The sequence below is a fragment of the Schistocerca cancellata genome, chromosome 8, assembly GCF_023864275.1.
Source record: "Schistocerca cancellata isolate TAMUIC-IGC-003103 chromosome 8, iqSchCanc2.1, whole genome shotgun sequence".
Classification (NCBI taxonomy): Eukaryota; Metazoa; Arthropoda; class Insecta; order Orthoptera; family Acrididae; genus Schistocerca; species Schistocerca cancellata.
Genome location: NC_064633.1, coordinates 413,604,574 through 413,892,931, shown reverse-complemented (window position 1 = coordinate 413,892,931; position 288,358 = coordinate 413,604,574). Strand labels below are relative to the sequence as shown.

General features: G+C 41.1%; 1 protein-coding gene across 3 annotated transcripts; it reads right to left on the bottom strand.

Moving 5' to 3' along the window:
* Positions 1 to 74,510: 74,510 nt before the first annotated feature.
* Positions 74,511 to 186,199, bottom strand: LOC126095302 (germ cell nuclear acidic protein-like). 3 transcript variants are annotated; one of them, XM_049910093.1, is made up of 11 exons: positions 186,058 to 186,199; positions 185,506 to 185,597; positions 184,685 to 185,426; positions 154,944 to 155,002; positions 131,127 to 131,295; positions 121,780 to 122,051; positions 120,968 to 121,182; positions 115,184 to 115,297; positions 105,287 to 105,399; positions 83,253 to 83,360; positions 74,511 to 76,188 (listed from the first exon to the last, which is right to left on the bottom strand). In XM_049910093.1, exons 2-11 carry the CDS (start codon positions 185,564 to 185,566, stop codon positions 75,906 to 75,908), a joined length of 2,136 nt encoding a protein of 711 aa, XP_049766050.1. In that variant the 5' UTR covers positions 185,567 to 185,597; positions 186,058 to 186,199; the 3' UTR covers positions 74,511 to 75,905. The 3 variants fall into 3 exon arrangements, with proteins under 3 accessions (XP_049766050.1, XP_049766051.1, XP_049766052.1); XM_049910094.1 differs by having other exon boundaries at positions 186,129 to 186,176; XM_049910095.1 differs by lacking the exons at positions 185,506 to 185,597; positions 186,058 to 186,199 and having other exon boundaries at positions 184,685 to 184,973; positions 185,065 to 185,150.
* Between the last annotated feature and the right edge of the window lie 102,159 nt (positions 186,200 to 288,358).

Below are 288,358 nucleotides of genomic sequence, written 5' to 3'. Positions count from 1 at the left end.
CCTCATATACATGGTCAAACTACTGTTATATAAAATAATCCCCCATTTGAAGAAACAGTTACACTACATTATCCAAAACTTGTAACATTCCTGTTCTCATGCAAAACATAAGGAAAGACACTGATGGAAAAAAAGAAAATTGCAACATAAATGAAAGTTGGTAGGCATGTTTCTACATCTGAAAGATGATGTCTATTCCAATTTTGCACCAGTTGCATAAGCATGGTGCTAGAAGCACCACTATGAAGATGCAAACCAGAGTTGCATTAAATACAAACTGTAATGTAGGTGAGTGTTAGCTACCATTAAGATTGCATGTGGTGAGTGATATTAGTCAGAAATGCCTTTTAGGTGACAAAGATGCAATTATCAACACTTCACTGAATTTGAATGAGGTCATGTAATAGGGCTATGAGAAACTGGATGTCCATTCAGTGATACTGGAGAACGATTTACTGTACGGGTTGATGGCAGTAGTGGCCATGAGAACGTATGGTATCAAGGAGACTGGGCTCTGGATGGGCACATGGTAACACTGAGAGAGAAGACCATCATGTTCAGTGTATGGCTCTGGTGCATTGTATTGCACCTGCAGCAGTAATTTGAGCAGCAGTTGGCATCACAGTGACACAAATTTATTACTTCAATGTCAGCTCCAAGCCAGACGCCCTGTAGTGTGCATTCCAAACCAGTGCATTTGCAACTTTAGTGGCGCCAAGCAAGAGCTCATTGGAGGGCAGAGTGGAGGTCTATTGTGTTCTCTGGTAAAAGCTGGTTCTACCCCGGTGCCGGTGATGGCCATGTCTTGGTTAACAGGAGACCAGCTGAGGCCTCTCTGTTAGATACACTGGGCCTACACCTGGAGTTATGACCTGGGATCTGATTTCGTATGACAGCAGGAGCACTCTTGTAGTTATCCCACATACCATAACTGCAAATGTATGTGTCAGTCTTATGATTTGACCTGTTGTGCTGCATTCATGGGGCTGTGCTGCCATTCCAGGGGTGTTTTCCAACAGTATAACACTTGCCCACATACCACTGTTGTAGCCCAACATACCCTACAGAGTGTCAACATGTTGCATTGGCTTGCTCGATTACCAGGTCTGTCTGAATTGAGCACATGTGGGACATCATTGGATGATAACTCCAGCATCATGTGTGCACAAACAGCTTTAACCATCCCTGTATTAGCTGACCAAGTGCAACAGGCATGGAACTCCATCCCATAAACTGACATCTGCCACCTGTACAACACAATTAATATACATTTGCATGCTTGCATTCAACATTCTGGTGGTTACACCAGTTATTAATGCACCAGCATTTCACATTTGCAATGGTTTATGAAGTGCTTACATTAACCTGTGATCTTGCAATGTTACTCACTTAAATATGTTACCTAGACAAACATATTTCTGCTGACCGGTGTGCCCGAGCTGTTCTAGGCGCTTCAGTCTGGAACCGCGTGACCGCTACAGTTGCAGGTCGAATCCTGCCTTGGGCATGGATGTGTGTGATGTCCTTAGGTTAGTTAGGTTTAAGTAGTTGTAAGTTCTAGGGGACTGATGACCTCAGATGTTAAGTCCCATAGTGCTCAGAGCCATTTTTGAAACATATTTCTGAATTTTCTCTAATCAACATTAATTATTTTTTGGTCTTGTGATTTTTTTCCATCAGTGTTAAGTCCAAAAATTATTATTTTAGATTGCATGTGCCTCAGCTAACAATTGAGAAGTATTGCAAATCATATAATTCTAAGAATACGATATGGCAATAAAAACAATCAATTATTGATAAAATTATTAACTATCTATTCCTCTGTTATTATCTATCCAATTAAATATGTCATTTATGATTTAGAATAACTGAGAACTGAAGTTGAAATCAAGAAAATGACTGAATATGATACTCAAGCTTATGTGAAAATTCTCTGAACACTAATAAGCAATGGATGAAGTGTTGTGCCTAACATGCGAATGCAGAGCTTCACAATTCTCTCAACATCACAGGGGTGTGGGTACAGTTGAGTCATCATCCCTCATTCGCATGCATCACACAACATGGCCTGCAACTGAGTGTTTCTAGTAAGAGATTACTTGCACAGTTAATTTCTGCAAGTATTCAGTGTAACTGGAGCACTGTCTGTCCAATCCTGTTATTTGTTTGTACTAAGGCTAGTTTAGGGTAAAAGTTTCCAATAGACAGAGCTGGAGCATAACACCAAACACAGTAGAAGTAATTAGTGGAAGAAACTGCTGCTTGGGAAGCAATAATAGTAGAAATCAAAATAAATTTGGACCCTTTTAGCAAAACATAAACATTCCTCATATCAGTACAGAAAATTTAAAAGTCACAAGGCACTAAAAATATATTATAAACAACAGAATATCAGATGGGAATTGTAATCATCAAACAGATACACCTAGAGGGGTGCAGTTTACTATCACATTACTGTAGGTGTAACATGAGGAGAGGGGAGGAGTGGTTATACAGCAAGAAGAGCTGGCCACAGTTTGTGAACAGCAGAAGGATCTTTTGGCTATGGTCAGCTGTCTTCAGGATGCTGCCTTGGATTTTAGCAGTGGCAGAGAGTCTGGCACATGGGACACCTCAGGTGTCAACTGTTTTGCCCACAGGCTCTGGTGCCAAGGCACCTTCCAGTGTACCCGATGTGGTATAAATGCCCTCACTGCAGGGTAAGCAGCAAATGGTAATGCGTTCACATCACTTGAGGCAGAGGGCTAATTTGGACATTGGTCATTTGACTTAACCAATTCACCTTGTGAATGAACAGGTGCCCACTCCTTCAAAAGGGTCCAATCACACACATGAGGAGGGGTTTGCTAGTTATACGGAGCTCCTACATTAGGTGCATTATGGAGCCTCTTAGGGAAACAGTGTTGAGGGCTGGAAAGAAAGCTAATGTGCACTTGATATGTCTGCCAGCAGAGGTCCTCATCCAAGATGTGGAGGATGCTTTATCTGTGGTTATCAAGTGAATGGGGAGCAGTCATCTGCAAGTTGTGGCTCCCATCGTCACTAGTGATACCTGTCACTTGGGTTCTGAGGTTATCCTCACTTCATACAGGTGGCCAGAAGAAGTGGTGAATACTGTTGGCCTCATGCATGGAGTGTAAGTAGAGCTCACAATTTGCAGCATAGTTCCCTGAATCGATTGGGGTTGTTTGTTTGGAGCCAAGTGGGGGGTCTCAACCAAAAGCTTTGTTGACTCTGTGACAATCTTGGCTACAGATTTTTGGTCCTGCATTATTGGGTGGGGAATTGTAGGCCTCCCCAGTTCAGGAGTACACTATACGAAGGAAGTAGCTACTTGGGTAGCAGAATATTTGTGGAAAGCACATAGGGGTTGTTTAGGCCAGATGATAATTTGAGGTACTTTGATGAACACTCACCAGTCAACACATTAGCAAAATCAGACCACATTCAGATAAAGGCACTTCGACTGTCAAAATTTTATCAGTGAATTGTCGAAGTATTCATAATAAAGTTCCTGAATTTGATGCCTTCCAGGAAATTTCTCACACTCACATTATTCTCAGGACTGAGAGCTGGCTGAAACCCAAAGTAGAAAGCTCTAACATGTTTAACAAGATGTGAAATGTATATCAGAAAGTCAGATTAGCCACCATAGGATAAGAAGTGTTGACTGCAGTGGCTACAAATATTGTCTCTATTGAGATCAAATTGAGCATTACAGTGAAGCTATGTGGACGTGTGTAACATGTTTAAGAGAAATCAAGTTAATTGCTGGGTGTTTTTACCAGCCACTTGATTCTGCTATCTTAGAGTCATTAAAGAAAAGACTATTATCAGCACTGTAAGAATACCCATATCATGTAATATTAGTTGGTGGCAGCTTTAACCTAGCGAGTATAGACTGTGACATCTAAGGATTCAATGCAGGTGGTATGGACAGATGGTCTTGCGAAGTACTTTTGAACACTTTTCCAAAAACTGTCTTGAACAGATAGTTAGGCAACCCACATGCAATGGAAATATTTTAGACCTTGTAACTACAAACAGACCTGACCTTCCTGATGGTGTCAATATAGAGACAGGATGATAACATGAGGGCACATATAAATAATGCACCCAGCTGGGAAACAGAATAAAGCCAATGACTGTGTGAACATACCATTAGTTTCTCGAAACACTAAAAAAACCACTCAGCAATTTTCATCCTCTCTGGTTGCAGTGACATGGTTCCTATTTGTCCTGCACACACCTGTGAACTCATCGCAGAAGATTGCCAGTAGGAAACCTACTGTACTGTGACTCACACCAGGCTGCACACAACGTAACTATTCTAAAGATCAGAAAAAGGTCTTGATTTTGAATGAAAGGTGGGAATACTGGCAAAAGTTCGGTGTATTCTGAAGTTGAGAATTACAAGATCACTGCCAAGCCCACGCTAATTCTAACACAGTCATGCACAAACCCTTTCATTCACATTAGCAAGTTTAGGGTAACATATTCCTGAAATCTGAAAAGCTACTAAACACGGATTGTTCTTAAATGAGAATGCTCACCACACTGTCAAGTTTGTTGGTATCCAATGCACTCAAGTTTTCAGTCATTGATCTGCTCAATATGCCACACAAAATTACTTAAAAAATCCGTACTTCTTAAAAGACACTCTGGAATAAATATGCCTTCACTTTAAAGCACTTTTGACGCATGTAGCACAACTAAAACTGGCAAACTATAACTTCCTTCAGAGCTCATACTACACATGACCATACCATTGAAAGGCTGGGTTCCAACTACTTAGACTGCTGTAAGGATTCTCTCTCTCCAAGAGAAAATATGCATGAAGAATACTTGATTCTGATTGGTCAGTTTTCTTTAAGGGCAACAGAAAAACATTATTCTCTTGCATTAGTCTGCACTTTTCGTGACTAACCAATCAACAAATAACACACTTTCGAACTGTACTTTTCCCCGAAATAAATATTTAACATTCTGATATTTTATTGATACTTTACATTATTAACTATTTTCATTTGCACTCAAATTAGCTTTCCTTTTACCATAAACTTACTTAAGGGGGGTAGGACGTCAAACGGGCCGACTTGGAGCAGGAGAGGCACCACAGGACATTTTAATTTCCACTATCTACACTTTTATAAAGAAATTCATAAAACTTTCTCAGTATGACCAGAAAGGATTCAGGATTGACTCTCATAGCAGTGGAAGTTCAGAAACACAACAAAATAAATTTTTTTTACATGTGAAATTTCATCATTTTTTCACTATTGGCTGTATTTGTTGCTGTAGGTACACTTTTCTTCATAAGTAAGAGAGATGCTTCAATGAATTTTGCACAGCATACAAACCACACTTACAGGTGTCTGAAACTATAGAATTTATTTAATTTATGAAAAAATGAATGAAGTGTTACATTTTAAACCTCACATTTAGAAAAAACTCAAAATTTATAGTTAATTATCTCAATTTTTACCACAGTTTTTAATAGATCTGAAAAATTCTAGTTTCATACACCTGTAAGTATTGTTTGCATGCTGTGCAAAATTCATCGATGAATCTCCCTTACTTACAAAGAAGAGTGTACCTACAGCAACAAATGCAGCCAGTAGTAAGTGAAAAAATGATGAAATTACACATGTAAAAAAATTTATTTTGCTTTGGTTTTGAACTTCCACTGCTATGAGAGTGAATCCTGAATCCTTCCTGGTCATACTGACAAAGTTTTATGAATTTATTTGTAAAAGTTTAACGTCCTACCCCCCTTAACATATTTTGATACAAAATTCCCCGTTGTCTGCATTCACACTATTTTAAAACTTCCTCACACTACTGTGTTCATTAGTAGAACAATGCTCTACATATTTACTTTAGAACACATTCATGCATCATTCACATTACTAAAAGCATATACAAAACTGTACAAACATAAGTAAACAAAAAAGCCTTCAAGAAATAAACAGCAAAATTCACAAAAACATTCTCTTGGCATGTTTCTTGAATGTCTCTGTCTGCTATTGTACTCTGGTGGATGAAAATTAGAACTACGCACTTGACTGAACCCCACTTCAGCCCATCAGTCACTGTGCACACATGAGTCATTCTTCTGATACACAGGCTCTAGACAGGAATGATATAAGGCACCATGCCTCACACCCCCTATGATTATAAAGGTTTTTTTTTTTTTCAAAAATTTTAGAACTATACAAATTATCGATCCTGGTTTCAAATTTTAAATCTTTCAAAAAATTCTTATTCTTATAAACTAAAATTACAAATTTCTTACTCTGAACTTGGCAGTCTGCAACTAATCTAGCCTAATATTTTAATTTCTTGATGAAAAATAATTTTTTACTTGACAAAATTGATGCAAATTTTCAAAACAGATTTTCAACATTTTAATAACTTTTTCAACACTTTTAAATTCATGTTTCATGAAAGTCATTTAAAGTTACTTTATTCTTGCTTTCTTATTTAAAGTCACTGTGATTGGTGTCCTTCCATTTAAATAATGGTATTTTATCCTACCTTAGCACAAGCACATCACTATATTCATCACATACATTTCCTTGGTTTTTGATTATAGCACTTCTGCATTGTAGCATCCATAATGTTCCTCCATTCTTCACATATGTGTCCTTCCAGGGTTTACATGCAATGTTGTCCCTGAAACCATAATTCCATCTAAGACTACTTTCTTTACATACATGCTAATACACAACCACTTATTATTACAAGAAATTATTTACAAATTTTATATTTTGTTTAACTTGATTTCAAATGAAAGTAAATTAACAGAGTATTGCTCTTTATTTCCAGCAAGATCAAATCTACTAGGAATTTTTTTCAAGAATTTATTTCCCTTAGAAGACTTAATGAGTTAAAACAGTTACTATCGAAAGCAAAACTGAAACTTTTTCTTTACTTTAACTCAATTGGAGAAATTTTAATTGTGAAAAATACATTTCACTCAAAGCAATTATTTACAAACATTTTGTAATACATAGTTACCACTTTTATGCAGTGTCTCTTTGCATCACTTCTCCATATTTTTTATCACTATTGAACTGTAATCAAAAATTTTTATTTACAATATATATGTCTCCACATTCATTCATATTCCTTTCATAATAAATGTTCTTCAGCTTTATCCAAGTATATTTTTTGACATATTTGTTAAACTTCCTTTAACTATGTGGCCACTGTATACCCCTTTTCATCATTACAACACACCTTTTCCTGACCACCACACTTTAATGTTCATCATCAAAATCTCCTTTATTAACTACACTTGTCACATCCGGTTACTTTAATTTCTGTACATTTCACCCAGCTTTCAATTTGTTTTTAATTATTCCAACAGGATATTCCTTCCTATCTTCCATTATTTTAACTAATACTGTAGGAATCAGCATGGGTTTCGAAAAAGACGATCATGTGAAACCCAGCTCGCGCTATTCGTCCACGAGACTCAGAGGGCCATAGATGCAGGTTCCCACATAGATGCCATGTTTCTTGACTTCCGCAAGGCGTTTTATACAGTTCTCCACAGTTGTTTAATGTACAAAGTAAGAGCATATGGACTATGAGACCAATTGTGTGATTGGATTGAAGAGTTCGTAGATAACAGAACGCAGCATGTCATTCTCAATGGAGAGAAGTCTTCCGAAGTAAGAGTGATTTCAGGTGTGCCGCAGGGTAGTGTTGTAGGACTGTTGCTATTCACAATATATATAAATGACCTTGTGGATAACATCAAAAGTTCACTGAGGCTTTTTGCGGATGATGCTGAAGTATATCGAGAGGTTGTAACAATGGAAAATTGTACTGAAATGCAGGAGGATCTGCAACGAATTGATGCATGGTGCAGGGAATGGCAATTGAATCTCAATGTAGACAAGTGTAATGTGCTGTGAATATGGAGAAAGAAAGATCCTTTATCGTTTAGCTACAATATAGTAGATCAGCAACTGGAAGCAGTTAATTCCATAAATTATCTGGGAGTAAGCATTAGGAGTGATTTAAAATGGAATGACCATATAAAACTAAAGTTGATGCAAGAACTGAAATTCATTGGAAGAATCCTTAGGAAATGCAGTCCGAAAACAAAGGAAGTAGGTCTACAGTACACTTGTTCGCCAACTGCTTGAATACTGCTCACCGGCGTGGGATCCGTACCAGATAGGGTTGATAGAAGAGAGAGAGAAGATCCAACGGAGAGCAGCGCACTTCATTACAGGATCATTTAGTAATAGTGAAAGCATTACTGAGATGATAGATAAACTCCAGTGGAAGACACTGCAAGAGAGACGCTCAGTAGGTCGGTACGGGCTTTTGTTGAAGTTTTGAGAAAATACCTTCACCAAGGAGTCAAGCAGTATATTGCACGTATATCTCACGAAGAGATCATGAGGATAAAATCAGAGAGATTAGAGCCCACACAGAGGCATACTGACAATCTGTCTTCACACGAACAATACAAGACTGGAATAGAAGGGAGAACCGATAGAGGTACTCAAGGTACCCTCCGCCACACACCGTCAGGTGGCTTGCAGAGTATGGATGTAAATGTAGATTGTTTTGTACACTTCCACATACCATGGATTAACTTCTCATATTACTAAAGTCAAACCTTACTGTCAACTTTTAGCAGGATAATGCACTCTTTTTCTACTTTCCCTTTACGTCATCACCTTCATACCTTAATTATTTTCTTACGTCAACATACTTATGTCATCACTTCATTCCATTACAATTTGATGCCCATTTCTCTCACTTATTTCGTCATAAGACACCATAACACCCTCTGACGCTCTCAAACACATTACCTTCACTGTTAGAGAAGAAAATTAAAGATGATAGATTCAGCTCATAATGACAGAAGAGGAAGATTGACAAGACAAAAAGAAACTGAAATAGCATTGTCAATAACTCGAGCACCTGGTGTTTGTCAAGCACCTAGCATTGCATAGGTTGCAGTGCCCTCTGAGGCCTCTTTCAATTTGTCCCTTTGACACTCCTCTGGCACCTCTTTTACTTTTTGTTCTATTTTTTCTTGTACCACATTCATTTCCAGCACCTGGTGTTTGTCAAACACCTAGCATTGCATAGGTTGCAGTGCCCTCTGAGGCCTCTTTCAATGTGTCCCTTTGACGCTCCTCTGGCACCTCTTTTACTTTTTGTTCTATTTTTTCTTGTACCACATTCATTTCTTCAGGATCCACCCCCACATCCTCCCCATACTCATTGTAGTCCTCTAAATCTTCCATCCTTCTACAATACCTAATTTGTATACTGACTACTTCTTCTTTGGTCAAATTATTTTTCCAAAAAATGGTACCACAATATATTTCCCATTTGTTTCAAAGTTTACTAAATTTTCATTAAAATTTAATCTCCCATTTTACCGGTTAAAGAAATCTACACCAATTAGCATTTTTATACATAGACCAGGGATTATAAGGAAGTTGTGGAGTACTTGCACACCATTTATTTTTACTGGCAACAGAACTTCGTGTTCAACAGGTTTTTTAACTTTACCTGTAGCTACAATTATCTGCACCCCCATTACTGGCATTATTACAAGTTCATTTCTGTTTGGCAATGATTCTAACCAACTTTTACTCACAGCACATAAATCACTGCCACTATCTGCTAAAAGCATACTTCTTCGTTACACACTTGCAGACTAATTACTGGCTGACTCAACACCTCCCTTTCATTGCTAGTGTCAGAACACTCCTCCAACAAATCATTCACAACCTTCCTTCTATCGAAACCTTCCTTGTTTCCAGAAATTACACAGATTATTGCAGAATTACCCTCATCTCTTTTCTTTCCCAAACTAACTATTTTGTCCACTAATGACAGGTCAAAAATTTTTTTTGGCATTTCGCCATTCTTCCTTTCCTCTCTCTCTCTCTCTCTCTCTCTCTCTCTCTCTCTCTCTCTCTCTCCCTCCCTCCCTCTCCCTCTCCCTTTTTTCCACAATTAGTTGGCTGACCCCAATTTTGGTTGCCACTTTCCTGCCTCTCCCTTACAGCCTCACAAATGTCTTCATTTATAGACGCTAGTATTTCTTCTACACTGACATCACTAATCTCCATAATTCTGCAGCTTCTGTACTCTCTTCTTCCCCAGAACATGATTTGACTTCAGCTTGGTTGCTAAAGACTTTCTGGCAATCAGGTTCTGTCACATTTTCCGATAATGCATCACCCATTTTGTCTGCAATACAGTGCTTATTTTGTTTATGTCTGTCCAAAAAATTTCCTAAACCTCCATTAAATGTATAGATTTTTATGTAGCTCATTTCGTCTGTTGTTACTACCTTCTTCTGCTCCTCACTTACAATCCCTGTCAGTTTAGTTCTAACACATACAAAGGGTTTTGCTAGCGGGTTCAAATTATTACTTCCTGTCTTGTAAATGCTATCCGTTTCACAGATGGCATTTAGTTTGACAGATTCTGTACCATTTTTTATGTTTACCCCCCATTTGCTGTCGCCTTGGCGCAACATCATTCTCTCGCACTGGACAATACGACCGATAATTGTGCACCTGCTCCCCATTATTTCGCCTATCATTTGCTGGATAGCGCCAATTCCCAGCACCTCTGCTCTTGCTGTTTCCACGGTACACATCAGTTCTGTTAATATTTGCATTCTGCCATGGTTCTGCATTATTTGGTGGTCTGACATTACAATTTGCATGCCCTTCCTCATGCAAAAACTTCTCAACTCTCTCCAAATAACTATTGAATTTATGAATCCCTTGAAGATGCAGTAATTTTGTTTCTCCAGTTCATGGGCATTTACCTTCCAGGCCCATAACAATTTGTTTTGGCTCGACTTTATTGTGTAAATATGAAAAATTTGTCATCCACTTTAAAGCAAACTTTCTTACGCTTTCCTTTCTGGGATTAAACTTTTCCCCAGCCCAGAAGCCATTCAGCAACTGCATTTGTTTTTGGTTGCCCCAATATTCTTTAAAAAACACTTCTTTAAATTTATCTAGCATATCGTACTGTTCAGTAGCGTTAATTCCCCAAATTCTAGTCACTCCCAAGAATTTAGAAATTATAAAACCTGCTTTTTGTCTGTCTGACCACAAACTAGGTAGAACACCTTCAAATTCATTCCAAAATTCTTTTGAATGTATATTTCCTGTTGAATCAAAATGTAAAAATTGCCTGTTTGTGACATGTGATATTTCAGACAATTTTGCTATAAAACTACACCCACTACTGTTAGTTCCATGTCTTTGGTTAGTTTCAACTTGGCATAATCTACTGCTATGCTGTTGTAATTTATTTTTGACCTCTTCTGCCTAGTTAGTTAGCTGAAGAACATTTCCTGCAGACATACCCACTCGGTCAGACACACTTTTTAAATCATTCATACATTTGACACATTCAAAACTGATTTTACTGTCTAACTATTTGTGATCATTTACACACATAAACTCTACTGCCTCTCTTTTGACATCTACTTTCTGTACACTTTCTCTTATCAAATCTACCCTTTGTTTATTTTCAATAACAACTTTTCTCAGGGCATCTGTTAATTCACTTTTTACAGTTTTAATGGACTGTTGGCAATTATTCTCAACTTGAGAAATTTTGCCAACCGCTTTACTTTCTAACAACTCCAAATCATTTTTCCACGTTTCTTTTAAAACCGCAGTTTGCTTTTCAATTTTTTCATTAAAATCACTGGTTTACTCTTTGAGTTTTTCATCAAGTTTACTGATTTTCTGATTAAAATCACTAGTTTGCTTTTCAATTTTCTGACCAATTGTTTCATACAAATTAGTATGTCCATCTTTTATAGAATCCTTTAACGCTGCAAACATTTCTTGTATACTTCCTGGTTCTATTTTCTGCATTACTGTTTCCTATTTGTCTTGTTCCACTGGTACTATACCAAATTTGGTACCCACATTTGACAAATTTAATGCCACTTTCAGGATCTACATTATCTCGACTAGTTACATTAACTGACATACTTGAAGCAGATTCTACTCCACTGTCTATGAATAACAAAGAAATATCGCCAAAAGCCTCCTCTTTTATTTTAACATCTACTCCTTCTCTCTGTTCAGACGTGCTAGTTTGTGAAGCACTTACATTGAATGAGAGTCCTTCCTCTTTTTTTCATATTTACAGAATCTTTATCACTTTCCATGTTACTCAGTCTTTCAGTACACACACACACACACACACACACACACACACACACACACACACACACACACACACACACCCCTACCTGTCATTGAATGTTGCAGCCTCAGTGTACTGAAACTGCAAGTCTAACCTCCATCGTCTGCCGTACCAGTTTCAGGGACCCTGCTCGTTGTGTAAGTTGGAAACGCTGCTCTGCCATAGTGCTGCTCTTTGATACTGCTATGATGTTGTCTGTTGCTTCAATGTACCCTAGTTGTTATTGTGACAGTTTAACATCGTCTTCTTTCTTGTAAGTCTCTCCGATGACTCGATACGGGTTCCGTTCAAAATTCCGCGTGTTCCGATTTACCAAATTTTTCATTATTGTTCATTGTTTGGTCTTTCATAAAATTTCTCTCAACCATGGATTCAATGTACTATGAATTTTTAACTGTTTTCCCAGCATAGATGTGCCATGTGCGGCGGCGCGGTTTCTTTCATCCTGCACCTACCTGTGGACTCGTCACAGCAGATCGCTGGTAGGAAAGCCGAGCAGAAATCTACCATACTCCGAATCGCACCAGCCTGCATACAACTTAACAATTCTAAAGATCAGGAAGAGGTCTTAATTTTGAATGAAAGGTGGAAATACTGGCAAAACTTTGGTATATTCTGAAGTTGAGAATTACAAGTTCACTGCCAAGCGCATGCTAATTCTAACACAGTCATGCTCACAAACCCTTTCATTCATGTTATTTAGTTTATGGTAATGTATTTTCTGAAATCTGAAAAGCTACTAAATACGGATTGTTCTTAAATGAAAATGCTCACCACATTATTAAGTTTATTGGTGTCTAATGCACTCAAGTTTTTGGTCACCGATCTGCTCAATATGCCACACAGAATTACTGTCTTTTCTCACACACAAAATTACTTAAAAAATCTGTACTTTCTAAAAGACAGACCAGAATAAATATACCTTCACTTTAGAGTACTTTTGACACATGTAGCACAACTAAAACCGGCAAACTATAACTTCCTTCAGAGCTCATACTACACATGACCGTACCATTGAAAAGCTGGGCTCTGACTCCTTAGACTGCTGTAAGCATTATATGTCTCCAAGAGAAAAGATGCGTGAAGAATACTTCATTCTGATTGGTCAGTTTTCTTTAAGGCCAACAGAAAAATATTATTCTCCCATGTTAGTCCACACTTTTCATGACTAATAAATAAATAACACACTTTCAAACTGTATTTTTTTCTGAAATAAATATTTAACATTCTGATATATTATTGATACTTTATGTTATAACAATTTTCATTTGCACTCAAATTAGCTTTCCTTTTACCATATACTTACTTAACATATTCTTGTTGTTGTTGTTGTTGTTGTTGTTGTGGTCTTCAGTCCAGAGACTGGTTTGATGCAGCTCTCCATGCTACTCTATCCTGTGCAAGCTTCTTCATCTCCCAGTACCTACTGCAACCTACATCCTTCTGAATCTGCGTAGTGTATTCATCTCTTTGTCACCCTCTACAATTTTTACCCTCCACGCTGCCCCCCAATACTAAATTGGTGATCACTTGATGCCTCAGAATGTGTCCTACCAACCGATCCCTTCTTCTAGTCAAGTTGAGACCACAACTTCCTCTTCTCCCCAATTCTATTCAGTACCTTCTCATTGGTTACGTGATCTATCCATGTAATCCTCAGCATTCTTCTATGGCACCACATTTCCAAAGCCTCTATTTTCTTCTTGTCTAAACTATTTATCATCCATGTTTCACTTCCATACATGGCTACACTCCATACAAATACTTGCAGAAGACTTCCTGACACTTAAATCTATACTTGATATTTACAAATTTCTCTTCTTCAGAAATGCTTCCCTTGCCATTGCCAGTCTACATTTTCTGTCCTCTCTACTTCAACCATCATGAGTTATTTTGCTCCTCAAACAGCAAAACTCATCCACTACTTTAAGTGTCTCATTTTCTAATCTAATTCTCTCAGCATCACCTGATTTAATTCGATTACATTCGATTATCCTTGTTTTGCTTTTATTGATGTTCACCTTATATCCTCCTCTAAAGACAATATCCACTCCATTTGACTGCTCTTCCAGGTTATTTGCTGTCTCTGACAGTACTACAATGTCATCAGCAAGCCTCAAAATTTTAATTTCTTCTCCATGGCTTTTAATTTCTACTCCAAATTTTTCTTTTGTTTCCTTTACTGCTCACTCAATATACAGATTGAATAACATTGGGGATAGGCTACAATACTGTCTCACTCCCATCCCAATCCCTGCTTCCTTTTCATGCCCATTATGCCCCTTATAACTGCCATTTGGTTTCTGTACAAATTGTAAATAGACCTTTGGTTCCTGTATTTGATCCCTGCCACCTTCAGAGTTTGAAAGAGAATATTCCAGTCAACATTGTCAAAAGCTTTCTCTAAGTCTACAAATGCTAGGAATGTAGGTTTGACTTTCCTTAATCTATCTTCTAAGATAAGTCGTATGGTCAGTATTGCCTCATGTGTTCCAACATATCTACGGAATCCAAACTGATCTTCCCTGATGTCAGCTTCTACCAGTTTTTCCATTCGTCTGTAAAGAATTCGTGTTTGTATTTTGCAGCCATGACTTATTAAACTGATAGTTCAATAATTTTCACACTTGTCAGCACCTGCTTTCTTTGGGATTGGAATTATTATATTCTTTTTGAAGTCTAAAGGTATTTCATCTGTCTCATACTTCTTACTCACCAGATGGTAGAGTTTTGTAAGGGCTGGCTCTCCCATGGCTACCAGTAGTTCTAATGGAATGTTGTCTACTCCTGGGGCCTTGTTTCGACTCAGGTCTTTCAGTGCTGTCAAACTTGTCACGCAGTATCATATCTCCCATTTCGTCTTCATCTACATCCTATTCCATTTCCATAATATTGCCCTGCAGTACATTGACTTTGTATAGACCCTCTATGTACTCCTTCCACCTTTCTGCTTTCCCTTCTTTGCTTAGAACTGGTTTTCCATCTGAGCTATTGATATTCACACGAGTGGTTCTCTTTTCTCCAAAGGTCTCCTTAATTTCCCAGTAGGCATTATCTATCTTACCCCTCTTGATATATGCCTCCACATCCTTACATTTATCCTCTAGCCATCCCTGCTTGGCCTTTTGCGTTTCCTGTTGATCTCATTTTTGAGACCTTTGTGTTCCTTTTTGCCTATTTCATTTGCTGCATTTTTATATTTTCGCCTTTCACCAGTTAACTTCAATATCGCTTCTGTTAACTAAGGATTTATACAAACTAGCCCTCATCTTTTTCCCTACTTAATCCTCTGCTGCTTTCACAATATCATCTCTCAAAGCTACCCGTTCTTCTTCTACTGTATTTCTTTCCCCCGTTCTTGTGAATCGTTCCCTAATACTCTCTCTGAAACACTTTACAACCTCTTGCTCTTTCAGTTTATCCATGTCCCATCTCCTTAAATTCCTACCTTTATGCAGTTTCTTCAGTTTTAGTTTACAGTTCATAACCAAAAAATTGTGGTCTAAGTCCGCACCTGACCCTGGAAATGTCTTACAATTTAAAACCTGGTTCCTAAATCTCTGTCTTATCAATATATAATCTATTTGAAACCTTCCAGTGTCTCCAGGCCTCCTCCACATATACAACCTTCTTTCATGATTCTTAAACCAAGTGTTAGCTATGATTAAGTTGTGCTTTGTGCAAAATTCTTTCATTCCTTACCCCCATTCCATATTCACCTACTACTTTTTCTTTTCCTACTATCGGATTCCAGTCCCCCATGACTATTAAATTTTCATCTCCCTTCACTATCTAAACAATTTCTTTTATCTCATCATACATTTCTTCAGTCTCTTCTTCATCTGCGGAGCTAGTTGAAATATAAACTTGTACTACTGTAGTAGGCATGGGCTTCATGTCTGTCTTGGCTACAATAATGCGTTCACTATGCTGTTCGTAATAACTTATGCACGTTCCTAATGTTTTATTCATTATTAAACCTACTCCTGCATTACCCCTATTTGATTTTGTATAAGCCCCGTATTCACCTGACCAAAAGTCTTGTTCCTCCTGCCACTGAACTTCACTAATTTCCACTATATCTAATGTTAACTTATCCATTTCCCTTTTTAAATTTTCTAACCTACCTGCCCAATGAAGGGATCTGACATTCCATGCTCCGATCCATAAAATGCCAGTTTTGTTTCTCCTGATAACGATGTCCTCCTGAGTAGTCCCTGCGCAGAGAACTGAATGGGGGACTATTTTACCTCTGGAATATTTTACCCAAGAGGACACCACCATCATTTAACCATACTGAAAAGCTGCATGCCCTTGGGAAAAAGTACGGCTGTAGTTTACCCTTGCTTTCAGCCATTCGCAGTACCAGCACAGCAAAGCCGTTTTGGTTAATGTTACAAGGCCAGATCAGTCAATCATCCAGACTGTTGCCCCAGCAATTACTGAAAAGGCTGCTGCCCCTCTTCAGGCAGCAGACATTTGTCTGGCCTCTCAACAGATACCCCCCCATTGTGGTTGCACCCATGGCACGGCTATCTGTATCGCTGAGGCATGCAAGCCTCCCCACCAATGGCAAGTTTCATAGTTCATATTATGATACAAAATTCCCCATTGTCTGCATTCACACTCTTAAATCTTTCTCACTCTCTTAAAACTTTCCCACACTACTGCATTCATTAGTAGAACAATGATCTACTTATTTACTTTAGTCCACATTCACGCATCATTCACACTACAAGAGCATATACAAAATTGTACAAACATAAATAAGCAAAAAAGCCTTCAAGAAATAAACAGAACAATTCACAAAAACATTCTCTTGGCCTGTTTCTTGAGTGTCTCTGTTCACTACTGTACTCTGCTGGATGAATTAGAACTACATACTCAAATGAACCTGCTTCAGATCATCAGTCACTGTGTATGCATGAGTCATTCTCCCGATACACAGGCTCTAGACAGGAGCAATATAAGGTGCCATGCCTCATGGTGCATCACTTGTTACATTGGTGAGAAAAACTTTAAATCTTCCATTCAAAACCCACATTAAAATGGATAGGCCTACCACCTCTGTGATTTAATTATCTGATATTACATTCTCATGTGATTAAACCAATTATATCCAGAGTTAGGAGATAAAGCAATAAAATGTTCACAAAATATATTTTTATTTATATATCTATAATTTTAGGCTGAAATAAAAAAGCTGAAGAAAGGAAGGATGAGTTTGGAGGACAAAAGATAAATGAAAACAGGACATGAACTATAAAAAAATGCTTATTCAGTTTTGATGCCATTTGTATCACTTCATCTGCTTACAAAGATCCACATTTGATCATGCTAATAGATTTATTCCATTATTTGCATATCTTCTATTTTCTAAAAAAGAGTTGCTTACTTAAAGTTTAATTAAACATGGTTTAGCAGTAACATTATAATAAGGTGAGTACACAACACCTGGGCAATATGCATGATAACATGAGGACACACATAAATAATGCCCCCCAACTGGCAAAGGGAATCAAGTCAATGACTTGTAGAATGGGCTACCTCTATGTGATCCGGAGAAGCACCATTGCTCAATCATCACCTACTGGTGGAGCCATCAACTCAGTCAGAGACCGCTTGATATTGATGGGCTCGAGGGTCAAACTGGGACCATAATCAACACTGACCACTTAGGAACTGCTGTTGCCACCAGCCAGATGATGGAGGTCACAGTTCCCTCCCCAGATGACATCATATTCACTGCAAGTTGCTGCAGTGCAGACTGCTCGGCACAACCTGCAGCTGTGGCAGCCATGAAGAATAGCTGTGTTGCTAATGCTAACTCAGCACCAGCTGTCACCCAAACTGCCTGCCCGACAGAAGCACTCAGCTCCTGAGCTGTGTTGTGCTGTTTATGCAATGTACCACTGACAAGAACTGTTGGTTTGATGCCTACCCTGCCCACTGTATAGATCAATAAATAAGTGTGGTTGCAATATGAGCATTACGTAATTTGCTTCTGCTCCCCACTAGTGAACCTGCACATCCTTGGTAAGAAGGTCATAAAAGCCACCCTGAAAAACCTACACCTGTGCCCCCATCACTACCCTGTCCCCAATAGGGTTGGCAGTGCATAATGTTGCCAACACTGTTACATAGTTCTGACGTTCATATCCCGTGACTACTTCCTTTATGGTGTTTTTAGTACATTATCTGTTTCAGCCTTAACTTACACTTTTGTCATTTTCTGGTCAGACTTTTTTTTTTTCAATTCAATTCAATTTTTATTATCACATAACATGCCTTATACAATCAAAGATTGTGACATAGGTGCCTTGTCAGTTTTACACTATATGTAATAATACGAAAAATAGACAAATAAACTAATAATATATATGGTGTAACATCTTCAAAGAGGTATGTTAATTACAATTATAATGCATTGTTGCCATTCACGAAATCTTCTACACCTTAGTAACAGTTATCTTTCAGACATTTTTCCAGGTCTCTTTTGGTACCTTTTACATTTGGGTCATCCGTATCTTTCCATATTTTATTTACAAATTTCATGCCCATATAATATGGCGTTTTTTCATATGATTTTAAATGGTGGGTAGGTCACATGTAGCTCATTCTATATCTAGTATCATATTAATGCAAGAAGAAGTTGCGCTCAAAAAGTTGTGGGTTTCTTTTTGTGAAAGTGAGAGTTTCATAGATGTATATGCTTGGAATGCTCATTAGGTCTAGTTTTACAAATAAAGGTTTACAATGTTGCTTTGGTTTTGCTCCCACCATTGCTCAGATGATTCTTTTCTGTAGTCTAAAAGCTCTAAGTAAATTTGTTTTTTCAGACCCCCAGAAAATTATGCTATACCTAATGACTGAAACAAAATATGTATTATATACAGTTTTTCTTACAGCTAAATCAGTAATACTATACAAGATATTCATAATATATACAAGGCTATTCAGTCGACCCAGTATGTTGTCCACATGGTGACTCCATAACAGGTTTTTATTGACTAATACGCCAAGGAATTTGACACAGTGTGCACACTCTAATTTTTTTGTCCATATACCTTATTTCACTTATAGACTGTGCAGATTGTTTTGTGGTGAAATGAACAATTTCTGTTTTTGTAAAATTTAATGTCAAGTTATTGTTTTTGACCCATGCCTCCACTTCCCCAAGTGTTTGTTCAATATGATGAATTAGGTCTACCTCATTTTTACAACAGACTACAGCTGTTGAGTCATCTGCATAGAGGATAGTATCAGACTGGACCTGACATGGCATATCATTAATATAATACAGAAAAAGTAGTGGCCCTAATATTGAACCTTGCGGAACACCTAATTGAGTCCGTTTACAGCCAGAGAGAAATTTCTTGCAGTTGATGTTAATAAGTACTCTTTGTTTTCTGTTTGCCAAGTATGATGACATCCAGCTAAGAGATTTGCCTTGAAAACCATAGCGTGCCAATTTTTGGAGAAGCAGGTCATGATTTACGAGTACTGTGTCAAAGGCTTTGGACAGGTCACAAAAGATGCCTGACACACACATTCTATCATCAAGACATCTGCTGACTTTTGTGACTAATTCATTTATTGCATGGATTGTGCTGCGGCCTTTTCTGAAACCATATTGATTGCCTAAGATAATGCTGTTAGATGAATTGTGATTTTTGTTCTGATCATATGCAGCTCTTTCAAATATTTTTTGAGAAAATTGGTAACAGTGAGATTGGCCTATAGTTGCCCAATTCATCTTGTCTGGCTTTTTTATGTATGAGCCGAACTTCTGCATATTTTAATTGATCTGGGAAATATCCTTCATCAAAAGATTGGTTGATTATGAAAGAGAGTGGATATGCAATACTGTGACGGACTATTTTTATTATTTTAGTGGGGACCTCATCCCACCCCGCTGATTTTGAATTTTTAGGGACATTATGATTTTGATGAACTTAAAACATGGGCAATTGCTGTCTGTCATATTGGGCTTTGTTTTTGGTGGTGAACAGTCCCCAAATTTGTTACAGTTTATGAAAAAGTCATTGAATGATTCACTAATATCACTGGGTAACTGGTAACAGCTCTACCATTTATCACTATTTTAGAAGAGCATTTTCTCTCTGCTTCACTGCCAACTTCGCTTCTAATAACAGACCAAACAGCTTTTGATTTGTTTTTTGCATTTGAAATGAAGTTATTACTCGCAGTACGTTTTTCTAGTTTAACTACACTCCTGGAAATGGAAAAAAGAACACATTGACACCGGTGTGTCAGACCCACCATACTTGCTCCGGACACTGCGAGAGGGCTGTACAAGCAATGATCACACGCACAGCACAGCGGACACACCAGGAACCGCGGTGTTGGCCGTCGAATGGCGCTAGCTGCGCAGCATTTGTGCACCGCCGCCGTCAGTGTCAGCCAGTTTGCCGTGGCATACGGAGCTCCATCGCAGTCTTTAACACTGGTAGCATGCCGCGACAGCGTGGACCTGAACCGTATGTGCAATTGACGGACTTTGAGTGAGGGCATATAGTGGGCATGCGGGAGGCCGGGTGGACGTACCACCGAATTGCTCAACACGTGGGGCGTGAGGTCTCCACAGTACATCGATGTTGTCGCCAGTGGTCGGCGGAAGGTGCACATGCCCATCGACCTGGGACCGGACCGCAGCGACGCACGGATGCACGCCAAGACCGTAGGATCCTACGCAGTGCCGTAGGGGACCGCACCGCCACTTCCCAGCAAATTAGGGACACTGTTGCTCCTGGGGTATCGGCGAGGACCATTCGCAACCGTCTCCATGAAGCTGGGCTACGGTCCCGCACACCGTTAGGCCGTCTTCCGCTCACGCCCCAACATCGTGCAGCCCGCCTCCAGTGGTGTCGCGACAGGCGTGAATGGAGGGACGAATGGAGACGTGTCGTCTTCAGCGATGAGAGTTGTTTCTGCCTTGGTGCCAATGATGGTCGTATGCGTGTTTGGCACCGTGCAGGTGAGCGCCACAATCAGGACTGCATACGACCGAGGCACACAGGGCCAACACCCGGCATCATGGTGTGGGGAACGATCTCCTACACTGGCCGTACACCACTGGTGATCGTCGAGGGGACACTGAATAGTGCACGGTACATCCAAACCGTCATCGAACCCATCGTTCTACCATTCCTAGACCGGCAAGGGAACTTGCTGTTCCAACAGGACAATGCACGTCCGCATGTATCCCGTGCCACCCAACGTGCTCTAGAAGGTGTAAGTCAACTACCCTGGCCAGCAAGATCCCCGGATCTGTCCCCCATTGAGCATGTTTGGGACTGGATGAAGCATCGTCTCACGCGGTCTGCACGTCCAGCACGAACGCTGGTCCAACTGAGGCGCCAGGTGGAAATGGCATGGCAAGCCGTTCCACAGGACTACATCCAGCATCTCTACGATCGTCTCCATGGGAGAATAGCAGCCTGCATTGCTGCGAAAGGTGGATATACACTGTACTAGTGCCGACATTGTGCATGCTCTGTTGCCTGTGTCTATGTGCCTGTGGTTCTGTCAGTGTGATCATGTGATGTATCTGACCCCAGGAATGTGTCAATGAAGTTTCCCCTTCCTGGGACAATGAATTCACGGTGTTCTTATTTGAATTTCCAGGAGTGTATTTTGTCGAATTTTTTTGTATGTGCCTACATACTTAAGAAATTGAGGGCTTCGATTTACTTTTGCCTCCATATGCAGATTCCTCTTAGTAGCACTAGACACTCTAATTCCTTTTGTTACCCAGGATCTACTTTTTAGGGACCTGGTCCTCACTGTTACAAAAGGGAAGCATTCATTGAATATACCCAAGAATTCGGTTGAAAAGTTATTGTAATTGTTAATTGTGGAAGTGTGTTTGCTGACTGTCCACTGGGTTTGGCTTAGTTTTTTGCAAAATACTTCCAGATTTTCCTGACTGAAATTCCTACATCTTATTGTTGTGCAGACTGAATTTTGCTTCGGTAGTGATACAAATAGCGCCTAATGGTCTGATACTCCTAAATCTAGAAGAAACTTTTCTTTTACATAATAATTATAACTACTTACAATATTGTCAATGCAAGTTGCAGAGGTTGCTGTAATTCTTGTATACTGATCAAAATTGAGATTTAGCCCATTTGTGGCTACCAGGTTTTTTAAGTGTGAAGAAAATTTGTCATCAGTTCTTACATCTATGTTGAAGTCAGCACATATAACCACTTTCTTGTACAGTTTCTCACTTTTTAATTTACGTAGCAATGTATCAAACTTATCTAGAAATACAGAGCTTATATGGTACCCAGGGGTGCGATATATGCTGATAATTAATATGTTATACTCTTTAAGTTCTATACAACAACTTTCAAATGTACCTTCTTCATTCAGATGGCTAAAATTCTGTCTGATATCATCTAGACTTTCTAAACTCCTTAAGTTGTGTGCACACTTTTGTCTAGAGTCTCCAGATTACTGAAGCTGTTGGACACGTGTAGACAAAAGCTAGCAGACTTGCCATATGTCTTAAATCTCTTGCTTGATTTCTAAGGCTTGATCACAGTCCAGTTGTTTGCCCTGTTCCTAACCTTACTGCTGCTGTTAACTGCTCTGATTCTGCCTGTGCTACTGCCAGGTCAGCTTTTAGTTTCAAGAGCAATTGCCCTTGCTCCATAATCAGGCAGAAATACATACAACTACTACAGCACCAGTGGCCAGTCAGATCTCTTTTGAGATTGGTTGCTTCACAGCATGTTAACAAGAAAAAAATGTAGACAGACAGAAAGAACATGCTACCATTCCTCAGTGTGGAAGTGTGCAGGTTGCCAGATAGTACACTTAGGCACACGGACTACAGGAAGCCCGCCAACACTTGCACACTATGTCCCACCACCACCACCACCATCACCATGATCACCACTCACAACAAAAGAACTGGCATTTTACACTCAGTCCAAGGGAGCTAACTGAATCTATGGTACAGATAATGTAAGGTCAGATTTGTGTACCACCCAGAGCTAATGGATACAAACAAAAAACCAGTAATAAAATCACATCCACAAAGAGCAAGGGCAACAGAGATGAGGAGGTGGAACAACCATGCACCACTCTTCTACCATAACTGAGTGGCAAAAATAAAGTTAGAGATCTGATCGGGCCCACAAAGAGGGGGTTGATATGGTACATGCGTTGGGTGTTTGCAAAGTCAGCTGCAGGTTTGGATTAGTTTACCTGGGAGAGAGGGGTACAACATATCAGAGCACAGCTAAAGAAGCAAAAACATCACATACAGCTTGAATAACCTGATAAATTTACAGTGGCAGCATGCCAAAATGAATGTGGTAAACATATATTGTTAAAAGAGACTTGCACACTAGTTAGGCAGCCACTTACTTTCAAAAGGAAGATAGGAGAGGGGACTGAGATAGCTAACTAGCCCCCACATATGGATTGTGATAATGATAATCCCTCTATATCGGCTTCTTTGCCAGCAAACAGACAATCTGTGCACACGCTGCTCCATTGCGCACTGCTGTAAACGTACTGACCCACACTAATCACTGCCAGACACTCTGGAAACAGTAGTACATCATAAAACTTGTTCCCTCTGATTCATCAACGTGGACCAGTAATGGTTCATCATAAATTACAGTCAATAAAGAACACCAGCTTGTTTCCTCAAAACCCCTTGTAAGAAATTTTAGGGCAAGTGTGAAATCAGTATTTGTAGTTAAGTTGCAATGCTACAGGCATACTACATATTCCTGATAAAGGCCACTTCCAACAGTGACTGAAACTTTGGTTCAACATTTTATAATATGGCACCATCCACAACCCAGAACAATTTTATGATATTTGTGCTTATTGAAGCTAAGTTTAACACAGTAAGGATAACAGGAAAGCCACTATTCTGAAAAAAGTTATTCTTCCTACGTTATATTAGCCCTCCAGCAGGCGCGTCAACTTTCATGACGCCACTAGTCGCGATGTATCTCGTGAATACATGCGACGATTTTTGTGGTTTTTTTGTTTGTTTACAGGTTCTTTTTCTTTTGTTTTTGTTTTAAATTGGAGTTACCTTTATTGTTACAGATTTTACAAATACAGAAGTGAACATCAGGCTCATTACACTTTCAAATTAATAGAAATATTTGACATTTTGTAATGGAGAAGTACATGAAATTCTTTTAAAAATTGATTTTAGTATAGATACAAATAAATTATTGAACTAATCAAAGCATGTCTCTTTTTACTGATTGCCCCCTACAGAAAGACATTGTTCACAAATTATTTTTGCGTGCTTTTGCAAACAAAGATGTGTGCCGCATTTTTCACATGTAAACTTCCTGAGACAAGTCTTTTTTGTCTCCCTGTAGCATGACTGGCACCTTTTTCTTTTCTTGTTTTCTGATTCCAAGGATTGTTCAGCGTTTTCTTGCTCTTTTCCTTTAGGTTTGTAGTTTACCAGCATTGACTTTATATCATTAGGTAGAGTCATAATAAGAGCTCTCCTTTTGTGATGATCTTGTAGTAGAGTCAGAGCCAAAGTTTTGAGGTACTCGCGCCGATTTGAGTATTTATTCTTGTTGCCCAAGAAAATTACTCTTGAGTTGATGCCTGCAATGTTCAACAGGTGGAAAAAATCACCATAGGCCATCTTCTTGTTGACCTAGCTACATTGTAGGTTGCACAGAGTTTGTCAACTACATCAACTCCAGATTTGGTGTCATTATAGAGTAGAATAATTGCTGGTTTTTTCTCTAAACCTTCCGAAACCTCACTTGACGATACATGCGTAATCGAAAGGAGGACTACAGTTTTCCCTTTTTTCGGGACATATGACACAAGGGTTTCATTCTTGCTGTAGCCAAATACGCTATCATATTGCTGTCTACTTTTTGGTGCTATGAAATGTGATGGCAGTTCCTTCTTGTTTTTTCTAATTGTGCCTACAAATGACAGTCTCCTTTTATGCAGTTCCCTTACTAACTCCAAACTAGTGAACCAGTTGTCTGCTGTAATGTTTCTACCCGTCCCATATATTGGTTCGGCAAGTCTCAGAACTACTTCTTTGCCGGAGTTGTTACTCTGAAAGGGTCCTTCTGGTTGTAATCCACAATATATTTCCGTGTTGTAAGTATAATAAAGCTTGGCATCACATAGGCAGAAAATTTTGATGCCATATTTAGATGGTTTGGATGGTATGAACTGGCGAAATCCACACTGGCCTCGAAATGCTGGTAGCTGCTCATCAACTGTGACGTTCTGACCGAGGGAGTAATGTGTCTTGCAGTTATTCAAACACATGGTGAACATTTCCCTCACGGCTGCTAATTTGTCTGTCTTGCGCCGTTCTTTTCTTGTGGCTCCATCATCAAAACGAACACATCTTATTAGGAACAGGAAACGTTTTTTGGACATGGTCATTCTAAAAATATTCAGACCAAGGTCATCTGCTGTCCAGAAGTCGTGAACATTCTGTCGCCCATCACGGAACACACCAGCAAGGTATAACAAGCCAAGAAAGGCTTTTATTTCGATTGCGTCTTTGTCCTTGCAGTCACTCTCACAAGCAAAGTTTCCTTTTAGATCAGCTATATGCCTGTTGGTGTTGACCACAATTAGATCTAGGATATCATTACTGATGAATAGGCTCTAGCAGTCAATTTCAGTTACCATTTTCTTTGCGTCTCCAACTACCCCAGGCAGTCTGGTTAGTATATTATGAGGCCGTGTCTGTGTTGCTTTCCAAGGCACTTTCCTCCATTTAGTTCCATCCTTACCTAAAATAAAAGAAGTAAGTACATTACACCATTATTAGATATTGTTATTATTACATCTGAAAGCATATTTATTGTCTTTTCTACTCACCAAAATAGTAATGTTCATCAGTTTCCTGCGCTTCATTATTTTCCTCTTCATCAAATTCATGATCTGTGTCTGAATCTACAGATCGTGTTTCGAGTATATCTTCGGTTTCTGAATCAGTTTCTGCAAGATCATCTTCACCTTCAATGGATACCTCGTCGTCGAGAAGAAGGCGATGTACTTCTTCAAAATACTTAGGATTTTCTAGATCATATCGTTTACTCATTTTAAAAGAGAGTACATGTAGCTACAATGAAACGTTGCTTCATTTAGAAGACAACAATGCAACTGCCGACTTGCGTACGCTGCAAACAATGCAAAAGCTGCAGTCATTAGTGGCGACAAAGTGTTACCCGAGTAGGTGTGCTGTATCTGAGAGATACAGGCAGTACACGTCCCCACACCTGACTCATTTATGACCTTGTCAGTATCGGAATAAGACTGAAATTCCTGTGAAGCAATAAGAAAGGTATGACACAAGATGTCGTGGGCCAGAAAATCGTTACCACAGTTCATTGCGGTAACATTAGAGAAAAAGTAGGTCATGTATCTCACAGATACATGCGCGACTGTCGGAGGGTTAGATAGCTGGCATTTATTGCCTAATGCTAAACTACGATGTATTTATCAGGCAAAAATAGTTATCTGTGAGCCATAAGAGCATAGGACCACTTACAAGCAACCTTGCTGCATCTCATGCAGTGAACAGAAACCTTGCATCTAGAAATCAGTTGATTTGTAGGAGTGAATAATTTTATGTGATTCTGTCTTTTGAATTTTTAGGTATTCTCAATTCCTTGCAGAGTGAAATGTAAACTTGTTGAAGACTTTAAATCAGAATGTAGGACCCTACACTGAACCCAAGGAACTTTTTCTATCATTTCTGTTTTCGATATCACAACCAAACCAAAACAGATTATTATTATTTCTGGAGTAAGTGTACTGGGAAGTGAATGTGAGAATCCCAAGATCTTTAAAGAGTCCTATGTGAGATGTCCTGTTAGCTATGTTACCCAGTAATCATATTTGTGAATTCAATTATTCACTCATACATCATGCTCTGTAAATCCCATAATGAAGAAGAACCATCATGGCAATAAAAGTCAATTTACACATCAGCAGGTAGCAGCAGCCACTGCAGGATCAAATTTTTATTATCACATAACATGACTCATACAATCAAAGTTCGTAGTGTATGTGTATGTGACTTGTCAATTTTAAGACTAATAAACCAATATATTAAAAACGAAGATTCCATGACTTACCAAATGGGAAAGCAGTGGTAGATAGGCACCATAAAAAACACACAAGCACACACACAAAATTTTGAGCTTTCGCAACCCCCGGTTGCTTCGTCAGGAAAGAGGGAAGGAGAGGGAAAGATGAAAGGATGTGGGTTTTGAGGAAGAGGGTAAGGACACTCGCACACACACACATGTCCATCCACACATATACAGACACAAGCAGACCATTTTTCCCAATGAGACTTACCAAACAAAAGCGCTGGCAGGTCGATAGACACACAAACAAACACAAACATACACATAAAATTCAAACTTTCGCAACAAACCGTTGCTTCATCAGGAAAGAGGGAAGGAAAGGAGAGGGAAAGACGAAAGGATGTGTGTTTTAAGGGAGAGGGTAAGGAGTCATTCCAATCCCGGGAGCGGAAAGACTTACCTTAGGGGGAAAAAAGGACAGGTATACACTCGCACACACACACATATCCATCTGCACATACACAGACACAAGCAGACATTTGTAAAAATATATATATATAAAAAAAGATGATGTGACTTACCAAACGAAAGTGCTGGCATGTCGATAGACACACAAACAAACACAAACATACACACAAAATTCTAGCTTTCGCAACCAACGGTTGCCTCGTCAGAAAAGAGGGAAGGAGAGGGAAAGACGAAAGGATTTGGGATTTGGAGTCATTCCAATCCTGGGAGCGGAAAGACTTACCTTTCATCTTTCCCTCTCCTTCCCTCTTTCCTGACGAGGCAACCGTTGGTTGCGAAAGCTAGAATTTTGTGTGTATGTTTGTGGGTCTATCAACGTGCCAGCGCTTTCGTTTGGTAAGTCACATCATCTTTGTTTTTAGATATATATATATATATGGTTATAGTAGAAGGACACATTCCACGAAGGAAAAATATACCTAAAAACAAAGATGATGTGACTTACCAAATGAAAGTGCTGGCAGGTCGACAGACACACAAACGAACACAAACATACACACAAAATTCAAGCTTTCGCAACAAACTGTTGCCTCATCAGGAAAGAGGGAAGGAGAGGGAAAGACGAAAGGATGTGGGTTTTAAGGGAGAGGGTAAGGAGTCATTCCAGTCCCGGGAGCGGAAAGACTTACCTTAGGGGGAAAAAAGGACGGGTATACACTCGCACACACACACATATTCATCCACACATATACAGACACAAGCAGACATATTTAACATTCGAGGGTTGGATTCCCTCACTTCTTCGTCGAAGAGTTTCACTGCCTGGGCTACTCTCAGGGTGCACCTTCGACGTGGAAGATCCCCACCCTTGCCTTGCCGTCTGCTCGCCGTCACTACTGCTCGCAGCCGCCGCCGCCGACGCCGCCGACGCCGCCGTTTGGTCGCCGCCGCCGCTTGGTCGCCGCCTGCCGGTCCTCGCCGCCGCCGCCGTTTGGTCACCGCCTGCCGGTCCTCGCCGTCGCCGCCGCCTGCTCGCCGCCTGCCGGTGCTCGCCACCTGCCGGTGCTCGCCGCCCTCGCCGCCGCCTGCTGTCCGTCCATCTGTTTCGCCGCCGCCTGCTGTCCGTCCGTCTGTTCGCCGCCGCTGCCACCGCCGCCGCTGCCGCCAGCGGGTGCTCGCCGCCGCCGGTGCTCGCCGCCGCCGCCGTCGCCGTCTGCCCTGGTCGTCCAACCCTGGTCTTCGTCCGTCTGCATCTTCGCCTGTTCCCCGTTTGTGTCCTTTCCTTTTCGTGCTGTGCGTTTTTAATTCCTGTCGTCATGTCCGCCCCCACCACCACTGTCACTACTACCACCACCGCCATCGTCTATACATCCCCTTCCGCCGCCTCCACCACTATAACTTGGTGTGGCCAGTTCCCCCCCCCCCCCCCTCCTTTCATCCAACCTCTCCTCACTCTCCCTTCTCCCTCTATCTTTGTCGCCCCCTCTCCCGCTTCTTCCTCTCGCTCGTCTTGTTCTGAGCCTTTCCCCCCACTCCCCCAGCCAGTCACTGCAGCTCCGGCTCGGGTGGTGGCCCGTCGGGCCACTGTCCACGCCCCGCTCTCCCCGTCACCTTCGCCATCACCGCCGCCACTGCCACCGTCATCTTCATCGTCGCCGTCACCTTCGCCTTCACCGTCCCCATCTCTGGCGCCGACTCCTGCCCCGGGACCTGCCACTCCCCGCCACATTCCAGTTGTTCCCGTCCCCCACACCTCCTCCGCCGCCGTCAAGCGCCCCAGTGGCACTCCTGTCTCGTCTGCTCCGAAAAAGGCTCCGCCTCGTCCCCCTTCCCCCACCGCTGATGCCATGGATGTCTCCCTGCCCGTCCCTGCCCCCTCCTCCTCCTCCTCTACACCCTCCTCCTACCGCTACCTCCTCTCCCGTCCCGATCCCTCCCTCCTTGAAGCCCGGAACCTCACCCTCTTCCTTCGCCAGCATTGTCCTGGTGCCCCCATCTCCCTCCTCACTCCTCGCCGTGATTCGGTACTCATCTCCTCCCCCAGCCCTGCCCTCCACATGGACCTCCTTTCCCGCATCCCTATCACCCGCTTTGGCCCTCATGCCTCTCTCACCCCTGCTCCATCGCCACCTCCCTCCCGCCAACCCCAACCTCCGCGTCGCCCGCCAACCCTCACCGCCGTGATCACTTGGCTCAGTCCAGTGATGACGGAGGAGGAGGTGTTGGCGGAGCTTCAAGCCCATCCCCATCTGGAGGTGCGTGCGGTTCTCCGGATCCATAACGCTGCCGGCCCCACCCACCTTATGCGCGTTTTCTCTGAGCACTCCCCCTCCATAGACCGTCTCCTGAAGGAGGGTGCCCTCCTTTTTAACCAGCGTTATAAAGTTGACCCCTCCCGTTCCCCTCCTCAATCCCTCCGCTGCCAAAGGTGCTTGCGCTATAATGCACACCCAACATCAGAGTGCCGCGAGGCCCCCACCTGCCCGCACTGTAGGCAAGCCCACTTTTTACGGCAGTGCCCCAATCTCCAGTCCCCCCCCCCTCCTGTAATACCTGTAACCTCCCTCATCCCACCTACTCCCAGAAGTGTAAGGCCCGACCCCCTCCTACCACTCCTGAACTCACCGTTCCTGTCCGCCCTCTGGACGCCCCCACCCCTCCCGGCAACTCCCTTCGCCCACCCCCTACCGCTGAGGACATCATCCGATTCCTCACCATTGTCCTGCAGAATGTACATCCTTTTCAGCGCCCACACACCCTCCAACAGATCTCCCTTGCCGCCCGATCCATATTCCACCTCAAAATGTACGCCACCTACTCCAACAACCGGGCCCATTTCACCTTCTCCCGTCTTGACACCCTCGTTTAAATCCCTGTCATGGCGCGACAGCAACGTATCCTTTTCAACAACATACGCTCCCTTCCCGCCAACAAAAACCTCTTCCTGCACACCCTTGCCACCCACCGCGTGGATGCCTTCCTCCTCAATGAAACCTTCCTGCAACCCCACCACACAGTCCACACTTCGCCCTACCTCCTCCACCGCTCCGATAATCCCCTCCCGATTGCGCGTGGCGGAGTTGCCATTGGGCACCACCGCCAGATCCCCGTTCGGCTCCAACCTCTCCTTCCCGACCCCACCGAACACCTGATCCTTAGTGTCTTCTTCCCCGGCCTTACCATTACCTGCGCCACCATCTATGTTCGCCCCAATGCTCCTCTTCCCTTCGACTTCCTCTCCCACATTGACCGTACCTTCTCCTCCTATGTGATCGCCGCCGACCTCAACATCCATAGTCGTTCCGCCGCCCAGTTACGGCGGTGGCATCGGTTCCTCTCCTCCCTTCAAGGCGACCTCATTCCCATCCCCCAGCACACCCGTCCCGAATCCAACTCCACTCCTGATGTTATCCTATCCTCCCCCAACCTCCTTGGCCGCATAACGGTGGATGTCCTGGAGCCTATTGGTAGCGACCATCTCCCTGTCCTCCTCACCATTTCAGACGGTCGTTGCCCTCGCCCCGACCCTCGTACTCATCCTCCCCCTAAGTATGTCCACGACTATTCCCGAGCCGACTGGACTGCCTACCGGGATGCCCTTTCCACCCAGGTCGATAGCCACCCTCTCACCTACCACCACCCTGACGATGTCACCCATGCCGCCTCCTTTCTCCAGCAGACCTTGTCTGAGGCCGTGGAGGCCCACGTCCCAACTGTCGCCATCCACCCCCACTGTCCTACCTTACCCCCACAGGCCGTTCTCCTCCTCCATGAATCCCGTCGTCTCTACCGTGCCTTCCTCCGCACGTGTGACCCGGACACACTACGACGCCACCGGCAACTCCAGCGACACGTTCGTAATTTGCTCGCGGCTAAGAAACGCCGGGACTGGCGACAGACATGCACCCGTTTAAATGCTACCCTACCAATCAACTCGTCCAAGTTCTGGTCGGCCTTCTGTCGCCTTACCGGAACTAAACCCTCCCCCTACTATCCTCTTCTCCACGATGATCACCCCTTCCCTGACGCCCTTAGTAAGGCCAACCACTTTGCCTCCTACCTCTCCATTGTTTTTTCCATCCCCGATGATCCCCAGTTCGATTACTCCCTCTTCCCAGATATCCGCAATCGAACTGACACCTCTGTCCCTCCCCTCGCTCCTGGTTTCCAGTACTTGGACAACATTACACGCACGGAACTCAATGCCCCTATCACTACACAGGATCTCATTGCTACACTCCGCACAAAACGCAACACCGCTCCTGGTCACGATCGTGCCACCTACCGTCACCTTCGTGAAGCTCCTGTCTCTTTCCTCTCCACCCTGGGCAGGCTCTACAATGTAGTCCTGTCCACCGGTTACTACCCCGACCTGTGGAAAACCTCCCGTATCCTCATGTTCCTTAAACCTGGCAAACCGCCGTCCGCCGTCTCCTCCTACCGTCCCATCAGTCTTACCTCGGTCTTCAGCAAGGTCCTGGAATCTATCCTCACCCGCCGCATCCACCAGCATCTCCGCCAGCACCGCCTCCTTCCCGTCACCCAGTGTGGCTTTCGGCCGTCCTTCTCTTCCGACGATCTTCTCCTTCACCTCACTCATCTCCTTTCCGAACAGCTTAATTCCCGTCGCTCCGCAATCTTCCTCTCCCTTGACCTCGAACGCGCTTATGACCGCGTCTGGCATTCTGGTCTCCTCTTCAAGCTCCAAACCTTTGCCCTTCCCATTAACTACGTCCGTCTGATCGGTTCCTTTCTCTCCCACCGTCCCTCCTATGTCACCATCCATAACACAGATTCCTACACCTTTTTCCCCTCCGCCGGTGTGCCCCAAGGCTCCGTCCTCTCCCCCCTTCTGTACCTTTTGTACACGGCGGACATGCCGCCGCCGTCGCCCCCCGTCCACCTCCTCCAGTTTGCCGATGACACCGCCTTCCTCGCCCTTGCCCCCACCCTGCAACGCTCCCAACGCCTTCTCCAATCCCATCTTGACCGGTTCACCGCTTGGTGCAACCAGTGGTTGCTCAAGGTCAATCCCTCCAAAACCCAGGCGATCATTGTAGGCAAAACCACCCCTTCCTTCCGCCTCCTTGATTTCTATCTCATCGTCTATGGCCGTCCTATCGCCCTCACTCCCACCCTTAAGTACCTTGGCGTCACCCTCGACCGTCGCCTCTCCTGGACTCCCCATCTCCAGACGATCCAAGCCAAGGCACGTTCCCGCCTCCATCTCCTCAAGCTCCTTTCCGGCCGCACGTGGGGTCTGGACCCCTCCACAATCCTCCACACCTATAAATCCCTCATCCGCCCTATCCTTTGTTACGCCCATCCAGCCTGGATCTCTGCCCCCCCTACCTTCTATAAATCCCTCCAAATCCTTGAACGCCATGCTCTCCGCCTTGCCTATCGCATCCGTCTCCCCTCCCCCACGCGGATCCTGTATGATCTCATCCCCTTCCCCCACCTCCTCCTTTTCCTTGAAAGGATATGGATCCTGTACACCTCCCGTAAACTTGATCCTCCTCACCCGCTCGTGTCCCCGATCCTCTCCCACCCCCACCCGCTGCCGCGCCTGTATTCCCACGTCCCACCCGGTCTCCATCTCTCCACACTCCTTACCCTCTCCCAAGGTGGCTTCCGCCAGCTCCCCCTCCCTGATGATGTCCTCGTCCCCTCCATCTACCCCTCTTATCAACTTTGACCCTGCCCCCCCCCCACTTCCGATGTCCTTTCCCTTAGGCACCCTCCCTCCCTTCTCTTCCCTTCCCTTCTCTTTCCTTTCCCCCGTCCCCTCCCTCCACCCCTCTTCCCCCGGGCTTCCCCTCCCCCTTCCTCTCTCCTCCCTCTCTCCCCTGCCCGTGGCGTCTCTGCTCTCCCCTCTCGCTCTCCCACTCCCCCTCCTCCTCCTCCTCCTCCTCCTCCTCCTCCCTTGGCAGGTCCCCGGCCTCGCACACGCAAAGTGAACATTCGCGCGCCGGAGATCATCGCCCTCAGTTTAGTGTCTGTGCCGTCGTGTTTGTGCATCTGTGTTTTTCGCCGTCCACGCTCCTTCGTTCACATGTGTCGTCTAACTCGTCAGTGTTTGTGCACAGTGCCGACAGTTTTCTTGTTTGTTTTGTCGATTGTGAACGGCTTCATGTTTTTTAATTATTGTATCTACTGTTTTTTTAACCGCCACTCTGTTACTTATATGTCTCACATTCTTTTTTATTGTCATGCTTACGGCTGAAGAGCGGACTAAACTTTTCCGCTGCCAGCCGACCCTGTATGGGGTGTTGAAATAACAATAAAGGAAAAAAAAAAAAACATATTTAAAGACCAAATAGAGATGGGAAATTTTAAGTGTGAGGCCTTTGGGGGTTATGCCAAATGTCAGACAAGCCTGAGAAAATAAAATATGTGAGCGTAATCTGGCTAGGGTGAAGGCATGTTTGCGAAGGGAATGTAAATAAAACTTAATGGGGTCGTTGTGGGGGTGTTGTGAGGGTGACATGGTATTAGAAGATGGAAAGTTTAACATGAGGTTGAAATGAAAAAGAAAGATAGAAATATATGGGGAGAGATAAAGGTGAACTAGAAAGCAACTGGAGATCTGGTATGAAAAAAGGCGAAAAAGTGTTGGTTAAGTTGATCCTGTGATGAACTTGGGTTGGTAGACAGCGATGTGCATAAAGGTTAGGTGGTTGTGTTGCCGCTAAATCACGTTAAAGGACGGAGAAATTCGGGAAAATTTCGAAAAAACGTATTAAAAGGAGTGGTGTTGTGGTGAAAGATTACGAAAATGGGGCTAACAATTGTAGAAATAATGACGTTAAAACCTGTGGGGAGCGGCTAAAATGATCAGTGATGTGCGAAAAACGGAAGTGGAAATAAAGTTAAAGTTATTAGAACTAGCCGAAATGCTTGTTTAATACGTGAAAGCAGCTGTTATTGAACTAGAAACGGTGGATTTTATAGCAGCGGTAGTGTTGAAAGCGGAAAATAAAATTTTTTTGGTTATGGTTTGGAAGTGGGTTACGTATTATTGAGCATATATAGGCGGGATAAAATTGTATAGTAGATTACGGTAAAAGGGGAAGGTGAATACAAAGTGTAATTACTGGTAAAAACAGAAAGAGAAAAAAGAGAAATAAGACGACAGGAAAGATTTCAAATTGCAAAGGCGACAATAACAAACGTAATTGTTGGGTTCAAATTAATGATATGGTTATAATAGAAGGAAACATTCCACGTAGGAAAAATATACCTAAAAACAAAGATGATGTGACTTAACAAATGAAAGTGCTGGCAGGTCGACAGACACACAAACGAACACAAACATACACACAAAATTCAAGCTTTCGCAACAAACTGTTGCCTCATCAGGAAAGAGGGAAGGAGAGGGAAAGACGAAAGGATGTGGGTTTTAAGGGAGAGGGTAAGGAGTCAGTCCAGTCCCGGGAGTGGAAAGACTTACCTTAGGGGGAAAAAAGGACGGGTATACACTCGCACACACACACATATCCATCCACACATATACAGACACAAGCAGACATATTTAAAGACCTTTTATATATATATTAAAAAATAGAAAGAAATATTCCACATGGGAAAAATATATTAAAAACAAAGATTCCATGACTTTGCCAAACGAGAAGGCGCTGGTAGATAGGCACAGTAAAAAAACACACAAACACGCACACAAGGTTTCGGGCTTTCGCGGCCCACGGATGCTTTGTCGGAGGGGGGGATGGGGGGACGTGGTTATTGGTGGTGATGGGGGGGGGGGTGGAGAGTCATTCCAAAGAGTGGTGGGACTTGCCTTGTGGGGGGAGGGGAGACGGGTGTGCACTCGCGCACACGCGCATGTCCATCCACACGTGTGCAGGCACGGGCAGACATGTTTGGGGGCAGGGAGTTTGGGCGGAGTTGTCGGTCACGACGGGGGTGGGGATGGGGATGTTGTTGGGTGGCGGGTGGGGTGTGAGTGGTGGCGGCTTGAGGTTGGCGGAGATTGGAGCCTGGAGGATTGCGGGGGGGGGGGGGGGGGATGTGTTGGGGGGCGGTTCCCGTCTCGGGAGTTCGGATGGGTTGGTGTTGGTGGGGGGTGTCCGGGTGGCCCGGGTGGTGTGATGCTGTGCCGGGGTGTGCTGGCCGTGCGCCGGGGCATGTTTGGCCACAGGGTGGTCCTCATTGCCGGCGGGCGCTGTCTGCCTGTGTCCATTCATGCAAATGGACACAGGCAGGCGGTGTTTGTTGGTGGTGGGGATCGCCCTGTGGCTGGGCATGCTTTGGTGCACATGCAGTGTTGCACCGTCTGGGTTGTCTGGATGCTTCCCGCTGGCACTGGCCTGTTCGGGCTCCTGGGATGGGAGCTTGCCCTTTGGTATGTCCTCTCTTCCCGTTATCTGCCGGGCGGACAAGAGTTCCACGACAGTGGTACTTGATCATCAGGAGTATGTGGCTGAGGGACTGCATCAGCTTCCAGACAACACCACATACAAAGTTTACCAAGGTAATCCCATTCCTGATGTCCAGGCAGAGCTTCAAGGAATCCTCAGAACATTAGGCCCCCTACAAAACCTTTCACCTGACTCCATCAACCTCCTGACCCCACCGACACCCCGCACCCCTACCTTATACCTTCTTCCAAAAATTCACAAACCCAATCATCCCGGCCGCCCCATTGTAGCCGGTTACCAAGCCCCCACAGAACGTGTCTCTGCCTACGTAGATCAACACCTTCAACCAGTTACATGCATTCTCCCATCCTACATCAAAGACACCAACCACTTTCTCGAACGCCTGGAATCCTTACCCAGTCTGTTACCCCCGGAAACCTTCCTTGTAACCATTAATGCCACTTCCTTATACACAAATATTCCGCACGTCCAGGGCCTCGCTGCGATGGAGCACTTCCTTTCACGCCGATCACCTGCTACCCTACCTAAAACCTCTTTCCTCATCACCTTAGCCAACTTCATCCTGACTCACAACTTCTTCACTTTTGAAGGCCAGACATACCAACAATTAAAGGGAACAGCCATGGGTACCAGGATGGCCCCCTCGTATGCCAACCTACTTATGGGTCGCTTAGAGGAAGCCTTCTTGGTTACCCAAGCCTGCCAACCCAAAGTTTGGTACAGATTTATTGATGACATCTTTATGATCTGGACTCACAGTGAAGAAGAACTCCAGAATTTCCTCTCCAACATCAACTCCTTTGGTTCCATCAGATTCACCTGGTCCTACTCCAAATCCCATGCCACTTTCCTTGACGTTGACCTCCATCTGTCCAATGGCCAGCTTCACACATCCGTCCACATCAAACCCACCAACAAGCAACAGTACCTCCATTATGACAGCTGCCACCCATTCCATATCAAACGGTCCCTTCCCTACAGCCTAGGCCTTTGTGGCAAACGAATCTGCTCCAGTCCGGAATCCCTGAAGCATTACACCAACAACCTGAAAACAGCTTTCGCATCCCGCAACTACCCTCCCGACCTGGTACAGAAGCAAATAACCAGAGCCACTTCCTCATCCCCTCAAACCCAGAACCTCTCACAGAAGAACCCCAAAAGTGCCCCACTTGTGACAGGATACTTCCCGGGACTGGATCAGACTCTGAATGTGGCTCTCCAGCAGGGATACGACTTCCTCAAATCCTGCCCCGAAATGAGATCCATCCTTCATGAAATCCTCCCCACTCCACCAAGAGTGTCTTTCCGCCGTCCACCTAACCTTCGTAACTTCTTGGTTCATCCCTATGAAATCTCCAAACCACTTTCCCTACCCTCTGGCTCCTACCCTTGTAACCGCCCCCGGTGTAAAACCTGACCCATGCACCCTCCCACCACCACCTACTCCAGTCCTGTAACCCGGAAGGTGTACATGATCAAAGGCAGAGCCACGTGTGAAAGCACCCACATGATTTACCAACTGACCTGCCTACGCTGTGACGCTTTCTATGTGGGAATGACCAGCAACAAACTGTCCATTCGCATGAATGGACACAGGCAGACAGTGTTTGTTGGTAATGAGGATCACCCTGTGGCTAAACATGACTTGGTGCACGGCCAGCACATCTTGGCACAGTGTTACACCATCCGGGTTATCCGGATACTTCCCACTAACACCAACCTATCCAAACTTCGGAGATGGGAACTTGCCCTTCAATATATCCTCTCTTCCCGTGATCCACCAGGCCCCAATCTCCGCTAATTTCAAGTTGCCGCCACTCATACCTCACCTGTCATTCAACAACATCTTTGCCTCTGAGGTCTTTAAATATGTCTGCTTGTGTCTGTATATGTGTGGATGGATATGTGTGTGTGTGCGAGTGTATACCCGTCCTTTTTTCCCCCTAAGGTAAGTCTTTCCGCTCCCGGGACTGGAATGACTCCTTACCCTCTCCCTTAAAACCCACATCCTTTTGTCTTTCCCTCTCCTTCCCTCTTTCCTGATGAGGCAACAGTTTGTTGCGAAAGCATGAATTTTGTGTGTAAGTTTGTGTGTCTATCGACCTGCCAGCTGCCAGCACTTTTGTTTGGTAAGTCTCATCATCTTTCCTTTTAGATATATTTTTCCCACGTGGAATGTTTCCCTCTATTATATTCATATCATTAATTTGAACCCAACAATTACGTTTGTTATTGTCACTGTTACATTTCGTAATCTTTTCTCTCGTCTTATTTCCTCCTTCTGTTTTTGCCAGTAGTTTCACTTTGTATTCACCTTCTCCTTTTTTACCGTAATCCAGTACACAAATTTATCCTGCCGATATATACTCAATAATACGTAATAATACGTAACCCACTTCGAAACCATAACCAAAAAAATTTTTTCCGATTTCAACACTACCGCTGCTATAAAATCCACCGTTTCTAGTTCACAAACAGTTCCTTTCAGCTATTAAACAACCTTTTCGGCTAGTTTTAATAACGTTTGCTTTATTTCCATTTCCGTTTTTCTCACATCACCGATCATTTTTAGCCGCTTCCCACAGGTGAAAAAAAATGTCTGCCTGTGTCTGTGTATATGCGGATGGATATATGTGTGTGTGTGTGTGTGTGTGTGTGTGTGTGTGTGTGTGTGTGTGTGTGTGTGTGTGCGCGAGTGTATATCTGTCCTTTTTTCCCCCTAAGGTAAGTCTTTCCGCTCCCGGGACTGGAATGACTCCTTACCCTCTCCCTTAAAACCCAAATCCTTTTGTCTTTCCCTCTCCTTACCTCTTTCCTGATGAGGCAACAGTTTGTTGCGAAAGCTTGAATTTTGTGTGTATGTTTGTGTTCGTTTGTGTGTCTGTCGACCTGCCAGCACTTTCATTTGGTAAGTCACATCATCTTTGTTTTTAGGTATATTTTTCCTTCGTGGAATGTTTCCTTCTATTTTTATATATATATATATATATATATATATATATATATATTTAAAAAGAAAGATGATGAGACTTACCCAACAAAAGCGCTGGCAGGTCGATAGACACACAAATAAACACAAACATACACACAAAACTCTAGCTTTCGCAACCAACGGTTGCCTCGTCAGGAAAGAGGGAAGGAGAAGGAAAGACAAAAGGATATGGGTTTTAAGGGAGAGGGTAAGGAGTCATTCCAATCCCGGGAGCGGAAAGACTTACCTTAGGGGGAAAAAAGGACAGGTATACACTCGCACACACACACATATCCATCCATACATACAAGACACAAGCAGACATTTGTAAAGGCAAAGAGTTTGCCTTTACAAATGTCTGCTTGTGTCTTGTATGTATGGATGGATATGTGTGTGTGTGCGAGTGTATACCTGTCCTTTTTTCCCCCTAAGGTAAGTCTTTCCGCTCCCGGGATTGGAATGACTCCTTACCCTCTCCCTTAAAACCCATATCCTTTTGTCTTTCCTTCTCCTTCCCTCTTTCCTGACGAGGCAACCGTTGGTTGCGAAAGCTAGAGTTTTGTGTGTATGTTTGTGTTTATTTGTGTGTCTATCGACCTGCCAGCGCTTTTGTTGGGTAAGTCTCATCATCTTTCTTTTTAAATATATTTTTCCCACGTGGAATGTTTCCCTCTATTATATTCATATATATATATATATATATATATAAAAAGAAAGATGATGAGACTTACCCAACAAAAGCGCTGGCAGGTCGATAGACACACAAATAAACACAAACATACACACAAAACTCTAGCTTTCGCAACCAACGGTTGCCTCGTCAGGAAAGAGGGAAGGAGAAGGAAAGACAAAAGGATTGGGTTTTAAGGGAGAGGGTAAGGAGTCATTCCAATCCCGGGAGCGGAAAGACTTACCCTAGGGGGAAAAAAGGACAGGTTTACACTCGCACACACACACATATCCATCCACACATACACAGACACACACTGCTTGTGTCTGTGTATGTGTGGATGGATATGTGTGTGTGTGCGAGTGTAAACCTGTCCTTTTTTCCCCCTAGGGTAAGTCTTTCCGCTCCCGGGATTGGAATGACTCCTTACCCTCTCCCTTAAAACCCAATCCTTTTGTCTTTCCTTCTCCTTCCCTCTTTCCTGACGAGGCAACCGTTGGTTGCGAAAGCTAGAGTTTTGTGTGTATGTTTGTGTTTATTTGTGTGTCTATCGACCTGCCAGCGCTTTTGTTGGGTAAGTCTCATCATCTTTCTTTTTAAATATATTTTTCCCACGTGGAATGTTTCCCTCTATTATATATATATATATATATATATATATATATAGAAGATGATGAGACTTACCAAACTAAAGCGCTGGATGGTTGATAGACACACAAACAAACACAAACATACACACAAAATTCTAGCTTTCGCAACCAACGGTTGCCTCGTCAGGAAAGAGGGAAGGAGAGGGAAAGACAAAAGGATTTGGGTTTTAAGGGAGAGGGTAAGGAGTCATTCCAATCCCGGGAGTGGAAAGACTTACCTTAGGGGGAAAAAAGGACAGGTATACACTCGCGCGCACACACACACATATCCATCCGCATATACACAGACACAAGCAGACACGGATGGATATGTGTGTGTGTGCGAGTGTAAACCTGTCCTTTTTTCCCCCTAAGGTAAGTCTTTCCGCTCCCGGGATTGGAATGACTCCTTACCCTCTCCCTTAAAACCCAATCCTTTTGTCTTTCCTTCTCCTTCCCTCTTTCCTGACGAGGCAACCGTTGGTTGCGAAAGCTAGAGTTTTGTGTGTATGTTTGTGTTTATTTGTGTGTCTATCGACCTGCCAGCGCTTTTGTTGGGTAAGTCTCATCATCTTTCTTTTTATATATATATTTAAAAAGAAAGATGATGAGACTTACCCAACAAAAGCGCTGGCAGAGGTAAGTCTTTCCGCTCCCGGGATTGGAATGACTCCTTACCCTCTCCCTTAAAACCCAATCCTTTTGTCTTTCCTTCTCCTTCCCTCTTTCCTGACGAGGCAACCATTGGTTGCGAAAGCTAGAGTTTTGTGTGTATGTTTGTGTTTATTTGTGTGTCTGTCGACCTGCCAGCGCTTTTGTTGGGAAGTCTCATCATCTTTCTTTTTAAATATTTTTCCCACGTGGAATGTTTCCCTCTATTATATATATATATATATATATATATATATATATATATATATATATATATATATATATATATATATATATATATATATATATATATATATATATATATAAAAAACAAAGATGCAAAGATGATGTGACTTACCAAACGAAAGCGCTGGCAGGTTGATAGACACACAAACATACACACAAAATTCAAGCTTTCGCAACCAACGGTTGCTTCATCAGGAAAGAGGGAAGGAGAGGGAAAGAAGAAAGGATGTGGGTTTTATAAGTAGTCATTCCAATCCCGAGAACGGAAAGTCTTACCTTAGGGGGAAAAAAGGACAGGTATACACTCGCACTCACACACATATCCTTCCGCACATACACATACACAGACACAAGAAGACATTTGTAAAGGCCTTTTTTTCATTTAAAATGAATGTATTAGTTTAACTACTTTGTCAAATGTTTGTTGTGTGTGCGTACATGTTTAAGAAATTCAGAATTTTGATTAACTTTTGCCTCCACATGCAGTTTCCTCTTCTTAATGCTGTACACTGTAATTCCTTTAGTTATCCATGATCTACTTTTATGAGACTCAGTCTGTACTGTTGGAAAAGGAAAGCATTCATTAAATATGCTCAAGAATTCAGTTGAAAAGTTATTGTAGTTGTCATTTGTTGTAGTGTGTTTGCTGACTGACCATAAGGTGAGGCTTGGTTTTTTACTAAATGTAGGTGTAAGGATCACAAGTTCACTGAAGATGCTTGTGCAAGATGTTCAGTTATCAGCTTCATATAGCAGCACACCTTATTTTATTTTTTTTTCTTTTTTTCCGCCATTGCTGCGTAGCCCACAGTGTTGTACCTTAGGACAATACTGACTACAGGTATCCACGGAAATTTATCCAAGATTCCAGATGCAACTGAATTGGTGAGTTTAAGAATGTATTGTGCCAAGAGAGCTAAATTTGACAGGAAGCCTGCATACTTGTATCTCAAACAAATGATAGTGTCACTTAATATTTTTTTGAGGGTAGATGACTTTGATACCTAAATGCTTAGCATACTTCAAGAGCACTTGCAGAGGGCATCTTTTTTTGGAGGTCAAGAAGAATTGGTAGTACTGACAAATGGTGTTAACCAATGATGTAATTGTAATCATTACTGTGACTGGTGTACATTTTGATTTAATTGTGTCTATTAGTATTTGTTGTGTGTGTTTTTTTTCTGTTATGAGAGAAATTATATTTTTAATCTTTGCTGTTTCTGAGGGAATAAAATTATTTTATTAATTTTTCAGTCTTTTTTTTCTTTATATAAATATATTTTTAATTCATACTCCTAATCCCAACTACAGCTAAAGTATTTCTTTTATAATAATCAGTCCATTTTCATTCTGGTAAAAACAGTAGCTAAAGTTCTTGTGTGAAAACCATTTCTATTGACTTCTGACACTTGCACACATATATTTCTACCTGCATATGTGTTTTCAAAACTAAGTAACAATGATTTATTCATGTTAAGTATTTTGTTTACTTCAACTGTATATTGTGGTACCAATTAGAGATGTTCTGCAATAATCAATTCATTTTCTTTCCAATATGTAGTTTAAGCACCTCTTATTGTGATCATTTAGATTTACCACTGTTAAATACATACACTTGGAATTGCATATTGCTGTTTCCACTCAAGCCACATAGCTTAGGTGTGTTTTCTGATACTAACTTCAATTAATTTATGATAAATGTTTCCAGTTCATAGTGTGTGTCACGGTGTACACTACAGCTGTAGAGGTGTTTTAGCGATACTTGATTCTGCTTCTTTTTGACAAATATTTGAAGCTCTTCGTCAAACTCTATTTGATTTACTATTGAAAAGTACATACATTCAAAACTGCGTATCACAATTTCCTCTTGAGCTGTATGGGTAAAGTATTTTTCCAATACTAGCTACAATTTTCTTACAATAAAATACTTATTTAGTTTATACTGTGTATCTTGATCTCTACAATAGCTGAAGAGATTATTTTACAATGCTTGATTCAGTTTCTTTAAACTGTTTCCTGTAACTGAAATTTCGATACCTCCTGCAAAGGACATACATTTGTAACAATGGATCACAATCTCCTCTTCAGCTGTACAGTTAAAATGTATTTTCTGATACTAGATTCGATTTCTTTAGGACAAATTTATATTTTTATGCTCTTACTATTTGTAATTATGTCCATTACAGCTATAATGTTTATGATGAATCATATTACTTTTATTTCGTTCTTTTCTTTTCATAAATGTAAGCTATTTGTAAACTGAATGTCTAACAGACTGCGACAGAGATTAATAAACGAGTTGCTTTGTGGCAAGGATAATGTTTTGATACATCTGCATAAAAAGAAAAGGAAGAAGAAATATGCTCTTCAATTGATTAATTAGTGTATCTTCACCTGTTTGTTTCTGTAAGTGGTAGTGGGCAGACGTGTGATTAGATCCGTTATACCAGTATTGTTTAAAAATGTGTATTTCAACTGTACATTAAAAAGTTATAGAAAGCTATTAGGAAAGCAAAGTTTAGCTGTACATTCATGGTGACCACCGAGATCCTGCATCAGGAGATTCAGAGCAGACAGGAGGAATTTGCACAAGCAGTGGAGGAGCGATCCTGCATCAGCATTGTTAAATCAGGACTACGCACATTGGAATTAATGTGAAGCAGTACGTAACTCAAATTATGAGTATTGACCTTAAATGTAGTGATATTGAGGGTCTGTTGATATAAGTACCACTTAAAGTTCACCAAGGATATGTGTAGAGATTTATAAATTAACTTCCAATTTCTTTCAACTATTCTTTCCAAACAAATTTTTTTCAATTATTCAAGCAGTAATTATTAATCAGTTTCCATTATTTGCCCACCCACATATGCCACTATTCAAGTTCATTTTTACAGTACTCAATTCAATTTATTCCTGACATATAGTTAAGACTGTTTTCAGTTTACTGCTGAAAAGCTTATATAGATGAAACTGCATATTGCAATCTCCTCTCGACCTATGTTGTGTGATCAAAAAGTAATGAGAATTTTTTTTTCTTAAAATATCTTTATGTATTCATCATCATCAACTTTGTCCGCTTCAAAGTAATCTCCCTCAGATATAATACACTTGTGCAAATGCTTTCTCCAATCTTGGAAGCGCTTCCCTAATTCACTTTTCATTATGGCATTTAGCTACCTCAGCGATTCTGTTTTTATCTCAACAGTTGAGGTAAAATGACATCCTTTTATGGTTCCCTTCGGACCCTGGAATAGAAAGGGCCACGTCCAGCAAATACAATGGCTGAGGCAACATAATGGTTTTGTTTTATGCAAAAAAATTATGGATAAGCATTGAGGTGTCCTAGCCACAGTCAACATTTCAAATGTGGTGATACCCTTTATTTCATTTCTGAAGCAAAATTTAATGCAAATTCTCTGATCTATCCATTTCAAAAGTAAAAATTTGCTGTGCACTTGAAAGCATATATAAAACCTTTTCTACTGTCAACACTAAATTAAATATTCAGAATAGCAGAAATGGCGAACATACATCGAGAACATGTATAAAAAAAAAAATTGGGAAGTTGCATGTATAAAGCCTGCAAAATTACACCTCATACAAAGATAAAATGTATTTTCTGATATTAGTTACCATTTATTTATTAATATTTCTTTTTAGTTCATGTTGTGTGTCCTCTGCCACACACCGCTTGGTGGCTAGCGGAGTATATATGTAGATGTGGATGTGTTGTGACATCCATTAAAACTGCAGAGCTTGTTTTTGCAATACTCAATTCATTTTCTATCCAAGAAAAGTTTCTCTCATTTATATGTGGTCGATTATAATAGTTGTAATGTAAAGTATTTGTTTTGCGATGAGTAAATCTTCTGATCAAACTGCCTACTGACCAGAGTGCAACCACACACACACAAGTAATGATTCCTAGTGTAATGTATCATATTATTTTTATAATTTTGTACCATAGATAACAGTGGCATAGAAACAAAACAAGTAGAGATATGCTCTTAATTTTTTAATTTCTTTATATTCATCTGTTCGTCTCTATAAGTAATAGCAGGTGGACATATTACGAGTTTTGCTGAGTTAATATTGTTAAAAAATCTGTTTGTCTCCATGAGTGGTAGCGGGCGGATGTATGAAGAGTTCCGCTGTATTAATATTTTTCAGAAATGTGTATTCTAATTGGACATTAAAGAAGTGTTATAAACAGTATTTGGGAGACGAAGTTTATTAAAAAACCATTTGTTCATCATTTCGCTGGCGCTGAGAATCCTGCATCAAGAGGGTCAAAGCAGACAATAAGAATTTGTGTGAGCAGCAGAGGGGCGATCGTCATAACCAGCTCTATGCACAATCGCAATAATGAGAAGTATGTAAATTTAAATGGTGAATGTTGTTCTTAAATGTATTGAATATTGAAGGTCTGCTGATATTAGTGCCAGTTGAAGTTCACTCAGGATTCCCTTTTAATTGTTTAAGCAGCAAATTTTAATCAGTTTCGCAAAATATAATAAATTCTTAGTCCCCCCGCCACCACTATTCGCCATGTAGTATAATTACAAAGTTTTCAGTCTGCAGGGACACACACATCACAAGAAAATCCTAAGTAACTGAAGTTAGTATGAGGGCATGTTGAAAAGCAATGCCTCTGAATTTTTAATGTGAAAACTCTTAAATCTTTTTAAATAAAGCAAATGTTATTAAAATTTTACATCTTTAATCTTTGTGTCTACATATTATTTGCAGCCTTCTAGAAGGCTCCAAATTGTAATGTCTAACAAGGCAGTGTGTAATGCAGTTATTTCAGTACTTGAGAAACAGCATGCTGTAATTTAGTTTCAAATTCTAAGATTTCATCCACACTTGGAACGCCCTCTCCTTCAGCATGACCAATGCCAACCCATACATAATGCTGCGACATCTGCAACAATCTGACACCTTGGGTTCACTTTTATCGATCATACTCCATATGGTCCCAACTTAGGCCCATCATCTGTTTCCAGAATGTAAAGAATGCCTTCAAGGACTTCCTTCAATAGTGATGAAGCAGTGCAAGACAATGTGAGGTTGTGACTTCACCAACAAAGTCAAACATTATACGATAAACTAGTTTCTCATTGGGAGAAATGTGTTAGTCACAAGGATGATTATGTTGAGAAATAAATATGTAGACATGAAGAATGAAGATATAGAATGTTAGTACCATTTGTTTTATTTAGAAAGCTTTAAGAGTTTTCACATAAAAATTTGGAAGGCATTGCTTTTCTCATGCCCTTGTAGTTTGTACATTGTGATGAACAACACTGGAATTATTCTGAGCCAGATTGAATGTTGCTTCTGAAGGCAAAGCTTGACACAAATACACAGCTAAGTTCACCCACTGTACACCATACTAGGAGCACAATGTCCACTGAGGTCATGGTCGGTAGAGACGATGGCTCTGGTAGCAATTGATGGCTGCTCATTGCAATGATGCTGTGGGTCCTCCATGGTTGGTGTTGTGGTTGGAACTGCCTGCTCTGTGGCTACTTATTTACAGACTTGGTGGATTGATACTTGCTCGTTGTGCCACAGACACATGATTGGCAAATATTACTGCTGCTTGTTTCTATGTGGTCCACCAGATGCTGATTTGTATACAGACTGGGATGTTTTGATCAGCTGCTATGTTAGTATACCATCTGGCCTGTGTTGTGAGTCCGGCAGCAACTCAGCAACCTTGTCTGCAGCACAGGTAAACATAGTTGCAGTATAAGGCACTTTAATCTGCCCCTTGAACATAGTTTCTCCACTAACACAGAAAAACTATGCTACAGTATTCATCTTCTCTGATGCATCACTTGCCCTGTTGGTAGGAAAACCATTAAATTCGCCATCCGAATTCCACATTTGGACATCTTGCCAACCATCCATCTCTGATGACAAGTAGCCATGCCGAGCCACTGCAACTGTCAGAGTTCTTCTTTCGCCGACTCTACCACAGTTGGAGTGGTCAGCTGTCAGCTCTTGATGGTTGCCTGCTTATTGCGTAATCACAACAGATTGTGACAGTCAGCTGTGTCAGCATTAACAGCAATCCATCATCTCCAGCACGCCTGCACAACCACCCATTTGCAAACAACAGTGTTACCAAAACTTGGGATGCCAGTTCAACATTACAACAAAGTGACTGCAAGACACCAGGGTTCTATGCACAATAAAACAAGGGCACATATAAATAATGTTCACTCAACTGGCAAACAGAATCAAGTCAATGACTCTGTGAACATACCAGTAGTTTCTTGTGAACACTTAAAAAAAATCTCTGCAATTCTCATTCTCTCTGATGCATCACTTGTTACATTGGTGAGAAAAACTTCAAATCTCCCATCCAGTACCCACATTAAAATGGATATGCCTACCACCCCTGTGATATAATTATCTGATATTACGTTCTCCAGTGGTTAAACCAAGCACATCCATTGAGTTAGGAGATAAAAGCAATAAAATGTTCACAAAATATATCTTTATTTACATACGAGTATCAATGATGTTAGTCTGAAATAAAAAAAGCTGGAAAAAGGGAGGACAGGGTTGGAGGACAAAAGATAAACGGAAACAGAACATGAACTTTAAAAAAAAATGCTTATTCAGTTTTGATGCCATCTGTAACACTTCATCTGCTTACGAAAATCCACATTTGATCACACTAATAGATTTATTCCATCATTATTTGCATATCTTCTAAAGAAGAGTTGCTTATTTGATGTTTAATAAAACGTGTGGTAGTAGTAACCCAGCTTTTGACGAGATGAATGTGGGAAACCTCCCGAAATATCTCCAAATTGGGCATTAGAACTGACACTAACAGCCTTGGACTGATCCAGGATGGTCCTTGCATCCTTAGCTTGACACCTTATTATGCAGCCCTGCAAAGTGGAGAGCAGAATTTGTAATTCTATGGCTACATGTTGTGCTCTGTTGCACCCCATGGAGTTTGAGAAGTTTCCTGTTTCTAGAGTGGAGATATTTTTGAGCCTGATATTCCACTTTTTTCTGCTCTTCTAGTCCAGAAAATGATTCATTCTCGTTTCAACTGACAAATTTGGGATTATAGATAAGTACATAAGTGGAGACTAATTTGGTAAAGTTCTGTAAAGCTTCACAACTACTTTACACCACCACCGTTCCAAGGAAAAGGCATAATCTCCTGTAAACAGCCTTATGACCAAAGTAACTCATGTTAAATAGTGATTGTTAAAGTCACAATATTTCCTGCTAGGCAGTGCTATACATACAATTTAATAGAATAACAGACAGTTTTATCCAGTAATGTATGAGAATTGCCTAGTGAATAAAGTCTGTAGCCAAGATTCCAGAAGGTGGGCAAGACACCACCCTCCTCCCTTACTGATGCCTAAGGTACTGAGAGAGAGTTTTACACAAAGCATGTAAGTGACCTTGCCTGCAGGTCAACACCATGAGAAAAACTAACAACTGGGAAGCAGATAGCCTCTTGGCCAACCCAAGGACATGCTGGTTTCTCCTGTAATATAACAGACAGATTCACTAACAGATGTACAAACGATACATGTCTTTTAATGTACAAATCTTTTGTTTGATTCCACAGCATTTATAAATTTGCTATTCTATGTATTCTTTATTGTGTAACCAGTTTCACTTGAAGACCACTATCCAGTACTTGGTGCACGCACATCACAGATACAGGAAACTTTCAGGCGAAAAGAACATTTTGAAATTGTAAAAATACAGGCAGTACTTACAGATTTTTGTCATCAGAAAGTGATACTTTTACACACACACACACACACACACACACACACACACAAAAATTCCACCCATCTGCTTTGACTAACTATGTCATATTACACATAAAGACAATTTTTTACCTTATATACTAAGACAACCACAGATAACATTTAACGACAGGCCAATTATGTTTTTCAAAAAGGCAATGACAAGATAGATCAGTATGTCCATAAAAAATGCAGAAAACAGGCAAAGTATCTCAATAAGCATAGAAAATTAAAACAATGGGACAACCAAGGGGATGTGGGGTTTTAAGTGGGGACAAATTTCAAAACGAAAAGGTTGATAAAGATAAGATCATTTCAGAGCAACCAAGACACTGAAAAAATACATGACAATATGGCATGTGAATTCATCTGGGATAAAAAGAATAAAAACAGAGAGAAAATGCAAAATTAGAATCATACAATTCACCTGATCTGCATAGCTCAAACGAGGAAAGTGACGCCAGGCTCTCCCCTCATCAAAACAACAAGATAATTGAGAAATTACATACACAAGTTTGTCTAAAATAAACCTAACATAAAAATCACACAATTGGGATCAAATTTTTCCCTTGACCAATACAGCTCAAACAAAAACAGGGATACCATAAACAACCCAGAAAGTCAACAAGTGAAATTGTAGCTTACGCTGGACCTATATATCTCAAACAAAGACAGCGATAGCCTACATATCTAATAGTTCCTATTTCTGTTATCTCTGTAACTATTTCAGGACTGTTTCCATTTTCCATAGCTGTGTGTCTCCATGTATTCAGTTCTATTTCTTATCAGATGGCAGTAAGCAGATTATTCTGTCTGCTATGGTATGAAAAAATATTTTGTGTATCATGGGATGACATAAGATATGGTACTGTGGATTACCCGATCAGATGTGATCAGTTTTTGGAAAACACTGAGTGCTTTGAGTCCCACCTTCGTTAAGGATGGTTACATCTGAAAAATTTACATTGTTCTTTTTCATATTCGATGGCGAATTGTACATTTTTGTGCAGGTCATTAAGTTTATGATGTACAGATGCCTTCTCTTTTGTCCCACTGAACAAAATAATCGTGTCATTTATATACCATCTATAAAATGGGCAAAAGAAATTCATCAACATCTAACAATTATGATTAACCATTTGCACACACCAAAGGGTACACATGACACTTCACTTGAGAAGATGATTATTCCCACACAGCTCTCTCCTAAAGTGTGGAGCACCAGGAATATAGGAGTATTAAATCTGAAAACTCAGCCAGCTCTTGTGCGAACCTGTGTGAATTGCCCAAGACTGGGTTCGTCGTCCCCTTGGCTGACCATTCCCTCCCCCTCCTCCTTTTGGGAACGTTCTTAGGTGCTGAAAGAATCTGGTTATAGGCCTTGCGGCAATCCAAGATTGTAAAAACTGTTCTTGAATATGTGGAATAGGATATTTGTCTGGAATGGTTCTGGCATTTAATCTCTGCAAGGACACAAAGTACCATTTTGCTTCCAGGCCAAATATAGTGGGAACACCAAGAGGCTGCCAGAACACTGTAGGGTACCAGAACACAATATCTCTTCAAAAACTGTTTTTAGTTTCCTGCATTTTATCTGGCACAATTCTACAGACACATTTTGCAATCAGCAGTCCTGGTATTGGCAGAATGTAGTGCAATGTCTTGTGCTTTACACTGTACCGTAGCTGTTTTGACACCTGTAGAATTTACTATTGATGTATATCGCTGACATGACGTATCCTACCATCTGCAGAACTCTTTTCTCATTGACTGTGCCACTGCTGGCTCCAATTAAGAGCCAGGCCTTACACAAATCCACTGACACTGCAAAATGAGTAAGGATGTCTGCTATTAAGGTAAGAGGGGAAATGTCTGTCACTACAAAAGCCCACTCAAAAGGAGTAGCGAGACTAATGTCAGTTATCAGCATGACAGGTGGTTCTGAAAGCTCCATATTATGTTAATATTGCACTGTGGTCTGGAAACTATCATTAGGAGGTGATTCTTATGCCATTGGCAATGCTTGGAGGTGCCATGGTCCGTGGTGCCTATTATGGATCGTGTCATTTGGGTAATCACACAGTATCATGCACTTTGTAGCCTGTGGTCCAAATCGTACCAACAGATGGACGAGGTGGCCTCTTGAACTTGGACATGGCCCTGAGCTGGCGGATTAGTAGAATGTTGTGCCTAGAGCCGTCTGACTGAACCCATCCGAAGCTCCAGTGCCTGCAGTTAGTTGGCCATTTATTCCAATGTGGTTTGTAAATCCTGAGATCAGGTCCTACTTGGTATTTGCTGAAATGATGTTACCGTGCAACAATGCATGTTATTCTGATGCCTCCAGTATCTGCTGGTGCAACAGCCGCCAAGTGTAACATGCTATGTTCACAATCAAATACCTGCAACAATTTATCCAAGGGCTTCCCTTTGTGTGCTTTCAGGGTTAACTGCACCTGTGGAGGCAGCGGTGGAGTAGCAACTCTTCGGAGACCACACCATGTTCCACCATAGTCCTTAAGTTTCTCCAGAATTCCAATGGTGTTCTGTCACCTCTTCACTTGTGATACAGCACCTGCTTGAGCTTTTGTTCAGGTGACTTGGTGCGATGAGTGATCAGCGATGAGTGATCAGCACAGTCTAGAGTGCATTGCAAGTCAGTCAGTCTTCTGTCTGTAGTGTGTTTCAGGATAATATCTGTATCTCTGAGAGTAGCCCTCTGGTCAAAGTTACTGACTGCCAAGATTAAACTGTAGCTGTGGCATGGATGACATGAATAAGACAGCTAGCAGACAGCACCCAACATGTGGGTGCGTTGGCAGTATGGAAGAGATTGCCAGAGCTGGTAAGTACACTGTTCCCCAGCCATCACTCTTCGGCATAGAAACTTCCAGAACTCAATCTCCCACTTTAACTGCAGGATCTTCCCTTTACTAACTGCATGTAAAAGTTTTGCCATGTCTTCGGCAACCTGTTCGTGAACTGTTTTTGTCTGGAGGCCATCAGTTATGTATGAAAATTACAGTACCCACATTAAGGCATCTCAACTTCCTTGATACACAAAGCCAAACTAAGAACAAGGCACTAAAGGAACAACTATGATTCTCCTTTTGCACATTCTAAAGAGTTACACATCACACGTGTGTGGGGAGATACTTATCTTCACATTTTGATAGTTTGTAATGATGCCATGCATATGCTGCTAACTGACTAAATGTTATTTATGATTATTGCACTTTTGACTCTGTACTTTTTGTATGTACGTATGTATGTATGTGAGTCTTGCTGATGGTAAAAATCTGTGAATATCTTATTTTACTGCAATTTTCAAAACATAATTTCCACCCAAAATCTTCCTTTATCCATGATATGTGTACAAAATGTGCTGGATAAAGCAAAACTGGTAGTGCAGTAAAGAATAAATTGAACAGCTACTTATAATGTTGTAGGATGTCATTTCTAGTCTTTAGTATACATCACAATATGTGATAAGTTTGCTACATATATGTACGACTCTGTTCTAATTTTTAACTTGGGCCAGTCCTTGTATAATGTCACAAAGAATTTTAATAAATCACTAAACTGTTTGTTCATAATGTAAGAATCACTCCAATTTACAAGTCATAAATATGAATTGGAACACAGTATTTTGTATAAAATGAAAAATTCTTAGCATTAAACAATATTCTTCTTATAAAATACAACTTTTGAAAACTCTTTCTTTTATGAAACAATTTCTTTAGAATGTGTGTTTTCTGTTGATGTTATATGTGAAATTATTTGTATCAATGTTTTTCAATTGTAGTTTACATATTACAAACTGTAATAATACCTAAAACTGAATGCATTATCAAAATGTTAGATAAATAACCATCATTGCAAGTGCGTTAGCAGCAATATGAGTATTGTTTAGTAGTTTTTGTGGGTGATGGATGTAATAAGTTCAGGCATGAACAAATAAATAAAGTTAACAGGATATACTTGTTGGATTTTCATGTTACACATCAACACAACTGTGTATCGTTTCCATCTCAAAGAAGTATTTTCCTATCATTTGCAAGTAACATTTTTATATTTAGAGTGCAATGCAATGTCTGAAATGATGTTTAAATTAATATCTTATGTGTGAACAGGAACATTTAACACCCTCGTTTGCTAACCATCTTGATGTTCAGGACAGATGGACGGAGAGCTGAATTTTTCAGCAGACAGTTGATAAGAAGGTAGTGCCCAATCAGATACATGGTGTTTCAGTAGCTAAAACTCAAATCTTTTAAAGGAAGATGGGAGTTTTTACAGTTTGAAGTGAGTACAATCTTGTGCCTAGTGAGGGTAACAAAGTTAAAGATACATTTCAAATCTTGATCAGATTTCTGAAAGAGTGACACAGACTTCAAGAATTGCTGTGGTCTGTCTTCAGTGAGCGAAATGTTGGCACTGGCAGAAAATAATTTAGCAGTATGAGTACCTTGTGCTGAGCACTCATTCAAGCTTGTGGATCAGGCAACAGCTACGTAATGCCCTAGTGCTATATGGTTTTTTCCTTTTATAGATGATATAACTTACCAAGCGAAAGCGTTGGCATGTTGACAGACACACAAACAAACACAAACACACACACAAAATTCAAGCTTTTGCAACCAACGGTTGCTTCGTCAGGAAAGAGGGAAGGAGAGGGAAAGACGAAAGGATGTGGGTTTTAAGGGAGAGGGTAAGGAGTCATTCCAATCCCGGGAGCGGAAAGACTTACCTTAAGGGGAAAAAAGGACAGGTATACACTCGCGCGCGCGCGAGTGTGTGTACACACACACACACACACACACACACACACACACACACACACACACACACACACATTATATATATATATATATCCATCCGCACATATACAGACACAAGCAGACATTTGTAAAGGCAAAGAGTTTGGGCAGATATATTTTTTTACAATATCAAATTATCAACTAGCAGGTTTAAGGTTCTTATCAGTTGTTTGGAGGACAACAACCAACCAACCTAACTCTGACAAACCAATTCTCATGCCCAAAGGAATAACAACATGTCAGATATGCTGAGCTGATACTACAAAAGCCCTCTTGCGAGACTTAAGAACAAATGAGGCAATTTTTGAAATTTCAGAGGACAACAAAGATTTATTGCTCTAAGTTTTCACAAACACCACGTGTTATTGCTCTAACCGTGCACAATGATACATCAAAGATCAAAACAGTATTTTGGGATATCATCTTGAGATAAGTAAACAAAACTAGTGAAACTGCAGAGAACCCTACACTGGATTGAACACAGCCTGCATGAGGACTTGCATCAGTAACATGCTTCATATGTAACATTACCCTATTTACCTGTGCTATTATGCCTCCAGTAGCAGCACCTCCGTCGAATTTGGCTGAAAAGAAATTGGCGAAAATAGGCTACTTCAAATCATGTTGTCCACAACAGGTTTACAGTCCAAAACACTTTTACTGAACTTTGATATTAAATAACCTACTGTTTATAGCCATATCAAGTCTCATTTTGGGTAAGCCTCTTACTATACTCGAGTGATGTCCTATAATGATTAGGATTGAGTGCAGTAACCTAATGTAAATGCATCGATTCACAATAATTAACATGTGACACAGAAATCATTACCACATTTGCCAATTACACTGTCCCTTCAAGTAGCTAGTCACATCTAAATGAAAACAATGCGCACAATAAGCATAATTTGGAAATAACAGTTCGATGCTACTGTTACAGTTTACAGAAGGCATTATTAGAAGATTAGCACATTTCATGAAGTTGATTACAAGATCACAGTCTATCACAGGAAACGGTCACTGAATAGAGTCAGATACCGATTTTGGGTACAACTTGGCAAACTGTACATGTTGTAATTTGTATTAACTCACCTGTGGTACATTGTGCGATAATTTCAGGTACAGATCTTGCTCAAATTGGCTTCTGAAATGTTTCTTTATAAGTTTGAAATAATTGAAACTACATTCAGATATACCGAGCGAGGTGGCGCAGTGGTTAGCACACTGGACTCGCATTCGGGAGGACGACGGTTCAATCCCGCGTCCGGCCATCCTGATTTAGGTTTTCCATGATTTCCCTAAATCGCTCCAGGCAAATGCCGGGATGGTTCCTTTGAAAGGGCACGGCCGACTTCTTTCCCTAATTCGATGAGACCGATGACCTCGCTGTCTGGTCTCTTCCCCAAACCAATCCAAATCCAAATCCTACATTCAGATATTGTTTGCTGTCTTTTTACAAGATATAATTACAGACTCCTATTTCTGAACAACTGAATAATCGAATAAGATTTGTTTGATAAAAGAAAAAATATGTTGTCTAGTTTGCCAAAATATGGGATTCTACTTCAGTAACAATGTTTTACATATGAACACTAATTATTCAAACTAAATGAGGGCAAAAGTTAGTACCATGTTTCCATCAGCCGTATAAATGCTACAGTTATTCATCTTCCCCCCCCCCCCCCCCCCTCTACTCTCTCCAAAAGTTAGTGACGGGGTATATATGTTTACATATGAACAATAATAATGAAGTTTAAAATTATTTGTTTTTGTAATTAGCACAGCTTTTAGGTAACTAATTTTGCCAATGGCTACTAATTAATGAAATCAATGTGATGGATGACACCACTGAAAATATTTGTGCACGCTACAAATAAAAAGGAGTATTTTTGAACAAAATTAAGCAGTCAAGCTACTGCATTAGCTGATTACACCGAGTAGGAAATATGTCACCTCTAGACTGCATTGAAACACCAGAAGTCAAGTTGACTCAAAAAAAAAAAAAAAAAAAAAAAAAAAAAAAAAAAAAAAAAAAAAAAAAAACTGCCATTTCATAGTCTCCAACTGGCAGAATATTTCAGCAATCAGATGTGTTGCCACTGTCAAGAGACTCTGATGAAGTGAGCTGCTGGTGTGTGTGTGTGTGTGTGTGTGTGTGTGTGTGTGTGTGTGTGTGGCGGGGGGGGGGGGGGGGCTGCATCCCCTTCCACCTGTGAGCCATTTCCACTGGCACCTATGATAACTTAGATGAAGCCAATCCGTCTGTACTGGCCATCACATTGTGTTTGCTTGGCGTCTTATCAATTTGAGACCGTGCTGGCTCCCAAGCTTTGCCGAGATTATACCTACTGTCTCGATTGATAAGATTATCTGTAGTGTGAATTTTGATGGCTTCTTTGATGACAATGTCCCATTATGTGGAAGTCTGCAATAAATCCTGGTACATGTGTATTCCATCGCATCATTCTCGGGAAAACAGGTCTCTGCGACTGCTGACTTCTTGGGCTACACAGAATCTTATATACCCCAGCCTTCTGCAAACTTGAGGTCATCTCCGTTTCTTCCCAGTAATGCCAATAGTTTATTGGGTTTACAAAAGACACTTTTTACTTGGTGCTTTTTCGGTATGTATCCCATTTTCCTGATAGTGCACTGGTGTATGGCAGAAAGGCAGTGGCTATCTTCTGCTCCGTGACTTCTCTAGTCTCCACAGGTTGTAATGTAGCGGTGGGAGAGTGCATCTAATCTGCCATTCCGAGTAACCTACCTACCTCCCTGTGTACACTCGCAGGTGCAGACCCCATGGGGGAAAGGCTCATTGGTGGTGATGGGGGTATAAATCTGCCATATGCCCCCAGGAACTCAGTTCATCAGTGCACCTGACAATAGCACCATGTCTGATTGCTTAATTATTGTGCCCATTGGACACTACGAATCAGCTGTGCAGCTGTGGCCTGTTCAAACAACAAATATGCCAGTATAAACTCAAGAATCATAGAAAAATTACACCCACTTTCCTGTCCTAGGCTTTTCTTTTCTTATTTTTATTTTAAATGTGACATGCTGCCTTTCTCCAGCCTTTTAAGGTCACAGCAGCAAAAGCACCAGCCATTATTTTCCACTACAGGAGTGACACATTTGACCTATTCTGATTACAAATTTTATGTTTTGGAGTATTTCAGATTATTTCTATGGGATTTGGGTCTCGATGGCATGGTGAGAGCCTGTAACAACACAAGTATATGTCACACAGTGTAAGTATTGTTCCATTTTGTTAAGTAGAAGTTGTTTTGTTACTCTCTGTCACAACTTAAAAGATACAATCAGTAGCAGGGCAGTTATAAAATCCTGTATAAAGCAAGCAGTGAGGTGATAGAGTGCTGAGGGCACATGTGCCATCTAATAGCAGCAGGGTAAAAGAAGGCAGCTTGCCACTGTAAGATGCTGCCACCAGCATGCAAAGTACGCAACCAATAATCTGTAACTGTGTTTTAAATGTATAGCTGTAAGTAATGCTTTTCGTATTAATCTCTATATATTGTTAAGTAGATCTTAGTTTTAAAATTATTAGAACCTTTGTAATTAAAGCTGTAACGAGTCATGGCTTTAGACTTAAGTTAAAATCTAAAGGGACTTCCCTGTGGAAGGGTGAGATGGGAGAAACATTGCAATAGGAAGTTCCAGAACAGTGCTCTTTGCGAGTTGGAAGGATTGTGAAGTAGCATGTGGTGCGATGCCCACGTACTGTATTTTGCGGTGATTAAAACGAGCACAGGCATTGTTAAATGACCTCGGAGGGACGGGAAATTATCGCTACACATAATTCTACAGTATTAAGCAGCTATTTGTCAACCACAGAGAATTGGCAATGTTAATACGAGGGCCAGTGGGAAGTCGTCGTTTGCCGTGAAGGAGGCAAACATTATGTTGCAGTATTATCCACTGTACTGGCCAGATATTGTGATGGGAATGACTACTTTGAATCCACTGTGTAAAAGCTACTAAATCATCCTTTGGTAGCAAAATCTCGTCAGAGGCTACAACGCATTGCTCAACACCACAAAAGGACTGAAGTATTTATTTCTATGGTGAAGTTCAGTATATTCTATGTTTCATAGTAACAGACATTTTGTAAAAGTCATGATTTGTCGTCCTTTTGTACAAGTTAAGTAATACAAGTTAAGTGTTTAAAAGCAACAAGCTTTATCATAGTGTTGTATCAGTAAATGTTTAGTATGTCCTTTTCAGATACTGTGATATTTAATCAGGAACATTTGCAGATCATAAGCTGGTTATACGCAGGCCTTTATAAAGTGCTTAAAATTATTATTGCCATATTAAGCAAAGCATCAGATTGTGTACAAAGTAGCAGCTATTTTATTACATTGACAAGCATCATAAAAACAGTTGCAGAAGACAACAAAAGGTATTGTGCACATTTTCATTACCACAAAAAAGATTATTGCTGTGGTATGCAGAATATATGATTTTACTGATTCATGGTGTGTGACAAACTAAATTTATGTTCCAACAAAAGTGTAGGAAAGTTTTTTTTTTTTGCACTGGATTGAAGTACTATCAGTTCAAAAATTCTTCATGTTGAAAATTATCAAAAACATCGGTGTAAAGACTCATTTTCAGTCAGTGGTCAATTCTGTGTAGAGATAAGGGTAAAAAAAGATTCATTACAAAAATTAAAAAGACCACCACCACTGTAGATATGTATCTTCAATGCTTAGCAGGATCTTTTTATTTGACATTTCAGTGTTATTTTACAGAAAAGTGTCCCAAGTTTAAAGTAGGTCTTTTGCTGTGGTAACGAACGTAATACATGTGCAGGATTCATGTTGTCCATATGCAGTGTATGTCACCATTTCAAAGTGGTTACGATTTATATTGTGGTCTGCAGAGCTTAGAGCGATTAGCAAAATTAACGATGAGGTCTTACTGTACACAAGTGTCCGCCCATTACAATTAAGGGTCCGATCACCAACCATGGTCATTTATAGCTGAACACTGATTCATATAAGGAGAGAACTGGGTAAGGCATTGCAACTCTGAGGGGAACAAATCCATTTTCTTGCAAAATTTTGTCTATGCAACAAAACAGGAGAATGTTTATGCTCTTTAACTAATGACAAAGGTTGGCTTTCCATAAATCTGGCTCGTAATATGTTAATGGCTAGCTAGGAATGAATTTAACTTTTTAGAGAACTGGAGGATGGTGGTTTACTCTCCTGCTTATTGTGGCGTTATAAAAAATGACAACACTACTTAAGGTAATACTGTTATACGCTGGCACTGTGACATTCTTGAACATTTTTTACTGTCCATTTCTGAGCAGTATCTGATATTTTGGTTTTTGGGTCACATGAGAGAAGTGAACCCAGAATGAGACCATTATTACTGCCTGCATGCACAACAAATGCTGACTGGCACAAATTTGATAATACTCTCACACTGTCACATTGGAAACACATATTAACAGTGTGTGAATTCATTTATGTAAATCACTGGCTGCTTTGATTCTAATGCTTCATTCTTCCATAAAAACCTAATGTAGTGCACCTTTTTGCGTTATGCCCTCTCATTCACACAACTCATTTCAGCACCTTTTCAATCTAAGTTCCATAGACAACAATTTTTTTAAGAGTTTCCTTGCTAGCCTTGAAGTTCAGTTCTGTGTGACAAAAGCTGTGGAGTTTTTGTGAAATTGGTCTTTCTTCATATTGTTCTTAACAGAGTAGAAATCGCTGCCTGACAATACATTTATCCATATTAATGATGGGATACTTATTGCGAGCACCTTGCTTCTACTTCTTTGGCACAAGGAAATTTAATTGCACTCTGCTCAGCTTCATATTTCCCCCTACTGTAACTCGTGCAGTCAGCTTCCGTGCTTGCAATGCAGTGTAACAACACAGACTACATTAACCACAGCATGGCTGTACATAGTTATGTTAACAAGTTAGTTCCTACTACCGCTGCATTACCACTTCATTTTGCTGGATAATAAAATCTACATTGCTCCAAAGGCTTGAGACATGCAAACCAGTTGATTCCTGTTTTGAATTTCTCAACAAGTTGAAAATGCTTAACAGTGAGAGAGTATTGCAGCAGCTCAAATCTTAGTTCAAGGATTACGATTTTAAAAAACATGAAGAAAATGAAAAATTAATTTTTCAGAAGAAATAAACACAGAAAGTGCAACTCCTCATTCTAATAATGAGGTCACTGACTTGTGGCCACAAACAATAGTGGAGAGTGATAAATTTGTTTTAAAGAAAACCTATGACAGGCTTCGAACCTCATGTCAGAAATCAAGCTCAATATTTTGGTTCCATTCAGTAATGATGGTGGTGTTTTAAAACAAACAAGTTATGAATGACAATAAGTAGCTTCATTAGTGTGAAGTGTAGGCACAAACTAATTAGATAATTAGCTTATGAGAAACTTATTTTAAATCTTATTGTTTGGGAATGTGTTGTACAGGGTGATTATAGTTAAACTTTGCCTATTTAACATGTTATAATATGGGAACTAATTACCATACAAGTACCAGACTTGGTAGCATTAATGTCAACAGTATGGAGTGCATGATTTCCATGCATCACAGTGCCACCATCCAGTTCCAACTATGCCCAATGATCAGTCATTGTGATTCATAGACTCACACAGCTGACCAGTCACAGTGCACTTGTTCACGTGTCAATATGACTTTGGACAAAAGGAGCAGGGCATTATCGGTGAAGCTCTATTATCAAAACAACAGTAATGCTGCAGCTGCACATCAAGAATATCGCAGACTGAAAGGATTACCGAAAGGTCCTCTTTCTCCACCTACTGTGTGGAGCATGAAGAAGTTTGAATCAGCTGGAAAACAGGGCGTCACTCCGGGAAGTGGCCAACGACTGGTTGCACCACAGTTGGTTGACAAAATCACTGTTGCTATAGCAGGCAATGCTTCACTCAATTCCCGATTGTTAGGCAGTGTGCATGTTGTGTCATGACAGCTGAAAACCCCACAGTCCACTGCAGGGAAGGTGCTTCGAACCATTCTCAAATGGTATCTGTGCAAGATCCATATCTTACAGCAGCTTGCACCACAGGACATGTTGACTTCGTTCTCTACTTTCTCACAAGGATTGAAGTTGATGAGGGCTGGCCCTGGACCATCCTATGGACAGACGAACCTCATTTTTCTCTGATGGGTGAGGCGAACACACAGAATTGCTGAATGTGGGGATCTTCACATCCAGTCACTGTTTTGGTTTTGTTTTAGGGTGCAAAAACAACTAGGGTCATACATGCCTATGTCGGAACTGTAGAACACATAGACAAAGAGAGGAGTAAAAAACGACTACACATTAATCCCAATAGATGGAAACAAGCACATGGAGAAAGGTCTATAACGTACACCACAGGGAAAGGCCATATTGGTACAATGGATAAAAAGTAAAACGCAGTCAGCAGCCCGCACATTGTTCACTAAATGGGCAATAACTCAGATGGAAAAAACAAATGAGAACGTGACTAAAAAAAAGGGCATTCCATCAGGAAATGGGGGACAATCAAAGGTTGAGGGCAATGAGCACAAAGTGGTGGGGGAGTACCACTCTTAACAAATGGCAACGGCAAAGACAGTGCCTCATACACAACCTAACTAAAATGATCTCACAGAGAGAGGGCAGAGAGGAGGTCGTCCAAGCCGCTGAGAGAGGCTTAATAACCCAGAGCTTGTTCCCATGAAGGGAGGACCAGTGGTGATGCCAAAGTGACTCCACCTGCTGACAGATGGCAATGCAGAGATCATTGGAGGGAATGAAAGAACTAGTAGTCTGAGGTACGAGGACTGCAGCCTTGGCAGCAGCATCAGCGGCCTCATTTCCTGTTAGACTGATGTGACCAGGAACCCGCAAACATTACAGTGGCACTATCAAGAGTGAGCAAGTGACAGCTTTCCCAGACTCTTTGCACTAAGGGATGGGCAGTATACAGCGCACAGAGGCTTTGGAAGGCACAAACTGTCGGAGCAGATGACGCAATTGAAAAGCCTGTTGGTTGGTTTGAAGGTGGGAGAAGGGACCAAACTATGAGGTCATCGGTCCCTTGTTCCTAATAAAAATCCCACAAGTGAGAGAATAAAGTGGACAAAACCTATAACACAAAACGGGAAGAAAGGAAAAGCCACAAGAACGAAGGGAAGGCAATGAACACTAAAAGGAACAAAAGAGGACAAGAAAACAACAGAGAGGCACTAGAAACAGAAGATAGTAAAACATGAAAGCAGATTACAATGGCTGGCCAACCACGAGAATAAAAAGGGAAAGCCAGCCACTCTGCAACACATTAAAACCTCCACCCTAAAAGCACTATGGTGGAGGAGCCCTGTAAAACGTCGCTACATCCCAACAATAAAAGAACGATACACATTAAGCCACTGGGCCACATCAGTTTGTGACATGTGCTAAAACCTGCATAGAAGTATAAAACCCACTCTGTCAGATAAAACGTAAAAAACTAAAGCTGCTGTGGAGGCATTGTCGCCCAACACCGAAGGCAGGGTGCTGGGAAAGTTAAGTCTGCCGCAGAGCAGCTAAAAGTGGGCAATCCAGCAAGAAATGGACAACTGTCATTTGAGAGCCACAGTGACACCGAGGTGTGTACTCGCGATGGAGTAGGTAACCATGTGTTGGCCACGTATGGCCAATGCAGAGCCAGCAGAGGACAACTGATTCCCTGCGAGAGGCCTACATGGAAGACTTCCACACATTCATAGTCTCCTCAAGGACATGCAGTTTGTTGTGCGTGCTGTTATGCCATTCCGTCTCCCAAAGCTGGAAAACCCTGTGGTGTAAGACAGAACGTAGAACAGCTTTGGAGATGCCTATCTCCAGAAGCGGTTTCCGCATCGCCTGTTTGGCCAGCCTGTCGGCAAGTTCGATGCTGGTGATTCCAAAGTGTCCTGGGGTCCACACAAACACAACGGAACAGCGGGACTTTTCCAGGGCATAGATGGACTCCTGAAAGGATGCTACCAAAGGGTAGCAAGGGTAGCACTGGCCGATAGCTTGTAGGCTGCTCAGTGAGTCAGTACACAGGAGAAATGACTCACCAGGGGATGAGCGGATGTGCTGAAGAGCACGAGATATGACCGCCAGCTCTGCAGTGGAAACACTGCAGCCAACTGACAAGGAGTGCTGCTCAATATGTCCTCCACAAACATATGCGAAGCCTACGTGACCATCAGCCATTGAGCCATCGGTGTAAACCACTTCACAGCCCTGGAACACATCTAGAATCGAGAGGAAGTGACAGCGGAGAGCGGTGGGGTTAACGGAGTCCTTAGGGCCATGCAAAAGGTCCAGACGAAGCTGTGGCCGAGGTGCACACCATGGAGGCATACATGAACGGACCACAAGTAGAGGTGGTAAAGGGAATGACTCCAGTTCGGAGAGAATGGACCGCATGCGAACTGCAATCATTAGTGCTGATCTGGGCCACTGATGCGGGAGATGGACTGCCGCGGGTGGGAAAAGGAGACTGTAATTCGGATGCTCAGGGGAACTATGAATGTGTGCTGTGTAACTGGCGAGAGGTTGCACACGTCTGATATGCGGTACAGGGACACCAGCCTCCGCCAGTACGCTGGTCACTGGGCTTGTCCTAAATGCTCCTGTTGCTAATCGAACCTCACAGTGGTGCACAGAGTAGAGTAAATGCAATACTGAAGGTGCTGCTGAACCATAAACCACACTCCCATAGTCAATTTGGGATTGGACAAGGGCTCTGTAGAGCTGCAGCAGTGTAGGGCGATCTGCACCCCAATTAGTGTTGCTCAGGCAACAGAGGGCATTGAGGTGCTGCCAGCACTTCTGCTTAAGCTGACGAAGATGAGGGAGCCAAGTCAATTGAGTGTCGAAAACCAGTCCTAGGAATTGATATGTCTCCACTGCAGTGACTGGATCGTCATTTAGGTAAAGTGCGAGTTCCGGATGAACAGTACAATGCCGACAAGTGCATGACACATGACTTTGCGGCTGAAAACTGGAAGCCATGGGCTAGAGCCCATGACTGCGCCTTATGGTTGGCTCCCTGGAGGCGCTGCTCAGCAACAACAGTACTGGAGCAGTAGTACAAAATGCAGAAGTTGTCTGCGTACAGAGAAGGTGAGACGGAGGGCCCGACAGCTGCTGCTAGACCATTAATGGCCACTAAAAATAGAGAGACACTCTATACAGTCCTGTGGGACTCCATTCTCCTGGATATGGATGGAACTATGGGAGCCATCAACTTGGACACGGAAAGTACGGAGCGACAGGAAGTTTTGGATAAAAATTGGGAGTGGTCCCTGGAGACTCCATTCATACAATGTGACAAGGATATGATGCCGCCAAGTCGTATCGTATGCTTTACGTAAGTCAAAAAAATACGGCAATTAGGTGTTGCCGTCTGAAAAAGGCTGTTCGGATGGCAGACTCGATGGACACAAGATTATCAGTAGTAGAGAGACCCTGCCGGAAGCTGCCCTGACATGGAGCCAGCAAGCCACGTGACTCCAGGACCCAACCCAACCTGACATACCATATGTTCCAGCAGCTTACAAAGGGCATTGGTGAGGCTGATAGCTATCCACATCAAGCGAGTTTTTACCGGGTTTGAGCACCGAAATGATGGTGCTCTCCCGCCTTTGCGATGGAAAGGTGCCATTACACCAGAACCGGCTGAAGATGATGAGAAGATGTCACTTGTAGTCAGATGATACACGTTTAATCACCTGGCTGTGGATGCTATCAGGCTCAGGAGCTGTGTCGGGGCAATGTGCAAGAGCACTGAGGAGCTCCCACTCTGTAAATGGGGTGTTATAGGATTCACTGCAGCGTGAAGTGAATGAAAGAATGTTCCCTTCCAGCTGCCGTTTGAGTGTGCGAAAGGCTGGGGGGTAATTCTCCAATGCAGAGGCTCGAGCAAAGTGCTCGGCAGTCGTGTTTGCGTCGGTACAAAACTCACCATTTGTGGTAACACTGGAGTCAGCTGTTGGGACCTAGTACCCAAAAAGATGTTTGATCTTTGCCCAGACTTCGAAACATGACGTGTGGCACACAATGGTGGAGACATATCTCTCCCAACACTCCTCCTTCCCTTGTTTGATAAGGTAGCGAACACGGGCAAAGAACCGTTTAAAGGCTATGAGGTGCTCCAGGGAAGGGTGCCGCTTATGCCGCTGTAGAATCACCAACACTCCTTAATTGCTTCAGCGAATTCCGGCAACCACCAAGGGACTGCCTTATACTTCGGGCACCCTAAAGAGCAACGGATCATGTTTTCTGCCACAGAAATAATTGTGCTAGTCACCTGCTCAACCATCACATTGATGTTACCGTGTGGGGGAGATTCAGCGGTGACATCAGAGCTGAAAGTTCCCCAGTTTGCCTTGTTCAAAGCCCATCTGGGCAGGCATCCGTGCGCCTGACACTGTGGGGAAGATGGGGAAGTGGTCACTACCACACAGGTCGTCATGTGCTCTCCAGTGGATAGATGGGAGAAGTCCTGGGCTGTAAATTGATAAATGAATTGCCGAGTAACTACCATGAGCCACACTGAAATGTGTGGCGGCCCCAGTATTTAAGAGGTAGAGGTCAAACTGCGACAGTAAAGTTTCGACATCTCTGTCTTGGCCAGTAAGCATGGTACCACCCCACAAGGGGTTATGGACATTAAAATCTCCCAGAAGTAGGAAAAGTTTAGGGAGTTGATCAATTAGTGTAGCTAATACATTCAGGGGTACTGCACCATCTGGAGGAAGATATACATTTCAGTTACTTCCTGCATTGTCCTTATTCTGACAGTCACAGCTTCAAGATGGGTTTGAAGGGGCCAATGTTCACTACAGACTGAGTTTAGGACATAAATGCAAACTCCACCTGACACACTATTATACTCACTACAGTTCCTGTAATATTCCTTATAGCCGCGGAGGGCAGGGGTCCTTATTTCTGGGAACCAGGTTTCCTGGAGGGCAATGCAGATAGCAGGTGTAAAGCTTAACAGTTGCCGTAGCTCAGCCAGGCGGTGGAAAAATCTGCCACAATTCCACTGGAGGATAACATTGTGAGATTGGGAAGGCATAGAACATACAATGAGGCAGTTTATGCCTCAGAGCCACCTGATGCCACCGATTTATTGCCCGAGCAGTCTATATCCATTGTGTCTGAGGGTCTGATGAGATCTAGGTCCTCAGCAGACGCTAAAATACACCTGCCCCATCCTCAGCTGCAGAGCTCGTACGTAGCGGTGGTGTGGGTGCCACCGCAATTTCGTTGGTCTTAGGGGTTTTCTTTTTGGATTTTTCTCGCTGCTCCTTGGGTTCCCCTGGCAGGGAGGACTTCACTGGCTCAGTCTCTGTGGCTGAGGATGACCGCGAAGTCCTACGACCTGCTGCTTTTGGGCTCTTCAGCCACTGGCGGGTGTCGTCTTTCCCAATAGAAGAAACCTGGGAAGGGACCCCTTCCTAGCGAGAGAAGCTGCAGAAGACTTATGCTTCTCTGGCTTAGAAGTGGAGGCGGATGTCCCCGGTGGTTCTGAGGGGGGGGGGGGGGGGTTGCTCCCGAATTAGGTGGTGCAGGAACAACAGAGAGGGAAGATTCCCCATCAGCTCTTGAACATACACGGTACCAGGGCGAATAAGATCAACTGACATCCTTAGCCTGACGTTCCTCTCATGGTGCGGCCAGGGAGGGGAACAATTTGGGGTTGTACTTCTGTGCATTGAATTGAGCTTGTGATCACTTAGAGACTGCTGGTGTTTCACCACCAGCAAGAGATGATGGACTATGCTTCATCGCATGTCATCCGCCCTGATGCCACCCACTCCAACTAGGGGCCCTCCCCACGGGCGCCACCCAGCTGCAGCAAAGGCCACCTGGGAGGATGGCCATTGCCGGGAGTCCTGATGCCCCAGGGAGATGGTCATCTACCCCTTGGCATACATGGGGAGTTAACGGCGCAGGCATCAGCAGAGCGATCCCTGTATGGTCAGGGGGGCTACAGCCAAAAGGGTACCTGGCGGCCCCGCCAAAACAGACTGGCTACCATGCTGGATATCATGTGCAAAGAAGTCCATGGCGGAAAATGCACCCAGGAAGGTGTCCTCGCCCATGAGATGGAGAATGGGCATGACTGCAATGCGACGACGAGAAAGTGGGATAAAGATCTCAATGCACGATGCACCTTGTAAGGCACCCTTCCCCAACTGGCTCGCTCTTCAGGAAAATTTTTAAGAATAGAGGTCAGACCCTACAGGGGACCATCACATAAAGGCCAAAACGTGTGAAACTCCTTTTAGTAGCCTTGCACGACAAGGCAGGAATACCTCGGGCCTATTCTAACACACGGGCCTACAGGGGTGCTGAAAAGCCTGGGTCACCAGATGTACTGCATGGCTTCATGCAGGGCGAAGAGCTCTGCTGTAAATACTTATCAGTGTTCCAGAAGCCAATACCAAAATATTGGTGCCAATGATGAAGGCACACGACACCATGGTCAGTCCGAGAACCATCAGTTAACACAAAGGTGCTATCACAAAGTTACGTGACACTGAAGGCGATAGAGTAAGGCTAGAGAAGTGTCCTTAGGAAGCAAAGAAGGCCAAGGTGAACATAGCCCACTGCACAAACTCGAGGTGGCACAGAGTTCACACCCATCGGGAAAGTGGCAGGTAGCATGATGTTAAGCTGCCGGAGCAAGAGCCTAAAGCAAACTCCAGGAGGTAACAGAGAAGAGGGATGCACCCCATACTGGTGACCACAGGAGTTATCAAAGGAGGCGGCATAAGATGGGTGGCCACACATGGTAGACAAATGGCATGCGTGAACACTGAGGAGAATATCACATAGGTATGACAGCTTCTGCATACAGATTCTCAACAGAATTAGTGTAAAAGGAGCCAGTGACCAAACGGATGCCACAATGGTGGATAGTACTGAGACGGTGTAAGAGGGATGGACAAGCACATGCATGAACAAAACTTTCATAGTCTAGTTTCAAACAGACAAGGGACCAGTACAAATGAAGGATCTCCAGTCACTGTGCATGAAGTTCCTCTGATGGTGAACGTGTCACTGTACAGTGTGGCTTCATGGCTACATTCCTCACTGGCCCATCCTTTTTTGAACAGGCTGGCACTTAAGGCCCAAAGGCATCCAGTGTGACTGTCATATGCTTCACCAGCATGCCATACCTGCCCTAAGGAGAGAGACGCACTGAACTCAACAGTTTTCATACAAGATGGGGCCCCACCACACATTGCTCATGAAGTTCACCTGATTCTCCCAAACGTGGAAACACTATCAGCCAATGGTTTCCAATTGCTTGCCCGGCACGATCACCTGACCTCACTCCCTATGATTTCTGGTTGTGGGGCTACCTGAAGGAAAGTGTTTACCAGTGCTGAAGTGCAGCGTATCAATAGAGGTAGCCAGCATACCTACCAGACATGCTCTGTCCCACTGTGCAGAATGCAATCTTGCACTTTCAGATTCTTCTGGACACTAATGGGAGCCACACCGAACCCCTTTTGTAGCAGTAGGTAATGGTATGATGTACTGTAGCTGCACATTAAAAGTGTTTCAATTGAATTAATTCTCTTCCCCAAGTCCTTGACATTAATGCTGCCAAGTTTGGTCCTCTTACAGTAATTAGTTTCCATGTTGTAATATGTTAAACAGTGAAAGTTTAATTATAATTGCCCACTATTTGAATTAAAATTAAGTAACATTTGCTTGCTTGTTGCATTCCATGTAATTTTTAAAACTGGAACACTGATAATTATTGCACTGACAAGAATCTAAACTTTTTGTTCTTTCTGCAAAAGTACAGCTGTTCATTGTGGTGTTAATCATGTTGATTACCTTAACCCTTTGCCTTACGATTTAAGTTCTGTTAGCGTGAGCCGTAAGGGGCTGCAGGGTACAGATGCGCCTTAATGATTCCCGGCACTTACACAGGCTGCGGTGCACTATGCATGGTGGCGTCCAAAGTCGTGCAGACGCCCTTGGGGTTTCTAAGTACGTGTGTGTGATAACAGTAACGTGACATTTCTACAGGTATCATAAATAATGATGATTAGTTGCCCATTGGAAATGAAACATTCGTTGTCTCAAACGCAACGATATATTCACAAACATTTTATTTCCCTTTATAAGCAAACATACATTGATGAAATACATTTAATAATAATATTCACAACAATACAATGATAGACTGTATAACACTTTGTCCAAAACATTCTGGGACCTGTTATGTTAGTATGCTGGCAAACATATTTTCAAACGCAACGTCTTCACAATGACATGTACACGATTAGTCTTCGATTGTATGATATCGTTCAAAACAATCTGGCACATGTAATGCAACCCTGCACTTTTTGCATTTTCACATTGTTTCGCTGCGTCGTTTATGCTTTCTGCACACTACACAAGCTCTCGCAGGATTTACTTTTGATGTTGCTGGATCAATACGTTTGGGAAAATGTGCCCAATGTTGCGTGTGCAGTATTTGGGGTATATCGCAGGATGGTAATCGCCCCTTCTGATTATATTCCGGTAAAGGTGTAGTTTTCAACAATGATTCTGCAATGTGAACCCTATATACTGCGTAGCTCTGTCATTTGCCACAATGTATTTTGAGATACAAAATGTACATGTTAAATAAAGTAACATAAAACAGGTAAAGGAATATCTTACGGTATCCTTTCACACATTTTCTCATCACAGTGAAGCATGCGAGCATCTGAATTTAGCGATCAATTCCCATCATTCCTCTATTGTATTCGACGACACATTTTGGTTTCCACAACGCATTGCAGAGAGGTGTGTCTGTGGCAATCATTTCTCCGGTTGAATGTTTAGTGGAAAGCATGTAAACGTCTTGTTTATCTTTCCATTTTGGTGCCAATATTCCATTACAACTCCTCACTGTATATTCTCCCTTCTTTAATTTTGCCTTCAGGAAGTCTGTGGGCATACTTTTTCTGTATGAGTGCACTGTTCCAATCACATTAGTTTTATTGGTGAGGAGAGTTTTGAAAAGTTTTGGTGAAGAAAACCAGTTATCTAAATATAGAGTATGCCCTTTGTGCAATACCGACTGTGATAGTTCTACAACTACACTTTCAGAGGCACTACCACTAGCATCATGTTTGTCACTACCCGCGTATATCTTAAAATCATAGCAGTATCCTGAACCTGACTCACATAATTTATACATTTTAATACCAAACCTCGCTCTTTTTGATGGGTTAAATTGTTTTTATGATAAGCGCCCCTTAAATTTCATGAATGATTCATCAATGGCAATATTCTCTTGCACTGTGTACACTTCCTTAAATTTTTGATTGAACATATCTATGATGGGCCTTAGTTTGTACAGCTTATCTGTGTTGTTGGCTAAACTGTTATTCGCTAGATGCAGAAATCTCCTGAATGGCATCGTCTTCCTAAATATTAGCACTTCTATAACGGCCCTCCTAGACCAATACATCTGAATCGACGGTTTCCTTACTTCAGCCATGATTATACGTAGCACAATGTAAATTTTTTTTCATTACAGCCGATAGGAGATCACTTTTGGTCTATTTTTTGTCTCTTCTGTGCATTGCTGAGTACACCTTGTGCATATCTATTTGTCTCAGTTACGATGTTTTCCCAAAATGTACTATTAAATATTACATAGAAAATGTCTAATTCTCTTATGCTTGTACTCACGTGCTATAAAGATGCTTCCTGTATTCTGGGAATTTCTGTATACATCCAGATTGTTGGTTCATTGTCTTCCTTTTGCCACATCCATGACTGATTGTTCCTGGTAGTTTTGCTCTTCTTCGTCAGTATCATCTTCAATCACCAGCCGCTTACACCGTTTTCGTACAGGAGGTAAAACAGCGCTACCACTGTCACTACCGTTGTCAAAATATCCTGGCAAAATCATTGTTGGCTATGCCACCACATATCTCCCTTTCCTCGTGAACACGTTTGCTACACGTCGGGAACATTGTGAAAGTATTTTTGTAATGTCGGCAGGTCTGAATGCCGTGTATGCCGCTTGTACTCGATCAGCTCCGCAACATGTCAGATGTTCTGTTTACATTTGGCGCGGTAAACGTACCACATCTCTGATACGTCGAGTTGATGTTTGGCCAGGTTGGCACACTACGTCTCTCACACGACATTGTAAGCTAAGGTGTTAATGATTTCAAAAAGTATCCAAATTCAGTCTACAGATTGGTTTCCTTCTTTTCAGTATGACCAATTTTGGGCTAGCTGCTCATCTTCATATCTATTTTTTTTTTTTAACTTTTATAGTTACAACCGGTGCGAATTACAAATGGTTTAAAATTTAAGTTTACAAAGTTTCGAGATTCGTAAGAAATTAGTTATCATACATCCCAAAGTAAATGCTGTAACAAGTCTTTGAAAATTACATAAAAGGCATCATGTAATTAGACTGATAAAAAATATACTCACCATCAGTGGCAGAACACACACATAAAAGACGGTTGTAATTGGCAAGCTTTAAGAGTCAGTGGCTTCTTCCAAAGGCAGAAGGGGTGAAAGGGGAGGAAGAGGGGTGAAGGAAAAGAACTGGAGAGGTCCAGGAAAAGGGATTTCAGGAAAGTCACCCAGAACTGTGGGTCAGGTGAGACTTACCATACAGAATGAGAAAGAAAGACCGATTGCTGGGGACTGCATCAGACAAGATTTGAAAACCTGATAGCCTACAGGTTTTCAAATCTCACCCGATGCAGTCCCCAACAATTGGTATCTCCTTCTCATCCCATATGGTAAGTCTCCCCTGATCCACAGTTCTGGGTAACTTTCCCAAAATCTATTCTTTTTCCTGGACCTCTCCAGTCCTTTTATTTCACCAATCTTCCTTCCCCTTTAACCCTTCTGCCTGAAGGTGGAACTTTGGCTCCAAAAGCTTGCCAATTACAACAATCTTATCTGTGTGCGAGTTTTTTGCCGCCGCTTGGTGAGTAGATTTTTTATTACCTAATTAAATAATTTTGTCAGTAATTGATTTTTTGTTGTAATAGTTAGTCTGTATGAAGTCACTTTATTCATTAAGTAGTTCCTCTCAGTTTTTTACTTGGTGGGCGTAAATTTCTAATTCCTCCAGCACATTCAAATAAAAACTTTTTTGGAGCTCTGTGTAGCACTTCCATTTGCTCCAACTTGGCTCTCCACTGTCTCAAACACGCGATATTTTAATGACGAGGGTGAGAGAGCCTTTTTACTGCGCCACGCACGTGCAGGAAGGACAGCTGTCATGAGAAGCCAGGAACTGCGTCAGACGAGAGACCCCGAGAAGTGGTTACCAGCAGCGCCTTGTAAGTTATATCTAAAAGTCAAAGAGTGTTTGGATAATGTTCTGTGGTTTGTGGTGTCATGAGGATTGTTACACGGACAGATGAAGCCTGTATTATATAGAGACCTTTACTTTATGTCTTGGCTCTGCATGAGGCAGAACATATGTAACTGTATGAGTGTTTAGTGGATTCTGTATTTATCTTGGAACCAGTTAGCTTGCTGGAGTTTGTACAGAATAATTGTTACTTTGGGACGAGAGTTGAAAATATATTGTTGTTGAACTGACAAGATCCTATGAGTCCATAATTTCTTTCAAGAATATAGAGCTGGTTAATAATATTCCCTTTAACCTGATACAGTCTTCGGAGACGAATTAAATGGTAAGAGCAACGTAGCTGAGAACCCAAAGAAGAGGATTGGCTGCACGCACAATGTGTAAGTCAACTGAAAGAGATGTGCGAGTCATGCAACCCAACACTGCACTGTCTTGTTGTTCAAGAAAGCGTTAGACAGCCCAAAGCCAGTCACATGGAAATAAAGGAAAGCAATTTGGAGACTTAGTTTGGACACATTCTGTAACAATTGCAGCAACTCCATCAAGATGAATACGTCTAGTTTTCATTATTGATTTCAATTTTTTTCACTTTTTTGATCCTCAAAATTCACTGAATCATAAATTGTATTGAAAAATGTGCTGTTAACTAATAAACATTAAATGCCAACATATGCTGCAGATCAGTTTGACATCTAACTACACCCCAAAAATAATAAAGCCAAAACAACTTGTCAGTGTTCTGTTCTCTTGCTGTTTGTGTATGTATGACATTACACGCCACAAAATCAATGCAAACACAGATCAAAGCCAACATCCAGCATCAGTACGTTTTATCTACCCCGTGCTTCTTTTGATATCAGCAGAGAATTTGGTCTTCAGTTTCGTGCATTCTGTTTCCATTCTTCCCATATTTCATTACGTTCATTCAGATTATGCGTGTGTAATTCTTTCTCCTTCAAATAATATGTAACTGTTCCCACAAGGAAAGCCTCGGACATAGATCAGCAATTTGGCAGATTCTTTGAATACAACCTAAAACGAAAGATATTTTGGCCCAATTATCCCCCCCCCCTCCCCCTGCTTTTAACTAATCACTTCTTACAATCAACTCAAAATTGAGACAATTGAAAATACATTTTTTGTCATTTATATAAGAGTCTACAAACGCTTACTTTTCTAGGAATCGAGGAAAAAGCCTTTTACGACTGCAGCAAGATGAAACAACATCTGGGGGTGGGAGGACATTTTTCCAACGATGAAGATGTGCACACAGCAGTTCTCAAATAGCTCCTTAATCAATGAGCAAGTTTCTACAGTCAAGAAATTGAAAGATTGGTGGAACAGTCTTTAAGACTTGTTGAGTATGTAGAAAAATAGTGTCATTTATCTGTGTCACTTTGAAATTTAGTGCAGCATTCAATAAAAGTTACCTAGACTACCACAATACTGCGTAACTTGCTTTTTCATATTCTCTTGTATATAATTGGAGGAGCAAATAAAAATGGTCCAGACCAGTGCATATGTTTCGATGTGAATGTATGCATATAACCACACCCCAACAGGATGGAGCAACTGGCCACAGAGCTGGCCAAACCTTGGATAACATTTACACAATCTTCAGGCCTGACAGAACTGTTAGCAGAGGTCAGTCCGGTTGTGGCACTAGTTGGCCACCCAGGTCACATTATCCGTCAGTGAGTGACTGCTTTGTGTAGGGAACCCTCAAGCCTAAGGTGTATTGCAACAACCCTTGTAGACTTCAAGACCTGCGGCATTACATTTTGGGTGAGAAGGCAACAATTCCAGCAGTCCAGCTTCAATCCGCCTTTAGCGACTTACTGACCAGATCCCATAAGCACCAAGAGATGAATGGTGGTCACTTTCAACATCTGCTATAGTCAGGTTAGTACTGTACTTTCTTTCCCCTGCTGCGTTTCTTTGTACTCTGTAACTCTGTTCTCCAGGCCACTTTTATTTGCCCCATAATGTATGTAATATATTAGAGTGTACAATAAAGTAATTTGGTTTTAACTGGTTGTTAGTATACCTGACAAAATCATTAACAACCAAAAGAATGATATTTGTGAAAACATGTTACACTAGACACATATATTAATGCCTGTTTTATTCTGACACAAAAATTATATACAATGAAGCATTACTTTGAGAGAACATACATTTCCTATTCCACAGAGAACTCACTGACAACCAGCTGTGCAACAGGCACTATACTTACACAATTAATACCCTTTTGTTGATGATAATGGCACTCATTGCTATTGTTATTACACACACATTAGATTCCCCTCAATAGGGCGTACTAAACTAGTATAACAGTGCAGCAAGGCCTGTAACTATCAATCATTTAAATACTTTTTTCATCTAAAAAATTTCATTATCTCAAACATATCATGTACATTACACAAACGAAGTGCAAACACATCCAACACTTACTATAAAAATACATAGGTGGCAAACAAAGAGTATGACAAAGTAGCTGAAAATGAGACACAGGAGAACACTCAATTGAATACGTGAAGCATATTGCAGTAGACAGTGCACACTGAAACCAACTATCAATAGCTGAGAAAAAAAATCTCATTGTAAAATTTAAAAAAGAAGAGCCAACCATTTTCTCTTTCAACATACATATTAATACCAACAACTACTACTACCAATTAATGCATGAATTTTAAATGCAAGTTTATGTGCACTGGTTTTATTAAAGTAAGTGTTCTGAGGCAAGCTCTGCATAAAATTAAAACTGGCATCTGATACCTTTCATTGGAAAACCTGATGTATATTATACATACAAGGTAAAGAAAGCATGCTCAAAATACAGATTAAATAGTAACAAAAATCAGTCTTTGAATGAAATTAGTCTTTATATTTTGATGAACTGTTAGTATTGAGTTCGCTGTTTTGTAAATATAAGTTATATGGAAACCAGTAAGGATCTCCTACAGACTGAGGAGGTATCTCACCACTGAAGTCGTGGTCTTTTTGAGAAGTGTGAGCACCTATCATACATAATTAATAAAGGAATGAGTAAAGCATCAGTCACTATATGGTGGAGATATTCAGCAGCATGCAGGCAGTTAAACAAGAACTTTAACATGGTAGTTCAGTTAAACTCCCTCTCCTTACCTATGTGCATTTTTTTTGCAAAGGTGAGAGGGGAAAGTGAGGAAGCTGCTTATTGGAGGAAGATGAAAGTTTATTTGTAAGCTAAGTTTGTAGAAGTAATAAGCTTACTTGTTTACAGGCCTCTGTGTTGCATAAAACTTTTGCTATCTGGAGAACAGATATAACCACCCATTCTATTGCTTATATTGCACCCAATATTTTTCATCACCATTGTAATTTTGTCTTTGATAACACTCAAAATAGCATTTAATTCTCCCAGGGGAAGGTAAACCTGTGATATTTGAATATTCCCAATGTGTGAAGGTAAATCGGCTCTTCTACCCTTATGAGCATCCATGCCAATATGAAACCAGTTCTTAAACATTGTTTACACATGTAGAAACCTTTACAGCTGCAAATTTCTGTCCTAGTAACTTCATTACTTCACCATGTTTCAAATCAGATCTTTCTTTTTTAACAGAACCATAATTTTCTTTCACAAAAACTGCAAAAGCTGAAGGAGTCCTCGGTGTTTGTAGTTGTGCAGGTGTCTTTGTATCCCTTGTACTCGTAGGCTTGTTAATGAACAATTCAAACTTGCCAAGGCAATATCCACATCTTTTTCTTTCCAAGTCCAAAGATTTTGAATGTCGGCCAATGCTGAAATAATAATAATAATAATAATAATAATAATAATAATAATAATGTCAAATTAGAATAAAACCCAAATTTTCAACCACCACAGAGAACTGACAGTCCTAACTGCTGCTGTGTCTGCCTTACAATTGGCAATACCAACAGCACTTTTAAAATCTGTATTGACAAAAATTAGCAGTTGTTGAATATAGCCTTATGAATAAACATAAAATTTTATTTGATTAACGAAAACTCCTGTCCCATCCAACAACTATTTTATCAAAGATACTGTAGATATCAGTATGTGCAACAGCAGTGGCTATAATCACTATAGTGCATTGAAGAGTGGTCTCAATAAAGAGATAACAGAAAAATTCACAAAGTTGTTGATGTTCCAATAGGTGCCACTAGCACTGCAGACCAACACAATTTGTGGTTGCAAAACATGACGGTGATGGACTGACTAATCCTGGGCTCTTAATAAGGCCATCAAAACAGCAATTAGGATCATCAGTTGTTCCTGATAACTGATAAAGATGATGGATGTTCTCTCTGAATCTCTATGTTTTATTGTAATTTGACATGGCAAGAAAACCAAGAATATTTTGTACAAAGAAGTCGGAAGAAACTTCATCCCCCCACTTAAATATCAATGAAAAAAAAAAATATCAATCAATCAAGCAATTTCCAATACTTTTCAATCAAATATTATGAAACAGATGCCACTGGTCTGGTGTTTACGAGTAAGATATTATGGTGACAGATAATTGGAGAGAATTACAATCTTGATATATCAATGGTACTTTCATTAGTCCCAGGATTAAACACTGTAACATACTGCAAATTGAGGAAAGTTTCAAGTAGGTAGTGAGAAATAACTAAATGAAATTTGTTGCCTAAACAGGATAATGGGAGAGAAAAAGGATAACTTTTTTTGTCTGATGAACCACTGAGGAGGGGAAGATGAAAATACAAAAGGAAGACTGAGATAGTCTGGAATGAATTCATTTTCTGTTTCAGTCATCATAGACAGACAAGGGAGTAACACGTTTCACTGGCCTCTCACTGCTTATGAGCATGATGTGTCAGCTGTACATTTCATCAGCCACATGCAACCACTGCGATAGTGCTGAGGAAAGCTAATTGCACCACACCTGAAGCCATCATCTTGCTCATAAATTGGCCTTTCTTCCCAATCAGGCAGTCATTTGGTGGAGCCTGTCCACTGGGGTAGTTCCAGCTTGAAGAACTGACCTCTTATTTTTTATTTATGAAGTCCTGTTGGACCATAAAAGCCAAAGTTACTTGGTCATAGAGTCAGTAAACAGTTTACAAAATGTTTCTTACGGCATTTGTACAGAAAAGAATTAATAAAACATGAAACATTGATAATATAGAAATATGTAATGCATTAAAGAAAGAAGTTCAATTGCTGTAAGGGAATCCTGCAAAGAAGAGACAGAATGTGCACAAGAGGAGTGTGCACAAGGAAACCTTACAGTTTTAGATTTCACGACTCGAGGCTTGTCATTTTTTTCCCCCAAATTTATGCTGGATGCCTATCGAAAATTAAACCTGCTGAATAGTGCATTATTTTCTGCCTAGTACTCTGAATCGGTCTCGTAAACTGACATACAGCCAGGAGAGTGGTATGCTGACCACATGCCCCTCCATATCCACATCCAGTGACACCTGTGGGCTGAGGATAACAAGGTGGCCAGTCGGTACCGTTGGGCCTTCATTGTCTGTTCGAGCACAGTTTAGTTTCTTAGTACTCTGAACAAGTCAGTTACAAATCCCATGATGGAGTATGTCCAAGGATGGTATATTTAGAATTCCAAGACACTTTAACAACAACCTACAAAGTTTGCAACAGCATATGGAACTCCGCCTCCTGCAGCTATATCTACCAATGAATGTATTGGACGAGTCAGCCTGGAGTTTTATTGTTGGATTCTGTTCAACATCAAAGTGCCCTATCCAAAGCTCTGCTGTTCCGACATTGTGGGCATGTGATGCTGGAACCCTTCACCATCCACCTGGCTATCATGATTACATTTACAACTACCTGGCCCATTATAATCTGACATAAGAAGTACTGTCAGATGTTGAGTCTTGTCAAACTACAGCAGTATTTTCAGTGACATGTGCTTGTTAATTGCATTTCCCTTAATCCTTCATAATGAAGTAATGAATTACAATGAAACATAGTCACTCATTTCCTCAATGATGTATCACAGTTGCTTGGACAAAATTTAGCCTTATAAAATGAGCTAGTAAAGCTCAAAAGGGTGAGAAGGTTGAAGTTCCAGCAAGACCTGCTCCACAGGTCTTAACCTGGAATGTAGTAGCATTAACTTGCTTACCCTGTTTTCTGGAAAGCCTACATTATTTGTTTAAGGGGTTTTCTGAGAATCTAGAAATGGCAGCAGCTTAGCAATAAAAAAAAGTGAAACAAGCATTAAGGGTAAAGTATTTTAAGTGAATGAGCAAGCTGCTTACATTTATCAGATGCCATGGAAAACTGAGGGAGGTAGCTCCTTTGATGTACTATGGGAGCAGCTACTGAAGTACTTCCAATCCAAGAACACAAATCACAGGAACAGTGGAAATGTATCCAACAGAACAGCTGTGAATTTTGTTAAGAGTTTATGGATCAAATAAGAAGAATAAATGCCAAAACTGGTATGGAGGGAGGATTTGGAGAGGCTAAGGCTCTGTACCCGGCTATGAAATACACTCAGACTTCAAGAAGAATATAATAATTCCAATCCCAAAGAAAGCAGGTGTTGACAGATGTGAAAATTACTGAACTATCAGTTTAACACGAGGGCTATCCACAAAGTACATTACGTTATGGAATTAAAAATAAAGTACTGGAAATTTTTTTTTATTATATACAGATGAAAGCCACACTTAAATACTACTTTTCTACATAGTTGCCATTTAAATTAAGGCACTTATCGTAGCGTTGGATGAGCTTGGAAATTCCTTCGTCGTAAAATTCGGCCGCCTGCGCCTTCAACCACGTGGTTACCTCTTCTTGAAGCTGTGCGTGGTCATCAAAACGCTGCATAGCCAACCACATCTTCATTGCTGGGAATAAGTGGAAGTCGCTCGGTGCCAGGTCGGGACTGTACGGCGGATGAGGAAACAACTCCCACTTAAAAGATTTGAGAACTTCACGAGTGGCATCTGCCGTGTGGGCCCGGGCTTTGTCGTGAATCAGCAAGATCTTTGAGCCCAACTTTCCCCTGCACTTGTTTTGTATTGCTCTTCTGAGGTTGTGCAGAGTTTGGCAATACCTTTGAGAGTTTATTGTAGTGCCTCTTTCCAGGAAATCCACAAAAATCACACCTTTTTTGTCCCAAAAGACAGTCACCATCACCTTCCTTGCCGACATTGTCTGCATGCATCTCTTGGGTTTTTGGGGGGAATTTGTGTGCCCCCACTGCATTGACTGCAATTTTGTCTCGCAATTCACATGCTTAACCCATGTTTCGTCACCAGTAACGATGCGATCGAGTAATGAGTCGCCATCTTTCTCGTAAGCGCCCAAAAACGTTAACGCTGCAGCCATTCGCTGATTTTTGTGAATCTCTGTCAAGATTTTTGGTATCCATCTTGCACAAAACTTGTGGTAATCAAGCTTTTCGGTAATGATTTCGTGCAACAAACTTCGTGAAATTTGTGGAAAACTCAGAGAGTTCCGTTATTGTGAAATTACGGTTTTCACAAACTGCAGCATCAACTTTTTCGACAAGTTCGGCAGTCACTATGCTGGGTCTTCCTCTTCGCTCTTCGTCGTGAACATTAGTTCGGCCATTTTTAAATTTTATGACCCATTGATGCACTCCACCTTCAGTGATTATGTTGTCCCCATACACTTCACAAAGCTGCCGATAGATTTCTATCGGTGTACAGTTTTTTGCAGTCAGAAACCTTATTACAGCACACACTTCACACTTCGCAGCATTTTTAATTAACGCTGTCACAGTAACTCAACGGAGTACAGCACGAACCTCTCACTAGCACGGCAGGATGCCGACTTAGTGACGGAATGCCATGACACCACGATGGCCGCGCTAGCCCCACCCCTAACGGACACAAACGAAAACGTAATGTACTTTGTGGATAGCCCTCTTAAGTCACTGCTGCAAAATACTAACGCGAATTCTTTACAGACCAATGGAAAAACTGGTAGAAGTCGACCTCGGGGAAGATCAGTTTGGATTCCGTAGAAATGTTAGAACACGTGAGGCAATACCGACCCTACGACTTATCTTAGAAAATAGATTAAGGAAAGGCAAACCTATGTTTCTAGCATTTGTAGACTTAGAGAAAGCTTTTAACAATGTTGACTGGAATACTCTCTTTCAAATTCTAAAGATGGCAGGGGTAAAATACAGGGAGCGAAAGGCTATTTACAATTTGTACAGAAATCGGATGGCAGTTATAAGTGTCGAGGGGCATGAAAGGGAAGCAGCAGTTGGGAAGGGAGCGAGACAGGTTTGTAGCCTGTCCCCGATGTTATTCAATCTGTATATTGAGCAAGCAGTGAAGGAAACAAAAGAAAAATTCGGAGTAGGTATTGAAATCCACGGAGAAAAAAATAAAAATTTTGAGGTTCGCCGATGACATTGTAATTCTGTCAGGGACAGCAAAAGACTTGGAAGAGCAGTTGAACGGAATGGACAGTGTCTTGAAAGGCGGATATAAGATGAACATCAACAAAAGCAAATGAGGATAATGGAATGTAGTCGATTTAAGTCGGGTGATGCTGAGGGAATCAGATTAGGAAATGAGACACTTAAAGTAGTAAAGGAGTTTTGCTATTTGGGGAGCAAAATAAAGGATGATGGTCGAAGTAGAGAGGATATAAAATGTAGACTGGCAATGGCAAGGAGAGAGTTTCTGAAGAAGAGAAATTTGTTAACATCGAGTATAGATTTAAGTGTCAGGAAGTCGTTTCGGAAAGTATTTGTATGGAGTGTAGCCATGTATGGAAGTGAAACATGGACGATAAATAGTTTGGACAATAAGAGAATAGAAACTTTCGAAATGTGGCGCTACAGAAGAATGCTGAAGATTAGATGGGTAGATCATATAACTAATGAGTAGTTACTGAACAGGATTGGGGAGAAGAGAAATTGTGGCACAACTTGACTAGAAGAAGGGATCGGTTGGTAGGACATGTTCTGAGGGATCAAGGGATCACCAATTTAGTATTGGAGGGCAGCGTGGAGGGTAAAAATCATAGAGGGAGAGCAAGAGATGAATACACTAAGCAGATTCAGAAGGATGTAGGTTGCAGTAAGTACTGGGAGATGAAGAAGCTTGCACAGGATAGAGTAGCATGGAGAGCTGCATCAAACCCGTCTCAGGACTGAAGACAACAACAAAAACAACAACAACTGAGACTAGTTTAAATTACCTTCATTAAGCGAAGGAATTATTTTGTGAAATGTGAGAGGGTCCTTTACACTTAGTGGAACAAATATCAGAAAGTGCTAAGAAAATGCACGCAGCCTCAGAGCAGTGACTGCAACAGCATTTGACTGCAGTTACCTAGTAACCATTGTGCAAGAGGGTAGGTAGTTTCTACACAAGCTTCAACAGCTACTGTCTAGGAAGCAAATCCTAGAATTGCAACATTTTTTTATGGTGTAACATCTTTTCCTTCAGTTATTCTTTTAGTGTCCAAATACATGAAAAGTTTCTTTTTCATTGCTTAATTATAATTTAACTTCTTTCTGCTTCCAATTGCACATTTAGCTACTTGTTGACCACTCCAAAATGAGAGTGAGTAATTAAAATAAAAAGCCAAAGTTTGCTTGTTTTTTCCAAGAGGGTGCACACATAAGAGTACAATCTTTTGTGAACTGATCTGAGAAGGCACAATACATTCCTTCAATAACATTACTGGCTGTATTCATGACATATGACCTTACAAAGACAGGAAAAAAAAGGGAAGAATATGGACTATAATTTATTAGAGAACTGTTGAACCATCAGCATTATGAATATTATTGGAGAAAACAGATTTATTGCAACATCCTCATCACCTGAAGGAGGATTCAGTGGGCAACGTGGTCTTTCATAGTGTCTCTCATTGACAGGACACATTGTGAGACATCAAGGAATCGTGAATTTAATAGTGGAGGAAAGAGTGATAGGTAAAAATTGTAAAAGCAGACCAAGAGATGAATGCAGTAAGCAGGTTCAAATAGATGTAGGTTGCACTAGTTAGTCGGATGTGGAGAGGATAGAGTATCATGGAGAGTTGCATCAAACCAGTCTTCAGACTGAAGACCACGAACAGCAACAATAGCAACAGCAGCTGAAAGTCAGTAGCCAGGGAACAAAATAATATTAACGGACAAAAGCAATCCAGCGATTGGCAGTGCACTGTTGCTTCTCGTCAGAAGTAGTGTGGACGCATCAAGCTATGAAGTGGAACAGAAGACTTGATTTAATTTATATTTCAAAATACCAGAAAACAACTGAAATAAGGCACGCACACACACACACACACACACACACACGCACACACACGCACGCGCACGCACACACACAATAAGGCACACACACACACGCACGCACGCACGCACGCACGCACGCACGCACACACACACACACACACACACACACACACACACACACACACCAGAAGATAACTAAATGGTTTGTCTGAGGTTGGGATCAAGTGACAGACAGATAGTGAACAACAGTTACTGCTAAATAAAATTTATTTTTATTTCTCCATTGTCTCATCTTCCAATTATAATAATTTATTTTAAATGGCAAGGTAATAAAGAACGTTATGCAATGTAAAATGAATTTTACCATTTTAAATTGCTACAAAAAGTAAATACATTTTAGTGTAAGCTCTGGAAACTTTATCCAAAACATTCAATTAATTGCAAAGTAAGGAGAACACAAGACACAGTCTGGTGTCGAAGATAGTTTACAGAAAGACTGGTGTTGCCTCTTCCCCATTTTGCAAATTATTGTTTCCATTTGGTTTTCAATTTCTAGTTCTTACAAAGATGGCTAGCTTTATTTTAAACTGACAGATCTATACTTACCTATAGCCACACTGCACACACTTGTATATAAACTTGGTCGTTATTTTATAATCATGACAGCGTCGTATAGGTGGAATATCTGGGAAACACTTCATTGCCGTGTTAGCCCTGCAAAATTGTTGCTTAAATGAAACTTAAACAGAAAACAAAAGCAATGTGAATAACAATGACAATAAACAAATGCTTAAGGTATTGTTTATGTCAATAATAAAGCACACTAGCTATGAACAAACTGCATTGGAATTTAAAGCAAGTGCATCTCATAATGTTAACGACATTATGCATATACTTCATATATGTGCAACAAGTTATGCAGGACTTCATTAATTAAATGTTATTTCAGAGAGCTTTTACGTTTACATTTAAAAAATGCTCAACAACAGGTTATGGGGCCAGGCACACGAGTGAAAGTAAGGTTTTATAAATGTTAAAATTTAGGTTGTGTGCGGAAATCCAGAGCCAGTTTGGAAATTACACATGTGGTGCCGATCATTCAATTTTTGCTCATTGATCAGTCATCTGTGCAGACTGCTAAAAACAAAGATTCCATGACTTACCAAACGGGAAAGCGCTGGTAGATAGACACACACACACACACACACACACACACACACACACACACACACACACACACACACAGAATTTCAAGCTTTCGCAACCAACGGTTGCTTCATCAGGAAAGAGGGAAGGAGAGGGAAAGACGAAAGGATGTGGGTTTTAAGGGAGAGGATAAGGAGTCATTCCAATCACGGGAGCGTTAAGACTTACCTTGGGGGAAAAAAGGACAGGTATGCACGCGCCCACACCCACACCCACACCCACATATATATATATATATATATATAAGCAGACATATTTAAAGGCAAAGACTTTGGGCAGAGATGTCAGTCGAGGCGGAAGTGCAGAGGCAAAGATGTTGTTGAATGACAGGTGAGGTATAAGTGGCGGCAACTTGAAATTAGCGGAGGTTGAGGCCTGATGGATAACGGGAAGAGAGGATATACTGAAGGGCAAGTTCCCATCTCCGAAGTTCGTATAGGTTGGTGTTAGTGGGAAGTATCCGGATAACCCGGACGGTGTAACACTGTGCCAAGATGTGCTGGCCGTGCACCAAGGCATTTTTTGCCACAGGGTGATCCTCATTACCAACAAACACTGTCTGCCTGTGTCCGTTCATGCGAATGGACAGTTTGTTGCTGGTCATTCCCACATAGAAAGCGTCACAGTGTAGGCAGGTCGGTTGATGAATCACGTGGGTGCTTTCACACGTGGCTCTGCCTTTGATCGTGTACACCTTCTGGGTTACAGGACTGGAGTAGGTGGTGGTGGGAGAGTGCATGGGACAGTTTTTACATCGGGGGCAGTTACAAGGGTAGGAGCCAGAGGGTAGGGAAGGTGGTTCGGGGATTTCATAGGGATGAACCAAGAGGTTACAAAGGTTAGGTGGACCGCGGAAAGACACTCTTGGTGGAGTGGGGAGGATTTCATGAAGGATGGATCTCATTTCGGGGCAGGATTTGAGGAAGTCGTATCCCTGCTGGACAGCCACATTCAGAGTCTGATCCAGTCCCGGGAAGTTTCTGTCACAAGTGGGGCATTTTTGGGGTTCTTCTGTGAGGGGTTCTGGGTTTGAGGGGATGAGGAAGTGGCTCTGGTTATTTGCCCGTACCAGGTCGCGAGGGTGGTTGCAGGATGCGAAAGCTGTCTTCAGTTGGTTGGCGTAATAGTTCAGGGATTCAGGACTGGAGCAGATTCGTTTGCCATGAAGGCTTAGGCTGTAGGGAAGGGACCGTTTGATATGGAATGGATGGCAGCTGTCATAATGGAGGTACTGTTGCTTGTTGGTGGGTTTGATGTGGATGGATGTGTGAAGCTGGCCATTGGACAGATGGAGCTCAATGTCAAGGAAAGTGGCATGGGATTTGGAGTAGGACCAGGTGAATCTGATGGAACCAAAGGAGTTGATGTTGGAGAGGAAATTCTGGAGTTCTTCTTCACTGTGAGTCCAGATCATGAAGATGTTATCAATAAATCTGTACCAAACTTCGGGTTGGCAGGCCTGTGTAACCAAGAAGGCTTCCTCTAAGTGACCCATAAGTAGGTTGGCATACGAGGGGGCCATCCTGGTACCCATGGCTGTTCCCTTTAATTGTTGGTATGTCTGGCCTTCAAAAGTGAAGAAGTTGTGAGTCAGGATGAAGCTGGCTAAGGTGATGAGGAAAGAGATTTTAGGTAGGGTGGCAGGTGATCGGCGTGAAAGGAAGTGCTCCATTGCAGTGAGGCCCTGGACGTGTGGGATATTTGTGTATAGAGAAGTGGCATCAATGGTTACAAGAATGGTTTCCGGGGGTAACAGACTGGGTAAGGATTCCAGGCGTTTGAGAAAGTGGTTGGTGTCTTTGATGAAGGATGGGAGACTGCATGTAATGGGTTGAAGGTGTTGATCTACTTTTTCAGTCAAAGCTACAAATGATTGGTACAGCCCCAACTGGACTTCCAGAGGTTGAAACGTTGATCAATGTGAAAATTATTAGACATGGAAATTTGCCATGAAGGTGTATTTGGTCCATGACAAACTGTGGGATGTTCCTGAAATCGTCCTCGGGATCCGATGAGATGGGACAATTCTTGGGAAGAGAGAGACAAAAAGGAATATTCCCAGAATATACTTTTCATTGGAAAGATTAATTACATAGGGACACAAATAGGGCAGCAGAAGTCTGGGCGGCTTTGGAAAAAGCATTTGAAGACTCAAGAGTCACATGTAGATCATTAATCACAACCAAATAACATAAATGCAATTCGGCAGGTGACAATCGAATAGTAATGACCTTGTTTAAGTTAAATGTAATGAAGTTTCCAATGAATGGAGAGTAGACAGAAAGTGTGCTCCTGGCTGGATTACCTGATCATTATCAACCTACGATCGAGGAACTTGAAAACTGTGGCACGTGTGTCATGGGAGATTCTATTAAAGTGAAACTGCTACAAGATGTCAAATCCAAAGAGGCAAATGGAAATGAAGAATCTGCTCTATATACAAATAAGAAGAGGCCTACAAAACATTATTAAATGCTACAAGTGCAACAAACTTAATAATATCGCAAAATATTGTTCTAGTAAGGATGGAAAGGAGGGAGTTCGTCAAAAAATAATTATGACTGATACGTACGTAGGAAAGTCACAACAAAAGAAAGTTTTTTTGTAGCTGATGTTAAACAGCCTCACAAAAGGATATGTGGTACTTAGATTCCTGTGCCTCGACTCACATCAGTAATGACTGAAGGAAGCTTTATAATGTCAAACCATGTAATAGTTCAGTGACCAGTGCAGGAGGTGATGGCTACGCCAAGTGTGGATCTGACCTTCAGTACTGGTGATAAAACAGTAGAAGTAGAAGCAGAAGCATTTTAAGTCATTCATATCCCAAACTCTGTTGTAAATTTGCTCTCACTTATTAAAAGTTGAAAGAAACAGCATTAAGTCACTTAACTAAAAAGGTGGATTCATCTACGATGCAGAAGGTGAACTAACTGACAAAACAATGCATAAGAGTGGCATCTATTGTTTGAATGGAAGTGAAATGAAACAGTGCTACTATGTAAAAGATAGTGGATTCTTATGGCATCACAGGCTAGGACATAAGAATCACAAAAGTATGCTGAAGTTGTCAGAGGACTAAAAGAAGATATTGTGGGTAAGGACCTCCAAGTGTTTTTTTTTTGTTTTTGTTTTGGTTTTAGGGCGCAAAACTTCTATGGTCATTAGCGCCCAGCCCGTGACTTAAGACAGTAAAAAACCGAAACTGAAAACCAGCAGCAATGGGCACGAAGTCATAAAATTGGAGAAACTAAAAATAAAAGGAATGCTTAAAAATCCACTACAGAAAGGGGGTGGTTGTCCCCAAAAAAAGCTTCAAATGACTGACGTCATTTCACTGTCACTAATAAACTGGAGAACGCGGTCGGCTGAGCGCGTGTCATCTGCTAAAATCGACGATAGATCAGGCGATAGCTGTAGACGGGAGCGTAACGGATTAAAATAGGGGCATTCAATTAAAAGGTGTCTTACAGTCCACAGCTGAAAGCAGTGGGGACAGAGTGGGGGAGGATCGCCGCTTAAAAGATGTCGATGGCTAAAAAGACAGTGCCCTATCCGGAGTCTAGCTAAAATTACCTCCTCCCGACGACGCGTTTGGGAGGAAGAGGTCCAAGCGCAAGGAAGGGCTTTCACTTCCCGCAATTTATTACGGGAAAGTGTTGACCAACGCGCATGCCATAAATGAGCAACTTGGCGACATAAACCGCTCCGTAGATCGGTGAAGGGAAGCGACTGAATAGCTGGCCGAGGAAGAGAGACTGCAGCCTTGGCCGCTATATCGGCCGCCTCATTCCCACAGATACCAGTGTGTCCCGGGAGCCAGAGGAACGCCACCGAGTCGCCCCCCAGGTGGAGCAAGCGCAGACAGTCCTGAATCCGGTGGACCAGAGGGTGCACAGGGTAAAGAGCTTGGAGACTGAGGAGAGAGCTGAGAGAATCTGAGCAGATAACATACTGTATTCGCTGATGGTGGCGGATGTAGTGGACAGCCTGGAGAACAGCGTAAAGCTCTGCAGTATAAACCGAACACTGGTCGGGAAGCCGAAAGCAATTTGGGGTGTCGCCAACAATATAGGCACTCCCTACACCTAACGATGTTTTCGAGCCGTCGGTGTAAATAAATGTGGCGTCCGTCATTTGTGCACATAGAGCAGCAAATGCCCGACGATAAACAAGTGTAGGGGTACCATCCTTGGGAAACTGACAAAGGTCACGGAGCAGGCAGATCCGGGGACGGAGCCAAGGCGGTGCTGTACCCCAAGTTGTCAAGAAGGTTTTAGGAAAGCGGAAGGAAAGAGAATGGAGCAGTTAACAGAAGCCGACTCCCGGTGGTAGTAGGGAGGAAGGGCGGCCTGCATACCCTACATCAAAGGAAGCGTTGAAAAAAAGGTCATGGGCTGGATTAGCAGGCATGGAAGACAGATGGCTAGCATAACGACTCAGGAGGACTGCTCGCCGATTGGACAGCGGAGGTTCAGCAGTCTCAGCATAAAGGCTTTCCACAGGGCTAGTGTAAAAAGCTCCAGACACTAAACGTAATCCACGGTGGTGGATAAAGTCGAGACGCCGAAGAATAGACGGCCGAGCAGAGGAGTAGACTATGCTTCCATAGTCCAATTTCGAGCGCACTAAGGCGCGATAGAGGCGGAGAAGGACCGCTCGGTCTGCTCCCCAGGAGGTACCATTCAGGACACGGAGGGTGTTAAGCGATCGCAGACAGCGAGCCGAAAGATAGGAAACGTGGGAGGACCAGCACAGTTTTCTGTCAAACATAAGACCCAAGAATTTAGCGACGTCTGAAAACGGAAGATTGACAGGACCTAGATGTAAGGAGGGCGGAAGAAACTCCTTACGTCGCCAAAAATTGACACAAACGGTCTTACTGGGTGAGAAACGGAAGCCGGTTTTGATGCTCCACGAGTGGAGGCGATCGAGACATCCTTGAAGACGTCGTTCAAGAAGGCTGGTCCGTTGAGAGCTGTAGTAGATCGCAAAATCGTCCACAAAGAGGGAGCCCGAGACATCAGGAAGGAGACAATCCATAATTGGATTTATGGCGATGGCAAACAGGACAACACTCAGCACGGAACCCTGGGGTACCCCGTTTTCTTGGGAGAAAGTACGGGAGAGAGTAGTGTTCACCCGCACCCTAAAAGTGCGCTCTGCCATAAATTCGCGAAGAAAAAGGGGCAGCCGGCCTCGAAAGCCCCAAGAGAACAGTGTGCGGAGGATACCTGTCCTCCAACAGGTATCGTATGCTCTCTCCAGATCAAAAAATATTGCTACCGTTTGGCGTTTCCAGAGAAAATTGTTCATGATGTAAGTGGAGAGAGCAACAAGATGGTCAACTGCAGAACGATGCTTCCGAAATCCGCATTGGGCTGGTGTTAAAAGACTGCGGGATTCCAGCCACTAAGCTAAACGGTAATTCACCATACGCTCCAAAACCTTACAGACACTACTCGTGAGAGAAATGGGGCGATAGCTAGAGGGGAGATGTTTGTCCTTTCCAGGTTTCGGAACGGGAACGACAACAGCTTCCCGCCACCGTCTGGGAAAGGTACTGTCGGTCCAAATTCGATTATAAAGGCGAAGGAGGTAACGCAGACTATGGGTTGATAAATGCAGCAACATTTGGACATGGATACCATCCGGTCCTGGGGCGGAGGAGCGAGAAGAAGAGAGGGCATGTTGGAGTTCCCGCATGGAGAAAACAGTATTGTAGCTTTCGTGATTTTGAGAGGAGAAAGCAAGAGGTTGCACTTCCGCTGCACGTTTCTTCGGGAGAAATGCTGGTGGGTAATTTGAAGAGCTCGAAATCTCAGCAAAGTGCTGACCCAATGAGTTAGAAATTGCGACGGGGTCCACGAATGTATCATGCGCGACAGTGAGCCCAGAGACCGGGGAGAAACTAGGCGCGCCTGAGAACCGTCGAAGCCGACTCCAAACTTCCGAGGAGGGAGTGAAGGTGTTAAATGAGCTAATAAAGAATTTCTAGCTTGCCTTCTTGCTATCGCGGATGATGCGACGGCATCGCTCACGGAGCTGCTTATAGCGGATACAGTTGGCCAAAGTAGGATGGTGACGGAAAATGCGAAGAGCACGTCGCCGCTCACATATTGCGTCACGGCATGCCTCGTTCCACCAAGGAACTGGGGGGCGCCGGGGCAATTCGGAGGTGCGTGGTATTGAACGTTCCGCAGCTGTAAGGATAACGTCGGTAATGTGTGTGACCTCATCGTCGACGCTGGGAAAGCGACGGTCATTGAATGTCGCTAGAGACGAAAAAAGTGTCCAAACGGCTTGGGCAAACTTCCAGCGTCACGGGCGCATATATGGCAGTTGAGGCTGCAGTCTGAGGACACATGGAAAGTGGTCACTCGAGTGTGTATCATCAAGGGCGAACCATTCGAAGTGCCGAGCTAGCGGAACAGTACCGACCGCAAGGTCCAAATGAGATAAATTTGTCGTGGAGGCAGACAAAAATGTGGGGACCCCAGTGTTGAGGCAAACTAGATCCGCTTGGTGGAAGACGTCTAGCAATATGGAGCCACGTGGACAAGGATGTGGAGATCCCCAAAGTGGGTGGTGGGCATTGAAGTCCCCAACCAGCAAATAGGGGGGTGGAAGCTGACCAAGAAGATGAAGGAGATCAGCTCGTGTCATTGGTGTGGACGATGGAATGTATACAGTACAAAGAGAGAACGTGTATCCGGAAAGGGAAAGACGGACGGCGACAGCTTGGAAGGAAGTGTTTAAGGGGATTGGGTGATAATGGAGAGTATCATGGAGAAGAATCATGAGTCCTCCATGGGCTGGAGAGCCTTCAACAGAGGGGAGATCATATCGAACGGACTGAAAATGAGAGAGAACAAAGCGGTCATGGGGACGCAGCTTTGTTTCCTGAAGACAGAAGATGACCGGCGAGTAGGATCGTAAGAGGATCGACAATTCATCCCTATTGGCTCGAATGCCACGGATATTCCAGTGGATAATGGACATGGGGTGAACAGAAAATGGAGGAATGTGACCAAAGTTGCTGTCAACTCAAAGACTGCTCGGAGCTAGCGACCGACAGCATGGAATGGCAGTCAGCCGAAGGCAGAAGATCCTGATCCATAGGTTGGTCAGGAGCAGCTCCTGCCACCAGCGATCGGCCGGTTGACCGGCCACCAGCAGTGCGCCTCGGCGACACAGAAGACGGCCGAGGGCGATTTCCGCCAGGTGGTGCTGTAGATGGGACACGCCTTGGCGGAGAAGGAGAGGAACTGGGTTTCTTTGTAGCCTTCTTGGAAGAATGATGTTTAGATGAAGGAGGAACCGATGGTTGTGAAGTTGCGGTACGCAAAAACTCTTCACGAGTATGCTCTTTTTTCGAAGACTTGGCGTCTGACTTTTGGGCTCGAGATTTAGCAGAACCCGACGAAGGGTGAGCCATAGAGTGGGCAGGCGAAAGTGTTGAGGTTGAACGAGCGATCTTTGCGCTGGCCGATCTGACGACCGTGGCACTAAAGGTGAGGTCGCAAGTCTGCGTGGCCGCCTCCTTTGTTGGCCAAGGAGAAGCAAGGACAGTGCTGTATTTTCCTGTCTGAGGCACGGTGGGCTTGCGACTGGCGAATAATTTTCGAGCAGCAAAGGTCGACACCTTTTCCTTCACTCTTATTTCCTGGATGAGCTTTGTGTCCTTAAAAACGGGGCAATCTCGAGAGGAAGCAGGGTGGTCACCCATACAGTTGATGCAGCGAGGGGATGGAGGTGGACAAGCACCCTCATGGGCATCCTTGCCACACGTAACACATTTGGCCGGATTGGAACAGGACTGGCTGGTGTGATTGAACCGCTGACATCGATAGCAACGCGTAGGGTTTGGGACGTAAGGGCGAACGGAAATTATCTCATAGCCTGCTTTGATTTTCGATGGGAGTTGAACTTTGTCAAATGTCAAGAAGACAGTGCGGGTTGGAATGATGTTCGTGTCAACCCGTTTCATAACTCTATGAACTGCCGTTACGCCCTGGTCAGACAGATAGTGCTGAATTTCTTCGTCAGACAATCCATCGAGGGTGCGTGTATAAACGACTCCACGCGAGGAATTTAAGGTACGGTGTGGTTCCACCCGGACAGGGAAGGTGTGGAGCAGAGAAGTATGCAGCAATTTTTGTGCCTGGAGGGCACTGTGTGTTTCTAACAACAGGGTGCCATTCCGTAATCTGGAACAAGACTTTACAGGACCTGCTATTGCGTCGACACCTTTCTGAATAATGAAAGGGTTGACCGTGGAGAAGTCGTGACCTTCATCAGACCGAGAAACAACAAGGAACTGTGGCAACGATGGAAGAATCGTCTGTGGCTGAGACTCAGTATACTTACATTTGTGAGCAGACATAGTGGAAGGTGAGGAAACCATTGCGGAAGAATCCCCCATGATTACCGGCGTCTCCGATGGCGCGCTCCTCCCTTGTGGGGGCCCTCTCTGAGGGCACTCCCGCCTTAGGTGATTGTTCACACCTCAGGTCACACCTCCCGACAAACGGACGGAGGGACCAATCAGCACTTTCGGAAGGTATCAGCTCGGGTAATCACCCCTCCCTGGGCCTGGCCGTTACCAGGGGGTACGTACGTGTCCTACCTGTCTACCCGGGGCGGGGAATTACGCGTTACCCCGTCACCGGCTACGCACAAAAGGCGTGGGTCGGCCTTCAGACACGCACAGGGAGGAAGAAAGATCAAGGGAAAGGAAAGAAGAGAGGTCTCAAACGCCGCAGCGGAGAAAAGGGAAAGAGAAGAGGTAAGGAAAAGAGAAGGACAAAGGAAGGAAGAAGACATAAAAGGAAGGAAGGCGAAGAATGCAGTACATTTACGAGCGTCCGTCTCCGGACGTAGGCACAAACCATACTCCCAGATGGGGAGAAAGGGAAGGAAAGAGCCAGAGGTGAGGGGAGGAGGGGCGAAGATAGGGATGGGGAAGGATACGGAATGGGAAGGTATGCAGCCTGGAAAGGAAGGAAGGCCACATTAGCTCGGGGTCCCGTGCTCGCTACGCACGTATCCACAAAAGAGTTGTGGACCCCCTGGGGGGGGACCTCCAAGTTGTGCATCATGAGAAAACAGTCACATCTTCCACTCAAGCCTAGGAAAATGTATTCTACACACATTCCGATTTGTGAGCGCAAATGGAGACAGTATCGATTAATGGAAATCATTATTTTCTCACACTTGCTTGATCATGTTTCAGGATTTTAGTTTGTTTATTTCTTGAAGAAAAAAATGTGAGGTAACATGGATATTTAAAAACTTCAGAGTGTGGTGGAAAAGCAGACAGGTAAAAATACCAAGAAGTTGCAGTCACACAATGGAAGGGAGTACATCAATGATGAACTAAAAAGATTTCTGACTTCTGAAGGTGTCATCCACTGGCTTACAGTACATTACAGCCCACAGCAAAACAGTGTTGTCACAAGAGTTAATAGCACATTGGTTGAAAGCTCATACCATGATGATCGACGCTAACTTACTAAAGGAGTATTGGGCTGAAGTTGTGTCTACAACTGCATACCTATCAAATTGTTTGCTGTCCACCACAGTTGGAGATAAGAAGCCACATGAACTATGTCATAGGAGAAAGCCTTGTTTATCAAATTTAAGTATTCTTGGCTGCATTGCAATGGTTAAAATTCCAAAACCCCATCACAAGAAGTGGGATAAGAAGTCACAGAAGCTGACATTTGTAGGCTACTGTCAGACACCCAAAGGCTATCGATTTGTAGGCGACTTGCCTACAACAAATAATTGCATAGCCGTCCGGTATAATGAGTTAACGGAGTACTATTTATTCGTGAAAACTCACACTGAGAAGAAAACTAAAAACAACAGAGAAGTAACAAAAACTAGGAGATCCTATAGTCTTACGGCAAAGATATAAAAAACAACACATGACAAAACCTCTCGCGCACTTTTGATCTCACTTTGCACCAGACATGAAAAATATCACTGCCACACAGCCCCCCCCTTAAAGTGCGGAGCCCTAGGGATATCTTGATACTTGAATTTTATTCGACGTCCAGCTCTGGTGTGCGTCGGGTGTCTCGGGGGCGGTGACGTCGTCGTTTGTGGTGGTGATTCACCTGTCTCGGACGATGTACTGAGCGGTGTTTGGGTATGCTCTGCGTCCACCATGTGTTGATGCACAGGCGTGGTGTCAGAGGTCGGAGAGGGTAAAACCCATGCTGGCTTGACACGTTCAATCGATACCTTTGTCGGAACACCATTGTACATTATGTCCACGGTATGCTTATTTCTACTCAGCACCTGAAATGGGCCTGTATATGGTGGTTGTAAAGGCGATTTGACTGAGTCTGTTCGCAACATTACGCAAGAGCAATTGTACAAGTCTTTGTGTACAAACACCTTACGGTTACCATGGCGAGAAGGTGGCGGGCAACTTATATTTGTGCAGTGACATTTTAGCTGCTGCACCCAGTGTGTGAGGCCCTCTGATCCGGGTAGTTGGCTGTAGGATGAGAATTTTTAAAGCTCAAAAACAGAGGAACCTAAGACCTCAAATGCCTTAGGATTGGAACAAAAAGCAGTTCTTCAGGACATCAGTACTTCACAAACTGAAGGAGTTAAATCAGAAGACAGTGATAATGAACCCTTTTATGGCCTTGACAGTGATTCAATAGAAATTGAAGCTCAAGATGAGGGTCATGTATATCAAAACATAGTTCATGAGGTTACACCTCGAAGGTCAAACAGAGAACCAAAACCCAAGACACGGCCGGATCATGTTACTATTTGGAAGAAGGACTTCCAAGTGACAACACTAAAATCAAAGACATCTTGTAAGGGACAAATAACGAAGAATGGAAAAAAGCAATGAAGAAAGAATTCTCATAACAACACATTTGAAGAAGTAGAGCTAACCAGGGGGGACAAACCACTCAATACTAAGAGGGTATTAAAAATAAAGCCTGGGGGCTAGCTGTTGACCAGAAACATTCAAGGCATGCCTAGCGGTAAAAGGATGCACTCAAGTTCAAGGTGTTGATTATCAGGACACCTTCACACCTGTGGTCATGCATGCTTCCATCCATTTGATGTGTCTTGTCTATGGCAGCTCGAGAGAACCTGGAGACTGACTATGTTGACATCACATTTGTTTATTTCTATTGGGACTTAAATGAAGAAGCTTATGTCATTCCACCAGAAAATTTTGGAACTCCTGGGAAAGTATGGTGGCTGAAGAAAGCCATTTACAAACTCAGACAGGTTGGTAGGAACTGGAATCAAAAAATTTACGAGGTGTTAAAGATACTCAAACTGAACCGGTCAGGCACTTATCCATGTATTCACAGAGATGGCACCAAACTAGTCATCACAGCTTTATATGCCTATGATATGCTGCTATTTTTAAGCACCGGAAATATTTTGGATCTGTTCAAAAGTTCTTTGAAGAGATTTTTTGAGATAAAAGATTCAGGACAGATAAGCCAATGCCTAGGTGTGGAAATTACACAGGATCGTGGAAAAGGAAAAATTTGGATTCCTCTGAAATACTATGTAAAAAGAGTTTTGGAGGAATTTGGAACGAGTGAAGCCAAGCCAGAGTCACCACCATTTCAACTTGGTTTGGACCTTGAAGCAGTCGAATCAGGTGATATCAATGTATTGTAACAATATACAATAGGAAGTCTTCTATGTGTATTCCAAATCCCTAGACCTGATGCGTGTATCGCTGTAAAGCTCATTTGCAGATACAATCATTGTTTTAAAAAGATTCATTGGTTGTCTGTAAAATGATTGTTTGGATATTTAAAGGAAACCATGGACTATAAGTTAGAATTTTATAGAGATGGTAACAGAGAAAAAATGACCTTCAGTGATGTAGGTTGGGGTAGTAAAATCAATGACAAAAACTCTGTAACTGGTCCATGCATAAAAATGCAAAATTCTAATTTCATGGTCCAGCAGAAAACTATAGCACCTTCTACTTGTGAAGCTGAATATATGGCCTTGGCATCAACTGTTCAAGATTTACTGTGTTTTAAGACAATTTGTGTCCGAGATAGATCCAAGCAGTGTCAAAGTCACTTACAGTATATTGTGATAATAAAGGAGCCATTTAGTCAGCCAACAATCTAGTGACAAACTAGATCCAAGCGTATAGATATAAAGTACCTTTTTATAAGAAGACATGTTGAATCAGTTATTGTTAATGTTGATCATCTCGCTTCTAAAGAGATGTTAGTCAATGCTTTCACAAGACCACTTAGCAATGCCAGACATGAAATATGGGTAGGAAACTGGCCTTTTCAAATGAGTGAAGGAGTGTACATTTAGACTTCATACTGTGTCAATGACAATTTGAGGGGAAATGTTGAGATATGTAAATTGATATTGACAGTTTTTTGTTCACTTGTTTTGTGTTTTAATTACTCCATGGTAATTAAGGGCTCTGGGGTTTGTAGTAGTTATGCACATACCGATTAGTTAATAAAACGTTATTTCTGGAAGCTTTCATGTTTATGCTAGGGTAATCCCAAAAGTAAGGTCTCTTATATTTTTATAAGTATAGAACTCTATGTGGCAGTTGGTCACACTGTTATGAAGAGTGCTTCATACACTGTGTGTGAATATGCGCATGCCGTGCTGAGGTGCTCAGTCTTGGCTTGGCAGCCGTAGAGAATGGAGCTCCCGTTGGATGTTACCACCAAGTGCGAATTGTGTGGAGTTATTCGGTTTCACGCAAAGGGCACTGCGCCGGTTGAAATCCATTGCCAATTGACGGAAGTGTATGGTGAGTCATGCATGGATGTCAAAAATGTTCGTAAGTGGTGTAGAGTGTTTGCAGCTGGTCAGACCAAAATTAATGACGAACAAAGGAGCAGGAGACAGTTTCTGAGGAGACAGTGTTGAAGGTTGAGCAAAGCATGCGTGAATATCGGCGGATCACCCTGGGTGATCTCTGCACATTGGTTCCTCAGGTTTCCCGAAGCACCACTCACAGAATTTTAACGGAAACATTGAACTACCGGAACGTGTGTGCAAGATGGGTGCCACACATGGTGACTGAGGGCCATGTGCGGCAATGAGTTGATGCTTCCCACGCATTTCTTCACCGCTTTGCAGCCGAACAGGACAACTTTCTAGACTCAATTGTTACGGGTGACGAAACCTGGGCATATCACTTTACACCTGAGACCAAGCAACAATCACGCCAATGGTGGCATCCTTCTTCGCCAAAGCCACGGAAATTCAAACAAATACAGTCTGCCGGTAAAGTTACGACAACCGTTTTTTGGAATTGGAAAGGGGTATTGTTGGCCGACTTTATGCCCACTGGGACCACAATCAACCTTGACAGGTACTGTGAGAATCTGAAAAAATTCAAACAGGCAATTCAGAACCGGAGAAGAGGAATGTTGAGCAAGGGCATAGACATTTCTCCAAGACAACGCTCGCCCACACATCACTCGCCAAACTGTTGCTATCCTGCAACAGTTTCAGTGGAACATAAATCACCCACCCACCCACCCACACACCCTACAGTCCTGACTAGGCGCCCAGTGACTATCACCTGTTCCCTAGGTTAAAAGAACATTTGGCCAGAAAGTGATTCAGCTCCGACAATGAGGTGAAAAAAAAGAGGTTCATAACTTTCTGAACAGCATGGCGGCGAGCTGGTATGACATGGGCATACAAAAACTGCCACACCATCTACAAAAATGCATCGACAGTAATGATGATTATGTTGAAAAATAGCTAAATGTTCAAGCTGTAAACTAATATAAACCAATGTAGAAATAAACAGGTCTATGTACTTATAAAAAATAGGAAACCTTACTTTTGGGATTACCTTCGTATTAAAAAATGCTCAACACAACAGCTAATATCAGAAGGAAGAATATCATTATGACAGTACTACATTGATTAATATTGGGCTCACTCTTGTCATCACATAACAAGAGTTTCCATGCCCTAGTTCTCTTTGCTGATGATGCAAGTATTATAATCAACCCTAATGCAGTAATTTCAACACTTTAAAATGTAAGTAATATTTTCACAAAAATTAATAACCAGGTCTCTGCAAATGGACTGTCAGTGAATTCAGATAACTCACAATACAGGCAATTAAGTATCGCATAACACCTGACCACAAAATTAGAAATAACAAGACAGAAATTTGATTAACTGAATCAGGACACTTCAAGTTGTTATGTATTTATACTGATAAAAACCTGAACTGGAAGTCACAAGTTGCAGATCACCTTGAACATCTATGCTCTGCAACTTTTAAATTCCAGATAGTAACAGATACTGGAGATGAAATTGTCCAAAACCCGTCTTACTTTACAAATTTTCATTCACTAATGTCTTATGGCACTACATTCTACGTTAACTCCTCATAGAGGAAAAAAAGTGTGTGATACACAGAAAAGTGGCGTTCTTGCAGAGAGCTCTTTAAACAATTGGGCGTACTGACAACAGCCTCTAATTACATTTGCTCCTTTATGAAGCTTTTTTATCTAACACTGAAAACAGTAACATTCATAAAAAATAGAAGGAGAAATGATCTACACTATCCATCACTCATCCTTAGTGTGACACCAAGAGGAGGGAGATAATCAGTTATAAAAACCTGATTACTTACTGAAAGTTCCTTCAGGGGCGAAGAGAGGGATGAGGCTGGAAAAGGTTTGAAAGGAGGAACAAACAACACAGACCTCAGGGTAAGAGATACCTAGTACTTCTCCTTGACAAAGGAACTATTTGTGCCAAAAGCTAGGTAGTGTGTAGAAACTTAAACAACTTTTGTTTATGTCTACCAGCAGTGCTACACATTTTGCCTCCTGAAGGAACGCACTGGCTAGCAGTTGTGTGTAATAACTTAGCAACTAACAAAAATGTCACTGTCAAGAGCTATCAGAATAACTTAATTACAGCTTAATGAAGTTTAAGGGAACCAATCAGGATAGATTCTAATATCCAATCTAGAGATCCAAGCTATGTAGCTGAGTACCAACATCAATGGACTGCTTCATAGAAAATAAATTTCCACCAACTGTTCACCATACATTGCAGAAAGTATGGCGATTCAGTCTATTTCCCTCTCAACTACATGTATTATATGTCATGCAAAGTCTGACTAACTGTTAAATGACAAAATTATCTGAAGACTTGGGGTCTGTACTAGCAGGTCATCAGTATGCAAATCGATCATGTTGATTCCAGGCTAAAAAAAAAAAAAATTCTGAACCACTGAGGTGTGGGCTACGACTTATCAACCTAGCTCTAAACAAGTTTCCACACATTTTATTTAACATATGGCTAATACAGACATACCATAAAATTAAAATACATACAACATTTGTACATACTGACACACAAAAACTTAAGTTTGTCTTTACAACTGAATATCCAGTCCTTCAATCCAGTACACTGCATCTAGAGTTGCTAGCAGGAAGTCCTCTTCAGCACCATGATAGGCTCGAATCCTGCATTCACTGACAGTGTGGTGCATAGTCTGTATGGAGCCCCGCAGTCACAGGCCGGATTAGGCAGCTTCTTCCACTTAAAGAGAGCATCCCTGCATCGGCCATGGCCGGTACAGATTCTTTTGAGAGTAGTCCAGGTCTTGCGTGGTAGGTCGAATCCACTTGGAAGTTTAGCACCTGAGAAGATGTTATGCAGGCGCACATCTGTCACTGCTTCCCACTGACCTTTCCATTCTTCAAGAAGTTTGAAATCCTTAGTAACCATGTCAGCAGCGTCACACCGAGTTGGATGGCGTGATTTCAGTCTCTTACAATTTAAAAGGAATTCTATCATAAGGACAGTACATCTGCGTAGCTCAGGAGGCATTATACCAGTTAACACTGGAAGTCAATAAACTGGAGTAGATCTGATTGCACCAGATATTATGCACACTGTCGTATTCAGCTCAGTGCCAACAAGCCTTTTATGATGACTTTTCATCCAAACAGATGCACAATACTCAGCACTTGAGTACACCAAGCCCAGAGCTGAAGATCACAGAGTGGTTGCTGAAGATCCCCAGGTAGTTCCGCATAGCTTATGGAGGATGCCGTTTCGAGTCCTCAACTTTTGAGCTAAGTTAAGGTGGTGTTTGAAGCATAGTGTATGGTCCAGGACAACACTAAGATATTTTGGGTTCCAATTATGATGAAGAATTCTGCCCCTGAAACTAACTTCCAGTTTTACATTCGCCAACCGATTTTTTAAATGGAAGCAACACACTTCTGTTTTACTCACATTGGGTTGGCGTCTCCAGATTTTGAAGTAATAATCTGATGCAAATAGGTCATTGGTTAGAATCTCTTCTGTTGTCTTCATTTCCTGGTGTCGTATGGCTAGAGCCAGGTCATCGGCATAGCAGTATTTTCTGGACGAAGTGTCATTAGATCAGGTAGCGTTGCTCACGTCCATAGGTTTAACCTTAAAAACCCTACACTTGCCTCCTGGGTGGTGCTAATTGAGCAACAGTGATTACAGGTGGCCAGACTATCCATAGGACCTACTGGCAATGACACATGAACTAAACAGCAGAAACAGTTATTTTCAGAGCCCATTAACAAGAAACATTAGACCAACTATCACACTCCTTCAACTGAATATCGAAAGCAGTATCAGGGCAAAGTGTGTCCGTCAAAATTTTTGCTGGACAACAATATCGACGACGTCGTCGCCATTCAGGAAATTCGCATTTCCAGTGAAGAAATATTCTGATGCCGAGGTCGAATTCCTGGATATTCTGCACTTAATGTAACTTACCATGAGGTGTATGAAACTGCTACGTACGTCCGTAACATAAATGAAGCTTCACTGATTTCTGTCAGTGTGGAGGCAGATATACATACGGTGGTCATACAATTGCATAGTATTACTATTACAAATGTTTACAAACCACCCAAAACATCATGGCCCGATTTTGCCCTACACACGGCAGAACATCCTGAAATTTACATAGGAGACTTCAACAGTCACCACGAACTTTGGAAGTACTCTCAAAATGATGAAAATGGGAGCACGCTTGCAGAATGGATTGAAGAGAATAATCTTCATCTAGTGCGTCATGTCAAAAATCAAGGCATTTCAGGTCGGCTGCTCGGGACAAGGATTCAAATCCTGACTTATGCTTTGTTAGCTCCAACGGAATTGGCTTTCCCATCAACATCACAAGGAAACTGATAGATGCCTTTCCTCGCAGCCAACACAGACCTGTAATAATACAAATTGGCTGCACGGTTCCTGTCATACGATCAACCCCGCATTCTCGATGGAATTTCCAGAAAGCTGACTGGAAGTAGTTACCAATGGAAGACCATTTGCTGGATACCTCAATCACGTAAGAACTATCAACACTTCATTGGTGCAGTAACAGCAACAGCTAAAAAGTGTATGCCAAGAGGATACCAAAAAGAATATGTTCCAGGATGGAATAATGAAAGTGAAACACTGTACCAACACTTCCAGCAAAGTGGTGATCTAGAGATAGCTATGAAACTATTGTCCAGCTTGGACATGTCTTTAAGGCAGAAATGGACAGAAACAGTCTAAAATACGGACTTTACCCACTCAAGCAGGAAAGCATGGAGTCTTCTGAGAAAGCTGGGAGGAAGTGCACCAGCATGCAGAAAATATTCCGAAGTAACACCAGACCAAATTACTTCTCATATCATTACTACCTCAAGAGTACCTCCTGACAAGAAACATACAAAACATATCAGAAGACAGCTTCGTGACCTGAAAAATATGGCATCTCCCTCATCTAAGTATACCCATCCCTTCACAGTTTCAGATGTTGACTCTGGACTGAAGGACCTCAAACCTCTTAAGGCACCTGGATTCGATGGTATCCATCCAGAATTCCTGATCCATATGGGACAAAAAGCTAAGAGTGGCTCTAAGCACTATGGGACTTAATGCCTGAGGTCATCAGTCCCCTAGACCTTAGAACTACTTAAACCTAACTAACCTAAGGACATCACACACATCCATGCCCAAGGCAGGATTTGAACCTGCGACCGTAGCGGTCGCGCGGTTCCAAACTGAAGTGCCTAGAACCACTCGGCCACACCGGCCGGCGGAAAAGCTAAGAAATGGCTGGCAGAATTATTCACTGACATCCTGCTGACTGGTCAACTTCCATTGGAGTTTAAAAAGGTTAAGACAATATCTTTTATGAAGCCTGGTAAACACAACAACATGGTAAAAGCTATCGCTCCGTTGTCCTACTTAGCTGGTGCTACAAGCTTTTTGAAAGGCTAGTATATAACAGAATAAGTAGTGCTATCCTAGAGAATGTTCCAGTTGATCGGGCAGGCTTCAGACAAGGGCGTAGCTGCTGCGATCAAGTACTGTCTCTCACATCCTTCATAGAGTCAGGATACAAAATGAAGCAGAAAACATCTGTGGCATTTGTTGATCTTAACTGCCGCCTTCGACACTGTGTGGAGGGAAGGCCTTATCTACAAATTTCTCCGCATAATACCCTGCAGAACAATGGCTTGACTGATTAACAGCATGCTAAGTGATCGGTTCCACACAGTTCATATGTCTTGTGCCCTGGAGCAGAGGCAACACAGGCAATGGTTTCATGTCATGGGGCAGATTCAACTGCTGCAGGGTCCACACCTTCAGACAAAGTTTAACTATGCAGATAACAACATAGACCTAGAAAACCCAAATGTTTCTGCTACTTTGAATCTAGGGTCAACAAATTGCACAACTTTAGGATATAAAGTTAAGTAAGCGGTGTTGAAAGGATTACTAAATATAATAACATAGGATAGACCAAATAAAGTTATTGCATAATTTATTACAGAAGAACAGGAGACAACAAATTCTAGTTTAGGTTAATTTCAACAAAAAACTGAAAACCGTTACAGACATTAAAGCAATATGAAGAGTAATAAAAAGACTAGCTTTACAGGTTAATAAAAGATATCCCAATGAAAATGTGCTTATATTTTGATGAAGAGGTAGAAGATCTAATTAAACAATGGAAACTCCAGGATAGAATATAACAATATTTCTGCTACTTCCCCCACCCCCAACGTGTCCGCTGCCATCTGTCTAACCTGCAGCACTTCACTGTCCGCCACCCCCACCATACTATCCCTCCCCCTCTCCACTACAGCCTCCTCCTTACCCCCACCCAGTCGCTACTCCCATCATGCACTGGTGCTGCTGCTCGCAGTGTGGTTTCAGTTGCTCGAGACTGCAGTCATGTGTGTGTGTGTGTGTGTGTGTGTGTGTGTGTGTGTGAGAGAGAGAGAGAGAGAGAGAGAGAGAGAGACAAAGGCCAATGGCCAAAAGCTTTAATTGTGAAAGTCTTTTGTTGTGCTGATCTACAACTTAATATTGAAGATCTAATTAACAATTGCAGAAACTGACAAATGAAATCAAATCACGAGAAGATAATGGGCCTTCTTAATTGTGCAGTAGGACAAAAGTAATTGTTCAGCAGGAAGATCTGGGTGTAACATCCATCCTTTCCAATGTCCCATAACCTGCTAGTGCCTGGTCAGAACTGATATGGGACTTCAATTTCTCAGAGAGCCCATCATACCTTTATACACTATAGGCTTTATTACAAGGGAACTGCCACTCCTGAACGTATTTTAAAGCTACTGCAGGCTGCCCCACAGGGGAGGAATTAGTGCACCCCTTCTGTCTGCATTTAGTGCATATCACACGGTCAAATGTGAAAGTTGTCCAAAGTGTTTGCACAGTGTAACTGAGGCAGGTCATGGGAACTGGTATTTACCTAGCGGGATGTGGAGAACTGTCTAAAAAATGACATTGAGGCTAGCTCTTACAACCTGTAACCGCAAGGAATATTTGATCCAGGCCAGCATACCTCTCCTGTCCCAGAAGTGGGCACTTTAATGTGGTCAGCTATCTGGATGGGTAGTCCAGTTACAACATATGTGACAGTAAATATTTGTCCTTATCACAGACATATTGAAGGAAACAAATAAAACATGGACTTAACAGGACCAACTGGAACTGCATATGAAACTGCCAAGACAGAAACTAAACAGCATTTTACAGTCCTTCAAAATTTCAGGTGATCATAGACCTGATAAATACAGAGCATGCATGCACAGGCACACCGTGAGTGCCACTGTCTCTGGATTCCTGAACTGTTTCTTTCTTTCTTATTTGTATTGTACTTACTTGTTTGTACTGCATAATTATTAATAGAAAAATAATCTGAAAGATGTAATTAAAGACTAATAAAGTGTGATAATTTGGAAAATATGTTTAATTAATTTGCAATTAAAAATACACAATCAACCAGCATCAAAATTATTTTTAAAAAATATTATTTTTTAAAAGCTATATACTTTCAAACTGTTTACAAAACATCTTATACTCTTCATAATACTCTCCACTACAAACTAATACTTTTGTCCGACAGGTGCTTCCACTGCTTGAAACATTTTTTATAGTCGTCTTCAGAAATAGCTGACAGTTTGTCCAGAGCAATAACCTGGAGAACAGAAGGTCAAATAGACAAAGTCTAAACTAAAGAAGTGAGACTAACCGACATAAAATCAAGAACAATCTGTAGTCAGCAATACCACCACGAAGAGCAGAAAAACATGATAAACAGCATACAATCATTCTGTTATTGCTGCTAGTATTCCAGTTCTCTTGCCTGAGCAAGCAGTTCGTTTCTGCATTTCAGTTTAATAGTAATAGTAGTAGTAGTAGTATTACAATAGCTACACTTAACTAACATTTTAAACAGAAATCTAAACATAAACACATAAGCCACCTATAGTTTACTTCTCAACTGTTTTACATAATCAGAACTGCTAAATTAGTTTGTAAAATTAATATTAATTTTGCATTATAACTGAATATGAGAGCTCTAAGTTATGTTAGTAAGTAGGAGGAGGAGGATATTAGTGTTTAACGTCCCGTCGACAACGAGGTCATTAGAGACGGAACGCAAACTCGGGTGAGGGAAGGATGGGGAAGGAAATCGGCCGTGCCCTTTCAAAGGAACCATCCCAGCATTTGCCTGAAGCGATTTAGGGAAATCACGGAAAACCTAAATCAGGATGGCCGGAGACGGGATTGAACCGTTGTCCTCCCGAATGCGAGTCCAGTGTGCTAACCACTGCGCCACCTCGCTCGGTGTAAGTAAGTAGGCCAAGGTATTCTGAGCAGTAGCATGAAATCTATGTTTTCCTGTGCTGACCAGTGTTACTTTTGACAGGCAATGTTCTTGTTACGTGGAATTTGTTAAATTAGATTTTCTTGTTCTTAATTTATTTGAAGAGCATTAGATGCAATTACCTCCTTTTAACTCAGTGTCCCCCCCCCCCCCCCTCCCCCGACACACAGAGCAGATCAATGACAGAAAACTGGAACCAATGTGCTTGACTCGCCCCGCTTACCATCTCTTCCAGTGACGTCCATGGCCGCTCTTCACACCATCTATAATCCACGATGCAGAGTGGCACAGCTCATGGATTAGAGTATCACGGAGTCTGTCTGCTGAATCACAAACCTGGAAAAAATAGTTTAAGTTAGATTTTACTTCCTTCGCAATAAATCTTACTTTAATAAAGCATAAAGCCAATCCTACACATGTAGGTTTGGTACTTCAGTATGTTACAGAACAATTGAAATAGAACTGAGTGAAATTCAAGTCCTGATGACAGTGCAATGACAGATAGGAGAAGAACACAAAAGCTGAATTATTTAAGTAACAGTAAACAAAGCAATTCACAGAAGATGCAGGAGAAATGTGTTACAAAAGATATTTGCAAAAACTTTGGTTTAAATAATGAAAAACTGCACCAGCTACTTATTTTTCATGCTTTACACATCACATTTTGACAATTTTATAAAAATATTTCTTGTGACGTATGTGTGATTTTATGCCTCTCTGGCACTGTAGTTGTCCGTTTCATTTATTTTGAGGAGTAAGTGATTTTAGACCTGACGTATACTAAAATTTGCTACTCACCATATAGCGGAGATGATGAGTCGCGATAGGCACAATAAAAAGATTCACACAATTAAAGCTTTCGGCCATTTAAGGCCTTTGTCAGCAGTACACACACACACACACACACACACACACACACACACACACACACGAATCCATATGGCACAGGCAGTGAAGCAGTCATTAAGACGAGGGCTATCATGTTTAGCAGCGTGTTCAGCATCAGGGTGGTCCACTTGTTTCTTGGCCACAAACTGTCCGCCACTCACGCCACACTATCCCTCCCCCTCCTCGCCCCAGCCTCCTCCTTACCTGCACCCAGTCGCCACTCCCATCATGCACTGGTGCTGCTGTTCACAGTGTGGTCTCAGCTCTCTGAGACAGCAGATGTGTGTGCAAGTTGCATATATATATATTTGTTGTTGTTGTGGTCTTCAGTCCTGAGACTGGTTTGATGCAGCTCTCCATGCTACTCTATCCTGTGCAAGCTTCTTCATCTCCCAGTATCTACTGCAACCTACATCCTTCTGAATCTGCTTAGTGTATCCATCTCTTGGTCTCCCTCTACGATTCCTACCCTCCACACTGCCCTCCAATGCTAAATTTGTGATCCCTTGATGCCTCAAAACATGTCCTACCAACCGATCCCTTCTTCTAGTCAAGTTGTGCCACAAACTTCTCTTCTCCCCAATCCTATTCAATACCTCCTCATTAGTTACGTGATCTACCCACCTTATCTTCAGCATTCTTCTGTAGCACCACATTTCGAAAGCTTCTATTCTCTTCTTGTCCAAACTAGTTATCGTCCATGTTTCACTTCCATACATGGCTACACTCCATACAAATACTTTCAGAAACGACTTCCTGACACTTAAATCTATACTCGATGTTAACAAATTCCTCTTCTTGAGAAACGCTTTCCTTGCCATTGCCAGTCTACATTTTATATCCTCTCTACTTCGACCATCATCGGTTATTTTACTCCCTAAATAGCAAAACTCCTTTACTACTTTAAGTGTCTCATTTCCTAATCTAATTCCCTCAGCATCACCCGACTTAATTTGACTACATTCCATTATCCTCATTTTGCTTTTGTTGATGTTCATCTTATATCCTCCTTTCAAGACACTGTCCATTCCGTTCAACTGCTCTTCCAAGTCCTTTGCTGTCTCTGACAGAATTACAATGTCATCGGCGAACCTCAAAGTTTTTACTTCTTCTCCATGAATTTTAATACCTACTCCGAATTTTTCTTTTGTTTCCTTTACTGCTTGCTCAATATACAGATTGAATAACATCGGGGAGAGGCTACAACCCTGTCTTACTCCTTTCCCAACCACTGCTTCCCTTTCATGCCCCTCGACTCTTATAACTGCCATCTGGTTTCTGTACAAACTGTAAATAGCCTTTCGCTCCCTGTATTTTACCCCTGCCACCTTCAGAATTTGAAAGAGAGTATTCCAGTTAACATTGTCAAAAGCTTTCTGTAAGTCTACAAATGCTAGAAACGTAGGTTTGCCTTTTCTTAATCTTTCTTCTAAGATAAGTCGTAAGGTCAGTATTGCCTCACGTGTTCCAACATTTCTACGGAATCCAAACTGATCTTCCCCGAGGTCGGCTTCTACCAGTTTTTCCATTCGTCTGCAAAGAATTCGCGTTAGTATTTTGCAGCTGTGACTTATTAAACTGATAGTTCGGTAATTTTCACATCTGTCAACACCTGCTTTCTTTGGGATTGGAATTATTATATTCTTCTTGAAGTCTGAGGGTATTTCGCCTGTCTCATACATCGTGCTCACCAGATGGTAGAGTTTTGTCATGACTGGCTCTCCCGAGGCCATCAGTAGTTCAAATGGAATGTTGTCTACTCCCGGGGCCTTGTTTCGACTCAGGTCTTTCAGTGCTCTGTCAAACTCTTCACGCAGTATCTTATCTCCCATTTCGTCTTCATCTACATCCTCTTCCATTTCCATAATATTGTCCTCAAGTACATCACCCTTGTATAAACCTTCTATATACTCCTTCCACCTTTCTGCCTTCCCTTCTTTGCTTAGAACTGGGTTGCCATCTGAGCTCTTGATATTCATACAAGTGGTTCTCTTCTCTCCAAAGGTCTCTTTAATTTTCCTGTAGGCAGTATCTATCTTACCCCTAGTGAGACAAGCCTCTACATCCTTACATTTGTCCTCTAGCCATCCCTGCTTAGCCATTTTGCACTTCCTGTCGATATCATTTTTGAGACGTCTGTATTCCTTTTTGCCTGCTTCATTTATTGCATTTTTATATTTTCTCCTTTCATCAATTAAATTCAATATTTCTTCTGTTACCCAAGGATTTCTATTAGCCCTCGTCTTTTTACCTACTTGATCCTCTGCTGCCTTCACTACTTCATCCCTCAGAGCTACCCATTCTTCTTCTACTGTATTTCTTTCCCCCATTCCTGTCAATTGTTCCCTTATGCTCTCTCTGAAACACTCTACAACCTCTGGTTCTTTCAGTTTATCCAGGTCCCATCTCCTTAAATTCCCACCTTTTTGCAGTTTCTTCAGTTTCAATCTGCAGTTCATAACCAATAAATTGTGGTCAGAATCCACATCTGCCCCAGGATATGTCTTACAATTTAAAACCTGGTTCCTAAATCTCTGTCTTACCATTATATAATCTATCTGATACCTACTAGTATCTCCAGGATTCTTCCAGGTATACAACCTTCTTTTATGATTCTTGAACCAAGTGTTGGCTATGATTAAGTTATGCTCTGTGCAAAATTCTACAAGGCGGCTTCCTCTTTCATTCCTTCCCCCCAATCCATATTCACCTACTATGTTTCCTTCTCTCCCTTTTCCTACTGACGAATTCCAGTCACCCATGACTATTAAATTTTCGTCTCCTTTCACTACCTGAATAATTTCTTTTATCTCGTCATACATTTCATCTATTTCTTCATCATCTGCAGAGGTAGTTGGCATATAAACTTGTACTACTGTAGTAGGCATGGGCTTTGTGTCTATCTTGGCCACAATAATGCGTTCACTATGCTGTTTGTAGTAGCTAACCCGCACTCCTATTTTTTTATTCATTATTAAACCTACTCCTGCATTACCCCTATTTGATTTTGTATTTATAACCCTGTAATCACCTGACCAAAAGTCTTGTTCCTCCTGCCACCGAACTTCACTAATTCCCATTATATCTAATTTTAACCTATCCATTTCCCTTTTTAAATTTTCTAACCTACCTGCCCGATTAAGGGATCTGACATTCCACGCTCCGATCCGTAGGACGCCAGTTTTCTTTCTCCTGATAACGACGTCCTCCTGAGTAGTCCCCGCCCGGAGATCCGAATGGGGGACTATTTTACCTCCGGAATATTGTACCCAAGAGGACGTCATCATCATTTAATCATACAGTAGAGCTGCATGTCCTCGGGAAAAATTACGGCTGTAGTTTCCCCTTGCTTTCAGCCGTTCGCAGTACCAGCACAGCAAGGCCGTTTTGGTTAATGTTACAAGGCCAGATCAGTCAATCATCCAGACTGTTGCCCCTGCAACTACTGAAAAGGCTGCTGCCCCTCTTCAGGAACCACATGTTTGTCTGGCCTCTCAACAGATACCCCTCCGTTGTGGTTGCACCTACGGTACGGCCATCTGTATCGCTGAGGCACGCAAGCCTCCCCACCAGCGGCAAGGTCCATGGTTCATATATATATATATATATATATATATATATATATATATATATATATATATATATATATATATATATATATATGACTGGAATGACTCCTTACCCTCTCCCTTAAAACCCAAATCCTTTCGTCTTTCCCTCTCCTTCCCTCTTTCCTGATGAGGCAACCGTTGGTTGCGAAAGCTTGAATTTTGTGTGTATGTTTGTGTTTGTTTGTGTGTCTATCGACCTGCCAGCGCTTTTGTTTGGTAAGTCTCATCATCTTTCTTTTTATGGTTATAATAGAAGGAAACATTCCATGAAGGAAAAATATACCTAAAAACAAAGATGATGTGACTTACCAAATGAAAGTGCTGGCAGGTCGACAGACACACAAACTAACACAAACATACACACAAAATTCTAGCTTTCGCAACCAACGGTTGCCTCATCAGGAAAGAGGGAAGGAGAAGGAAAGACAAAAGGATATGGGTTTTAAGGGAGAGGGTAAGGAGTCATTCCAATCCCGGGAGCGGAAAGACTTACCTTAGGGGGAAAAAAGGACAGGTATACACTCGCACACACACACACACATATCCATCCACACATACACAGACACCTGTCTGTGTCTGTGTATGTGTGGATGGATATGTGTGTGCGTGCGCGAGTGTATACCTGTCTTTTTTCCCCCCTAAGGTAAGTCTTTCCGCTCCCGGGATTGGAATGACTCCTTACCCTCTCCCTTAAAACCCATATCCTTTTGTCTTTCCTTCTCCTTCCCTCTTTCCTGAAGAGGCAACCGTTGGTTGCGAAAGCTAGAATTTTGTGTGTATGTTTGTGTTTGTTTGTGTGTCTACCGACCTGCCAGCGCTTTTGTTTGGTAAGTCTCATCATCTTTCTTTTTAGATATATTTTTCCCACGTGGAATGTTTCCCTTGTGTGTGTGTGTGTGTGTGTGTGTGTGTGTGTGTGTGTGTGTGTGTGTGTACATAAAACTATTCACAAAAGCAGCTGACAGATGGGAAAGAAGATCCAGCTTAAAAAAAATCATGAAGAGGTACTTGAGTAAGAAAGAATAAATGTCTAACAGTTAGCTCATAAGATTTTGTCATTAAGTAAAATCACAAAAATACTGGGAAAAACGAGTTCAACTATTCAGTGTAAGGGATCTGAATAAGATGTTTAAATTTCGTACATAATATTTATTAAATCTCTGTAAGTCCATCTTTAAATAGGATGGTTGCAAAACCTCAGCTGTTCAATGTACAATGTCAAATACACCTTCAGCTGCCTAAATTTTCAGTTTTGTTTTATTTTTGCTACCAGTTTCAGTGTTAATTACACTATCTTAAGGCCCCCTTACTGGTGTGTAGGAAGAATCCCACCTCTTGTTAAATGTGAATAGTGGCCAGCATACAATCAATGATGCCTCTTTTTAATAAAGTGATCCCTTTGATCAACTTTTGCCGACTGTAACAAATGGCTGAAAAGTATGTGGCTCATTTTGATGAGATACCTCTTTGGGGACTTGTTTGGCTGTGTTTCTGATTATGTTTCTGGATTCCAAGTGGTTACTAGACACTCTTTTCACCCACTTCCTAATGAGCAGATCAGCAAAGACAACAGAACAAAGCAAGAATGACAACTAATATCCCCTTTACAGCACTAAGGTGTGTAACATACCTCAATGTCAAAATGTGTTTCTTCTGAATTATGAACACTCCTACTTCTGAAAATTACATTCTGCACATTAATGACAAAGATATGGAGGCCCTGAACCATGGATCTTGCTAAGGTGGAGTGGTAAGCATGCCTCAAAGATACAGACATTCTTACCATACATAAAATGACAACAGACAAAGGACAGACCAGACAAACTAGTGGCTGCTCAAGAGAGTTTGACTAATCTGGCTTTGTATATCAGCCAACACAGCCTTGCTGTATGGGAACTGTGAACAACAGGAAGTATAGAGAAACTAGAGCTGTTATTTTTCCAAAGGTCATACAGCAGTACTGTATGAGACCAGTATGGAGAGCTGCGTCAAACCAGTCTTTGGACTGAAGACAACAAAAATGTATCTACAGTAATTTTCTGAAAGTGTGCGATGAGAAAATAACAGCTGCCTCCAAGTTTCTCCAGTTGAACAGGGACTGAGATAATTTCCAAAAGCTGACCTCTGTGGCCTCAGAATATTGTCACTTCCTTGCCTCGCACACTCGAGTGTATACCTGTCCTTTTTTCCCCGTAAGGTAAGTCTTTCCGCTCCCGGGATTGGAATGACTCCTTACCCTCTCCCTTAAAACCCACATCCTTTCGTCTTTCCCTCTCCTTCCCTCTTTCCTGATGAAGCAACCTTGGGTTGCGAAAGCTTGAAATTTGTGTGTGTGTTTTTTATTGTCTCTATCAACGTACCAACGCTTTCGTTTGGTAAGTTACAGCTTCTTTATTTTTAGATATATAAGTACTTTCTGATACGCAAAAGATGCTGAGGATCTATATTAAGTTTGACGAACAGTCACTACATTATTATAAAATAGCAAACTGTGTGTCATTGTCAGTTTTTGGTTCCAGGATAGTATTTCTCTAGGAGTTCTGCTGCTCTTAATGCATTCTCTGCAAGTTCATATATTATCAGCTTATTGTTCATTTATAAAAATCTTTGTAGACCTAAAAACATTTACAAATTAAGTAACTACAACAAATATTTAACGAGAAAATGTCTTTTAGTCTATAGTTGCAGTTTATTTATTTTGCCTACTAGCTATCAGTTTCAGTATGCAGTACCATCATCAGACCTTACCCTGGCACGCTGTCAGTGTGCCAGGTATTCGAGACACCTACTTGGGAAGCGAGCATGACAACTGGATTCCAGGGGATGGCCTGAGAATGGCAGTGTGTACCAGAACCAGTAGCCAGCAGAAAAAATAAATCGCGACTATATGCTAAAACATACTTTTTCAATATTGTATTGGTTGCTGTTCCACTGGCAATACTTTGGGAGTGTGTAAAATATGTAATGTATAGCACAAATTAAACGAACTTTTTATTTCTCTACACCACTGATATGCACAGACTTTGATTCCACTGGACTTCAATCAAATCTTCAGAAGGGCAATCAATAATTAATCAAGTATTTAGTTTCTTATTGAAACATTTTATTGTTGAGAGAGACACATTGAAATATCATACACCTCATTCCTGTTACAATTATCCTCAAGTATACATACAATGATCTTCAGAAAATCTATGTACACGCATTCCTTTTGTACTTCAGAAAATTTGATTTACATGCATTCCTTTTCACACTTTGATACTTTTTTTTAGATCCTTCACCTTTATTATAGTGATCTTTGCTGAATTGTTTTAAATTACTGTGGAGATAAGACATTCCTCATTCTGCCCATAGAACTGCCCACACAACAAGCTACATATAGCTTTGCTTTGGTCCTCCGCCCTTTCACTTGACATGTCTAAGAAAATATTCACTTTCAGATTACAAATATAATAAAATGCTCAAAGGCGAAAAGAATCTTTGAATGTAAACAAACTTCATTGTATCTGCTTCTCTGTATGAAGTATATTAGAATATACACTGTGAATGTTCATCCACTATCTTTTGAAAGAGATCAAACCACCTTTTCTGTTTTCTCATCACCTCATATGGTATCATTTTAGACAACTGCAATATTACACTATTCAGAAGCTCTGATTTACTCACCTATTGAAGAGATTCACTAACTGGGTATACTTTGGTCAAATAACTGCTCCCTCTGTTTGCTCTGACTAGGCTCCTGCAACGGTACAGGAGATAACCAGTGAGAGCACATTACTCTGAACTCTTAACTTGCTGGTTAGCTATATCTGTCAACCACCTCTGCAACTACCCCACACAATGATCTGTGGTGGTCAGAGTTGCATAAAACATGCACGGCAAGAGAATTAAAATAAATTTACAATTTTGTTTTGGGAAACAAATATGCCAACACTGACAGCTTCAAGATTTTAAGTTCATCCATTTGCTCACTGAATCTATTTTGAATCCATTGCAGTATAGAAGCAGTCTAAACAGTGAACACTTTCCCTATCCATCTCATCTTCTTGTGTTTCTGCCAATATGGGGAACCTGGAGTGGGGAGTGGATGGAATTCTGAATTAAATTGCTAGTTCACATGGATGACCTCAACTTCCACAAACTGATCTACCGGAAAAGAACAATGTTATTACAATGCACACAGGTTTTGAACTATTTCCTTGAGGCTTATTTATGTTTTGAATTGCATGGTAACATTGTAAGTTGAAGTGGCAAATGCAGCTGTCTTACCACTGAGTGTTTCTAACATCAGCATACACTTTTTTTCATGTCTACTGAATTTCTTTCTTTCTTTCTTTAGATCCATATGGTTTTCTTTTTCTGTAAAGCTTGTGAGTAATATCAAAGTTGCCTGTACAGGAAACCACCTTGTATCAGAGCAAAAATTATGGGGGGGGGGGGGGGGGAGAGGGAGGGAGGGGGGGACTGCCAGCTCCAGGCCTTATGCCTCTCATTAAGTTAGAAGAAGAAGAAGAAGAAGAGCACTCTCCACCCAAAAGTACTCTAATAGCCAGTGACTGAAGAACAGGTGTTCAAGGGTGACCGATAAGAAACATTAAAAAAGGGCAGTGCTGCAAGGTAGGTACAGATGCTGGATCCAACAAGGAGACAACAGGAAGCTACTATCCTCATCATCAACATAATAACCTTGTATGACACTGTTGGTACAAGGGCTCTTGTTCATTATATGTGAACCACATCACAAGATTTTGTGGTATCCCTTGTTTAGCCCCTGATGGATGCACTCTCTAAAGGTTACCATTGTAAGATGTACAATATCCACTCAGATGAAAACAAGCCCTACCACCCCCACCCCCCCAGCACACATGGCCACACAAGTAACTGAGTTACCTGTGTTGCTCCATAAGTAAGGAAAACATGCCCACACATTTTGGCATGTAAAAACAGTTATTTAGTCAGCTCTCGAGAACCTACTTTGCCACTTTATTGCTTTAAATGACTGCAAGTCTATCCTAAGCTCTTTTATTGAGAAAAAAAAAGGAAAAGTTTTCAAATCTTCCTTCTCCATGTCATAGGCATCCTGCATAATAAGATTATTTTTTTACAAGTTTTGTTGCACACATGATTCAAAGAAATGAAGTGACTGTAAATTACACTATGAATAGATCGTTTTGTTGACACGTTATCATGGCAATTTTAGATGGGGGTGTTTTGATGGGTGTAGATATTGGACCTCAACTGCAACATTTATGACCCTGTCAACTTCAGCAAACAATTGCACTTTAGTTGTTACCAAATACTGTGTGTGTTCTTTTCTTACATTGAAGGGAGTGAAGAGATTAATCCTGGTTCATGACAGGGTACAAATATGGCCCTCACAAGACTGACCAGAAAAGTTTGCTAATTTTATCAGTTCTGCTTTCACAGGAGCGGAGACAACAGACATAGGCTGCCACCCCTGTGAGAGGGAGATGGGGCCTGTTCCCCTACTCCTCTTTTTTCCCCTGTTTGTTTACTTTGTGGCTGATCACCACGTTATAGCATTCACAAGACTTTTAGAGCAAATATTGAAGTATTACACTATATGAATGATATAACACAAATCTATTTTATTAACATACCTTTACTGATAACTCAATCCTCGACGTTCGCTTATTAGCACTATATTTGTTATAGCACAGACCAGCAGTTTTCATAAGTCGAGAGTTCCATGTTATGGACATATCTGACGGAAGCTGAAGACACAAAGAAATTACAACGGTAATGTTTTTCACTCAAAGATGATAGAGTAGTTAAAAGACATGTGCCTAATCATGAAAAATAAAATTAATACATTGATTTTTCTTTTATAACTACTGCACTGCACAATAATTATTTAAGTAGCTATAAATTTCCAACAATTTTAAAAAGCATTGTTCAAGATACGTTTGGTGGACACATAATTACACATATATTGAAACTAAGGACTGGATTTTGATAATGGGAAAAGTATGATCAGGAATAGCAGTAGAACAGGGACTGGGGGGAGAGGAATGAAAAGGGAAACTGACCTGGTAGAGTTTTTCACCGAGCACAATGTAATCATTGCTGATACTTTGCTTAAAAATAATGATAAATGACTATATACATGGAAGAGACCTGGAAACACCAGTAAGTTTCAAACAGATTACATAATAGTACAACAGATTTTGAAAGAAGATTTTAAACTGGAAAACCTTTTGGGGCGGGGGGTGTATGTATGGGTTATAACCATAATTTATTGGTTATGAACAGCAAATTAAATCTGAACGAATTGCGGGGAATTAAGGAGATGGGTCATAAATAAGCTTGAGGAACCAGAAGTTAAGATTCTCAACAAAAAGAATTGACTGGAACATGGTACAGGATAAAGTACAAGACGGAAGGATAGACTTGACAGATGAAATAGCGCACACAGCAGCTAATCAAACAGATGAACAAATAATGCCTGCAGAAATCCGTTGATACTACACAAAATAAGGAATCTAACTACGAAAAGGAGAAAATACAAAAATGCAGCAAACAAAACTGGGAAAAGATAATGCAGACATCTAAAAAATGGTTGACATGAAGCGCAAATTGGTGTAATAGCAAGCCAGTACCGCGCAAAGAAGGGCTACATACAGGAAACAGCCTTTAAGACCATTTTACAAAAATAGAAGAGAAAATGGAACTGACATGGGGGATACAATACTACAAAACAATTTGACACAGCATTAGAAGACCAAAGTGGAAACAAGTTCCCTGGAGTAGACAACATTCCCTTAGAATTATTGAGATCCTTGCAAGAGAGGGCCATGACAAATTTATTCACCGAGTATGCGAGGTGTATCTGACAGGCAAAATACCTTCAGACTTCAAGGAGAATGTACTAATTCCTGTTCAAAAGAATGCAGCTGCTGACAGCTATTAATATTACCAAACCATCAGTTTAATAAATTATCGTAGTAAAATAATTACATGAATTATTTACATAAGGACTGAAAAAAATGTTATAAGCCAACCTCTGAGAAGGTCAGTTTGATTTCTTGAGGAATATAGGAAAACATGAAGCAATGCTGACCCTACAACTTATCTTAGAAGACTGAAGAAAAGCAAACCTATGTTTATAACACCTTTAGACTTAGAGAAAGCTTTTGACGACATTGTAACACACACTCAAATTCTAGAGAGAGCAAGGATATTATACAGTTAGCAAAAAGTTATCACCAACTTGTACAGAAAACAGATTGCAATTATAAGAGCTGATGGAGACTATCTATTCCATTCAATTGCTCTTCCAAGCCCTTAGCTGTCCCCGAAATCTGACAGTTTGAGCCCGTGGTGGTGTACAAAATTCAGGTTCATTCTTGCAGAGAAGAAAACGGCAATTAGCCTCTTCCAATAATGCTATTTAATCACATGAATAGAACCACCACTGGTTTTGAACCAACAGGTTCACATCATCAGATCCATATTTGTTTTTGTTTACATCAGCACTCACTTTTAACTATCCCTTGTGGTGAAAATTCCTTGGGGCGGACATACGGACATACAGCCATGAAATTTTGGCATATTCTGCCTATAAACATTTTCCCTTGCACTGTCCAACAACACACACAGAACTTTCTTGCAGACTGTTAAATTGCCAACAATTTGCTCTGGATAGAGGCATTTTTACAATACATATTTACTAAGATACAAAAATTTCTCAATTTACCCCACATTACAGAATCAGGGAAAAAAAAAAAAAAAAAAAAAAAAAAAAAAAAAAAAAAAAAAAAAAAAAAAAAGCCTTGTCCTCTCTGATCAAGATGCCAAGTAAAATTGGGTATCAGCTTCTTCCTACTCAGCAATATTATGATCAGTTATCATTTACCCATCATTGTAAATCCTGCACTTTTTTGCAACATTCTAATGTGAGGTAGGTTTTTCAGCATTGACAATCAACAACAGAAAACACAGACTGTAAAAAAATCTGTAGAAAGACAAGCGAATTGCAATTTACAACCATGTGCCAAGATTTGAAGAACTGGTGAAGAAGCAAGCTCTATCTTTCCATTTATTTTGTTGTAAGAACAAGACATAACATTAAAAGTTGCTTAAAATGTGTTATGTCAACAGTTATTTATTTATTAACTATTCTTAGTCTTTTATAACTTAAATTTATTGACCCCTCACTTCAAGTCTAATGTCATGTGCAGAAACAGCTGCAGATGTTTCTTTTCAGTTTAAGGGAACTGTGGGTCCATAACGTTTGAAAACCAATGGTCTAAGTTCTTTCTGTTGAATAACTCAATGGAACAAAGGTAAGAGACAAAAAGCTGACAAAAGCACCAAAATTTCACTTTTTTTTTTCAGTGTCCCTAAGTTAGCAGAGGATTCTCAAGATGAAAACTGATTCTACATTGCATAGCACCCACATACAACACATTAACAGTTCTGAAAATTTGGACTTTTTGTAGGGAAACTGTCCTTTTGTGCAATTGCTGATTGGACTACGAGTCAAATTGGGGGAAAAAAGAAATTTGTGGCACAATTTTAGTAAAAAGGAAAGTTCAGTTGATAGGGCACATCTTGGGGCATCAAGAAAATGTCAGTCTGGTAATGGAAGAGAGAGAGAGAGAGAGAGAGAGAGAGAGAGAGAGTGTGTGTGTGTGTGTGTGTGTGTGTGTGTGTGTGTGTGTAGGGGAGATATAAATAGTAGAGGCAGACCAATACTTTAATACAGGCAGCAGATTCAAATGGCAAATGGATGTAGGTTGTACTAGCTTCGCAAAGATGAAGAGGCTTGCTCAGGTTAGACTAGCATGTTACAAAATGTTTTTGATTAGTGCATTGAAATTTGGTTTTCCAATCAGGATGTGATTCTTGGCCTTGTTTGAGTCAGGAGAGAGAAACATAAGCAGAGAATGATTTAACAACAAAAATAATCAATTTTTGTCACTATAATGTAATTGGATGGATAAAAAGTCTACTCACCAGGCAACACCATGAGAACACACACACATAGTAGAAGGTTTTACTTACACAAGCTCTGGGTGCCAGTGGCTCCTTCTTCCGGCAGAAGAATTGAAGGGAAAGGAACTGGAGAGGTGTAGGAAAAGGAGTAGAGAAGTCACCCTGAACCCCCAGCCAGGGAAGACTTACTGGATGGGGTGGGTTTATGATGGGGATCACAAACACTTATGCAATACTCAAGAATGGATCACACTAGTTTTCTGTATAGTTTTCTTTATAGATGAGTTACATGTTCCTAAAATTCTCCCAATAAACCAAAGTCAACCGTTCGCCTTCCTCACTACCGACCCTACGTGTTTACTCCATCTCTTAGCACTTTACAATGTTAGACCTACATACGTAATTGGCATGAATGTGTCAAGCAACACACAGCTAATACTGTATTCAAACATTACAAGACACTTTTTCCTACTACCTATATTAAATTACATTTTCCCACATTTAGAGCAATCAAATAAATTTGTATCCAAGTAATCTTGTATCATCCTATTGTCACTCGAAGACGAACACAACACTTTCTCATACACTACAGGGTCATTAGCAAATTGTCACAGACTGCTGCATGCCCTATCTGTCAGATTATTTTTGTGTATAAAGAACAAGGGTAGTCTTCTCATACTTCCTGAGGCACTAACGATATTACCCTGGTTTCCAGTGAACACTCACCATGCAGAGCAACCTTCCGGGTTCAATTACTTAAAATGTATTCACATAACTCAGAAATATCTGAGAAACTATTCCATAGTTTTTTTAACTTTGTTAACAGTCTACAGTGAGGCAGTGTGTCAAACACTTTCCTGACAATCTAGGGCTATGGAATCTCCCAGGTGCTCTTCGTCCATGGTTTGCAGGATATCATGTAAGAAACGGGCAAGCTGAATTCCAGCATGAGTGATGCTTGGTAAACCCATGCTGATTTGTGGAAAGAAGGTTTCCTGCCTCAAGGAAATTTTTTGTATATGAACTTACAATATCATCGGGACTCTGTAGCAAACCAATGTTGAGGATATTGACCTTCAACTTGGCAGGTCTGTTCTCTTACCCTTCTTATACACAAGAAACAGCTGTTCTTATTTTCAACTGCCTGAGCAAGAAAGTTGTGACAGATGCAATGTAAGTAAGGAGCCAATGCTAAAGAGTACATTCTGTAAAACCAAATTGTGATTCAATACAGATCTTGTTAATTACTTTTTTTCAGCTGTTTCAGTTGCTTCTCAGTACCAGGGATGACTATGTCTATGTTCTCCATACAGAAGTGTGATGGTCCAATGTTATGTCTGTATGATCGTTTTGTGTGACCATTTTTTTAACACGAAATTTAAAACTTCATGTTTCTGTTTTGCTGTCTTGTACTGTCACATTAGACTGGTCGACAAGTACCAGAATAGAAGCCTTCAACACAGTTATTTTACATAGGACCAAAATTTTCTCAGGTTTGAGCAAGATCTTTTGTTAAGGTATGACAGCAGAAATTGCATTGTATCTTCGAGCATCAATATTTTTATATACACACAAATTTCTACCAACTTTTACCTGTTGACATTTGTATGTTCTCTTTTGAACCAAGAATGCAACAGTGTTTCCTCAGTAGTCTCTGAATTTTGTTATTAAAACACTGTGGGACTTTTACATTCTTACTCCACTTATTCAGCACATATTTCTCCACAGCATAATTTACAATCAGTTTAAAGTATGCCCATAATTCCTATTATGTCCACCATATTGGAATTACATAGAGCCCATTCATTGTCCAAATAGGATTTTTTGCTGTTCTTCCCAGAATAAAAACTCTCCTAGCCTTCTTGATTTTTTTTAGCTTTAGTAACAATTGTTGCTATGATAACATGATCACTAATCCCTATCTTTGTAATGACTGAATATCAGATCTATTTGTAGCTGCAGCAGCTAAAATATTCCTTTGCGTGCAAGGAACAATGTACAGGTGACAGAAGCAGATTAAAGACCTTTTAAAATTTTTACTGTGGTGAGAGGAAAAACGTGTTTTATACTAATGATAAAAGTGAAAAGTGTTTTGTAGTGTTTGATACATGCAAATGCAACATCAAACAGAAAAATTATCAAAACAGCTTATAATATTGTTAACATGGCAATTTTGAATTTGTTGTTACACAGTTTCATTTACTTAACCATAGAATCTCCAATTAGAAAGTTAAAAATTTACAAATTATTGTATGTTGTCAGCTTCTGAATCACACATGGTAACACAGATATACTTTTCTTCCTAAGCGGTATCAACTTTCAATAAGTGTGTGATATTGTCTTTTAGCTCTTGAATGTAGGTACAGTAGATATCTATCTGTGAGGAAAGTAGTGTCTCTAATTACCTCTCTTCTCAACCAAGGGAAAGAGGATGAGAACTGTATTACCTGTCTTTTGAAGACCTCTGAATTATAGAAACAAAAAAGTTTTGAACACAAATCTTCTTTCCTTTTTTTAAACTCTCTCTTGTACATAATTGCATCTGAATGTGACTGTTGCTCTGGCACATTATGAGAAAGAGATGCTAAAAAACTGAAGACAGGGGACCGACTAACAGTCTCTCTCTTCTCTTGAATATTTTTTGGTTTTCTGCAACTAGAAACTGTAAAAAAGAAAATTGGCATTCATTTTACAATCCCACAACATCACACTTATTTACAAGCAGATATCAGAACTCATTTCACAAGATGATTTCCACAGTTTCCACACTTATAAAAAAAACCACCTTTGCTTGCAGCAAACTGACTGAGGGCATGCACTGTCTACACTTACCACGGCAGTGCGGTTGTGTTTTATGCTAATTTCTTATTTTGCTGAAGGGGAGTCTGAATTAGTTTCAGGATTTAATACTGAATATGGCACAGGTGGTTTTACTCAAGTTATTATTATTATTATTATTATTATTATTATTATTACTATTATTATTTTTTGTAGAATATATACAGTTACATCCAATGAGCTGTTACAGTCAGATGCATTTTACTTACGATCTGTTACTCATCAATAAACCACTGGAGTTAAAGACAACTGGTTACCACAAAAACTGCAGATGTATGTTGATAAAAACAAAACTCAACAAGTAATTATAAATCAGTTCACTGGAAACTGTGGATCATGCTTGAAAAAGGGAGAAAGAGAAATAACAAGTTCAAATCTTCAGCTAGCCGGATGATGTAGATACAAGATGAGAATATTTTACCTTTTTGTGGCTGTTTTTGATAAGGTCTCTCAGCCCTATCGTTAGTAGATGGTATGATTGAGGGAATGTCAGAATCATCTTCAGTGTCCTGTGATGCTGTGTCTGATGATACAGTCTCCACATCTGGACTAGAGTCCACCTTTGTACTTTCATTTCCTTTCTGTTCTGCACCAGGTCCCTTTGTTTCCTCATCTGAAGCTTCTGCTTCACTTTCAGCAAATCTAAGTACTACAGGATGTATTTCCTTGGATTCTGCATAAATTTTCTTAGTCCTGGATTACCAATGAAATATTTAGGATTAATAAATGACAATTAGAAGACCATGTTTAGTATTATGCAATACTAAATCACAATAAAGAAAATGATGTAAGGCTTGGCAACTATAATCTTAAGTAAACTACATTATTCTCACCCTTCACTGCCCACAACAGAAAAAAAATGAGCAGGAGGGAGGCGGGGAAGAACAGCAATTATGAAAGGCACTGGAGACGGGTGGAAAAACGATGTTATCCCTACTACACATACAAATTATTTTTAAGTAAAGATACAAAACAGGAAATCTTCAGCACATAAATTGGGAGCAGTTTAAATAAGGCCTCCCTAACTTCCATAAAATTAACTACCATGTCAAAACAAATTCTGCACTTACATATCAAAATTATTGTTTTTCCTTTCCATCACAATTTTCTTATTTGGGGAGAGCATGCCAACACATTAACATGGATTGATTCTTTAAAACTGCAGGTTTTTTTTTTTTTTTTTTTTTTTTTTTTTTTTTTTTTTTTTTTTTTTTTTTTTATTTACTTAAATTAAAGCAATATGAAACCAATACAGAGAGAGAATTTACATTGGCAGTTCAGTTTGTGAACTGGCATTCTTCAAACAATGTAGAGACACATGGCTACACTGACCTGAAGCTGTTGCTTAACTGAGCACTTGCAGCAGCAACAGAAGTGAGAGAGAGAGAGAGAGAGAGAGAGAGAGAGAGAGAGAGAGAGAGGGGTGGAGTCACTTTGGGGGGTGGGGCAGAAAGCACTGCGTACTGGAAATCCTTGGCATTGTTAATACTGCTCTAGCCACATTGGATGTTTCTTTGAATTAACTGAACTAACAGTCCATGCCACATTTGATGCAAACAAGTGATAGGCAACTCATCAATCAAATCCACATGTCAACACTACTCTTTTTGTGAGTGACTGCATCAACACATCCCACAGAACATTTTTGATTTCTTGTACTGCTGGAGCCCAATATCATATATATTATGACTATTACTTTTGGCCAAAACTTTGCCACTTACAATGCATTTTCTGCTCCTTGATGAAGTTCACCTTCCAAGTAGAAACCTGGACACAGTTGGCAGTGAAGCATATGATGAACAGTCTGGTCTTTTCTGAATATCATCTTAATCAGTGAAGCCCATCTTGTCAAATTAATCTCTGATTTGCCAAATCCAGATCTCAGTTTGGTCAGTGATTTACAAGTCATCCACTTCACACCATAGCCAGGAGGCACAGTTTCTGAAACTCTTTCCAATCAGAGGGGAGGTAGGTTGCAGCCCTCCATAGTTGCCACCCAGCTTTTTCAGCATTGGTTCCAAGTGTTGACTATGCTCTTAGGAAACTTGACCTCAACTTCACTTGATGCAGGTACAGTTTGTGCCCTTATAGAAAATGAGTGCTGCTTGTGGAAGCACACAGGGATGACAGCACCTAGCTGCCGTATCCTCTCTCCACCTCCTCCCTTTATGCTTCCAGAAGCAGCACTTTACCATCCCTCACCCCCCCCCTACCCCTCCCCCTTCCTGTCTAACCTCCTCTTTACTCCAATCACCCAGATTGCTCCTCTCAATATGTGCAGTTACTTGCAGCCACCTTGGCACCCAGAGATAGTGGTAATTGTGTGTGTGTGTGTGTGTGTGTGTGTGTGTGCGTGCGTGCGCGCGTGTGTGGAGGAGGGGGGGGGGGGGGGGGACGTAAGCACACACATGCACACTTCTGTCTGAAGGCCGTTCAGCTGGAAGCTCAAATGTATAGTAGCCTTTTCATTGTGACTGTCTGCAACCCGTCTCCTCTGTATGGTGAGTAGCAGATTTAGCCTTTTCATTAACACTGTTATTCCATAGTGGACTTCTCACAGTTTCATTACACCAAACCAGACATCTCTGACCTGGAATCGCACTGACTGGAGTACAATCTGCTTCGAACTGGGCCCCAACGATTAGCGAAGACATGTCTTGAGACGCTTCAGACAGAGGTGGGATATCAACCTGACTGTCACCCACTACGTAGCCCAACAAGCAGGAATGATGGTCTGAGGTGCCATTTCTTTTCCTAGCAGAGCCCCTTTGGTTATCATCTGCAGCAGCCTTAGAGCACAGTAGTAAGGCAACAATATTCATGTTCCGTTTTGTTGCCCTTTATAGCAAGCCATCTTGGGCTTACATTTCAGCAAGATAATGCCTGCCTGCACATAATGAGAGTTTTTACTGCTTGTCTTTGTGCTTGCCAAACACTACATGGCTAGCAAGGTTGCCAGATCTCCCCCAACTGAGAATGTTTAACATTATGGGTGTACTCCAACCAGCCAGAGATTTTGATGCTCTAATATGCCAGTTGGACAAAATATCCCTCAGGAGGACATCCTGCACCTCTATCAATCAGAGTCAAGCCAAACAACTGCCTGCATATGTTGACCTGCTTAATTTGTCAAGTTCTCTTTTGAAATGACCATCCAATTTTCTGAAATTGTGCTCATATATATGTGTGTGTGTGTGTGTGTGTGTGTGTGTGTGTGTGTGTGTGTGTATGTACACCACATCTACCAATTTCCATCCCATTCAGATAATTCCTTCATTGAGCGTCTTTTTGTCTGAAGAGTGTAACAGAAATCACTATGTCTTGTTCACCCAATGATGTCAGGTGCTATAGCCTATATGACCTATAGGCTATAGGTATTATAATTATCTAAGATGGCAAAGGACTTTGAAGAATAGTTGAGCAAAATTGGCAGTTTCTTTGAAAAGAGATTGTAAGCTGAATATCAACAACAGTAAAAGAAGGGCAATGTAATGTAGTCAATTAAATTGGGTGACACCAAAGTAAAGACACAAAGTAGTAGATGAGTTTCTATTTGGGCAGCAAAGTAGCTGATAAAGGACAGAAATATAGAAGATATAAAATGCAGACTGGCAATAGCAAGAAAGGAATTTCTGAAAAAGAGCAGCTTGTTAACATTTAATATAAATTTAAGTATTAATAAGCCTAGGGTATAGCCTTGTACATAAATGAAAAGTCAGCAATAAGCAATTTAGAGGAGGACAGAATAGCATATTTTGAAATGTTCTACAGAAGAATGCTGAAGATTAGATAGTCAGGTCGAATAACTAATGAAGTTGCAATTAAACAAATTGGGGAAAACAAAACTTTTATGGCACATCTTGACAGGTGACTTCCTGAGGCATGAAGGAACTGCCAATTTGGCAAAGGCGTGTAGCATGCAAGGTAAAAATTGTAGCAAGGGAGACATAGGCAAGAATACAGTAAGCAGGTTCAAATGGGTATAGCAGTTCTGCATCAGCATCTAGTTTACTGTTAAGTTTCCAAAAGTGTACATTTATCTTGCGAAAAGACCTTTAACATTAATCTTTCTTCCTGCAAAACCATTTGCAACTGAAAGCGAAAATGGTAGAAGTGACTGGCACACGAAGCAACCTCCGCCAAACATCATGAAATGGCTTGCAGAATGTAGATATAGATGTAGATGTAGATGCAGTAATTAGTTAGATGAAGAGGCTTGCATAAGGTAGACTATGTGGCTCATCAAACCAGTCTTCAGGCAACCATAAGCAAGAACAAAACTTAATGGGTTCTTCTTGCAAAAATGATATAGTCTTTTGATCTACCCCTAACATTACTTGCTGCAAGCCATAGCTCACAAATTGGCTAACTGTTTGCATATAAATGTCAGAACAAATTAGAACTAATACTTGTGGCACTTTTCTCAGTATCATGCCGTTAAGTGATAATGCATTGCCAAAAATTACAACCGCCACTCTATATTAAATGTAGTACAATATCCCATATTATCACAACAATACCATGCCTTACAATTGGAAATGAATATTTCATGGCATATCATCATCATCATCATCATCATCATAATCATCATTTAAGACTGATTATGCCTTTCAGCGTTCAGTCTGGAGCATAGCACCCCTTATACAGTTCCTCCGTGATCCCCTATTCAGTGCTAACATTGATGCCTCTTCTGATGTTAAACCTATTACTTCAAAATCATTCTTAACCGAATCCAGGTACCTTCTCCTCGGTCTGCCCCGACTCCTCCTACCCTCTACTGCTGAATCCATGAGTCTCTTGGGTAACCTTGCTTCTCCCATGCGTGTAACATGACCCCACCATCTAAGCCTGTTCGCCCTGACAGCTACAGGTACAGAGTTCATTCCCAGTTTTTCTTTGATTTCCTCATTGTGGACACCCTCCTGCCATTGTTCCCATCTACTAGTACCTGCAATCATCCTAGCTACTTTCATATCCGTAACCTCAACCTTGTTGATAAGGTAACCTGAATCTACCCAGCTTTCGCTCCCATACAACAAAGTTGGTCGAAAGATTGAACAGTGCACAGATAACTTAGTCTTGGTACTGACTTCCTTCTTGCAGAAGAGAGTAGATCGTAGCTGAGCGCTCACTACATTAGCTTTGCTACACCTCGCTTCCAGTTCTTTCACTATGTTGCCATCCTGTGAGAATATGCATCCTAAGTACTTGAAACCGTCCACTTGTTATAACTTTGTTCCTCCTATTTGGCACTCAATCCATTTATATTTCTTTCCCACTGACATTACTTTCGTTTTGGAGATGCTAATCTTCATACCATAGTCCTTACATTTCTGATCTAGCTCTGAAATATTACTTTGCAAACTTTCAATCGAATCTGCCATCACAACTAAGTCATCCGCATATGCAAGACTGCTTATTTTGTGTTCACATATCTTAATCTCACCCACCCAACCAGTCTATTGTTTTCAACATATGATCCATGAATAATATGAACAACAGTGGAGACAGGCTGCAGCCTTGTCTTACCCCTGAAACTACTCTGAACCATGAACTCAATTTACCGTCAACTCTAACTGCTGCCCGACTATCCGTGTAAAGACATTTAATTGCTTGCAAAAGTTTGCCTCCTATTCCATAATCTTGTAGAACAGACAATAACTTCCTCCTAGGAACCCGGTCATATGCCTTTTCTAGATCTGTAAAGCATAGATACAATTCCCTGTTCCACTCATAACACTTCTCCATTATTTGCCGTAAGCTAAAGATCTGGTCCTGACAACCTCTAAGAGGCCTAAATCCACACTGATTTTCATCCAACTGGTCCTCAACTAATACTCGCACTTTCCTTTCAACAATACCTGAGAAGATTTTACCCACAACGCTGATTAAAGAGATACCTCTGTAGTTGTTACAATCTTTTCTGTTTCCATGTTTAAAGATTGGTGTGATTACTGCTTTTGTCCAGTCTGATGGAACCTGTCCCAACTCCCAGGCCATTTCAATTATCCAGTGTAGCCATTTAAGACCTGACATTCCACTGTATTTGATGAGTTCCGACTTAATTTCATCCACCCCAGCCGCTTTATTGCACTGCAATCTATTGACCATTTTTTCCACTTCCTCAAATGTGATCCTATTTCCATCATCATTCCTATCCCATTCTACCTCGACATCTGAAACATTACTGATCGCATTTTCACCTACATTGAGCAACTCTTCAAAATATTCCCTCCATCTGCCCAAGGCATCCACAGGATTCACCAGCAGTTTTCCTGACCTGTCCAAAATACTTGTCATTTCCTTCTTACCTCCCTTTCGAAGACTGCTAATTACACTCCAGAATGGTTTTCCAGCAGCTTGACCCATAGTCTCCAACCTGTTTCCAAAGTCTTCCCACGATTTCTTCTTGGATGCTGCAATTATCTGTTTGGCTTTGTTTCTTTCTGCAACATAACTTTCTCTGTCTACCTGGGTTCTGGTATGTAGCCATTTTTGATACGCCTTCTTTTTCCTTTTACAGGCTGCCTTGACTGTATCATTCCACCAAGCTGTTTGCTTCTTCCTACTTTTACACACTACTGTTCCAAGACATTCTTTAGCCACTTCTAGTACTGTGTCCCTGTACCTTGTCCATTCCTTTTCCAATGACTGTAATTGACTACATTCAACTAACTGGTACCTTTCTGAGATCGCTGTTATGTGCTTGCGCCTGATTTCCTTATCCTGAAGTTTCTCCACTCTTATCCTCCTACATATGGACCTGACCTCCTGCACTTTTGGCCTCACAATCCCAATTTCACTGCAGATTAAATAATGATCAGTGTCATCAAAGAATCCCCTGAATACACGTGTGTCCCTCACAGCCTTCCTGAATTCCTGATCTGTTATTATATAGTCAATGACAGATCTGGTTCCCCTGCCTTCCCAAGTATACCGGTGAATGTTCTTATGTTTAAAAAAGGAGTTTGTGATTACTAAGCCCATACTGGCACAGAAATCCAAGAGTTGTTTCCCGTTCCTGTTGGCCTCCATATCCTCTCCAAATTTACCCATAACCTTTTCATACCCTTCTGTTCGATTTCCAATCCTGGCGTTAAAATCACCCATGAGCAGAACACTGTCCTTGTCCTTTACTCTAACAACTACATCACTGAGTGCGTCATAAAAACTATCCATCTTATCTTGATCTGTCCCTTCACAATGCGAATATACTGACAATCCTAATTTTCTTGCTAGACACTGTCAAATCTATCCACATCAGTCGTTCGTTTACATACCTTATTGCAACTACGCTGGGTTCCATTACTTTCCTGATGTAAAGCCCTACACCCCATTGTGCTATTCCTGCTTTGACTCCTGACAGGTAGACCTTGTATTCTCCCACTTCCTCTTCTTTCTCACCCCTTACCCGAATGTCACTAACAGCTAAAACATCCAGCCCCATCTTACTTGCAGCCTCTGCCAGCTCTACCTTCTTCCCAGAGTAGCCCCCATTGATATTAATAGCTCCCCATCGCATTACCATTTGTTTGCCAAGTCGTATCTTAGGAGTACCTGGTTTGTCAGTTAGAGGTGGGACTCCGTCACCTCCAAAGGTCTGAGGCATTTTGCTCTAATTGTTGCCAGCATCATATTTAAAGTATCAGGGAAGCAGGTTGCTAGCCTTACTTGCCCCGAGTCCCACTGGCATATCAAAACAATAAATTTTCTTTGTTTTTGTTGTTGCATTAATTTAAACATAGTTTATGATTTTTCAGAAGACATATACTCTTCTCTCATCTTCTGGCCATAAAATGGAAGGTGAGCATATGCCTCTTGGTATGTCATGGGCATGCTGCAAATTCTTCATAGCGAGCACCACAAGCATAAATTTATTTAATGAATGAGGGTTTTTTTCCACTTAGGCTGTATTTGTTTAGACTACTACTTCACTCCAAAACTAGTTTCAGCTTTTTAAGCCATTATTGAGTGTTAAGCTAGAAAACAGTGCCACACACATGAAAGTAATAGTGTAATAATTTCGAATGTCCAATTGTACTAGGCATTTCACAATGAAGAAGCAGCAGCATCAATTTAAGTTGAGTATTTCTTCATATGTAATAAATATTTTATAACTATTATTGAAAATCTTTCTCACTGGACATAACTTACACAGTCCCCCTGCATTCCCAACAAAACTGCACACAAATAATGACAATTCACATCTGTTAAAAATAGGACAAGATGCTGAATTGGGAGAATACTACACCATGGCTAACAACTGTAATTGCCAGCTGTGAGACACGTACACAGTATCTTACCAATGACTAGAAAGGGTGTTTATCGCATGTAATTTTTGGTTTATTCACAGCAACGCTTCATTTCATATCACTTTTAGAAAGTGATAGTTGAGCACAGTCAACTGTGCATCATTAGAAAAAAATTAGATTTGTATTAAAACTTCCTGGCAGATTAAAACTGCGTGCCCGACCGAGACTCGAACTCTCGACCTTTGCCTTTCGCGGGCAAGTGCTCTACCATCTGAGCTACCGAAGCACGACTCACGCCCGGTCCTCACAGCTTTACTTCTGCCAGTATCTCGTCTCCTACCTTCCAAACTTTACAGAAGCTCTCCTGCGAACCTTGCAGAACTAGCACTCCTGAAAGAAAGGATATTGCGGAGACATGGCTTAGCCACAGCCTGGGGGATGTTTCCAGAATGAGATTTTCACTCTGCAGCGGAGTGTGCGCTGATATGAAACTTCCTGGCAGATTAAAACTGTGTGCCCGACCGAGACTCGAACTCGGGACCTTTGCCTTTCGCGGGCAAGTGCTCTACCATCTGAGCTACCGAAGCACGACTCACGCCCGGTCCTCACAGCTTTACTTCTGCCAGTATCTCGTCTCCTACCTTCCAAGTTTCATATCAGCGCACACTCCGCTGCAGAGTGAAAATCTCATTCTGGAAACATCCCCCAGGCTGTGGCTAAGCCATGTCTCCGCAATATCCTTTCTTTCAGGAGTGCTAGTTCTGCAAGGTTCGCAGGAGAGCTTCTGTAAAGTTTGGAAGGTAGGAGACGAGATACTGGCAGAAGTAAAGCTGTGAGGACCGGGCGTGAGTCGTGCTTCGGTAGCTCAGATGGTAGAGCACTTGCCCGCGAAAGGCAAAGGTCCCGAGTTCGAGTCTCGGTTGGGCACACAGTTTTAATCTGCCAGGAAGTTTCATATCAGCGCACACTCCGCTGCAGAGTGAAAATCTCATTCTGGAAACATCCCCCAGGCTGTGGCTAAGCCATGTCTCCGCAATATCCTTTCTTTCAGGAGTGCTAGTTCTGCAAGGTTCGCAGGAGAGCTTCTGTAAAGTTTGGAAGGTAGGAGACGAGATACTGGCAGAAGTAAAGCTGTGAGGACCGGGCGTGAGTCGTGCTTCGGTAGCTCAGATGGTAGAGCACTTGCCCGCGAAAGGCAAAGGTCCCGAGTTCGAGTCTCGGTCGGACACACAGTTTTAATCTGCCAGGAAGTTTCATATCAGCGCACACTCCGCTGCAGAGTGAAAATCTCATTCTAGATTTGTATTAGTGTGTATAAAATGGAAACCAACTCAACAGAACACTCTGAAGCACACCATTAATAGAACACCCTTGTTATTTCATTACAAACCTTTTATCTTTATTTGTTTGATAAATCCTATAATAATGGAAAATACTGTATGAAATAAAACAACAAATGACAATAAGTCAAGCAATGTGGTAAGAACTATGGTTACAGAAATTCACAAAGGTTTACCTTTCTGCAACAATTTTCTTCTTCTCCTCTGTCTGCAATTTATTTGTAAGTGACAAATAAAATGCTGGGCTGTTCTCTGCACTTCCATCTGTTAAGAAATTTCTCAGACTGTCTGGTGTATCCAGTTTCTGCTGAAGGAGTTTATTTTTCTTCTTGATGCTCTTTATAACTGTATGAGGAAAAAGTATTTATTAGAATGGTTCTTTGTCACTTGTAAATCAGAAGCTACTCGATTAAAATAACTACCTAGATATATGTTTGAAGAACTGATCTTGCACAGTGTATATTAATAATAACTTGCTAGACCTAGAATACTAACTTCATCAATTATGTGTTTATCTAGTTTCCAGGATTGAAGATTAACATTATGCCGTTCGGTGACAGTACTTTAGTATCTTTTGCGTTCTGATGGTCTTTTGTCTCGGTAACAATAAGTTACACATGTCAACAAGTACGTGCCCTTTCATCATGGCAGACGAAAAAGACGATATGATTATTTACGATGAATGTGCGGACATCTTGTCTGACGTTTCGGACGACTTTGCCACATGGGGAGAAGACACTTAATATAAAAAAAATTAAAGTGAAGCAGAATCGTTGGAAGATAGTGAAATATGTCCAAGAAGAATTCGGCGAATGCTATGGTTGCCAACTGATTCGGATGAATCAGAAGAAGACGACAATTCACAGTGGTCAGACTTTGATTTACTGAGGACCAACAATAAATTTGAAGGATCTCCCAAACCAAACATATTTCCCACAGATACACAGAGTGCCGAGGATATCTTAGAATTGTATATTGAGAACAATGTATTTGAATGTATTAGCAATATTGTCAAAATTGCAATAGAAGGCAACTGGACTTAAAAAATGCCAAATTTGTTGACGTTACGGGACCCGAACTTAAAAAATGGCTTGGGCTTGCTATTATTATGGGAATTGTAAAAAAGCAAGGATTGATGATTATTGGTCAACGAATCTGATGATAGACACACCGATATTTCGCAAAATGATCTCCTCCAACGGACTCAGACAAATATCACCATTTTTACATTTTTCCGACAACAACAATAACTCGGATAACGCCGACCGGCTTTTCAAAGTGCAATTCGTAATTGATTATTTTTCCAAAAAGTTTAAAGAAACCTTTAATCCAAGTAAAAACATCTCAGTTGATGAAGGAATGATACTGTGGCATGGACCGTTAAATTTTAAAGTTTACAATCCTTCAAAAATTACGAAATATGACACTCATTCGGATGCTGCGTGATTCGAGTACGGGATACATTTCCTCATTCAAGATATATAGCGGTGCTGGACAGCCTTTAGCGAAAACAGTGATGGAACTATTGACACCTTCTTATGGAAAGTGGCATGACCTCTACATGAATAATTATTATAACAATGTAGAACTTGCAGAGAAGTTACTTGAAAAGAAAATTCAAGTTTGTGGAATGATACGGCAAAACATAGGATTTCAGGAAAAATTAAAGCACGCAAAAGTCAATGCTCTACAAGACATAATGCCACTTTGACTGACATTCAAAGAAAATGTAGAAAAACCAATTACACAATACAAAAACCTGAAAGTGTATTAGACTACAACAAATACATGAATATATATATATATTTAAAAAGAAAGATGATGAGACTTACCAAACAAAAGCGCTGGCAGGTCGATAGACACACAAACAAACACAAACATACACACAAAATCTAGCTTTCGCAACCAACGGTTGCCTCGTCAGGAAAGAGGGAAGGAGAAGGAAAGACAAAAGGATATGGGTTTTAAGGGAGAGGGTAAGGAGTCATTCCAATCCCGGGAGCGGAAAGACTTACCTTAAGGGGAAAAAAGGACAGGTATACACTCGCACACACACACATATCCATCCATACATACAAGACACAAGCAGACATTTGTAAAGGCAAAGAGTTTGAGCAGAGATGTCAGTCGGGATGGAAGTACAGAGGCAAAGATGATGTTGAAAGACAGGTGAGGTATGAGCGGCGGCAGATTGAAATTAGGAATTAGCGGAGATTGAGGCCTGGCGGATAGCGAGAAGAGAGGATATGCTGAAGGGCAAGTTCCCATCTCCGGAGTTCTGACAGGTTGGTGTTAGTGGGAAGTATCCAGATAACCCGGACGGTGTAACACTGTGCCAAGATGTGCTGGCCGTGCACCAAGGCATGTTTAGCCACAGGGTGATCCTCATTACCAACAAACACTGTCTGCCTGTGACCATTCATGCGAATGGACAGTTTGTTGCTGGTCATTCCCACATAGAACGCTTCACAGTGTAGGCAGGTCAGTTGGTAAATCACGTGGGTGCTTTCACACGTGGCTCTGCCTTTGATCGTGTACACCTTCCGGGTTACAGGACTGGAATAGGTGTAAAACCTGTCCCATGCACCCTCCCACCACCACCTATTCCAGTCCTGTAACCCGGAAGGTGTACACGATCAAAGGCAGAGCCACGTGTGAAAGCACCCACGTGATTTACCAACTGACCTGCCTACACTGTGAAGCGTTCTATGTGGGAATGACCAGCAACAAACTGTCCATTCGCATGAATGGTCACAGGCAGACAGTGTTTGTTGGTAATGAGGATCACCCTGTGGCTAAACATGCCTTGGTGCACGGCCAGCACATCTTGGCACAGTGTTACACCGTCCGGGTTATCTGGATACTTCCCACTAACACCAACCTGTCAGAACTCCGGAGATGGGAACTTGCCCTTCAGCATATCCTCTCTTCTCGCTATCCGCCAGGCCTCAATCTCCGCTAATTCCTAATTTCAATCTGCCGCCGCTCATACCTCACCTGTCTTTCAACATCATCTTTGCCTCTGTACTTCCATCCCGACTGACATCTCTGCTCAAACTCTTTGCCTTTACAAATGTCTGCTTGTGTCTTGTATGTATGGATGGATATGTGTGTGTGTGCGCGAGTGTATACCTGTCCTTTTTTCCCCTTAAGGTAAGTCTTTCCGCTCCCGGGATTGGAATGACTCCTTACCCTCTCCCTTAAAACCCATATCCTTTTGTCTTTCCTTCTCCTTCCCTCTTTCCTGACGAGGCAACCGTTGGTTGCGAAAGCTAGATTGTGTGTGTATGTTTGTGTGTCTATCGACCTGCCAGCGCTTTTGTTTGGTAAGTCTCATCATCTTTCTTTTTAAATATATTTTTCCCACGTGGAATGTTTCCCTCTATTATATTCATATCATATATATATATATATATATATATATATATATATATATATATATATATATATATATATATATATATATATATATATAAAAGTTTGCATGTACCTCTTTAATTGCGCATTATTTAATGTGTTCCGTACATGGTAATAATTCCATACAGACAACAAGAGTCTCAGGTTTCACAATTTTTTATAGAAAGTGTCCGATTTGTGGATAAAAGACCATGTACCTGCTTCTGAGCAAAACTTGGGGGTTGCCACCACACTGCGTATGTCTCATGATGATCTGGTTGACAGACTGTCCGGTCACATGAAGCAACACCAGCTAATACTTATTTCCGAAACGAATAAACAAAAACAAAGGAACTGCCATGTATGTTCCAAAAACAAAAAAAGGAGAACAATAAACTTAATGTGCAAGTCTTGTGGAGTTGCGTTACATCTTAGAAACTGTTTTGCTGCACATCATACGAAAGATAAGTAGTAAGTACCAAAGACAATGGAAATAAACCAATATATGAAACAAACAAATTTTTTATGATATGAATATACTAGAGGGAAACATTCCATGTGGGAAAATTATAACTAAAAACAAAGATGATGTAACTTACCAAACGAAAGCGCTGGCATGTTGATAAACACACAAACAAACACAAACATACACACAAAATTCAAGCTTTCGCAACCAACGGTTGCTTCATCAGCAAAGAGGGAAGGAGAGGGAAAGACGAAAGGATGTCCTGCTCTGAAATGAGATCCATCCTTCATGAAATCCTCCCCACTCCACCAAGAGTGCCTTTCTGCCGCCCACCTAACATTCGTAACCTCTTGGTTCATCCCTATGAAATCCCCAAACCACCTTCCCTACCCTCTGGATCCTACCCTTGTAACCGCCCCCGGTGTAAAAACTGTCCCATGCACCCTCCCACCACCACCTACTCTAGTCCTGTAACCCGGAAGGTGTACACGATCAAAGGCAGAGCCATGTGTGAAAGCACCCACGTGATTTACCAACTGACCTGCCCACACTGTGAAGCTTTCTATGTGGGAATGACCAGCAACAAACTGTCCATTCGCATGAATGGACACAGGCAGACAGTGTTTGTTGGTAATGAGGATCACCCTGTGGCTAAACATGCCTTGGTGCACGGCCAGCACATCTTGGCACAGTGTTACACCATCCGGGTTATCTTGATATTTCCCACTAACACCAACCTATCAGAACTCCGGAGATGGGAACTTGCCCTTCAGTATATCCTCTCTTCCCGTTACCCACCAGGCCTCAACCTCCGCTAATTTCAAGTTGCTGCCGCTCTTACCTCACCTGTCATTCAACAACATCTTTGCCTCTGTACTTCTGCCTCGACTGACATCTCTGCCCGAACTCTTTGCCTTTACAAATGTCTGCTTGTGTCTGTGTACATGCGGATGGATGTGTGTGTGTGTGTGTGTGTGTGTGTGTGTGTGTGTGTGTGTGTGTGCGCGCACACGCGCGCGTGCGTGAGTGTATACCTGTCCTTTTTTTCCCCCTAAGGTAAGTCTTTCCGCTCCTGGGATTGGAATGACTCCTTACCCTCTCCCTTAAAACACACATCCTTTCGTCTTTTCCTCTCCTTCCCTCTTTCCTGATTAAGCAACCGTTGGTTACGAAAGCTTGAATTGTGTGTGTATGTTTGTGTGTCCATCAACATGCCAGCACTTTCGTTTGGTAAGTTACATAATCTTTGTTTTTAGTTATAACAATTTATTTACGTATCAAAAACTCCAGCAATACTGAAAAATGAGTTGTACCAGTGTTCTCTATACCGTCTATTATAAATGAGCTACACTTTCCTAAAATTCTCCCAATAAACTGAAGTCTACCATTCACCTTCCCTATTCCCACTTATGAGCTTGTTCCATTTCATTTTGCTTACAGCCTCACACCTACATATCCAGCACACTTTACTGTACCAAACAGCACATCACTAACACTGTATTCCAACATTTGATGATTGTTTTTCCTACTCATCTGCTTTAACACACATTTTTCTATATTTAGAGTAAACTGCCATTCATCACACCAAATAGATATTGTGTCCACACCATCCTGTATCCTTCTACAATCACTCAACAATGATACTACAGCATCATGAAGGCCTTGTTGGCCGAAAGCTTACTTCCTGACAGTCTTTTTGTTGTGCCTACATGTGACTGCTACTCAGCATTTCCCTTTATGGTGAGCAGCAACTATCTTTTTCACAACATTTTCACACACTATCCTGGATTTTCCATTGTTTAAATCGAGATATGGTGTTCCAAAGCAGCATTATGTCCTCTTCGAATACTGAAAATGTATCTATGATTAGTTGTTTGTGCAAGAAGAGTTATTTGCCTGTTCATTAATAGCAATGATGGGCTTCAACTATGTTACGGACACTTAAATGAGGTGTCAATGTCTGTGGAGGAATGGTAGCCCATTCTTCCTATAGACTTGAAACCAGAGGGGGTAGGGTCTGGAGGAAAGTCAATGTTCTAACTCATCTCAAAGGTGTTCCATTGGGCTTTGGTTGGGACTTTGAACAGCCCAGTCTATTTTAGGACTGTTCTTGTCCACAGAACACTGCCTCATCTCCAAGGCATTTTCCTGAGGAACAGCTCGATCATTGTACCCCTTTCTATTCAACTCCCTACACACAGTCACGGTGCTAGCTGGACTGCTGTTAACATTTTGGAACTCACAAGCGATTCCTTCTTCAGATTTCATGCTCTTTCTTACAGCCATCCTCCACAATGCTTGACAGTCCCTGTCCATAGTACATGAGGTCTCCATGGTCTTTATTTAGATGTAGCTATTCCTCCACGTTTCCACTCCACATCAACACTCATCACCAACAGCTCACTTGGGCAGCTTTAATAGGACTGAAATATCTCTGATGGATTTGTTACTCAGGTGACATCCAGTGACTGGTTTACATTCAAAGTCACTGTGCTTTCCTGATCCACCCATTCTGCTGTTACTGCTCTATCTACAACACTATACTTCCCACCTTGTTTTATACTGATGGGTATGCCTCTCATGACATTTAGTACTCAATTCCACAATACATAACGGTTGGATACTATTGATATGATTGTGTACCTTCTGGCATTCAACTGTCAGCGTCTATCTCAATGCAGCATAATAATGAAAACATTCACACACAATTTTAACCATTTGAGAGCAGAACCATCTGCAAGAAGAGCTCAGTCACATAATAACAATTTTAAATTGTAATGGATACTATAAACTACCACATTTTACGGACTGTAAGACACTTTTTCTTTGAAAAATTGCCTCCAAAATTCAGGTGCATCTTATACTTGAAAGTAATATAAAAATGTCCAATGTTTGATTTAAAATTCCTATCAGCCTTAAAAATGGTCATATTCCATGCTGTGGGAAACCTACCTATATCTGGCAATACTGGATTCAACTGGTAGCAGCAGCAGTGCACCAATGTGACAAACATTAAGTTCCAGGGATTCACAAGCTTGCTAATACTGTCTCCCTCCTACCCTGCCATCACAACAGTTCATGATTTGCAGGTTAGTAAAGAGCTGAAAAAAAATTAGGAAGACTACATGTGCAAATAGAGGACTGAATGCAAGAGGACGTATTCAAATGTATTAAAGGACACTCTCAAAATGACACTAGAATTAATACAAAAATGACTCAAATACATGCTCATAAGGTAGCACTAGAGTGGAACTTAACAGACTTTACGGGTAGTGTTGGTTGGTGCTACAGATTTAAGAAGCATAATAGATTTAGCATGCGAACCAACAACCAAAATATCTCACAAAATGCCACAAGGGGATGAAAAGAAAATCTTATCTTTTCATCACTTTATTATTCAACATCGAAAGAAAACCAGTGTGGAACTAAGCCAAATAGTGAATATTCATGCAACTCCTCTGACATTCGATGTGCTGAGTAACAGAACTGTTGCCATGAAAGGTGTTAAAACTAACTATAAAAACATGGTTATAATAGAAGGAAACATTCCACGAAGGAAAAATATACCTAAAAACAAAGATGATGTGACTTACCAAATGAAAGTGCTGGCAGGTCGACAGACACACAAACGAACACAAACACACACACAAAATTCAAGCTTTCGCAACAAACTGTTGCCTCATCAGGAAAGAGGGAAGGAGAGGGAAAGACGAAAGCATGTGGGTTTTAAGGGAGAGGGTAAGGAGTCATTCCAGTCCCGGGATCGGAAAGACTTACCTTAGGGGGAAAAAAGGACGGGTATACACTCGCACACACACAAATATCCATCCACACACATACAGACATATTTAAAGACAAAGTGTTTGGGCAGAGATATGTCAGTCGAGGCAGAAGTGCAGAGGCAAAGATGTTGTTGAATGACAGGTGAGGTATGAGTGGCGGCAACTTGAAATTAGCGGAGATTGAGGCCTGGTGAATAACGGGAAGAGAGGATATATTGAAGAGCAAGTTCCAATCTCCGGAGCTCGGATAGGTTGGTGTTAGTAGGAAGTATCCAGATAACCCAGACGGTGTAACACTGCGCCAAGATGTGCTGGTCGTGCACCAAGGCATGTTTATTTTTTTTTTTTATTTTTTTGTGGTTTTAGGGCGCACAACTTCAATGGTCATTAGCGCCCTGACTACTCTAAGAATGCACCGCGAGGCACAAGTTGACAACAACAACTAAAAGGGAAAACACAATAAAAGACAGACGGACAGGCAGAGGATTAAAAAACATCATCAAATGTCCTTAGCGAGGTTTGTCAAATTGATAAAACAAAGAACACGAGCAGCTGCTCGTGGGTCATCCGCTAAAATGGCACCGAAAGTATTAGGCAGGTTAAGATCGAGGCGCAGTGTGGTAAGATCTGGACAGGACATTAAAATGTGCCTAACCGTCAGCAAGTGCCCACATGGGCAGAACGGCGCCGGCGCAGCCGTCAGCAGATGGCGATGGCTGAACCGGCAGTGTCCAATTCTTAACCTTGCTAAAAAGACCTCCTCCCGCCGAGAAGGGCGTGAGGAGGACGTCCAAGCCACGGGAAGAGGTTTTAAGGCCCGAAGCTTGTTGTCGGTAAGTGCAGCCCAATCGGCATGCCACAGCGACACGACGCGCCGACAAATGACCCCGCTAAAATCGGACGAAGGGACACAACAAGAAGCTGTCCGAGGCTGGAGGACCGCAGCCTTGGCCGCGGCATCTGCAGCTTCGTTCCCAGGGATACCGACATGGCCAGGAACCCACATAAAGCTAACCGGCGTACCGACGTCCACCAGCTGCTGGAGAGAGCGTTGGATCCGGTGTACGAAAGGGTGAACCGGGTACGGATCACTGAGGCTCTGGATGGCGCTCAGGGAATCTGAGCATATGACATAAGCAGAATGTCGGTGGCGGCAGATGTAAAGAACAGCCTGGTAGAGGGCAAAGAGCTCAGCTGTGAAGACCGAACAATGGCCATGGAGCCGGTATTGGAAACTTTGTGTCCCGACAATAAAGGAACACCCGACCCCGTCATTGGTCTTAGAGCCATCTGTATAAATGAAAGTCATGTTGATGAACTTCGAACGAAGTTCCAAAAAACGGGAGTGGTAGACCGAACCGGGGGTGACCTCTTTTGGGAGCGAGCTGAGGTCGAGGTGAACGCGGACCTGAGCCTGGAGCCAAGGTGGCGTGCGGCTCTCGCCCACTCGAAAGGTTGCAGGGAGTGAAAAATTAAGGTGTTGAAGGAGGCGACGAAAGCGAACTCCAGGGGGTAGCAAGGCAGAGACATACAACCCGTATTGAAGGTCAAGAGAGTCGTCAAAAAAGGAACGATAAGACGGATGGTCGGGCATTGACAGTAGCCGACAGGCATACCGACAAAGCAGTATATCGCGCCGGTAGGTGAGTGGCAATTCGCCAGCGTCAGCATGAAGACTCTCTACGGGACTGGTATAAAATGCTCCGATCGCAAGTCGTAAACCCCGATGTTGTATGGAGTTGAGGCGGCGTAAGATGGATGGCCGTGCAGAGGAGTATACGAAGCTCCCATAATCCAGCTTGGAGCGGACGATCGACTGATATAGACGAAGTAGGACGGTTCGATCCGCTCCCCACGACATACCACTGAGAACACGGAGGATATTTAAAGAACGGGTACAACGGGCGGCCAAATATGACACATGTGGAGACCAGCTAAGTTTCCTGTCAAAGGTAAGGCCTAAAAATTTGGTTGTCTCCACGATTGGGAGAGCAACGGGACCGAGTCGTAAGGACGGTGGGAGAAACTCTTTGTAGCGCCAGAAGTTAATACAGACCGTCTTCTCGGCAGAAAAACGGAAGCCATTGGCGACACTCCAGGAGTAAAGACGGTCAAGAGAACGCTGAAGACAGCGCTCCAGGACACGTGTACACTGCGCGCTGCAATAGATGGTAAAATCGTCCACGAAAAGGGAGCCTGATACATCAGCTGGGAGGCAATCCATTATTGGATTGATCGCGATGGCGAAGAGAGCGACGATCAAAACTGAGCCCTGTGGCACCCCATTCTCCTGGCGAAAGGTGTCAGACAGGACAGAACCCACACGTACCCTGAACTGTCGATCCGTTAAAAAGGAACGAATAAAGAGAGGGAGGCGACCGCGAAGGCCCCATGTATGCATGGTGCGGAGAATGCCCGCCCTCCAACAGGTGTCGTAAGCCTTCTCCAAATCAAAGAACACAGCCGCGGTCGGGCGCTTCCGCAAGAAGTTATTCATAATGAAGGTCGACAAGGTAACCAGATGGTCAACAGCAGAGCGGCGCCTTCGAAATCCACATTGTACATTGGTAAGTAGGCGTCGAGACTCGAGCAGCCAAACCAATCGAGAGTTAACCATTCGCTCCATCACTTTACAGACACAGCTGGTAAGCGAGATAGGTCGATAACTGGAAGGCAAGTGCTTGTCCTTCCCCGGCTTAGGAATCGGGACAACAATAGACTCGCGCCAGCATGCGGGAACATGTCCCTCAATCCAGATGCGATTGTATGTACGAAGAAGAAAACCTTTACCCGCAGGAGAAAGGTTCTTCAACATCTGAATATGAATAGAATCAGGCCCTGGAGCGGAGGACCGTGATCGGCCAAGTGCGGTTTCGAGTTCCCGCATGGTGAATGGTGCATTATAACTTTCACAATTCGAGGAGCGGAAGTCAGGTGGCCTAGCCTCCTCTGCCTGTTTGCGGGGGAGGAAGGCAGGGTGGTAATGAGCGGAGCTCGAAACCTCGGCGAAAAAGCGGCCGAAGGCATTGGAGACAGCCTCAGGGGCCACAAGGACGTCATTCGCGACCTTCAAGCCAGAAACTGGGGAGTGGACCTTAGTGCCAGATAGCCGGCGCAGGCTACCCCAGACAACAGAAGAAGGAGTAAAACTGTTGAAGGTGCTTGTGAAAGCAGCCCAGCTGGCTTTCTTGCTTTCTTTAATAATACGACGACACTGAGCACGTAATCGTTTATACTTAATACAATTCGCCACTGTAGGGTGGCGTTTAAAGGTGCGTAAAGCACGTCGACGAGCACGTAAAGCGTCTCTACATGCTGCGGTCCACCAGGGGACCGGTACGCGACGTGGAGAAGAAGTAGGGTGAGGGATGGAATATTCAGCAGCAGCGAGAATGACTTCCGTGAGGTGTGCGACCTGACGATCGCAGCTTGTGAAGGTTTGATCCTGAAAGGTCGCCCTGGAAGAGAAGAGACCCCAGTCTGCCTTGGAGATGGTCCAACTAGAGGAGCACGGAGAGGGAGTATGATGCAGGAGATGGATAACACACGGGAAGTGGTCGCTCGAATATGTATCAGCAAGTGCATACCACTCAAACCGGCGTGCAAGTTGGGGAGTACAGATAGAGAGGTCTAAATGGGAATAGGTATGAGATGTGTCCGAAAGAAAAGTAGGGGCGCCAGTATTGAGGCAGACAAGATTGAGCTGGTTGAAAAGGTCTGCTAACAAGGAGCCCCTCGGGCAGGATGCTGGAGAGCCCCAAAGGGGATGGTGGGCATTGAAGTCTCCAGTTAACAAAAATGGTGCAGGTAGCTGAGCAATAAGTTGCATCATGTCTGCCCTGGTAATGGCAGATGACGATGGAGTGTAAACGGTACAAAAGGAAAACGTAAAGGCGGGGAGAGTAATGCGGATGGCAACTGCCTGCAGGCCGGTGTGCAACGTGATGGGATCGTAGTAAATATCATCCCGGACCAGCAACATAACCCCTCCATGAGCTGGGATACCTACCACAGGGGGTAGGTCAAAACGCACAGAGGTGTAGTGTGCCAAGGCAATTTGATCGCATGGGCGTAGCTTCGTTTCCTGAAGGGCTACGACGAGCGGACGATGCAAGCGGAGCAGCAACTTCAAGTCCTCTCGGTTGGAGCGAATGCTGCGAATATTCCAGTGAATAAGTGCCATCGTAAGAAAAGGAAGATGAGAGAAGGGGTCACCTCGAAGGCCGCTTAGGGCCTGGCTTCGAGCGAGCACTGCCGCCGCTATCAGTAGGCGGACAGTCATCGTCCATGGGGTCTATAGGTTCATCGGCCATCTCAGGAGGATGGCCGGGAGGGGGAGCTTCCTCCGCCGGTGAACGGCCAGATGTTCGGCTACCAGCGGTGCGGCCAGGCGAAACGGATGACGGCCTGGGGCGGCAACCGCTGGGTGGCGCAGGAGAAGAAAGGCGCCGTGGCGGAGAAGGAGAACTGTGCTTCCTATGCGCCTTTTTAGAAGGACGTTTGGTGGAAGTACTGGTCGAAGGCTGGGAGGTCGAGGGACGGAGGAAGTCTGCACGGGATGGTTCCTTCTTGAAGGCCCGTGCATCTGACTTCGGGGTCTTCGACTTAGCAGAAGCTGAGGAAGTGGCTGGTGTCTGTGGGGTGATGGGAGGAAGAGGAGACGTCGACCGCGCGATCTTAGCACTGGCCGAACGGACGACCGTGGTGCTGAAGGTCAGATCGCATGTCTGGGTTGCTACCTCCCGGGTAGTCCGAGGAGAGGCGAGGACAGTGCTGTATTTCCCCGCTGGGAGCAGCGTGGGCTTCCTACTAGCCAATAGCTTGCGAGCAGCCGAGGTGGACACTTTCTCTTTGACCCGAATTTCTTGGATACAGCGTTCTTCCTTATAGACAGGACAGTCGCGGGAGGATGCGGCATGGTCACCCTGACAGTTCACACAACGAGGAGACGGAGGTGGACAGTCACCCTCATGGGCATCCCTGCCACAAGTGACACATTTAGCCGCATTGGAGCAAGACTGTCGAGTGTGATTGAAACGCTGACACTGGTAGCAGCGCGTAGGTGTCGGGACATAGGGGCGAACAGAAATAACCTCGTAGCCCGCCTTGATGCGCGATGGCAGCTTAACACTATCGAAGGTCAAGAAAAGTGTCCGGGTCGGTACAAGGTTATTGTTGACCTTTTTCATGACCCTATGGACAGCCGTCACGCCCTGCTCAGCGAGGAAAGATTGAAGCTCCTCGTCAGTCAATCCGTCGAGGGAGCTACTATAGACTACACCACGAGACGAATTCAAAGTTCGGTGGGCCTCCACCCGGACAGGGAACGTGTACAAGAGTGTGGCCCGAAGCAGTTTTTGTGCCTGAAAGGCACTCTCAGTTTCTAGTAATAAGGTACCGTTACGCAACCTGGTACAAGATTTGACAGATCCGGCTATGGCATCTACGCCCTTCTGAATAACGAAAGGGTTGACAGAGGAAAAATCCTTTCCGTCCTCAGATCGAGAAACTACGAGGAACTGTGGGGCAGGCGGTAGTACTTTTGTCACTGTTGGATGGTCACGTTTCCGTTTTTGGGTCGAAGTCGAAAGCGATGGAGTAGAATCCATTGCGGAGGAATCCCCCACGATTGCCAGCGTCTCCGATGGCGCGCTCCTTCCTTGTGGGGACCCTCTCAGAGGGCACTCCCGCCTTAGGTGAATGTTTACACCTCAGGTCACACCTCCCGAGAAACAGACGGAGGGACCAATCGGCATGGTCAGAAGGTATCAGCTCAGGCAATCACCCCTCCCCGGGCCTGGCCTTTACCAGGGGGTACGCGCGTGCCTTACATGTCTACCCAGGGCGGGGACTTACGCGTTACCCCGTCACCGGCTACGCGTGCGAACGCGTGGGTCGGCCTTCAGACACGCACAGGGAGGAAGGAAGAAGAGGAAAAAGAAGAGAGAGAGGGAGAAAGAGGACAGACTGTCTCAAACGCCGAGGCGGAGACCAGAGAAGGCAAGGAGAAGAAGGCAATGAGGAAGCAAGGAGAAGAAGGCAATGAGAAGGCAAGGAGAAAAAGGCAATGAGAAGGCAATGAGAAGGCAAGGAGAAAAAGGCAATGAGAAGGCAAGGAGAAAAAGGCAATGAGAAGGCAAGGAGAAGTCAAGGGAAAGAGTAAGGAAGACAGTGAGGTGGAGAAGAGCAAAGAAAGGAACCAACAAAAGGAAGGAAGAAACGAGAAGTGAAAAACCAAAAAGACCACGATTATAGGTCGTGAAACCGTCCGTCTCCGGACGCAGGTGCTAACTACCCCCATGAGGGGGATGGACTCCTTTTAGTCGCCTCTTACGACAGGCAGGAATACCTCGGGCCTATTCTAATCCCCGGACCCGCAGGGGGGAAGGCATGTTTAGCCACAGGGTGATCCTCATTACCAACAAACACTGTCTGCCTGTGTCCATTCATGCAAATGGACAGTTTGTTGCTGGTCATTCTCACATAGAACGCATCACAGTGTAGGCAGGTCAGTTGGTAGATCACGTGGGTGCTTTCACACGTGGCTCTGCCTTTGATTGTGTACACCTTCCGGGTTACAGGACTGGAGTAGGTGGTGGTGGGAGGGTGCATGGGGCAGGTTTTACACCGGGGGCGGTTACAAGGGTAGGAGCCAGAGGGTAGGGAAGGTGGTTTGGGGATTTCATAGGGATGAACTAAGAGGTTGCGAAGGTTAGGTGGACGGCGGAAAGACACTCTTGGTGGAGTGGGGAGGATTTCATGAAGGATGGATCTCATTTCAGGGCAGGATTTGAGGAAGTCGTATCCCTGCTGGAGAGCCACATTCAGAATCTGATCCAGTCCCGGAAAGTATCTTTTTTTTTTGTGGTTTTAGGGCGCAAAACTGCTAAGGTCATTAGCGCCCAGCCCGTGACTTAAGACAGTAAAAAACCGAATTTTAAAACCAGCAGCAATGGGAACAAAGTCAGAAAATTTGAGAAACTAAAAATAGAAGAATGCTTAAAAATCCACTACAGAAAGGGGGTGATTGTCCCCAAAAAAAGGTTCAAATGACTGACGCCATTTCACTGTCACTAATAAACTGGAGAACGCGGTCGGCGGAGCGCGTGTCATCTGCTAAAATCGACGATAGATCAGGCGATAGCTGTAGACGGGAGCGTAACGGATTAAAATAGGGGCATTCAATTAAAAGGTGTCTTACCGTCCACAGCTGAGAGCAGTGGGGACAGAGTGGGGGAGGATCGCCGCTTAAAAGATGTCGATGGCTAAAACGACAGTGCCCTATCCGGAGTCTAGCTAAAATTACCTCCTCCTGACGACGCGTTCGGGAAGAAGAGGTCCAAGCGCAAGGAAGGGCTTTCACTTCCCGCAATTTATTACAGGGAAGTGCCGACCAATGCGCATGCCATAAATGAGCAACTTGGCGACATAAACCGCTCCGTAGATCGGTGAAGGGAAGCGACCGAATAGCTGGCCGAGGAAGAGAGACTGCGGCCTTGGCCGCTATATCAGCCGCCTCATTCCCACAGATACCAGCGTGTCCCGGGAGCCAGAGGAACGCCACCGAGACGCCCCTCAGGTGGAGCTAGCGCTGACAGTCCTGAATCCGGTGGACCAGAGGGTGCACAGGGTAAAGAGCTTGGAGACTGAGGAGAGAGCTGAGAGAATCTGAGCAGATAACATACTGTATTCGCTGATGGTGGCGGATGTAGTGGACAGCCTGGAGAACAGCGTAAAGCTCCGCAGTATAAACCGAACACTGGTCGGGAAGCCGAAATTGATTTGGGGTGTCGCCAACAATATAAGCACTCCCTACACCTAACGATGTTTTCGAGCCGTCGGTGTAAATAAATGTGGCCTCCGTCATTGCTGCACATAGAGCAGCAAATGCCCGACGATAAACAAGTGTAGGGGTACCATCCTTGGGAAATTGACAAAGGTCACGGAGCAGGCAGATCCGGGGACGGAGCCAAGGCGGTGCTGTACCCCAAGTTGTCCAGAAGGTTTTAGGAAAGCGGAAGGAAAGAGAATGGAGCAGTTGACGGAAGCGGACTCCCGGGGGTAGTAGGGAAGAGGAGCGGCCTGCATACCCTACATCAAAGGAGGCGTCGAAAAAAAGGTCATGGGCTGGATTAGTAGGCATGGAAGACAGATGGCTAGCATAACGACTCAGGAGTACTGCCCGCCGATTGGACAGCGGAGGTTCAGCAGTCTCAGCATAAAGGCTTTCCACAGGGCTAGTGTAAAAAGCTCCAGACACTAAACGTAATCCACGGTGGTGGATAGAGTCGAGACGCCGAAGAATAGACGGCCGAGCAGAGGAGTAGACTATGCTTCCATAATCCAATTTCGAGCGCACTAAGGCGCGATAGAGGCGGAGAAGGACCACTCGGTCCGCTCCCCAGGAGGTACCATTCAGGACACGGAGGGTGTTAAGCGATCGCAGACAGCGAGCCGAAAGATAGGAAACGTGGGAGGACCAGCACAGTTTTCTGTCAAACATAAGACCCAAGAATTTAGCGACGTCTGAAAACGGAAGGTTGACAGGACCTAGATGTAAGGAGGGCGGAAGAAACTCCTTACGTCGCCAAAAATTGACACAAACGGTCTTACTGGGTGAGAAACGGAAGCCAGTTTCGATGCTCCACGAGTGGAGGCGATCGAGACATCCTTGAAGACGTCGTTCAAGATGGCTGGTCCGTTGAGAGCTGTAGTAGATCGCAAAATCGTCCACAAAGAGGGAGCCCGAGACATCAGGAGGGAGACAATCCATAATTGGATTTATGGCGATGGCAAATAGTACAACACTCAGCACAGATCCCTGGGGTACCCCGTTTTCTTGGGAGAAAGTACGGGAGAGAGTAGTGTTCACCCGCACCCTAAAAGTGCGCTCTGCCATAAATTCGCGAAGAAAAAGGGGCAGCCGGCCTCGAAAGCCCCAAGAGAACAGTGTGCGGAGGATGCCTGTCCTCCAACAGGTATCGTATGCTCTCTCCAGATCAAAAAATATTGCTACCGTTTGGCGTTTCCGGAGAAAATTGTTCATGATATAAGTGGAGAGAGCAACAAGATGGTCAACGGCAGAACGATGCTTCCGAAATCCGCATTGGGCTGGTGTTAAAAGACTGCGGGATTCCAGCCACCAAGCTAAACGGTAATTCACCATACGCTCCAAAACCTTACAGACACTACTCGTGAGAGAAATGGGGCGATAGCTAGAGGGGAGATGTTTGTCCTTTCCAGGTTTCGGAACGGGAACGACAATAGCTTCCCGCCACCGTTTGGGAAAGGTACTGTCGGTCCAAATTCGATTATAAAGGCGAAGGAGGTAACGCAGACTAGGGGTTGATAAATGCAGCAACATTTGGACATGGATACCATCCGGTCCCGGGGCGGAGGAGCGAGAAGATGAGAGGGCACGTTGGAGTTCCCGCATGGAGAAAACAGTATTGTAGCTTTCGTGATTTTGAGAGGAGAAAGCAAGAGGTCGCACTTCCGCTGCACGTTTCTTCGGGAGAAACGCTGGCGGGTAATTTGAAGAGCTCGAAATCTCAGCAAAGTGCTGACCCAACGAGTTAGAAATTGCGACGGGGTCCACGAATGTATCATGCGCGACAGTGAGCCCAGAGACCGGGGAGAAACTAGGTGCGCCTGAGAACCGTCGAAGCCGACTCCAAACTTCCGAGGAGGGAGTGAAGGTGTTAAATGAGCTAATAAAGAATTTCCAGCTTGCCTTCTTGCTATCGCGGATGACGCGACGGCATCGCGCACGGAGCTGCTTATAGCGGATACAGTTGGCCAAAGTAGGATGGTGACGGAAAATGCGAAGAGCACGTCGCCGCTCACATATTGCATTACGGCATGCCTCGTTCCACCAAGGAACTGGGGGGCGCCGGGGCAATTCGGAGGTGCGTGGTATTGAACGTTCCGCAGCTGTAAGGATAACGTCGGTAATGTGTGTGACCTCATCGTCGACGCTGGGAAAGCGACGGTCATCGAATGTCGCGAGAGACGAAAAAAGTGTCCAATCGGCTTGGGCAAACTTCCAGCGTCACGGGCGCATATATGGCAGTTGAGGCTGCAGTCTGAGGACACATGGAAAGTGGTCACTCGAGTGTGTATCATCAAGGGCGAACCATTCGAAGTGCCGAGCTAGCGGAACAGTACCGACCGCAAGGTCCAAATGAGATAAATTTGTCGTGGAGGCAGACAAAAATGTGGGGACCCCAGTGTTGAGGCAAACTAGATCCGCTTGGTGGAAGACGTCTAGCAATATGGAGCCACGTGGACAAGGATGAGGAGATCCCCAAAGCGGGTGGTGGGCATTGAAGTCCCCAACCAGCAAATAGGGGGGTGGAAGCTGACCAAGAAGATGAAGGAGATCAGCTCGTGCCATTGGTGTGGATGATGGAATGTATACAGTACAAAGAGAGAACGTGTATCCAGAAAGGGAAAGACGGACGGCGACAGCTTGGAAGGAACTGTTTTAAGGGGATTGGGTGATAATGGAGAGTATCATGGAGAAGAATCATGAGTCCTCCATGGGCTGGAGTGCCTTCAACAGAGGGGAGGTCATATCGGACGGACTGAAAGTGAGGGAGAACAAAGCGGTCATGGGGACGCAGCTTTGTTTCCTGAAGACAGAAGATGACCGGCGAGTAGGAGCGTAAGAGGACCAACAATTCATCCCGATTGGCTCGAATGCCGCGGATATTCCAGTGGATAATGGACATGGGGTGAAAGGAAAATGGAGGAATGTGACCAAAGTTGCTGTCAACTCAGAGACTGCTCGGAGCTAGCAACCGACAGCATGGAATGGCATTCAGCCGAAGGCAGAAGATCCTGATCCATAGGTTGGTCAGGAGCAGTCCCTGCCACCAGCGATCGGCCGGTTGACCGGCCACCAGCAGTGCGCCTCGGCGACACAGAAGATGGCCGAGGGCGATTTCCGCCAGGTGGTGCTGTAGAGGGGGCACGCCTTGGCGGAGAAGGAGAGGAACTGGGTTTCTTTGTAGCCTTCTTGGAAGAATGTGGTTTAGATGAAGAAGGAACCGATGGTTGTGAAGTTGCGGTACGTAAAAACTCTTCACGAGTATGCTCTTTTTTCGAAGACTTGGCGTCCGACTTTTGGGCTCGAGATGTAGCAGAACCCGACGAAGGGTGAGCCACAGAGTGGGCAGGCGAAAGTGGTGAGGTTGAATGAGCGATCTTTGCGCTGGCCGATCTGACGACCGTGGTACTAAAGGTGAGGTCGCAAGTCTGCGTGGCCGCCTCCTTTGTTGGCCGAGGAGAAGCAAGGACAGTGCTGTATTTTCCTGTCTGAGGCACGGTGGGCTTGCGACTGGCGAATAATTTTCGAGCAGCAAAGGTCGACACCTTTTCCTTCACCCGTATTTCCTGGATGAGCTTCTCGTCCTTAAAAACGGGGCAATCTCGAGAGGAAGCAGCGTGGTCACCCATACAGTTGATGCAGCGAGGGGATGGAGGTGGACAAGCACCCTCATGGGCATCCTTGCCACACGTTACACATTTGGCTGGATTGGAACAGGACTGGCTGGTGTGATTGAACCGCTGACATCGATAGCAACGCGTAGGGTTTGGGACGTAAGGGCGAACGGAAATTATCTCATAGCCTGCTGTGATTTTGGATGGGAGTTGAACTGTGTCAAATGTCAAGAAGACAGTGCGGGTTGGAATGATGTTCGTGTCAACCCGTTTCATTACTCTATGAACTGCCGTTACGCCCTGGTCAGACAGATAGTGCTGAATTTCTTCGTCAGACAATCCATCGAGGGAGCGTGTATAAACGACTCCACGTGAGGAATTTAAGGTACGGTGCGGTTCCACCCGGACAGGGAAGGTGTGGAGCAGAGAAGTACGCAGCAATTTTTGTGCCTGGAGGGCACTGTGTGGTTCTAACAGGGTGCCATTCCGTAATCTGGAACAAGACTTTACAGGACCTGCTATTGCGTCGACACCTTTCTGAATAATGAAAGGGTTGACCGTGGAGAAGTCGTGACCTTCATCAGACCGAGAAACAACAAGGAACTGTGGCAACGATGGAAGAATCGTCTGTGGCTGAGACTCAATATACTTACGTTTGTGAGCAGACTTAGTGGAAGGTGAGGAAACCATTGCGGAAGAATCCCCCATGATTACCGGCGTCTCCGATGGCGCGCTCCTCCCTTGTGGGGGCCCTCTCTGAGGGCACTCCCGCCTTAGGTGATTGTTCACACCTCAGGTCACACCTCCCGACAAACGGACGGAGGGACCAATCGGCATTTTCGGAAGGTATCAGCTCGGGTAATCACCCCTCCCTGGGCCTAGCCGTTACCAGGGGGTACGTACGTGTCCTACCTGTCTACCCGGGGCGGGGAATTACGCGTTACCCCGTCACCGGCTACGCACGAAGGGCGTGGGTCGGCCTTCAGACACGCACAGGGAGGAAGAAAGAGAAAGGGAAAGGAAGGAAGAGAGGTCTCAAACGCCGCAGCGGAGAAAAGGGAAAGAGAAGAGGTAAGGAAAAGAGAAGGACAAAGGAAGGAAGAAGACAGAAGGACAAAGGAAGGAAGAAGACAGAAGGACAAAGGAAGGAAGAAGACATAAAAGCAAGGAAGGCAAAGAATGCAGTACATTTACGAGCGTCCGTCTCCGGACGTAGGCACAAACCATACTCCCAGATGGGGAGAAAGGGAAGGAAAGAGCCAGAGGTGAGGGGAGGAGGGGCGAAGATAGGGATGGGGAAGGATGCGGAATGGGAAGGTATGCAGCCTGGAAAGGAAGGAAGGCCACATTAGCTCGGGGTCCCGTGCTCGCTACGCACGTATCCACAAAAGAGTTGTGGACCCCCTGGGGGACGGAAAGTATCCTGTCACAAGTGGGGCACTTTTGTGGTTCTTCTGTGGGAGGTTCTGGGTTTGAGAAGATGAGGAAGTGGCTCTTGTTATATCTCTGCCCAAACTCTTTGTCTTTAAATATGTCTGCTTGTGTCTGTATATGTGTGGATGGATATTTGTGTGTGTGCGAGTGTATACCCGTCCTTTTTTCCCCCTAAGGTAAGTCTTTCCGCTCCCGGGACTGGAATGACTCCTTACCCTCTCCCTTAAAACCCACATCCTTTCGTCTTTCCCTCTCCTTCCCTCTTTCCTGATGAGGCAACAGTTTGTTGCGAAAGCTTGAATTTTGTGTGTATGTTTGTGTGTCTGTCGACCTGCCAGCACTTTCATTTGGTAAGTCACATCATCTTTGTTTTTAGGTATAACTATAAAAACATATATATAAAACAAAGATACTGTGACTTAACAAATGAGAAAGTGCTGGTAGATAGACACAATAAAAATACACACAAACACACACACAAATTTCAAGCTTTCGCAACCCAAGGTTGCTTCATCAGGAAAAAGGGAAGGAGAGGGAAAGACGAAAGGATGTGGGTTTTAAGGGAGAGGGTAAGGAGTCATTCCAATCCCAGGAGTGGAAAGACTTACCTTTGGGGGAAAAAAGGACAGGCGCGCACGCACGCACGCACGCACACGCACACGCACACAATTTTATGTGAGAACAGAAATTTATTGGGTTCTTGACAAGATCTTTTTCTGAAGTATGACAGTGGTGATAGTTGTACACTTTACACTTCATACTTCGATCTTTTTGCAAACACATGAATCTATTATCTTTTAACTATCACCATTTGCAAGTTCTCTTTCGAACCGAGACTACAACCTACAACAGTCTTTGCTTCCTCAGCATTTCTTGAATTTTGTTATTCAACTAGTGTGGGTCTTTCTCATCCTTAACCCACTTGCTGCTCAGTGCATACTTCTCCAGAGCATGAATTACAATGCATTTAAACTTTGCCCATAATTCCTGTAAGTCCATCATACTGGAACTAAATGATGTCCATGCATAGTGTAAGTGAGACACTAACAACTGTTTATCTGCTCTTTGTACCAAAAATACTTCCCTGGCCTTCTTGGTGGATTTATTAATGTTAATAACCATTGTCACTATGATGACACAATCACTAATCCTTGTCTCTAACCTGACAGACATTGCCAGAAAGGTCAGGCCTTAGCTACAAGGTCTACAGTATTTCCATTCCGTGTGGGCTGTCTAACTGCCCAATACAGTTGGGAAAAATACATCTAAAAACAAAGATGATGTGACTTACCAAATGAAAGTGCTGGTAGGTCGATAGACACACAAATAAACACAGACATACACACAAAATTCAAGCTTTCGCAACCAACGGTTGCTTCGTCAGGAAAGAGGGAAGGAGAGGGAAAGACGAAAGGATATGGGTTTTAAGGGAGAGGGTAAGGAGTCATTCCAATCCCGGGAGCGGAAAGACTTACCTTAGGGGGAAAAAAGGACAGGTATACACTCGCGCGCACACACACACACACACACACACACACACACACACACACACACACACACACACATATATCCATCCGCACATACACAGACACAAGCAGACATTTCACCTGTTCTTTTTTCCCCCTAAGGTAAGTCTTTCCGCTCCCGGGATTGGAATGACTCCTTATCCTCTCCCTTAAAACACACATCCTTTCGTCTTTCCCTCTCCTTCCCTCTTTCCTGATGAAGCAACCGTTCGTTGCGAAAGCTTGAATTTTGTGTGTATGTTTGTGTTTGTTTGTTTGTTTGTGTGTCTATCGACCTGCCAGCACTTTCATTTGGTAAGTCACATCATCTTTGTTTTTAGATATATTTTTCCCACGTGGAATGTTTCCCTCTATTATATTCTGCTCAATACAGTTGTCCACACAAAAGTTGGGTACCTCTCATCCTAACCTTCCACAACCTATCCCCCTCTCCTCCTAAAGAAACGGACTAATAGTTCTGAAGGCTAGGATTGTGCTTTATACTTAAACATATGTCTACTGGTAGTACTAAGTTAAGTAGTGATCATCCTGTCAGTCTTAATTTTACAGGTTGAACTCATTGTGCAGAGCTGAAGAGATTAGCACAGAATAGACTAGCAGGGTGAGCTGCATCAAAAGTGTCTTCAGATTGAAGCAGAAGCAGCAGCAGCAGCAACAGAAGCAGAAGAAGAAGAAGGAAATATCAGTTTGCCACAAATCTAAGAATTAAATTTACACAGACACTGGCTGAGCTAAAACTGACTGCCAAGGATCATGGAATAGGATAAGTAAGATTCCACACTAGTATACACTTTCAATTTAGCATCCCAGTTGATGATCTATTTTTGCTACTTTCAGTAGAAAAAGCTTTTATACACGTGTCAATACTAAAGACTACCACTTGGTAGCAGCAGGTTGTACTTTTAGCTACTGTAGTTAGTACTGGCACAATCTTCCAACAGTCAGAAGATGGCATGCTGGGGGTCCATTAAAATAATGTGAAACTTAGGTGAACCATTCATATCTGAAATAGTTTCGCATACTGAAACTATGCATTGATGTCATCTATTTGCAGCACAAAAAAATTGCACTGGACCAGGACTCTAAACTTGATTTCCCACTTACCATGAGCAGTCACCTTAGTAACTTAGGCTATCTGAGCCTGCCTCCAGGACCAATCCAAAATTTCATATTGCATGAAGTCACAACCCTTATGCTCACTCAATTCACGATTCCTGCACAGGGAGACAAATAATATATCATCATTTTATTCCATCAAGGTATGAATACACCACTGATTGTTTCAATGCCTGTGTTTATATAGTGTCTGTATCTTTCCAGTACATTATCCTGATCTGCATGCATATTTGCCTGCTTGTTTGGGAATCACAAACTGTGCAAGAATAAGGGTTGTGACTACATGATAAATGGGAAGTTTGGATCAGTTCTGGAGGCATGCTTGATAGCCGAAGTGGTTAAGGCAACCATTCACAATAAGTGGAAAACCTGGGTCCGAGTTCTGGTCCAGCACAAATTCTCATGTGTCACAAACAGCTGATGTTAATGCAGTCACAGTATGTAGAATCACTTCACATGTCTACCGAAGCTGTAATTTTCAGTGAAAATGTCTGTTCCTTCAGGCATGCATGCACGCACGCACGCACGAATGACATTGTGTGGGGAGATACACACAATGTGTAACAGACATTGTAACCAGCAACCATTCACATCATCATGCAAGGATCTCACTAATTTGTTGCTAGAACTGGAAATGCTGCTAGTATTCCTTTGCAAAACTGATTTAATTTTATTTATGTATGTATGTGGACATGAACTTACACTCAACGAAAGTATTCACCACCTAAGAATTTGTACCTGTTCACTAACTGCAAGTTTTATATTACCATTTGATATATCTTATGCACTTCCTATAAGTACTTAAGAATGCATTTATCCATTACTCACATTCCTCAAAGTTGTCTTCACTTTCACTAGAAGATTGATTGTGTGTTGGAGATCTCCAGCTGCAAGAAAAAAAATTACGAACATACACTACGATGAAACATTACCAATAATTAACAAAAAATATGTCAATTTCATATTAAGTTCTGCTGATAGATTCTGGGACTGTCGCAGTGTGAGCAACATTTTTCATGAAGTTTGCTGTCCATGCATATATATATACCATACGCATTTGATTGTGAGCTGAGTAAGTGGTTTCACTGTTTATGAAAATGAATGTAAATTATTACACCACACATGATTCAAATGTGTAAAACATATGACAGCAGACGCAGCCACATCAGTGAGGTTTACCAAGGTTTATCAAAACAAGGCAGCGACTAAATCAATGGTCCATAATTATGCACAAATAATCATTTCAGGATGTGAGAATGTTCACAGACTGCAGTGACTACTGTTTACACACGTAGTCTATGCATAAATTTGTTAGCACTGATTTTTACAATGATTTAATTTACACTCACTGCCATCTGAAAGGTTTGACATCTACTTCCCAACTGGAGAGACCTAGAATAATTTTATCAAGGACAGTTGAATTAATAAATCAATAAAATTAAGCTGTATCATCACTGAATTAATCTTTAATGTGTGCATTTGAAGTTAAAAATCTGACTGGGGTTTTATTAAACCTGCAGCTCAGTTCTCAACCATGGAATGATTTATGGTGCCAATGAAATCATATAAAGTTACCTGTCAATTTCCTATAACATCTTGGTGCAGTTATCACATCAAGACAATGCTGTTATACTTTAGTGATAACCCACAGAGTTTCCTTTAAAAAATTCTCCAGGTTCAGATGCATTCTCTCATTTGTAGTATTGCAGCTCACTGACAATTATTTAAACACAAATAACGTTATGAGTGTTCAAAGAATAAGGCACACACTGGCAGGTAGTGTCCAAATACCTTGTAGCAGAGTTTTGTTGTGCAGCAGATAATTTACTTAGTGTGGCTGAGTGAAAAAGACAGCTTCCTCAGTAAATGCAAAAAGCCACAAAATCAGGACAACTTAGGCCAACCAAGTGAAATCACACCAGGAGCTACTTGCTGACGCAGTGAGTCCTGTAACTGAGGTGGCAAGGTGGATACCTCATGTTGTCACCAGAGAGGCAGTAACATTACATATACACTGAAGTGCCAAAGGAACTGGCACATCTGCCTAACATAGTTTAGGGCCCGTGTGAGCACGCATAAGTGCCGCAACACGACATGACATGGACTCTACTACTGTCTGAAACAGTGCTGGAGGGAAATGACACCATGAATCCTGCAGGGCTGTTCATAAATCTCTAAGAATACTAGGGGATGGAGATCTCTTGGAACAGCATGTCACAAGGCATCCCAGATATGATCAATAATGTTCATGTCTGGGGATTCTGGTGACTAGCAGAAGTGTTTAAACTTGCTGCTCTTTAGCAATTCTGGACATGTGAGGTGTCACATTGTCTTGCTGTAATTGCTCAAGTCCATTGGAATGCATAACGGACATGAATGGCTGCAGGTGATCAGACAGGATGCTTACATACGTGACACCTGTCAGAATCGTATTTAGGCATATCAGGGGTCCCATATCATTCCAACTGAAGATGTCTCTCAGCATTACAGAGGCTCTACCAGCATGAACAGTTGCCAACATGCAGGGTCCACGGATTCATGAGGTTGTCTCCATACCAGTACATGTCCATCTGCTCGATACAATTTGAAATGAGAATTGTCCAACCAGGCAACATGTTTCCAGTCATCAATAGTCCAATGTTGGTGTTGATGGGCCAAGGGGAGTTGTAAAGCTTTGTGTCATGCAGTGGAAGGGTTGCACTTCTGTCACATTCATCAATTCTCTACAGTTTGTCCTTGGTCCTGTTGTTGCAGAATATTTTTCTGGGTGCAGCGATGTCCAAGATTTGATATATTACTGGATTCATGATTTTCGTGGTACACTTGGGAAAGGGTCATACAGGAAAATCCCTACTTCATCACTACCTCAGATGCTGTGTCCCATCGCTCATGCACTGACTATAAAATCATGTTCAAACTCGCTTAAATCTTGATAACCTGCTATTGTCACACCAGTAACCAATTTAACAACTGCACCAGACACTTGTATTATATAGGTTCTGCCAACCGCAGGATCCTATTCTGTCTGTTCACATCTATCTGTATTTGAAGACACATGCATACACCAGTTTCTTTGGCACTTCAGTGTATATTCATTTAACAGGGCGAAGGCAATAATCAGAGTACAATTATATAACAATAATACATCAACAAGTAAAAAACATGAATGATATTAAATAAGATGGCAAATGAGGAAACAAAGTAGATGGAAACAGCTTCAATGTAGCCTTCCCTAACCTGGATGGTGAAATATTGGCATCCAATGTCCAACTAATTCATTCCATCAGCCACCATAACAGCCGACCACCCCGGTCACTAGCTTTTTTAAATTTATAGCTACAAAATCACATATACATCATTCTGTTAAATTATCTGAAAACTATTAGTACTATGGTAATAAAGTACTCATTTTTAAGAACTTTTACTGGAACTCAAATAATATACAGCTTCCTAAGCATACAATGTAAGTATTTATTGAGAAACAAAGTATTCATCTCTCAGAAACATGTGTGGCGGAAAATATATGAAGTTCATCATCTGTGTTTCTTGTATAGAGTTGTTCTGTAAGCTCCAACTGTCTGGGAGTAAAATACTCTTTGCCTGGAAAAGAGCTCTATTTAATTCAGAGGAAAACTTTTAGGTAAAGAGCTCAAACTCTATTACGAGGGCTATCCACAAAGTACATTACGTTTTCGTTTGTGTCCGTTAGGGGCGGGGCTAGCGCAGCCATCTTGGTGTCATGGCATTCCGCCGCTCAGTCAGCATCCTGCCGTGCTAGTGAGAGGTTCGTGCTGTACTCCGTTGAGTTACTGTGACAGTTTGAAATGTCAGCGTTAATTGAAAATGCCGCAAAGTGTGAAGTGTGTGCTGTAATAAGGTTTCTGAAGGTGGAGTGCGTCAATGGGTCATAAAATTTAAAAATGGCCGAACTAATGTTCACGACAAAGAGCGAAGTGGAAGACCCAGCATAGTGACTGCCGAACTTGTCGAAAAAGTCGATGCCGCGGTCCGTGAAAACCGTAATTTCACAATAACGGAACTCTCTATGAGTTTTCCACAAATTTCACAAAGTTTGTTGCACGAAATCATTACCGAAAAGCTTGATTACCACAAGTTTTGTGCAAGATGGATACCAAAAATCTTGACAGAGATTCACAAAAATCAGCGAATGGCTGCAGCGTTAACGTTTTTGGACGTTTACGAGAAAGATGGCGACTCATTACTCGATCGCATCGTTACTGGTGACGAAACATGGGTTAAGCATGTGAATTGCGAGACAAAATTGCAGTCAATGCAGTGGGGGCACACAAATTCCCCCCAAAAACCCAAGAGATGCATGCAGACAATGTCGGCAGGGAAGGTGATGGCGACTGTCTTTTGGGACAGAAAAGGTGTGATTTTTGTGGATTTCCTGGAAAGAGGCACTACAATAAACTCTCAAAGGTATTGCCAAACTCTGCACAACCTCAGAAGAGCAATACAAAACAAGCGCAGGGGAAAGTTGGGCTCAAAGATCCTGCTGATTCACGACAACGCCCGGGCCCACACGGCAAATGCCACTCGTGAAGTTCTCAAATCTTTTAAGTGGGAGTTGTTTCCTCATCCGCCGTACAGTCCCGACCTGGCACCGAGCGACTTCCACTTATTCCCAGCAATGAAGAAGTGGTTGGCTATGCAGCGTTTTGATGACCACGCACAGCTTCAAGAAGAGGTAACCACATGGTTGAAGGCGTAGGCGGCCAAATTTTATGACAAAGGAATTTCCAAGCTCGTCCATCGCTACGATAAGTGCCTTAATTTAAATGGCAACTATGTAGAAAAAGTAGTATTTAAGTGTGGCTTTCATCTGTATATAATAAAAAAAATTTCCAATACTTATTTATTTTTAATTCCAAAACGTAATGTACTTTGTGGATAGCCCTTGTAGTATTGTAAACTCCTCCAGTCATACCCAAACTTAAAAGATGCACACACAAACACTATGAATAACTTGAAACCAAAAAATAGCACAGTACAATCAGTGGTAAAAAAATTCAATGATTACTTTCTCACAGCACCAGCAAACAGGATATATACTAGTATAAACAAAATTCATTATATTAAATTTGTTCTGGTAGACAGTTTACAACAGGGATAGAAAATTTCCAAAATGCAACCATTAATGAAGCTCCAAGGAAAATCATAACCAGCTCCTATCAGAGCACAAAAAAGCAAATGTAGTCCTGTTTAAAAAGCCGACTAGAAAGTGAGATCCTAGCTGCCTCATTCCACCTTCCTCAGCACATTTAAAAATTGTCTCAAAAGTTTTGGAATGCAAACATATCTGTGCCCTTTCTAACATGCAGCTCACCTCTCACTCCATGAAGCTCTCGTTCCCCTAACTAACTCTATCTCACTCATCAGTCCATTGCTGTAAGTTGCTTGTACCCATCCACTCCCATTTGCACATTCTCTCTCTCACTCATTCATTCCAAATTGTTGTCATTCTTTCCTTGTGTCTGACTCACTGTCTTCTGTATCTCAGCCACAATCTCCTCCATTCTGTCCTCCTCACCACCACCACCACCACCACCACCACCACCACCACTACCACCACCGCCGCCATTGCTGTCTCCTCTCATTCTCTCCCTCTTGCTCTCTCTTACTATTACTGTCTCATTCATTCCTTCCCAGTGCTGCTCTCTCTTCTCACTGTCAATGCCTCTCTTCCTCATTGTCATTAACTGTCCCATTATCACTGGATCTCTCCCACTTCCACTTTCTCCTTTTCTTTATTCCTCTCCAGCTGGCACCGTCTCCTCCATTCCTTTCCTAGCACTGTTCAGTCACTGTTAACTATGACCCACTGCCATTTTCTTCTTCACTCTTTCTACAACTACTGTCTGCTGTCTTCCAGTATTTATTACTTTTCTGTCTCTTTGCCACTTTCAGTCTCCGTCAGCATAAAAAAAATGCTAATATCATGTTAACAAAAATCTTCCATCCGTTCTTGGTATAACAACATTACGATAAGTGAAAAGCACCAGTTTGATTTTGTTCTACAATATTACTTTTATTGTGTTAACAAGTTTTCAGCTTACAAGACCATCTTCAGACATTTAAATGTTTGAATATGGCCTTGTAAGCCGAAAACCACATAACAAAAAATGGTTCAAATGGCTCTGAGCACTATGGGACTTAACATCTGAGGTCATCAGTCCCCTAGAACTTAGAACTACTTAAACCTAACTAACCTAATGACAGCACACACATCCATGCCCAAGGCAGGATTCGAACCTGCGACTGTAGCGGTCGTTCGGTTCCAGACTGAAGCGCCTTGAACCGCACCGCCACACCGGCCAGCAAACCACATAACACAATAAAATTAATATTGTAGAACAAAAGCAAACTAGTGTTTTTCATTTATTAAAATGCTAATACGTTCACATGCCAAAATTTTTGAAGGGGCTGAGGAGGGTGGAATGAGGCAGTTGGTACCCCACTTTGCTGTCAGCATTTAAACAGGAGCATACTCACTTTTTTGGGCTCTGAGAGAAGCATTTTTTCTCTGGTTCTCTTCTTTTCCCTGCCACAGCAGGGCACGCCAGTCATGTGACAAGAACATTATGGGTGAGTAAAATTTTGATACTTACTTATGTGAAACTCAAATAGTGCAAAACCAATTTTACATCTCAGACAGCATTTTACTTGCACAAAACTTTTGCATGTGCTTCTGTACTACAAGATAGGGTTTCCAGAACCCTTCTGATGGTAATAGACACTTTTCAGTATCTTTCTCCATGCTATATCACTTTATAAACTACATTTTCACCTCACACCATATTTTACTTTGTTATTTTATGCATCCAGGTAGGGTAACTTTGACCCTATGTACACTGGAAAAGGATAAAGATATCAAGAAAATTTTCAAGACTGTTTAAGATCGGGATCTTAGGAAAGTACCAAAAATTTCAGCTGTTTGCTGACTTGGAATCTACAGTTCTCTTTTGGTATGGTGAGGGGTGGGAGATAAGGAAAGGGACAGCCCACTGTAGGCTACATAATATGCAATTAGACCCAAACAGTTAGGTCGATTTGCCTAAGCGGGAGGAAGTATACAATATTCACATTTTGATCCTGTACTGTAGTATAGTATAGTGACACTAAGACAATCCTTCTGTAGGATATACAAATGACCCCTAGCCCAACGGATATCCAAAACATGTGGCCCTACCTTTTTATCACCAATGTAACTGGAATTATGAGGCCCAGAAGAATCTCGTTTTTATGTGCAGCATTTTGGAACATATCAGGCAGCACATACTATCGCATGGATAGCGATAACTAAAAATATTAATGTTTTCAGCAGAATGTTAAAATCTTGGGCTGCCTGGACAAACCACTAATGGTATGTTTGCAATTATCTAACAATTTCAGGCATATTTCCTGGCAGGCTTAAATATGAAGCTATATTTCATTTTTCTGTGATATGTTGGGGTCTGTATGTGCCAAAATAAGTGAAGAATCAGTCTAGTCAGTCAAGGCATGCCTACGACACTTTCTTGGATTGAGATGCCTCTGTCCACTGTGATACTTGGTAAGAAAACCAAAGTGCAGGCTTTATTACTACACTGTGTACCACAGAAAGGTCTTCACCTTCCATAACTGCTGCTCTCCCCAAGGCAATTTATGAACTGTCACTTTGACCTTGCTGGAAATTTACTGTAGGAAATTATGCAAAACTCAGCAACTTTGTAGTCTGTAAATTTTTTCTTGTAAACTAATCATTTCGAGTGAAGAGCTGAATATGCAAGCTAGAAAATTATATAATGATACAAATGATGAGCCAGTTGCATCAGGCCAACCAGCTGAGCATTAACCAGACAGGAGGGACTAATTTTTAATCTGAGTGTAATTAAAAAAGAAAATAAATCTGAAATTACATGAACTGATTACAACCAAAAATTCTCTTCGCAAGGGCATGCGAGTTATCTGTGCAGCAAATAAGCTTGTGCACTTTTTACTGCATAAACTAAAAAAAGTATGGATAAACAACTGTTAATCTGCTCATACTTGGCTTTCTTCCACGTCGAACTGTAGTATGGAATATTGCTATGGAGTAATTCTCCATGGGCTAATGTATTTTCACATGGCAGAAAAAAGCAATCAGTTGTCTATTAGGATTAGCACCCAGAGAGTCCTGCAAAAACTTTAATAAACATCTTAGCACAATGAATGTACCTATTCTGTACATATATAACTGTTTAATATATGCTACAGAAAACATGGGAACATTCAATGACAAGCTGTGATGTGCATGTACACAATACCAGCAACAGTCAGTGGGATTTTCCTTACTGAAGGACTGCTACAGTTCATAATACCTAAAAGCACTTAAACATTTTTCATTAAGTTACCATACTAAGCCTGTTCATTATCACTAAATAAATGTAAGAGGGTATTACAAATGTGGGTAAAATACAATGAATTCTATTCAATTGAAGCATTCTTAGAAACTAATCATTTACTTTCTGTGACCTTGTACATTAAATGATAATATATAAAACTTTACTCCCCTCCCAAGAATCATGGACCTTGCCGTTGGTGGTGAGGCTTGCGTGCCTCAGCGATACAGATAGCCGTACCATAGGTGCAACCACAACGGATGGGTATCTGTTGAGTGCCCAGACAAACGGGTGGTTCCTGAAGAGAGGCAGCAGCCTTTTCAGTGGTTGCAGGGGCAACAGTCTGGATGATTGACTGATCTGGCCTTGTAACACTAACCAAAACGGCCTTGCTGTGCTGGTACTGCGAACGGCTGGAAGCAAGGGGAAACTACAGCCGTAATTTTTCCCCGAGGGCATGCAGCTTTACTGTATCGTTAAATGATGATGGCGTCCTCTTGGGTAAAATATTCCGGAGGTAAAATAGTCCCCCATTCGGATCTCCGGGCGGGGACTACCCAGGAGGACGTCGTAATCAGGAGAAAGAAAACTGGCGTTCTACGGATCGGAGCATGGAATGTCAGATCCCTTAATAGAGCAGGTAGGTTAGAAAATTTAAAAAGGAAAATGGATAGGTTAAAGTTAGATATAGTAGGAATTTGTGAAGTTCGGTGGCAGGAGAAACAAGACTTTTGGTCAGGTGAATTCAGGGTTATAAATACAAAATCAGATAGGGGTAATGCAGGAGTCGGTTTAATAATGAATAAAAAAAATATGAGTGCCGGTATACTACTACAAACAGCATAGTGAACGCCTTATTGTGACACAGCCCAAACCTACTACAGTAGTACAAGTTTATATGCCAACTAGCTCTGCAGATGACGAAGAAATTGAAGAAATGTATGATGAAATAAAAGAAATTGTTTAGATAGTGAAGGGAGACGAAAATCTAATCATCATTGGTGACTGGAATTCGGTAGTAGGAAAAGGGAGAGAAGGAAACGAAGTAGGTGAATATGGATTGGGGCTAAGAAATGAAACAGGAAGCCGCCTGGTAGAATTTTGCACAGAGCACAACTTAATCATAGCTAACATTTGGTTCAAGAATCATAAAAGAAGGTTGTATACATGGTAGAAGCCTGGAGATACTGACAGGTTTCAGATAGATTATATAATGGTAAGACAGAGGGGCAGATGTGGACTCTGACCACAATCTACTGCTTATAAACTGTAGATTAAAGCTGAAGAAACTGCAAAAAGGTGGGAATTTAAGGAGATGGGGCATGGATAAACTGACTAAACCAGAGGTTGTACAGAGTTTCTGGGAGATCATAAGAGAACAATTGACAAAAATGGGGGAAAGAAATATAGTATAAGAAGAATGGGTAGCTCTGAGAAATAAAGTATTGAAGGCAGCAAAGGATCAAGTAGATAAAAAGACGAGGGCTAGGAGAAATCCTTGGGTAACAGAAGAAATATTGAATTTAATTACTGAAAGGAGAAAATATAAAAATGCAGCAAATGAAGCAGGCAAAAAGGAACACAAACGTCTCAAAAATGAGGTCGACACGAAGTGTAAAATGGCTAAGCAGGGATGGCTAGAGGACAAATGTAAGGATGTAGAGGCTTATCTCACTAGGGTTAAGATAGATAATGCCTACAGGAAAATTAAAGAGACCTTTGGAGAAAAAAGAACCATTGTATGAATATCAAGAGCTCAGATGGAAACCCAGTTCTAAGCAAAGAAGGGAAAGCAGAAAGGTGGAAGAGGTTTATAGAGGGTCTATACAAGGGTGATGTACTTGAGGACAATATTATGGGAATGGAAGAGGATGTAGATGAAGATGAAATGGGAGATACAATACTGCGTGAAGAGTTTGATAGAGCATGAAAGACCTGAGTCGAAACAAGGCCTCAGAACTACTGACGGCCTTGGGAAAGCCAGTCCTGACAAAACTCTACCATCTGGTGAGCAAGATATAGGAGATAGGCGAAATACCCTCAGACTTCAAGAGAAATATAATAATTCCAATCCCAAAGAAAGCAGGTGCTAACAGATGTGAAAATTACCGAACAATCAGTTTAATAGGTCACAGATGCAAAATACTAACGCGAATTCTTTCCAGTCGAATGGAAAAACTGGTAGAAGCTGACCTCGGGGAAGATCAGTTTGGATTCCGTAGAAATATTGGAACACGTGAGGCAATACTGACCCTACGACTTATCTTAGAAGCTAGATTAAGGAAAGGCAAACGTACGTTTCTAGCATTTGTAGACTTAGAGAAAGCTTTTGACAATGTTGACTGGAATACTCTCTTTCAAATTCTGAAGGTTGCACGGGTAAAATACAGGGAGCAAAAGGATATTTACAATTTGTACAGAAACCAGATGGCCGTTATAAGAGTCTATGGGTATGAAAGGGAAGCAGTGGTTGGGAAGGGAGTGAGACAGGTTGTGCCCTATCCCCAATGTTATTCAATCTGTATATTGAGCAAGCAGTGAAGGAAACAAAAGAAAAATTCGGAGTAGGTATTAAAATCCATGGAGACGAAATAAAAATTTTGAGGTTCGCCGATGACATTGTAATTCTGTCAGGGACAGCAAAGGACTTGGAAGAGCAGTTGAACGGAATGGACAGTGTCTTGAAAGGACGGCATAAGATGAACATCAACAAATGCAAAACGAGGATAATGAAATGTAGTCTAATTAAGTCGGGTGATGCCGCTGGAATTAGATTAGGAAATGAGACACTTAAAGTAGTAAAGGAGTTTTGCTATTTGGGGAGCAAAATAAAGGATGATGGTCGAAGTAGAGAGGATATAAAACGTAGACTGGCAATGGCAAGGAGAGCGTTTCTGAAGAAGAAAAATTTGTTAACATCGAGTATAGATTTAAGTGTCAGGAAGTCGTTTCGGAAAGTATTTGTATGGAGTGTAGCCATGTATGGAAGTGAAACATGGACGATAAATAGTTTGAACAAGAAGAGAATAGAAACTTTCGAAATGTGGCGCTACAGAAGAATGCTGAAGATTAGATGGGTAGATCATATAACTAATGAGTAGTTACTGAACAGGATTGGGGAGAAGAGAAATTGTGGCACAACTTGACTAGAAGAAGGGATCGGTTGGTAGGACATGTTCTGAGGGATCAAGGGATCACCAATTTGGTATTGGAGGGCAGCATGGAGGGTAAAAATCATAGAGGGAGACCAAGAGATGATTACACTAACAGATACAAGAGGATGCAGGTTGCAGTAAGTACTGGGAGATGAAGAAGCTTGCACAGGATAGAGTAGCATGGAGAGCTGCATCAAACCAGTCTCAGGACTGAAGACCACCACCACCACCACCACCACCACCACCACAACAACAACAACAAAACTTTACTATACTGTGTACACTGATAAAGCTAATTCATCAACAATACTGAATTGTAAATCAAGATTCCATCCAATAAAGCACTGACACCAAACTACTATCCAACTAGCAATTTTAAATGTTTTCTTTTACTATCAGTCACAAAGCCGATGACAAGTGAACCACAGCTTTAGTGATTCAAAACTTTGCCATGTAACAATGAAAACTATCAATTTTTGACAAAATAATTTAATTGGGCAGATAAAAAATCTACCACCAAGCAGTGGCGGAACACACATAAAAGGTTATAATTATGGAAGCTTTGGAGCCAGTGGGTCCTTCTTCAAAAAGGAGGGTTGATGGGGAAGGGAGTGGGGTGAAGGAAAAGGACTGGAGAGGTCTAAGAAAAGGGGTAGATTTTAGTAAAGTCACACACAACTGTGGGTCAGGGGAGACTTACCGGACGGGATGAGAATTGTCTTGGGACAATTTGATGCTGAGGTAACAATTATTGCTCACTGTCCCTGGGTGTATAAATTACATGGACGACATTGTTGTCATAGCTCCACCACTGAAGAACATCTTCAAAATTTCCGCAGACTTTTTCATGTCTTACAGACTGCCGGTCTTAAGTGTAATCTTCAGAAATCAAAATTTTTTCAGACATCTATCACGTACTTGGGGTTTCAACTCTCTCGGGATGGTATTCGTCCACTTCAGCAAACTGCTGCTGCGATCGATGCCCTTCCTCGCCCTACATCTGTTAAGGAACTGCAGGCCTTCTTTGGGAAAATAGGATACTATCACAAGTTTTTACTGTCTGCTGCTTCGGTGGCTCAGCCATTGCATCGCCTGTTGCATAAAAACGTGCCTTTCCACTGGTCCGCGTCATGCGATGCAGCTTTCCAGAAATTGAAGACTATGCTGAAACAGACCCCGTGCCTGGCTACTTATCGACCTGGCCAACATCTTGTTCTTGCCATGGACGCCTCTCAATACGGGGTCGGTGCAGTCCTTGCGCACCGTTTTTCTGATGGTTCTGAACAACCCATTGCTTATGCCTCCAAAACGCTCACGGATGCCCGACTAAAGTACTCTCAAATTGAAAAAGAAGCTTTGGCCATTATTTATGCTCTTCATAAGTTTGTTGTTTTTCTCTATGGATCCAAATTTCATCTTGTTACGGAACACAAACCACTTATTTCCTTGTTTCAACCATCAACGTCACTTCCCGACAAGGCTGCACACCGCCTCCAGCGTTGGGCACTTTACTTGTCTCGTTTCAATAATGAGATTCATTTCCGGCCAACGGCTCAACATGCAAATGGTGATGCACTGTCTCGCCTTCCCACGGGTCCTGACCTGGCATTCGATAGGGACGAACTTTTGTGTTTCCATCTGGATGTTGCCGAGCAGCGGGTTGTGGACGGGTTCCCCATCACCGGGGACCGGCTGGCGGCTACTACGGGTTCTGACCCTACCCTCTCCCGGGTTTTACGCTGTATTCAGGAGGGTTGGCCAGATCGTCCGTCCGCTAAGACTTCTGATCCATTGCGGAACTACTACGCTTTGCGTTACCGCCTCACAGCTAGGGATGGTGTTATCCTCCTCTCCAACGAAAATGCTTCGCCGCATTTTGTGGTACCTGCATCTTTGCGTGCTTCAGTCTTGTGCCTCCTTCACCAAGGACACTGAGGTATCTCTCGCACAAAATCCCTGGCGCGCCATCATGTGTACTGGCCCAGCTTCGACTGAAATCGCACACATGGTCGCTGCCTGCGGCCCTAGTGCGTCACAGGCCGCCACCCCAAAGTCATCTTTGTCACCGTGGCCTTCGCCTGAGAAGCCCTGGGAGCATATTCATGCTGACTTCGCGGTATCTTTTTTAGGTACTTATTGGCTTCTCGTTATTGACACCTACCCTAACTTTCCTTTCACTGTCCGTTGCACGTCGCATTACCACCGCGGCAACCACCAGTGCTCTAGCTCGCATTTTCTCTTTGGAAGGCCTTCCCTCTACTCTTGTTACCGATAATGGTCCGCAATTTGCCTCTTCCGACTTTGCACATTTTTGTGCTCATCGCGGTGTCATGCATGTCACGGCCCCTCCATTCCATCTACAATGCAACGGTGAGGCTGAACGAATGGTCCGCACATTTAAGGCTCAGATGAGGAAACCCCTGACTTCTTCTGCTGCTGATGATGTGCTTCTCCAATTTTTGGCTTCTTACCGTTTCACCCCCATGGGTGACCACAGCCCGGCTGAGCTCTTACATGACCGATAGCCCCACACGCTACTTCATCTTCTGCGGCCTTCCACCTCACGGCCACGGGTGCCTTCACTTGGCCGGTTCACCGTCGGCGACCTTGTATGGGTACGGGGATATGGCAGGCGGCTAAAATGGAGTCCTGGCCACATCTTACGACACCGTGGCTGACGCCTGTATGAAATCCAGAAGGACACGGGTGTTGCAGTGCATCATTCGGACCAGCTTCAGCCTCATGTGCCGGCAACGCCTGTTCCGGATGCCGCTACACCATCTTCGGCTCTACCTGACACTTGGGATCCTGGAATCTCTCATTACTCACAACGCAGTCCCCACCATCATATCGGTGCCAGCACAAGAACTGACACCAACAGGAGACGTGCCCATACAGGAACCAGATGACTATCATCTGTCGGACTCTACTCGCCTCCTCCTCCTACGGACGCGGACACATCGCCCATGTCTCCTGTTGTAACAACCGGAATTGCCGCAACGGGCAGATTGGTGCACGGGGCCCCAGCAGATTCGCCCCCCGTGTCTGTCATCCCGACCCCATTATCATCGGGGACACTTCCGTCCGTACAGGAAGCCGCCTCCTTGAGACTTTACGGCCAGTCAAACAACACCTATTGACGTTAGAAATCTACAGGCCACCTCCATCAAGACCTGTGCAAAAACTTCAAAAGGGGGGAAAAGTTTTGTGACTCGCCGATCTTTCAAAGTGCTGCCGCACAGTTATGCGCGTCCTCTACATGCGGCGCTGTCTGCCAGCCATGCAGCAGCAGCGCCACCTAAGCGGCCAGCCAGCCAGCCAGTGGACGCTAGACTCAGACTCAGTTATGATTTGACTGTTAAAGTGACACACGTCTTACTCTGTTTACTTGATCTGTGACTCATGTATTGCATCGTCCTTGAAATATATTTGTTCAACTTGAAGTTATAACACAAATGTCACAGAAAGCACTGATATTCTGTCTGGAATACTAATAATACATTACTCTAGACGAGATATGATGTCTAGTGCAGTTTTTGCAGCAATAAAGGTGTAAATAATGCTTAATTAGCTGGAAACAAATGATAGATGACAAAGTCTCAGGTAAATTTTGTACCTGTAAACAAAAAACCTTCCTAAAACTCACTGAAATCTAGAAGAGAAGCAACTCAGTGACTATCAACTTAAGTTGCATTCTACTGCACATCTTATGCAATAAAATTGACAGCATTATTTTACAGCAAGCTTTTAGTGAATATACTACTGGGGATTACACTCAAATTGCAAAATTTGACATTTCATAGACAACTTACTGCACAAAATGGGAAATGACATTTATCACCGTCACTTTTGCATATCAAAGATTCTATTTGAAACGTCAATTTACATCATTCCTTACGAGAGAAACTCCCCACCCATCACCCCCCCCCCCCCCTCCCCTCAGATTTAGTGGCAACTTGGCCCATTGGATAGGCCGTCAAAAACTGAACACAGATCAAACACTCAAACAAGAATGTGTACTGAACTGCGGAAAAAAGAAGCAAAATAGAAACAGTGAATGATCCAGATGTAATGTGTGCAATACTGAGAAACATTAGTGAACTCATGTTGTGGTTGTGTAGTCATGGTGTTAGACTGCGAAGAGGTGGTCCGGGTTCAAACCTCCCTCAGCTGCATATTTTTTTGCCCACGAAATTATGAAACATTAATCTGGTTAATGACGTATGTGTTCACTGTATTCGAAATTGTGTGTGTGTGTGTGTGTGTGTGTGTGTGTGTGTGTGTGTGTGTGTGTTTGTTTTGCGATGTAATGTCAACTTGCAACAGAAACGTGTAATGAATGGGCCTCCAGACATAAATAGTTGCTAGAATGATATTTTCACTCTGCAGCGGAGTGTGCGCTGATATGAAACTTCCTGGCAGATTAAAACTGTGTGTCCAACCGAGACTCTAACTCGGGACCTTTGCCTTTCATGAGCAAGCGCTCTACCATCTGAGCTACTGAAGCACGACTCATGCCCGTCCTCACAGCTTTACTTCTGCCGGTATCTCATCTCCTACCTTCCAAACTTTACAGAAGCTCTCCTGTGAACCTTGCGGAACTAGCAATCCTGAAAGAAAGGATATTGAGGAGACATGGCTTAGCCACAGCCTGGGGGATGTTTCCAGAATGAGATTTTCACTCTGCAGCAGAGTGTGCGCCGATATGAAACTTCCTGGCAGATTAAAACATAGTTGCTACTTTCCTACACATGTGCCATATGTTATGCCTTTTGCGTTCCATTTTTTTCGAAGCTTTGATGCTTTAATTCCTTCATTGTAACACAGTTCACACCCATTTATTTGTTATTTTGATTTCTGTGAGAGGTCTATGCAGCATCTTGCCTGCTATCGCTTTTCACCTCAGAATTTGGGTCATGTGGTAAGAATATATTACCACTGCAAGTAAAAGCGATGAATAGTGAGAGCAAACAAGATGCCGCATCAACCTCTCATAGAAAAAAAAAAAAAAAAGTGTTAACTACATCCCAAAGAAGGAATTCAAGAGTAAAAACTTCCAAAACGGAACAAGAGGCATAACATGTGGTAATTTTTTAGAACAAACATGAGGTACGAACATCTGGATGTCCCTTTGTTACACATCACTGTTACAAACCGACCTTACACCATGACGCACACAAATTTGAATACAAAGACCAAACACATCAAGACCAGATGGACAGTTAGTAGTTTTGTGGGAGAAAAAAAAAATTATGGGGTTGATGGAGGTTTGAACCCAGATCACCTTTGCTGCCTAACACCATGACCACACAACTATGACATGACAGTCATTAACGTTGCTCGATTATTGTACATATTCAATTTGGACCATTCACTGTTTCTATTTTGCTTCTTTTTTCCAGAGCGTAGCACACCTCCTTCCTGTTTTCAGGCTTGATCTGTGTTCAGTTTTTGATGGGCTATCCAATGGGCCAACTTGCCAATAAATTTGAGGGGTGTGGAATGTGGAGTTTCTCTTGTTAGTTTATTAGACTTTAAACCTCTTCATTTGTGAGCTACGTAATTGCTACTTCATTTTTATTACACTTCTCTTCTGAATTTGACTACCAGATAAGGCCTTCAGTCCTTCACAAATTACAGTTAGTGTTTTTTTTATGATGACAGCCATTGCAAAAAAAAGAGAACTAATGTATGTGGACTTTTGTTGGTTTGTTGATTGGAGGAGTGGGGGACCAAACAGCAAGGTCATCAGTCCCTTGATGCAAGGGTGAGGCATCCAGAAGTAGAAATGACATCTACCAAGAACATTTTCGTATCTAGTCAGGATATTCATGACAACAAAGTACATCTCTTCTGAATGCCTCACAAAATTTAAGATAGTGTCGGCAACAGAAGTAGAAAACATTATATTAACACCGAAAAACAAACTATGTAGATTGGTATGGGGTACCCTTAAAAGTTCTCAAATTTGTGTGTAAAATAACAGGACACTAACTGTCTAAAATAATACACCACTCTTTTGAACATATCTGTTTTCCAGAGGTGCCAAAGTATGCAGAAGTAAAACTGCTGTTTGAAAAAAAAAAAAAAAAGGTCAGAAGAGGATATGGGAAATTATCATCCCATATCTCTCCTTCCAGTCCTGTCAAAAGTATTCGAAAAAGTAGCTGCCATCCAGATATAAAATTTCATTGAAAAACGAGATTTTGAAAAATCAATTTGGCTTTTAAAATGAAAAAAAGCACTATACTTGCAATTAAAAGGTTTGTTGACAAGATTAACACATCATAAAGTTGCAGGAATCTTTTTGGACCTCACAAAAGCCTTTGACTCAGTAAATTATCCTCTATAGTGGCAAGTGCGGTCAAATAAGGTGATTACATAAAGATTAGCCAGTGCTGCAGGTCAGTTGACTGCCACAGAATGTACTCAAGTTCCCTTATTCAATGATGCCTTTGATTTCATACTGTACAGCATATCACTTACATCAATCGATATGATTCAGATTTTTTCAACATCAACAAAAATATTTTTAAAACATTTGGGCCACCCTCCCACAATAGGCATTCAATTACAATGACAAAGATAAAGATGAGGCCATTTATCAGATTTCCGTACCTTAGCAATGTCTCAGATATGATTAGTTCTATTTTAAAAAGAAAACATAACCCCTGTGTTTTCCATTCCTAATGTACAGACAGAGAGACTGCCATGATTCCCAAATTTTCTACCACCGGTGTATACCGAATTCACTGTGACACTTACTTAAACAAGTAGGAGATCGAGAAAGTCCCTAAATCTGACAAATTCCAGATCACCCTTTAGTACCCATTTACAAGACCTGAACCATACAATCTCTTATTTATCACATAATTTTAAGGAATTTACATTGCCATAGCAAAGGCCTGAAAATACTGAGACTCAGCGAAGTAGGAAGTGTCATACAGAATGTATACTAAATAGTCAAACTGTGTTAAGCACTATGATGTACCTTCCAATTTTGACTGTTACGATGTAATTAATTGATACTTGGTATATTTCAATAGTAATTTTTTTGCATTTTTTTAAACATCATTTGTCTGTTATAACTCTGCCTCCCAAAATTGTTTTCATTTTATTTACAATTTCACACACTGTCCATCTCTTCTTGGTAAGCTGCACCTGCCTGTTTATTTGCTATTCACATATATACTCAGTTTTCTGCTGGCATCCACCCACGACAGTTCTCATAGATATGTATCAAATTCAGACTGATAAGACTAAAATAAAGAGTTATTTTGCATCTTGTACTGTTCCTTTATTCATTCCAATTTTATTCTAAGCCCCTTGTGGTGCTATATGGTTTTATAGTTCCATTGTTCTTTTTAGAGCTGACTTCCTTCTACTGTCATCCTCTTCATTACACTTGGTTTTACTTTTGATTTTTGTCACTATTTTGACATATTATTACAACCTGACTGGAAATGATGATACATCCAATGTGTTCAACTTCTGTCAGTAAGTGATCTAAGAATAAGTAAGCTGACTTCTATATTTGAACTTGCGTCTGTCAGTTACACCCTTTGTAAATGACAATTTTCTCCTTAGATTCTTGCCATTCATTTTTTATAATTACATAATTTTTTTATAATTCTTAATTCCTTTGTGTGCTATTCTTCTTTATTTAGATGTATCTGAAGATGCAACACTAATATTGTTAAACGAGTAGTACTATTAAAGCACCATACAGCAGCTGCTTGCCATTTATTTTTCCACAAATGCATACCTTCATCTGCAGATCCTCATATTATGAAGTTTACTATTACCAAAACACTAAATTTTTAAGATGCAGAGCACTTAAATGTTAAAGTCATGTTAAGTATGCACTGTGGACATGCTAACAGTTCTGTCTTTTACTGAACACAGGTTTCGTGAGCTTTAAGTCTCTCTTTGGAACATACATAATTATAGCAAAAGTTACAGTGTGCGCCAACACCCCCCCCCCCCCCCCCCTTCGCCATATTTCATGGTTTATTTACAATATGTGCACATAGTATACATCAAAATCATACGATACTTGTTCTTTATCTAACATACATTTTCTGGCTTTACTTTGTTTCAGTTTTTATAATGGAAAGTGTATTAAACGTGGCAAGTGCGGTTAAATAAGTTGAGTACATAAAGATTAGCCTGTGCTGCAGGTCAATCTACAGCCACATTCTTCTCCAACACTCGCCCAGTTTTTCACCTTTCAACTTGACCTACACCTCAAACTATGATAAATATCAGTGTCACCACCACAAAGTTGATTTTATTATTATTATTATTATTATTATTATTATTATTATTATTATTGAACTGCTAGCAAGTACTTGTCTTCAGAACATATAGATAGAACTGCTGATACACACAAAAAGGTACACACAGTACCCTACCTTTGAAACTATTAGTTCATTATTTGGGGAGTGGAGAGGGATAGGCAAGGGAGGGTTAAAAAATAAGAGCAGGCCACAGAGATCCCATGGATAAGAGAGGGACTAAAAAAGATGAATGGAGACAGCAGAGAGTTAAGCACCGTGTCAGTTTCACTCTAGAGATGACAGTGTTAAAAGTAAGGATGGATCAGAGAGAGGGAAATGAAGCTGAAAGTGCAAGTAAAAACTAGTGGATTAGGGAGCAGGGAGGGGGGGAGGGGGAGGGGGGGGGGGAAGAGAGAGAGAGAGAGAGAGAGAGAGAGAGAGAGAGAGAGAGAGAGAGAGAGAGAGGAGATGAAGACACTAAGTAGTGGATACAAGTTGGTGCATAAGCAGCATTTGTGATTTCACAAGTAACTCTAGCTTTCATAGTAAAGGATTTACTAGTGGTAGGGCTGGAATAATTGGTAGCAAGTGAGTACAAACAAAGGTTTTGCTGTGAGAACAATTGCAAAGGGCATGAACCTTTGTATAGGGATAGTGATTTGGGAACATCTAATGGTATTTCTAGGATGTTGGGGGGGAGGGCAACAATAGGCTGGTGTGGGCTGGATATCAGGGGGAGATTGTTTCATTTCAAGGCTCGACTTTAAAAAGTGTTGACATTTGTGGAATAGTATCTGAGGCATTCAAGACTTGGGCAGTACTGAGTATTTTGCAAGTGGGCGCAGGATACTGCACAGGAGATTTGTTTGTGAATAAGATCTTTGACACAGTTGTGAGAGGAAAGTCAGACAGAGGTGGTTGAGTTAGTAACATATTCCCTAGAAAACTAATTATTCTTTTATCAAAATGTGAACTGAGTCAGTTTACAGGATAACAGTTTTCCAATTAAAATTTGTCCACTGAATAGGAGTTGTCCAGGACAACTGATTTAACGTTAGGTTTAAAACTTGCTTTGCTACCTGCCAGACTTGATATGGGGCATATGATCAAAAAATTTTGTTGCCACAGACTGCTTTAATAATGGTAATTTTTCTTCTATTGTTATACATATGGATGTCACTAATCCTCTCCAATTGTGCTACATTATTTATGATTAATTTCTTTTGGGAATGTGTGTATTGTAATGCAGTTAAGATGCCTAACTCCTTGATGAGGTGCCTACATGATGAACAGGTAACACCACATATTATTCTTACTGCTCACTTTTGTGCAATCAAGGCCGCTGTTCTAGGTGATAGGTTATCCCGGAAAATTATTTCGAAAGACACTGAGTGGAAATATGCAAAATGTGCCATAAGATTAATTTGTTTGTTTCCAAGAATAACAACTACGCAAAGAGAAAAGTAGCTGAACTTTATTGTTTCAGTAGCTCAGTAATATGTTTCTTCCAGTTCAAGTTTTCATCAATCTGTACACTCAAAAATTTGGATCACTCTATCCTGTTTACTGACTCCTATCCACGTCCTACATAAATTGTTGGTATGTATGTATGTGTTTATTTATGTATTTGTCGTACAGACATGAATGAGAATAATTTTCATAGAACCGCTTAATGGTTTACGATAATTCTTAGTTATTGTTCTCTCTCTCTCTCTCTCCCCCCCTCTCTCCCTCTCCCAGGCGCGCGCGCGCACACACACACACACACACACACACACACACACACACACACACACACACACACACACTTTTTTTGGCTACAGTGTGCTTAATTCTTTGAAAATAATCATTAACAATCTTCTGCTGCTTTCTAATATGATTTATAACACTAATATCTGCAAAAAGTATCAATTCTTGCTCTATGAATTTTCAGTGGAATGTGATTCACATATACAAGGATTACGTGTGGACCAAAAGGTTGAACCCTGTGGGACTCCTTTTGTGATCTTTACCTAGTCACTACAGTTTTCTCTACTTCAAACACAATTTGGATTATACAGCACAATGTAGTGGATTTTGTTTGCTACATATTATGTAACTAGTTGCATGTAAAGCCATCAGTTCCATAACAATTAAGTTTTTTATTTTGGAAAACAATGTCAGTAAGGCACCTGGATGACTGTCTTTGTCACCTTTCTTACACAGAGGTTTAACAATTGCACATTACAATTTGCCTGGAAAAATTCCTTGAGCCAATGATGCATTACATATATTACTAAGGATATACTACTAAGGACATTATGTTAGAAAAAACTCTTCAGAATGCTGTTAGAAATTCTATCAACACCCTATGAGCTTTTACTTCTTAGAAATTTTAGAATTCTATTAACGTTTTGTGAAGGATGTTGGTAGTACTTTTATTTGCTTAAAGTTTTGTGAATGACTTTTTTAATATAGTCTCTTGCTTCTTCAAATGAACCATTAAATCCTATTTTTGATGCCACATTTATAAAGTGATTGTTAAAAATACTTGTAACTTTTGAATTATTAGTCACAACATTCAACTAAATGACAAGTATGGTATCCTTTACACTGACTGGTGGTCCTGTCTCTTATTTCACTATATCCCACATAGTTTTAATTCTTTCTACAGCATTATCGTTTTCTGTCAGGATGTGCAAACTTTTGGACATGCTAATAAGTTTCCCAAAAATATCACAGATTTGGCAGAAGAGTAGATTTGCTGTAGGTGCCTACACTATGTGATCAAAAGTATCCAGTCACCCCAAAAACATACACTATGAGATCAAAAGTATCCAGACACCCCCAAAAACATATGTTTTTCATATTAGGTGCATTGTGCTGCCAACTACTGCCAGGTCCTCCATACCACTGAGCTCTGTAGTCATTAGACTGATAGAGACCGCCAACAGTTGAAGAGCATCCTAATGTGTAATAGGCAGACATCTATCCAGACCATCACACAGGAATTCCAGACTGCATCAGGATCCACTGCAAGTACTATGACAGTTAGGCGGGAAGTGAGAAAAGTTTGATTTCATGTTCGAGCGGCTGCTCACAAGTCACACATCATGCCAGTAAATGCCAAGCGACGCCTCGCTTGGTGTAAGGAGTGCAAACGTTGGACGATTGAAATGTGGAAAAACGTTATGTGGAATGCCTATTGTGGGAGGGTGGCCCAAATGTTTTAAAAATATTTTTGTTGATGTTGAAAAAATCTGAATCATATCGATTGATGTAAGTGATATGCTGTACAGTATGAAATCAAAGGCATCATTAAATAAGGGAACTTGAGTACATTCTGTGGCAGTCAACTGACCTGCAGCACTGGCTAATCTTTATGTAATCACCTTATTTGACCGCACTTGCCACTATAGAGGATAATTTACTGAGCCAAAGGCTTTTGTGAGGTCCAAAAAGATTCCTGCAACTTTATGATGTGTTAATCTTGTCAACAAACCTTTTAATTGCAAGTATAGTGCTTTTTTTCATTTTAAAAGCCAAATTGATTTTTCAAAATCTCGTTTTTCAATGAAATTTTATATCTGGATGGCAGCTACTTTTTCGAATACTTTTGACAGGACTGGAAGGAGAGATATGGGATGATAATTTCCCATATCCTCTTCTGACCTTTTTTTTTTTTTTTTTCAAACAGCAGTTTTACTTCTGCATACTTTGGCACCTCTGGAAAACAGATATGTTCAAAAGAGTGGTGTATTATTTTAGACAGTTAGTGTCCTGTTATTTTACACACAAATTTGAGAACTTTTAAGGGTACCCCATACCAATCTACATAGTTTGTTTTTCGGTGTTAATATAATGTTTTCTACTTCTGTTGCCGACACTATCTTAAATTTTGTGAGGCATTCAGAAGAGATGTACTTTGTTGTCATGAATATCCTGACTAGATACGAAAATGTTCTTGGTAAATGTCATTTCTACTTCTGGATGCCTCACCCTTGCATCAAGGGACTGATGACCTTGCTGTTTGGTCCCCCACTCCTCCAATCAACAAACCAACAAAAGTCCACATACATTAGTTCTCTTTTTTTTGCAATGGCTGTCATCATAAAAAAAACACTAACTGTAATTTGTGAAGGACTGAAGGCCTTATCTGGTAGTCAAATTCAGAAGAGAAGTGTAATAAAAATGAAGTAGCAATTACGTAGCTCACAAATGAAGAGGTTTAAAGTCTAATAAACTAACAAGAGAAACTCCACATTCCACACCCCTCAAATTTATTGGCAGTCCAGGCCACAAGAATGGCACTGATAAATCTGTACCAAACCAGAGTGCCCAACTTCTGGTTCTTCAGAGGTGCTTCTTCCAAGCAGTCCACAAAAAGCTTTGCATTCGATGATACCAGCCTGATTTCCATGGTAGCACCCCTAATTTGTTTGAATCAGTTATGTCTAAACACAACACAGTACAACAAATGTTTTAAGAAGACTTATGTACATAAATTTATTAAGTTTGTGGTGACTATCAACCATGTCACGTATTAACATCTTTGTTTTCCAAGCTCTTTGGGAACAGCCTGTGGTCTTGCACGAAACTGTAAACACGTGTGTACTGGGAATCATTTATTCGTGGGTGCTACAATGAACTCTCGTTCTGTCGTGCACTACACAATGGACCGCTTGCAGCCTGCTACACTGCACACAAACCACCTAGATTTTCCAGTGGACGCCCCGGCATCATTTTCCAATTATCCACCTTGAGTTCACAATAGTTTGATGCAGTTTCTGAAAAACAACTAACTGTACTCAACAGAATGGTGTTTCTACATTTCCACAGCCACATGATAACTTTTCATTATCCTACATGAATCTGCCATTGTGTGGCAGCGTTCCGTACCAACAGAATGTTTTTCGTGCACAAAACTTTGCATGTGAACGTTTTACGCTGAATGTGAACTTTCCACGTTTACCAAGTGCTCAACAAAGGCTGCCGTTGGCGGACTCTACAACCACAACCACCTCCACTGCCACTTCGGCCTCAGGCAACTCGACAGACGACACTACGCACCACTCTGCTTGGTGTTATTTTCATTCCTGCTTTTGTGACGCAGCTAAGAAATGTCGTTCCCAAACTAATACCGCGACCCCACTCAGGCACATCTCATAGATGCCTGTGTGTTAATATTTCTTCACCTCATGCTCTAGGACACTTGTATGTGAAAGACGCAGTGTCTTTTGTTTCTAGGCGACACATGGGCTGAGGTCAGTGGCATTACAAATCAAGCCAGACGCTCAGGCCAGGAAATTTCATGTTCATCCTGGAACTACGGATTTTGCGCCAGCCCCTCCTACTCCCCCACCCCACACTACCAGCATCTGCTTTAAGAGCGTATCCAATGGCACACGCCATCCCTGCCACGTGTTCTGCAATGTTAGACTATTTCAACAACTTCAATGCATCGGTAGCGGAGTGGCCCAGGAACTGTACTCTGTTGTTTTCCGCACACCGGTTGACTACGGTCAACTCTTCACCAGTCCACTCTACGCCTGATGGCGTTACTCCATCGAATGCCTGACTCATTTCTCTACCACGGTCGAGCCAGCTGTGCCTACTATGTCGTGAACCGGTATACCACCACTGCACTCAAGCCAGTTACGCTGTAGAGCTACAAACAGGGAGCAGCAGTTTCCAACAAACCATTACACCTAGACTCCCCCATCCGTTCGCCTAAACTACTGCCCCTTCACAAGGACCACCCATGCACATGATTTGCCTTGGTCAACCATGTCCTGCAGCTACATGGCATCGCTCATGACAACTAATTCTTTTGCTTACTGTGTCATATCCACGATGAACCGGGCCTGATCTGCGATTTTGTAGCTTCACCTCTCACAATGGACAAATATGTATTCGGCCAATGCACCATCGTCTAGCACCTCTCCAGATCTACAGAGGAAGCTATCCGCATCATCATCAGTCACGAGTTGCTGGATTCCAGATCCCCCTCACAGCTCTGGCGGCACCTCTGCACTACGATTGACACACATCATACGCCGGATGCTACACTTTGGACCATCTGGTTGCTCAAACTTCCTCCAGAAGGTCAAATTCACTTTCTCCGTTTAACTTCAGCCCCACTGGACGCTAAACTGAAGATCGCAGAACAGGTTTACACCATCTTGCCACCCCTGCGTACTTTCACAGGGGCCCTCAGGCTTTAGGGGTTGGCACAGCTGTGCTGCAGTTTCCATCATTTGTTACAGAGTGCACACAAATCACTCTGTGCATGCGTGCTGACCCAACGCCGCCTGGTAGCCGCCGCCGTAACTCCTTGTGTACCAGCTCGACTGCGGCGGCGTCATCTGAGGAATCTACAAACACTACCGCCTCCATCGCTGCTTCGACCTCAGGCAGGTCGACGGATAACACTACGCACTGCTCTGCTTGGTGTTATTTCCATTCCCAATTTGGCGGTTGCCCCCACTTCGAGCTGCCATTAATTTTTTGATCCAATCTCATCACATAACTAATTTAAACTTTCAACAGCAGTACATTAACACTCTCTTACAGTGGAATTTCATTATCACCGATGTGGTTGAACCCGTGCTCAGGGTAGATTCTCTCTTAGGCCATGCTCTTTCTCCTAACTTACAACAAGGTACATTAATCTTTAACTCGGCAGACTGTACCACTGGTTCTGATATTTCTTCCCTCTCCTCAGAGAGCGCCACTATTGTACGTGCTAGTTGAAGCAGCTGTTGAAGTGCTCTCTCTCAAATCATGCAATGACGAGCTTTGGGACAACAGCAAAGCCCTCACTTACACATTGCCGCAGTGCAAGCCAAGCTCACGGATGCTCGTAAGCACGTCACCCAACTGTCACATAAGGCCACGGCCCCAGCTCCCGCACCACCTCCTCACACCCGCAACTGATGCCGCGTGACATTTCTACTATCGGACAGAAGCTGTGCTCACGACACCACCAAGTATCCTACTGAGCTCCACGACAGGGACTACCAGTGGATCACCATCACTGATGCTGATCTGCCTGCCTGGGACACACAAACATGTGCATTACAGGTTAGACATACTTCATCAGGTGCGGGTCCATCATCCACGTCAGTGTTTGGGATCAATACCATGAAAAGTCCACTGCTGCTTGCAAAGGCTAGGTGTTTAAAACCAGAAAAACTTAAACATGCCAAAGCGATTATTCAGGAACTTTTAGACTAGTCACCCTTCTAGTAGTTATTGTTGCCCATTCATTTGGTACGTAAGAAAGACAACACTTTCTCTCTCTGCGGAGATTATTGAGTGATTAACAACAGAATAATTTTAGATAATTATCCCATCTCTAATACTCAAGATTTTACTTCCCAACTGCATGGGGCACAAATTTTCAGTGCAATTGACTGTCACAAGGTGCACCACCAACTGCCAATGGCATCCAAAGACACTGAAAAAACTGCCATCATCCTGTCCAGATTGTTCTAGTATCTGTTCGGCCTTAAAAATGCCGCACAGACATGGCAATGGTTCATTGACTCATTGGTTGGAAAACTGGACTTTGTGTATGCGTACCTGGACAATTTGTTAATTTTTTTCTTCCTCACTCGACGAACATGAACTCCACTTAATTATGAAGTCCCTCTTACAAGCAAACGGTGTTGTGGTAAACAATGCTAAGTCACAACTCTGCCACACTAGTGTCACTTTTCTGTGCCACATGGTTTCTGACAGCGGCGTCCACCCTGTACCAGAATGGGTCGAGGCTATTAGTACGGTGCCTTTGCCCAAAGGCTTTCAAGGGCCTCTGCTGCTTCCTAGGAACTATAAATTACTACCGCAAACAATTTCCCCAAGCTGGCAAAATAGAAACCCCACTGATGAACACTCTTACAAGCAAGAGGACTTCAGGGTCTTGGGCGGTCATGTTGACTCCCGACGTGCGACATGCACTTGACAACCTCAGTCAGCCTTACAGACGGTTGTTATGCTCGCTCACCCCATCCTTCATGCTCCAATCTCGCTTACTACAGACAGAAGTGATACAGCAGTTGGGGCGGTACTTCAGCAAACTGTGGGTTCTGTTATACAGCCACTCAGATTTTTCTCCCACAAACTGTCCACTTCCCAATGCAAATGGTCGACCTTTGACTGGGAACAATTTGCCAAGTCAGCTGTTTCCGGAATCCATGTTGATTCCTACATAGTAGATTCTGGGTTTCCAAAAACGACATGATACTCGTGGGTAATGTTAGGCGTTCGGGCAGCATACAAAGAATACCTTGGCGCATCTCTGGTGGAAGAACCCCTCACACTCCCAGCAGAGTTAGTCGAGCCTTCACTCCCTCTGGAGCAAATCTGCGATTCAACCTTCGTCGGGCACGTTAAGCAGCTAATCGCTAACATTTGTGTGGCCCCTCCTCAGCTGCACTTAATTCCCCCCATATTCCTGCACCAAAACTTAGCGGTGTGCACTCTCATCATGGTGCGCAATGACACTGTCGCACTCAGCCCTCCATACTCTGGCCCACACAAAGTCATCTTGCAGCACAACATGTTCAAAGTGCTCATTAACGGTACACCTCAAACCGTATCTCTCTGCCGCCTCAAACCGGCGTGGGCTCTAGGAGAACTGCTCAACACTCCAAGTCAGCCCCCACCTCCTGCTACACCCGCCTCGCATGGTTTGCGGGCGAGTGACGACCATTCCTGCTCTTGTGATGTTACCTACTCCCAGCCTTGTGATAGTGCTACAGGTGCATGTGACATCACCCTACAGAGTGATGGGGCAGCTAGTCAGTACAAAAACTGTAAAAATCTCCAAAATTTATGCACGCATTGCCACGATTTTCAGATTCACGCAGATTAGAATTTTTTCGCTACAAGTCATGGTAAAAATGTATGTGACGGTTGGTATTGGTGCTACCATTAAGCGCATGACATTACGAGCTAGTCTGCAGCACCCTACAGAAGGTCACATTCTAACACCTCTTCAATTATTTACCTGGGTACAGAAAAATATCTCTGGCTTACAATCATTCTATGTTTCGAAAGATGAGGTCAAATCAGTTGAAGAGTTGCTAAAAAGCAGACTAGAACACGTTAAAACTGTTGCAGGCACAAGGAGCCATCATCACTTCTCTCCAGCGGACTCTGACAATGTGCAGATGAGCAGACTGTCCGGTTATAACTACAGGTTCATGCACAACATGTGTCTTCACAGTGTGTCTGACTCAGAATTCAGAAGACAAAGCACCAACATACAACCAGGTTGCTATGTTATTGCTGTTTATGATGACAAATGGTACTTAGGATGTGTTGCATAGTGCTGTGAAGCAGAATGTGATGTATTTGTGAACTTCATGGCACCAACAGGACCAGCAAGATCATTTTATTGGCCACGTTTGGCAGACAGATGTTGCATTCCTTTTGAACATATTGTTATGACAGTTCCAGTTCCCACCACAGTGTCAAGAAGACAGTACAATTTGCCACTCAATGTACAAAGTACAGTAACTAAAGTGTGGGAGAACTTCTGTTTGAAGCACAATCGACTGGTTTTTAACAGTTAAGGTGCAGTAAACATGAATGATAGGTTGTGTTAATCTGTCTATATGCTGTTGCTTAGTGAGTAAACAGTTGTGGAGAGGATAAGAAGAGGCAGAACAGTTTCCGATATGTTTTTACAAAATTGTGTTGTGGAACAATGGCCACATCACCAAATACATCTGTCAACTTCCACTGTATGCAAATGTCCAGCAATAACATGCTGAAACTTTGAGATATATATCATTATGGACAACTTATGCAGTGTGTGAGCCAAGCATGATTAAAATATTCCACCTGTTGTGTAAGATAAGACAGGGGAATCACACTCAGACTTTTAGAAGAATGTAGTAATTCCATTTCCAAAGAAGGCAGGCGAAGACAGGTTTGAATACTACCGAAGTAACTGTTTAATAAGTTATGGTTACAAAATACTAATATAAATTATTTATCTAAGAATAGAAAAACTGATAGAAGCTGACATCAGGGATAATCAGTTAGGATTCTGAAGATATATGGGAATGCCCGAGGCAACACTGATCCTACAACTGATCTTAGAAGTTAGGTTTAGGTAAAGCAAAATTACACTTATAACTTTTGTAGATTTGGAGAAAGCTTTCGACAATGTTGACTGGAATATACTCTTAAAAATTCTGAAGCTAGCAGGGATAAAATACAAGGAGCACAAGGTTACATAAAACTTTTATACACAAAGCAGACAGAACTCCTAGGAGTCAATGGGCATGAAACGGAAGCAGTGGTTGAGAAACTAAAGACAGGGTTATAGCCTATCCCGAGTCTTCTTCAATTTCTGCACTGGGCACGCAATAAGGAAACCAAAGAAAAACTTGGAGAAGTAACAAAGACTTCTAACGTTAGCCATGGCTTAGTTTTGTCAGATGGCAAAGAACAGCTGAATGGAGTGGACAATGTCTTCAAAGGATATAAGATGAACACTAACAAAAGCAAAACTAGTGTACTGGAATGTAGCCAAAATAAAAAAGGCAATGTTGAGGAAATGAGACATCAAAAGTAGTAAACAAGTTTTGTTACTTGGGCTACAAAATAACTGCTGATGGACGAAGTACAGGGGATATCTAAGCGGCACACACGGACATCTGCATTTTTTTGTCTCAAACACTGTAAAAATGATCATACAGTGGATAATTTTTACACGAAGAAAATTAGAAGGAAAGAAATACTTATAAGCTACATACCTCTTTTGTGGATCATTAACTTCATTCCTGGGGAATATCACATGTTCTTCCTGGGATCCAAGAAAATTATTCTTGCATTTGGGAGAAACGTTCTGCAACCATTTTTCAATTTCAGATTGTTTATCAGATGAATCATTGGAACATAATACTGTACTGGTTGCATTACGAGATAAGACACTTTTCTTGAGAGAGTTTGCACTTTCGGAAGAACTTTCAGATTCACTATCAGACTCACTGATAACAATGTTTACATTCTGAGTAGAAGTTTTCTTAGGCATTCCCGCTGCAACTGAATTGGACTCGTCAGAGCTAGTCTCAGATATCACTATAGTACTATTGCATCTGGAAACACTGGCTGGCGTCCTCACTTCAATCTTTACCTTAGGGCTTTCTACGTCTTCGCTGATTCTAGTCTTGTTATCTACTTTGACACTGCAGGTAAACTGAGACGCACTACCCCTCCTAGATGGGTCAAAGGGAAGAGTGTGGTCTTCCTCATTCAGCAAGCTTGTCTTGGCGACTTCTATTTTAGTTTCTTTGAGAGAAATGTTATCCTCTGCGTCCAAATATGTTTTACCAAAATGTTTACGGTGAATATCATCTGTCGACAAATTACTAGTCCTGGTAAAAGGAGGCGTCTGTTGTGGACGATCATATCTCTGAGGGGACTTATTTTTACGTAAGGCATTGGCTTTCTTATCCTGGCCTCTATTAGCGTGTCTCAGTGACAATTTGGTAATCTCTGTAAAGCAAATAGACATGAACATTTATTACACAGACGCACTAACGAAAATGTACATGGAAATAAATTTTATACTCACTGCTATGCACGTGTTTCTTTAGTTTTCTTTTGGGGCTAAATGAAACGAAGGATGAATCCATACTAAAGGAATTGGGACTTCACACTTTAATCCTAAAACAATATAAGATGTAATTAAAATTTTATTTCAAGTTTTCATACTTATTTCATAGCACATTTTACAGATTCCGTCAGAGAAGTCTTCACATAATTCGTAAATTCTCCCACTTTTAACCTTCAACCAGTTCAGTGCACATGATTAACAATATGCTGAGCGGGCACCACTAAGAAAGATTCGCTTTGCTATCAGTTAATACAATGAGGCTATGCCACTGCTTTTCATTTGGCAATACTATCAAGGATGCCCTACGAATCCAAGTTACTACGTCGCATTAAGCTAATGAATTAAAATAAAGGAACAAACAAGTAATTTGTGCAATACAGAGAAAGTGCTAGTCAAACATTTGGTTCGCCTCTAATTTTAACAACAGGGTTGTCACAAATGAGAATTGGTATGAAATCTAAAACAAATCAAGTACTGGTCGTTATAATGGATACTACTGTTGACACGCACATTATGACTTCGATTCACATAACCAGCTAAACACCAGCATTTATAACGCACATCCAGCATCAATTCTTTACCATCTGACAAACACATTCAAGCGTCGTGCATTTAAATCTCGTATCTTTTACAGATGTTATTCATACACTGATGTAGCAAGGATATCCGTTAAACTAATATCGACAGGACCGACTAATATCGATATAAAACGGGATACACTTTCGAGACATAAATCACTTACCTTGTGTGTGGTTACACGAGGTACGAAATTAGGCACTGGAATAAGTAAAGCGCACATTTTATTGGCATTAAGTGGGACGAAGATTATCAGGTGCTATGAAATATCGTCCAATAATTGTGAAACTTGTCTTATACTTAAAATGAGCGGAGAGCTTTAACCGCAAGAGAAAATTAGCGGGGACAGAGATTACAATAAGAAAAGTCTTACATAAGAGCGTCTAAAGATCTTAAATATCCCATTTTGGTTTCCAAAATATGTGAACTCAGGATGGCAAAGTAATTATCAAGACCACAGCTGGAAAGAAGACAGTTACAAACGTGAGAAAACGGAACAGCATTAACTGAAACAACGCGAGCCGAAGAGAGCACTTAACACCTTTCACGTTGGTTTAATAGTAATCTTCCGTAACATCCTTTGTTAGCTAAAACTGTCTGGAAACTGTACCAAGTCTGTAACTATCTTCGTATCCGCGTATTTACCTACTTTCCTTGTAATTGTAATTCTATTATTATTTTTGTACTTCAATTATTACACTTAACTGTAGTATTACTTAATTTTGTTTACTGTTAATATAATTTGCTAGAGAATTCATTACCTTGTGTAATAGTTGTACTATAATTGGTACTCTTTTTCTGGTTACGGTATTCACTCAACTTCTTGGTTTAAATTGCCTAGAACAAAGTCACAATCACTGTTGTTTTAGTAATTTTTAATTTAATTGTTCGCTTTCTGCGTCAATCTTGCAGTTATTAAACCTATTTTTCTCTGCTAGCAGCATCTGTCTTGTAAATCATCTGCTTCACTCCTCCCATCCTAACTGTACAGTGCACTAAGTAATTTTCATCCTTTGATACACCATCCTTTTGCAGTCGTCACAATTCTCAGTCACATTCTCTCACAACGAATTCTCTCTGCTTCCCACATCTCTGTATCCGCACCGACCTCCACGCTTTGTGTTAGGAAAGCATAATCGGCATTTAACTCCACTCTTTCTCCAACCCCTATCTGCCTGTAAGCCCCTCTCTGTTCCAACCCCGTCGCATACCGCAAGACACTTATGCCAGAGCCCAGGGGAGCCACTGTCCCTTGTTTTAGCATTATAGAGTAATTCGCGACAGCCGTACGTTACAGCTCTTGCATGCAAATGTGCAGTATTTACCGGTTCACTTGACTGAACTTATATGCATATTTCAGCACCTTAGATTTCATATTATACTCCTGTTGGAGATGGGGCTGAAGCTGAGTATCCCTCCAGCTCTGTAAGCCTTGATGATTAGGTCCTTCTGATACATGTGAGGACAACAGAAGAGGTGATTGTGTGATTGTGTATATACATGCTAACTTACACCCTGAATACATATTCATTGAAATTAAATATTTAAACAGAATACATCTGTGTAGCAATCCACCCGAATCTGGAAAGCTCTCTCTGGTATTGAATCTTTGTATGAACACGTAACTGTAGCCAGAGATATGCACACAAATTTTGTAGACAACAGCCCTAGTTTCAAACTACAAGCGTATGTTTTCTGCTGCAATTTACACTGCTTCCACTTGGCCCAATTAATCATACAGCAGACGCTCATACCATGATCGATATCTTCGCAACCAAGTCTCCAAACAGAGTAATATGCTGATCAAATTTCTGCACCTGGCCTATTGCTCATTACGTAATATTCATGACTTATTCTTTGCAGTGTCCAGAGAACCAACCAAAAGTTGCAATTTTTAGAGATTTTAAGCACCTGAATATATCAGTGCTTACAAGTGACTGCTATGGTATCTCTTGGCAGGGAAAGACAGGGAATAACTTTGGCATAAATTATGAAGTATCTAATTTCACCGAGAGACTCAATGATTTATACATTAAATATGCTCCGATAAAAACTGTAAGAGTTAGGGGAAAACCTGCACCATGGCTTACTGATCAGCTCAGACACCTTATGAGTACCAGAGACACAACACACAAGGAAATACAAACGGCACCAGACCGCTGAGAATCATCTGGCCTACAGGAGACTATGCAACTGAACAAGTCAGTTTGTGAGAAATGCAAAAGTCAGGTACACTCACTCATTCGCTGAGGACTTCCACAGTCCCTCAGTCTTGCAGGAAAATCTAGAAGGGCTAGAAATAGGCAAACATCAATCTGCAGTTGAACCTCTAGTTCCTACTGATGATCTATAATTTATTTATTTACTTGTTCATTCATCTGTAGACAAATTTCTTTCTATGGATGTCATCATTACACACACACACACACACACACACACACACACACAGGCACACACACACACACACATATACACACAGACACAGACACACACACCATATATAACTGAGGTGGAGAAGATAATGGAAAAACACGGTATATACAAGAAATTCATGATACAAATTAATACAAATATACTTATATTTAACATATCACTGAACTACATAAGAAAGAAAGAGCCTGTTTCAAACAATAGAAATTAATCATAAGTATCCTCCAACAATACACCTTCGTTTTGTATTGCATGGAGTAAATTACAAACTACAATGTATTGTGCTGCTTATCAGCATATGACATCCCCTTTATCTACTTTGTAATTGGTTAAGCTGTGTGTTTAGTTGTAATAATTTTATGTTGCATGAACTCTTTAAAAGAGTAAAAACTATTTTTAGTGACAATTCCTTAAGATATCTTTTAAATTTATAGAGTTCCTTGATTCCTTTTGTCAGTTTATTACATATCTTTATTCCTTGGTAAAACATAGTGGTTTGGGTATTGGCCCTGTTCACCCTATCCATGTACAAGCAACCACTGTATGTGGTTTGATGGTAACGTATGGAGCTGTTTACTTCATATTGCTCAATGTTTTTTGTATAACAACTGCAGTTTTGAACACATATTCATTTCAAAGTGTCAGAACACCCAATTTTTTAAATAGCTCTTTGCAGTGGACCCTTTCATGAGTCTTTCTCATCATTCTGATGGCTCGTTTTTGCAGTTTGAACGTATTTCTCATATTCTGAGCATTTGCACCACAGAATAATAAGCCATAACGGCGACAGAACGTATGTTTGTGTAATATGTTGCTTTTAGGCATGAGTTATTACACACTGTGGTTAATATTCATAATGCATAGCATGATGTGTTCATCCAGTATTGATTTACTGGTCTCAGGAGAAAGGGACATATGTCCAAAAATGCAACTTTTCATGAAACAAAAATGAAATCAGCTCTTCCTCGAAAATCCTTACTACACATATTTGTTTTTTTTCCTTCATTGATGAGAGAGGATAGTTTACTGATTAGAGAACTGAGTAAGGGTGGAATGATCTCAAGGCTAATAGATTTTGTTGTGACGAATTGTGAAATTTGTAAAGAGCTGAGTTGTGTAGATTTGGGTTGTGTACATTTCATTATTTGTCATTTGATTTGATAATCGAATGTTTGATTAGATGATACTACTCAGAGTCTTATGATAAGTCATAGAGTAAATATTATCAGTTAATTAAACGTTAAGCACGTGATTACAACAAAAACAACAACAACAACAACGACAACAAAATAATAATAATAATAACAATAATTGTGATAATATTTTTAACTAAAAAGAAGTTTTGAGGGCTTAGAACTTCATTTTTAACGATTTACATTGTACTCAAAAACTTAAATTTGTTAATTAATGACTGCTTCAAAGATTACTTAAGTCAAATTGCATCTTGACTATCTTCAATGGTGTAAGGAAGTTTGTCTCTCATATGTACATCACAATTTAAATCTCTAAAATATGCACGAAATGCAGTATTACTGGCAGTAAATCCAGGTGGTCCTTCTTCTTTTCTCTGCTAATACACAATTTACCTTGATAAGTTAATTCTGGCAGAATATTATCATGATCATTACCTCGATGCCTGCAAGTTTCTTTCATAAATTCAGGTGTTTTGTCCAGCAGATTCTTGTGGAAGATAGAACCTACTTCTTTTTTTGTGAAATGTAGCCATTTCATATCTCTCTGGATGATTTTGTACCCAACACCATCAACCTTTTTTATTTAGAGAGACTTTTTGAGTGGATCAGAATACTGAAAGAAGTCATGTTGGGTCATCTGTATTACCTTGAAAGGTTTGTAATTTCCTGTTTGTTGTACCAGTTGCATCCAATCCTGAGGGTGGTTTATAGGCGCTTTGTTCTTCTGTTCCTTTTTTTTTCTATTGATTTTCTATTGAGTGAGTATACTCTGCAAAAAGGATAGTCATCAGTCATTTCTATGTTGACAACATTTTTCATAATGACATACTCATAGCAACCAATTACTGTTTTTTTCTGTCCACCACAAATATTTGAATAAGTAGTGACATATTTCACATGAGGAGGAAGGCTATGTAGATGTTTAGTAACGCAAGATGCATCTTGATTTGGCCCTACACCTCCAATGCCATCACTCCATATGAAACAGTATGCCTGAGAATGACTGCAGTCATGTATAGCAAGACTGTATGTCCATAGAAGCTGTTTCGGGCATGTAATGGAGATGTCAATTTTTGGAGCGGGCAAACATTACTGCATGTCGAAAGTCAGTCACCTTGCTGTATGTCTTGTCCACTATGGAAGCATTTATATATTTAGATTTTGAACAGTATGCAGCATCAGAAAGGTCATAATGAAGTTTTAACTCTTGGTAAAGTTTCTTTTTATTTTCCTCCTTTGTACTGGAGATGTACATTTTCAACCTGTCACAAATGTGACAAGGGTCCTTTTTTGGTGCTTTTATAACGAGATGCAGTTTGTGAAAGTACGACTCATAGACTGTCTTATTTACTGGTTCGTTACTTAAATCCTTGCAAAAAGTTTATACTCTTCAGATAGCTGCAAAGGAATGTAGTATGATGGAAGATACATTTTTGCAGAATCGTGCCTTGAATAGTCGCTGCCATAGGCCGGGGTAGAATTTATGTGTTGGAGTGCTATGTCCTAATGCTCCTGCCGTGATTTATTTACTGGTTCATGAGGGCCTCTGCTATCTTCACTTGATATGCCTGAAATCGAGTAACAAACTTATTATTTTCATCTAAAATTGTCAGACTACATGCTTTATACATTGTAACCAATTCACCAAATATTTGTAATTGACATTTTTGGGTTACGAACAGCATCTTCAGTTTGTTAGGATCAGCAACCGACCTTCCAGTACTTGTAATAAAACTGGCGATGTAAGCAACTCTTCTGCTATAATCTCCCATATTCCAATATTCTTTGAAGACATTATCTCGCTGTTCATCAGAAATACGGTCCTTGCACTTCATTCTACACACTTCCAGCCTCTTATATGAGTTTCTTTTGACAAGTTTTCCTCTCTTTGAAACGTATTCCTTTCCATGGTACCTGTTTACCTCCCTCTGAAACCTTATATCACGTGTTTCGACTTTTAAACTCATTTATTCCTTATGATTGCGAAAACTTATTACTTTTCCATTATGTTGTTCCATCTCAGAAGTATCCTCTGATTCCTCTGTGATATGAAAGTTTTGCAGATTACACTGGATCCTGCAAAACAAAACATTTTAAATCATGGTTGTATACGTCATCACTGATGTATGACATAAAAAATATTTAAACGGATTTCTATGATTTCTAATACATTTAAATGTCATACAATTTGATTACCTTACTGGCTTTCTGAATCAGATGAACGCGTTTCAGCTTGTGGGACATACGTTGTATCTTTCTCAAAATAACTCGGTACTAGACAAATGCCATTTGAAATTAATGGGACATGATTTGAACCTGCAGAAAAATAGAAAAATAGCACAAGAGTAATATTAAGACTCATCCTGTTGCCTCATGAAATAAATAAAAAACGGTTATATGTGAGGTTTGAACTAATACTATTCGTCAATAACCACTGGTAATTGGAGTCGATCCCTGGTTAGGTACTCAAATTTATGAGTCATCCATTCCCAAATATGTTTTGCACATTGGAACCATTCTTCAAAGTCGTTCACTCCACACCGTAAACACTTTGGTAGGTAATATTTCTGTTTTACAAGCAAACTGATGGATGATGAAAATAGTGTGTTATGTTAATACAAGGTGGGAATGCCAACAAGAGTGTAATGTAATAATGGAAGTGTAATGTCACAATTCACTTTTTTATAATAGCCTCTACCAGGATGTTGATGGTAACTGCAGAGAGAATGGCAACAACAATATTAATGTAATAATGTAAATACAATGTCACTTACATTGTTATATATAAGAAAAGAATTAGTAAACATGTGTTAAACCTGGAAAAATACTGTTACCCTAAAACCTCATAAAACAGCGCCCTTCAGAATGTTATTTAGAAAATCAACTTGTGTTTAAAGATGTAGCCTTGAAATATAATTGTGTGAAAGGGCCCAAGTTAATGTATGTTCTTTTCCACAACAACAGATAATGTGCAAAGGGGTATAAGTCAACTTATATCCCTTTCCCCAGGAAGAAACTTCGTTTTCAGAAGTCTTATCAAACCCATAAAGCTATAACTCGGGAAAAACCTCTCCATGTAACTTATACCCCTGTCCTCAAGCAAGATCAGACATTTCCGAATGCACTGGACGTAATAACTCAAATTGGCCATTTTTGGACTTATACCCTTTCCCTGTGGGCGAGCAATTATTGGTGATCAACATACATACTTAAAAATTTTGTACCAGCAACACACTCTATGGATTCGTTATGTACTTTATGTTTTGTTACATTAGTTTTTTATTATATTAAATGAGTATTTCAACACACCTATGTTTGCACTTGGTAAGTACTCTAGCATGCGTACATTGATTCTCTTGCAGTATCTGCAGCCGGTACAAACGAAAATTTTTTTTTGCAGCTTGTAAGCCTTAACATAGTCAGAAACTAATTGTACGAATACGTACGGCAGCTGCAGGACACAAAAATATTACAATATAAATGATCAGCTTACTCCTGCATCCGTTACTACCCATAACAACGGATATTTTAACCATTCTCTGACCTCCAGCATCATCCCAATGGCCTGGAAAAATGGGCTGATAAAACCTCTACCCGAAAAGGAATCTGCCAAAGAACCTTCTGACTACAGCTTACCAATTAGTTAACACCAAATGGTCTTCTGGATGAATACCAATTTAGTTTCCAGAAATGTCGCAGCGTGACGACTACTACTCTTATAAAAGTAACTGGCGAATTGTGTTATAATTATAAAAAATAATTAGAATGGAAAAACTAAAGGATAGTACAACTGCATTGTTATTAAATGTTCTGTGTGTACAAAATTGTGCTATTGTTCAGTCACTTCACCTTTCGCTGTCTCTCCTTTTTTCTGTGTCCATCACTATATATATTTTAATTACATTTGTCATCTTCTGAAAGTTTCTCCTTCTTGTTAATCTGGCGGAAATATTACCATGGACTTACTTTCCTACATTTGAATTGCAGCTGCAGGTAGCCTATTCCAGGGACACCAGTGTCTCTCAAGATGATATAAAACATGAAGGAAATTCCTCCCAGCCGGCCGGAGTGGCCGAGCGGTTCTAGGCGCTACAGTCTGGAACAGCGCGACCGCTACAGTCGCAGGTTCGAATCCTGCCTCGGGTATGGATCTGTGTGATGTCCTTAGGTTAGTAAGGTTTAAGTAGTTCTAAGTTCTAGGGTACTGATGACCTCAGAAGTTAAGTCCCATAGTGCTCAGAGCCATTTGAGCCATTCCTCCCAACTTGGCTCCACTTCACTTCAATAAAAATACTTCCGTTATTAAGTCTTCTCTCATTCAGAATCACATGTAATACTACACACTTGTAGCTCGTCATACTCTCAGCAATACATCTTAACTATCCTTCTGCTTACAAAAGTGTGAAACAAAATCATGTTCAAAAAAGTGAGTGATGTTGTTTGTTCATTTGTCTGTAGTTTGTTGTGCATTCATGACTAATGTCTTTGCCAACACTTATTGTTGGTCTTTGATTCCGTCATTATTACTGTTCCATTTTTAATAAATTTTAACTTTACCATATCTGGGTGGTCTTTCACCATGTACCAGCACAATTGCCTTCACACTGTACGTTAATATACTACAGATATTTACAGAGTTTTTACATGTACATAACTTACATTTACTTTTGCTGATAGGGCTCGATGCCTTTTATTTGTTGTTTTCTCTTTTATTTAATGGAATAGATATGTTAGCTTATCCTATGTATGTCAGAGTTCTACAAGAAATTCAAATATTATATACCTCATATGATAGTTCCTTACATGTTTGAATTTAGTGCACTGACAGTAATGTTGAGTTTCCTTTGGCCTCACTGCCAGGTTTTGCACCTGCACACTAGTAGGTTTAGTAGCTAAGCACGAGCCACTAACGTGCAACTTGCTAGTTGCTACCATTGTATGTGCATGCACTCGTTTCTTCTTCACATTGAGAGTCACACTTTCACCTGAATATTACATATTAAAGAATTTCTGTGGAGTTTGTCTTCATTCTGGGTGCAGTGTGTATGTGTGCTTGTTGTTCAAAATCCGACACTGTAGCAGAAGATCTCCAATCTTACAGCCTGGATGTTATTATTACCCGTCGTACTCGCATTTTCAGTGGTGAGAACCCTGGCCAACAGCATCCATCAACAAGGTAAGTACTGGCTCGAACAACTTTAGTTCATCAGGTTACCTTCCATTCGGAAAGTGGGTGCACTCAGCATCTGTTATGTGGCTTATAAATTGTAGAGTGCAGCAATCAGTCGTCCTTTTATTTTTTATTACGTAAATCCAGATTTCGGCTAGCAACTAGCCGAAATCTTAATTTACGTAATAAAATATAAAAAAAGGACGACTGATTGCTGCACTCTATAATTTATAAACTATAGTTCACTTATTAATGTATCAGGTGTGGCGAGACACAATACTCAGAGATTACTTCATTGCACATGTATGTTAATGTGACCACTTTTCACCATTTATTTTGTTGAAAGACTCATATTGCCATCAAAACATGGTATAAATAGCTTGTCTTTAAAGTTCGCTCCTTGACATGGAGTTTCGTTTCCAACGAAAATTTATACAAGCACTGAGTTACAACAATATATTACAGGATAACTTATACCTGTGTCTCACGTTCCGCACACCGCTTATAGTATGAACATAAATTTCTTATGTTTTAAAACATCATAAATTTTTCATCAACTGGATTCTGTTACTACAGTTTGCTTGTTAGTTTTAACTTATCTCCCTTCACATCACATATACAAATTAATTATGTAACACATTATTATGGTACAACACATGCATATGATACATTTATACGTTATTTTATAGATAGACTTTTCTCTTTTATGGAAGCTCATCTCTTTCTTAGGTAGAGGAGAGAGAAAAACATTCACAATAGGACTAAAACATTACACATGGCTGGCCTAACTATGCTTGGCGCTGCCTCCTTGCTTGGGAGGGAAGGAAGGAAATACTCATCTACTGGTTCAAGGATTTATGAGGAAATGTTACTTGTACAATCATGTACTAGTTGCCAAGGAACTCTTATTTCAAGAAAAGGATGCGTACTGACTGATCATTCATGTACTGTCATGTTGTTTCTACATGCACTAGTGCTGTTTACTTCAATTCACACGTAGTTTAGTGTTAATTATGAAGGAGTTCCTATCATTGTAGACTTATCTTTCTCAAATGCATGGAAATGTCATCATTTATGCTTTCATGAAACACATTAAAAATTAAGTGGTTTTTGTAAAATCACATGCTTAAATGTAAATATGTAATTTGCAGCAAATAGGTACTGGTAAATGTCATGGAGCTATAGTGCAATGATGCATTTTTCATTTGCCTTATGACCTTTGTACATATATCCTTATTACTAAATTGTTTACTCGAGGTGCCGCCCATTTATTCGTTTGGTACCTGCTACTCTCGATGTAATTCTCCTCTTTTGCGCTGTGACGAACACTGGTCGCTGACAGAAAACAACTTAAAACTAACTTAAAACTAATTACATTACATAGCTCAGTGGCGTCACTGATACATTATATCTGTCCGCAGATTTTTCCATACTTTGTTTAAATTCATAGATCTCGTTTATTTTGTTACCTTGTATGATCATTTACCCTGCAAAGAAAATTACTTGACATTTCTTACTGTAGTTTATAGTTTCTTTTTAGCTTACACATCTCATATATTTTTTCCATAATTCTTCCCTTTGCTTGTAAATATATTGTATATAGCTTAGTATTTAATTACATCTCTGTGTACATGTATCAATAGATTCATAAATTGTTAGACAGTAGATGTAATTCTTAGTAGTTCTATTTGCTTTTATTTAAGTTAGGTACTTGTACATATTGCATTTCCATTTGGTTACGCCTTCTGCCAGTCTGTCACTCATGGGCACAGGTCAATGCCTCCTCTCCTACTTCTGATGTCAGCACGTATTGTTGAGTGTGCACAGCTGAGCCATAAGGTAATTCTATGAACTGGTGTATTACTTCTCATTCCTGTTGATTTTATGCTTATGTGTACAAATCAAAAGAATTACTTTATCCTAAAATACTCTCTGGAAAAAATTACACTTAGAGTTATGTACAATATGTACAGTTATCTTGTGATAGAAAGAAAAATGTTACCTTGCTTCATTATTCTATAACAGCTTTTATATCTTTGTGAAGGTGGAGACCCTTGTCTCTCCCTGTTTTCTCATAGAATAATCTGTACATTCGAGGATAAGGTATTTTAGAAATTATATATGGTCCAGAATAGAGTAATTGCCACTTCTTATTCAGTTTGCCAATTTAACGTGCGTCCTAAAGATGATTCGTTGCCCTTCAAAAAATTGTGTAACATGTTTCAATTTCTTATTATAAATTTTCTTTCTATACTCGGCCCTGTTTTCGAGTGTAATCATGGCTTGTTTGATTTGTCTTGTAGTGTCATTTCTGTAGTGGGTACTTTTGGTATGGGTGACTCCCACTCATTAGTTTGTTTTGTGTGGAACATCAGTTCGTTAGGTGTGAAACCTGTTGAAGACAGTGAAGGCTTGTTGACAATTTGCATGAAAGGAGTTACATATTCTACCCATCAGGTGTGTTTGTGAGGGGTGTATGACCTAATAAACCGGTTAAATTCTTTAAAAACCCGTTCAACTGGACTTACTTCTGGGTGAAAAAAGCTTACTAATACCTGTTTTATGCCCAGTGAGGTAATAAATTGTTTCCACTTTTGCTCAATGAAATGTGAAGCATTATCAGTTAGTAGTAACATTGGTTTACCTAATCTTCTCAAATAGTCTTCCCCAATTCTTTTTCTGGTATTTATGGCTGTTGCATTTTTAGTGGCATACATTTTGACATGTTTCGAGAAAATATCGTATAGTGCCACTACATATCTTATACTTCCCTTACTTCTTGGATATGGATCAGCTATGTTCAAGGATACTCTGTCAAGAGGGTTTTTTGTCAGTACAAGGTGTGGCTCAGTATATAGGGTGTATCAAAATGAACATACCGCTTTTAAGGCGTTTTACCATTTATTATGATCAACCTACAATTATAAATAATACACCAAATGAAAGAGCAACTCAAACAGTTTTGTTTGTATACCTGTGCGCAATGGGAAGAGTATGGAATGACAAAGAGTGACAGAAAAACGTGTGGAACAGGTGTGAGTCTTTTCATGCTTAGCCCCAAGAAATATCCCCATGGAAAGTTTATGGGCTTTTCTTTTTCGGTGAATCGAATGTAACTGATGGTTCTTTTCTTGATGTGCTACAGCTATGGCCCACACCTCAATGGGAAGAAGCCGAACAACATATCTTTATTTGGGAGCAAGATGGTGCGCCGCCTCACTGGCGTAACTCAGTATGTGATTGGTTAAATTACGTTGTATCCGTTTGGTGGATTGGGCGCGAGGGGCCGGTTGACACAACACTTTAAGCATGACCTCCAGGTTCACACATGATCTGATGCAACCATGTATATGTGCCTCCAATAGCAGCTGATCTATCCGACTTTAGAAATGGTGTTATTGCAATAGTTACTCCTGATACAATGATCAAGGTTTCTAAACAACTCACCTATCGACTCAATGTGTGATCAGTGTTCACACTGAATAATTTTGAGAAAAAGTGTTTGAGTTTCTCTTTCACGTCGTGTATTATTTATAATAGTAAGGTGAATGTAATATGTTCTACAAAGCCTTAAAACCTGTATATTCATTTTGGACACCCTGTAGTATTACACATTGGAGTGTTTTGATTTTTGACATATCGCACACTTTCTTAATACCTGTAGGATTCTCCTTTTCAAATTTGGAAAATAACAAAGTGTTACAGTTTTTTCAGTATATTTACCTACTCCATAAAGTCCCCATACCTCAAGTGTTTGTCTTATAAATTCGTCAGGAATACACACACACACCATTGATCAGATTTTTTATGTTTCCTACGAAACAAAGCGCCCTTTTACTCCAGACACCATTTACTTACCTTCCCACCTTCATCTTGGTTAAGGTTTTGCATGACTTTACTCCATCTGCGATCTTGTTGTTGTATAATTTTCATTTGCTTACAAAACTTATGGTAATCAGACTGTTGTGTTGTACCTTGCATTAATAGCGTTTGAATTTCTGCATTTTGATTTGTTAATTCACTAAATTCTTCTAAACATTGTGGTAACCTAGACAAGGCATCTGCAATAACGTTTTCACTTTCTTTAATATCAATGATCTCCACATTGATCTCTTGAAAATATAGACACCACCTAGCTAATCTACAGTACAATAGTTTACATGTTAAAAGATGACAGCGACTGATGGTCATAGTAAACTTCGGTATTTTTACCCCACAAAAAATATTCAAACTTTTTAAATGCCCATACTACAGCTAAACATTCCAATTGATACAGAGTAAGATCTTTCTGCTTCTGATAATGTTCGACTAGAAAAACTGATGATCTTGGGAACTTCTTTACCTTCTTCTTCTCACATCTGGAACAAGCATGCCCCAGCCCCTTTAGATTAGATTAGATTTAGATTAGATTTACTTTCATTCCAATTGATCTGCAGTGAGGAGGTCCACCAGGATGTAGAACATGTCAGAAAAACAATAATACATGACAAATATTTACAACTCAAACAAATAAGCTAACGTACCATTCCACAGGTCCCAAGTGGAATGATCATCATTTTTTTAATCAACACTATACAAAAGAATCATTTTAGAAACACCAATGCACAGAATTTAAAATTAAAAAGTTTTATTTATTTATAAGGTAATAAACATGGTAATCACATGTGCACATGCGTGTGCACACACACACACACACACACACACACACACACACACACACACACACACACACACACACACACACACACACACACACACACCAGTTGGGTCTACTGAGAAATTTATGAATGGAGTAGAGGGAGTTGGCCACCAATAAATCGTTTAGGCTTTTCTTAAACTGAATTATTGGTTGTTACCCTTTTTATGGCTACTGGCAAATTATTGAAAATGTGTGTTTCTGAATGATGTGCACCTTTTTGTACAAGAGTAAGTGACTTTAACTCCTTGTGAAGATTATTCTTATTTCTAGTATTGATACCATGAATTGAGCAGTTGTTTTGAAAAAGTGATATATTTTAATGGCAAATTTCACTAAGGAATAAATATATTGGGAAGCAGTAGTTAGTATCCCTAGTTCCCTAAACAGGTTCTGTAGGATATTCTTGAGTTCACACCACATGTAACACTTACTGCACGTTTTTGTGCTCAGAAAACTTTAGCTTGGCTTGATGAATTACCCCAAAAAATAATCCCATATGACATTATGGAATGATGGTAAGCATAGTATGCTTTCTTTTTCATTTAATATCCTCTATGTCTGACACAATTCGCATAACAAATAGAGATTGTTAAGATGCTTCAGCAGTTCTGTGGTGTGCTCCTCCTAGTTGAATTTATTGTCAAGCTGTAATTCCAAGAATTTAACACTGTCCACTTATTCTCTCTGCTTGTCATCGTGTGTTAGGCATATACTCGTGGGACACTTCTTACAAGTTCAGAACTGCATGAAGTGTGTTTTTTCAAAGTTTAGTGACAAAGAATTTGCTAGGAACCAGTGATTAATGTCCACAAATATTTTGTTAGCCGATCTTTCTAAGACTACACTTGATTTGATATTTATTGCAATGTTTGTATCGTCGGCAAACAAAACAAACTTGGCATATGGCAATGTTACTGATGAAAGGTCATTGAGATACACAAGAAAAGTAAGGGTCCCAAGATGGAACCTTGTGGGACCCCACATGTAATTAGTTCCCAGTTGGATGATGCCTGATAGCTTAATATATGTCTCTTTCCTAATAACACCATTTGTTTCACGCTATAGATATAATATTTGAACCATTTTGCTGCATTTCCTGTTACACCACAATATTCTAATTTACTTAAAAGGATATTGCGATTTACACAGTCAATTGCCTTTCACAGATCACAAAATATATCAGTTGCCTGAAATTTTTTGTCTAAGGAGTTAAGCACATTTTCACTGTAATTTTAGATATCCTTCTCAATATCAGAACCCTTTAGATATCCGAAATGCAACTTTGGCGGTATGTTATTTGAGATAAGATGGTTATAAAGCTGATTATACATTAGTTTATCTAAAATTTTTGAGAATGCTGACAAAAGTGAAATTGGACGGAAATTTGATGCTATCTCTTTATCTCCCTTCTTAAACAATGGATTAACTTCAGCACATTTGTACCATTCAGGAAATATTCCACTGATAAACGACTGGTTACACAAATGGCTTAATAGTTACTTAACTCAGATTCATATTCTTTAATTAACTTTGTTGATATTTCATCATACCCACTAAATGATTTTGATTTTAAAGATTTTCTGATTGACATTATTTCTACTGAGGTAGTGAGGTCAAATTCATATTATGGAAGTCACTTGAAATGTCTGGTCTGAGGTATTCCACAGCACCATCTACAGAATCTGACAACCCCATCTTTTCAATAACAGTTATAAAATGTTTGTTAAAAAGTTCTGCAACACTGTACACATCTGTCACCAATGTATCATTTACTCTTAATGCTATTTGTTCCTCTTCAAGTCTGTTTCTACCAGTCTCCTCCTTCACTTTATCCCGTATTGTCTTTATTTTGTTATCTGATATGCCTGAGATGAGGCATCTATGCATAGACAAAAATCCTTGGACATGTCAGGGTGGCTAAGAATGTTTGCATTGACTAATGTCTGCTTAATGTGATTAAAGCCCTTCTGAATCTTATCATCCCATAACCAAGGCCTATTTTTCGTAGCAAGTTGAGTAATGCTTCACTGTTCATCAGTTACTGTGGTACGAATTTACGAAAAAGGGTGCTAGTTCTAAGTAAGCTTTTAGTTGTTTTTTATTTGTTGGAGCTGGACAGTTGCATATGGCATCAAGTTTTTTCGGATCCATGTTGTTCTGACACAACATATCCTAAAAATTTGACTTGCTCCTTACCAGAACAAGACTTTTTTAAATTGTCTGTTACTCTGTGATCTGTAAATCGTTGAAATTTCAGTTCAATCAGCTTGACATGCTCTAACCAAGTGGGTGTGACTATTAGCATGTCGCCTACATAAACAGATACTTTGCTAAGCAATCGTGGTCCTAAGACCTTGTCCAGTGCAGAGATAAACCCTCCTGTACTAATGTTGAGTCCAATAAGTAGAACACGGAATTCGTAACTTCTGCCACTAGAAACAAATGCTTTATATTTTCTACTTTCTTTGCCAAGCTTTATTTGCCAGTAGCACAGCTTGAAATCAAGTATACTAAACTATTTTATGTTGTAGAACTTTAAAAGCTGTTCGTCCAAGTTGTCTGGCCTTACGCATACTGGTACTAAATCTTCTTGATACATCTAGCATCGAGAACTAATCTTACAGATTTGTCTGATTTACTTACTGGTAATATAGGACTACAATAGTTTGAAAATGAAGGTTGTATAATTCCCCATTTAATCATATGATTGTACTCTTCCCTTACTGCCTCTCATTTTGTCCATGGAATAGGATATGACATTACACAAAATGTTTCATTTGGATAAACTTCAAATTTATATTCATAGTCTTTGATTATTCCTGGCTCCTTACTGAAAACATTTGCATACTTAAATAACAAGTTAGAAAGTTCTTGTTGTTGCATTTCATTTAGTGTCTAAGATTCACTTAGTTTCTGCTCTACCATTTCGTAACTAACATCAGTGTCTGGTTCTTGTTCAGTATCAAATTTCTTTGTGAGATATATAGTTGGAAAGGTGTGTTTAGATCACATTTCATTCACTGGTTTACATAACTATGTTGTTTTTGTACCTGATTTCCTGTTGTTCTATTCGGTACAGATCTTTCGTCATAGTTTAAGTCGATAGAATCAAGCACTGACATAAAGTATTCAGTGAAGTGCTCTGGTGTTGTGACTAATTTTTCTCTAATGTGCGATGGTAAACGACTTTTCAAAATTTTTAATACGTCTACCTGTGTCTTGTTCAGGTATTTTTCAAAGTATTTGTGTCGACCATCGTATTTGGATTGAATGGTGCAGGGTTGAAAACCTTTCTTGTTCTGCCTCAGACCAGTATTTGTCGAGGAAGGCTCGTTTAAATTGTATACAAGGTGGTCAATTGATCGTGACCATGCCAAATATCCCACGAGATAAGCGTCAAACTAAAAAACTACAAAGAATGAAATTTGTCTAGCTTGAAGGGGGAACCAGATGACGCTATGGTTGGTCCGTTAGATGGTGCTGCCATAGGTCAAACGGATATCAACTGCGTTTTTTTTAAATAGGAACTCCCATTTTTTATCACATATTCGTGTAGTATGTAAAGGAATATGAATGTTTTAGTTGGACCAATTTGCGATAGGTGGCGCTGTAATAGTCACAAACGTATAAGTACGTGGTATCACATAACATTCCGCCAGTGCGGACGGTATTTGCTTTGTGATACATTACTTTTCTTTATGTTTTACTGACAATGCGTATCACACTGAAACATTGTTCTAAATTTTCCACAATAAAGCTCAAGGAAATAATAATGAGGAAAAGGTTTCTATCTACATCAAAGGCGGTGCCACCAAGTGTAACCATTCAAGCAGCTTGCATAACTGCCCTACCTTTGCTGTGCTGAACAAAACCGTTTACTATGGAAAATTGTACATAACCTAGACTAACTCTTATTCCTTTCCAAAATTTTCTCTTCAGTTTTATGCTTTACTTGGTCCCTTTTATGATTCAAGCAAACATAAAATACAGACAATTAGTTTTTATGACTAGTATCAATATCACAGGAATTTTTTTATTATAACAGTAGTTAACAGTAGTTAAAACTGGTGTCCTGAAGTAGTGGTACTTAGGTCACCAGTTGTATTATAATACTAAAAAAATATAATTAAAAATTGAAAAATTAAACGATAGTACAATTGCATAATTATAAAATGTACTACATGTACAAAATTTTGCTATTGTTCATTCACTTTAACTTGCATCGTTTCTCCTTTTTTCTATGTCCATCACTATCTATCTATCTATCTATCTATCTATATATATATATATATATATATATATATATATATATATATATATATATATATATATATATATATATATGCCTCTCCAGAGAATATCAAACATGAAGGAATTCCTCCCAACTTAGATACACTTCACTTCAATAAGAATACTTAATACTGTTATTAAGTCTTCTCTTATTCAGAATCGCATATAACACAAAACACTCATAGCATGTCACACTCCAAGCAATACATCTTAACCATCCTTCTACATATGAGAGAGTGAAACAAAATCATGTACAAAAAAGTGAATGATGTTTTTTGTTCATTTGTCTGCGCCTTACTGCACATTCATAATTAATGTCTTTGCTGATGCTTATGGTCAGTCTTGGTTCTGTCATTATCGTTGTTTCATTTTTTAATAAATATTAACTTTACCATATCTGGTGGGGGGGGGGTTATTTCACCATGTACCTGCACAGAATTCAAGTAAACTCTGGACAAACAAGAGTTGACTGTTAGGTGCTTTTTGGGTTTCAGCAAAGCTGTCGACTCTGTCGACTTTGATATTCTACTTGCTGAACTCAAAAGTCAAAAATTTCTTCAACTGCTGTACAATGGTTCCACTCATATCTTACATCCTGCCAACAGTGTGAATAATCGGAACAGAGAGGTCACAATGGAAGAATGCAGTATCAGAAGTCCGACACGGGTCAGAATTTGGCCCATTTGTTTTTTCATTGTATGCTAATGATGTATCGACTACCATCTCCCATCGCAAATATTTAGACACTGACGACCTTCAGTTATACCTAACTACAAGACCAACAAATCTGCACACAGCCATCAAAAACGTAAATGTTGATTCACTTGCTTTATCAGAGTGGGCACAGAACATAAGTTTGTAACTCAACTCATCTAAAATGAAAGCAGACTTCATCGCTCACAGAAGACTTGTTACTCCTCAGTTCAGAGTGTCTTTTCCACTTTTAATCCTGAACAGCACAGAAATCACCTTTTCTTTCTTCTGCAAGCAATTTTGCGATAGTCCTGGATGATCACCTATACTGGACTGCATACACAACTGCAGTCTGTGAGAATTTGTCAGTATCACTTCATTCACTGCACAAACACAAAAAGTATTTCCTCTCAAGCTTAGCAAGGAATGCATACAGTCACTTATACTCCTCATCCATGATTATAGTGATCTTATTCTTCAAGGACTTTTGTATGACAGCTCACATTTTCCTGGAACTGGCGATGTATGCTATTTCGACCATACCATTCCTGCCTATGCACGAATATCATGGTTACATGTCAATATGAATAGAGATTATCATACTCTGTTTACTATATTGTCATCTCAATCACTGCACTCCTTCCTATTTATCTTCAATCCTTATGCTTCTATCTGAACTACACAACAGAAATACTCACCAAAGTAAAATCATCTCTGTACCACGATCATATGTTCTCTAAATTATTTTCTGTATCTTTAACCTGACTTTCGAACAATCTTTCTTAAAAAATTAGGCAAATTAAAATCGTTTCAAACTTCAAAAGACAGCTAATGGTCCACCTTATATCACAATTGCTATCTAGGGGTAGCGTCTTTCATTCATAATCAAAAGGTCTTTGGTCTCAGGTTCGAATCCCGTTACTGCTTAAATTTTCGTTAATAATCAGCGTTGGCGGTCGAAGCTTTTGGCATGAGAAATCACCCCTCATTCTGCCAACGGCCTTGTCAAAGATGGCGGGAAACTGCCACTAAAGGTGGAAGAATCAGCTAAATATCAACGGCATGAGGATGCAGAAGGCAATGGAAACCATTCATAAAAGACACTAAATGTGTATCCACAGTACATATGGCCTGTAATTGAAGAAGTGTCATGATGATCTCTCCATTGGCAAAAGCTTCCAGAATAGTCCCCCATTCGGATCTCTGGGAGGGGCTGCCAAGGGGGAGCTTACTACGAGAAAAAGATTGAATAATTAATGGAAGGATAATGTTCTACGAGTCAGGGTGTGGAAAGCCGGAAGCTTGAACACGGTAGGGAAACTAAAAAAATCTGAAAAGGGAAACGCAAAGGCTCAATCTAGATATAGTAGGGGTCAGTGAAGTGAAGTGGAAAGACGACAAGAATTTCTAATCAGCTTCTTACAAGCGAGTAATGCCCGTGACTGGGCAGATGATGCTGTTTTTATCAAGACCGACACGGACCGCATTTTTGGCAAGCCCGCTACCTCCCCGAACTTGTTTCTCTAAATGCTCTACAAAGGACTGAGGCCTCATGGACACAAAGGATTCCCCATCTGCTCTGGTACAGACGAGAGACGGGGAGAATACATTACACTGTCATTCAGAGCCTTTCATTCCTTGGCAATGGAACGAAAGTCAACAGTAGCATAAAATGGTATAACAGGAGTAGGATTCGTTATGAATAGGAAGGTAGGACAGAGACTGTGTTACTGTGAACAGTTCAGTGATAGGGTTGTTCTTATCACAATCGATAGCAAACCAACAACAACAATAGTTCAGGTATACATGCCAATGTTGCAATATGAAGATGAAGAGATAGAGAAAGTGTATGAGAATATTGAAAGGGTAATACAGTGTGTAACGGGATATGAAAACCTAATAGTCATGGGAGACTGGAATGCAGTTGTAGAGGAAGGAGTAGAAGAAAAGGTTACAGGAGAATATGGGCTTGGGACAAGGAATGAGAGAGGAGAAAGACTAATTGAGTTCTGTAACAAGTTTCAGCTAGTAATAGCTAATTGAAGAGAAAAGGACATCTCTAAAAAGGCGCATTATGGAAGTTGGGAAGGAAACCATAGCTACAAAGAAGGTAGCTGTGAAGAAATCATGAAAGGAGGAAGTACAAAAATGTTCTGGGAAACTCGGGAACAGTGAAATACAAATCGCTGAGGAACAAAATAAATAGGAAGTGCAGGGAAGCTAAGAAGAAATGGGTGCAGGAAAAATGTGAAGAAACCGAAAAAGAAATGATTGTCAGAAGGACAGACACAGTGTACAGGAAAGTCAAAACAACCTTTGGTGACATTAAAAGCAAGGGTGATAACATTAAGGAGTTCAACAGGAATTCCACAGTTAAATGCAGAGGAGAGAACGGATAGGTGGAAGGAATACATTGAAAGCCTCTAGGAGGGGGAAGATTTGTCTGATGTAAAAGAAGAAGAAACAGGAGTCGACTTAGCAGAGCTAGGGGATGCAGTATTAGAATCGGAATTTGAAAGAGCTTTGGAGAACTTAAGATCAAATAAGGCAGAAGCGATAGATAACATTCCATCAGAGTTTCTAAAATCATTGAGTGAAGTGGCAATAAACCGACTATTCACGTCGGTGTGTAGAATGTATGAGTCTGGCGACATACCATCTGACATTCGGAAAAGCATCATCCACACAATTCCGAAGACTGCAAGCTCTGACAACTGCGAGAATTGCCACACAATCAGCTTCACAGCTCATGCATCCAAGTTGCTTACAAGAATAATATACGGAAGAATGGAAAAGAAAACAGGATGCCGTAGAAGACGATCAGTTTGACTTAAGGAAAGGTAAAGGCAAGAGAGGCAATTCTGGCATTGCAGTTAATAATGGAAGCAAGACTAAAGAAAAATCAAGACATGTTCATAGGATTTATCGACCTGGAAAAAGCGTTCGACAATGTGAAATGGGGCAAGATGTTCGAAATTCTGAGAAACGTAGGGATAAGCTATGGGGAGAGATGCGTCATGTAGACTATGTACAACAATGAAGGAGGAATAATAAGAGTGGACAACCAAGAACGAAGTGCTCATATTAAATAGGGTGTAAGACAAGGATGTGGAGTTTCGCCTCTACTGTTCAATCTGTATATAAAGGAAGCAATGATGGAGATAAAAGAAAAGTTCAGTAATGGAACTGAAATTCAAGGTGAAAGGATATCAATGATACGATTCGCTGATGACATTGCTATCCTGAGTGAAAGTGAAGAAGAATTACATGATCTGCTGAACAGAATGAACAGTCTAATGAGTACAGAATATGGACAGAGTAAATCGAAGAAAGTCGAAGGTAATGAGAAGTAGTAGAAATGAGAACAGAGAGAAACTTAACATCAGGATTGATGGTCATAAAGTAGATGAATTTAAGGAATTCTGCTACCTAGGCAGTATAATAACCAATGACAGACAGAGCAAGGAGGATAGCAGACGGAGACTAGCAATGGCAGCAAGGGCATTCCTGGCCAAGAAAAGTCTGCAAATATCATATTAGATGAGGAAGAAATTTCTGAGAATGTACATCTGGAGTACAGCGTTGTATGGTAGTGAAACATGGACTGTGGTAAACCAGAACAGAAGAGAGTCGAAGGATTTGAGATGTGGTGCTACAGACTAATGTTGAAAATTAGGTGGACTGATAAGGTAAGGACTCAGGAGGTTCTGCGCAGAATTGGAGAGGAAAGGAATATGTGGAAAAGACTGATAAGGAAAAGGGACAGGATGATTAGACATCTATTAAGACATGAGGGAATGACTTCCATGGTACTAGAGGGAGCTGTAGAGGGCAAATACTGTAGAGGAAGACAGATTGGAATACATCTAGCGAATAATTGAGGACATTGGTTGCGCTCTGAGATGAAGAGGATAGCACAGGAAAGTAATTCGTGGTGGGCCACATCAAACCAGTCAGAAGACTGATGACAAAAAGAAATCTCTTCTTGCAGATAACTTTTGTCAACCGCCCCTTCTCCCTTCACTTATCCCTTCCCTTGTCTATAGAGCTCTCTTTTGAAATTATCTGCTTTCCTAACAGCCATAGTCACTTTAATTTCAATCCTTTCTTCTTTCATTATCACTTCCAGTTCTCCCAATATCAAACATTGCTAAACTAATCAATATCATTATTAGTGATATTATTATTATTATTATTTCTCTTTCCTGTCTCAGACGTTATGTCTGGTTAAAAATGGAAGGTGATGCGGACCTCGATCAAGCGTGACTTCCTTTTAACTGTACAGTATATATTACATTGCATTTAGGAACTTTTGGGTAATTGAACAAGTATCAATAATTACACATTTCTGTAGTTGTATATATAAGTTTGGATGTAGCTGTATTGTGTTGATGTACTGGTGGATATTGCGTGGTATGACTCCTGTAGTTGATAGTATAATCGGTATAATGTCAACTTTATCCTGATGCCACATGTCCTTGACTTCCTCAGCCAGTTAGATGTATTTTTCAATTTTTTCTCCTGTTTTCTTCTGTATATTTGTTGTATTGGGTATGGATATTTCGATTAGTTGTGTTAATTTCTTCTTTTTATTGGTGAGTATGATGTCAGGTTTGTTATGTGGTTGTCTTTTATCTGTTATAATGGTTCTGTTCCAGTACAATTTGTATTCATCATTCTCCAGTACATTTTGTGGTGCATACTTGTATGTGGGAATGTGTTGTTTTATTGGTTTATGTTGTATGGCAAGTTGTTGATGTATTATTTTTGCTATATTGTCATGTCTTCTGGGGTATTCTGTATTTGCTAGTATTGTACATCCGCTTGTGATGTGATATACTGTTTCTATTTGTTGTTTGCAAAGTCTGCATTTATCTGTTGTGGTATTGTGATCTTTAATAATAGGCTTGCTGTAATATATGGTGTTTATTGTTTGATCCTGTATTGCAATCATGAATCCTTCCGTCTCACTGTATATATTGCCTTTTCTTAGCCATGTGTTGGATGCATCTTGATGTATGTGTGGCTGTGTTAGATGATACGGGTGCTTGCATGTAGTGTTTTCTTTTTCCAATTTACTTTCTTCATATCTGTTGATGTTATGTGATCTAAAGGGTTGTAGAGGTGGTTATGAAATTGTAGTGGTGTAGCCAATGTATTTATATGAGTGATTGCTTTGTGTATTTTGCTAGTTTCTGCTTGTTCTATAAAGAATTTTCTTAAATTGTCTACCTGTCCATAATGTAGGTTTTTTATGTCGATAAATCCCCTTCCTCCTTCTTTTCTGCTTAATGTGAATCTTTCTGTTGCTGAATGTATGTGATGTATTCTATATTTGTGGCATTGTGATCGTGTAAGTGTATTGAGTGCTTCTAGGTCTGTGTTACTCCATTTCACTACTCCAAATGAGTAGGTCAATACTGGTATAGCATAAGTATTTATAGCTTTTGTCTTGTTTCTTGCTGTCAATTCTGTTTTCAGTATTTTTGTTGGTCTTTGCCTATATTTTTCTTTTAGTTCTTCTTTAATATTTGTATTATCTATTCCTATTTTTTGTCTGTACCCTAGATATTTATAGGCATCTGTTTTTTCCATCGCTTCTATGCAGTCGCTGTGGTTATCCAATATGTAATCTTCATGTTTAGTGTGTTTTCCCATGACTATGCTATTTTTCTTACATTTGTCTGTTCCAAAAGCAATATTTATATCATTGCTGAATACTTCTGTTATCTTTAGTAATTGGTTGAGTTGTTGATTTGTTGCTGCCAGTAGTTTTAGATCATCCATATATAGCAAATGTGTGATTTTGTGTAGGTATGTTCCAGTAATATTGTATCCATAATTTGTATTATTTAGCATGTTGGATAGTGGGTTCAGAGCAAGGCAAAACCAGAAAGGACTTAATGAGTCTCCTTGGTATATTCCACGCCTAATCTGAATTGGCTGTGATGTGATACTATTTGAATTTCTTTGTATATTAAGTGTGGTTTTCCAATTTTTCATTACTATGTTTAGGAACTGTATCAATTTAGGATCTTTGTATATTTCCAATATTTGTAGTAACCATGAGTGGGGTACACTATCAAAAGCTTTATGGTAATCAATGTACGCATAGTGTAGCGACCTTTGTTTAGTTTTAGCTTGATATATCACCTCTGCATCTATTATCAGTTGCTCTTTACATCCTCATGCTCCTTTGCAACAGCCTTTTTGTTCTTCATTTATAATTTTGTTCTGTGTTGTATGTGTCATTAATTTCTGTGTAATGACTGAAGTTAATATTTTGTATATTGTTGGTAGGCATGTTATGGGGCGATATTTAGCTGGGTTTGCTGTGTTTGCTTGATCTTTAGGTTTCAGATAAGTTATTCCATGTGTAAGTGTAACAGGGAATGTGTATGGGTCTGCAATGTAAGTGTTAAATAATTTAGTTAGATATAAATGTGTTGAGGTGAACTTCTTTAGCCAGAAATTTGCTATTTTATCTTTTCCAGGGGCTTTCCAATTGTGAGTAGAATTAATTGCTCGTGTGACTTCATGTTGCAAAATTATCACTTCAGGCATTTGTGGTATCATCTTGTATGTGTCTGTTTCTGCTTGTATCCATCATGCATGCCTGTTATGCTGTACTGGGTTTGACCATATGTTGCTCCAGAACTGTTCCATGTCTGTTAGGTTGGGTGGATTGTCTATTTTAATGTGTGTGTTAATTATTGTCTGTTAAAATTTCTTTTGGTTTGTGTTGAATGTTTGGTTTTGTTTCCTTCTATTTTCACTTTTTTTGTATCTTCTTTGGCCAATGCTTGTAATTTCTGCTTCTTTTCATCTAACTGTTCTATCGCTTCTTGTTGTGAGATTTTACCTAACCTTTTTCGTTTTTTGTCTGATATTTCATTTCTTATATATTGTGTTAGCTGTCCAATGTCTTTTCTCAGTTTTTCTATTCTGATATGTAGCCTGTGTTGCCATGCTGGTTTTGTGGGTTTCTTCTGTGTCTTGGTTGGTTCTGATCTCTGTCTAGTGTGTATATTTAGTGTAGTGAGTGCTCCTATATAAATCAGTAGTTGTAACTCTTCCATAGTTGTATTTTCATTTATTTTGTTGTGTATGATTGTGTTGATAGTTGTTATTGTTGTTTCGACTTGTGGGTTATTTGGTGGTCTATGCAAGAATGGTCTAATGTCTGTATTTGTGTCTTTGTATTCTATATATGTCAGCTGAAATTTTTCTTCTATATCTAACATGTGTGTGTCACTTCATGTTCTATTTATGCTTGTTCTGGAGGCTGTCTTAAGATTTCGTTTTCCTCTGATTGTTTAATTGATGCATGTTGTTCTTTGTTTGTTTGCTCTGAGATGTTTGAGTCCATTACTGTATTTTCTTCTTCTTCTGATTGCACATTATTTTGTTCTAGTATTTGTTGTACTTGTTGTTTGATGTTTTCTAATTCTGACTGGGGTACCCCGTTATTTTTGATTATTACATGGATCTGATCAGCTAGTCGTTGTTCTGTTAAAAATTTTAATTCTGGGTATCTGGTAATAAATGTTGCGTATACTTGTGATCTGTATCCAGTTCAGTTTGTTCCTAAGTTTGTTGCTTGGTAATAACAAAACATGAGGTGTCGGTTAACTTCATCTGACCATCTCATTCTCTGTCTTTGTTTTGTTTCTAGAGTGGTTGCAGGAAGCATATCCTGCAAAACACCTATATTTGGATTTAAATCATTTTCCGTGTGGCTAGCAGTGTCGTTACCATTGTGGACGGACATAGGGTTCAAGTGTCGTCCCCGACCATGACAGCGCTTGTCTGAGGCTTCATTACTTCTGTCCTGAACCAACTAATCACACTAAAAGGGGGGTTAGCCCTATTAGTGGTTTGTTCTTTTCGTCACCTTTTACGACTGGCAGAACATACCGAAGGCCTATTCTTTTTTATTATTGTTACTATTACTATTGCTAATTATTATTTTCATTAGTAATGCAAATTATTATTATGACTGTTGTGTAATAGTTTATTGTATGTGTTGTTTCTGGTCAGCTGCAAAACAGGGCCTTAAGACCCTTATCTGGGTAAGCTAAACAAGAAACAGTGAATATGGTTAAGGTCTGTGGTATGCATACCGAATAGGACCTATATGGGATATTGAATGTATACAAGGGATAGGGTGGGTGAGGGAGAAATCATGAATGGGCAAAGGGTTTGTCCAAATAACAGGAAAGTGTTATGGAAATGGTGAAAAACCTGAATTGGCAGACACATAAAAGCAGACACCAATACTTCCACAAAAGCCTACTTACAAGGTATCGAGAACCAGTATTACATGAAGAATCTAGAGACATTCTTCATCCTCTTCATATCGCCCCATAGAGACTGTGAAGAAAAGATTAGCTTAAGTACTGTAAGAGGCATTACACATGAGCGACGGACTGTAGCAATCCATCGCCTGCAATATTGGTGCAATAGGTAGCTCATCCAGACCCTGCCACACAAGAGACGTTTTCCAGGCAATCTCAGTCAGTATGACGAACGCCATTGTGTCAAAAAATTCTGGATTTGTCCTGAATATTTCAATTAAAAGGTCCACTCAATATTATGGTATGTCTTTCTGTCAATAAGTTATAACTTTAAACATCTGTAATTGTTTTGTAAATAAGTCAAAACCATCAGATGGGGGCCACTATATCGTGACTTACCATGGACTCCTTATCGATTCTACTCCTACAGCACAAGCTTCAAAATTCTAATCATTGAAAAAGCAGAGGGAGTATTTAGTACTACTTTTTACTATAAATGGGAACCCTGTCCTCTGTTTGACTTCTCAGAGCAGTTTGTGGTCCGTGCATAGTTATAAATTTTATTTAAATTGCTTCCTCAAGGTAGACAATGGAAACGATAGAATACTACACAGCCACACTTAATAACAAGACAAATGAGTCGCAGCCAGGCAGCCATAATGCCATACGTTGAATGCAGATCATGAGATTTCGTGGGATTTCCATGAAATCAGCAATCAGTGACCTATTGCTAAAATCTACCTGCACAAGTGTGACCTACAAAGCGATTGCATACATATGTAATGCATCGCTTCGATCTGTATGGCCCTGTAGGCAGTGATTCTTCTTGCACCTATTAGGTAATTGGAATGGTAAGAAACCCTAACATGTTACTCCATGCTAAACAGTCTCTGCCACGCGCTTCACATTGGTTTGCAAAGTATCTATGTAAATGTGAGTTACAGACAGGTTGTTTGCAAATAAACTGGTCCAAAGGAGTGGTCCTAATGGCAGAAGAGCGGCGTTTGAGGAATGGTAAACTCAACATTCCCTTCAGGTGGTTCCCTTTGGTCTTGCTCTGTTTCAGGTGGTCACACATTCCAGTTCCACCATTTCTCATTCCCGCCTCGGCCTCATTCTTTTTCAGGTGGTCACTCAATCCTAGTTGCATTTACACCATTCATCATTGGTAATGATTTTTTTTTATTTTCATTGGTTGCATTTACCCATTCTTGTTAAGTTTCAAACTGTTCTCGAAATATAGATTTCTAGTACTTTGCATACCACTCTGCATCTGCAATTAGTAATTTAGAACTGAAGGACATTTACGTTGAACTGTACAGGCACTATCAAATACAGACATTCCATAAACTGTGCTTCATGTCAAAGCAAGGCAAACTGACAAGAAAAACATTGCCTCCCCCTATGAGGGAATTATGTGAACGATTTGCTAGCACTACAAGACATACAAGAGTTTGGATCAGTGTGGGGGGGAGTGGCAAGCATGGATAGCCAAAGTGGTTAAAGTGACCACTCACGATAAGCAGGAAACCTGGGTTTGAGCACCGATCTGACAAATTTTCATGTGTCTGTGGTTATCATGTAACGTTGATCGATAATAACACACTTGAAATATCATAAATCCATTTATTAGACACAAAGCAAGAAGAACAAAACGTGGCAGTCACAAGTTGCGTGCTGAGAGAGACATAGAACAAAAGCAGTTCAAAGAGGCCAAAGTCAAAGATAGGGCGCTCTGCGCCAATGACGCCACAGAGCCCCAGAAGTGCGGAGCACAGCGGAGAGAGGCTTCATCATTCGAAATCGTAATCCTCATGCCAGCACAGCAGTTGTGGCGGCCGGTGCGAGAAGTTGGAGCGCTGAAAACTGAGCTGGAAGAGTCCCTTGCGTCCAATTGCTGCATACGCAGAGAGGCGTCGGTCGAGGGCAGGTCGGCGGCGTCGGGAGGCGGGGTGATGAGAGAAGCAGAACGCTGATGAGGTCCAGATGAGCGTGGAGATGACTCACCAGGCAGACAAAATGTGCGTCGTCGACCAAAATACCGTAGATATCTAGTAGGTGATCCACTAACGCGAACCAAGTCTTTGGGTTATCTCTTAGGAAACCTGCCAGGTAACACATGTTGATGCCGCACTAACAGACGGAGATCCATGCGAGCAGAGTAGGAAGTCCCTGACACTGGGAGTGCATTAGTGCGTCGCCCGAGGTCTACCTGAGGGGGGAGGGGGCGACCACATGTAACACACGGTGTGCAGGAGCAAAAGTCAGCACGGTGTGCCCCAACTGCAGGCCCGACGATGAAAATGGTGCGAGTGTAATGGCCGGCGCCGTTGCAACAGTGGGTGGAAGGCAGTCATGATGTAACCAAGGAGAGACGGTCGCGGAATCTGGCGCGGTTGAGGCGACTGGTATCACAGAAACAGCGTGTGAGGGAGGGGGGGGGGTCCTGCTGAGACACTAGGCATATAAGAATGAGCAACCCTGTGCATAGGAATGTTCGAATCACGATTCTGGAACTTCGTCGCCACATCAAACCAAACCGAAGTAGACTGCGTAGCTGAGGGGTAAGCCACAACGTCCTTAACTGGGAGATCGTCAGCGATGTCATTAGATGGCGTGCACTGTCCATGATGTGGCCGTTATTGAGCCGTCACGCTTGGCAGTGGCCATGTTGGGCCAGTTAAGGCTAAGTGGCTGCCGGCATGGCCGGGCATAGATAATTACTCACTTTTAACCAAATGTGCATTAGGTATACTTGACTACTCGTGTTCACAAGCACAGTTAATAGGATGTGTGGCACTCGCACCAAAAGACACTGGTAGACCCATTGTTCCAAAGACAATGTTGGCTGCCACATGAAGCCTGTTAATGAAGAAGAGAAGCACAAAATAACTCACGATCATATGACGATGATGTCGGGGTCACCACTGTGGTTATCTTGTAGTGCTTATCGGTAATAACACACTTTAAATATCATAAATGCATTTATTAGACACGAAGTAAGAAGATCAAAACATGGCAGTACACAAGTTACTCGTTGAGAGAGATTTAGAACAAAAGCATTTTGAAGAGGCCAGAGTCAATGATAGAGCTCTCCACGCCAGAGACGCCACATGTCTACAGCAAACCATACATCTGATGTAACATCATGTTCAGAATTTTCAAATATATTTTATAATTTAATATGGCTGCAGATTCTCAGCAGTGTCTGTTCTTCACACATGCATTCATATCAGAAGGACATCCGCATCGAACTGTACAGACACTGTAAAATACAGACACTGCACTAACTATTACTTACATTATACATTACAATTAAAACAAGAATTTACGATGCACTGGAATTCGATTTCTGACACACTAGTCTATGTTTTTGAGAACTTTCCACTTTAACATTCACAAATAATGTTTAACAATAGGATGTGTCAGTGTAAATACATCTTCTATCAATTGTTGAAATATAAAATTTTAAAGACAAATTGTGTGAATTTATCAAAACAGTTCTCTGTATTACAAGTTTTCACTTTCTCAGGCACAGCTTGTAATCATCTGCAGAAGTTAAGGTAACTTGCCATAGAACACCTGAAACTATGCTACCAATTTTCATAAAGATTACATGGCTCCAACTAAGACACATGAACTCTTAGAATGATGAAAACTGTAGGACAGTAGGAGTGTGCCTTGCTGAATATTTTTATATACACTTACTCACATTAGTGCTCACATTGGTTTCATTACAATTTCTTTTGTGAAGATCAGTAAATTTCATTTTTATATCCTGGTCCATACTTGCAATGTACGTGCTGACTAACTATCTTACATAGACGCTCAAAATTTTAAATGCTAGCAACATGTCCGTCTAAGAAGTAAACTACAGTCATATCGTTTCAGCTTCAAGTTTTTATTCTAGAAACGTTTACATCTAACAATCAAAAATAAGTTTACTTTTTTATAATTAATCATTATGTATTTTTCTTCCTATTGATTGAATTATAATGTCTGTACTCTACTTTCCTTCAAATAGTGATCTGAAACATCCCAAAAAATTTCACTTGTTTTTTGTGTATAAAGTAAACACGTCAGAAAATTTAATTCTCAGGAAATTCAGTTCAAGTTTATGTTTGATCTATGACTTATCTCTGTTGTTCCTAAAACACACCAGTTGCATAATCGTCTTTGATTACACATTCCTCATCTTCCCTCATCCTTTTCTTATTTCTCCTTGTTACTCTGGCTTCCTTAGTTGCCCTGAGGAACCACTTTTCAGCTTGAGCAATTCTCATGGAATCGATTGCCCAGGATGATTGTCTCATATTGAACCCAGAATATATTCCTAGCAACTGTATAACTCCTCACCTGATAACTGCCCCACATAAGAACAAATTACAAGCACAATAATATGCTTAAGGAATATCATCTGAGTTATTTGACTAGGTTCACGATTCCTGTCAGAGGAGTCACAGTTCATAGTAACTGACTTAAAGTCATCGAGTAAAACAGAAGTGATTTCTGGTGTTCCACGAGGTAGTTTTAGAGGCCCTCTGCTATTTCTTATTTAGGAGATAATTTGAGCAGCTGTCTTAGGTTGCTTGCAGATGATACTGCCATTTATCATCTAGTAAAGACGCCAGAAGACCAAAACCAATTGCAAAACGAGTTGGAAAAGATATCTTTTCCAAAATATTTTTCCACTTAAAATAATTTTTTTCTAATTTGGAAAATCACAGAACGCTGTCTTTTGTGTCATTTTACCAGCTACTACTGACGTAATTATAAACAGCATCTTCTCTGCTCCACTTATGTGTAGTATGTAAATATTTTTTACTACAAATATAAAAAAATAATGTTTTTACGAGTTTTCACAAATTATTTACTCGGAAACCTCCATCCAAATACTTTTGAGAATTATACAAAATATTGTTTGGTTAATATGCCAGTAGTTAGAGCAAACACAGTTACAAAAATTTTTCTATGTAAAGTGTTAAAAATTTTTCAACATTCTGCATATTTTGCATCACTGAATTTCTAGTGTAAAATATGCATGTTGGCAACAATGTTTCCAACACTGTTTTGCTTATAACAAATGAGTGAGAACTTGCACATAAACCATTCTGCATCGAGTTTTGTGTTTGGTTTGAACTTTTTGTTAGATACAATGTCAGTGAGGAAATACAGTAACGAAAGAGTGAGATGTGTTGACTATGAAAAACACACAAGAAGGTGGTGTTTAAGAAAAATGAAAAATACTTCACAGTTGTTGGAAACTGCAGAAATATCTTGGTCCTCAAGTAAGCGTTTTAGCATTACATCCATTGCGCAGGAATTGCTACACTCACTACAAGAAGAAATTTAGCAATAACCCACCTGAATAATCACCGTCATCGAATATATTCCTGGGTGTGAAGTTGTTGATGCATTGAATGTTAGCGTTTCTGCAGTGCCCCCTACTATATTCCCTTTCAAATGTCCAGGAAAGACAAGAAGCACAAGAAGAAAACTATAAAAAGAAAAGTGGAAGAAATTGAGGCAAGTTTTATGCAAGCAACATCTTCAAAACTTTGTGAAGTGTATAATGTTGATGCATTGGCGCATAAACTCAAGATAGTGATATGTGCATGAAATGTGTTGTGTGGTTTCATTTGAAAAGGTTATTAAATAAAGAATGAGAAAGTTATTTGGGTATGCCCAGAGTCTTACTTTGGGTGTCAGTTGCAACATGAGATGCTCATTGTTGCTCTGGAGTACTACCTAAGTGATGACAAAGATTGCAGCAGGCAAAGTCCTAACCAGGCTGATGTTATCTCCGTTAGTGAAAATGGTGAAAAAGTTAAAAAGTTAAATAGATAAAAAGATATATGATAAGATCAATAAGAGAAGCATATCTCCTAATGAAAAAGAAGAACCTGAATTTAAAGACTGGTCTCGCAAAATTCTACTCCTTACAACCAGAATGGTTAAAATGCCAGCCAGTGAAGGAAGTATGCACATGTATTTACTGCACTAATTTAAAGTTTGTTTATTTCATCATAAGCAGTGTCACAGGAAAGAAGTACACAGAGACTGACCTGAAGCTTTTGTGTATATGTCAAGAGCTGCAAGATAAGTGCTGGTTGCAGGAGTGTGCAGTGTGTCCTGGTGCTGAAGTGATGTCTATTGAAGCATTACACCTTCAGGATACTGACAATGACATAACCTATGCACTATTGGGGGAGAGTTGGGGAAGAAGACAGTAGAGTCAGAGAAGTTTTTTTTTTACAGAAGTTAGGCAGTGGGTCATGAAAGGAATAGCTCACTATCAAATCCAGAGGATTCAGAGACAGGCCTCAGCAGAAGTAAAATTAGTCACATCCCAGAATACTGACACATTAGTTCTTCATTTTGACTTTGCTGAGAACTGGTCTGTTGCTTTGCAGAACGAAATTCAAAGCTAACAGTGGTACACATCACAGGTTTCAACATTCACATGCATTGGTCCCTTCCTTGGAACATCATACTGTTTTGCTACTGTCACTCATGACAGTGCTCATGTAAGCTATGCTGTCAGCATGGTAATTGATGATATAGCGTTTGGAGGTCACGCATTTCCTAAACATGTGTATGTGAATGAAGTTGCAGCACCTCATTTTAAAAACCGCTTTCAGCTTTATGAGATTAGTCAACTCTGTAACACAGGAGTTAAGACAAAAAAAATGGATATTTACAGCAACAGGTAGCGTAAAAGTGCATTTGATGGGATAGGAGGCCTCTGTGGACATCTTGCAACAAGATTTAATCTCCAGCATGTAGCTGTTAGTGCTATAAGAGATGTTACTGGATTTGTACACACCATATTAACATTAGTAACAAACATTAAACTCTTAATTCTAAATGAAAGTATGTTAAGGAAAGTCCATTTAACAAGAGAGAAAAGTGGTATGCTATAAAGCCTGTGGTAGGAATTGAATCAAGTCACTACTGGGTGGCATCCCAGAGTGGCACCTACTTCACAAGAAAGGTTCTACACGAAATGCAGCCAGTTGAGTGTGAAATGCAGAGAACACAGTATACATTATAGTGAGCCACTTCATTTCTTGTGTACATGACAATCAAAGATGGGTGGGACACATAATAAGCATCTCTAATGAGCTGCCAGATATAGCCATCTCCTTTATGACACCTCATGGTCCTGCTAATCTTCCAAATGGCCATCATCAAAAAATCAATGTGCAGATCCCATTTTCCAAGTCCTGCTATTGTTGGATCATCCTTGACCATGTGGATTTTCTTGTTGTCTATACAAATTCAATAAGAAGCAGATGACTAAAACAAATGAACAGTTTTTAACAGTGCATTGTTGATTGTTAGACTGTACACAATTTTAATTTCTGTAAAGTGGCCAAGAAATAAGATCATGATGGAAGACAATAATAATTTGTGAATAATATAAAAAGAAACATGCATATAAACTTTCTATATCTCATTTTTGTTATAAAATGCTTTTGAACAAAATTATGAATTGTTTCCTCACTCGATCAATTTAATTATTTAAGTATCCATAATTTTTTAGTCCTTGAGAGTATAGCTGGATCTACCTAAAAATTTCTCACATTTTTTTACAGACAAGTATTACCCCTCTGTCTGTATATTTCCTGAGCACAATGACCAACTAACTTATTAAGAAATTTCTAGAGTATTTAGAATGGGGGTTTTGGAGAATATAATTTCTAAAACGCCTAAACATTTCACATTCTTTCATCTTTAGGTACAAATATTTTGACAGTTTAAGAATTTCATACATTAATGTCATAGTGACAGTTAGCACTCCTTCCACTTTATCATTTCTCAAGACTGTTAACATACCATGACTATTCAGATTTTCAAAACATAACTTTGAAATGTCAAATTAAGTCTGGTGATGCTGAGGGAATTAGATTAGGAAATGAGACACTTAAAGTAGTAAATGAGTTTTGCTAATTGGGGAGCAAAATAACTGATGATGGTCGAAGTAGAGATATAAAATGTAGACTGGCAATGGCAAGGAAAGCGTCTCTGAAGAAGAGAAATTTGTTAACATCGAGTATAGATTTAAGTATCAGGAAGTCGTTTCTGAAAGTATTTGTATGGAGTGTAGCCATGTATGGAAGTGAAACATAGACGATAAATAGTTTAGACAAGAAGAGAATAGAAGCTTTCGAAAAGTGGTGCTACAGAAGAATGCTGAAGATTAGATGGGTAGATCACATAACTAATGAGGAGGTGTTGAATAGGATTGGGAAGAAGAGAAGTTTGTGGCACAACTTGACTAGAAGAAGGGATCGGTTGGTAGGACATGTTCTGAGGCATCAATGGATCACCAATTTAGTATTGGAGGGCAGTGTGGAGGGTAAAAATCGCAGAGGGAGACCAAGAGACGAATACACTAAACAGATTCAGAAGGATGTAGGTTGCAGTAGGTACTGGGAGATGAAGAAGCTTGCACAGGATAGAGTAGCATGGAGAGCTGCATCAAACCAGTCTCAGGACTGAAGACCACAACAATAAAAAATTTCGAAATTCGCAAAAAGTTACAAATTTTCATAGTTTATTTAAAAAAACAAAAAGGGAAAAAACTCAGAAATGTGTATGTATTAATAATGTCTATTAGTATTGGGAAAGAAGTATTTATTGAAAATAAATTTAGATCTCTCACTTTTGGTGTCTTTATTGCAATTTTTCTGTTTTGCCTTTTGTTACGACATTTTCAGAAATACTCTCATTTAGAAAGGTGTCTGGCGTTTTAATAGATCATCAGAAAATCAAAATATAGTAGTTTTGGAGAGGCATCACGAGGAACTTTAGAGTTTGCCATGCAAGCTTTGCCCAGGTCTTCTCAGTCCACCAGAAACAACTGACACGTGCCTACCGCATCTCTCTCACAGGAATGTTGCGCAAGTTTTTGGATATTGTGCCAACGGGCAACACGTGGGAGAGATTTAAACTGCCTGCTTTGTTTCTATAACTGTCCACTTATTCAATATCGTTTTTTTGTGGGGCAGTAAGTTTGAGTTTACATTTTTTGTTGGGTATCATTATCGTTTACAATCCTGTCACTGTAGATGAAATTGAAAAAATCATCATGTCTCTAAAAAGTAAGAACTCTGCAGGGGTTGATAATATTTCTAGTAATTTATTGAAATATTCTTGTGTGTGGATAAGGGACATTGTCATATTTTCAATGGTTCCTTTCAGAAAGGTGTTATTCCCAGTAGACTTAAGCATACCATTGTGAAGCCCCTGTACAAAAAGTGCGATAAAACTGAATTAACGGACTATCGACCTATCTCTTTGCTGACAGTTTTCTCTAAAATTTTAGAAAAGCTAATACATGCAAGAATAACGGATCATCACATGAAGAAGGGCGTTCTCAGAAAGAGCCAGTTTGGCTTTCAAAAGGGCCATTCAATGGAAGATGCCATCTATGCACTTGCAAATGAAGTCCTAGAAACCCTTAATCAGAAAATGCTATCACTTCTTATCTTCTGTGATTTGTCTAAAGTGTTTGAGTGTGTTGATCACCAGATTCTCTCACAGAAAGCAAAATTAGCAGGAATAAGTGGTGTTGCAGGCAACTGCCTACAGTCATATTTCCAAGACAGAAAACAAAAAGTTGTGGAGTGCCTCAGGGCTCAATTCTCGGACCACTATTATTCCTGATTTTTATAAGTGGTCTAGCAATCTATACAAGCCTGCTGTGTAAATTTACATTATTTGCTGATTATAGCACAATTCTTATGATCAGTGGAATAGATAGTAATCTTGAGGAATCCAATAATCACATACTCTCAGACGTGAATAATTGGTTCAAGGTTAATGGCCTCTCATTAAATTCTAGTAAGACCAGCTTTATTCAGTTCTGTTCAAAAACAGAGAGAGAGAGATAAGTGTGATATGTGGTAATCAGCCAATAGAAAGAAAGGAAACAACAAAATTTCTTGGAGTGCACATTAACAAGAAAATGAACTGGTCTTCGCATATTATAGATCTCTGTAAGCGGCTTAGCTCTGCTACATATGCTTTACAGGTTGTCACTACATGTGTTGAACGTAACACTGCAAAAGTGGCATACTATGGCTGTTTTTACTCACTCTTTGAATGTGGCCTTAATTTTTTTGGGCAACCAGCTATTAGCAAGGAATGTGTTCATTGCTCAGAAATGATCTTTATGAGTTATATGTGAATTGCACCCAAGTCTCATATAGAAACAGCTTTCGAAACCCTAAACTATACACAACTACAGGCGAATATATTTTTCCTCTCATGTGTTTTGTCTGGAAAAATATAGAGATATTTCCACCAAACAGTAATTATCATAAGCATAACACACGAAGGAAGAATGACATACACGGCAAGCACAGAATTTGAGCTTGGTGCAAAAGGGTTTTCACTACACTGGAACAAAACTCTTCAGTGCTCTTCCTCCTGAAGTGAAGACAGAGATTCATATCAAGTGTAAGTTTAAGTAAACACTAAAAACATTTGTCCTAGAAAAAGCGTTTTACAATCTAGATGAACTCTTAAATAAATAAATTGTAAAATTTTAATTTTACATAATACAAGCTGACATAATGCCACTAAGAATGTTATTTAACTTGAGCTCTGTATCTGTTTGTGCTCTGTATCTGTTTTTCCTTAGTGCTTAAATGATTCTAAGAAAATATGTATCATCTTTATGTATTTCTGCTCAAAGAATTTACTTTACAAAGTTTTATATAATTATGTACTCAAATGTCTGTACATGCTATAAGATTATCATATTGTATTTCTAAAAAAATTGACTAGTTCCATGTCCTTGTGAACCCAACACAGTTGGACCTAGTGAACAGAAATCAAATCAGTTATCTACGATACAATTGGCTTTGTTCATTTCTTTGATGTAGTTGGATTTTGTAATAGATAAATTCGTTGTTCGCTCGTCGTTGAAAAGTAATTCAGCTATGAAATGTGCAGATATTGCTTCAGGTGGCTACAATTTAATCACTGTATCGAATGATCGAAGAAAACTGGTCATGTTGGTGGCGACCAATCTTCCCAAAAGCGGTGGAAAGACAAATTTAAGTGGATGTTATATGATGAGAAATGTGATAAACAGTTTTGCTCTGCATGTAAGCTAATGAGTCTCACTAGTGGGCCTTTTGCGAAGAAAACTAAATAAGACGAAGTTGTGATAAAAGGATTCATTGAAGTTGGGTTCTCATCTTAGTACACAGCTTTAGAAGGCTTTTCTTGTCATGAATAGTCGAATTATCACCTGTCCTGCTTTAGTACGAAAAATGCAATTGGTAAAGCTGTGAATGTGGGGCGTTTAATATTTAAAAGTACTGACAGAGAAGTGAAGTCTGCAGAAGTAGCTGAGCTGAAAATATTATCTTCATATCATTATATAATGGTGCACGGGTTAGCAATCTGTGGTCACATTGTAATTATAATGGACTGTTGGAGTTAGTTGTTGAGAATAACTCCAATCTATCCTCTTGGCTTTGGCATACGAAGTGCAGATGGCTTTCACACAATATAACAAAACATGTAGGTCCTATTACAGCTAAGAAAGTCTTACACAATGTGAGAAAATACGTACAATATCGCAATATTGTTCGATAATTACAGTTGAACTAGTGACATGTGTTAACAGGAGCTAGGTTTGATTTGATTTCGATGCATCAGTGGTGAAAATTTTCAAATTAATGAATTATTTTATTAAATTAATGTTCTCACTGGTTTTCTCTATATGCCAAGTTATGCAGACGTATTGCTATACCACTGCTTTTCCTGGGTTACAAACAAAAATCACAGAAACTGAGCTGTGAGTTCTGCATGTTCACTGTTTGGTCCAGTCTGTGAACATTGTAACCCAAGCGTCAATGCAATATGAGAAGATGGCGAGAGATTATCTTTCAATATGTGAAAGAAATTAACAATTTGGTTGTAGGTCCCCTAAGCGACTAGAAATATTTTAATCTTTGCAAGCTGCCCAGGGTGCTAGCTTTATTCTTCCAGTAGCTATTTTTTTAATTTCCTGCCACATTTCAATTCCTCTCAAAAATTTGAATTTTCCGCCATTTTTGTGTAGGGCAACTGGCATTTGCTAGATGGGTGAGGGGTCATGATGGGAGGGGGGGAGGGGAAGGGGAAACCCAATACTCATTTACGACAACATTGTGGACGTCGCCAGTAGCATACTCTGTCCATGAATGCCACTTGTTATTTCACTCTCCCAATACCCTCTATGGTACGATAATAAATTCTTAAATTCAATCTTGCAATTCACTATGAAATGACGAAACCCATTTCTTCCCAAATCCCTATATGACGAAAAGCCTTGAGACATTATGGTCGATCAGTTCCGCAATATATTCCTCAGTTACATTAACCATTATTTTCTTGGTGCAACGACACAAACTTGACACAGCTTCAGAAGTGTCTGCCCCAAAATTACAGCCCTCACACACTCCCCTATCATACTTCGTTTACCCAAAGCTGCATCAATTTCAACGACGAGATCTCCCCCTCCCCCACCCCGCCACAGAGACCCTGTACTGCAAATACTCCCCAAACTTCACAAAAAAGTGATTACCAATCTATTACAGTACACTCACTGACACGACACCCATCAACATAAAACCATGCAGGATAATACATAAACCAACGATATGTGATCAATATAATGTGTTTAAAGAGCAGCTCAGTCTTTTTGAAAGACGTTCTTACTGAGCGCCACTGTTTGTGGCTACAACTCAAAAGATGTAACTCAATAGTTCACTGCCTTGACACACTCGCTAATTTCATATTTTGTTCACTCTCAAGGCACCGAACAATATTAGCAAGTAACACAGACAACTGTAGAAACTTAACTGTACACAACATGTCCACGACCAAAGCAGCAGACAAGTCATCCTTATTCAAACACACAGATAAATCCATACCTTGAAACGAACATTATGTATCTTAAAATTAAGCAAAATATAGAACAAAATTCCGAAGGACAAATGTTCAGACTACAAATGCTGTCTGTCATTCCAAGTGATGACCTATAAAACTCAAAAAGTAGACAAAATCCTTTATTTAAAGATACATTCATTTATTTACATTTCATTTCCAAAGACTACATATATATCATCCGTGTCTAAGAGATGGCGCCATTGTTAAGAGCCAACAAGAAGTATCCCATTCTTCAGTATACTCGAAATTTATCTGAAAAAACTAAAGGGTAACATCATTTCAGCGTCACTTTCAACTGCCCAAGATGAGCTATTATCAACGATAGCAAAACTGGGATAGATGTACTGCCGAAGCCGGCACTAAAGGAACTTCTGCTACAATCGTCGTTTCTGCTTTGTTGCTGTGGAAAAGACTCCAGTGTGAAACAACGAAGAATTTATTTCAAGCCATAAAGTTTGCAAAACAGCAGCAATTTCAGGGAAGCAGCAGTAACGTTTCTGAGTAGATAAAGAGCATAAAACCGTTTAAAAGTCACTTTATAATTAATCATGACGAGCTAAACTCACCATACAGCAAAACTGGAGCAAATGTATTGCAAAGTCAGTAACATAGGAGCTTCTACTTCTGTCGTCCTTTCTGCTTCGCAGTCGAAGAAACGCCTAAAGTATGAAACAACAACATACTTATATCAAGCAACTCATGTTTTCGAAACAACAACAGTTTCTTACCACAGTGAGTGTAGTGTATACGTCCATAAGGAAAAGCCTCAACAAGCTAAGACAAAAATTTAAAACCAATGATAAAAATCATTAGCGCGGCCGCTGTAAGCGTCGATAAAGATATATTTTGCTACTCCGGAAGGCAAATAACAAATGATAAAAACTCCAATTTTTTTGTCAATCGTTAGAGAGACTCTGTCTTTAGATCTCGTGGCGGGAAGACGTATTTCTTGTGATACAATGTACTGTCTGAATAATAATCATATGAAAATATGAACTCTGAGTTCGTTATTGTGCAAAACCACGAAAGTTTTCTTTTCTTCTGCGCATTATCCCAATGTCATCTCAACAAGCTACCTGCATCAGAAGAGGAAGTGCGATCATGAATTACTATCATTCACATGATCATGAAAGAAAAAAACTTATGGTGGAAGAAGACGAATATAACCAAGCATACCAGATTCGATGTAAGTTCATGACACCACTGGCTCAAAAGTGAAAGAGAATTTATTCGCTGCAAAATTAATTAAAATCAAATATGTCAATAGTATAATAATTTGTTATATATATATATATATATATATATATATATATATATATATATGAATCCAGTTGTGCAAAGTATTCTAAATTATTTATGACATTGTGTGAGATTTTTTTGCATGTACTAATTATTTTCAAATTTTCATGTACAACATCACGACTGGTAGCAAAATATCTAGAACCAAAAATTCTTATGGATAAAGTAATCAGTTCAAACGGGAATCAAAAGTGAAACAGGAATATACGGAAAATTTTGGAAATATGCTGTTTGTTTCATTGTATCAAAGGTAGGACTTCTACACAACCACTTCCTTAGCTATTCTTGGTAGTGTCTCCTGCGTGGTAATCAGACAATTTCCCTTCCTAAATGTATTGCTATGAATTTTTCAGAAATTTTATGTAATGATTACCGAGAAAAAAGTTTGGAGTTTTTGTGTCATAACACTTTGTTCGTCATAAAAGTAGCTATTTAACGCTTGGCGACACATAAATCGTATGCTTAAATTTCCAAAAATAATATAATGCAATTTTCTATTTTTCAAAATTTTAATTTTAATATTCAAGCAAAATGGCACAAAAATCAGTTTCCATAATTGCTGACAATGGCGAAAACACAATGAGCCAAGATGGCGTAAAATTGCAAGACAGAACATCTGAAGTACCAGCGCCATGTCTTCCACATTTAGAACTATTAAGCAGTTCAGAGATGAACATAACCGAGGTAACAAGTGCTAGTGAGCTTTCACAGAGTTCTAACTTTGATGATACGTTGTTGACTATAGATGAAACTACATCACGTATCTCCGTGAGCAACATTCTGCTCACACAGGAAAACATAGAAAGCGGAAATAACACGATTTTTGACGACACTTTACTGTCACCTATCATACGAAATCCATATGTCAATTTACAAAGTACAGTTGTTAACACCCAAAGTACATTAGATAGCAACCAAAACAGCGCACTTGCCGCTATACTTAAAAAACTCTGTAGCTTGAGTACAAAAATACAAACTACAAACACCGATAACACCAATTTGCGTGCAGACATAAATACAAAATTTGGCAGTTTGTCACGAAACCTTCCCATAGTCACACAAGACACAAACAACATAAAACAAGAGTAAAAACAAATTTTAAAAGATTTTAAAGATACAGTCACACAACAGATCAGTGATTTTACTAAGAATTTTCTCGAGGACATGAATGTAAAATTTAAAGACATGGAAAAACAGCCAAAGCAAGATGTACTTTCTGAAGTAAATAATGATATTACGGAAATACAACAGAAATTAGACACCTTTAACAAGCAGAATGATACAGTAGAACAACAAATAAAAGCGATTAAAGACACACACACAAACTTGGAAGCTACACAAACACAGTTAACTTCCACAGTAATGAACATTTCTACCGTAGTGAACAAACTGCATAAGGATTACGAAAATATACCAATAGCTATTGACGAACTCACTTTAAAAGTAGCATCACGTGAAATCGAATTAGTCTGTGCCAAAAGGAAAGAGACAAAATTTGTGAAAATTTATCTGATGTAATTTCATAAGCTGAAGCAGGTACTTTGGACAAAACCAGTACCGCAGCGGAACAAGTAGTGAAGAAATTATTCAGCAAAAGGAATATGACATTATCGACAAAGTGAACAATTTGCAAGCTGCAGAGCACAGGATATGTAACTACTTCGATGAGAATGTGACAGAGGCACAAGCTGTACACATAAACAAAGAGCCAGCCACAGCAAACCAAAGTAACGTATGCACACAGATCATTGCAAACCCTACAAACAATGCCAGTAGTAATGACAGAACGCAGAGTGTAAGTTTACAGGGCATAACACCAGAACCAGTACCTACGAGAAATGTAAATAATTATGACAGCTATGTAAACACAGCACAAAATGCAAACAACTTCTCCACAATATTTGCTGAGGAAGGTCTATTAAGACACCGTCAATTCCCAACATTTACGAGTGAAGATAAGAGGATGAACCTTGTATTTATTAGCGCTTTTCGAAATGTGTTTCCTAGAAATCGGACGGAAGCACAAAAGACCAGGTTTGATGTTGGGTACACGCAAGGCGATGTACTTTTGTGGGCGACGGAGGTAGCTGAGCGTTGTACCACATGTTTACAATTTGAATGGGCATTTCTTGACAAATACTGGCCAGAAGCCGTGCAGGAGAGACTTAGGCGAGAGGTTTTTAACCCCACCCCTTTTAATAGCAAATATGGTAGCTTGCGAGGGTATTTTGAGAAGTATCTCAATAAAACACGTTATTGGACGAATCCTATTTCTCATTCTGATGTTTTAAAAATTCTAAAAAGTCGTTTGCCATCACACATTCGTGAAAAATTAATTACTACACCTGAGCACGAGACATAATATTTTCTATCCATTTTAGATTCAATCGATCTAATATATGTGAAGAGAGTAATAGCACGTAGGGCGTCAGAGAGCCAAACATCACAACAACATAACTCGAATGGTCAATACAAAAAGCCAGACACGAACACACAGCAAGGCTGGTACACGCAACCGCAAGGATACATTAACAGTGGTAATGGATATGGGAATGGAAATGGTAGGAACAAGAGAAAGCTTTCTGTATAATAGGAACGATTACCAACCAAAAGCTAATGTCAATGCCTCCTCTCAAAACTATGCACCGGGTGTAAATAAACACAGGGAGCTGTACCAAACGCCGGCGCGTGGCAACAACAGTAATATGCCACATGCTGTATCGTAGCCAACCTTTGTGCAGCAAAATCACAATACAGCAAATTTCCACAACAGCCATATGAACACACGAGAAAGCATGTCGCGAACTGGAAATGAAACACACTGTGGAAACAATCACACAGTACAACTGACAGAAGTTGTACCATGCACAGAAGTAGATCAGACTACATCGCAGGAAAACCCAAATTGGTCGTAGTTGAGCCCCATACTATAGATCTTATAAACAATTGGGGCAAATCAGATTTGCAAACATTTTTTGTACGTTTCGATGAGCAAGGAGACATGAAAGACGATCTATACCAACATGAACTAGGAACTGACGAAAAATACACTAGGAGAGAAGGTGCAAGCAGTAGATAGGGTGAAAACGTCTGATGTAGACAAGCAGTTAAGACTTGATTGAGGGTCCATGGCTAATTAATGTCTGAAGCATTTTTCACTGAATTAAAAAGACAGAATTAATTTCCTGTTCTGCCAGGACAAAACTGCAAATTACAAACCGCTACCGACGGCAAAACCAAGTTAGTAAAACACCAAACTCTTATCACCTTGCACATTGAATAGTTTTCTGTACAGTGTAATTTTTTAATAGCAAACAAACTTTTTGTCAACTGCTTAATAGGTATGGACACATTTAGAACCTACAAAACTCAAATAGACATAAGTAATTGTAACTGCCTTTCTTTGTGAAAGACCAAAGATTTTCTATCAGCATGATTACAACACCAGAGAGGTATGAAACAGTAAACAAAGAACCCCATGTCGCTGTACAGTATTCCTATCACATCGCGTATTTTTTGAACAAATGTGATAACGAACACGATACTGACACTGAAGTTAACCAGGCATTAGTAGAGCAAAAATTGAATCAATCAAATATTCTAGATATTACACAACGACAAGAACTTCCTGACTTACTTTTTAAATATACAAGTGTTTTTAATAAGAATCCAGGAGTACTCAAAGTTTATGAACGTAAATTTAATGTATATCCTCATGAAACATTTTGTGTTACGTCTTACCCTATACTGTGGGCAAAACGTGAAGCAATTAAGCAGGAAATCAATAGAATGTGCAAATGGGGAATCATACAGCCATCATTTTCTCCATATGGAGCCCAATACTACCAGTTAGCAAACCTGATAGATCAGTGTGACTAGTGTTAGACGCTAGAGGCATAAACAAAATCCTAGTACCAGTAAGAACAAAGACAGATAATTTAGATGAACAGTTACTAAAATTTCATAACACCAAATATTTCAGCACCCTCGACCTTAAAAAATCTTACTTGCAAATAAAGCTACATGAAGAACGTAGAAAATACACAGCATTTGTCTGCAGTGGCAGGAGTTATGAATTTTAAGTTCCCCTCTTTGCCTTAAACATTAGTGCAGGCGAATTTATATCAGCTTTGGACAGGGTCTTAGGACTAGAATTGCTCAGTAAGGTTACCATTTATGTTAATAGCCACATCAACTTGGGCAGAACACATCAGTATAATGAAAGAAGTATTTGAGAGATTTACGGAGTACAAAGTAACAGCAAATCTTAAAAAAACTAACTTTGGCAAAGAACAAGTAAAATTTTTAGGACATATCGTATCAGAACAGGATATACTACCAAACCCAAAGGAACTAGATTTCATATGTAATTGACCACCTGCAAGGAACATAAAAAAATTGAAAGCATATCTAGGACTGACCTCCATTTTGCGACAATTTATGCCACATCAACTTATGAATAGCGATGCCCTACTTAACCTTTTGAGAAAGAATAAACCTTTGCTATAAAATGAGAGATGCCAGGAGGACATTACCAAAATTAAAAATGTGTTAACATCAGCAAACATTTTGAGTCACCCTGACATGTCTAACGACTTTTGTTTAAGCATGGACGCCTCGTCTCAGGGGCTGGGGGCATGTTGGTTCCAGATACAAGAAGAAGAAGAAGGAAAAACAGTACCCAAAGCCATCAGCTTTGCCAGCAGAACTTTATCAGAGGCAGAAAGTTCATGTTCCGTATCAGAACTGAAAAGTTTAGCAGTAATTTGGGCGTTTAAGCAATTCGAGTATTTTCTTTGGGGTAAAAACACTAAGGTCAATTGTGATCACTAATCATTATCTTTTATCTTAACATGAAAACTGTTACACCGGAGGCTAGCAAGGTGGTGTTTGTACCTGCAGAAATTCAATTTTGAAATAATATACATAAAAGGCACTCAGAACATTATCGCAGATGCACTATCAAGATTAGCGCAGGGACTAGAGTTCAGTGAACTGTCTGAACAATATTCAGAAATCTGAACATCATTGATGCAAAGTAATACACAATTATCAGACTACAAAAAATTTTGTAACACCAAGCCAAGAGGTGGAAAAAGGTAATACAGAATCTCAACCAGAATACAAACCATAAGGTAAGTAAATGATTTCAGTTATACAAAGGCGTTTTGTTTCACCGGAAGCACAAAAGTTCTAATCATTGGTGTGTATGCCTTCCAGAGGAATATATCGACGAATTTATCAAACACTCACATGAAGCATGGGGACACTACAGAGTAACAAAATGTACAGACAAGATTTCCAAACTCTGTTACTTTCCTAATTTACGACGACGTGTTTCACAAATATTTAAAAGTGTGCTATTTGCCAAAGAACAAAACCATCCAATATGTCAAAGTTGACAGAACTACACCACACTACCCAAAGCTCCACTGGAAATGGTTTCTCTGGATATCGCACGGCCATATCCTATAGCAAAAGGAGGTGTCAAATACATAATAGCTCTTTACGATATTTTCACAAAGTACATCAAACTTTATGCTATCAAAACCACTACAGCGAGTAGCATTATAAGAAGAATTGAAGAGGATTATTTATGAAGAGTAGGGAAACCCAAAGTAATATTAACTGACAATACAGCCTTTTTGTAGGAAGAAAATGGAACCAATTCATGAACACAGGGCATTAAATACATCTTCGTAAGTTTTCCACCCAGAAGCAAGTCCCCTGGAGAGGGTGTTTAAATAATTCAATAGATTTATAAGGACATATGCTCATAATAAGCATTCATGATGAATTGAATATGTGACTCCATTTATGCAAATAGTAAGCAATCTCCCCATTTTTACACAATTTCACTCCTAATGAACTGATGTTTAACATAAAGCAAACTGACGAATGGGAACCACCCATACCAAAATTACCTACTAAAGAGTTAACTTCACATAGTAAAATCAAACGAGGAGTAATTATGCTGGAGAACAGAGCAGAATACAGGAAGAGAATATACAACAGAAAGCTAAAACGAATTACACATTTTTTTGAAGAGCAACGATCCTCTTGAGAACACATCCCCAATCGACAAAGATCGGCAAATTGAACAAAAAGTGGCAATTACTAAACTCAGGGCCATATATTATTGCAAAAATACCTTATCATGGAACTTATAGGTTGGTATACGAAAGAATGGGGAGAGACAAAGGTCTCTACCCTCACAAAGACTTAAAAGCTTTTCACAAGTAGTGACACAATATCACAGCCGTTTTCTTGTCATAAAATATATTTATAAGAAATGTCATAGTTTTATAAGTAAAAATTTTATTATGTGTATTTTTGAATGAAATATGTATAGACTTAAGTGATTTTCTTGTTTTGTAAGCAAAGACAAACTTTTGGCTAGAAGGAAGTGTAAAAACAAAGCTTGAAGCGAAGCAAAATGCGAACTAGAGCAGCGTATGACTCAGCTGTGTGCGCTCAACAATGCATGCTTACATCAGTACTAGGGAAGAGACATTTACTTGCGCAAGTGCAACACGCCAACTCGTGGTGCAACCAAATAGAAATGCGAAGCTGCACAAGTGTCAAGCCCAATTTCAAAATAAATAATAACATGTAACAACTATATTTACTATCAGGGAATGGAAGAATATAATATTATATTTATATAAACATGCGAAGTTGTGTCAATACTAAAATGTATACATTGTAACTAGAACTAAAAGAAATCATTAAAACGAAACATATTGGACATGTTAGCTAACAAAAGGATAAGATACCATAGAAGATGTCAAAGTAACTTTCTTTGCAGGGTAAATGAATAAAAGGAATACAAATGCAAGTAAATAAATATATAAACAAATAAGAATGAAACATGAAAAACGTCTGCAAACGAATGTGATGACCGAGTATATGTGTGGCCTATGAGCTACGAAACACAATTAGTTTTTAAATTAGTTATAAGTTTTTTATATTGCAGCGACCAGTGCATCGACATGGTGCAGACGAAGAAATTTATGACAGGTGTTATAGGTACCAAATGAAAAAACAGGCCTCAACTCAAAGAAATGACTTACTTATTAGTATGTCTATGTGTATATTTTGGTCATCAAGCAAATGAAGAACAAGAATATACATTGTCACAGTGCAACTACAAAACATTTACCCATACCTACTGACTACAAAGTGCACATAAACATGGGGACATGTGACCTCAAATAAAACTAATCAATTCATATCGCTTCACATGCGAATATAAAGGACGACATTTCCACATAATCGTAAAGAGGTAAGCATGATGTAATGCAAAATCTTTTGCGTTAAGAACACAAAGCTACATGTAAACAATTATAAGCAACACAGTGGTATATAGTACATGAGTCGTTAATACGTTTCGGTTCCATGAAAAGGGAGTTCCCTGATAAGTGATTTAAGAAAGAATGAATAGCATTTCCTTTGTAATCCATAAACCAGTAGAATAGTATTCCTTATTCCCTCCCCAACGCAGGAGGCGGCGCCAAAAGGTAGTTAAACCAGCAATGCGTTATGTAGAATCCTGATGTAAATGTTTTTTCTGTTTCTTCCTAGAAAAATATTAAACTCTCACAACTGACACATGCATGACTGGAACATAAAATGTGGATGCATTAAATGCATATTGTGGCGGTTTTTGTGCATCATCAACATCGACAAGTGCATTGCATATGGATGATACAACACTCTATGGTATTCTGCGGTTTGAATTCACTCTGCATTTTTTTTTCTTTTTTGCAGTTGCATTGATTTGATTTTGTAAACGATACTGAGAATATTATACACATGTATAATGCATTATTCAAACTACAACTTCTCCCGAATAATTATTTTGTTCAAATTGCACAAGAATTCCACCTGACGTAGTGTAATAATGTTGACTGTAAGCTGTGTTCATATCACTAAAATCACAGATAGTACATCAGAGCTTTTATAATTATTTTGTCTTTGATGGATTTAATTATTCTTAGCAAATTGATCATGAAAAGGAACCACACAATACCACCCGCACACAACACTGACATATGCTACCAGAAATATTTTTCTCCATGATTTGTGCGTAGTTTAATTTTGGCCACATACATCAGCAATGAAATCTTGTTCAACAATAAATACCATCAGCACTGATCTTAGAAAATGCAGTCTGATTTGATTAATTTTTTCTTTTATAAATAGATTTCAGTACCACTGGTGCACATTTATTTCTTATACATCGGAATATTGAAAGTTTGCAGTTTCAAGTAATTTAAATTTGCCGCTGTGATAAAACTTAAGATGGCGGCCAACAAAAGATAGAGGATTTATTTTTTAATTAAGATTTTCCTTCTCCCAATAAATCTTTTAAATCATTTAAATTGATGCCACCAATAAAAAAATATATTAAATTGTTTTGAAAATTAGTTTAACACAAACCCATGCTATTTTCAATTGCTATATAATCGCAACTAACAATGGCTGCGCTTCTTGTGGCTATGATAAAACAATTAATACAAAAATTTAATTAAAAGAGGAAGTGAATTTTCAATAATTAATCATAAATAGTTTTAACGCATTTGGCTCTATTTGTTTTACCAGCAAATGAACATAAGTGCAATAATTTTACATTAAATATTTTTCATTTAACAGGCCTCAAATCGATTCACGATTTGCGTGGGCGATGTACATCAGAAGAAGATGACAAAAGGCTACAAAACAAAAGAAAACAATGACATAGATTAACAAAGAATGTGAGACAAATATTGTCTCTGTTTTATATATTTATCATCTTTTTAAGAAATAATTACATAATTGAATGTTTATTATCCACACATTCATATATATATATATATATATATATATATATATATATATATATATATATATATATCGTGGATGTTATAATATATAGTAACACAATGTAATGGAATGTAAATAAGTTATTTGTATATATGTACAAAGAATTTTTTAAAAGCTAACAAACAAACTATACTAACCAGCAACTGTAATTGAAAAAGGAATTTTGTAATGGTTTAGTATTTAGAATTTTCTACGTTTGATACATGTAATGGGTGGAATGTCAGCTTTAGATGTAAGTCATTGTAATATGCATTGTTATGTCAAAACGTTTGTGTGAATTTTATGTATATATCGAGCCATATGTAAAAGATGAACTTGAAGAACTAACAGAAAGGGAAAAAACCTCAAGGACTAAAAACAATTCTCATGTCAAAGTGAACATGAAATAGATAGTGGTATCCAAACATGTGTGCAATAGTGCAACGAATCAATTGTGGTAATGTCATTCTACGCAATGTCTGATATATTAATCAGCAACTACAATTGCGCAGGCATCACTTACCTTATAGTCAGGAGTTGATGTGCAGTATTCACCCCACTGAAAATGTGGATACGATGGAGAAGAACCTTCCTAAGCCGTATCAAAAGTGAATTATCTGCCACAGCGTCGGTTCTTGGAGAGTAAACGCATATGCACCACACTCACAATGGAAGACCACACCACAGCAAATTATTCGACGGATAGTAGGGCACTCAGTGTGAAAGTGCACTAAAGCAGGAGTGAACGTGCGGACGACCGTACATAATAATGTGTGGAGCATTAATGGCTCTTGCACAGCCAACAAAGACATTTCGTGCGAGTGTGAACAGAGACTGGCAATGTTGCCAAAAGGACAAGTAGCCACTCTAGCAGCACTCTCATGTAAATATTTAATGAACTATACTTAAGTATGTAAGTTATGTAGTTCCTGTAAAATAATGTGTAAGCAAGACAAGCTGACATGTCCAACCCAAAATACCAAGAAAAATACGCCGACAAATAAAGGTCATTGTGCCTCTTTCGGCAAAATTTAAGTTTAAGCTGTATGAGTGTATACAAAACACTGTGTGCCTCCATTGCATGTCACCGCAGAGTGTGGGGGAAATTGTATAGGTATATAAGGAAAAGCTCCAACAAGCTACGACAAAAATTTAAAACCAATGATAATAATCATTAGCGTGGACACTGTAAGCATCGATAAAGATATATTTTGCTATGCTGGAAGGCAAATAACAAATGATAAAAACTCCATTCAACTTTTTTGTCAATCATTAGAGACTCTGTCTTTAGTTCTCACAGCAAGAAGACGTATTTCTTGCGATACAATATATTGTCTGAATAATAATCCTATGAAACTATGAAGAGTTCGTTTTTGTGCAAAACGATGAAAGTTTTCTTTTCTTCCACACTTTATCCCAGTGTCATGTCAACAAGCTACCTGCTTCAGAAGAGGAAGTCTGATTAAGAATTACTATTATCAACATAGACAAGATAGAGAAAAAATTATGGCAGAAGAAAATGAATATATCCAAGTATACCAGATTGGACGTAAGTTCAAACACCACTGGCTCAAAAGTGAAAGACATTTTATTCGCTGAAAAATTCATAAAAATCAGTTATGTCAATAGTATAATTAACTTGTTTAATTATGGAGAGGTTGAGTCATAAGCTGATTTACCAAAATCTTTATTACCAATTTCAAACATATGATAGGTACGATAGGCAATTACATCTCTATCATTAAAACTTTCAAGTCCAGGTACACTAGAGACACCGCTACCCCCTCTTACTATGCCATTGTTGTAAGTTCAATATTTTCTATAGTTTTGTAGACTGTTGTGCGGGTATGACGATACCTCCTGTAGGGCATGTTGGCCGCGTTCAATGCAGTTGGCTGTGCAGCAACAAGACACAGACTGAGCGTAGCGCGAGAGCGCGCCCGTTTATATAGTGTCCGAGGACATTGACCTTAGATAAGGACTTAGAGTTTTCGCAGTGGCCAGCGGAATGCTTTCCCGGACGCGCACACCAGGAGCTCTAGGTGTGAGCGTCTCCCCTGGCACGCCGCCAACGCCAAGCGATAAGAGTGTTAACATAACAAAACTGTTGCATCCTTGAGCCTCCGGTCCTCTGACACTATATAAGCGAGCGCGCTCTCGCGGTACGCTCAGTATGTCTTGCCGCTGCACAGGCAACTGTATTCAACGCTGCCAACATGCCCTACAGGTACACTAGAAACACAGCTACCACCTCTTACTATGGCAACGGTGAACCATCCATTTCCGTGTGTGAAAGTGTCGTTTATATCCAAGCTGATATTAAGGGAACATCCGAGAAATACAAAGGGTCCATCGACATGGGCGTGGGCTGCAACACTCTTCACAGGAATGTGATTTTTCTTGTCTCCTGATGTTGTTGTAAGTTCAATATTTTCTATAGTTTTGTAGACTGTTGTGCGGGTATGACGATACCTCCAGTAGGGCATGCCCTAGGTGTGCACATCTCCGCTGGTGTGCCGCCAACGCCAAGCGATAAGTGTGTTTACATAACAAAACTGTTGCATCCTTGAGCCTCCGGTTCTAGGAGTACCCTTTTCCGGTTAGTGGCTGCTGCTACAGATCTTTATTTATGGAAATATAAAGTACAATCAGCTTTGCCATAGTAAGAGGTGGTAGCGGTGTTTCTAGTGTACCTGTAGGGCATGTTGGCAGCGTTCACTTGTCTTGTATACGTGTAGCAAAAGAAAAATTAATCAAAATAAATCTGTATTTATTTGGCTTAAAGGTAAAGGTGTATGTAAATATGTAAAATTTGTAGCTGATTGTACTTTATATTTCCATAAATAAAGATCTGTAGCGTCAGCCACTAACCGGACAAGGGTACATCTAGAACCGGAGACTCAAGGATGCAACAGTTTTGTTATGTAAACACTCTTACCGCTTGACATTGGCAGCGCGCCAGCGGAGGCGTGCACATCTAGAACTCCTAGTGTGCGCGTCTGGGAAAGCGTTCCGCTGGCCACTGCTAAAACTCTAAGTCCTTATCTAAGGTCAATGTCCTGGGACACTATATAAACGAGCGCGCTCTCGTGCTACGCTCAGTTTGTGTCTTGCTGCTGCACAGGCAACTGCATTGAACGCCGCCAACATGCCCTACAGGAGGTATCGTCGTACCCGCACAACAGTCTACAAAACTACAGAAAATATTGAACTTACAACAACATCAGGAGACAAGAAAAGTCGCATTCCTGTGAAGAGTGTTGCAGCCCACGCCCTCGTCGATGGACCCTGTGTATTTCTTGGATGTTCCCTTAATTTCAGCTTGGATATAAACAACAGTTTCTCACATGGAAATGGATGGTTCACTGTTGCCATAGTAAGAGGTGGTAGCGGTGTTTCCAGTGTACCTGGACTTAAAAGTTTTAATGATAGAGATGTAATTTCCTATCGTACCTATCATATGTTTGAAATTGGTAATAAAGATTTTGATAAATCAGCTTATGACTCAACCTCTCCACTTGTCTTGTATATATATTTGCACAGTAGCTGCCGAAATGTTTCTCAGTAGCAAAAGAGCACAACACCATTTGGACATAATTTTCAACTACCCAAGATGAGATAAATTCACCATACAGCAGAACTCGATATGTGACTTCCTTTTTTGTATAACAATTCTTTTATGTTATTATTTAAAAAATTGTAAATTGAATATTATATGTTAATAAATAAAAGAAGGCTCAGCCTTCTTGTGTTTTGAGGGGCATGGAGACAAATGTCCTTGTTCCATTTATGCATCTGATCAGCTGTGTGGAAGCATCTCTTTCTTGTACTGATATGACTTTGTGATTAATGATAAAATTTGAAGACAATTTTTACTGTACTTGTTAAGTTACTGTTCCAGTCATTTCTTTTAAAATTTTTATGTATTAACTTGTCAGTTTTAGAATATTTTCCAGATAAGTTGAGAGAATGCATGAAGGACTGATGGGGCTTCCGATCTGCCATTGGTGCGATTTGGGAACTTGTTTAAAAGTCTATTTTTATTGTACAACTGAACCTGCATCCTTAATGACGCACTTCGAACACACATCACGATTATTACAGCAATTAACGACTATCATATCACAATTAGTTATTTCCACTAACCACATTCTAAATTAGAATGGACCACATCAGGAAATTGTGTGTTTTCAAATAGCAACCTGTAACAACAACTAGTGAAAAGATAAAGCTTTCATATGCAGCTTATCAGAAAAGGATAATTATTTCATTTTGTTGAAAGGCATCTTTCTTGTAATGCTATGACTCTGTGATTAATATTAATATTTGAAGACAATTTTTACTGTACTCCTTACGTTACCGATCCAGCCATTCTCTTCTAAAGTTCTGATGTACTAACTTGTCAGTTTCAGAATATTTTTCGGATCAGTTGTGGTGAACACACAGGCGATTGATATGACTTCTGATTGCCATTGGCGACATTTCTTAACTTGTTTAAAATTCTACTTTTATAACACTGCTGAACCTGCATATTTAGTGACAAACATCCAACACATATCACGATTAGTGCAGGAATGCACGACTATCATTTCGGATTAGTTATTTCCATTAAAGACATTCTAAATTACAACGGACCACATCAGGAGCTTGCGTTTTTTGAGATAGCAACCTGGAACGAAGACTAGCGAAAAGGAATAACTTTCTTATGTAGTTTGACCGGAAGAGGATAATAATTTTATTTTTTTGAAAGTTAATATATACTGGCGACCACGATGGGACATTAATTGTAAAATCTGCATCATGTAAGCTCATGATTGTTTGTCTTTATTGCCTAATTGAGCGATTCCATGGAACAAACCACACAAATATTTAGGATATAATTAGAAGTTATCAAGAAAAGTATAAATGAAATAGAAAAAAAATTCATAAAAGATGATTTTAAATAGACAGAGACTGAGACAGCAAAAGGTAAGAGAAATTTACTGATTGCACCATTCTGCTTAAGGATAATGGTTGCTAGGCTGCTTACATCTACATCTACATGATTACTCTGCAATTCACATTTAAGTGCTTGGCAGAGGGTTCATCGAACCACAATCATACTATATCTCTACCATTCCACTCCCGAACAGCGCGCGGGAAAAACGAACACCTAAACCTTTCTGTTCGAGCTCTGATTTCTCTTATTTTATTTTGATGATCATTCCTACCTATGTAGGTTGAGCTCAACAAAATATTTTCGCATTCTGAAGAGAAAGTTGGTGACTGAAATTTCGTAAATAGATCTCGCCACGACGAAAAACGTCTTTGTTTTAATGACTTCCATCCCAGCTCGCGTATCTCTCCTATTGCGTGATAATACAAAACGAGCTGCCTTTTTTTGCACTCTTTCGATGTCCTACTTCAATTCCACCTGGTAAGGATCCCACACCACACAGCAATATTCTAACAGAGGACGAACGAGTGTAGTGTAAGCTGTCTCTTTAGTGGACTTGTTGCATCTTCTAAGTGTCCTGCCAATGAAACGCAACCTTTGGCTCGCCTTCCCCACAATATTATCTATGTGGTCTTTCCAACTGAAGTTGGTCGTAATTTTAACACCCAGGTACTTAGTTGAATTGACAGCCTTGAGAATTGCACTATTTATCGAGTAATCGAATTCCAATCGATTTCTTTTGGAACTCATGTGGACACCTCACACTTTTCGTTATTTAGCGTCAACTGCCACCTGCTACACCATACAGCAATCTCTTCAAAATCCCTTTGCAACTGATACTGGTCTTTGGATCAGCTTACTAGAGGGTAAATTATAGCATCATCTGCGAACAACCTAAGAGAACTGCTCAGATTGTCACCCAGGTCATTTATATAGATCAGGAACAGCAGAGGTCCCAGGACGCTTCCCTGGGGAACACCTGATATCACTTCAGTTTTACTCGATGATTTGCCGTCTATTACTACGAACTGCGGCCTTCCTGACAGGAAATCACGAATCCAGTCGCACAACTGAGACGATACACCATAGGCCCGCAGCTTGATTAGAAGTCGCTTGTGAGGAACGGTGTCAAAAGCTTTCCAGAAATCTAGAAATACGGAATCAACTTGAGAATCCCTGTCGACAGCGGCCATTACTTCGTGCGAATAAAGAGCTGGCTGTGTTGCACAAGAACGATGTTTTCTGAAACCATGCTAATTACGTATCAATAAATCGTTCCCTTCGAGGTGATTCATAATGTTTGAATACAGTATGTGCTCCAGAACCCTACTGCAAACCGACGTCAATGATATAGGTCTGTAGTTCGATGGATTACTCCTACTACCCTTCTTAAACACTGGTGCGACCTGCGCACCTACAGTTATTTATTTATTTAGATAAACACTAAATTTGTTTCTTGTCATATGTTGTTGTTGTTGTGGTCCTCAGTCCTGAGACTGGTTTGATGCAGCTCTTCATGCTACTCTATCCTGTGCACGCTTCTTCATCTCCCAGTACCTACTGCAACCTACATCCTTCTGAATCTGTTTAGTGTATTCGTCTCTTGGTCTCCCTCTGCGATTTTTACCCTCTACACTGCCCTCCAATACTAAATTGGTGATCCCTTGATGCCTCAGAACATGTCCTACCAACCGATCCCTTCTTCTAGTCAAGTTGTGCCACAAACTTCTCTTCTCCCCAATTCTATTCAACACTTCCTCCTTAGTTATGTGATCTACCCATCTAATCTTCAACATTTTTCTGTAGCATCACATCTAGAAAGATTCTACTCTCCTCTTGTCCAAAGTATTTATCGTCCATGTTTCACTTCCATACATGGCTACACTTCCATACAAATACTTTCAGAAACGGCTTCCTGACAGTTAAATCTATACTCGATGTTAACAAATTTCTCTTCTTCAGAAATGCTTTCCTTGCCATTGCCAGTGTACATTTTATATCCTCTCTACTTCGGCCATCATCAGTTATTTTGCTCCCCAAATAGCAAAACTCCTTTACTACTTTAAGTGTCTCATTTCCTAATCTAATTCCCTCAGCATCAACCGACTTAATTCGACTACATTCCATTATGCTCGTTTTGCTTTTGTCGATGTTCATCTTATATCCTCCATTCAAGACACTATCAATTACGTTCAACTGCTCTTCCAAGTCCTTTGCTGTCTCTGACAGAATTAAAATGTCATCGGCGAACCTCAAAGCTTTTATTTCTTCTCCATGGATTTTAATACCTACTCCGAATATTTCTTTTGTTTCGATCACTGCTTGCAATATACAGAATGAATAACACCGGGGAGAGGCTACAACCCTGTCTCACTCCCTTCCCAATCACTGCTTCCCTATCATGCCCCTTGACTCTTATAACTGCAATCTGGTTTCTGTACAAACTGTAAATAGCTTTTCGCTCCCTGTATTTTACCCCTGCCACCTTCAGAATTTGAAAGAGAGTATTCCAGTCAACATTGTCAAAAGCTTTCTCTAAGTCTACAAATGCTAGAAACGCATGTTTGCCTTTCCTTAACCTAGCTTCTAAGATAGCTCGTAGGGTCAGTATTGCGTCACGTGTTCCGATATTTCTACGGAATCCAAACTGATCTTCCCCGAGGTCGGCTTCTACTACTTTTTCCATTCGTCTGTAAAGAATTCGCGTTAGTATTTTGCAGCCGTGACTTATTAAACTGATAGTTCGGTAATTTTTACATCTGTCAACACCTGCTTTCTTAAGGATTGGAATTATTATATTCTTCTTGAAGTCTGAGGGTATTTCGCCTGTCGCATACATCTTGCTCACCAGATGGTAGAGTTTTGTCAGGACTGGCTCTCCCAAGGCTGTCAGTAGTTCTAATGGAATGTTGTCTACTCCCGGGGCTTTGTTACGACTCAGGTCTTTCAGTGCTCTGTCGAACTCTTCACACAGTATCACATCTCCCATTTCATCTTCATCTACATCCTCTTCCATTTCCAAAATATTGTCATCAAGTACATCGCCCTTGTATAGACCCTCTATATACTCCTTCCACCTTTCTGCTTTCCCTTCTTCGCTTAGAACTGGGTTTCCATCTGAGCTCTTGATATTCATACAAGTGGTTCTCTTTCCTCCAAAGGCCTCTTTAATTTTCCTGTAGCCAGTATCAATCTGACCGCTAGTGAGATAAGCCTCTACATACTTACATTTGTCCTCTATCCATCGCTGATTAGCCATTTTGCACTTCCTGTCGATCTCATTTTTGAGACGTTTGTATTCCTTTTTGCCTGCTTCATTTACTGCATTTTTACATTTTCTCCTTTCATCAATTAAATTTAATGTTTCTTCTGTTACCCAAATAATTCTACTAGCCCTCGTCTTTTTTCCTACTTGATCCTCTGCTGCCTTCACTACTTCATTCCTCAGAGCTACCCATTCTTCTTCTAATGTATTTCTTTCCCCCATTCTTGTCAATTGTTCCCTTATGCTCTCCCTGAAACTCTGTACAACCTCTGGTTCTTTCAGTTTATCCAGGTCCCATCTCCTTAAATTCCCACCTTTTTGTAGTTTCTTCAGTTTTAATCCATAGTTCATAACCAATAGATTGTGGTCAGAGTCCACATCTGCCCCTGGAAATATCTTACAATTTAAAACCTGGTTCCTAAATCTCTGTCTTACCATTATATAATCTATCTGAAACCTGTCAGTATCTCCAGGCTTCTTCCATCTGTACAACCTTCTTTTATGATTCTTGAACCAAGTGTTAGCTATGATTAAGCTGTGCTCTGCGCAAAATTCTACCAGGCGGCTTCCTCTTTCGTTTCTTACCCCCAATCCATATTCACCTACTACGTTTGCTTCTCTCCCTTTTCCCACTGACGAATTCCAGTCGCCCATGACTATTTAATTTTCGTCTCCCTTCAATATCTGAATTATTTCTTTTATTTCATCATACATTTCATCAATTTCTTCGTCATCTGCAGAGCTAGTTGGCATATAAACTTGTACTACTGTTGTATGCATGGGCTTTGTATCTATCTTGGCCACAATAATGCGTTCACTATGCTGTTTGTAGTAGTTTACCTGCATTCCTATTCATTATTAAACCTACTCCTGCATTACCCCTATTTGATTTTGTGTTTTAACCCTGTATTCAGCTGACCAGAAGTCTTGTTCTTCCTGCCACCGAACTTCACTAATTCCCACTATATCTAACTTTAACCTATCCATTTCTCTTTTTAAATTTTCTAACCTACCTGCCCGATTAAGGGATCTGACATTCCACTCTCCGATCCGTAGAACGCCAGTTTTCTTTCTTCTGATAACGACATCCTCTTGAGTAGTCCCCACCTGGAGATCCGAATGGGAGACTATTTTACCTCCGGAATATTTTGCTCAAGAGGATGCCATCATCATTTAACCATACAGTAAAGCTGCATGCCCTCGGGGAAAATTATGGCTGTAGTTTCCCCTTGCTTTCAGCCGTTCGCAGTACCAGCACAGCAAGGCCGTTTTGGTTAGTGTTGAAAAACCATATATATATATATATATATATATATATATATATATATATATATATATATATATACACATATATATATAGTTACTTATTTTAATGACAATCAGTATAATTCACAATAGCGAATCCAGCAATGTGCAGTTTAGTTAGAACATGTAGTAGGATAATGGGGTTGCTAATACACCTTTGATATCAAACTGATATTCAAATTAATTAAATTAATCAATTAACTCTCCCCTCCATGAACACACCCACCCCCACCCCCGAAAACGACCACCTCCACGTAATGTGTTTTCGTCAGCCTGAATGTGGGTCCCAATCACCACACACCCTCCCTGCTCCCCCACCTAACCTATTATTGGCAGTTTCGAATTTTGGAAGGAATTTCAAATTTGGTTGTAATTTTAATTTTGGTGGGAATTTCTTTGTCCCAGGGCTGTGCTGATGCCCCATCTCAGCCCCCATCCTGGACCCCCCCCCCCCCCCACCTGGTAACTGGCAGTAAATTATAAATGACGGTACCCTGTTTGGGAGTCAAAACTGGTCCTCCTGCAAGGAAAAAACCCAAGTGCACCTCCCTAACACAATTATACCACTAAGGACGCCTGAAATTCGCAGTAGGCAATAGGAATGCGGCATCCAGTTACATCTAGGATATAATCGGACCCAATAACTTTGCAGCCTCAGTTGCAGTCAGTCAGTCAGCATGAAGCACTAGCACAGGTCGCCTAGTGCCTCTCAGCTGCAGCAGCAACAGAATTGGAAGAAGCTGCAGAAGAGTAAGTATACTCTGCTTAATGTCTGTGTTTACTACCGTGTGAGGAAGATGAGTCTTTGTGCTTCTGTCATCGATTGTAAAACTGTTTTTCTTCTTTGCTCATCAGTGGAAGAGAAATCCTCCAGTCTGTCAGGGTCTACAACAGCGACGTGTCCCAGCCCTTTGGGACCTGCAGGAGTGTTAGCAACCTGGGATCCTGTTGCACACCTGGTCATGGGATTCAAAAGCCTACCTCAAGCAGCAGTTGACCACTGAGTATCATCACAGGCATCCTCCTCCAGTGATTTACTATGCTGCTCTGATCTATCCATGACCACAGTGTACAATGACTCTGCACTCTGTGTGAAATCAGGTGACACATCCATTTATCTACAGCACCCCATCAGCAAACAATTTTCTATCTACAGATGGTGCAATCCATTATGTTGGAAAGACTGAACAGATGGTTGCCTTGTGTTAAAACTGTGTATAGAGACAATGCAGAGTGCCTAAGTATGAACAGTGTGCATATAGACAACTTTGAACAGTGGGTCAGTAAGGTGTCAACGATGACTAATGTACTGCCGGGAAGTTTGAGAGAAATACATGCTGGATTCTATGCTTACAAGAAGGCTTTATTTTCTGTGTTCTGCGCTGGCATTAAGATAAGAAATGAACCTGTTGATGTAATGTATACTCTGTATGATTGCTGAATAAAAAATGTATAACCATAAGTGTGTTTCATTATTATTTACCTCTCATTATATTGCAAATACTAAAGCTATTGCCACCAGTATTTTCACTGCAAACATGCAATAGCAGAAAATTATGTCATTTAACTAATTTCTCTGTATAAGCCCATCACATGCCAGTTCCTGACATAGTATCACGGAAGAGCATAAAGTTCATTATTTTCTATAAAATCCCATTGCTCACCAGTACCTGACTTAATAGGTATTATGACAGGGTGGGTGAAGCATCAAGACTTTATTGTAAGTGGATGGAGCTGTGATGTTGTGGAAGAAGACCAGAAAAGAAGAATGGTGTGTGCCTGAGGTTGTTGAGGTTGTTGCTGTGGAAAACCAAGATGAAATTCGTCGATATTTCTGTTTTGGTCGCCATATGGCTGTTGATGTATTTTGTCTGAGTCAGACATATTCCAGAGTTCGAAAACTGCGGGTGAGTGCTAATGCAAACCTAAGTATAGCATTCAAACACGACATTCTGAATATAAAATACATTTACCAGGCTCATGTAGGAACCAATATATAATTCATTCATTTTGTGAAGATATGTCGGATTACTGGAATCACTAGCAGTATGGGTTTCTCGTTCTTGATAAAACAAGAAAAATTAATGGTGGCAGGTATAGACGGTACTTCCAGGAGTTCCTATATATATAAGCATGAAAAAAGGTGAGTATATCAGTATGCGCATCACCATGGATAAATTTGCACGTTTGCCGGGATCTCAGCTGGGTAGGATGGGCGTGCATTGACAAAACATTCGCTTGTACATGGACACGTAAATCTAAACTCTCGAATATAAATTTCGAGGCATACAGAAGAAAGTAGAGTAGTGGCAGCCATGGGCAGGTGGCAGCACTGCGGGTTTGTGACAGCCCGCCATTTCAATAATCATGGATCAATGGAATGGACAGCAGTGTGCTTTAGCCATAAAAATGGTTTATAAAAACAATGATAGTTTGTTAGCGGTGCAGAGGGAGTTTCGAAGTACATTATTTATAATTTATCGAAACGCGCGATAAATGTTGGATTAATAACTTCGAAGAGACTGGCTCTGCCTTCAAGAAGAAACCAGCAAAGAAGTGTGCATTCTCCAGCAAACATTGATATTGTATGCAAGTGTCTTTCGGAGCCCACGGAGTTCAGTTTGTAAGCAAGCAGCAGTGGTTGGAATGTCCCGGTAGAGTGTTCACAGAATTCTTCATCTGGATTTAAAATTTAATGCGTACAAAATACGGATGGTGCAACAATTGAAGGACAACGATTAGCAGCTACGATTAGGATTCTGTCATCACATTACAACAAAAAACAATGACGATCAATTTCTAAACAAGTTATGGATGCCAGGTGAGGCGCATTTTCATCTCACAGGTTATGTGAATAAACTTAACTACCGTTACTGGGTAAACACAAAACTTAATGTCGTTGTTGAGCGCTCTTTACACGCTAGTAAATTGACAGTACGGTGTGGTATTTCATCACAAGGGATTATCGGACTGTACTTTTTCCCAAATGAACAGGGAAACACAATAACTGTCAATGGTGATAGTTACGTGGAGATGTTACGAACTTAAGTTACACCTGCACTGAACTACTTTCCAAACATTCAAGAAGCCTGGTTTCAACAGGATGGAGCGACATCACACACTTCATGGCAGTCAATGGCATATGTGCGAGAATTGTTCGGCAACCGTGCGATCTCACGATTCGGTAACATTCCCTGGCCGCCCTAGATCGCCAGATTTATCCGTTTGTGGGTTTTTCTTGTGGGGCTACTTCAAGAGCTAAGTCTACACGACTCGATCAAGAACCCTGGATGAGTTAAAACATAGAATGTGGGATGCAATTCACAGTATCCCAGCTGAGATATTGTAGTGGTCAATGAGAAATCTCAACAGCAGATTTCACGAATGTAGGAGGAAGCCATCTAAAGGACGTAATTTAAAAAAAATGATAAATGGCATCAATGTTTCGTAAAAGGGGAAGTTGTAAAGTTTCAATTACTATGAAACCAATTTCTTTCCTTCATCACTTCTAGTTTTATTGGATTGTGGAAATGTTCCCGTTTTTCTGTGTCACCCTGTTCATGAAATAGCCATTGTTTACTCTAGACGACATATAACTTTAAGTATTTAGGAAATGTTTAATATCCATAAATGTTGTTATTTGTCGTGTAGAAACTGTGGGAGTAATCCTGACTGATGACTTTAGCAGTTTGGTACCTGAGGAATTCACTCTCCTTTGAACATTTTTTTGAGTAATGCTGTTTGTAACGATCACGTACATATACATATATACATATTGTAAAGAGCAAAATGGGTGTTGGGAGTTACTGAAGCAGTGTAGGTCGGCCCCTTACTTGTTCGGTAGCATCAATCCTAAATCATTACAACACCACTTACCGAACTGCTTCTGCACATAATTTCAATCGTTGATTCATATTACAACTAAAATTTATTCGCTTGAGGTGCAGCCTGTTGAACTTGTATGGTACCATACCACCCTCGGACCTTATCATTTCTTCTTTCACGCCGTGTCGATGCACTGGTCGCTGCAAAGAAAGAACTTGAAACTAACTTATATTAAATGTGTAGTAAGTCAGTGGCCACTGATTCACTCTTCTTTTACACCAGTATGCAGCCGTTTTATTCGCCTTCTCTGCCCAGTACATCATCAGCTTCCTTTACCTTTACCCTGTACAGAGAAGTATCTACAAAATTCTCTAAACTGTGAGATATTTATGCTCTTCTTAGCTGTTACCGTTCATAAACTTAATTGTATCTTACACGTCCCCTGCAGTTCACTTTCTGTATATAATAAGTTAACAGTATTATTTTACATAGATATTACTCATAGTCTCTTGAACATTTCCTTAGCTCATGATTGCATATATACAGGGTGAAGCGAAATTCGCGCACTCGGGCTTAGCAGCACAACTCTTCACATGCCAGTTGTAAGGGGTCCGTAGGCCCTTACTATAAGTTTGCACTCGGCACAGGTCGACAGGGCAAACTATCGATAGTGTGTCGTATTGCGAGAGTGAGCGAAGGAGAGTCAGTCGCCGCGGTTTAACCCCTTTGTGTTAAAGTGATAAAGTATAATTACGATAGTGATCAGTGATATTTCTGTGCCGATATTAGAGATTTCGCGTCTACTGCGCCGGCATCATTTGGATTGCAGTGTTGGATTGCAGTGTTGGATTGCAGTGATTGGATTAGCGTGTGACGATAATGAATAAGGAAGAAGCCTGTGCTGAGATTAGCCGTAATTAGAAGTGTATGACGAAGGCAGTGGCTGTCTCCTTCTTCTTGTGTTTTTTGAGACGAATATAGATTTTGATTAGCGAAGCTGTGTTGGTGTTCTCCTTGTTACCAGACATTTCATTATTACAGCATTGAGAAGGACAAAATGGAATGTAACAACTCCGTAGCAGTCCATTCCGATTGCCAGCCCCGTTAGGTACACGGTCACATTAATTAATAATTATTTGGGCTGCTATCAGATCCCGATCGAGCGGGAACGTAAAAATAAAACGGAGTGTTACACCCTTGGCTTACCGTGAAAGGACTAGTGCAATTTTTCAGACGAACAGTAAAGAACAATAGGTAATTTCACCTGGCTTAACGCAAGAAAATATTTTTTCAATTTGGATCGATACAGAGTATAAACTTTGAAATCGCGACAAGGAACAGTGTATTATTGAACAATACGAAGTAATAGAATCTTACAGTTGTGACTAAACTGTTTTTTCTTGCCATATTAGATAAGAATAATAGTGCCGATAAACTGTGTTATAATGTGCAAACGCGTAAATCCGCGCGAAAAACTGTGAAAAGTGAACACCAAAGAGAGACACGTGTAAACATTACAACAGCAAAACGAACTAAGAATTCGTGACGAAAGATTTTACAGAAGTGTTTGGTAGTAATATTATGACTGAAATTGCTTTTTGAATAGTGAAAATCGGACAGCTTTATGTGGACCTATAAACTGTTATGCAGGCGACAATTTATGTGGCGACGCAATTGTTGAGTGACGTCACGGAGACCCGTGTAGCAGCGGCGCCAAAGAGCTTCGATCTGCGAGGTGATTTCACACGTCATCCCAACTACCTGTCCAAGGGGTAGGTTAGTCGCAGACGTACTATACAGGGCAGCGGTCAGCGCGACTTCGAGACACCGAGCGCCGACCCGGCATCTAGCAGCTGAACTACAAACTACGCCCGCCTGCAGCGCCACGGAGCGGACGGCTGAGAACTACGACGGCTCGCCACAGCAAGCAGCGCAACTACACGCGGCTCCGGCGGCAGTACAGCGCCACGCCCACTTCAAACGTTAAAACATCGCGACTCGTGGTAACGTCGGTTGGTGAGTGAAGACGACCGGTGGGCATAACATTAAGTTGTACTGTGCAGTTTTCGCGGTAAATAAACAATTTTTAACCCATTACATTAGGAAAAGTGCTCAATTATAGTAATTTCTGAAAAGTTTGCGAGATATACTCTGAAATATACCGTACTTATTTATGCATACTGCGTTGTTTAAATGGTAATTATACAGGTATGCTCATTGTTTTTGGGGAGTTTACATTTATAGATTTAATGAATGGTGTGATTTATCTTATTTAAAACATTTTGCATAAACTGTGTATGTGAAAATTGGTATTTGATATTATTAAGTTTTGAGGGTTGTTATGTTCGGTACTCATGCATATTGTATCAAATTGAGATTGACTGAGAATACTGCAGGTACTGTTTAATTAGTTTCGTGGTACTTAAGAGTGTTTTGGGGTTACTAGAGGTTATTTTATATTACTTGCCTGTGCATTAAAAATAAACCAAACATGTCTACTGAAGATAAGCAGGTTTGTGAGGCAGTAGTTGAAAGGAAAGGGATAGGACAGGAAGACAGAGATGATTCAGGAATCAGTGGTTGTGGATTGTCATTAGATAGCCCATTAGCACATTCAACTAGTTATCCTGAGACACCAAGACAAACGACGAGAAATAAGTCAGTTTCAGAAGATGCAGATAAATGGTCGATGTTGGTAGACTTGATAAAGAAGACTAACGCATCATTAGAGAAGGGTTTACAAGAAACTAACGCATCATTAGAGAAAAGTCTCAGAGAATCATTAGAGAAAAGTTTACAAGAAACCACAGAGAGCTTGGAGTCATTTAAGGAAACGATAGCACAAGAGATCAAAACATCGCAAATGAAGATAGAATGTAATCTGAAGAAGGAAATGCAGGAGCTACAAGAACAGTTGAAAATGGACATCAACGAGAGAGAGAATAAGCTACAGAAGAGCATAGATCAAGTCCAGGGAGACGTGGAGAAGATGGAAGGAAAGTTAACAAAAACGATAGAAGACGATATTGAAGGAACTAAAGCCGAATTGGGAGAAAGGATCAACGAAGTGGAAACAAATTGCAATCATCGAATCGCCGAGGTGACGCAGATGCAGAAACAATGCAATGATGCAGTTAAGGGGATGGGAGATAGGCAAAACCAACTGGCTGTCAATCTGAGAAATTCTATAGCCGTGCAACGAGAAGAGGATAACAAAAGGGTAGCATTGGAGGTCAGGCAATTACAACAGGGAATACAGCAATTGGAGGGCAAGACAGATGAAATTGATAAGCGAATTAGCAGTGCCACTTTAACCATTGGGGAAGGTAAAGTCGTTACCTTGATGAGCAGTGATAATCGGTACGTCCAAAATAGTGCAGGGCAGAAATTTAGACCGAAAGGAGGGTTGCACCCAATGATATTTATGAAATGTTTAAAAGGAGTTTTACCAGCACATCTTAGAGACTCGGACAAGATTCAATTTGCAATAGATAGAATGGAAGGTGAAGCCTTCACTTGGGGAGTCAGGAAGAAGGAAGGGACTATTAGTTTTGATCAATTTGAAGGAGAGTTCTTGAAGAAATACTGGTCCAAAAGTCATCAGTGTGCAGCAATTGAGGACCTACTGCACCGCAAGTCACTTAGTACATGGAGAGGAACGTTGAGAGAGTTTGCCGAACATTTGTGGGAATTGAACGAGACCTTGGAACAACCCCTGAGCGATGACGTAATGATATCTGCAATAAAAAGAAGATTGAGCCGGAAAATGCAAGAAACTGTATCCGGGAGCCTAATTAAAGATAGGGAGGCCTTGATGGAGATACTGGAACAATTGGAGTCTGTTCGATCACAGGAACACAATCAAGCTAATGATCAAAACCGAGGGGGAAGTAATGACCCAAGGAATCATTTTGGCAATGCGTCTAATTATAGAGGAAGAGGTGGTGGCCATAGGTACAGGAACCATGGTGATGAACGGCAATGGAGAAATGATTGGAGAAAAAGTGAAGGACCAAGAGATCATGAGAGAGGATGGGATAGGCGAATGATTGACACAGTGCATATAGAAGAGGCGGAGAGACCGGAAAACTGAGTGGCACTCCAGATGAGGTCTGGTCAGGAGTGAGAACTACAAGGACCAGAGTAAACCTACTAAGACACGACAATGGTGAAGATCTGAGAGAAGATCTACTGGAGGAAAGCAGTAGGATTCCCAGAGAGCCCATGCTACCCATGATAGGGATCAAACTGTGTGGACTGAATATCGAGGCATTAGTAGATACAGGAAGTGAAGCATGTGCACTATCCAAGAGGTTATATGAACAGGTACTAAAAACAAATAATAGCTTGCCTAGTTTCCCGGTGAGTGGAGTGAGAATTGTGAATGCGTTGGGTGCAAGGAGTAAACCTATTAAGGAACAAGTGTTGATTACATTCGAGACAGAGGGAGAAGAATACGAAGCAACATTTTTGGTGGTGGCTGGATTGAACGCATCAGTTATTTTAGGGATAGATTGGTTGAATGAAGTTGATGCCGTAGTGAGTTTCGATGAAGGTACTATCAAGGTCAAAGGAAGAAAGGGAGAAGAGAAGAGGTTAAAGTTTGCTGAGGGGAGTGCAATCGAAGGAGAGGAGGAATTCAGAAGGATAAATTTGTGTCATGAAGAGGAACCCACCATGGGATACGGGGAAGAGGAACTAGAAGAAGAAGTGTTGATATACCTTGAGGGATTAGCACGAGTGGATAGACATAAAGAGGATAAGATCAGTAAAAAGTTGGAGGAGATGACACACCTAGATGAGGGGACTAAGAGGAAATTAGCCACAGTATTATACAGGCGTTGTAAGGTATTTTCTCAACTGCCAGGTATCATGAAAGGGGTGGAGTGTAAGCTAAAGATAAAGAACCATAAACCATTCAATGTAAAACAGTATTCCATTCCCCAGGCGAAACGAAGAGCCGTAGATGAGGAGATACAGAGGATGATGGACCTTGGTGTTATAGAAAGGGCCAACAGTCAATATAACAACCCCCTATTTGTTGTTGATAAGAAGGATGGAAAGGTGAGGATAGTTCTGGATGCACGAACAGTGAATAAAGTCATTGAGCCGGAGCGGGACAAACCTGAGACTATAGAAGAACTGATTCAAAAATTCCGAGGAGCAAAGGTGCTTAGTAGTATCGACTTAACTGCTGGTTACTGGCAAATACCATTGGCCACAGAGTCCCGCCAGTATACAGCATTTACTTATGGAGGGAGGTGCTATCAATTTAGGGTGTTGCCATTTGGGCTTAATGTGTCAGTGTCTGAATTCATAAGAGCTATGGATAAGATACTAGGCGAGGAGTTGCTTAAAAAGGTCACCGTCTACATGGATGACCTCTTGATAGCGAGCGAATCATGGGAAGAACATTTGGATGGATTGGATGCAATCTTGGCAGCTTTTGAAACCGCAGGGGTAACTGTAAACCTGGACAAGTCGGAATTTGGCAAATCAAAGATAAAATTCCTGGGCCATATAATATCAGAAGAGGGTATCTATCCTGATCCTAGTAAAATGGAGGCTATTAGAAATTTTCCGGCCCCCCATAGTAAGAAGCAGTTGCGAGCATTCTTTGGGGTTTGTGAGTTTTATAGAAAATTCGTCAAAGGATCTGTACTTAATGCCCCAAATATGAGGGAATTGACCAAGGCGAGGCTGCCGTGGCATTGGAGTGCAGAGTGCCAAACCGAGTTTGAGAATATCAAGGAAGCACTACATAGTGCAGACATATTGTACCACCCGGATTTTTCCAAGGATTTTTATTTAGGAGCAGATAGCTCTGACTATGGACTAGGAATACATCTGTACCAGATGGAGAGGAGTGGAAACGGTGAGAGTGTAAGAACAATAGCGTTCGGTAGCAGAAGTTTAAATGCTTGGGAGAGGAAATATTCGATTACTGAAAGGGAGGCATTGGCAATTGTGTGGGGATTTAAGCGTTTCCGGTATTATTTGGCCGGGAGGCATGTGAAAGTAGTGACTGACCATAAGGCCCTTACATTTCTGACCACAAGCAAGTTGAGGCATAGCAGACTAACGCAATGGGCCGTGGCATTAAAGGACTATGACTTCGAGATAATTTATGAACCAGGGGAAACACATATAATACCTGATGCTTTGTCAAGATTACCAGCAGACTCGAGAGGAATGTTGGTGGGCAGGCCAGAAGGAGAAGGAGTTAGAATTAACCTGATGAAGGGAGTACAGTATGAAGAATTCATAAGGAAGTTCCTAAAGAATGTGCGCAGGGAACAGAACGAGGATGAGAAATTAAAGACAATTAAAAACAAATACAGGTGTGCAGGAGAGGAAAGAATTCGCACATTTTATTATATTCACAATGGGATACTTTATAAAAGAAACAAGGAGAGTGAGGAGAACTGGAAACTCTGTGTGCCTGAGCATGTGGTAGAAAAGTTAAGTTGGTATACGCACTATAGTAATGCGCATTATGGACCGAAGAAGTGTCTGGAAAAGTTGAAAGTAGATTGTGCATTCAACAACATGGGAAGGCGTATACACAAGATACTAAGTACATGTGACACCTGTCAAAAATCTAAAACGACTACAGTACAGCACAAAGGATATATGCATCCAGTTGTACCAACAGCAATTAAGGACATAGTTGCAGTGGATCTTTTTGGGCCACTTCCTGCCTCACGAGGAAATTATACACAAATCTTGGTAGTGGAAGAACTGGTTTCCAAATACATAAAATTTTACCCGTTGAAGAAAGCCACTAGTAGAGCCATCAGTAACCATTTTGAAAAAGACTATTTTCAAAAGGTGTGTATTCCTAAGCGAATTTTGAGTGATAATGGGTCACAATTTAGGTCAAAGGAGTGGACAGAGATGCTAAATGAGCACAGAATAGAACAAATTGCCATTTCTAGATATAGGCCAGCTTCTAATCCAGCAGAACGAACAATGAAGGAATTGAACCGTTTATGCCGAACATACTGTCATAGGAAGCATAGTTCATGGAAAGAATATCTGGAAGAATTTGAGCGGGTCAGGAATCACCTCCCACATGATTCTACAGGGTTTGCACCATGTGAAGTATTGCTCAATCAAGAACCCGAAAGTATTTTTCGTGAGTTGCTAGTCTACCCACCAGGAAGTTCATTGACCTGAGAAAGGAAATTGGAGCTAGTGGAATTAAGTATGAAGGAGAAGGCTAGGAAAAGACAGGAAAGACACGACAAGCTAGTGAGACCGATAACTTACCGAGTGGAAGACTTGGTACTAGTAAAGGTTCATGCAAAATCAAAGAAAATAAACTCTGAAATACATAAATTCAACCACGTTTATAAGGGACCATACAGGATTATAAAAATTGGTCATCCTAACACTGTGGAGTTGGAATATGCACGGACGAAGAGAGTACATGGTAAGGAACATGTGGAAAACATAAAAAGGTACTACTCACATGAGAACAGGAATAACCCAGATGAGGAAGGGGAACTCGATTAGGACGAGTGTCTGAAATAAGAGAGTTCAGGCTCCTTGATGTAGTGGGATAATACATGTTTAGAACATTTTAGTTGTTAAACGGACATTTAAAAATAGGGAAATGTTTATTTACATTGTATTTTCTGATGTGTTATAACTAGAACTTCATATTTCATATCAACGATTATCTGAGAATGGGTATAAACCTGTGACAACTAATTTAGTAATTCATATATCATGTGTTCAAGTAATAATTTTTGATTGTATGTTGTATGTTTCATTCAATATTGGACTATAGAAGACTATTGCTGTTTGATATATAAAAAATTGTAATTTGGACAATGCCATGATTATGAGATGTAATAACCCTTTGTAGAAATTATTGTGGAGGCAGCCCACTACCGGAGTCGAGGGATTATTTGGTGAATTGTAATTTCATTAATTAATTTGCACTATGTGTTTTGTTCAGATGTAGTAATGTCAAATTCCCTTGCCGATTCTTTTACGCCGGAGGCTTCAAAGAAGTTTTCGAGGGCGGGGATGTAAGGGGTCCGTAGGCCCTTACTATAAGTTTGCACTCGGCACAGGTCGACAGGGCAAACTATCGATAGTGTGTCGTATTGCGAGAGTGAGCGAAGGAGAGTCAGTTGGTTCCCGTGTGGCGGGCCGAGCTGTGCGGAAGCCAGCAGTGGTAGTAATTCAAGGTTTACCGACAAAGGGAGTGGCCATCGCCGCGGTTTAACCCCTTTGTGTTAGTATAATACGGGAAAGTGATAAAGTATAATTACGAGAGTGATCAGTGATATTTCTGTGCCGATATTTGAGATTTCGCGTCTACCGCGCCGGCATCATTTGGATTGCAGTGTTGGATTGCAGTGATTGGATTAGCGTGTAACGATAATGAATAAGGAAGAAGCCTGTGCTGAGATTAGCCGTAATTAGAAGTGTATGACGAAGGCAGTGGCTGTCTCCTTCTTCTTGTGTTTTTTGAGACGAATATAGATTTTGATTAGCGAAGCTGTGTTGGTGTTCTCCTTGTTACCAGACATTTCATTATTACAGCATTGAGAAGGACAAAATGGAATGTAACAACTCCGTAGCAGTCCATTCCGATTGCCAGCCCCGTTAGGTACACGGTCACATTAATTAATAATTATTTGGGCTGCTATCAGATCCCGATCGAGCGGGAACGTAAAAATAAAACGGAGTGTTACACAGTGATAAATATATATCTGTCACAAAATTTCATCCGGTGAGTACATCTGGCGGAAGAAGGACGTTAAAGAGTGGCACTCTGGCAACACTGTAACCACATGTATGGTAAATAACACCGTCAGTAACTTTTAGTTGTGCTGTGTAGTTGGTGTAGTGGCGAGAATGGTAGCATGCAGGAGGTCGATGGTTCGATCCTGCCTTGAGGCAAATGTTTTTTATATGGTAAATGTAGTCCAGATGATGCGGTGTCTGACACCTTAATTGTCAACAGCGATTGCACTGTGTCCTCTAGAAAACATTTTCACTTACATACTATAATCGTATAAATGGAAGATTGGCCATCTTTGAAAGAAACCCATTCCACATCGTGGGTATAAATTTATTAGCACCACCTCATCTATTAGATGCGAAACCTGATTTCTTTGTACCCTCCTTCAGATTAGATTAGTACCAACAATAATTCTTGCCTTGTTCAGGTCCACTACATTTCATTACGACCTTATATTGCCAGTAGGGCTAGCTACTTGCTTTGCGGATAATGTCCAAACTCGGTTACTATTTGTATGTGTTATCACCATGGTCCCACTAATTATGCCTTTCAACAACGAGTCTGGTAACCACATGCCGTTTAGTACATGTTGTTGTGGACTTCAGTCTAGAGACTGGTTTGATGCAGCTCTCCATGTTACTCTACCCTGTGCAAGCTTCTTCATCTCCCAGTACCGACTGCAACCTACACCCTTCTGAATCTGTTTAGTGTATTCATCTCTTGGTCTCCCTCTGTGATTTTTACCCTCCATGCTGCCCTCCAATACTAAATTGGTGATCCCTTGATGCCTCAGAATATGGCCTACCAGTCGATCCCTTCTTCTAGTCAAGTTGTGCCACAAACTTCTCTTCTCCCCAATTCTATTCAATACCTCCTCATTAGATGTGTGATCTACTCATCTAATCTTCAGCATTCTTCTGTAGCACCACATTTCGAAAGCTTCTATTCTCTTATTGTCCAAACTATTTATCGTCCATGTTTTACTTCCATACATGGCTACACTCCATACAAATACATTCAGAAACGACTTCCTGACACTTAAATCTATACTCGATGTTAACAAATTTCTCTTCTTCAGAAATTCTTACCTTGCCATTGCCAGTCTGCATTTTACATCCTCTCTACTTCGGCCATCATCAGTTATTTTGCTCCCCAAATAGCAAAACTCCTTTACTACTTTAAGTTGGTTGGTTGGTTGGTTTGGGGGATGAAAGGGACCAGACTGCTACGGTCATCGGTCCCCTACTTTAAGTGTCTCATTTCCTAATCTAATTCCAGCGGCATCACCCGACTTAATTCGACTACATTCCATTATCCTCGTTTTGCTTTTGTTGATGTTCATCTTATATCCTCGTTTCAAGACACTATCAATTCTGTTCAACTGCGCTTCCAAGTCCTTTGCTGTTCCTGACAGAATTACAATGTCGTCAGCGAAACTCAAAGTTTTTAGTAATTAAAACTTCTGAGCCGAGCTAAGAGGCCGTGGTCCAATAGCAGAAATACTTCTCCCTGACGTTTCGTTGCCAACTGCCGGCAACATCAACTGAGGTGAGTCTACGACTACGGCCGTGAGAGCCTTCGCACTCAAAGTTTTTATTTCTTCTCCATAGATTTTAATTCCTACAACGAATTTTTCTTTTGTTTCCTTTACTGCCTGTTCAATGTACAGATTGAATAACATCGGGGATAGGCTACAACCCTGTCTCACTCCCTTCCCAACCACGGCTTCCCTTTCATGTCCCTCGACCCTTATAACTGCCATCTGGTTTCTGTACAAATTGTAAATAGCCTTTCGCTCCCTGTATTTTACCCCTGCCACCTTCAGAATTTGAAAGAGAATATTCCAGTCAACATTGTCAAAAGCTTTCTCTAAGTCTACAAATGCTAGAAACGTAGGTTTGTCTTTCCTTAACCTATTTTCTAAGATAAGTCGTAGGGTCAGTATTGCCTCACGTGTTCCAATGTTTCTACAGAATCCAAATTGATCTTCCCCGAGGTTGGCTTCTACCAGTTTTTCCATTCATCTGTAAATAATTTGTGTTAGTATTTTGCAGCCGTGCCTTATTAAACTGATAGTCCGGTAATTTTCACATCTGTCAACATCTGCTTTCTTTGCGATTGGAATTATTATATTTTTCTTGCAGTCTGAGGGTATTTCGCCTGTCTCATATATCTTGCTCACTAGATGGTAGAGTTTTGTCAGGACTGGTTCTCCCAAGCCTGTCAGTAGTTCTAATGGAATGTTGTCTACCCCTGGGGCTTTGTTTCGACATAGGCCTTTCAGTGCTCTGTCAAACTCTTCACGCAGTATCATATCTCCTATTTGATCTTCATCTACATTCTTTTCCATTTCTATAATATTGTCCTCAAGAACATCGCCTTTGTATAGACCCTCTATATACTCCTTCCATCTTTCTGCTTTCCATTCTTTGCTTAGTTACTGGACTTCCATCTTAATCTTGCAAGTCGTTCTCTTTTCTCCATAGGTCTCTTTAATTTTCCTGTAGGCAGTATCTATCTTACCCCTAGTGATATGCGCCTCTACATACTTACATTTGTCCTCTAGCCATCCCTGATTAGCCATTTTGCACTTCCTGTCGATCTCATTTTTTGAAACGTTTGTATTCCTTTTTGCCTGCTTCATTTACTGCATTTTTATATTTTCTCCTTTCATCAATTAAATTCAATATTTCTTCTGTCACCCAAGGATTTCTACTAGCCCTAGTCTTTTTACCTACTTAATCCTTTGCTGCCTTCACTGCTTCATCCCTTAAAGCTACCCATTCTTCTTCTATTGTATTTCTTTCCCCCCGTCTTGTCAATCGTTCCCTAATGCTCTTCTTGAGGCTCTCTACAACCTCTGGTTCTTTCAGTTTATCCAGGTCCCATTTTCTCAATTTCCCACCTTTTTGCTGTTTCTTAAGTTTTAATCTACAGTTCATAACCAATAGATTGTGGTCAGAGTCCACATCTGCCCCTGGAAATGTCTTACAATTTAAAACCTGGTTCCTGAATCTCTGTCTTACCATTATATAATCTGTCTGATACCCTCCAGTATCTCCAGGCTTCTTCCATGTGTACAACCTTCTTTTATGATTCTTGAACCAAGTGTTAGCTATGATTAAGTTATGCTCTGTGCAAAATTCTACCAGGCGGCTTCCTCTTTCATTCCTTACTCCCATTCCATTTTCACCTACTAGTACTGTCGAGTTCCAGTCACCCATGAGTTTTAAAATTTCGTCTCCCTTCATTATCTGAATAATTTCATTTATCTCATCATACATTTCCTCAGTCTCTTCATCATCTGCGGCGCTAGTTGGCATATAAACTTGTACTACTGTGGTAGGCGTGGGCTTCGTATCTATCTTGGCCACAATAATGCTTTCACTATGCTGTTTGTAGTAGCTTACCCGCATTCCTATTTTTATTCATTATTAAACCTGCTCCTGCGTTACCCCTATTTGATTTTGTATTTATAACCCTGTAATCACCTGACCAAAAGTCTTGTGCATCTTGCCACTGAACTTCCCGTTTTAAATTTTCTTACCTACCTGCTCAATTAAGGGATCTGACATTCCACGCTCCGATCCGATCCGCAGAACGCCAGTTTTCTTTCTCCTGATAACGACATCCTCTTGAGTAGTCCCTGATCGGAGATCCGAATAGGGGAGTATTTTACTTCCGGAATATTTTACCCTAGAGGAGGCCATCATCATTTATCCATACAGTAAAGCAGCATGCACTCGGGAAAAATTACGGCCGTAGTTTCCAATTGTTTTCAGCTGTTCGCAGAACCAGCACAGCAAGGCCATTTTGGTTAGTGTTACAAGGCCAGATCAGTCAATAATCCAGCCTTTTGCCCCTGCAACTACTGAAAAGGCTGCTGCCCCTCTTCAGGAACCACACATTTGTTGGCCTCTCAACAGATACCCCTCTATTGTGGTTGCACCTACAATACGGCTATCTGTATCGCTCAGGCATGAAAGCCTGCCCACTAATGGCAAGGTCCATGGTTTATTGGGGGGGGGGTTAGTATATATCTCAATGCATTATTATTATTATTATTATTATTATTATATCGATGGGATTGTTGGAACATCACGTCTTTTACTGTTAGGGAAACAGTGTAATTCGACATCGCACATTTCACAATTAGCGGTGTTGGGATGAATATATGTCAGAGGGATAATGTGCATTAGGTGGAACAGCACACAGGACTGATGGTGTGTTTATACTGTATGCCCTGCCCACCAGACAGGACCTAGTAGTGAGCAGAGTAAGGTGCCAAAGACAGACTCCAATGTACATGCATACACGTATCTAATTTTCTCATTGTAAACCTCTAAACCGGTGTGGCAGATGTATGGCATGCACAAACCATGAATATGTGGATATGCTTCTGGTCCTTGTCGCATCTGGTAATCGGGCTGGTGTTGCTTCTCGTGAATATGCTGCTAGATATCCTCGTTGATGCCATCCAGATAAAAATGTTTTTTATCATCTGAAGCTGTGCCTTCAGGAGTCAGTTTCTCTCCTTCCACCATCGCATGACAGAGGCTGTCCATGGACTCGCCATACTCCAGCTACTGAGGAAGCTATTCTGGAGGTCATACACTGAGAACCTCAGCGAAGTATACGTAGCATACCATGGCAGCTATGTGTCTCGCAACACACCATCGTTAATGTGCTGCACGAGTATGGGCTGCACTCCCATCATTATGCTTTCACACAACACCTGCATCCTGCAGATCGCCATCAGCAGATGCAGTTCTGTGGATGGTTCCCAACAACAACAGGGAGCCAACGATGGCTTTGTGAACACTGTAATATGGTTGGGTGAAGCAGCATTCACTCATGAGGGTGTCTTCAATGTGCGCAATGCCCACCATTGGTGTGAGGTTAACCCACATGTCGCCCATGACCGTGGATATCAAGTTCGCTTTGGTATCAATGGTTGGGCCGAAATATTGGACGACAGGTGTTTGTGCCCCTACATATTGCCTGACCGGTTGACTCCATGAAGATATTATGCATTCCTCTCAACTACCTGCCTGATGCTCTGGAAGATGTTCCATTACATGTTCGGAAGAGGATAGGTTCCAACGTGATGGTTGGAATTAATGTGCGAAAGTATTTGGACAGAACATTTCCAGGGAAATGGCTTGGATGTAGAGGTCCACTAGTATGGCCACCATATTCACTTGACCTAAATCCCATGAATATCTTCTTGTGGGGACTCCTGAAGGAGCACGTGCACTCTACTCTGCAGATGAATGTGGAAGAATTGGTGGTACGTGTTCGTGCTGCTCTTCTTACTGTGGACGCAGTTTGGCTGCAAAGGGTCAAGAGCTGTATGATTAGTCAGGCTGCGCAATGTTTGGAGGTGCAGGGAGGTCGCTTTAAGCATCTGTTCTTCTGAGGACAACGTATCTGTTGTGAAGGTCATGCAGTCATTAACGAGGACATTATTATTGTCACTGGTTGCTAATGTGCGACGTCTGTGCGCTCATATTACATGTAGTACAAATGACAAGTAGATGCTGTGCTATTGTACTGCACTATCATCTTTATCATCTAGAAATTGATATTGTTTTTCTGTCCTATGACAGGTCATTTGTTTCAACTGTTTATGTTTTATTTGTCTAACAACATATTTGTTATGTTCAACTTTTCAAAATGTTGTAAATATAGGATACATGTGATTAAGAAACGGTGTATATTACAATATGATATGTCAGAACGAAATTAGCAAATAAAAAAAGTGCACTCCAACCCAGCATCAAATCCTCGATCACCAGCATACTAACCCAAAATTCTATCCACTGTACCAACTGTACAGCAAGGCTAAAGTTTGCTGACAGAGATAGTTACCATACATGTTGTTACACTGTTGCCTGATTGCCACTCTCTAATGTCCTTTTTCTGCCGGATGTACTAGCCGGATGAAATTTTCTGAGAGACATTTTTTCATCACCGGCATGTGAGGAGTTGCGCTGGAAAGCCCTAGTGCACAAATTTCGCTTTATCCTGTATATTAGACGTAGTCCACCTTAAGTTTATTGTTATAATATACTTACTCCTTCTTTCTTCCTATATGTACATAATTCTTATAAATATGTGTGTGGGTGAGTTTCATTTAATTGTGTAAGCTGGTGGTCATTGCTGGGGAGAGTAAGGAAGGAGTGCACTTTATTTATTTTGGAAGATTTTATTTAGGGATGGAGTATATTTATCACACTGACACAAAACACTCGCCCTTATGTGCTTGGGGTCACAATACACAGTCTGCAGACATGCAAACAACTCCGAATTTACCCAAATAATTTCAGTACAGACATGCAGACTCCTCCTAAATAATGCAGACACCCTCAGTACTCGTAAACTGTCCAAATAACACACAGCACAGCCTACAGACCCACTCACAAAATAATGCAATCAACATGCACAAGCACCGTCCACACAGGGCACAGGAGGTTAGCAGCAACCCCTACCAACTGATGCGACCATCAGCTGTCAGACCACACAGACACACACACAGGCACCTGTTAAGGTCCCATACACATGAGGCGGTGGCGCCCCTTTCATACTTGACACCAGAGAAATTCCTATCCAAATACGTGTTCACCTAGACACAGGTGCTGGTGCGACCGGCCAGCGACATGCGTGCTGTCACAGTCGCGAGTCACAGCTGGACGCATGTGAAAGTTGCATCTATTTTCAGGTATACAGCCACTGTTATACTGATGTCACAGAACTCCGAGGTGCAGCCCCCATATGCGAGACACCTCCGGACAGCATGTGTCCGTACCGTTGATGACAAAATAGCACAGGCTGCTTCCCCCATAAGGGAACATACGATATGTGTTCAGCTGTGCATACCAGCCACAGTGTGACTGACACCTCGCCGCAAAACGTCCACGTGGCGACTCACCATCTAAAAGGTTCTCGGTCTTATACTCATGTCACGTTGTGTTGTTGTTGTGGTCTTCAGTCCTGAGACTGGTTTGATGCAGCTCTCCATGCTACTCTATCCTGTGCAAGCTTCTTCATCTCCCAGTATCTACTGCAACCTACATCCTTCTGAATCTGCTTAGTGTATTCATCTCTTGGTCTCCCTCTACGATTTTTACCCTCCACACTGCCCTCCAATGCTAAATTTGTGATCCCTTGATGCCTCAAAACATGTCCTACCAACCGATCTCTTCTTCTAGTCAAGTTGTGCCACAAACTTCTCTTCTCCCCAATCCTATTCAATACCTCCTCATTAGTTACGTGATCTACCCACCTTATCTTCAGCATTCTTCTGTAGCACCACATTTCGAAAGCTTCTATTCTCTTCTTGTCCAAACTAGTTATCGTCCATATTTCACTTCCATACATGGCTACACTCCATACAAATACTTTCAGAAACGACTTCCTGACACTGAAATCTATACTCTATGTTAAGAAATTCCTCTTCTTGAGAAACGCTTTCCTTGCCATTGCCAGTCTACATTTTATACCCTCTCTACTTCGACCATCATCGGTTATTTTACTCCCTAAATAGCAAAACTCCTTTACTACTTTAAGTGTCTCATTTCCTAATCTAATTCCCTCAGCATCACCCACGTGACTATGCAAAAAACAAGAACTGAGTCGACCTCGCGGAAACTGTATAGTGTCCCAGAAATAGTTGACGCTCGCTTTCTTGATGTCTAAGCTTGTATGCACGAAAATTCTTGCCCTAACAGAACCTGTTTACGAAAATAGCGCACAATAACGTCGAATGCGCTCTTCTCAGCGCTCCTAATGTGGTACCCACTCTATCACGTGTTACCCTTCCTGATCTCAACATACGCAAATGTTCTCACTGATATGTAGAGGCTCCTATATCCCAGCACAAAGGATGTGAATGAATCGAGCATTATGTCTGGCTCTTATCGAATTTACCCGCCGAATTACTGGTATAGTCAGTATCGAAGCACCATCCACCTTTTCTTTCTTTCTGCAGATGGGACCTTCAGCGGTAAAATTATTTTGCACAGATCGCTAAAGTGCATTGACAGTAAAACCTGTAAAGTTGTCTACAGATCATCAAATACATACCAGACTCACAAGGATATTAGAAGCCAGGACCATATCTACCAGTGTAACTACAATTAAATATTACGATTGCTGCTACAGTCTGACACCGATCGATGTACAGGTAATGTCTCCTCTTGACAGCTGTGCTTCTGGAATGATTTTAAGTATCTATAGCACATATAATTTTCCATGTAAAAAATCTCTCGCTGTTATCGATGTGCTGAATATATACACACCTCACGATAGGACACACAGTCATCCTCTCTAGTCATGCCACAACATAAACCACAGTAACTTTACAATGCATTATATACACATTTTACACAACATAAGCCACAATAACTTTACAATGCAATATAAACACATTTTACACAAACAGTGCAGCTATCTTTTATATCTGTACAGGACCCGAAAAAATTATGGTATGCCTACACTCATACCGGCTGTGTGTCACTATGCCTCTCAGTCCTAGGGAAGCACCGTCTGCCTTTTCTTTCTTTCTACAGATGAGACTTTCAGCAGCAATAAACTGTTTTACACTGTTCGCCATATTGCAGCCACAACTAAACCTTGCAAAGTGCCATACATATCATCAAATACGGAAAGACTCTTACTCAATTATACTGCTCTCCAACTGATGACAGGAGCTTGAATACAAGAACACAAGTATTTTTGTATGGTTTAAGATAATATTATATCATTTCCGCGGTACTTCTCGATATCAAGCACACAGCAGTAGCCTCCTGATCGCTCACGCAACATAATTCTGAAGAAATAGACTGGAAATTATTTCTCTACAAACCCGAAACTTTAGCTAGGTGCAGCATGCTCTAGAGAGTAACTAGAAACAAACGATGAAAAATTATATTTCCACCCGCGAATATCGATCTCACTAATGGAACAGATTCCAAATCATCCTTATAATTTACAAGCCAACTAAGGTCTTTCCCATGTCTATGGAACAGGCAAATGTGTCTTCCACATGCCAGATGCACACACCACAATCGATCCTCTCTCAACTAAATAAAGGCCCGAAATTTGCAGAAGCAGTCAACTGAACAATTTACACGGGAGGGAATAACGGTCCAGCGTAAAAGCACCTCCATACACAATTTTCTCAAATTTCCACTTGATCACGAAAGCCGCCCATCTTTCGATCGCAGTCTCAATTGAACGTCATTCGACAATGAGCGAAGTATCGGAAATACACCCTGCTGTCAGCAGTAGCTCTGGAAACATAAATATCACTACTTTTCGTATGACTCGATATACTCTTCCCTTTGCTATCACAGTACTCCAAGTCAAATCCATACCTTCCTTACGACTGGACATAGTCATTTCCTGTACACAAACACATACTTTATAAACCTGATGCTCAAATGCATCCCCTACTACTAATTATAATACTTCGTCAATAGACGATTGCCTATGATACGAAATAATACTGATTGAAAATCAACGATGGGTGTGCATATTTCTTAGATTTCTTCCTGCGAGTGCTACCACTGTGTCTTAGAAAGAGAGATGTAATTGGGCAAATGTTAAAAAGAACCCAATGGCAACAACTACTGCTTGTTACTATCACAAACGATCTTGGTTCTACAAGTGCACACAAGTATCCATGTTAAAAGCTACACCTGCTTTACGAATCGAGGTACGACATTACCTCTGAATGAGGTGGCTTTTTCCGGACGAACATCATGATGGTGATCGTAGGAATGTGTATTATCAGTCCATGTTGCAACCTCGTGATAAAATTACGCATTTTGAAAGGGATTTGGCTAAGGAACGTGGTATGTAAGAGGTATTTGCGTCTCCCTCACACCACCTCAGCTAGAGAATTCTATAGTATTTGTAGCGCATTCTATCTCGAGACCATATCAGAGGTTCCGCGATATACACAGTGAGATATAGGCAATGACTGATTAAGAAGGAACACCAACAGTAGTAGTAGTAGATGATGTGCTGATTGAGGTTGTAAGAAAATGTACACTAGCTTCTCAGATCTCTAGTGTTACGCTATCCGCTAGAAATGATGTCTGGGATTTGGAAACAGCTCTTTCCATTCAAGCACATACCTGCATTGGATGCTATTGACAGTTCCTTTAATGATTACAACCACTACTTAGCCATATTTCTGGCACTCTCATCTCTCGCAACGAGTCGCCTTCCTCGAACCTGTCTGCTACAGTGAAATTATAACCTTTTTTTAGCCAGTCCCTACACATCCTGCAGCTGCGCCCATTTCTACAGCTTCGCGCATGTGATCGTTCCATTTTAAGTCGCATCTGAGCAGAAGTCGGAGAAAATCATACCCACCACCTTCGGCAACCCATCTAGAAACAAAGCGACCTGAGTTAGTGCGACAGAGCATGTTTTGACCATTCGGTGGAAAGGTGCGCATTGTAGGGCGTTCCCAAACTACATACAAGTACTACAGATCCGTGTCCATCCAAATCTATCACTCCCAACATGCTATCATCGTTATTCTCTACCCCCAAACAGAGAAAAATTAAGATCTATAGAAGTTCTACTAACTTGTTCTGATATAGAAGTCACCTAGGTGCCATTGCTCGCGAGAAGACGCATAGCTGTGGTGCGGTCCAGCGCTGAGAAGAAGATTTCGCAATGCTTCCCCAGTATAGCGAAGATGCAGCCCTCCAAGCATTCCTAACGGTATACTCAGTCCCTCACCGAATTCACTCCTCAAATTGCTGCTGCTACTGCTGCCTGCGTGGCACGATCCTATTAAATATACAGGCGCTGCAGAGGCCACTTTAAACTTTGATCACCTGTACTCTAGGCGAATGATCGTATGCCACAGACCATACTAAATCGCACGAGACGCTCCCTCTGGTCCTGTTTAGCTGTTTGAAACACTGTTTTCTAACACGCTTTTGTAGAATGCCAAACATTTCATTTTTCTGTCACGACTTCGAGGCCTGTGCCAGGTTCTAAACTGACATTAAGAAGTTCTGACCCATGGCCTTTCGCAGGAAACGACACGTTGCACAGTGTAAATCATATTCTTACTTCGGATAGTATAACACGCCACACATCGGCTTATTTTAAATAAATGACAGTTACAACATAAGCAACTAACCAACGTTGATGTACTCTAATAATAAACATCACAGTTGATAGCTGGAACAATTTTAGCAATTTTACAGTAATTTCAACATCAACCAATGATGTGACAGCATGTTTGCCAATTTCGGTATCATAGCGAAAGCACCACTTCTCAACTTTACGAGTATCATTGTGAATGTAGGTAGATGACTGCAAAGTACGTCCATTCAATGTTAATTCTCGAGCACAAACATCATCAAAGTATATCAGACAATGCTCTACATATTTCTAACACCCCAAGCATAGTGCATAATTTATGGTGATGAGAGTCACAGATCATTCTCGCTGTCTTAGGGTAAAATTAGATGGTGAAAGAGCCTCTCGCACTGCCGCTGACCAGCGCACCCTGCAGCATCCGACCAGAAATAGGCCGCTATCTTCCACGTCTCATGAATGAATGGAGCTTACCGAGTCCTCGCCCATCCAGGTGCACACGATTTCTCGCGATGTGCCCATGTCGAGGAGCTTAGCACTCCTTGTCAATGTGTAATAACAGATTTCAGAGTGTCGTGATGTAATAGCAGACGGTTAAGAAGAACAAGAAACGAGTGATTTTTACGTGTGACGGAGCTCAAGCAGCAGTTGACTGCCGAGTATCATCCGAGTCATCCTCCTCCAGTCATTTACTGTCCTGCTCTAATCTATCCATTGCAACAGTGTACAATGACTCTGCACTTTGTGTGAAATCAGGTGACACATCCATTTATCTACAGCACTCCACCAGTAACAACTTTTTCTATCTACAGATGGTGATATCCATGATGTTGGAAAGACTGAACATATGGCTGCCTTATGTTAAAGCTGTGTATAGAGACACTGCAGAGTACCTAAGTACGAACAGTGTGCATGTAGACGAATTCCAACAATGGGTCAATATGGTGCCAACAAAAACTAATGTACTGCCAATAAATTTAAGAGAAATACATGCTGAATTCTGTGCTTACAAGAAGGCTTTATTTTCTATGTTCTGTACTAGCATTAAGATAAAGAATGAACCTGTTGATGTAATGCATACTCTATATGATTACTGAACAAAAAAAATGTATTTAACCATGTGTGTGTTTCATTATTTCTTACCTCTCGTTATATTTAAAGTACTGAAGCTATTGCCACCAGCTGGCGCGGAGTTGCGGCGTGGTTAGAAGCCCTATGGCACGGTTTGCGTGGCCCCTTCTGCCAGAGGTTTGAGTCCTCCCTCGGGCATGGGTGTGTATGTGTGTTATTCGTAGCATAAGTTAGTTTAAGTAGCGTGTAAGTCTAGGGATCGATGACCTCAGCAATTTGGTCCCTTAGGAATTCACTCACATTTGAGCATTTATTGCCACCAGTATTTTCACTGCAGACATGCACCAGCAGAAAATTTTGTCATTTAACTAATTTCTCTGTAAAAACCCATCACACGCCAGTTCCTGACATAGTCGGTATCACAGAAGAGCATAGAGTTCATTATTTTCTATAAAAACCCATTGCCCGCCAGAACCTGACTTAGCAGGTATCATGACAGGGTGGGTGAAGCATCAAGACTTTGTGGTAAGCGAATGGAGTTGTGACGGTGTGGAAGAAGACCAGAAGAAGAAGAATGGTGTACGCCTTCCCGACAACATACGTGCCATAATTGTAGGTTCATCCAACTGTTGCAAGACAAATGTTCTCATGTTGCTGGTAATACATTCGGATGGAGTGCACTTTGAGCATTTATGTGTATTTTGAAAAACAGTTTCAGCCGAAATACCAACTATTACAGGAGATATTGCAGGGTGTAGATGGTGTGACATACACAACATTCAGTGAGAGCAGTGGTACGCCTCCACTGGAAAAAGTAAAGCCAAACACAGTGTTCACAATTGACGATGTTGCTGTAGAAAATCAAGATCAGATTCGGCGATATTTCTGTTTTGGTCGCCATATGGCTGTTGATGTATTTTATCTAAGTCAGACATATTCCAGAATCCAAAAACGGCTGGTGAGGGTAATGCAAATCTAAGTATAGCATTCAAACGAGACATTCTGAATTTTAAAAAAACATTTACCAGGCTCATGTAGGAACCGATATGTCATTCAATGATTTTGTGAAGTCAGATTACTGGAATCACTCACAGTATGGGTTTCTAGTTATTGATAAAACAAGAAAATTGAATGATGGCAGGTACAGACGGAACTTCCAGGAATTCCTATACATATAGCGAAGCAAAAAGGTGAGTGCATCAGTGTACGTATCAACATGAATAAATTCGCACTCTTGCTGGGACCTCAGCTTCATAGGATGGGTGTGCACTGACAAAACATTCGCCTGTACATGGACGCGAAAATTCAAACTCTCGAACGTAAATTTGGAGGCATACGCAAGGAACTAGAGACGTATTGTCATACCCTTTTGAGACTGAACAATACACTGAATGATCTGGTTAGTTAATCGAGAAGAAAGTAAACGGCTTAACTAAAGGGGAAATAGCTGTTATTGAGAACGGGACATTTTACGAACGAGTTAACGCAATTGAAAAAAAAAAATAGGCGACTTAAATGGAGGTAAAATAGCTATTACCGAGAATGGGGAGCAGCATAAGAAGAATAAGAGCGGATACATAAAACCTCAAGCTGCAATGAAGCCCGATTAGCATACAAGGAGATGTCGACTAAGCATAAAGTCATCGAGCCACGGAAGGCCGTTTGCGAAATGTTACGGTTGCTGAGGATAGGGCATTTGAAGCAGGAGTAGACACTGTGAGAAACCTTTAAACCAGCTACTGAATCTCTCGATGAACTTCCAGCGAAATTCTGCGACGACGGCGATGACGCTATTGCCTATTTCATTAACCGTCACAGCGATGCTAGAGTAGGCAAAACATTAGGTGTCGGTGGCGAAAAACCATACATGTTGGGCACATAGCTATAACTGTATATGAAAAAATAATACAAATCGGCGATAAACAATTTCAAAGAACACCCGGTCTACTGAACCTTATTTTCCTAAGACCCACAAAAACTGTAAATTATTCGCCTAAAGATCTGGAAATGTATCGTGAAATACTGATTTTGACTGATATGCGTAAGAAAGCAGAAAGCCGAAGCAATGTGAAATACAAATCCATTATAAGAGCTATATTGGACCGTGAAAAGAACAGCAGTGGTGGTGGTATTGACACTCAGCAAAAGAGTGAGCAATAGACTCCCACAGTATGTGTATTAAAACGACCCAAATGAGCTAGTGGACCGGCTATCACAGCTCTGGCATCAGCTGCCGCTGGTAATACAGCTTAATTGAATGAAACTATTTCAATAATTTCTGAACTTATAGAGAGAGGTATTATCGAGTAAGTATGGCGACTGTAGTTCGAGAACTGCACAAACCAGCACGCAAAATATACCCTCGAAGATATGTTATGATAAAGGTTTGGAAGACCTTTTGCAGGAGGATGTAGTAGACAACAGGGAATATTCAAGTGTGAATAACATGTTCAAAAATGGTTCAAATGGCTCTGAGCACTATGGGACTCAACGTCAGTCCCCTAGAACTTAGATCTACTTAAACCTAACTGACCTAAGGACATCACACACATCCATGCGCTAGGCAGGATTCGAACCTGCGACCATAGCGGTCGCGCGGCTCCAGACCTAAGCGCCTAGAACCGCGCGGCCACACCGGCCGGCAATAACATATTCAAAGATGCTTAGGCATTACCCGTGAAAGCGAAAAGGGAGGATGTCGCGCAGGTGTTTGATGGATTTCTGCTGACGGGGACGAATCGAAGCCCAGACAACCTCCAAACAGATAACGGTAGTGAGTTTTGCAACAGATATTTCAAGACTGTGATGGAGCGGTATGGAACACATCACTACTCGACGTTCACCCACCCAGAGGCGAGTATCGGGGGACGTCTGAACAGAACAGTGAAAACCCAAATGTGGATGCAATTCAATCGTCGTGGCTCACAAAAATGGGCCAATATCCCACAAATAATTACACAGCGTAATCGAACCAAATATCTCACAATAAAAGTGAGACCAATCGGTGTTCGTGATAATAGACTTCTAGATACAGTATACAACCGTATTAAAATGCTAGATCCGCGCAAACAGAAATTTAATGTAGGTGATTTAGTACGTATTTCAAATCACAAGACAGTATTTGAGAAGTCATACAAGCCAAACTGGTCAAACGAGATATTCACAATTTCCAGATTACAGAGAACGAATCCTAGAATCTGTCTCTTAGAGGACAACAGTGGTATTGGAATTTATGGATGCTTTTACACACAAGAGTTACAGAAGAGTTTGGAAACAGATGCGTATCTCGTAGAGAGGGCCATACGCCGTCGAGGGAATAGAGCGGTTGTTAAATGGTGTGGTTTTCCCACATCACAAAACAGCTGGATCGACGCTGGTGATTTGTTATATAACAGGGATGCACAGACCATAACCACGTCAGTAACATAACATGCGTGATACGAGACGCATTAGAGGAGGAGGCGGTATTCTCGACAAACTACAAGTCGAACTATACATTCCTGGATGTAACTACTGTGGACCTAGAACAAAACTTCAAAAACGATTGGTACGCAGTGATAAGGGGATAAAACTATTCGACGAAGCGTGTATGGAACTCGACATTGCATACGCTGCAAATAAAGATCGTCACACAGCCGATCGAATTTTAGCTGATAAAGCTGAGGCAATTCGTGCAAAGAATTTTTGAGTATGTTCATTTAACATTCGCTAGAAAAAAATCTATTCATGTTTAGATATGACTTTTTCCTGGAAAATCGGTCGTCAATTATGTTAGTCTGTTGGTAGTTCTTGGAATAACCGTGCTGGGAGGCAGCCCAACAGCTAACACAAATAGTATGAATCAGCACGAAATTTACATAATGAGAGTTATGTTAACGTGTCGGGATTGGCCAGGAGGGGAAAGCTGTAGGCACCTGTTGAGGTGAAAAATCGAACATATTTTAACTGCATGAATGTTTAATGCCGCAAAAAGAAAGGCAGGCCTAGAGAAGCCGCCGAAACTGAATGGTGCCGCCCAAGAGAGCAGGAAAGGAGAACGTCTGGTCGGGTTGGAAGCTGCCAGCAGAATAGACCGGACGGCGTGTCCACTCACAGCAGCTGGCCGCCGTTCCACCCCCCACCTGACCACCTCCAAGCCTCGCTATTGGTCGGACAAACCGAAGACACACAGTTCGGTAGCGTTACCTCATCAGCAACATGTGAATTTAGCTGCTGATGGTTCAACACGTGAGTTTCAAAGTGGTTATGTCCGGTTCTGGGCAACGTGACTGAGACGCTGCAAGTAGTCCCCAAGCGGAAGGCAATGACGAACATCAAGTGAAAAACAAAAATCAGATTTTTATACTAATAAATCCATTCAGTAACGGCCCCCACTGTACACCCTTCTCCCCTCCGCAGGAGTGAAGCATGGGGGGGGGGGGGGAGGGTGGTAAATTGACAGTTACTATGGGGCTACTGCGAAGGACACCCTTACGTAATTTTGACAGTACACTTTGATTTCTTTTTTAAAATTTGCATTTGTTTAAGAAAGTGTGACAATGTTTGCGTTGGGTAATGAAGACTTGCGTGACGGAATGTGGTCGATGGCGAATGGTGAGGCGGTGGTGTGAAACGCGGCGAGTGGCGGTGCAAGGTGTGGCGCTCAGCTCGTTGGCGATGGCAGCGGAGGAGGTCGCCGACCGCGGCGGGCAGCGGCGCACTATGATGCACTGCAACTTCCGCCGGAGCGTGTCGAAAGGGCGCTGCTCAGATCACAAGGGGGGAAGAGGGTTGACACTTTTGAATCACTTCAGACACGTAATTTGTTGCTTAAACGTAAAGGAGGGCCATGCCTTTTCTTTTGGGTGTATTTTACTTATTTACTATTCATTTCTGCTCACTACTATTTCCTAGCTAACACTTGGATCAAGAATCATAAAACAAGGTTGTATACATGGAAGAAGCCTGGAGATACTGACAGGTTTCAGATAGATTATATAATGGTAAGACAGAGATTTAGGAACCAGGTTTTAAATTGTAAGACATTTCCAGGGGCAGATGTGGACTCTGACCACAATCTATTGGTTATGACCTGTAGAGTAAAACTGAAGAAACTGCAAAAATGTGGGAATTTAAGGAGATGGGACCTGGATAAACTGAAAGAACCAGAGGCTGTACAGAGTTTCAGGGAGAGCATAAGGGAACAATTGACAGGAATGGGGGAAAGAAATACAGTAGAAGAAGAATGGGTAGCTTTGAGGGCCGAAGTAGTGAAGGCAGCAGAGGATCTAGTAGGTAAAAAGACGAGGGCTAGTAGAAATCCTTGGGTAACAGAAGAAATATTGAATTTAATTGATGAAAGGAGAAAATATAAAAATGCAGTAAATGAAGCAGGCAAAAAGTAATACAAACGTCTCAAAAATGAGATCGACAGGAAGTGCAAAATGGCTAAGCAGGGATGGCTAGAGCACAAATGTAAGGATGTAGAGGCTTATCTCACTAGGGGTAAGATAGATACTGCCTACAGGAAAATTAAAGAGGCCTTTGGAGATAAGAGAACCACTTGTATGAACATCAAGAGCTCAGATGGAAACCCAGTTCTAAGCAAAGAAGGGAAGGCAGAATGGTGGAAGGAGTATATAGAGGGTCTATACAAGGGCGATGTACTTGAGGACAATATTATGGAAATGGAAGAGCATGTAGATGAATATGAAATGGGAGATACGATACTGCGTGAAGAGTTTGACAGAGCACTGAAAGACCTAAGTCGAAACAAGGCCTCGGGAGTGGACGACATTCCATTAGAACTACTGACAGCTTTGGGAGAGCCAGTCATGACAAAACTCTACCATCTGGTGAGCAAGATGTATGAGACAGGCGAAATACCCTCAGACTTCAAGAAAAATAAAATAATTACAATCCCAAAGAAAGCAGGTGTTGACAGATGTGAAAATTACCGAACTATCAGTTTAATAAGTCACGGCTGCAAAATACTAACACGAATTCTTTACAGACGAATGGAAAAACTGGTAGAAGCCGACCTCGGGGAAGATCAGTTTGGATTCCGTAGAAATATTGGAACACGTGAGGCAATACTGACCTTACGACTTATCTTAGAAGAAAGATTAAGGAAACCAACGTTTCTAGCATTTGTAGACTTAGAGAAAGCTTTTGACAATGTTGACTGGAATACTCTCTTTCAAATTCTGAGGGTGTCAGGGGAAAAATACAGGGAGCGAAAGGCTATTTACAGTTCGTACAGAAACCAGATGGCAATTATAAGAGTCGAAGGGCATGAAAGGGAAGCAGTGGTTGGGAAGGGAGTGAAACAGGGTTGTAGCCTCTCCCCGATGTTATTCAATCTGTATATTGAGCAAGCAGTAAAGGAAACAAAAGAAAAATTCGGAGTAAGTGTTAAAATCCATGGAGAAGAAACAAATACTTTGATGTTCGCCGATGACATTGTAATTCTGTCAGAGACAGCAAATGACTTGGAAGAGCAGTTGAACGGAATGGACAGTGTCTTGAAAGGAGGATATAAGATGAACATCAACAAAAGCAAAACGAGGATAATGGAATGTAGTCGAATTAAGTCGGATGATGCTGAGGGAATCAGATTAGGAAATGAGACCCTTAAAGTAGTAAAGGAGTTTTGCTATTTGGGGAGCAAAATAACTGATGATGGTCGAAGTAGAGAGGATATAAAATTAGACTGGCAATGGCAAGGAAAGCGTTTCTGAAGAAGACAAATTTGTTAACTTCGAGTATAGATTTAAGTGTCAGGAAGTCGTTTCTGATAGTACTTGTATGGAATGTAGCCATTGATGGAAGTGAAACATGGACGATAAATAGTTTGGACAAGAAGAGAATAGAAGCTTTCGAAATGTGGTGCTACAGGAGAATGCTGAAGATTGGATGTGCAGATAACGTAACTAATGAGGAGGTATTGAATAGAATTGGGGAGAAGAGGAGTTTGTGGCAAAACTTGACAAGAAGAAGGGACCGATTGGTAGCACATGTTCTGGGGCACCAAGGGTTCACAAATTTAGCATTGGAGGTTAGCGTGGAGGGTAAAAATCGTAGAGGGAGACTAAGATATGAATACACTAGCAGATTCAGTATGATGTAGGTTGCAGTAGATACTGGGAGATGAAGAAGCTTGCACAGGACAGGGTAGCATGGCGAGCTGCATCAAACCAGTCTCAGGACTGACGACCTCAACAACAACAACTATTTCTTACCGGACTACTATAGCATGGGGGCAGCAAGGAACACTCTTGCTCCCTTTCACAACTTAAGCATGGTATTCCCCAGGAGGCTGCTGTTTAGGGACAGCAGGAGGGGGTGACCGAAGTCGCACAAAAAGTCTTTTTCTAAACGCTACCCACAGCGATAAACCGATAAAGATAATTACTAAAGGGGTACATACAGAACTATGAATAACTATACGACTCAGATACTGGTGGTGGTGCCAAACCGTGATATACGCGGTGGCACGGTCTGCGCAATCTGCACTAACTCTTTGTTTACTATGTGAGTTAAAGATTGGACCAGTTAGGAATGTGAGTGATTGGGAAGAGATGCCCAATTGTCAGGCGACGGTAGTATCATCATAGGTTGCTCTGGTAAATACCACAAGAGAGGAGGGAGTCGCACATTTTGGGCGTAAGATAAGTGTGCAAACACTTTCTCGGTGGGGGTAGTGATATCGCAGTGAGAACTATTAAATAGTAAAACGCTACCGTTGAGTAGCACGCGGTAGGGTTAGGTTGCTCGAAAGTATTCGTAACATACGACAGTGGATATTACTGGGTGGGGTACGGTGCATAAAATACTGTTGTTTATAGCAAAAATCTGGGGTCAGTTATTGTTACAACTAGATGACTGCAGAGGGGGGTCGCTTGCTCTGTGAAAAACAACGCGACAATTTAGCTTGTTAGCTCCAGGTGGTAGTTATGTTATGAAAGGGAAGTATTATAGTGGATGAAAAAGTAGTAAGTAATTACCTGAGGTTGTAGTGGCGGGTGAAAAGTCGATGGTTAACAGACTCGTGTTCACTCTGTCACTCAACTATGACTTATAACTCATACGATAATTAGACTTAATTACGGCAGACAAGACGAAGAATAGGGAGAGAATCTGTAGCGTTTGGGGGGAGCGACTGGCTTATCGCAAGGCGACAGCTGTGCCAATCCATATGTTTGCACCATTCTGTGCTTATAATAAGAGTTCACTGGTAACATAACATGCAATTTAAATGACTCCAAAACTTTGTATCAACTGGAAACTCGCTGCATGGTAAAATGAATCATGGCTAACGGTTCTGCTCTGACCTCTGAAGTGGGAGCATAAAACAGACTATTTAAGATCATTTACCACAACACACACAGAAACTCTTGCCTGTTCACAAATAATCTCAATAAAACAACGTATTACATATCCTCATATCAACAAGACTTCGCTGTCCTCTGGGGGATAACAGCTGCAAGTCATCTATGCTGTCTTATCAACTTACAGGGGTAGAACAGATCAATTCTCCTTCGTAGCTTCGTGCATTGAGTCAACCAATCAAGGAACTACCACTTACGAAAAACAGAAGGCATGGACAGAAAAAAAATGGCCGGGAAAGATTCTAAAGAACTGCAGGGGTATCAGTTAGTAGCAACAGGGTAGTGAGGGAATGAGGGGGGTATGGTCGTGCTGAAAAGAGGCTTATTCGTCGTTTCGATCAGGGGGGTTGCATTAATCAAATCCTGCAATCGATGCATAGGTGGAATTAGCGGTATTTAGTGGTTTTGTAAGTGAGTTGCTGAATCGGAAACTTTAGTAATGGATGTTGTGGCTTAGGAGAAAAAGGGATTTGACCAATGGGAAAAATAGTTGCGTTTAACAGAGAGTTTTTCCTGGGTATAGGCCGGCCGTGGAGGCCGAGCGGTTCTAGACGCTTCAGTGTGGAACCGCGCGACCGCTACGGTCGCATGTTCGAATCCTGCCTCGGGCATGGATGTTTGTGATGTCTTTAGGTTAGTTCGGTTTAAGTAGTTCTAGGGGACTGATGACCTGAGATGTTAAGTCCCATAGTGCTCAGAGCAATTTGAACCATTTTTTTCCTGGGTATATTCGTGGACAGCCGTACGCGATGGCAACGCCAAGGTAGCCCGACATACTGGCCATTTATGCCGAGTGGTCCACACGCGGCGAACCGGAAAGGTGCTCACGTTAAAGAATAAGGAATTGGTTATAATCAGGAACAAGTTCAGGTAACAGGTCTCAGAATAAGAACGATTCAGCAGTGATATATCCACTAGTCGCAGGGTTTTTTTCTTCCCTCTCCCTCTGGGGGGAGGCAATGTGTCTGAGGAGCATTGGTTACCGACCAGGGTGCAGACGAAGGCGAGCCTCGTCGTGATGTGTCAATGAAGTATAGATGCAAGAGATAGGTAGGCGATCGGTTTACGAAAGTGAAAGCTGAAAGAATAAACCGATCACCTGGGCACTCTGCGAACGCTAACCGCAACGTGTAAGGCACACGGCCCTGGAGGAGGGAGTGACAAAGTAATGGTCGAGGCTGGAACGAATAGATGAGCGACAGAGAGCAGTGGTAGTAACCCAGTGCAATGCATGGGCGAGGTAGACATAGAGCGATTATGTCTTGTGAGGGTTAACTATTAAAAATTTCTCAAAATCCCTGAAGTAACAGGGTGAACTACGAAAAAAAGGGACGCGAACTACTGCGACATTGTACCATAAAACTTTTATTCATTAGACTGGAAATCTCTTGCTAACTATATTTCTAACAAGATAACGTGCTACTTGGGAGATGACGTCACGTCATGGGTACTAATTATCAACAATCTAGTGCTTATTTCAGGGGGTGCTTCGATCTTGTTGTATCATGAGTGTGTTTGAATTAACAAACGGGTGTGTCTCACTCGCTAAATGCACGGTGGGGCACTGTATCCAAATGGCAGCAGTGTCGATTTCCATGCTCGCTAATAACATCTTCACTTCGTCAATAAATTACATCGTAAGAAGTAGGGTGAACAACAACGAAACCTGTATTCGTCTGGACGAACTCTTAAATGTGCAGCACGCACATGGGGTGCCAACTACTATTCTTCGTTTACTTTGGTGAAACTTAATTACTTCTATCCTACCATAAAATCTATCTCGCTTACCGCTCTACAGAGAGAGGGTAGCGCAATTCTTCTCAACTTCAGGGGCGCTTTCAACTCTTCTCTATTGGGTATTTTATATAACTCGGGTGCCTCACCCTCCTTTAAACATACCAGACTGGCTCTGGGCACGAACATGATGCATAATAGGTTTCTAGAATCGCTAACTCATAAAGTTATGTATGATGACTGAAGGGGAATCTTACGTAATGGGAGTGTTGCTGCAGTGCAACATATCTAAAATCCAGGGCTGTGGTGGGCCTTTCCCCACTGGAGTCACAAATATAAAATGCAAGTGCATATTATACAACACCAATAGCATAAATTATAAAAATACATTAATGAAATAACATATATGATATAGCAAGGGCGTTGCTGCACAGCAAAATGATTATGAAATGCTTCAACCTAACATAAAACCATAAGGGGAGAAAAATACAAGTTATTGGTACCAATTATTAATAAGCTATCAACTGGCAACGCATAGTGGGTCAGACATCACTCAACACTTCTAATCATACAAGATGCACATAAAACTGGGTGGTAAAACAATTTATCAAACTCGGTACTTGGTGAGGCTGTTAGCATTATGAAACTGGCGGGAGGTAGAAACAGACAGAGGCGACAGAGGCGGGTTTCAAGTTAGTGCTGAGATTGCAGAGCAGCAGTGCAGCTTGTGGAGCGCTGAGATAGTGGAGCAGCTATGCGGCGCGTGTAATGCTGAGATAGCTGGGCAGCAGCGCGTGTCCTGAGTGAGCGACACCTTGGGGGGTTGGAATATGCCATTTACAAAACGCAGTCCACGTAAATTAGTAACATTAGAGTGGATTTAGTGATTGTTGCGAAGAGTATTCCAACTGAATGAATCGATAAATATGAGTTGAATGGGCCGTGAGGGGTACATAATGGTGAAGCCATTTACGAATTTGGAAAAGGAGCAGGTAGTCGCTTAGTAAGGTGCTTCAAACTAGACGGGAGGTGGTAGGGTGGTGCTATACTTCGGGGGAGGCTCGGAAATGCAAAGCACCACCAAACTAAATGGCGGTACACGGGGAAACACACCATAACGGCGCGCTTCGTTATTGCAATGCTTTTCTGTTTCGCGTTCCATCCCCTCGGAGTTATAGTCTGATCAGCGGACATTTTAAGGGCTTAGGTGTGCAAATAAATTTACGGGTGGGTTTTCAAGTGGTGGAAGTCACCCAGGCATTGAGACAGAAGGATGTAAGAAATCACGTTTGCAACAGGTATTACATAAGAAGTGATAAGTTGCTATTCTTGGATTAATAGCAAAGATAGTTCTAATATGCCTTGATCCCTTTAACAGCAGCAGGCAGCTGCATGTATGGCTTGGTGAGAGGGGAAGGAAGGGGGAAGGGGACTTGGGCGGCGACAGCTGGTAGGCTAGTGGGATGGTGCGGATTGGGGAGTGGCGGGAAAGTAGCAGTAGTGTCAGGTGTTTGAAATGACTCCACCCCTCGCATTATGGCCGCCGTACATGCGACTCCTCATTGACAGTTCCAGCTGATTCTGACAGGCGGAGCACATGTGTTTGCAACTTTTTGGTATTAGAGTTCGAATGGGAAAATTACTTAATGGAATCACTTCTTCATACAATATTCTTATTTAAAATTAACTGTATTGGTACTGAACACAGAGCTGTTGTCCGACCACTAGGCGTGTCATAACACATAAACAACGTAAATAAAAATAATGTAAGTAAAATACTGGTTAGAACTAGGAATTAATTGGGCTACGCCAGCATTGCAGAACAGGCTGGGTGGGTAGAGCTCTACGGTGACACCTTAGTTATCATAGCATGGGAGCATATTGTATATGTAGAATGTTCATCTGCAAAGGAAAATAATAAGGTGGTTACTTGAGCCTTGTTACTTTTTCCTTTGGCTGATATAACTGGTAAGTAAGAAGAAGTACCTGGGAGTTCAGTCCTTGGATCTAAGGGCATATGGGTGTTTAGATCTCAGAGCGTATCTAAGGCGAGCTGGGGGTGGTGGAACTTTCCGTTTTCTCCGCTTCACAGGGAGAACAGAACCTGCTGAAGATCCGGCGTTTGTCTTAGAAGGTGGGGGGAGAGGCATAGTTCCTAAATAGGGTTTTAGCCTATCAAAATGGATGATCACTTTGGGGTCGGCCAGTTGTAATTCTGCATTAACAGGAGAGGTGAGCTGAATAGTTGAATATGGTCCATCATACAGGGGGGTAAGTTTCTTCACTCTTCCTTTCTTTACACTTTTTTTTTTTTAGTAAAACCAAATCGCCAGGTTTATAGGAGGGGAGGATGGCATTTTTATTGCTCCTTTCTATCTGCTTCCTGATTGCTTTGTGATTGTTCCCTTGTAGCTTCTTCCAAATGGCCTTAAGGCGGCGGGCTAGCCCCTTAACAGCTGTGTGATCGATTCCCGGAGGTAATTTATCGATCTCAAAGGGGGGTTCCATAGGGCGGCCAAATACTATCTCATAAGGGGTATATTCAGTGGCTTCGTGAAAACGGCTATTGTGCGCACTTGCCACGTACGGAACATATCTTTGCGAGTCACTATGAGTTCAGCTGAAGTAATAGGAAAGCATTCGTTTCACAGTGTGATGGACACGTTCAATGCAGCCACTTGGCTGGGGGTGAAAACGGTTGGTTCTCCATTTTTTTTTTATTCTCAGCAATTTTCACACTTGGACAAATAAGGCGGACATAAAATTGTTTCCTTGATCGGTTATGATGGCTTCAGAGCCCCTGAAAGGAAGCTTGTGCTACTGTTTCAGCTGACATGTCAGTGATAGGTGTCAAAATAAGGTATCGGGAAAAATGATCAATAATAGATAGAATATATTTACTTCCTTGTGTACTTAGAGGAAGTGGTCCAACTACTCCAAAGCTATGAACTGAAAGGGTTTTGATGCCTCAGGAAGAGATTGTAAGGGAATTTTTGATTCGTGCGGTTGGTGCTCTTTGGGTGCATGGTAGGCAGTTTTTTATATACTTGGCAACATCTCGCCATCTTTTTTCCCACCAATACTTCATGGCAATGCAGGCGTTTGTGGCTCTTCGTTCACTATGGCAAGCTTGGATGCTGTTATGGCACTGGGCAATAATTCTTGATTGCAAGTCGTTAGGTATTACTATACGCTTACCCAGGGGGGTCTTGCTGTATAGAATTCCATCCTTTGTGACAAAATCCAGATGGGAGCGATACTGGCAGCATTTTGCATCATTTTCCTGGGACTCTTTTAATTCGTCAATTAACACATCGTCTGTTTGAGCTACTCTAACTTTTCTACTAAGGGCGTCAGCATTCTGGTGCAATCTTCCAGCTTTGTGTTGCACTTGGTATTCATACTCTTGCAGTTTCAGGGCCCAGCGGGTGAGATGGCTGATAGGGTCTTTTAAACTTAATAACCACTGAAGTGCTGCACGATCTGTTACTATTGTAAATTTTCTCGCATAAAAATAGCATCTAAAGTAGTTAACTCAAAACATTAACCCCAGTAATTCTTTCTCTGTAGCGCTGTAATTAATTTCCGCCTGGTTCAGCTGACGGGATGCATAACCAATTGGTCTTTCCTCACCATCAATACTTTGACTCAGAATAGCTCCCACTGCAAAGTCAGACGCATCACATGAGAGAATGAATGGTTTTTCGAAATCGAGATAAATCATTGTTGTTATTGTGGTCTTCAGTCCTGATACTGGTTTGATGCAGCTCTCCATGCTACTCTATCCTGTGCAAGCTTCTCATCTCCCAGTATCTACTGCAACCTACATCCTTCTGAATCTGCTTAGTGTATTCATCTCTTGGTCTCCCTCTACGATTTTTACCCTCCACACTGCCCTCCAATGCTAAATTTGTGATCCCTTGATGCCTCAAAACATGTCCTACCAACCGATCCCTTCTTCTAGTCAAGTTGTGCCACAAACTTCTCTTCTCCCCAATCCTATTCAATACCTCCTCATTAGTTACGTGATCTACCCACCTTATCTTCAGCATTCTTCTGTAGCACCACATTTCGAAAGCTTCTATTCTCTTCTTGTCCAAACTAGTTATCGTCCATGTTTCACTTCCATACATTCCCACGCCCGGGTTCCCGGGTTCGATTCCCGGCGGGGTCAGGGATTTTCTCTGCCTCGTGATGGCTGGGTGTTGTGTGATGTCCTTAGGTTAGTTAGGTTTAAGTAGTTCTAAGTTCTAGGGGACTGATGACCATAGATGTTAAGTCCCATAGTGCTCAGAGCCATTTGAACCATTTGAACCACTTCCATACATGGCTACACTCCATACAAATACTTTCAGAAACGACTTCCTGACACTTAAATCTATACTCGATGTTAACAAATTCCTCTTCTTGAGAAACGCTTTCCTTGCCATTGCCAGTCTACATTTTATATCCTCTCTACTTCGACCATCATCGGTTATTTTACTCCCTAAATAGCAAAACTCCTTTACTACTTTAAGTGTCTCATTTCCTAATCTAATTCCCTCAGCATCACCCGACTTAATTTGACTACATTCCATTATCCTCGTTTTGCTTTTGTTGATGTTCATCTTATATCCTCCTTTCAAGACACTGTCCATTCCGTTCTACTGCTCTTCCAAGTCCTTTGCTGTCTCTGACAGAATTACAATGTCATCGGCGAACCTCAAAGTTTTTACTTCTTCTCCATGAATTTTAATACCTACTCCGAATTTTTCTTTTGTTTCCTTTACTGCTTGCTCAATATACAGATTGAATAACATCGGGGAGAGGCTACAACCCTGTCTTACTCCTTTCCCAACCACTGCTTCCCTTTCATGCCCCTCGACTCTTATAACTGCCATCTGGTTTCTGTACAAACTGTAAATAGCCTTTCGCTCCCTGTATTTTACCCCTGCCACCTTCAGAATTTGAAAGAGAGTATTCCAGTTAACATTGTCAAAAGCTTTCTCTAAGTCTACAAATGCTAGAAACGTAGGTTTGCCTTTTCTTAATCTTTCTTCTAAGATAAGTCGTAAGGTCAGTATTGCCTCACGTGTTCCAACATTTCTACGAAATCCAAACTGATCTTCCCCGAGGTCGGCTTCTACCAGTTTTTCCATTCGTCTGTAAAGAATTCGCGTTAGTATTTTGCAGCTGTGACTTATTAAACTGATAGTTCGGTAATTTTCACATCTGTCAACACCTGCTTTCTTTGGGATTGGAATTATTATATTCTTCTTGAAGTCTGAGGGTATTTCGCCTGTCTCATACATCGTGCTCACCAGATGGTAGAGTTTTGTCATGACTGGCTCTCCCGAGGCCATCAGTAGTTCAAATGGAATGTTGTCTACTCCCGAGGCCTTGTTTCGACACAGGTCTTTCAGTGCTCTGTCAAACTCTCCACGCAGTATCTTATCTCCCATTTCGTCTTCATCTACATCCTCTTCCATTTCCATAATATTGTCCTCAAGTACATCGCCCTTGTATAAACCCTCTATATACTCCTTCCACCTTTCTGCCTTCCCTTCTTTGCTTAGAACTGGGTTGCCATCTGAGCTCTTGATATTCATACAAGTGGTTCTCTTCTCTCCAAAGGTCTCTTTAATTTTCCTGTAGGCAGTATCTATCTTACCCCTAGTGAGACAAGCCTCTACATCCTTACATTTGTGCTCTAGCCATCCATGCTTAGCCATTTTGCACTTCCTGTCGATATCATTTTTGAGACGTCTGTATTCCTTTTTGCCTGCTTCATTTACTGCATTTTTGTATTTTCTCCTTTCATCAATTAAATTCAATATTTCTTCTGTTACCCAAGGATTTCTATTAGCCCTCGTCTTTTTACCTACTTGATCCTCTGCTGCCATCACTACTTCATCCCTCAAAGCTACCCATTCTTCTTCTACTGTATTTCTTTCCCCCATTCCTGTCAATTGTTCCCTTATGCTCTCCCTGAAACTCTGTACAACCTCTGGTTCTTTCAGTTTATCCAGGTCCCATCTCCTTAAATTCCCACCTTTTTGCAGTTTCTTCAGTTTCAATCTGCAGTTCATAACCAATAGATTGTGGTCAGAGTCCACATCTGCCCCTGGAAATGTCTTACAATTTAAAACCTGGTTCCTAAATCTCTGTCTTACCATTATATAATCTATCTGATACCTACTAGTATCTCCAGGATTCTTCCAGGTATACAACCTTCTTTTATGATTCTTGAACCAAGTGTTGGCTATTATTAAGTTATGCTCTGTGCAAAATTCTACAAGGCGGCTTCCTCTTTCATTCCTTCCCCCCAATCCATATTCACCTACTATGTTTCCTTCTCTCCCTTTTCCTACTGACGAATTCCAGTCACCCATGACTATTAAATTTTCGTCTCCTTTCACTACCTGAATAATTTATTTTATCTCGTCATACATTTCATCTATTTCTTCATCATCTGCAGAGGTAGTTGGCATATAAACTTGTACTACTGTAGTAGGCATGGGCTTTTTGTCTATCTTGGCCACAATAATGCGTTCACTATGCTGTTTGTAGTAGCTAACCCGCACTCCTATTTTTTTATTCATTATTAAACCTACTCCTGCATTACCCCTATTTGATTTTGTATTTATAACCCTGTAATCACCTGACCAAAAGTCTTGTTCCTCCTGCCACGCCGGCCGCGGTGGTCTAGCGGTTCTGGCGCTGCAGTCCGGAACCGCGGGGCTGCCACGGTCGCAGGTTCGAATCCTGCCTCGGGCATGGGTGTGTGTGATGTCCTTAGGTTAGTTAGGTTTAAGTAGTTCTAAGTTCTAGGGGACTTATGACCTAAGATGTTGAGTCCCATAGTGCTCAGAGCCATTTGAACCAACCATTTGAACCTCCTGCCACCGAACTTCACTAATTCCCACTATATCTAACTTTAACCTATCCATTTCCCTTTTTAAATTTTCTAACGTACCTGCCCGATTAAGGGATCTGACATTCCACGCTTCGATCCGTAGAACGCCAGTTTTCTTTCTCCTGATAACGACGTCCTCCTGAGTAGTCCCCGCCCGGAGATCCGAATGGGGGACTATTTTACCTCCGGAATATTTTACCCAAGAGGACGCCATCATCATTTAATCATACAGTAGAGCTGCATGTCCTCGGGAAAAATTACGGCTGTAGTTTCCCCTTGCTTTCAGCCGTTCGCAGTACCAGCACAGCAAGGCCGTTTTGGTTAATGTTACAAGGCCAGATCAGTCAATCATCCAGACTGTTGCCCCTGCAACTACTGAAAAGGCTGCTGCCCCTCTTCAGGAACCACATGTTTGTCTGGCCTCTCAACAGATACCCCTCCGTTGTGGTTGCACCTACGGTACGGCCAACTGTATCGCTGAGGCACGCAAGCCTCCCCACCAGCGGCAAGGTCCATGGTTCATGGGGGGGAGATAGATCAATAAGGGGGAATTAGTCAGAGCATCTCTGATATGCTGCACAGCAGCTTCACACTCGGGAGTCCATTGATAGGGTACATCTTTTTTCAACAAGTGGGTAAGGGGTTTAGCTATTGTGGCATAGTCCTTTACAAAACGCCTATAATAATTGCTGAGTCACACAAAGCTTTGCAATTCTTTTACATTCTTAGGGGCAGGGAATGTCCTAATTGCTTCAATTAGATGGGGATCTGGCTTTACTCTATCTGCACTAATAATATGCCCTAGGTATTGTACTTGACTCTCAGCAAAGGAACATTTAACTATCTTTAAAGTTAGATTAGCAGTTCTTGGTCTAGACGAAACATTTCTTAATCTGGCAACATGCTCATCTATGTTCAAATGTGTGTGAAATCTTATGGGACCTAGCTGCTGAGGTCATCAGTCCCTAAGCTTACACACTACTTAACCTGAATTATCCTAAGGACAAACACACACACCCATGCCCGAGGGAGGACTCGAACCTCCGCCGGGATCAACTGCGCAGTCCATGACTGCAGC

What these genes read in the sequence shown, in the direction of transcription:
- LOC126095302 (XM_049910093.1), bottom strand. Translation starts at nt 185,566, where the DNA reads ATGGATTCATCCTTCGTTTCATTTAGCCCCAAAAGAAAACTAAAGAAA. An exon ending in GTTAATGATCCACAAAAGAG is followed by an intron (nt 155,003 to 184,684) that starts GTATGTAGCTTA and finishes TTTTTCTTGCAG; the next exon opens with CTGGAGATCTCCAACACACA. An exon ending in TGAAGACAACTTTGAGGAAT is followed by an intron (nt 131,296 to 154,943) that starts GTGAGTAATGGA and finishes TTCCTCATACAG; the next exon opens with TTATAAAGAGCATCAAGAAG.